Here is a 241855-nt window from a genome sequence, read left to right as displayed (position 1 = left end):
CAAACCATGCAGAGTCAATAACATCAACCTTAACTGATGTAAGGGCATGCTCGACTTTATTTCCAAACATCATGAAAGTTCTCTTCTTACTTGCTTTGACGAGCGTCACGTCAAGCTCCACCGAAAGAGCTAACTCATCCTTCAAGTTGATCAAGAATGATTTGAGAAGCACCATGAAGGAGGATCGCCTAAATGCTCTGCTTCTTTTATATGTTCACAGAGACATTAAACTTGATTTTGATAAAATTATTGACGATTACGCCATGAGAAATCCACGTAAAATAGTTCTAATGATTCCACTCTAGTAATTTTTCTGTGTTCATTTTAGGTTTTGCGTCAAGGATCATGTATACTAGAAATATGTATGTTTCCACATTAAAGCAATACTCAGAACGAAAGAACTTTATTCTTCAGTGTTTATTTGTCTTGTAGCATGTTCAACGAAACCCGAACTTAATCAAAAATAGAGGGATTACTTCATAATTTGATGCTAAATTGTTGAAATTCAGGAGCCTCTGAGCTTCCCCATGGACCCTCAACCGTAATCACGCCTCTCGTTCATAAAATCCTGGCCTAGGAATTGAAATGTTAAGTAACTCCTTATACCCTTGAGTTTGGAATTTCTCGTTATTGGTCTACTGCTGTTAAGATCCATCCAATCATTTTAATATACCATAGACAATTAATGGAGAGAACTCGGCATAAAAAATGTCACACCCTGACACTTTAACTATAAAATATACATGCTCCAAGTCAGGAACCGTTGCATTAGTGCAATTCTCTATTATTTTATGTTTTTAAGCCAAAAAAGGTCCAAAATTTTTTTCGCCTCGCTACGCTCGGCGAAATATTTTATTCTACGCCCCCTTTCAAATATCCTGGACATGCCCCTGATGGCAAAGACCAAGAAAGCATACACCTGACAAAAGCCAATAGTCAAACGAGGTATATTATAATACACATTTACTTTTAATGAAATAAAATTGTATTCTTTACAGATTACAACTATGAGGCCATTATCACTATTGTTGTGTTAACAATATTTAACATAAGTAATATCTTAAATCATTTACAGTACACTTACAAATTCTTAAAGTTAAATATTATGAATAGATAATGCTATCATTATTAGTAAGAAGTCAACCACCTTACATGTAATTATCCCTATGTAAAACGTTTTGATTTCTTTAGCTTGAGAAATGGTCGTTGATTACAGTTATTCACCAGATCCAGATATATTAAGTATATACATAAGGAATTTTGTATTTACAGTAGAGTATAAAGATCGCGTAGAAAAGGTGAATGCTCGGAAATGCCAAAAGTGGTTGAATATTGGCATCTAGTTGTGAGTTTTCAAGTGACGTAAATTTCAACGTGTTGAAGGCGGTTACTACAAAGTAGAAGTAGAAGTGAAAGTAGCATCTAACGTTTTAAGCCCTTCGCTGAAACCATTCTATATGTGAATTTAAGGGAATATGGGTATACGACATTAGACAAGCACACCAGGCCTTGCGGGGCATAAAACTTTTGAGCATGATCACTGTACTCAGAAATCAACCGATCAAAAAACTGGATTTGGTGTTTTGAGCACACATTTGAACTCAAGAGTATTGAGTAGCATTTTATTACCACAAGGCCTGATCACAACCAATTAAAAGACATCTAGAGACCAACGTGTACATTATGTGTCTATTTATATTTATGAGTTGAATGTCCCTCTTGTATCTTTCGCCTCTCTCTCATAATGTATAATAAATTTGTCAATCTCTGTCACATCAATAGTCTTAAATAAAGTCTGAGTAGAGTAACAAACTATCAAAGATTTGGCAAAATGATTATCCTTAAGGAATCTGAATAAGTTTCATCGTCAGAAATAGAAACATTGCACATGCGTAAAGCAGTGAGGCGGTTGAACCAGTTGATCTTTGACCTACACATTTTTGGTGATGGAGAGTTGTCTGATTGGCACTCATACCACATCTTCCTATATCTAGTTACAGGGTTCTTATCCATATCAAAGATGTGCATACATTTTAATCTTCGTTAATTAAAAAAGAACATGTAATAGCAACATCATGTCTATGGTTGATTGGTTTTTGTGTAAGTCCAGTGGCTAATATTTCATTCATATTCAGACGAGAACAGATATTCAAAAAATCTATTAAAATTAATATAGGAAGATTCTGCAAAGAAAATTTAACGGGATGAAATGCTGTAATTTTAGACTGTCACTGGTAAGTGATGGTATGTTGAATATGGGAAGAAGTTTAGCTTTGTCCCTCAAATATTTTTTGTTTTGACTTTTTCACGTGCATAACGCGAACACAGAACTGTCCCTATCTACAATACACAAGGCATCAATTTTAACGAACTTAATACGACCGGACAGGGAGACGTATGTATGCATCTTACACACCAAAATGGACATCTTTGTTAACAATGGATTTCACTGTTTGGTGTGAGAGGTCCAGTTGACAATATTTCAATACCCACCTATTCCTGGGGTCTTCATGCAAAAGAGCATTCCCCGATCTACTCTTAATTCTTAAGACGAAAAAGAAATAAAGCACTGATACTAGTAGTTGAGAATTTGGATTATGCAAGACAATTTTATTATGAATCATTTAAGGTTTGAAAATTGACTACTTACAACCACAGGTACTTTGGGACAAGAAATTCTTAGATGTCATCACCCTTTTTCTAAATTCCTTTTCTTCTTCCTTAATATTAAATTATTTTCGTGTTGTTTTTTTCGTGTTTGATTAACATATATAACCTTACTGGAAACAACATTTGTTTGACTATTTACATAACTTTCAATAGGGGTCCCTACGACTGTCGTACACGTGTGATAGGAATTACATGTACCAAGTAATGAACATGACAGTTGTTTACCTCTAGTTTGATATCTTTGCACTTTTTATTTTGCCATCTGCTAAAAGATTTTTCATGTTTAATTTTCCTTGAAATTCGGTATTTTTGTTATTTTACTTTTTATAATACATTTTGAAAAAAATTGTAGGGCAACTGTCCTGTCCCAAAGTACATAGGCTTATTGTATGAGATTTCCAGGAACAGCATTACGTAGAGAGCAAATGTATTCATTGGAAAGGGGGATAACGAGTGCCCTTGCTACGATCGGCACGTAGGATATAAAAGGAGTAGGTCCGGTAAGGACTCATTTTGGCCTCAAATTTCAGTTTCATCTGACGAAAGATTTTGACCACTTTTTAAACACTTAAGTGTCTATTTCACTTGGTTCATTTAGTTTTTGTGAAAGATTTTAACTAATTAAGTCATTAAAAACGATCTGATTCAAGCTCAAATAAGAAAAATCTCTCAAATATGCCACAAAACGTCACTTTTCAGATGGTTTTTGTCAAAAAAGAAAGTGGCCGCATCCGTGTTCATCCACAATCTTTATATATGTTATGTATTAGTATAAAATATAACTTACATTTCAATATTATGGATGAACACGAATGCGGCCACTTTCGTTTTACACGGAAACCGTCTAAAATTTAACTAAAATGATAGAATTTTTAAGATTTCAGTTATTTAGCATGACTTAATGATGCTACAACCCGATATTTGTGCATGGTATTGTCAAAAACAGCCCATATTCATGTAGCAGAAGCATTCAACTGTCCAATAAATAACTAAAAATTTACATTTTAACAATTTTGTAAAACTGCCATATTTTGGGGCCAAAAAGGGGTCTTACCGGACCTACTCCTTTGAGAGCAACTGTTTATATCTGCATGTTGATAGAACTCCATGCAGATTAATATTTGTTTAGGCTCCAGGTGCAACCACATTTGAGAAATGAGAACATAAGCTGGATTCGGCTAGTCCCTTTAGTCCTTCTCGGCAACTCATATAGCACAGCAATCATTTATAATTATAATATTATAATATTTATAATAGTATTTATAATTCATGGATTCTTAAATTTTGAGTTAGAGCGTTCCTGGTAAAGGAATTCAAATTGTGTCATGAATAAAATAAGAGGCCACAATTTTGAGTCACAGGCCCTTACAATACAAGACAAACAATCATAAGAGAATATATTCCAAAGGGTCCAATCTGAAATCCAGGTGTCCATCTTGGATTTCAGATCAGAACAAATTCATAGACTTTGTAACGAAGAATCACATTAACGTGCATGCAAAATTTGATTGTAGTTGGTTTTGTCAGTTTGGAGGAGAATCCTTTTAATACATTTCCCCCATAGTTTTCTAGTATGTTAAACTAAGTCCTGCTTTGGTGGCCATTCATTTCAAAATTCTGACAGTTTCAGCGTTACTGTGCACAAGTGGTGCATAGCACATTCATTTTTTAAAACTAAATCAAAGATCTGAATTAAACTGACACAAGAGTGCACACACTGAAATGTCTCGCCTGCTTTACTAATCATTGGTATTATGTTGATAGTCCTAAGTATAAAGCTTTATTACAACTGTCACATAAACTTAACATTAACCAAGATAGCTAAACAAAGACAAATGAACGATGAAAACGAGGTCAAGGTCAGATCAACCATACCAGGCAGAGATGTATAGCTAACAATTCTTCCATACAACAAATATAGTTGACCAATTACCTATAGTTTAAAGAAACAAGAGTCTCTCAAGAGCCTGAATCGCTCACCTTAATTTTTTGGGTTAAATCTCTCATCAATGATTATTTTGGCTTTTCAATTTATTTAAATGTTCTTTGAATCGTCCTATTTTCTTCAAAAGCAAAAAAAAATCATTTTCTCCTATGTTCTACTTTAACCATAGGAGATATGTTTCTTGACATACAAGGAAATAAAATATAAAATTTATACTAGAAACTCTGAAACTCATTTAGCCTAAGTTTGGCTGAAATTGATACAGCAGTTTCAAAGGAGAAGATTTTTTATAGTAAGTCAACATGATGAACAAATTGTGAAAAAAGTCTTTAAAGGGCAATAACTCTTTAAGGGGTCAATTGACAATTTTGGTCAAATTAACTTATTTGTAGATCTTACTTTGCTTAACATTTTTGCTATAAACAGTTTATCTGTATCTATAATAATATACAAGATAATAACCAAAAACTGCAAAATTTCTTTAAAATCATCAATTCAGGGGCATTATACCTGAAAAACCAGATACCCAATTCGGCTGAAAATTTCAGGACAGGTAGACTTTGACCTAATAAATACTTTAACTTCTTGTCTTATTTGTTCTAAATGCGAGTTTTTGAGATATAAGCCAAAAACTGCATTTTACCCTGTGATCTATATTTAGCCATGATGGCCATGTTTTTTGACGAAATAGAAAATAAAACACAAACTTTATTTTACATACCCTACTGATCATTCAGTTAAAGTTTGGTTGAATTTGGTTGAATTTGGTTGAGTAGTTTTAGAGGAGAATATTTTTTAAAGTTAGCAAATATGATGAACAAATTGTGAAAAATTGTCATTAAAGGACAATAACCCCTTAAGGGGTCAATTGACAATTTTGGTCATGTTTAACTTATTTGTAGAACTTACTTTGCTGATCATTTTTGCTGTTTACAGTTTATCTTTATCTATAATAATATTCAAGATAATGACCAAAAACTGCAAAATTTCCTTAAAATTACCAATTAAGTGGCAGCAACCCAACAATGGGTTGCTTGATTCATCTGAAAATTTCAGGGCTGATAGATCTTGACCTAATGAACATTTTTTAACCCATGTCAGATTGCTCTAAATGCTTTCGTTTTTGAGATATAAGCCAAAAACTGCATTTTACCCCCATGTTCTATTTTAAGTAATGGCGGCCATGTTTTTTGACAGATCAAAAATCGAAGCACAAACTTTGTGCAGGATAATCTAAGAAACAATCATGCTAAGTTTCATCCAAATCCATTCAGTAGTTTCAGAGGAGAAGATGTTTGAAAAATTGTTAACGACGACGACGACAAAAGCTCACATTTCCTTTTAGGAAAGGTGAGCTAAAAAAGACAAAAACACAAAAACTTAACATTGTGCAATAAACCGTGAAATTGAGGTCATGGTCAAATGAAAAAAAAGGTGAAAAATGTCTGACTGGCATAAGGACCTTGCAAGGTACGCACATACCAAATATAGTTATCCTATTACTTATAATAAGAGATAATTCAACTACAAAAATTCTGAACTTTTTTTTCAAGTGGTCACTGAACCATGAAAATGAGGTCAAGGTCAAGGACATTGGACATGAGACTGACAGAAACTTCGTAACATGAGGCATCTATATACAAAGTATGAAGCATCCAGGTCTTCCACCTTCTAAAATATAAAGCTTTTAAAAAGTTAGCTAACGCCCCCGCCAGAACACTATCCCTATGCAAGCTTTCTGCAACAAAAGTTGCAGGCTCGACAAAAAATGAAAGTCTGATACCAAAGCTGTCAAACAGAAGTATACCTCCGTATCATACAATGATCCATATTTTGGGTTGGAGCAGGTAGAAATATTTCACTTTTCTTCACAACTTACACTGTTATCAGGATTTCAAACAACCTTTTATTATTACAGGATTCTTCGTCATTCCAGGAAATTTTGTACCCCTCTCATATCTATTTTGACATCTCTTGTCCTTCTGATTTTGAGATCAGTTCCTTATCTTACTAACATTTTGCTCCTCATGAACAATCTAACAGCTAAAGGGCCAGCAATTGTTGCCCTGTGTATGTTAGTAACCTTCAATACAAGGACACAAATCTATTTGGCTGAATTGACTCATGGCCTTTCATTATTAAGTTATAGAAGTGTCTTCAACATCATATCTCCTAACCAATACAGGGGTTCTGCTTGGAATTGAAGAAATGAGAATCTTAACCGGATTTGAGTGTCATCTTTCTTTTTTAATATATCATTTGTAAATTTTCCCAATGAGTTTTACTCCATTTGATAGTTTTACCTCAGTTGTTTTATAAGGTTCTATATGTGAATATTGTCTGTGATGTTTTTTGTCACTTCTTTTCATTGCATGGCCATAAGAAGAAACCAAGATCATAAGACTTGAACACAATTTATTGTACATATAGGTAATGAAAAGCTAAATTCAAAAATATTGTTCTCACTAACATGATTTTGGTAAATGTTCATCCACTCAAAACATTCTGTACAATTAAATACACAATTATCACATCTAATAGTAATGAATAACAATTATGTTACTAATCTTAACATACTACCAAAATATAAGTGTTTGTTCCACACTACACATGTACATGCTATTTTATATACAATTGTACTTCTCTCTATTTGTTCCCTAGGGCTAAATAAAATTTGTTTTGATAGCGGAATTTTTATGTAAAAGGTGAAAAGAACTAGCTTTTTCTAGAATTGAAGAAAGATTTGAGCCATATGATAAAAATACAGATACAATGTCTTTGCATTTGTTACAATGATCTGACAAAACTCTGGTTTTTCTTTCTGTTCTGCTAATATTACATCAGCCAATGAAATGTCAGCCTTCAAATTCTAGAAAGTATGTATCATTATGATAAAACCAGAGGATCTTCAAGAGACATAAAAACTGAAGGTAGAATAGAGTGTTGTCAGATCTTTGTATTTTTTTTGGAAGAGGATTTTTTTTTTTTAATCCAAATGAAATTTGATTTGATTAAGTTCAAAAGTTAACTTGTCATTTTTTAAATTTCAGGGTCAATCTAAAACCTTAGAGTGGCACAGTTATCATTATCATTTTTTTTCCAATTTTAAGGTAGATAGACAATTATATTAACACACTTACCCCAATCCCAGAACCAACTTTTTTTTATTTAGTTTAAAGTATATATGTACATTTACAAAATAATTCTAGACATGGTAGGTCACCAATTTAAAGAAATATGGAATCAAAATTTAATAATAGTAATAAAGAAAACACAATATGTAAGGGAGCCATTTTTATATAAACTGTTCACTTCTTTGATGAATAAGTCAATACCTGTAGAATGTTTTTAATTTTAAAAATAAGAATATTATAGATACAATATTTCAGCAAGTGCATTTCTGAATTGTTTTTTCTCTCCCAAAATTTAAATATTTAAAAAAAATATGTAAAAACTACTGATAAAACAAGCAAAAAATTCAAAATGGTGGCCATATACATGTGTAGATGAATGCCCAGTTAAGATGGTGTCTAACTACATTCAACAAAAAGCATATATGTAACTTAAACACTAATATTGATACAATGCTAAGATAAGATAACATTCAATGATTAAAACAGAGATCAAAACTAGCCATATTCTGGTTAAATGAATCAAATTCAGCCATACAATTAAATGTGTGTGCCATTAATGTAAAAACACATGGGTACCTAGATAGGTAGGTAGGTAAGTAAGTATTTATTATTGTGTAAATATAAAAAAGAAGATGTGGTATAATTTCAAATGAAACAACAGTTCTAAGAGACCAATTACACAGAAATTAACTGTCAACAATGAGCAAAGACCATCATGTTTGTTTACATCTCAAATCTTTCTAACTAGATAAGTGATAAATACAGTCTTGTTAAATATACAAATGATGCACAAGTTTTAAAGAAAATCTTTTAAAATTCCTGTACAGTGTTAGCTCTGGTATATACTTATTATACAAAACATGGCATCTTTAAAATCTATTTATCCCCCCCCTAAAAAAACATTTAAATGTTGATAAATTCATGGCACTACACTTTATGTTAGAATAACACAACAATCCTTAATAATTAACAAGTGAATGTGATACAGTGAAACCCTGATATTTCAGGTAAAAAATGAGTACCCCTTCTGTAAGTGTGATACAGTGAAACCCTGATGTTTCAGGACAGAAAAGTCCAACGATTCTGTTATGATGGATATAAAAAAAGTAAAAAAAAAGATTATGCTTGACATAATATAAGATGGAGACGTTAATTTGAAGATTTGTTCTACAAAACTCTGATAAAAGTTTTTTATTTTTTTATTTGCAAGAATCATTTAGAGACGTGAAACTTCAAATCTTCAAATGAAACACTGATATATTAGTTCCTAAGTAACTGAAAGAAAATGATGTAAAATAATTTACATGACGTCTGTGCTTGGATTTGTCCAATCAAAATGAACGTAACAAACGTTAGGGCACTGGATAAGAATATAATTGTGATGTCGTGTTTGGATTTCTTAAAAACTTTCAGCAACTGTTATCAACAACTGATACATATGTAAATTTTATAAAAATTTGTTTTGATTTTAAGCATAAAACAATTCAAACAACTGTTACATTACCATAAACATAAATTATGTAAAATATGTATCTGTTAACCTGCCATTAATTACAATCTTTAAGAGGGTGTCCATGGAAAAACCAGGTAGTGTATGGCACATGACATATTTTGTTTTTAAAATTTGTTCATCTATTTCATATCACAAATTCATTCTTTCTCAAAATAAAATTTAGTTTTTTTTTATTAACTGCAACAAATAAAGAGAAAAAAAATACATAGAAAGCACTGAAAATTCATTAAAAAGGGGAGATAACTCTTCATTTTTGTACAAAATTGTGTTGCGTTGTTAGTGAACTTTAAAATCAATTTCTGAGCCATCTACTTTAAGATTCAAAAATATCTTTTGACATACATATCCTTTGTATGATATAAACATTGCATTGGAACCAAAAATTCAGTGAGAAAAAGTTATGTATTTTCTTTGCTAAAGTTAATTTACAAATTAATCTAAATCATAGGATTAGCCTGATATTTACTTGGACAGCCTCTTAACCTTTTAAAAAAATTAGGGGTGCTAGGCAATTTTTGATAACAGGAGTTCCTTAATTATGAATTGAAATTTGAAAATAATTTTCCAAGCTAGCATTCCATAACCTACAAAAGTTGATAGGATAAAAAATAAAACTCATGAAACTAATCATATAAACTATATATATATCTTAAGTAATCAATATTTCTCTTCATACGAATACAAAATAAAAAGAAAATTTTACAACCAAAATTAAGTAATTCAAAAAAAGAACTAAATGAAAAACCAAGTAAAAAATACAGCACTCTCCTTTTATACACAAGCAAAATCTAATGTTCTCTCACTGAAAAAAACCACATAAAACAAAATATACAAAGAAACACATTAACAACTGTTCTAAAAAATTAACAAAAAATAAATCATTAAATAATCAAGACTTATGGGTTTTATCAACAAATATTTTAAAGATCAGCCAATCAAAACTTATAGTTTACAGTGAGGACACAATGTAATGTTAAACACTACTTTAAGGATTATCAATTACATTTATTTACAACCAATCTAAAGACTTCTTATGGCAACCATCATGACCATTATTAAAATAAGGAATTTAACTATTTGAATATTTATTTCAATTTAAATCATACTTTACATAATCTTAGCGCCTATATGCCTGTCTTTTTTTTGGTTTTGTTGTTTTGATTGGTTTCATTGACATGTAGCTAACATCTTGTGTTACATTTTACTACAATACAAACAACTGTCGGTTTTATCAACCAAAGGGAAGTAATTCTCTTCATTTTCATCCTCTTAAAAGATATTGATAAGTATGTACTAATATTATTTAAAGCAACCATTAATTTGAGCAATACTAAAAGTCACAATGAACTGAAAACTTATGGCATATAGAATTTATGTTTCTCCTAAAAAAATTAGGGTTTCCAATCACAATGGCAGCTGAATTTTTTCAAAGGTTTTATTTTGAAGATCTTTACCTCAATGGTAATATTATCCAATGAAAATTTACATAGGATTTGTCATGTATAAAAAGCAAATTTACAATTTCTTCAATTAATAAATTACAAACCATAAAATTTATCTATATCATAACTAGCTTGACATGAAAACAAATAAAAATCACTGTAGAAAATTGATGGAAAAGATCAGAAATGAACATTTCTAAATATAACTTGTTTGTAACTGTCAGTGTATAGAATGTAACTTTCTTTGTGTAAAATAATAAGTGTGTGTTAAATGTTTCTTTAGCTATCACAATAAAGGGTAAAAAGCCTTTTTATCTCCCTAAAAGTAACACATTCACTTCCATATTAAATTTTCTACGAAATACATCAACAATATTCTCACAAATATATAAACAGCACTATGGTTAGGTTTAAAATATACAGCAGTATTTATCCAAGATGAGTTTTTTCAACATGAGGGTCTTACATCATCAGTACTTTATTTATTCATTTACATAGAGAGACCTTGTGAGAGGCATCCAAAAAAATTGTCTTCCATTAAAGTATCAACAATAACAGATATTTTTATAATACATTTGTACAGGGTGATGGCACATATTAAACACTTGAGTTATTTTTCTAGTTATGGGGAGATAACTTTAATTTAAAAATTTTCCATTGGAATTTTAAACAACTTGTCAGTAAGTCTGATACTATTGTGTATAAGGTTAATCATTTCCAATGCTTCCAATAAAGTAACTCAGGAGTGAAAAATTCTCTTTCCTAATAAAAGCTTTAAAATTCTAGCACTATCAGTATCATAGCTACTTTGGGATCTGACTAACAATTAAGGATAAAGGAAAAAGGAGTCTTATTCAAAGGCTGATATAAAGATAAATTACAAATGTTCAAACAATTGACAAAGTCCAATATAACACCATTTATTTAAGCTCTGATATCATTCTAATAGTATTTGTTTAAAATTATCTGAGAAAAGGATACAGTTGAACTTATTTCTTTTCTCAATTTCACTAATAGTATCTGAAGTGTTATTCAATGATATTTACTATTATCGCTATTTTGTGCATTTTCCCTGTGATCTTTTTTTGTGATAATTTTCATAACATACTTCTCGCTTGAGATGGAAAAATTATAGCTAGAAACTAAGGAGGCCACGTGGCGTTGCTAACGAAATTGACATTGAAATTGACAACGTCGTCATAGGTAAAATAGCAATAAACAGATTATCATTGGTCATCTCAACTCGATTGCTTTTCTCACTTTCACTGTACCAGCTCAAGCGAGAAAATCAATCTTGTTGAGATAATCAACGATAATCTATAATAATATAAATCTTTAATAGTATCTAAACTGAAAGTATAAAAGTGCTTTTCAAGGATATTGACTTTTTTCAGATGATATGTGGGGAAAATAATTCATATCTGACAATGTAACTTAAAATTCTTAAGAGTATAAAAAAAATTCTGATTATATTTATAGGACAATAATACAAATACCCTGTAAAAAAGTAGTAAACTCAAATTTATATCAAATTACAACAATAGAAAAATTATGTGTGGGTCTTTAAAAAAAAAATTACAATCAACCACAATTTATACAAATCTTCATATTTTTATGGAAATTTGTATTGCCATTCTTTTTAAGAAGTCACTGAATTGTATTGGAGTGGAAGACAGCTTATAAAATATTATCAATTAAAGCAGAAGTCATCAAACTTTTAAGTTCATATGAACTAGAAGAAAAAGCAATTAAATTATCACTTTTCAGCTATAGAGAAAAATACCCAAATTAAATCCAGAAATAAATTATATGTGAAGTATTAACCTGGGCATGGGAAAAAAATATGTGATGTTTATGTTGTATTTGTAGTTTAAGAGGATTTCAGATGAGCTGTAAAGAACTTCATCTTGGCAATTTTTGTATGTTTCGATTACAAATATTAGTTTAATTCTTTATGAACTTTATAAAAGTATTTCATAAATACTCAACCAGATATTTGTAAAAAATATCACATTGTTGTTAAAAAAAAGCTAACTTCAAACTTTCTTCAAATCTTGACTGAATAATTTAGTCTGATTAAATTTAATTAAATTTCAATATCATGTATACGTTATATTCTTAGAATTCAAGATTGATCAACTAAAAAAATCTAGAAAAAAATGTACTTTCAATAGCATTCTTCCTTATTGTCACATATAAAAAGCAGAATTCTAAGTATGTCTCAGACTTTTTCTTTGTCCAGTGTTAACCTCAACTTTTTCATTTGAAAAATAATATATGATATCATTTCAATCTGATTCAACAACCTGTTTATCTTTCATAGTATTATAAATGCAGTACAAAAACTGAACTGTATAGATACATAGCAGTATTGGGGGTTCACAACTTGCAAATTTCACAACTAACGCCATTTTAAAAGCAAGAATTATTGCTATACAAAATAAATGCAGTAGTCATTCAAAAATAAAGGTATTTCACTTGAGAAATGAGCCAAAATAGGTATATCTGAAAGCACTCTCTTTTAAAAATTAAATAGACAACTAATGTAAGATGATATACGACAACTAAATGCAAACCATGTAAAATGAGGTCATGCAAATTACACTATTCTAAGTTTGACAGTAATACTTCTAAACAGATGTTCAATGCTCAAATTGAAATTCACAGTTACGATAGAAAAGTTATCATAAAAAAATCAACAGTATGGTTTATTCAATCTTTAAATGTAAGTTTTGTGAAATTTCTCAATCGACAAAATTAGCTTCAAGCTCTAAGCAGAAATCATACATTGTTCTGGTAAATTGTATTTCTTAAATAATTTCACCCACATGGACAAAATCATTAGACATTCAATGAACTATGATGAATTTTGTTATTCCTTTTAGAAACGTGACTGGTTCTATTCCAAACAAATACCCTCATGTAGCTACCCCACTATTTAGCACATAGCAAGTTGATGATTCTGTCTCTGACCTCTCCTCCTTAGGAAGATGATAAAAACATGATGACAACACAAGGTTTGGCAGGATTGAAGCTGTGATTTCAGCAGTCTCATGACAGAATTTCTATCCACCTCACCACCCCTCTGTTGACTAGTTCTCTATTTACAAATGTAACCTGCAAAATATAAAAATAGCCACTTTAATGATGTATAACAACTTTTTTTTTTTTAAATTACTCTTATTGAATGCAACAAGTTAATATCCTTAAATAGCAATCTTTGGAGGAGATGAGACACTTACTTGGATATTTGAGTTAATTTTGATATATCTATAAAGTTGTGGTCAAGTACAGAGATAAAATTGAGAATGGAAATGGGGAATGTGTCAAAGAGACAACAACCCGACCATAGAAAACCAACAGCAGAAGGTCACCAACAGGTCTTCAATGTAGCAAGAAAATTCCCCCAACCGAAAGGCGTCCTTCAGCTGGCCCCTAAACAAATATATACTAGTTCAGTGATAATGAATGCCATACTAATTTTCAAATTGTACACAAGAAACTAAAATTAAAATAATAGTAACTGATATGAACAACAAATTCTCACTTGTTATATTAAACCTACAATAAATATTTGCTGCTGGCTATTAACATCTGTTAACATTCTGCATTAGTTCATGGCAATCTAATTAACAGACTTTTTATGTCTTGTAACTGGCTGGATGTAAAATACAACTGCTGACATTAGACACAGACATTATTCTATTTGTTTCAATCTTACCTTATCTCCATTGATCTGGTATATATGACAGTAAGCAATACCATCATCATTTCTCCCCACAACCTGAGCCTGGAGTAACTTCCCTTGGGTCAGCTCTTCTAACACTGCAGCTGCTTCAGAACTAAAGTACTCCTCATCTGTAATATTAACAATATCTGTACTAATCATGTGACCAGAGAGGCTGACAGATAAAAGAGTACAACCACCTATAATATCATATATAACATTTGCATAATATTACTTTCTTATATACCTCTGTAAACTAATGATACACAAGAATGAGTAATTTCAATGTTTCAAATTTAATTTTCAATATTGAGGACAAAATATATCCTTTTACAGTGCCTGAAATGAGGGCCAGCCGAAGGCTGGCCCGAAAAAAAATTTTTGGGCAAGTAAAATTTCAGGATTACTGGCCCAAATGATATAGTGCAAGCCCAAATATTTTTGACAAATTTTTGTAGTAAGAAGTAAAGAAAAAACACAAAAAAAGACCAATAATTTTAATATTATTATAATTTTCTATTCCTCAATCAGTCCTTCTCTGCACATGGCCCTGAAGACACCTGATTCTGTACTATATTCTTCGTCATCAGAATAGTCTGAATCTTCACATCCTAATATTATATACTGAGGCTCTGGCTCGATGTCTTCAGTTAGAATTGGCTCATGGACTTCAGCTAAATGTTCATTGATTGCTGCTGTTGTTTCCTTGGTGACATTGACTGTTGCCTCTTTTATTTTGTCCTGCTGTGCCACATCCTTGAAATTGGGTCTTCTTATGACACCACTGTTCCATAGGAGAATGGCTGGCTTAGGATCAAACCTGTTAATGAAACAATCAAAACATAATTGGAGAAAATTCATTTGAAAAAACAAATAAAATAACAGTAAAACAGTGATTTAGAACAAAAGAGCTTACTTTTCTATGGGTGGTGAATGGAGCCTGATTGTCATTTGGCTGGCTAAGGACTCTTCATTTAAAGAAGATCTGAAAGTTGTCTTTACAGATTTCATTTGACGAAAACCTCTCTCACATTCAGATGATGAACCTAAAAACAAAAGATTTAATTTAAGACAATTTTACCTTTCGTAGTCTATTATTTTTTTTTATTGTGAAACAGTTTCCTTTATGTCTTTACTTTCTACTTAAAATAAATGTTTTGATTACTTGGGAAATGTCAATTGATGTATATACATGCAAGATAAAATTTCATTTTCCAAATACCTGAATACCAAATCAGTTAATCATTAAAATATTTCTGTTGAGAAGAATTAAAATAAATGATTTTTTTTAAAATAAAAAATAAAATGCAATTAGTAGTATTTACCAGGAATTGTTAGGATAAGGTCCATTATAGCCAAGATGTTACCATAGTTTTCCAGGTGCATCTCATTAACCCTCTGCCAAGTAAGGCTTTTGATAACCAAATCACTGTAAAAGACAATTCAAACACTGTAATATGGGTTTTTTGGTAAATTAAAATAACCTGTAAGCACATTAGAACATCATGTTTGAATTCTTGATTTACCCTGTTTATCAATATTTTTATTAAACATTACCTGGAGTATAATGCAGTTTTCATGGCACTCCATTCAAAAACAGCCTCAGCTGTATTGATGGACTCAAGACAAGGACCAAAGTGATCAATCAACTGACTCAACTTGCCATCACCAAAATCTGTTTAAAAAATAAAACTATGTCAAAATAATGTTTATATACTCATGGTTAAATTATGCAGAAATGTTTCAAGCATTTGTACAATTAAACGTTGCTGCTCATGGTATAACAATATCATTTAATCTATCATTATCAATGTAGAGGCTAGAAACAAATTTAAAAGATAAAAAGTAAGTATCGTAATAAATTTTTAGATTGAAGAAAATGCTATAGTAATACAAATTCTGAAACTCTGAAAACAAATTAAAAACAAATGTTAGACATGCATAAAGTATAACAACTATGAATTATAAGTCTGGATGCTGTCAAACACACAATATTGTAGGGTCCCGTCTGGGACCTCAAAATATGGTGTTACTTTTGTAAAAAAATGGTTTGGGGATTTAAGGTTGTGTCCCCTTTACCCTGAAAAACTTGAGCTAGCAAAGAACAAACATAATTTTGTTTTAAACTATAAAATTCTAACAATAAAACTAAACATAACAAAACAAATTAAAATAAGCAATTCAACACAGCTTGGATATCACATGCAGCATGAATCAGGCTTCAACCTGCTATCTCAGTTTTGTTGTCATCACTTTGGACAGGCCAAGACCTAAAATTACATATTGACATGGCCTGGATCACAGCAACACATTCAAATCGACTTTGAAGACTTTTTTTAAGCTCATCTATCAGTTTTTGTCGTGCTGATGAGAATGATTCTCCTCTGCGCTGTTGAACTGGTCCAATGTCTTCATCAGGAGTCAATCCCAAAGACTGTTTCCCTTTTAAGAGGAAGGGTCCATCCCTAAAAGGTATAGTAGACAATCAAAGCATTAAGTCAGGCAGAAGGATGAGCCATCGGACAAAGACAAACCCAGGAACAAAAATCACACATAACAACAAACAATAGCATAACTGTGAGAACCTCAGGTGCACCTTTAGAAAACCATTCCAGTATATGTTGTGATAGTGAAACATACATGTACAATGAATGATATTTAAATTTAATATTAAAATAAAGGTTTGAATATTAACTTACTTTGTACTATACAAATCAATTAAGTTGTTTGTTTCTTCGACCATTCCATAAATATCTGAGGCACAGCACTCTCTTCTTTGAAAGACCTTAGACAACCTAAAGAGGATTGTTGCTATGTCTGCTAGGAAGTAGCAGTACAACATGACATGCTTAGACTTCACAAGCTTTAGAAGACCCTTGGCTTTCCCACTTGTGCTTGCAGAGGACCTCTCAACAGCATCAGGAGAGCATATCTACATGATTGAAAGAAGATAATACTTAACGTTTAAAAAAATAAAACAAAAAAGTAGCTATGTGTGTAATGCATGTCTATAAGACAATGTAAGAAGCAGTTAAGTTTCAGGTTTACATTATTTTTTATATTTTTATTTTACATTATTGTTTTCTATTTTACTTTGAATTTCATTAATTATCTACATGGGATCTATATTATCATAATTAAGTTACCTGTTCAAGATGTTGCTTGACAGCTTCATAACCAGTCAAGAAATTTTCAAGGGCTCGTAAGAGATGGCCAACCCATCTTGTTCCTCCGATTCTCGTTGGAAGGAGTACTTTCTTGTTTAATGTCCTAAAAGAACTTTTCAAGTTGGCTCTACAATATCAATAAAAGTAAGTTCACTACATGATCTTTATATTTCTTAATAAAACTATACAAACAGTGTGAAGTAATTCTATAGTTTCAAATCAATATCAAATTTTTTGTATATTCAAAGATCAAACAATAAACTTAATTTTATTTGTTACTATTATGATTTTACTATTTTTATCATTATTATTTTTCATTACTTTGGACATCTTTTGTAAGCATAAATTTCCTAACTCAGTCTAGATAAGAAAAGCTTGTAGGTGTCATTACCTGTTAAGGGCACTGTTGTGGTAAAAATAATACAGGCCTTGTAAAAGGCATGTTGTCACTTTGGTGTCTAGCGGCACATGCTTTATGGCATCTTTGAATGCCAGCTCAAGTTTGTGAGCATAGCAGTGGACAGCTACCATGGACGGCTGCAATGACCTAAGCTTTGCAGCTACACCATTATTCTTCCCAAGCATTACAGATGCACCATCACTCCCCATGCCAACAAGCTTCTTTAAAAATTCTTTCCAAGGGACCCCAACCTTTTCAACAGATCTAATCATTGCTGCGATAATTCCATCCGCATCACTTTTATCAACATAAGCAGGATTAAGGAAAAAAACCTAAAAAAACACTTGGATTTGTAATTGCAATATGATTAGGTCTCAATAATAAATGGAATAATTGAAATTTTGCAGTTTTATAACACACATCAAAATTGTTTGTTAAATTAAGATATCAAAAACGCAGACCCCATACATCTATCCTACATGAGTTTATCTCACAGGTTCTTGCATGTCTTGTTTGCCTTTTCTATTATTCAGTTTGGAAGTACACACATGATCATAAGTCATTCTTTATTTTTTCTGTGTCATATAACTGTTGTTCGATTGTCTTATTTTATTTTTGTAAATGCACTATTATAAAAATTGGAAACAATATAACCCAATAAAGCTAATTGCCTTATTTATAAATAGATGTGGTGTATGTGAGTGCCAATGAGACAACTCCTCTCCATGATCATCCAAATAACAATTTTAAAAAAGTAAACCATTTTTAAACAGCCTGCTTAAAGCAATGATACATTTTTTTTTATTTCAAATTACCTTAATTTCCCCAGCATTACAAATCCTGGCGTATACAATTTCCACTTCAGTGACACTACAATCGGTGCTGCCATCTGACAATATTGAAACAAATTTAGAAGACTGGATTATTTGAGCAATCTTGTTTAGTTCAGTTAATGCAATGAATTTAGAAAATTCTTTTGCACTATTTGAATTGAGGTATGTTTGTCCAATATCAAGACCTTTTGCCTTGTCCAATTTCGACATCCAAACATAATCCGAAAAAGGTCTTCCTGCTAAGCACAAGGCATGCACAGTTTTGAACAAGATTGATAATTTATTGATGACAGCTTTGTTCAAACTCTCAATACTTTTCTGAGCTTCTGTTGTCTCTCCTTTAGCAACAAGTGTTCTCCCTTTAATAACACCAACACTTTTAATGTGCGCTTTGCTGGACTCGTGGGACTTAAGTGTCTCGACTTTTGCTGTCGTCCAGCAAAACTCATTTGGTGCTTCGTGAACATCTGTACACCAAGTACAGCTCATTGACTCGGCAGATACCTTCAGCCAAGGTCTTCCTGTCTTCCAAGACTCTTGAAACCTCCTTTTCCCTCTATTTTGTTCATATCTTTAAAGAAAAATGTGAAGAAAATGTAAGAACTCTTACCCCATTTCAGACATTTGTGACCAATTTCAGAAAATTTGACATAATCAAAAAGTATTCCTGTCAGTGTTAAGAAATGCAGCCTATTTTCTCATAACATACCAGCCCCCCCCCCCCCCCCCCCCCCCTTCTGAAAAAAGTTCACTCCGAAATTTTGATTGATTGACACTCTGTAAAATTGCAGACAATGAAGAATTGAAGAGAAAATATTACTTACTTGGCATATTTTGAAGGCTTCTTCTCTTCCCCTCCACTTCTTTTCAAAAACGACCATCCGTTTTTCAACTCGGCCATATTTATTTTAGTTGTGCCGTATTACGACCCCTTTATATTTACTAACTTCGTTATCATTGGTCGCGTGTATTCAGTTTGACCAATCACTACGTCCGTTACAAATACGTTTCAGTAAAGTATTAGACAACTCGACCCGGAACAACACGGACCGGATTATAGGACGATAACAAGCTAAGTAATCATAATTTACTGTCCGGGAACGAGTTTCTGATGGGCCGAGTTGTCCCAAATGTCTAGTTAAGCAAGAGTTGTCTTCCATTGATTTTTAACGAGAGAGCAGCTCAGGAAAACCTCGAATTCTTTACCTGATTAAATATCATTTTTTAAATTACGATGATTTGAATTTTAGCAGAAGTGTAGGGCAGTCGCCCAAAGGTTTTTATTTGGGCCAGTAATTACTTGTCTTTTGAGAACTTCTGATCGCCCTGACTTAAAAGTGGTCGCCTCTGGCGAGTGGGCGACCGGCCATTTCAGGCACTGTTTTATGCAACTTTTGAGGTGATCCACATGTACATTTTACTTTCTGAAACAACATATGGTCAATGTTATTTTAGGTAACATACAGAAAATCAGATTAGGTCAGAAATCTTAGCAGCATTTAACTTCAATAACTCCCCTCCTCTGTACTGTGGCAGGTAACCAGTCTAATTTCTAGGCTGAACCTGTTTGTCAGGTTTACTCGTTCATTTTTTTATCTGAAGATCTCCTTCAGATGAATTGTACGCTGTAAACAAAGTTTGGACCAGAAAAATCACTAGCTTAAAATTCCCACTTAAAAGTTTATAACTATTGTCATCATCTTCTGTAAATTCACCAATTTTAACTTTTATAAAATCTGGAAATGTTGTTCATCTTAGGTCAAAGAAAGGACAGAAAGTGCCTTTGCATCAATGAAAGTAGTTCTACACCACCAAAATTGAGCATCATAAAAAGTATCTTGTGAACCAAAATTTTTGAAAATTTGCAATTACAGCAAAATTACTTAAGTGTGTAGGTAAAGTTCATATCTTTGGTAAGCTTGCTTGCCAGCTGACTTACCTTGTAACGGAGTTACCTTAGCCATGTAACATTCAATACCCTGGAATGACTTACATTGTAAGGGCATTACTTTAGCCATGTAACATTCAGTACCCTGGAATGACTTACTTTGTAAGGGCATTACGTTAGCCATGTAACATTCAGTACCCTGGAATGACTTACTTTGTAAGGGCATTACGTTAGCCATGTAACATTCAGTACCCTGGAATGACTTACCTTGTAAGGGCATTACGTTAGCCATGTAACATTCAATACCCTGGAATGACTTACTTTGTAAGGGCATTACGTTAGCCATGTAACATTCAATACCCTGGAATGACTTACCTTGTAAGGGCATTACGTTAGCCATGTAACATTCAGTACCCTGGAATGACTTACCTTGTAAGGGCATTACGTTAGCCATGTAACATTCAATACCCTGGAATGACTTACTTTGTAAGGGCATTACGTTAGCCATGTAACATTCAATACCCTGGAATGACTTACCTTGTAAGGACATTACGTTAGCCATGTAACATTCAATACCCTGGAATGACTTACCTTGTAAGGGCATTACGTTAGCCATGTAACATTCAATACCCTGGAATGACTTACCTTGTAAGGGCATTACGTTAGCCATGTAACATTCAATACCCTGGAATGACTTACCTTGTAAGGGCGTTACGTTAGCCATGTAACATTCAATACCCTGGAATGGTAATGTCATGAAGTCACTCCTACAAAATAAACTAAACATTACAAAATCATAGAGAGAGCAGGAGACAGCTAGGACAGCTAGAATTAATAACATAATCACCAAAAGGTAAAGATGGCTCTAATTTATCAGTTGGAAGTAAAATTAAATATTGCATTTTATAAAGCATTGGTACAACTATAATTCTGGTTGCAAGAAGATAACTCCAATTTTTAATGACATCATTGATACTGGCAAAAGTTATGTTATTTTCTTGACAAACATTATTTTGTGATTTGAATTGTGTATCTCAAAGGTAGTGGTAACTCTTGGAAGATTTTGATATCAAGTCAGTCCCATAAGAGTTTTGATTGCATTTTATGCAATCTTTACCCCATATTTTGTTTTCTTTTTCAAACAACAACACTCAACTTTGGTTAAAGGAAGAACAGTGTACCCTATGATAAATATTATAAATATACTTGATAGTTTTACATTTATGTAACATAACATTCTCAAAAGAATTTAAAAAAACATTTTTCACTAATTCTGAAAAGTAACTAATGACAGATTTAGCTTATATCAGATTTTCCAAAAATAGTAATAATTTATGAAACATTCAGAAAATCTTGCCAATTTTAATTTGTGTAATGAGCCAAAAATATACATATTATATAGATAATAATGCATATTGTACTTTGCATTTATGTAGACAGTAGTTGTCATATGTTTATGTAATTTATTCGTGTTTCTCGTTTTTTTGTATAGATTAGACCGTTAGGTTTCCCGTTTGAATGGTTTTACACTAGAAATTTTGGGGCCCTTTATAGCTTGTTGTTTGGTGTGAGCCAAGGCTCTGTGTTGAAGGCTGTACATTGACCAATAATGGTTTACTTTTTAAATTGTTATTTGGATGGAGAGTTGTCTCATTGGCCCACACCACATTTTCTTATATCTATTTGTGAAGATTTCTGACTACAGGCTTCAAAGAAATGTTGCCCTACTCCTTTACTCATGTCATTTGGACAATAAAGAATTCACCTGACAAGTAAATCTAGACATTACCTTATCTGCCGCAATATAGATCCTGAAACTCGTGAAAACCCGCCATAATCTACATATTTGATATCACATTCATCAGGACCCTCATAAACAGCTGTGACTTGTGATCGGTACCACCCCTCCATTATAGGTGCAGCACATATAACACCCACTGAAAATATAATATAATTTTAAGTTTTGTAATGAGCCTTGAACAAAATAAAAATTCAATGTTTACTTAAGGTACTTTTTTAAAACCAATCCAAGCATCATCATGATAATATAAACGTAGAATCAATCATAAGAAAGTGCAATCTCTCACAATTTGTGAATTTGAATGCATCCACGATCCCTCCCCAGCGTTTAAATCTGAAACAGCCTTTACTAGAAAATTCATGTATTATGTACAGTTGCTGGTCCTAATCTATGCTTTCTATGTAAGTGAGCTTTGATGTCCAACCACCCCACCAAGTTCAAGTAAGGACCACAGATAACAAAACAATCTTAAGATTAAATTCATGCCTGTTCCTAACAAACTTAAAAACTAAAGATTTGCCATGTTAAAACAGCATTAAAACTAAAATAGTGCTGATAGTGTCACTCAAACGACATTGGTGACGAGTACCATTGCATTATATAATGTGGAACATTTGAATTAAGAGATTTTTTTTACAGAAATACTGTTGGGTAAACCCTGATATCTTTAAATTTAATCAACTATTTAACTCATCAAATATTGTAATATTAGAAAAACTACATACATTTATCAAAGTAATAATTGTGAAATTCAGTCCTCCAAGTCTATTTCATCATATTTTTCATACATGTGTGTAATAATTGTTCTTAATATAGTTATTTTTGTATATGTTCTCTACAACTATGAAATTGTGGTTCTATGAGAAATAAAGTATTTTATATACCCTCTAAAGGCCTTGGTAGCTGTGGCACTATGCCATCTTGTGTGTAACAGGAATTCATGAACTGGTTCAACCTCTCTAGTGATGGGAATGATGGGTGAGTAGGCTGCTGCATGAAGATATGTCCAGCATCAACAATACTGGATACTACAACGTCTACAGAAACTCCTTCAGGAAGGTTTAACTGAAAAAATACCAAACAAAAAACTGTAAACTCCTTCAGGAAGGTTTAACTGATAAAATACCAAACAAAAACTGTAAACTCCTTCAGGAAGGTTTAACTGAAAAAAAACAAACAAAAACTTTAAACTCCTTCAGGAAGGTTTAACTGAAAAAATACCCAACAAAAACTTTAAACTCCTTCAGGAAGTTCAACTGAAAAAATACCAAACAAAAACTTTAAACTCCTTCAGGAAGGTTTAACTGAAAAAATACCAAACAAAAACTTTAAACTCCTTCAGGAAGGTTTAACTGAAAAAATACCAAACAAAAACTTTAAACTCCTTCAGGAAGGTTTAACTGAAAAAATACCAAACAAAAACTTTAAACTGCTTCAGGAAGGTTTAACTGAAAAAATACCAAACAAAAACTTTAAACTCCTTCAGGAAGGTTTAACTGAAAAAATACCAAACAAAAACCTTTAAACTCCTTCAGGAAGGTTTAACTGAAAAAATACCAAACAAAAAACTTTAAACTCCTTCAGGAAGGTTTAACTGATAAAATACCAAACAAAAACTGTAAACTCCTTCAGGAAGGTTTAACTGAAAAAAACCAAACAAAAACTGTAAACTCCTTCAGGAAGTTCAACGGAAAAAATACCCAACAAAAACTTTAAACTCCTTCAGGAAGTTCAACTGAAAAAATACCAAACAAAAACTTTAAACTCCTTCAGGAAGGTTTAACTGAAAAAATACCAAACAAAAACTTTAAACTCCTTCAGGAAGGTTTAACTGAAAAAATACCAAACAAAAACTTTAAACTCCTTCAGGAAGGTTTAACTGAAAAAATACCAAACAAAAACTTTAAACTCCTTCAGGAAGGTTTAACTGAAAAAACCCAAACAAAAACTTTAAACTCCTTCAGGAAGGTTTAACTGAAAAAATACCAAACAAAAACCTTTAAACTCCTTCAGGAAGGTTTAACTGAAAAAATACCAAACAAAAAACTTTAAACTCCTTCAGGAAGGTTTAACTGATAAAATACCAAACAAAAACTGTAAACTCCTTCAGGAAGGTTTAACTGAAAAAATACCAAACAAAAACTTTAAACTCCTTCAGGAAGTTCAACTGAAAAAATACCAAACAAAAACTTTAAACTCCTTCAGGAAGGTTTAACTGAAAAAATACCAAACAAAAACTTTAAACTCCTTCAGCTAGGTTTAACTGAAAAAATACCTAACAAAAACTTTAAACTCCTTCAGGAAGGTTCAACTGAAAAAATACATAATAAAAACTTTTACCATCTACAGTACTTGATATTATGTCTACGCATTTATCTGACTGATTAAAAACAAAATTTTGAACATTCAGTTTTTATGAAAAAGTTATTTTATTGTTCAGAGAGATTTTGTTTGTTATGACCATCAGGCAGCTCTTTATAACCCCTTATTCATGTTATTAGTCTGATAAATGTCTAAATCTTCTTCATAATAAAATCAATAGTATGTCTATCCTGATAGCAAAAATCTTTTGAAATATTGAGAATGTCCAAAATTATCTATTAACCTTATAATGTACTGATTAGAATTATATAAGATGCAAGATCTACAATAATAAGTTACAAGATGAAATGTTTAAGGATGTTCACTAAACTTTCTTTTGACTTTTGTAAGACATTCAGAATCCTCTAGTTTTCTTCCTATGGAGCCAATCACAATATTGCCCGCCTTCCTCTAGTTTAATTCCTATGGAGCCAATTAAAACATTGCGTGCCCACCTCTAATTTTATCCCTATGGAGCCAATTAAAACATTGCGTGCCCACCTCTAATTTTATCCCTATGGAGCCAATTAAAATATTGCCCGCCTTAGTACCTCTAATTTTATCCCTATGGAGCCAATTAAAATATTACCCGCCTACCCTTAATTTTCTTTTCATAATTTTAATACATATAGTTTCAAAAGACATTTCTGAAACTTAAAAAAAAATCCTTGTTATATTTGGGACTTGAAAAAAAAAAAGGTGCCAATGATGAATGGATGAAAAATCTAGAGAATCATCTACTCCAAAATTTCCAATTGATTATATCTCAAATAAAAGTATATACACTTATATTTTTTCCTGCTTATGAAGTTCTGTTATTTATATACTATCAATTTATAACAGTCTTATGGAGGGCTCATTATTTTGAAACAGAGGAGAAAACATCTTTAAAGAAATTTCTTGAGACTTTTGTTTTTTTACGAAATATAGGAAAAGATTATTATTTTAACTTTACAACCTAAATTATAATAATTCTATATACACGGATTAGATAAAATACAAGACACAGTCACAGTACTTAATTCACACATTATCTAGCTAGCACATTAAATTTATGAATAAAATTGAAGCATTATAAAGACATTACACTTTAAAACTGTTAACAAGATATCTGATTATTGATGTGTTAATTGACCATCCCCTCTTCTAAATTATGGTCTACATGCAAATATTACTCCTTTTTTTGTATTCCAAAGAATGTTCAAAGACTGCTTGTAACAAGTTACTTATGATGTTTAAATACTTATTCCAAATATAAATTCCCCTTTTTTTAGCATCCCACAAGGTTGAATTAAGGACCTATTCCAATGAAATCATATATAAAATAGAAGTTGATATTCAGTGGAAACTATTTCAATTGTTAATATCATATCTTTCCAATTGAAGGCTTAATTTAAGTCTTTAATATTTATTTTTTTCTTAGTTTTTTGAAATTCCTTACATTTAGGAAAGCAATGAGGTTTAAACTGCAGATAAAACTTGACAAAATAAAAAAATATCTATTGGTGCGATTTTTTTAATTTAGTACTGAATGTTTGGGGAATGGAATGATCTTCAACAACTACATGCATACCAATAGGAAGAGGACAATCTTATGGTCAATGAACTCACCTTCACCTCTAAGACAAATATAGGCAAGTATTCAATGCAGAAATTTCACCAATGGAAGAAAAATCATTTTTTTATGTGTTTAGATATAGAGAGATGTGGTGTGAGTGCCAATGAGACAACTCTCCATCCAAATAACAATTCGTAAAAGTAAACCATTATAGGTCAATATACAGCCTTCAACACGGATCCTTGGCTCACACCGAACAAAAAGCTATAAAAGGACCCAAATTTACTATTTTACAACTCCAAATAAAAGTTACCATTGATATAAACCACTGTTTGAAATTCTGCATTGAAACCAGGTAATCTTGCTGACCCCAAATAAAATAAGGAAAAGAATTTACCTGTGTAATGCCTGGTATTACCTGCATTAACTCTGGCATAAGGAGAGGATTAGATACTACAGGCTGGGGTTCATTCAATGATGGCACATCTACTGGTCTAAGATCCACCTCTGGGAACCGCTTACTTATCATGGCCAAGGCATCATCTATCTGTGTCTGTGTACCTAGTAACATATATTAACAATATTGCGTATGATTGACAGTTCTTTTCTCGATATCATGGATATTACTTTCCCCGAACAGTTCAAGTGAATAAAGGTGAATTAATCAGAAAAGATAATTCCACAAACATAAGTAAACAAGTCTATGGTTTTCAGACATTTTTTTTTAACATTTTCTTTGATACATGAACTCTTAGTCTTTAATAGTTTCAAGCTGTAAACTCAGAAATGATTGTCAGATTTTTATTATTGCAAATATAGATCTGTAGACTGTATGTACATGTAGATTGTTTTCTAAAGGAGTAGGTCCAGTAAGAGCCCCTTTTGGCCTCAAAATATAGCAGTTTTACAAAATTAATAAAATGTAAACTTTTAGTTATTTATTGAACAGTAGAGTGCTTCTGCTACATGAATATTTGCTATTTTTGACAATACAGTGAACATATTATATCAGGTACTGGCACCTTAAAGTCATGCTAAATTACTGAATTCTTCAAAATTCTAGCATTTCAGTTAAATTTCAGACAGTTTTCGTGTAAAACGAAAGTGGCCGCATTCATGTTCATCCTTGATATTGAAATGGAAGTTGTATTTTATAATAATACATAACATATATATATAAAGGTTGAGGATGAACACGGATGCGGCCACTTTTATTTTTGACAAAAACCATCTGAAAAGTGACATTTTTCTGCATATTTGGTTGATTTTTCATATTTCAGCTTGAATCGGATCGATTTTATTGACTAAATCAGTTCAAATCTTTCACATAAACTAATTGATTCAAATGAAATAAGACACTTAAGTGTTTAAAAAGTGGTCAAAATCTTTTGTCAGGTGAACCTGAAATGGTTCATTTTTACCAACAAATAATAATGAACTCATAGTATTCAATATAAAATTGAATAATTTACCTTCTATAGAACAGAGCTGAAAGGCTGGAGTGAAAGGATTTGTACTCAAAGCCACATTGGTGGATAATTTACCTTCTATAGAGCAGAGCTGAAAGGCTGGAGTGAAAGGATTTGTACTCAAAGCCACATTGGCAAAAGTTTTCTCTTTTATAAAATTGATATTTTTTCCAAATTTTCCTATCAATCTTCCACAGAGCTCTGTTGGAAAGTTACACTTGTATGACAGCTTTGTTTTATCATCTATAACTTTAGGTGTTGGATAACCATTACTGCCTCGGTCACTGTCAATGGAGGCCTAAAAAAAGGGGTGACGAAAAAAACAGCATTTAAAAATATGTACAAATCTGCAAATACATATACCCAGTTGGAAAAGTTAATACTATAACTTTTTAAAATTCAGAAATTACATGTATCTTTTTCACAAAATGGAATATTGTATTTTGATTGCAGACTATAAAATGACTCTTTGACACATTCCCTGTTTCCACTGTCAATTTAACATTGCAAAATATTTAAATTTTTATAGCACAGTAAGATGTCTGAAGTTTATTTTTGTATGTTTTTTTCTGTCCAAATTGTTTCTTAAGTGTAATTTAAGACTGCTCAAACAATTAAATCCACATTATTACAATTACAACAGGTGAGAGATAGAATATTTTTTTTCAATTCCTGACTTTGGGGAATTTGTTTAAATTTTATTTGTTAAAGATCTACCCACTTTGCTCAGTTTAATTTTTACGTTTTTCTATTTACTGATTCTCATATTCCTTAGAGACCATCAACTTTATAAAATGTGAGACTATACTCACAAAATTTCTCGGTAAAAGTGAAAATTAATCCCTTGCAAAAATTTCCATACTTCAAAAAGAGAATTTATTAAAAAAAAAAAAATCAAAAAAATACCAAAATTAAGTTGTTAAGTTGACAAGTAATTATTTTTATTCTTACACTATCACAGTTGGATGTGTCTGAACTCTGGACACCATTCTCAATAACGCCATGTTGTGATTCTTTAGATGGAGACACTGAGTTTCTATCTTTAAGGGGCGAACTCGTTCGTTCACTACTCGTTTCTGAAATCCGATCTTCCACATGACTGGCACTTTGACTTGAACAGTTTGAATCATTTCTGTTTCTACGGGAAGATTTATTGTCAAGCACTGATCTCTTTCCTTCCGAATGAGACAGATCATTACCATTTGAAGACGGAAGGTTTTGAGAATGTTCACAGACTGACGACTCCAATTTGATTGAAGTTTGTGGTTTGATAACATCATCAGAGTCATTATCTCGTCCTTGAGAACAAGTGATATCAAGGTTTGTAGACTCTAATAATGGCACCATGGTTGACACAGAGAGAACATCCTGCTCACTCATTAGTTCTTGTTCTACCCTGTCTTCTCTACTTTCACTTTCAGTTTTGTTGACAAAACTCATGTCATTCATTCTTGAGGCAGTCATAGCCTCATTTAGAACCGAGACGTTCTCAGAGATGATTGTCTCATTTTCACCCGATGTTAAGTTAAAGTTTTGATATGCACCATTCCTTTCACTGACATCATTACTGCCTGTAATGGTCGGGGATTTATTTAGGTTGTTGGCTACCTCGGCCAAAATGAGGTCATCTTGTTGTAGTGAAGCATTCCCTGATTTTTTTGTTTTGAGAACGCTCTCAATCTTTTTATTCTGATGTTTTTTTTCATTTAAGTTTTCATTTAAGTTACCACTTCTCTCTAGTAAACTGATATCATTTTTTGTAGTATTCAATTGTGTTTCCTTTTTAAGGATCATTTCCTCCTGTCTTACAATTTCACGTTCGATTTCTGTAACTAATTTATCATCTATTATATTGCCTTCATTTGATACAGTTTCATTACTCGTTTCAGCTATCAATGGTTGCGATGAGATATGCCTCAAACTATTATTTCCTTCTTTATCCTTTGTGACTGCATTTTCAGATATGTTTCTCTTTTTTGAAGGTGACTTTTGAGGTTTCTTGCGTCGAACATACCACATCAAAGCCAACAAAGATATGGTTGAAACCGCCACAGCTCCGACAAGTCGAACACCAGACATTTTAGAAATTTTTCCTGAAAGAAAGAAGTATTTTATAAGACTGTCAAACATTTGAAAGGTTAAGCTAGCTAGGAAACCAGGTTTAATACAGCATTTTCACCTACAAAAATGTGTGTACCAAGTCAGAAATAACAGTTGTTATCTATTCATTTAATTTGTTTGAGGTTTTGATTTTGCCATTAGATAAGGGACTTCCCATTTTGAATTTTCCTCTGATTACCATATTTTTGTGATTTTATTTTTTATTGAAAATCCTCTGTCCACATTTAGCAATGGTCCATTAAACACTTCTTTCAGGAGGCAATTATTATTTAATGGTTTAACCAAAATTTCATTCGACAATTGATAGTTGTATCTCAAAACATAATCAAAAAAATATGTATTGTTTATTTTATAATTAAAGAATGTAATAACGTTCCTCTTTAGATCATGCAAAATTTAAAGACACAATTTTGCCATAAAATCGTCATATATAGCTAGAAACCTCTGAAAATATTTTGTACCAACATAGAACAAGCACACTTATAGCCATTTGTGAATTACTGTAAATTCAGAAATTATTGCGTGCATTTATTATTGCGATTCTGTCATTTTACACTTGAATGCGATTTTAATTTTTACGATTTTGAGAAAAGTCATGCTCAATTCAGTTAAAATATTACAAAATGCGAGTTTTAATTATTGCGTTTACAACTTAGTCGCATTATTTGCGATAATAAAAACCTCGCAATAATTTCTGAATTTACAATAGTCAGAATTGACCCTGTGGAATGCTAGAAAAATCCAAGCAGTAGATGAACTAATCCCATGTAGATCCATTCAGAAGACATGTCATGAACCATTGAAAATCAGATTAATAACAGCATGGTATAGTGAAAGGGTCGTCATGGGTATACCTTTAACCCTACTTTCACTAAACAATTCAAAATTTGGTGACTATGTGGATCCCATCTATCCCATAGAATTGGAGATAAAGGATACTACAGATACAGTTAAGTCGGCTTCATATCTTGACTTACATCTAGAAATTGACAATGAGGGTCGGTTGAAGACAAAACTTTACGACAAAAGAGATGATTTCAGCTTTCCAATTGTGAACTTTCCATTTCTAAGTAGCAACATTCCAGCAGCACCTGCATACAGGGTACATATCTCCCAATTGATACGAAATTCCCCTGCTTGCATTTCCTATCATGATTTTCTTGATAGAGGGTTACTGCTCACAAGGAAGCTATTAAACCAAGAGTTCAAAATGGTGAAGTTGAAATCATCCCTTCGTAAATTTTACGGACGCCATCACCAGTTGGTTGACCGATATGGAATAACCGTTTCACAAATGATATCGGATATGTTCCTTACGTCGTAACTACAATCCCCTTCCCTTTCATGAATTTGACCTACCGAATTAGACTATTTACCGGATTTGTAATCACATAAGCAACACGACTGGTGCCGCATGTGGAGCAGGATCTGCTTACCCTTCCGGAGCACCTGAGATCACCCCTAGTTTTTGGTGAGGTTCGTGTTGTTAATTCTTTAGTTTTCTATGTTGTGTCATGTGTACTATTGTTTTTCTGTTTGTCTTTTTCATTTTTAGCCATGGCGTTGTCAGTTTGTTTTAGATTTATGAGTTTGACTGTCCCTTTGATATCTTTTGTCCCTCTTTCATGACGAATAAAGGTAATTTTCTTTTATAAATTATGTGAAAAGCGTTTTTTGGTGTAGGACGGCTAAATTGTGCACTTCTTTAAAAATGGAAAAAAATATTGACTGATTTAGAATAGATGCGTCAGGTTAATTTTCTTCCAAAACTAACATTAAGAATAAGGATTTGAAATCTCTGACAATATTTTGATTCATCATGGTAAAATGTTAAACAATTAGATGCCAACCATAGCAGAAAAATAACCATTTGACGCCCAACAGTAAATAGCATTCATAGCCTCTTGTGCTGGGGACCTGATCATAGTCACTTGTTTCTATTGATGAGAAGACCCACTGTCAATGTATAAATGTATAAAAACGAGCAAATATGTGTTGTTGATACTGTGTTTTCAATAGATCGAAACAAGTCCATGGACATGAAGGTATTTTATGTTTCAGGTGGAGACAACTCTGCTTTCAACAGTTTATCAATACAAACTGAAACTTCTGGACTTTTTTTTTACAGGAAAAATTGTGTGTTAATTGCCTTCTCATAAAGAGTATGTCTACAACTATGTGAGCAGTTTTAAATGTCAAATTCTTGAATGTAAATAATGTGTATTGCGCCATGTTTCTAAAAATTGTTTTCATAGGTCAATCCAAGGTTTGTTGACAACACATATTTTGCCTTGTTTTAAGCAAAACTCACAATGATATTAACCTTATTCAACGATAACAGTATTATTCAAGATTAAATAAATGACTGTCAATACTGGACACATGTAGGCATTTCGTATACATAGAGTTTTTTAGCAAGCAAAATAACCACACGTGTTTCCACCATCATTATCAGTTCTCGTCAAACTCTCGTAGTGTGTTTTAGAGAACTATATTCGAGCACTATATGGTATATTATTGCGCTTGTTTATGTTTTTTTTCTTTTACGAGATATTTTCTATTTTAACACTAATCAGCAATCCTTATGCATGGACTATAATAATTTTAAATTATGTATTTCTGAAAAAAATAACTCGAAACTTTGATCGTTACATACATTAACATTTCAAAATTTATGCTGGATTATTTATGTTAATTTATCATCGCGCAAAGGGATATGGATGTTCATTGGTCAAAACAAAACATAATCAGGTGTTCTTTTGACCTGTCAAACGAACGAAATAATTGATAAAGAAGAACCGAAACATATTTGGAACAAAAGAAGAAATCATACTACTTAGAAACGAAATGATTCTTCAAACTATTGTGTTAACATGACATTTCATCGAAATCTCTCGTAAATATGGAAAATTGATGCGCCATCATTATGGCATCTGCATCCAGCTTCAAAATGAATGATGCTGATACAAACTTCATTCATTGTAATTAAACCCTACTGAAATATGGAGATAGTTGGTGATTACGAATACAACAGGAAAGATCTCATTGGGCATGGCGCTTTTGCTGTTGTCTTCAAAGGGAGAAACAGAAAGGTAACAATTTGTTTTATGAAAATTTATCAAGACAAAGCAAGAGATATTTGACTGTATTGATCTTGTACATAGTCAGTTTGTATATGCTGTCACCCATTGCTTTGTTATGTACCTTATTGTTTACACAATATCCTTAAAAATTCCGGAGCCGTATGTGAATTAATTTAAAAGCAAAAGCTACAATCAGTACATACAATGACAATGTATGTTTTTTTTAAATATACAGATTGCATCACCTGATATCATGTTTAAAAATACATCCTCACCCTTTATTAGCGAAACAAAAAGGTGTAAAATTTAAAAGAAAATAATATCAATCACTTCATGTGTATCCATTGATACATGAAGTTGGTTTAATAAAGATTTCAAAGAAGCTGATTTAAGTTTAATATAAGTATTATTTGAATTTATTTCAAATCTTTATGTACATGTTCATGCAACAACTTGATTGATTTATGAAATAATGATAAATGAAATATCGAAAATAATAGACAGCGAAGAATCACATCCACGAAGCAACAAGGGCCTTTGCTTGGGACAGTCACATGACTTTGTACACAGTTGTATAGAATTGTACTGGGTTAAACTAGTCAGCTGTAACAAAGAAAGATGGCAACATTCCAATTTTCAATAACAGTTAACAGCAAATACATTACACAATAACAGATAACAAAAAAAAAGTAAAAGCCCAATAACAGCTAACAAAGAATAAGACCATAACAGCTAACAGCATTGAGCAAATATATTTTCAAAATAACAGATAACAAAGAATTAAATTGCCCCATGTTGTAAATATTGTACATTAATTGTACAAATATAGGTAAAAATACAATGTACATTTTTCGCTACACTCACAGTGACACTATCATGACTATATCAATCAGGTGAACATTGATGCTACCAATAGCTAGAGATAGCCAACCACTGTTGCTCTATTAACTGAATAAAACCAGATACAAAATGTATTGATAAATGTGATTAACCACAAAAAAAATGTATCCACATAAATGTAAGAAAGAGGGCAAAGAAATACATATAACCCACAAAAACAATCATCATTTGTTAATGTGCAGTTCAGATGGGCAAACATTGGCTATTGTGAGGTTCAGATGGGCACACATTGGCTATTAATTGTTCATTTGAATTTACCCCAACCAGGTCCTTTCAGTGTACATGTAAGACACAATGAATAAATTATCATCTCACTTTGTTAATTATTTTTCTACCAGTAAGGAGTTGACTTCAAACCATTTAAGACAATAATGATAATAAATTAATAAGAAGATATCAAATGACATTGAAATTAAAGCTGTAGCAATCAAGTGTTCTCCCCAAAGCCTGTTAGCATTATGGCAATATGATGGTATGTTTCAAGAATGTGATGCTATCTGAATTGTTTTTCTTATGGCTGTGATGCTATAAATTTTAGAAACAAATTGGTATTGTGAATTTCATTGCTTATCAAAACTATAGGTCACAGTATGGTCTTCAACAATGAGCAAGACCCATATTGTATAGTTACATGTATTTTTAAAATCCCCAAATGACAAACGTTTAACAATTTTATACGAGAACATTAAAGGCCTGAGTATAATCAGGATTCTCACTATGAAGATGAGTCCTAGACTCATGAAAATTTGTCTGCACTTACAAGGTACCATTTTCAAAAGTGCAGTACAAAACTGCATCAAGATTTTTGTATAAAGGGAACAAATGTACACTTATCATTTTATACTAAAAGTTTAACTGAATTTAATGTCATTTATTTTATCTATTAGTTCTAGGAGACTAAAATAATAAATTAGACTGCAACAAAATATAAATTTCTTACTATTGGACTCGCCATGCCCAAAAATGATTAGTCCCTAGACTTGCCTTCAAAAATCCTATGTGAGAACCCTGGTTATTATAAAAAAAAAAAGCCAATAACAAATATGATACATCTACATGTATATAAAGGATAGCAACAAACAACGACAACTCAGAATATTAACTGAGGCTCTTCACTAGGGACATGCACAAATATACTGCATGGTTGGTGAACTTCTGCTGTGATCTGCTCTATGGTCGGGTTGTTGTCTCTTTGACACATCACCCATTTCCATTCTCAATTTTCCACTTAAAGATGATAACATAAGACAATTGAATAGATCATTTACTGTAGACTAATCAATCCTTGTAATTCCCGGTGTTCTACCGTCAAAGGATATCTCTTAATGAGGCTCATATAAAATACCATCATAAATGTATGCTTGAAATTGCTTACACATGTACAACATGTACATGGACTACTGATTTAATTTTATTTTTTTTGGAAATTATCAGTTTGGTAGCTAGTTAGTCATATTCAAATTAGAAATACATGTACAAAAATTAAGGAAATTCTTTTCAATATCCTGTAATTACTGCAGAGAACATCTATAGGGAAATGAACTGTTTATTAATTATAAATGATCAGTAATATTGTGTTTATATTTTGATCATTGGTAAACTGTTGTTCTCCTGTACATACATGTAATGTATATATGAAAAAAAATAAACTTGCATGTCGTGATGTTGTCTAAAATATTTTTAAATTCAATTTATTGACATTTGTTATGATTAAATTCAAATAAACATTTTTAATATTTGAATAATCATTTCTGTTATTGTTTCAATAATATGACATATTTTGACAATCAATAATAATATGGACAACGTCATTGAGTAATGTTTATCAACATTGAAATAAGGTCTAAGGATAGTCGATTTCAAATGTTTGTAAACATTTGAAAGAATGCACCTCATGACAACAGTAACTTGACCTGACACAGTTTTAGGTTGGTTATTAAATAACATTTCCTACCTGTGTTTACATGTTATAGGTAAATCATGTTATAATTTCTAAAAATAGGACAATCAGCTGGTGTTCACTAGCAGACCATTGAACCAGTAACACAATTCCATATGTATTCAGGTTGATCTGCTGTCACCATGAATTTACAGAAAAAAACATCAACAGGTCCATCTGAACAGTTGGTTCACATCTGTCATTCCACTCTATGTGAAATTAATTGTCTCTTTTTTGTCAAAGTAGAAGTTTTCTGGGTTATTTATGATAAATAGTTTATGTTTACAAATTGTGACTGAGATGGAAAGTTAATGTCTCATTGGCACTCATACCACATCTTCTTATATCTATATATTAACAATGCAATACATGGAATATTGAGTTCAGGGACTAAACTTGGGAATTTCAAGCTAGGAGCCCAGACCAGATATTTCATAATTAGTTTCTATATGTTCAACTGAAATTTAACTGAAAGTTTAGGGGCCCAGCTCAAAATCTAGGAGCCATGGGCGACTGGGTCCCTTTAAGTTTTGTCCCTGTTCAGAGTTGACCTTTTTAAAATTCTTTGGAGGTACCTTCAGTTTATGTTTATGACGGACAAATGACTGAGGCACTTCCTTTTTTATTGTGTGATAATAAAAATGGGCTTATTATTACTTTAGTTGAGTTTAAGCATATTCATTTGCAGTGGATTGGGAAACATGTTTTGCAACTTAAATTAATCCCTTTCCACTTTGAGTGTGCGAGTGCTGCCTTGTAGCAGCATTAGCTTGCTCTTTTCATAAATCTACAATGGTGTCTTTTACGTGCAAGAGATATGGCTGTCTACTCACACATGATATTACTTTAGTCTCAACTTTATCATATTTCCCTTGAAAATATATGTGTACATGTATTAGCTAGTTAAGGCTTTCATTTTATTCAATGTAGATATATTTAGATATTTCAACTCGCCATCCATGATTGCCAAATTTGTTTTAAAGAACCATAATGATTTAAAACTCATATTTAAAATTTTTGCAAACCATATTCTACATCACATGTATCAGAGAGTTCAATTTCATGTCAAACATTCACACAATAATACACATAAAACACACAATCAATTCTGAATTTATGTAATTATATTTTTCAGAGGCCTGATAATCCAGTTGCCATCAAAAGTATTACAAAGAAGAATCTGGCTAAATCACAGAATCTTCTCAGCAAGGAAATAAAAATACTCAAGGTGGGTTTTCTTTCTCTATAAATCATGTATATATTTATATGACTGTTTGAAATATGTTACATACATGTAAATAACCATCTCTCGATTTCCATTGACTTGCACAATTTAGTTACCAGCATTTTAATAGCATTGTACATGTATTATAAAGTAAATCCATAATCTTATCCAGCAATTTTTTTTATTATTATAATTGTTTAATTCATCAATATGCATTATAAATCACACATGTTCAAAATTAAGTTGATGTTGCTATGTATTATTCAAAAGTCTACATGTTTTGTGTGAATAATTTTGAAAATGGATTTAGTATTTTTATTTTCATCCATTACAGGAACTGTCAGACTTGCACCATGAAAATGTTGTAGCACTTCTTGACTGCAAGGTAAGTCTTTACATGAATCTTCCAGATTTTATATCCCCATTGTTGCAGAGGGGGTATTAAGTTGTGCCCTTGTCTGTCTGTCCGTACGTCCCAAAGTTGGTATCTGTTCTTTAACTTTAGTTTGCCACAATCAACCACAAAAAAGGTCAAGTTTTAATGTTGGTGGCATCACTTTAACCATTCTAGAGTTATACCTCTTTACAATTTCTTAACTTTAGTTTACCTTTACCACATGTTACGAAACTTTAACACAATGCTTAATACCACAAAACTCAGATCAAGTACAAATTTTGGTATTGTCACTTTTACCATGTTTACTGTTCTTCAGTGTCTGTTTATAACTATGTTTGATATGTAAGCAGGGTCATCGTCTGTGCCCCATTGACACATTCCCCATTTATTTCATATTTTATGCCTTAAATTTTTTTTCAAAATGTTATGTTGAAATTATGAACATTTACTCTTGTTCCTGTACAGCCATTAACATGGTGCCAAAAGGTCATAAAGTATATAGTTGTAGGTCATCTTTATTTATAAATCTTTTCTATAATAGTCATCAAAATTACATGTAAAATTATACAAACATTTGAAGTTTTTGATGATTTTTGCATCGTAAACCTGAAATGACAACATGAATCATCTTATGAAATTGATACTTGATTGACAGATTAAACACATATTTCTATATTTGGATCTTACAAATGTACTTCACACAGTTTAACCTTATATTCGATTTTAGGCATTGACATCTAACTTGTGATATACTTGGGTTAAAAATTTAACATCCTGGGTTAAAATCTTAACATCCCTTTATTCAATTTTTGCATTTTTATTTATTTTGATTTTTAATCGTGTGGGTTTTCATTGTGTTCTAGTGGGTTGAACCCAATTTTCAAAAGGGCAGGATTTACACCTAAGAAGTTTGATAGAATTGGTATTAAAAATAAAAAATAATTTTCCAGGTCGCTCAATTACAAAATTAGCCAAACATTTCAACTACCTACCTGCCAGTCGACACTGAGGTTATTGATAAAATTGAGAATGGAAATGGGGAATGTGTCAAAGAGACAACAACCCGACCAAAATAAAAAAACACAACAGCAGAAGGTCACCAACAGGTCTTCAATGTAGCGAGAAATTAACCTTAACCTTGTGAGTTTCAGTGAGGTTTATAAAAGCTTGACTTATTTTAACCAACAGTAATGGTTGCTTTTCATGTTGAAAATCTAGTGGCATTAAACATCAACAAACAAAACATAATTTTCCATTGTATCATTATCCAGAGATTTTATAAATTTGAAGATAATCTGACCCTAATAGTTTGATAAAAGGACAATAACATTTAATCTGCTTGATAAAAATAGGGTGTTATATTACATGTGTATGTTCAATAGAGCAAATTACAACAATTTATTGTAATAAACTGGTTTTTATCACCTCAATCCTAGGTCTTTGAAAAAAATATAATTTCTGTAAAATCTTGCCCCTAGGTTCCATTCTATTGTCCTCTACTGTATATTGGTATATGCCACATTATCTGACATTACTGATTAGCCCTTTGTTTACATACAAACATGGAAATATTTAAATACAATACATGTATATAACAAAGTTATATGACCTTAGACTAAGACATGTTCCTCAAGGTCACAGACTATGTAATTACCAAGTGACAGATGGATTGATTATCAGTTTGGTGATAAAATATCTAACAGCTAAATCAAATTACAAAAGAACCATGAAAATGTTTAGATTTCTCAAAAATGGCAAAACTGTGAAAGTAATTATCAGGTTGTTTTACAAATTTTTACACATTGATTGTTAAAAAATATATTTATTACATGTATGGTCATTTGTGTAGATTAATCCGACTGGAAAAATGATAAAATATTTAACAGCTAAATCAAATTACAAAAGAATCAAAAAAATGTTTAGATTTCACAAAAATGAGAAACTGTCAAAGTAATTATCAGTTATGTTGCTAATTTTTACACATTGATTGTTAAAAAAATATATTTATTACTTGTTAAAAGAATTTATGGTCATTTGTGTAGAATAATCCGACCGGAAACCATGAGAACAAAGGATTTAGTTTTCCAAATACATATAATATCATAAAATTGAATGATAAAAAGTCAGTTACTTGTAAACATGTTTATATCTCAGACTATTTCCAAGAATATTTTGTCCTTTAAATGTCAGACATAATATTGAATGCAGCTAATTAAATTTATATTTTCCAGGAATTTGATCAATGATTTTGTATAAAAACTTTGAAAAAGATATTCTTAAAATATTTGTCAAGGAGATTTTTTTGAAGGCAGAAATATACATAGTGGGCACAGACTTTAAGTAAAAGATTCACACATATGAACAATTTTGTATAAAAAAAAGTGTTAATATTCTCCGTCAAGGTTAAAAGGATGAATCGTGAAAATAAATATTTAAGTCGATCTTGAAGCTTCAATAATCCATATTTGAATTTTAACTATTATGACTGTGTTGCCTCATGCTGAGTTTTAAAACTTTGTATTCCATCAGATAAGGTCTAATTAGAGATGTTTAAAAACTAGTTTATTTCCACCAGTATTTTTAGTCTTTGATGTTTATGTATTGATAGGTAAATTGATGGAAATATTCAATTTTGGTTATGGAAAATAATTAAAAATAATGATCGTTTCTGTTTAATGTAATGGATGACCTTTAATATTATTATTATTATTTGAAATTCTTTGATAACTCTATACTGTCATGACAGTGCTGATAGTTAAAAAAATGTAAACAGGCTAGAGTAAAAAAGATTATAAAAACATGAATCAAAATAGTATGTATAAACAAATGATGTACATGTTAGTGTAGAAAATGACTAGTACAGGTACACCAGTTTGTAATGGTTTAAACATGAGTGGGACATACAGTCATCACATGGTACAATGTACTAAAGAATCTAGACCGGTACAAATGTAGAGAACTAATTTAAATAACTTCTTAGTGGGTCATATGGTCCTTGAGGTCATCAAGGTCAAATACTTGTAAATTAATTCAAGTTTTATTATATAACCAGTAAATACAAGTGATTATCTTGATATCAGTGTATTTGTTTTGTAGTTTTGCATTAAAAAGTCAATAATTAATGACGTCTATCATATTACTAATCCATACTCACAAATAGGATTAGATAGACATAAATATTGTAAAAAAATTGTTCCTTTTAGTATGATTATGTAAAAAGGATAAACTTGATGACATTGGGATCTTTTTAATACATGCCCTATGGTGTACAATTTAGGTATTTTGCTTGTTGATCTTTGATTGGAAGCATGGTTCCTTTCAATATCATTGCAATGTAGTCTTTTTGTGTTAAAGTGAAGCAGTGGGAAAAATAATTGATTAATAAATCAATCAATTTCAATATACATGTACATCCTGGATTCCTGATATAGTACTTTTTTGATCTAAGTGCCTGTTACTGCCTGCTTTACTTCATAAAATAATCCTTATTATATTGATCCTGTAAATCATTAAGCAATAACATGCAATTTATAATTATATGTTATGTATGAAAATAGAGCTAATTGATAAAGAGCTTTTCTCTAAATTGAATTTGACAATTGGTTAATTTTGTGGAATCTAACATTGTCTTAAGGACCTAGTTCTATCTTTTTAAATTTTATGGAATATAAAAATAAAGGGATACGTGTATGAATTCAAGACACAAAATACAGCAAAATTTTAAAAACCCAAAAGTAAAGGATCATATGCTTTAATTGCTGGTCTTCATCTCAGATTCACAATGAATGCATAAGGCTTTTAATATGTTTATTCTGAAGGGAATGATGAAATATCTTGGAAACCTTTGTTTGAATCTTGGAAATGAGAATTGGTAACACAACTGAATAGTATATACCAGCATGACCAGTGAATACCAATACCAAATTATTTATTATAGTGACATATGTTTTATGACAATTTACAATATTTCAATAAGCAGTTGTAATTACATGTATCAACACCCGGCCCTTTGGACCTATATAAGTCACTTTAAACATTTATACATAAAAAATAATAATCATTTAACAGCGGACAAAGTTAGTATTTATGTTTGATTGTGTATATATGTTATAATCTTATTTAAATCTCTTATTTTTTCTTCTTCAGGAAACTACAAATCATGTCTACTTGGTCATGGAGGTAAGATAAATTATCGCTTTCAATTAGAGCTGATTTCCCAATGCTTTCTTTGTTTGTATATCATGTATATTATACAATTGTAATTGGGATAATGTCAAATTGGAATATAATATATAAAAGTTTAACTATCATGACTACATGGACTATGCATATATATAGTGTTTGAAGATGTCAACCTTTATATGAAAGTTTGAGTTAACATTTTTACAAAAAAGCAAGCAAGCCACTCAAAGTTTTACTCTACAGGCAATAGGAAATCAGCGATAAATCTTGTTTATAATACAGAACAGTAGAGTAGGAAGCCAGACATTCCTACAAGATGATAAATATTACATAAGAGTTGTAATTTGATATTATTATTGTGAAGATAACTTTCTGTTGTTGTTTAAAGAATACATAAACATGTTAAGATTGGTATTCTCAAACTATAGGTTGAGAAACTTTTAAATTAACAATATAGGAATTATATAAGAAACAAATCATCACATGTCGATTACCAAAAAAGGGACAAAAGAACCAAAGACACACACACTATTAAATGGAATTACACTTTTTTGGATTTAAATCTTCATCAGAACGCTTATCTTTGAAAGAGTTTTTTCAACACATGAATACTACTATGCAACCAAAAACCTTAAGTATGAGAAGTTATATAACCTAAAGGAGCCTTATAACCAAAGTAATCTGCAGTCATGACTGTCAACTTTTCCGTAATGAGTTGGAATCTTAGTCAATTTCTTAACAATTTGGTAATTTTTAGCCTTAGAAAGCAACTATGTTGTCAACCTTGTAAGTTTCTTAACAATTTGATTATTTATCTGTGGAAATAGCTTTTAAAGTTGACAGTTTCAATAAAGTGTATACTGTATTTTTTTGTTGTTTCAGTATTGCAATGGTGGAGACTTGGCTGATTATCTTCAAGGTATAATATTGTAAAATAAAAGCATCTATGAGTTTCTATAGTAACACTTTCCTTAGTAAATGAACTTATTCCCGACATAACTACCATACAGAATATTGATTCCTGTCGATTTTTATTAAGTTATCTTGTTGCAAATATGAATACATGCAAAATTCTATAAATAGCAGTGCATTATCACATAGATTTATAGACTTGATAATATTTGGTATTTGGCTTAAGCTTGTCTTACAAATAATAATGTTCCAATAATAGTGTACAGGAAACACACATAACAAGGTAATCAATGGTTGGCAGCTATGACGGTATACATAATTCTTTCGTCACATACATATAACTATTGTATATTAAGAAATAATGGCATGCAATTATTAATGAGATTTTGTCAATTTAGACTAAAATGTTATTTAAATTTTGCAATATTTAGAAAAATCCTGTTTAATTTATATAAAAAAAATCAAAATGCCAGTTTGAATTATCACGATTAAAACCCTGTCACATTTTTGCAATAATTTTTCTGAATTTACAGTAACCACGATAATTGCAGCATTTTTTGGTATTGGAAATTAAATGAGATCAAATCAATGAAAAACAACAACATTTTAGTAGAAATATTGATTGACATGATTGATGTTAGGTCTACTTTATACAAGAGAATATATATATACTAGTCTATTTTATACATACACATACCATTAATTATGGTTATGATTTAAAAACATCAAATGGAATTATAGGCTTACAGTTTCTTTAACTGTATACTCATTTGCATAATATATTTTATTTCAGTCAAAGGAACCTTGAGTGAAGAGACTATTGCTGCCTTCCTTAGACAAATAGGTTTGTTTTAACACATTTACATGTTTAATTATTGCATATTCATAGTTCTTATAAGGATGTTGAAAATTTGCATAAAGATACTGAAAATTTGCTTAAGGATTTTGAAAGTAATACAAGGATATTAATAAAGTTGTAATTCTTTGGATATATTTTTCCTTATTCTTGTGATTAAAATAATTTCATTGGGGTTGGGTCATTATGGAGGTAATACACCTTATAGCTATCTAGTCCAATCCGGGAAAAACAGTCATTTATACAACTTCCTGTTTGGGTCAGTCTGCCGAAAATAGAGATCATCAGTAGTGAGCTGAGGGAGGAAAAACTTTAGAAAGCTATCATTAAGAAACTTTACAAGAGTATGATCCACTTTTTCGTAAATTAAAATAGAAGAAAATAAATACTTTATTTGAAGTATTTACGGTAGTTTAAACAGGTCTCGTAAAAAGTATCATGCATGGTGAATTGTTTAAACAGGGTCCCAGATAGCTTCAACTGGATGAAAAAGTTGTGTAATTTTAGAACTTATCCAGAATGGAATAAATAGGGATTAGGTGTATTGATATAACATTCACTTTTTTCTGCTTTTCTTGTTTGTTGGTTTAAGTTATATCAAGAGATGTTTTTATTATTTTATTGTAAAATCTTTTCTAGTCAATTTTTGCAAATACAGTAAACTCTTTAGATCAGTTGACTTACATGACTTAGATTTTGAATAAGTGAAAATTATCCTGAATTTTCTTTTATTGATATATGACATGTATTTCCTGGTTGAGTCAAGATTGGATAAGTCAAATTTACAGTTGCCTCAATTCAATACACCTGTGTTAAATTATCTGCCATTCACCACTGTATTGATTTAGTACATTCTTTTTACCTGGGAGTTTAAGCTGACATCATGTCTGATTACTATCATGACTAATTAAGGATACTATTTATGGATTATGAAAAATTAAATCACAAGTTCGATAATCATATTGTTATTATACATAGGGGGTTTGATTTTGCATTAAGGTGGCATCTAACTTTTCAGGGAGATAACTCTGTGAAAATCATCTAAACATTTTAATCTCCTTGTATTGTTAAGTAAATATTAAGCTTCTCAATGATCAAAATTAGTGTTTGTCAAACTGCTATATAACCCATGAAATTTTTCTGAAAAAGGTGGTTGGTTCAAATTTTTTTATTTTTTTTTATTTTTGTTAAAGAGTCAAAATAAACATATTATTAGCTGCTGTTAAGAAGTTTGAAATCACAATGACTTATCTCACGATTTTTGCCAATCCTTCAGAAAATGCATTAAGAAATGAATTTACATATATAAAAAAGAAGATGTGGTATGATTGCCAATAAGACAACTATCCACAAAAGACCAAAATGACACAAACATTAACAACTATAGGTCACCGTACGGCCTTCAACAAAAAACAAAGCCCATACCGCATAGTCAGCTTTAAAAGGCCACAATAAGACAATGTAAAACAATTCATACAAGAAAACTAACGGCCTAATTTATGTAAAAGAATGATCGAAAAACAAATATGTAACGCATAAACAAATGACAACCACTGAATTACAGGCTCCTGACTTGGGACAGGCACATACATAAATAATGTGGCGGGGTTAAACATGTTAGCGGAATCCCAGCCCTCCCCTAACCTGGGACAGTGGTAAAACAGTACAACATAAGAACGAACTATAGAAATCAGTTGAAAAAGGCTTCACTCATCAGATAGACAAAAAAATACAAGTGGATGTGGTAGAGTACATTTAGACCCAAAATTTTCACTAAAGCAAAAGCAATAAATGTTTTAAATAAAATTGAATTTTGATTTCATATTTTCAGCTGCTGCCATGAAAGCTTTGAATGCCAAGGGGATAGTACACAGAGATCTGAAACCACAGAACATATTGTTGTGTCACAGTGGTAAACCTAACCCACAGGCTTCAGAGATGAGACTCAAAATAGGTAGGTAGCGTTTGTATATTGATGGAAAGGATATACATATAAAAGAAGATTTGGTATGATTGCCAATGAGAATTATCTCCACAAGAAGCCAAATGGCACAGAAATTAACAACTGTAGGTCACTGTACGTTTGTTACATGGCTTAAAATACATGTTTTCTAGTAGTATTCTTTTTTTTCGAATTAATGCACCTGGTTTTCAAATTGACCTGTAGACTTCAGACAGGAACAGATTAAATGGACATAAAATCAAAGCACCTTCATTGTAAAAATTCTTTTAAGGAGGGCACTGCATTATATAAGATTATACATTTTCCCATAAAATTGAAATTGATCAGATTGTAGAATTTTGTGGATCTGTAACAATCAATAACCAAATAAGTCATACATACATGATATGAAAAAATGAAATGTGGTTTAAACATCAGTTTGACAAAACTAAAAACTAAATAGCCTTCAATGATAGGCAAGTATCAATGTTTTCTATTTCAATTATTATCCAGTAGAATATAAAATAGAAAGCTGTGGTGTAATGATAAGCGTATCAGACTAATAACACAAAGGTTTCTGTTTCGAAACCCATGTCGGGGAGAAAAATTCTGGAAGTTAATTCTAGGCTTTCCCTTGACACATTTGTCTTGAGAAGTGATGATAGTCTGGCGGAAAGGGACGATAAATGGCTTACACCTACATTAAGAGAGCTATATCTCTTGCTCATTAGATTTTCGAAAAAAAAGAGTAGGCTAATGCCGCTACAAGGCAGCAATTGCACCCACAAAGTGGAAAAGGATTAATATAAGTTGCAATAACTTGTTTCCAAATCCACTATAAATAGATATGTTTAAACTACCGTTAACCATTATCCATGTCATATAATTAAGATCCATATCTTCTTTTCAGCTGACTTTGGGTTTGCAAGATTTCTTAATGATGGTGTGATGGCTGCAACATTATGTGGTTCTCCTATGTATATGGTAAATATTATTAAACATTATGAACTCAATACAATAATACTGTTTAGTTTGAACATGTATAATTGTAAACACTTTTTTTCTGGATATCGTTATTAAACATTGTGAGAAATGGAAAATTTGATCTCAGTTGAAAATCTAGATAGTTTTAATCTTCTTAAATTATGATTTTATAATTGGTAAGATGTAGTATAGAGTCAGTAACTTAACTGACATAACTTTTCCTTGATAGGTTATAATTGTTATATTTTCCTTTTACAGGCCCCAGAAGTTATAATGTCCTTACAGTATGATGCTAAAGCAGATCTATGGAGCATAGGAACAATTGTATTCCAGTGTCTGAAAGGCAAAGCTCCATTCCAGGCTCAGACACCCCAACAACTTAAACATTTCTACGAAAAACATGCTGAACTTAAACCTAAGTAAGTTAGCTGACTATGAGGTATGGGCTTTGCTCATTGTTGAAGGCCGTACATTGACCTATAGTTGTTAATTTCTCTGTCATTTGGTCTCTTGTGGAGAGTTGTCTCATTGGCATTCATGCCACATCTTCTTTCTATTTTTTTAATTCTAAAGAAAATGCAACCACAATCAATATATTATTCTAAGTGCCTCCCACACCCCATTCTTTTAAATCTAGAACCACCCTTATTGTAAATCAAGGTATTTCACTGACATTTTTTCATCTTTAGCCATTTCTAGAATTGTGGTGATATATATTTTGCAATTATCTAGCATAGTTAATTTATCCTATAAAGATATCTAAATTTCTCATTTTTGCAACAATTTATTTACACTACATTTTTACTCTCACCAAATATGTATCCAAAAGACAGGTTACCCTTTTACCAAGCTTACACAACAACATTTACAATTATTTTGTTTATCTATTTTAGTATCCCCAAGGATACCTCACCAGAACTCAGAGATCTGTTGTTGAAGATGTTGAAACGTAATGCTAAGGACAGGATTGATTTTGGTATGCCAAATTTTGTGCTTTTACTACATACATAATATAGTATTTTAAGTTTGCTGTACTCTATTTTTCTACACCTTTAGGTGATATGAATAAAGAGAGATGTTGGGTATTCCTCAATGCGACAGCAACCCAAAAACACAAAAATCCAAAAGACACACAGAGGTCAACTCAGTGTCTTCAACAAAAGACAAGTGTCTCTCCAACATATCAAGATCCTAAGTTTTTCCTGAGTTATTCACTCTTTCACAAACAATTAGATTGATTCCAACTATCCCTTTATAAAATGATTTTAATGACATTAAGCTATGTTGTGATGATTTTGTTATACAAGATGTATTAAAATCATGTTAATTTATCATTTGTATAAGGTTGGTGACATTGTGTACAACTGTGTAAATTTATAAATAAATATCTTCATTTCAAATGGATTGATTGATTGATGGAGATTGCTTACACTGCAGCAGCACTTTCTAATGGATTAAAATTTGTTATCTTTTAATGTTTTGATCAAATTTAATGCTTATACATTTAGTGTATAACTTATGTAATATATATGTATATGATATTAACATTATGTATATTTGTCGTTACAGAGGATTTCTTTGTTCATCCCTTTTTGAAACCTCCCTCGCCATCACCTTCTTCTGCCTGTAAGTAATAATATTTCTTATCAATTTATTTTCATCAACAAAATACGTTTGTCCCATATTTTAAAAGATTTTTAAGGATAAGTCAGTAACAAAAATTGACAAAAACAAAAAGATGAACAAATAAAATTTAATAGAATACATGAGATTCATTGAAGCTGTGTGAAATATTAATTCATTAAAAAAAACTTTGCTTTTTGATCATTTTCTTTTCATATGATATAGTATATTTTTCATTATTTATATGGGTACCAAAGAAAAAAGAAATTTTGCTATTGAATTATGAATTAGTGATAAAATTTTATATGTTTATATATTATGCATCCTGGTTCACCTAAAATATTATGATATATCCATTGCAGCGTCTCCTGTACCAGTTCCTGGTAGAAGTAGTCAAGGTTGTTCCTCAGAAAGTCCCACACCTCCACGCTGTGTGTCTGCTTCACCACTTTCTGGAAAAGTGCAATATTCTCCCCCACCTTTTAAAGTAAGTCTGTGACAGTAAAATACATATCATATTGATGTGGTCTACATGTATAATAAGTTAAAGTTGACCTTGAATTAATTTGGAAATTTTATTAAGGTTTCAATTTGTCATTTTGCTCCTAGCCCTTTACAAGTACTGATAAATTCTTAACTTTCAAATGTTGGGCATGTTTGAGTATTCTAAATTAAGGTCAACACTAAAAACAACTTTGTTCAAAATTGGATTTAATCTTTCAATTTTGAGTGTATACATAGGATTTCTATTATTTGGATTTGAAAAGGTAAAAATAAAAGTGACAAAGGATTATTATGGGATTTTTTTTTTGTTAATTACCGAAATGTCATAAAAAGTATCTATATTATAATAAATGTGGTACACTGATATATAAGTATGACCTTATTTACAATGCAACAGTTTAAGACTTTCACAAGCTGTGAAATTTCATTGTTTGTTAGTTGGTAACTCAAATCCTAGGTGAAATCAATCCGAGATAATAGATGAACACCTGTTTTGTATGATTAGAAGACAATAGAGCTATTTTTCAGAATGCTAGTCAATAATTATGTTTTTTTGAATTAAAAAGTACAATAATTTAAAATTAAACAGTGCAAAAAGTTGTGTGCTACCTTTAACATTCTTACCTGGGTATATGATTCGAACAAAACAGCTATTGTAAATTATCCAATCATCAATAGATATTTGTTTATTACAGCCCCCAATTGCCAAACCAGAAGATTTAGAACCTATGCAGACCTCTCAGGAACCAAACGGATTTGAGAAAATAGAAAAAGACAACCGATGTGATAGTCCTGCTGGAGACGACTTTGTACTAGTACCAGGTGGATTACAGGGAGATAACTCAGGTAAAAATTATTTTATATTCTAATGCATAGAAAAAAAAGATGTGGTATGCTTGACAGTAAGACAACTTTTCACAAGAGACCAAATTATACAGAAAGTAACAACTAAAGGTCACTGACGGCCTTCAACAACGTGCAATGCCCATTACACATAGTCAGCTATAAATGGCCATGAAATGTGTTATTTGATTTTTGTTAAATGGAATATTTATGACTATAAAAGCTCAGCATTTTAAATCTTGGTAAAAATATTGATTAGTTTATTTTTGATTGTATAAAAGGATTCCCAACATAAGTTACAGTAAATAATGTTGATAAAAATAACAAAGGAGGATCAGTTTATTTACACTGTATAATGACTAAAAGTACTTTTAATTAAAAAGTAAATAGTAAAAGTTATGACTGAATGTTTTGTGAAACTGTTCTAAATGCATATATTATATGATTTCAGACAACAGTGATAGAAGTTCAGGTGAAGGACTTAAAAACACCCCGTCACCATCTCACAAAGCTACAATTAGTCCAAAGTCCAAAACAGTCAAATTCTTAAAGACTGAAGAACAGACTAGTCCAAATAGACCCTCAAGTTTACCAATGCATGTAGGCCAGGGGGGATCGTCAGAGCCTATTCCAGTGCCAACACAGGTTAATGCCTACAAAAGGATTAAGTCTGGTGGGTCGTTCAGTAGTCCACCTAAAGACATGGATATTTCACCTTCTAGCTCAGCTAAGGTTAGTTTGTATTAACAATTTGATTTATAAATTTTTATGCTCCATCTAGTGGCATTATGTATTCCTGTTAAGTTTGGTCTTCTGTTTTTGATGAAGTTAAAATCCAAAAAGCTTGAAACTTAGTACACATGTTTCCTATGATATGATCCTTCTAATTTTAATGCCATTTTAGACTTGACCCAAATTTTACAGTCCACTGAACATAGAAAATGATATTTTGAATGGAGCATCCGTGTACTATGGACACATTCTTGTTTAATATTAAAAAGCTGTATGTTAAAAAACGAGATACTGATGAAGAATTAATATCTATTTGAGATAAGATCGAATGTAGGAAAGCGAAGCATTTTAAAATCTTTGTAAAGGCACAAAACAGTTCCAATTAGATTTTATCACTTGTCATTTGACAAAAAAATGGTTCTTAAATGCGATTGTGGCTAAAATACTGTATATCAATAATCTTATACAGACTTAAAAGAGCTAATATAACTCAAGTGTCAAACTTCATACATGCTTAAAATTATTTACCTTGTTTTATTCAGGATATGGATAGAAAGAGCTCTTTATCTAAAGCATCTTGTGCTGTAGACGTTGGATCTATGTCTCCTCCTGCAGGTATACCTATTCATTAAAACTATTAAAAAGAAAACGAATTTTAAAGAATTATTATGTCAAGCTGCACTTGGGAACATCCATATGTCTTCTATTTGATGGAAGACATTTTAATCTAAACCAAATTTTTACTGCTCATCGAAATGCATTGTTCAAAGCTTAAAATTCTTCCTAAACATGAATGAAATATTTGCCACTAGAAGCTAAGCAACCAACAATCAATCCATCAAAGCTTTAAATTGCAAACAATGAACAATAAATTTACCGGAACCTTTTATGACCCAAACTTGAAAAAAATGCAATCTTAGTGATTATCAATGGTTTAACCTCCATAATTGTTGCCATGTTCTTATATCAATATTTTGCTTATATTATTTTTTTACAGTGAAATTTTCCATCGGGACACCTCCAAGCTATGCTGGATATATAAGGAAGAGCAGCATTGGGACATCCCCTTGTTCCAATAACAATGTGTCCCCCTCCAACTCACCTCACAGAAGAAATAGTAAGTGTTATTAAAACATGTGATATGTCTTTTAGGGATATTAGGGATGTTTGCCACTCAAATGAAATAGAAAATAAAATGATTTACCAAAAGCTGTTCAATAAAAAAATGCATAGTGCCCAAGAGAGGCACTCACCTTTTAGTGGGTGAAAATGTTTAACTGTAAGTGAAATACATAAATTAGCCTCTAAGGGTGGTTACTCTATTTTGAATGTGTCACCACTGAGTACCATGTACATTTAAATGAAATAGCCTTGAATGGAAATAAGAAGAAAAAAACCTGACTAAAGCAAACATCCACAAGCTCCTGCTAGAACTTCATACCATCAGCACTCATTACATTTTTTATTTTTTTTCACCTTTCGTTACTTACCTATAATTCAGTTTTATTTTTTATTTTGAATCTTTACAAATGACCGAAGAGCTAATTTATTCCATTTTGTGTTGTGTGGTTTTATGAGTTGTGACTAACAGATCTAAAGTGGATTGTTAAATAAAATGGATTGAAAAATGTTTCAAACAAACAGACAACATTTTTATTGAACAATTTGAAAAACAACAAAATACAGAATTAATTTTTAAGTTGGAAACCATTTAAGAATTACCAAAGGTATTGGTAAATGTTTAGCAATTGCCATTACTTTGGCTTCATTGTTTATTCCTTGAGTACCAATTTTCAAGGATTTTGTTTGTAAAGTTAATGCAAAACATTGTGTATACCGTATAGCCGGGTTTTTTCGCGGGTGTACAATTTCGCATTTTTCATTGAATAAGGTATACAAAATATTTTTGCGTTTACATGTACACTTTTAAATTGGAAAAATTTATTTTGGCGATTTTGTTGTAACAGAATCCACGAAAATAAGCGAAAACTTACACCACGCCAAAATAACCGGCTATACGGTATTCTATAGATTTGTAGACAAACTGTTTAACAAACCCATGAAATTAAATATCCACTAACATACAATTTTTAATCAATCTTCAAAAATTTGGTACCAACAAGAATTAAAAGAAGTCACAGTTTGAGTTTCATGTATAACATTTTTCATTCTGACACATTCCCACCCATTCCTTTTCCTATAGGCTGCACTTCTCCTATGAATCATGGATTAGGGTCACTCCCTACTATAATGGGATCACCTACCAAGTTTGGAGGCAAGTTTATCGGTAGTCCTAGTCCAGATGAAATGGGTACAGAGCCAGTTAATGCTGCATTTGGTCATTCAAGAACTAAAACATTACCAGATAACATGGCTACTATTCCATTCTCAAGTGAAGGTTTGTTTGCATGTAATGTTTTAATTATATATTATGTGTGTTATTCAAAGCTAATACAAAGTTTTATGAATACAGGAGAGAAACAAATGAAAATTTATGAATGCATGAGAAAAATAATATTGACAGGTTTCAGGGCTTACTTAGCCCCCTTCGATTTAAAAGATAATGCTAAAATACAAAATTTCTTCAAGATTTGGAGACAGGGTTGCCTTTTAAATTTGTCAATAAAGCAATGCATACTTGTTTTCTGATTTTAAAGTAACAAATGTATCTGAAAATAATAAAAAATATTGTGAAATAGTATATTCATATCATGATATTAAATCTACACTACTTCAATGATAACAAATTATGTATATGTATAATTAAGAATGGTATCTGAAGAAAGGAAAATATTTTTGAGCATTTAATTCTTTATAAGCCTTGCAAATTCAAAAAGAAATGATGTTTCATTCCCTGTGAAAATTATTGAGTGATGAAAATTGGAATTGTTAAAATGAAGTTTAAATTAATGTTAGTATATGTATATTCACAAGTTTAAAAAATGTGTTTTGAATTATGATAGCATAATTTGGATGCAGGGTTTCCTGAAATAACAATAATTATTCTCACATTTTGTTTCTTATTGAACACTCACAATATTAAACGAATGCAAGAAACAAATTCTTAATTTACACTAGTTTCATAAATTTTATGAAGTATTAATAGTAAATATTTTCTCAACTGTTAAAACCTTTACTAGTTTAAACTTACTTTACTTTTAGTAAACCGTGTGAAGAAAAATCTATGGCAACAGAGATCTAAGACTGAAACGAACATTGCAGAAAACTTAAGTGGAGGAAGTAGTTTCCTAGCAGAACAGCTGAGAAGAGCAGTTATTAATAGCCAACAAGGTATGCATACATAATTTCAGGTGTGATTTCTTTAACCTATCATGATACCTTCCAATAATGCTCAAGATCGCTATGTACATATGTTTTCCTTTTTATCTGTCTTTGAACTTTTTAGAGAATGTAAATATCTCATATACTTAAAATTCAGAAATTATTGTGTGCATTTATTATTTATTATTCAATTTTTACGATTTCGAGAAAAATCCTGTTTAATTCATATTAAGTATTTCAAAATGGGAGTTAAAACTATTACGTGTACAACTCTGTCGCATTTTTCGTAATAATAAAAATCTCGCATTATTTTTGAATTTACAGTAGCTGTCTATATTCCTGGAATGTTAATTTGCTAAGGTTGAAGAGTTTTCTTTTCTTAATATTATTCTCCTTATAGTTGATTGAAAAATTAAGTATCCGTTAATCTAACCAACAACTATTCCACACAACTCTTTATTCTAGTTTATTTTTCAACATGAAGTGTCAAAAGGGCTAAAATAAAAAAAATAGGAGAAAATTGAAAATACTTACTTTGAAAATACTTTTCACTGTACTGCATGTACTGGTTGTACATATGTTTATATTTTTTCACTATACCACATTTAATTATTATTTCAGGATCTAACCCAGGGGCAGTAATGCAGTATGGTAGTTTAGGTAGTTTAGGCAGCAGTAGAGAGAGATTGTCTTCTCCAATAAAGGAACGGTGTGGGTCATATGACTCGGAGCGGTCAGGGCTCTACCTTCAGAAAGTGGCTAACTCTCCATCACCACCCATGCTGTTTGCTCAGTCTCCACCTAACATGCAAGGACCTGTGGCATTCATAGCCCCGGGTCTCAACGAAGAAACTCTTATGGATGTAAGTGGCAGGATAGAAAATGGCTTGTGAAAATCTTTAAGTATAATTGGGTTCTCAATGATCATATTTTAATTCTTTAATTAGCCTCTAAAACATTTTTATACGACCGCAAATTTTGAAAAAAATTTCGTCGTATATTGCTATCACGTTGGCGTCGTCGTCGTCGTCGTCGTCCGAATACTTTTAGTTTTCGCACTCTAACTTTAGTAAAAGTGAATAGAAATCTATGAAATTTTAACACAAGGTTTATGACCATAAAAGGAAGGCTGGTATTGATTTTGGGAGTTTTGGTCCCAACATTTTAGGAATTAGGGGCCAAAAAGGGCCCAAATAAGCATTTTCTTGGTTTTCGCACTATAACTTTAGTTTAAGTTAATAGAAATCTATGAAATTTTGACACAAGCTTTATGACCACAAAAGAAAGGTTGGGATTGATTTTGGGAGTTTTGGTTTCAACAGTTTAGGAATTAGGGGCCAAAAAAGGGCCCAAATAAGCATTATTCTTGGTTTTCGCGCTATAACTTTAGTTAAAGTAAATAGAAATCAATGAAATTTAAACACAATGTTTATGACCACAAAAGGAAGGTTGGTATTGTTTTTGAGAGTTTTGGTCCCAACAGTTAAGGAAAAAGGGGCCCAAAGGGTCCAAAATTAAACTTTGTTTGATTTCATCAAAATTGAATAATTGGGGTTCTTTAATATGCCGAATCTAACTGTGTATGTAGGTTCTTAATTTTTGGTCCCGTTTTCAAATTGGTCTACATTAAGGTCCAAAGGGTCCAAAATTAAACTTAGTTTGATTTTAACAAAAATTGAAACCTTGGGGTTCTTTGATATGCTGAATCTAAAAATGTACTTAGATTTTTGATTATTGGCCCAGTTTTCAAGTTGGCCCAAATCGGGGTCCAAAATTAAACATTGTTTGATTTCATCAAAAATTGAATAATTGGGGTTCTTTGATATGCCAAATCTAACTGTGTATGTAGATTCTTAATTTTTGGTTTAGTTTTAAAATTGGTCTAAATTAAAGTGCAAAGGGTCCAAAATTAAACTAAGTTTGATTTTAACAAAAATTAAATTCTTGGGCCTCTTTGATATGCTGAATCTAAACATGTACTTAGATTTTTGATTATGGGCCCAGTTTTCAAGTTGGTCCAAATCAGGATCTAAAATTATTATATTAAGTATTGTGCAATAGCAAGTCTTTTCAATTGCACAGTATTGTGCAATGGCAAGAAATATCTAATTTCACAATATTGTGAAATTACAAATTTTTTTTTAATTAAGAGTTATCTTTCTTTGTCCAGTATAGTAAGCAAGAAATATCTGCAAGAATTTTTTTTAATTGGAGTTATCTTTCTTTGTCCAGAATCAACTTAAATCTTTGTTATATACAATATACAATGTATATTCTCTTTTTACTACCAACTGATAAATTTAAATAATCTTTACCATTCAGTGATAACAAGCAGTTTTTTTACATCTTAATATTTTATGATGTATTTAAATGAGTAGTAATTGTTGCAAACTCCATTAGAATATTTTAATTGAAATTAGTTTTGGAATAAGGGAAAGGGGGATGTGATTAAAAAATTGGGTTCAATTTTTCTCATTTGAAATTTCATAAATAAAAAGAAAATTTCTTCAAACATTTTTTTGAGAGGATTAATATTCAACAGCATAGTGAATTGCTCTAAGAGAAAACAAAAATTTTAAGTTCATTTGAATACATTCATTCTGTGTCAGAAACCTATGCTGTGTCAACTATTTAATCACAATCCAAATTTAGAGCGGAATCCAGCTTGAATGTTGTGTCCATACTTGCCCCAACTGTTCAGGGTTCAACCTCTGCGGTCGTATAAAGCTACGCCCTGCGGAGCATCTGGTCTATTTGAGTGCCAATAACATTGAAGAAAAATGATAATTTATATAAAAAATGAAAAAACACTGTTTGAAAAGAAATTCATCAGATTCAGGGAACAATAACTGAATAAGTATGTTCATTGATAGACTTTATACTACTATACAAAACTTTTAAACAGTAACTGTTTGTGAGAAATATTTATTTTATTACTTTAGCCTAATGAAAAGTTAGTTTCGTAATTGGCATCATGAATAATCACAAGCTAAGCCAAAAATTAAGTTTAAATATGTGAACAAGCAGAAATGTCTGATATTCTATTGACTGGAAAAGGTTTTGTTTAATCAATTGAGATAACTTAGAATCAAATTACTGATACTCATGCTGATGTAATTCGAATCTTCCTCCTTTATAGGATAACCACAATGAGACAATGGGAAAACTAAGTTTTGTAAATGACTTAGTATCATGTGTGATGGAGCTAGCTCAATCCAGAGGTGGACCACTGCACTCCCTGGCAGAATCTGTTAGTTTACATCAGGTATTGTAATAAAAAATGTCCTGATTAAGACATTGATATCACCATACAAAAAAAATAAATTCAGCTGCAAAACATGTCGAATTTCTTGGATTAAAATTCATATGAAATGCAGTTAATTTTTAGAAAGGGGGAGGTGTCACCTAAAGCATAATTATAGATAATTCTTACATTAAGCCTTACAGCCATTGTTGGTAAATCTCATTGGAATAAAAGACAAAAAATAATCAAGAAATTCAATCAGCTTTGCTTCTTTTCTTTTTCCTGGAAAATTAACAGTTAGATTTATTGAAATACTTTTGTTAAATTTTATCCTTTAGTATGTTGATGAAATTTCAGTATCTTCGATAATCAGTTAGTTGTACATGTATATAAATTATTTCTTGCATCTATTTTAGGGTGAACAATTACAAGATCAGCCACCTAGATTTACAGAAGCTCAAAGGTAACAGATAAATTTGAAGTAAAATCATATGAAATACTGAAAATTAATGACATTTTCATCAATTGATTATTTATTGATGTCAGTAATTAAAGATTGGATTTTTATGTTCCATTTATGGACATTATGTTTTCTGGTCTTTGCCTATATCTGTCTGTTCGTTCATCCGTCCGTTCCTCTGTCTGTTGGTTTGTCCTTCGTCCGTCTGTCCCGCTTCAGGTTAAAGTTTTTGGTCGAGGTAGTTTTTGATGAAGTTGAAGTCCAATCAACTTGAAATTTAGTACACATGTTCCCTATGATATGATCTTTCTAATTTTAATGCCAAAGTAGCAATTTTACCTCATTTTCACTGAACATAGAAACAGTTAGTGTTATACGTCAGAGCTTTACATCTCTTGTCTTATATTTTTCAGACGACTTGAACAGTTAGTGTTATACGTCAGAGCTTTACGTCTCTTGCCTTGTATTTTTCAGACGACTTGAACAGTTAGTGTTGCACGTCAGAGCGTTACATATCTTGTCTTATATTTTTCAGACGACTTGAACAGTTAGTGTTATACGTCAGAGCTTTATGTCTCATGCCTTGTATTCTTCAGACGACTTGAACAGTTAGTGTTATACATTAGAGCTTTACATCTCATGCCTTGTATTCTTTAGACAGCTTGAACAGTTAGTGTTGCACGTCAGAGCATTACATCTCTTGTCTTGTATTTTTCAGACGACTTGAACAGTTAGTGTTATACGTTAGAGCTTTACATCTCATGTCTTGTATTTTTCAGACGATTTGAACAGTTAGTGTTATACGTTAGAGCTTTACATCTCATGTCTTGTATTTTTCAGACGATTTGAACAGTTAGTGTTATATGTCAGAGCTTTACATCTCTTGTCTTGTATTTTTCAGACGACTTGAACAGTTAGTGTTATACGTTAGAGCTTTACATCTCATGTCTTGTATTTTTCAGACGACTTGAACAGTTAGTGTTATACATTAGAGCTTTACATCTCATGTCTTGTATTTTTCAGACGACTTGAACAGTTAGTGTTGTACGTCAGAGCGTTACATCTCTTGTCTTGTATTTTTCAGACGACTTGAACAGTTAGTGTTGTATGTCAGAGCGTTACATCTCATGTCTTGTATTTTTCAGACGACTTGAACAGTTAGTGTTGTACGTCAGAGCGTTACATCTCTTGTCTTGTATTTTTCAGATGTCTTGAACAGTTAGTGTTATACGTCAGAGCTTAACATCTCTTGTCTTGAATTTTTCAGACGACTTGAACAGTTAATGTTATACGTCAGAGCTTTACATCTCATGTCTTGTATTTTTCAGACGACTTGAACAGTTAGTGTTATACGTCAGAGCTTTACATCTCTTGTCTTGTAGTTTTCAGACGACTTGAACAGTTAGTGTTATACGTCAGAGCTTTACATCTCTTGTCTTGTATTTTTCAGACAACTTGAACAGTTAGTGTTATACGTTAGAGCTTTACATCTCTTGTCTTGTATTTTTCAGACGACTTGAACAGTTAGTGTTATACGTCAGAGCTTTACATCTCTTGTCTTGTATTTTTCAGACGACTTGAACAGTTAGTGTTATACGTCAGAGCTTTACATCTCTTGTCTTCCTCTCTACAGTTGGCACAGAAAGAAATCAAGTCAGAGAGATTACAAGTCTCTAAGTCATTAAAAACAGGTAGGAATCAATTTGTCAGCATGTTTAAATAGAAATATTTGCATGACTTGATAAAGTTAAATAAACAAGTGATGTTTCTGTATGAAAACAATCATTTAAGTACCAGAAAGGATAAAAAGTGTATTTTACCATTAATAAGAAAGTTTGCTTCAGCCTATAGATACTATGTATCTTCTTACCATTGCAATTAGCCATGAGCTTTTAAAACTAAAAAATGTTTCTCTATTTTGAAGCCCTCAATGTAACATTGAGATAAAGAACAACTTTAATAGAGCAATAAACAGAAAAATATTGAGCAATTTTGTTAAGTTGATAATAATGCTTTCACCAGTAATTCATCACAAAAAAATGAAGAAAGAGGTTTTTGTGATCAAAGAATATGTCATGATTAACTTCATCAAGAACACTTAATGTCAATTTTTAAGAGCTAAGAAACTACACAAGAGCATTATGAACAAAAGGGACTTAAAAATAATTTAAAACAAAATAAGGTTAAAGATAAATGTAAATAATATAAATCCCTAAAAATTTTCTTAAGACCCATATTTTCATAAAAAGATTCATATATTAGCTAAATACTATTTATTGAGAAATGTTGCATACACTTTTTTTGGCAGTAGACAAATAATCAAGATAAATTATTGAGATTTCAGAAAATACTATGTATACAATTAAATTAATGCTAACAAAGTTCATATTGTGACTTTTTATGTACCTATCTTGTCACAAATTTTGCAGTAATAAAAACACAGCAAACATTTTTGATTTTACAATCTGAATTTAGCAAATAGCCATTCAAGTTGGTGCCATTTTAGAAATATATGCATGGGAGAAAAAGCATTGCTTTCAAATCTTAAGGGAGTTCGCTTCTCAGTTTCATAGTAATTTACTTTTCAAAATACTAGTTTATATTGAAAGAGAATTCATAAAAGAATCCAAAGAGCAAACAAAGTATATAGGTCACCGTGCTTGTTTTCGAGATATTAGCCATTGAATTTTTGACGGGAAAATATTCTCTCTTGACTTTTTATAGATTTATCATTGACAAGTTGAAGTTCCCAAAAACTGTTAAAAAGTAATAAAAATTTTGTAAGACTTTTATACACGTAAAAGATTTACAAAAAGTAATATTGGGGTCACCAGGCAAAATTTTACAAGGCATGCAAATCGATAAAACCAGAGGATACCGAAAATCTGAAAAAAAATCCAAAACATGACAAGCCAGCTTCCTTAACTATGCATGAATGATACCCAAATTGCCTCTACACATGTTTAACTCATATCATATATAAGTCAAATACAAAAATCTTTTCAATTATTTCTGGAATAGACTATAGTTGAATTGGTCATATATTTATGAAGTAGATAAAGATAGTAAGAAAGTACATAAGTAAAAGGTAAATAATTTTTCCTTACAGTCCTGAAGGAAATGAATGCTAATTACCATAAATGTTTGTCAGTGTGTAAACACATACAACAACGAATGGGTACGGCCATCCAGACAGCACTGACGCCTCAGTTACTGGTCGCCACTGCTGACAAACTTATCTACAACCATGCCATTGAAATGGTCAGTTTTTATGTTGTACAATGTATTTCTTATTTCAGCATAAAGAAAAAAACCTGTGTTATAAAATTATACAAATTTTCAAATGTAATTTATTTATACTACAAACAAATTGAAATATAATGAGCACATGTACATAATTTGCTTTCAATGATTAGATTTCTGTTTTGATTATATTCGTGTCAACCAATCAAATGTGCTTCCAACAGAAAGTTAAGCAGAGCATTGTCAGATCTGTGCAAGGAAAGCATGGATGAATTACCGATATCTGTATTATAATCAGATGTTTACACAACAGAAGAATGAAATTTGAAATGGACAACAATTCTTGTTAATCATTTTGGTATTGAAATATACTACATGTAATTGAATTTAAGATAAACAGAGTGTAAATGGATGTTATATTGTGGCTTTTGGTAATCAGAATAATGACTCGCCGATGGACCATAACTATCAACAATTGATCAATTAGGATCACAGCTAAATAATAGTTGAAAAAAGAATTAACTCTAATAACAGTATTCTGAAGAATTATTAGGACTTTTACAAAAGTTGGGAGAATTGATAATTGAAACAGATGTTCTAAATGACCAAAAAAAATAATCATACATTTTTGTTTGTTTAACAATGCGTCTATATTTATACACCACAATTTCAATGTTGAGAGTACCTAGACTAATCAGCTACTCTATAACAACTATTATATATACAAAGTTCCCAAGTTGAGCAGGTAAATTGTAAAAAGACTACTTTCAAATTCATGCATTAACCCGTACATTTCCTAAGTCACAATGCTATGTTATCACGTCACAGAAAGAACCAATGATGCAATGAGGGCATTTTCGCTGATTGACCTCATATCAAGAAGATTAGACTCACTGAAAGAAAAACACCTTGGAATTGGTCTATACATTTATTGTTGTGTTTTAAAAGTGTTTTATATAATATTTGTTTAAACTCTCTAAATTTTCTCTTTTAGTGTCAAACAGCAGCATTAGATGAATTGTTTGGTAACCCACAAGAGGTAAGTCGTAGAAAATATATGTATATATACTTTATAAAGATGCAACTGTGCTATTTGAGCAGTAAAATTGCATTGACCGTATATTCATATGTGATATACAGTCACTGACCGTATATCACCTTGTTTATGACGTTGACAATGTGTTCCCGTAGAGTTTTATTTATGAGGTCAATAAAACATACAGGTTAGTGGAAATTTTATGTCTGCCGCTCAAATTTAAGAATGATGGTTTTTACCTAAATACTTCATTTAGAACAGTTATAAAAGATGGACAAAAAATTCCAAAGGGACAGTCAAACTCATAAATCTAAAACAAACTGACAACGCCATGGCTAAAAATGAAAAAGACAAACAGAAAAACAATAGTACACATGACACAACATAGAAAACTATAGAATAAACAACACGAACCCCACCAAAAACTAGGGGTGATCTCAGGTGCTCCGGAAGGGTAAGCAGATCCTGCTCCACATGCGGCACCCGTCGAGTTGCTTATGTGATTACAAATCCGGTAAATAGTCTAATTCGGTAGGTCAAATTCATGAAAGGGAAGGGGATTGTAGTTACGACGTAAGGAACATATCCAATATCATTTGTGAAACGGTTATTCCATAACGGTCAACCAACTAGTGATGGCGTACCGATGATTTCAACTTCACCATTTGGAACTCTTGGTTTAATAGCTTCCTTGTGAGCAGTAACCCTCTATCAAGAAAATCAGGATAGGAAATGCAAGCACGGGAATATCGTATCAATTGGGAGATATATACCCCGTATGCAGGTGCTGCTGGAATGTTGCTACTTAGAAATGGAAAGTTCACAATTGGAAAGCTGAAATCATAGTTGCTGTATATAAAGAATAACCATACATTGTCTCGAAATGTCAATGTTAATTGTACTCCGCTTGAAACAGGTAGAAATGCTCGGCACAGCCACTCTTTCCACTGGTTTCTAAGCCTTGTACAAATAACATTGATATTTCAAGACAATGTATGGTTATTTTATGGGTATACAAAGAGGTGGTATGAATGCCAATGAGACAACTCTCCATCCAAGTCACAATTTGTAAAAGAAAAACCGTTATAGGTCAAAAAGGAACCTAGGCTCACACCAAACAGCAAGATATAAAGGGTCCCTTAATGACTAGTGTAAAACCATTCAAACAGAAAAATCAATGGTCTGATCTACATGTATATAAAAAATGAGAAATTATGAACCTCATATAAGCAGTTGCTTTTGAGCAAAATCATGCAAAGCTGAATTTAACATAAACCGTTAAAAATCTGTTATGAAACAGCAATCCAACAACATAACAAAATTGAATTAAAAAAAAATAATTTGACTTAATGTTTTTCATCAAATTTTTCAGTGCTTTAGACGATACCAGAGTGCTCACATACTTCTTCACAGCCTATCTCAACAGGCTAGAAATGTCAAGGACAGATATCTTATAAATAAATGTAAGTATTCTTTTTTTGAAAAAATAGATAAACTGTGGGATACATATATTCATGGATTTTGAGGGCATAGGAAAACCATAATTATACATGATCAATGAAGTACAAATTTTATTAAGTTTTTTATGTCCCATTTATGCGCATCACGTTTTCTGGTATGTGCATCTGTTGGTGTGCTCATTTGTCTGCTGCTTTAGGTTAAAGTTTTTGGTCAAGGTAGTTTTGGATGAAATATAAGTCCAATCAACTTGAAACTTAATACACATGTTCCCTATGATATGATCTTTCTAATTTTTATGCCAAATTAGAGTTTTAACCCCAATTTCATGGTCCTATGAACATAGAAAATGATGGTGCAAGTTGGGACACATTCTTCTATAATTTAAAATAAGAAGATGTAGAATAAGTGCCAATGCAATGTATGATTGATTGATGGTTCTTTAAAAGTAAGCTGTGTGGTATTTCAAGTGTATTAACCCTTGTTGTATGGGGGCCATAATATTACGGCCGTACCCAGACCACCGTTATTTTGGCATCAATGGCGCTTCATACATTTAGAGGTCATCATAATGCCATTTAATTTGTAGTGTATGCACGTTTCCTCAATCTGAAACTATTCATGTCATGTTTCTCACTTTCAATATTCATTTTGAGCTCAAATACGAACTTCAAAATTTTATATCGGACAAAATTGTGTTTTTGGAGGGGTGAAAGAACAACAACTCAAGGTCTGAAACACGGAGTTCAGAGGACTGAAACCTTGACAAATACTGTTAACCTAAGGGCACATAACGACTGGTCGTGTTTATTATCAAAATACGCTGAGGAAACGACTACTTCCTGTTGCAAGTCCAGTTAAAGTTCAAAATCGCAAAAATTTGGAAATTTTGTGAATTTTGATGCAAATTACCTTCTTTCCACTGATGAACCCAGATCAGTTTCATTCCGACCTAACAACTGTTGTGATAAAAGTGTTGACTAGTATCCACTCTACATGTAAACTACAGATGGATGCATCTATTAGCATCTCTCGGACTTACAGGTCGAGAAAAAGAACGAACAAACGTCAAAATTGACACTTTTTGCACCTGAGGACCAACTTTGGGGTAAATTCCCGCCCACTCTTCCCTGTGTCCTCACCCCAACCATCCACTCTGTGATCCCCTATCTTAGATTTATTGCAATCAGTATGCATCAGCATCAGGGTACAGCTTATTTGCATATCATTTGCATATTTTTGCAAATACTCGAAATTAAGACAATTTTTGAAAACATCTCAGCATGGTAAGGGTTAAGAATAAAGAAAAAATTAACAAGACATCTTAAAATCCCTGTTTCAAGGGTTGGTTAATTTTAATTTCAGGTAAAATTATCTTTTTAATTTTATTTTACCAAAGACTTAATTTATTTTCGTCCAGGGTTAAGTCTACTTATATGGAATGTGAGCTTTATTTGATGACATGTTTTTGTACATTTTAGATAAAGATACTGTTGAGAGAAGATTAACAAATATACAGAGTACACAGACATTCATGCATCCCTATGAGACCCCTGTCAGCTGATAAATGTCACATGATAGATATGGACTAATAAATGACCTTCATTCAGGGTCACAATCTTTACATGTGACAATATTTAGACTTGATTCCATTGTGACCAATGAAGTTTTCATTACAATATCCAGTTATGAAACAAAATTGAATTGGATATCACATTCATGAAAAAAAATCATCCAGCCCTATGCAATTGTAGCGTTCTACAAATTAGAGGACACCAGCAGGGAAAACTTCAGTTTTTCAAGTAACCTAAGACATGGAATTAAGTTCCATATTGTGTTGTTGATTTTAATTCTAATTCTTACTTTGAAAATAGTCTTGTTATGCTAGCAAAGTGTTTTATATAGCATTGTCACAGAAGTTAAGCATTTTGTGCTTAAGGATAAGGACAGAAGCATCTATTTTTAGTTCAGGGATTTTCCTGAAATTATTTATTGATGTTGTGCTTAAGGATGAAGGATAGAAGCTTTAAGAGTGATTGTAAATGTTTGTTATGACTTATTTATTGTTAGTTGTAGTTTTGTGAGGTATAAATCCAGCTTGTGTTCTATTATATGTGATATTATGGAATGATGAATGACCGAGTTGATACAAACACAAATTTGATAATCGTGTTTAAGAAAAGTTTTTAGTTTTTAGAGGTATTGCTTACACCTGATAAAAATATTGCCTTTAGATTTTCCATTAATACTATGACAAAGATCTAGTGACTCACAGATGATATGGATTACAATAACATTTTTGTCACGGGAAGAGAGAAGAAATACCCTGTTTTTACATTATTATTTATTACTAATTACATTACCATGTTTTATTTATTTTACATTTATATGCTTTTTAAAGATGCTTGAAAGAAGGGAAGACAAATGTTGGCTGTTGCCAGTTTAGATTAGACAGAATATGTTAGGAATTTTTTTATTAGTCAAAATAAGTGTCTATTTTTAGTTCATGGATTTTTCTGAAAATGTTTATATGGGGAGTTAGAGCATCAAGGGTTGTGGTGGTATCTGAAGATCAGTGTAACGATTAAATTAGGATGGATTGAATAGAAAGTAATATAATGTTCCAGTTATCTTAAAAAACCGATATAGAGAAATTTGAAAATTCAAAAAGGGTATTTTATGGTTCCTTAAAAGTGTAAAAATAGTTGGAAAATCAACATATATAAATAAATAAATAATTTAGTATTATAAATCGCATAAAAATAAGTACTTTTGATTTAAATCAGCAAAAATTAGATGCTTCAAAAATATTTCATTTATAGTAAAACAAACTTTTTGTAGATTATTTGAACAAGTTTAATTATTGAAAATCTATTGGTAAGGAAAATCATCTTTATATCTATCATACCACACTATTTATGTAATCATGTATACATTTTCTGCTGTCACATACATAATATACAGAACAACAACTCAGGGAATTATATATACCGCATCATCATTCAATTTGGAATTAGGACAGGAATAATTGGAAAATCAAGACAATTATGTTTATAACAGAGGATATAGATATATAATAATTATTGAAAGATACTGGAATATTTATATGTACAGATCTGTTAAGATTCATATATTTGAAAATAAATTGATGAATTTAAAGTTTTGTGAGAGAGTCTGAAAGATGAAGACTTATTTAAAACATACAGGTGATCTGATGGATTACTGACCTACATCAGTGTAATTGATTATTCTTAGCAGACGACACTCTTACATGTTTGTGCAGACCACGTTATTTGACAGATGAAATTCTTACATGTTTGTACAGACTAAATTATTTGGTAGACAATTATATACTTACATGTATGTAGATAATACATTTTTATGTGACATGTGATGCAATCCGAAATGAGAATTGTATTTTTGATGTATGCATAAAGTGAAAATAATTGTGTGCCAATTTAAGTGCAATTCAATGAGAACCTTTATGGAGGAAATTTTTTTGTGTGCAGTGAAATATTGCAACATTACAAAATGGAATTCCTTATTTTATGTTAAAAATGTGAACAGATTGTGAACCGATTTGTGAAAATTCATGAATGAACTGTGATGCTATTCTTGAAACAAGGAGATCTGTCTGAAAACTAGACCATGTGATTTAGTCATGTGACAGTCATGTGACAAATGTGATACACTAAGATGTGATAAACTAAGTTAGATTAACTTTTCATGTAAATAAAACCGTTTATTATATACGTTTTTTTAGTAAATAGTTGAATTTTATCACATATATTCAACAGCATTTGATTCTAGGGAAAATATAATATGATGGTCCGTTTTCTCTGGTACTTATAGTTGATATTATTTGCATTTTATTTTGCCAAATACATTGCAACCTTGCCAGTTCAATTCCCTTAAGTTTCAAATTTGTGTATCATTTTAATTTGCTTCATTAATGAAAATCATTCTTATTTATTTTCAATGCACCCATACTAAAAAAAAATGTATATGAATGTATGAAACTGCTTAAACTCATTTTCATTTTTTAAGGCATTTTTTGCATTGCCCATGCATATTTGTATTTTTGCCAATATATATTTTTCTTACATGTTAGCTTAGTTTAGTTATCCATATTAGTTTGTAAATATTTTAGAGATCTCGTTATTTTGCTGTAGTTTTAGTTATTTTAAAGCAATCATTTTAATTTTGTTTTTTTGGTGCTTGGATAGTATTATTACAAAGCCTATATGTAACCTTTTCCTTTCTTGATAGGAATAAGTACATGGTACATATTTTAATACATCAATGTCGTTTTTATGTTTTATATATAAAGTCTTTCAAAATTGTTGTTATACACAGAGTGCAAGAGAGAGGGATACATGTGTGTTTTCCAGTAGTTGTGTTGTAGTTTAAAAAATCATTAGACTTGAATACATGAACTGTCTATTTAAAAGTGTGATTTCATTTGAACGCATGCTTCTGCTTAATTCAAACTTGCAAGACCAGAATGCTTCTTGAAAATTGAAATCAACTGCTAATTTTTGACAGCTCGTACCTCTTTTTTTCACATCATATCATATCTCATATGTAAGTAAACTCATTCAACTTTTAACTTAATTTCTATGTGGTTAGAATCATTTATAAATAGTTTCACAGCAGTAAGGTGTATTTAGACTGTCTCATTTTAAATTCAGACCAGGAAGTTTAGTACAATTTTTTGTATTCAAATCATTTACATTGCTTTTGATCAATGTTATACTTGATTTGATTACATTAGAAATACTGTAAATATTTAATATTATTCTATATAATGTAAGAGAGTAATTACCTTTTTACATATCAACCTTTCTGCATTGATTTTATAAAAAAGCAATTTTAAGTCTGATGTGATGATATCTTTCAAATTTGATATCAAACCTAAAATGGTTAGATCAAAATGTATGTATCGAAATGGTTTATTATGAACTTTGTTAAATAAAAAAGATAATATCTGTTTGTTTTGTAAAATTCAATGACGAAAAAAACCTTTTAGGGATCACATTAAAATTATTGTGTCTAATAAACAGGATAAATAGAATTGTCTTGATGAACTGAATTTCTTTGAAGTTGTTATTATTTTGATTTTTTTCACCATCATGTTTAAGCTAAGGCATTTTCAGAAATAATTTCAGCACACTATAATTCCTAAATTTGTAGTTTTTAATGATGCATATTTATGTTAGCGAGTAATTACAGGTAAATGTTATTTATTTATCGTTGATGTTTTTAATAATTTTATTAGTAGCTTAGAAATGTGATGCAAGTGCAATTTGATATGATAATCTGATGCTAAAAATAGATTTCATGGATACTGTCAATTAAATGAGAATTTGATTTATTTTTATTGCTTTCAAAACTCAAAATAAACAATAAATATTTATGATAAAAAAAAATTATTTGGCATTCAAATCATGAATTCTGAATTTCATGTTTGACAACAATACTGATAATATGAACCATTGATTGGTGTATGGAAACAAATAAAATCGTTGTGAAGTTGTGAAATCAATCATCATTTAACTTACCGTAATGAATAACAGTAGTATTGTGGTTTTGATAGTTTATGTTAATTTTATACTTAAACTAAATTTTTCAAAGTGCTTTTTTTGAAATCCAACCTTTAAAACATGTAAAATAGGCTCAAGAACATTCCATACCATATGTATTATTGAAGTCATTTGTGTTTTATTGAAATTCTTAGTCTATACCAGGAATAAATTAGTGTTATGTAAAATAATTGAAAGAATGATTTCAATGGGAAGTAACTTCTGGTACCATGAAGAGAAAATGGGAATATCAACTCTCAAATATGTTAATTTGAAAGTTCATAATTTCTATGGTAACTGACAAAAATCTCAGATGAAAGAATAATTATGTTTCATGGTGCTGGACTCCTATTCAGACTTATGGATTGGTAATCTCATGTAACTAAATGGTGTCTTACTTATTGTGCTATAACTAACTTAAAGCATTTTATATATGAATTGAAGAGAATTAAGGACATGATGGCAATAAGTGATATACCTCTCCAATGTGTTTTATGTATCATATTTATTTAAAAGATGTGAAATAAAATCATAAAACATCTAGATTGAATCTTTTTATTTATATCTGTCTTTATGAGATATTTTATTTTTATTGCAGTATTTAACAATACTATATTTTATGGAGCTATATGCATAAATCACACAAAAAAATCTAATTAAAATGTATTTTTTTTAAATCATTGGTTGTCATTATCTCATATAACATGAAAGACATATACAATTTGAAAAGCATTGATTGCACAGTTCATTAGAAGTAATAACTGTTGGCAGAAATCCACCTGTCTCTCTCCTTTACTTCACCAAATACCAACAAAATACTATCAGAAAAACTTATCAAAACCAGAAATACTTCTGGAAGACAGAAGCAAAACCTGATCACAGGATTACACAAAACAAGGAAAACTTAAGATTGACCAATGAACCATGAAAATGAGATCATGGTCAGATGATGATTGCAAGACAGACATATACAACATACAATCATTTATACACCTATTGCTAAAAGTATTAGAAAAACAGACCAAAATTAAAAAAATAAACATTGAGCAATGAACCAAAAAAATTAGGTCAAGGTTAAATAAAACATACCAGACTGACATGTATATTGTAAAATATTTCATACACTTAATATAGGTGACCTATTGCATACAGTATTTTAAAAACAAACCAAAACACAAAATCTTAAACTAATGAACCATGAAAATGAGGCCAAGAACAAAGGACATATGACAGATGGAAACTTCATAACATAAGGCATCTAGAAGGATCCAGGTCTTCTACCTTCTTAAATTACAAGCTTTTAAGAGGTTAGCTTATGCAACTGCCACCACCACCTGCATGATCACTATCCATGTCAAAACTTTGTGCTACAGGCTCTGCAATAAAATCAAGAAGACAAGATATTTAAGCTTGTGCACTCTTGTAAATACATATAGATATATTAAGACTGTTGGTTTTCCTGTTTGAATGGTTTACCCAAGTATTTTGGGGGGCCACTAATAGCTTGCTGTTCAGTGTGAGCAAAGGCTCTGTGTTGAATGCTGTACTTTGACCTATAATTGTTTACTTTTTATACGACCGCAAATTTTGGAAAAATTTTCCTCGTATATTGCTATCACGTTGGCGTCGTTGTCTGCGTCGTCGTCGTCCGAATACTTTTAGTAAAAGTGAATATAAATCTATAAAATTTTATCACAAGGTTTATGACCACAAAAGGAAGGTTGGTATTGATTTTGGGAGTTTTGGTCTCAACATTTTAGGAATTAGGGGCCAAAAAGGGCCCAAATAAGCATTTTCTTGGTTTTCGCACTATAACTTTAGTTTAAGTTAATAGAAATCTATGAAATTTTGACACAAGGTTTATGACCACAAAAGAAAGGTTGGGATTGATTTTGGGAGTTTTGGTTTCAACAGTGTAGGAATTAGGGGCCAAAAAGGGCCCAAATAAGCATTATTCTTGGTTTTCGCACAATAACTTTAGTTTAAGTAAATAGAAAATAATGAAATTTAAACACAATGTTTATGACCACAAAAGGAAGGTTGGTATTGATTTTGGGAGTTTAGGTCCCAACAGTTTAGGAATTAGGGGCCAAAAAGGGACCCAAATAAACATTTTCCCTGGTTTTCACACCATAACTTTAGTATAAGTAAATAGAAATCTATGAAATTTAAACACAAGGTTTATGACCATAAAAGGAAGGTTGGTAATGATTTTGGGAGTTTTGGTCCCAACAGTTTAGGAATAAGGGGCCCAAAAGGTCCAAAATTAAACTTTGTTTGATTTCATCAAAATTGAATAATTGGGGTTCTTTGATATGCCGAATCTAACTGTGTATGTAGATTTTTAACTTTTGGTCCCGTTTTCAAATTGGTCTACATTAAGGTCCAAAGGGTCCAAAATTGAAGTTTGATTTTGACAAAAAATTAATCGGTTGGGTTCTTTGATATGCTGAATCTAAAAATGTACTTAGATTCTTGATTATCGGCCCAGTTTTCAAGTTGGTCCAAATCGGGGTCCAAAATTAAACTTTGTTTGATTTCATCAAAAATTGAATAAATGGGGTTCTTTGATATGCCAAATCTAACTGTGTATGTAGATTCCTCATTTTTGGTCTTGTTTTCAAATTGGTCTACATTAAAGTCCAAAGGGTCCAAAATTAAACTTAGTTTGATTTTAACAAAAATTGAAATCTTGGGTTTTTTTGATATGCTGAATCCAAACATGTACTTAGATTTTTGATTATGGGCCCAGTTTTCAAGTTGGTCCAAATCAGGATCTAAAATTATTATATTAAGTTTTGTGCAATAGCAAGTCTTTTCAATTGCACAGTATTGCGCAATGGCAAGAAATATCTTATTGCAAAATATTGTGAAATAGCAATTTTGTTTTTAATTAGATTTATCTTTCTTTGTCAAGAATAGTAAGCAAGAAATATCTAATTGTAAGAATTTTTTTTATTTGGAGTTATCTTTCTTTGTCCAGAATCAACTTAAATCTTTGTACAATATACAATGTATATTCACTTTTTACTACCAACTGATAAATTAAAATAATCTTTACCATTCAGTGATAACAAGCAGTTGTTTTACATCTTAATATTTTATGATGTATTTAAATGAGTAGTAATTGTTGCAAACTCCATTAGAAATTTTAATTGAGATTAGTTTTGGAATAAGGGAAAGGGGGATGTGATTAAAAAAAATGGGTTCAATTTTCTCATTTGAAATTTCATAAATAAAAAGAAAATTTCTTCAAACATTCTTATGAGAGGAATAATATTCAACAGCATAGTGAACTGCTCTAAGAGAAAACAAAAATTTTAATTTCATTAGAACACATGCATTCTGTGTCAGAAACCTATTCTGTGTCAACTATTTAATCATAATCCAAATTTAGAGCTGAATCCAGCTTGAATGTTATGTCCATACTTGCCCCAACCGTTCAGGGTTCAACCTCTGTGGTCGTATAAAGCTACGCCCTGCGGAGCATCTGGTTACAAATTATTACTTGGATGGAGAGTTGTCTCTTTGGTACTCATACCACACCATCTTATATCTATGCTACTTTCTTCTCATAAACTAGTAAATTGCCCTCCTCAGATCTGTTATAAAGAATGTAGAAGATACAATTGACATTTTTAATACGACCGCAAAAAATTGAAAAATTTTTCGTCTTATATTGCCATCACGTTTGTGTCGTCGTCTGTGGCGTCCGAATACTTTTAGTTTTTGCACTCTAACTTTAGTAAAATTGAATAGAAATCTATGAAATTTTATCACAAGGTTTATGACCACAAAAGGAAGGTTGGGATTGGTTTTGGGAGTTTTGGTCTCAACATTTTAGGAATTAGGGGCCAAAAAGGGCCCCAATAAGTATTTTCTTGGTTTTCACACTATAACTTTAAAGTAAATTGAAATCTATGAAATTTTGACATAAGGTTTATGACCACAAAAGAAAGGTTGGGATTGATTTTGGAAGTTTTGGTTCGAACAGTTTAGGAATTAGGGACCAAAAAAGGGCCCAAATAAGCATTAGTCTTGGTTTTTGCACAATAACTTAAGTATAAGTAAATAGAAAGCAATGAAATTTAAACACAAGGTTTATGACCATAAAAGGAAGGTTGGTAATGATTTTGGGAGTTTAGATCCCAACAGTTTAGGAATAAGGGGCCCAAAAGGTCCAAAGTTAAACTTTGTCTGATTTCATCAAAAATTGAATAATTGGGGTTCTTTGATATGCAGAAACCTATGCTGTGTCAACTGTTTTTAAAATTACAATCCAAATTCAGACCTGAATTCAGCTTGAATGTTGTGTCCATACTTGCCCCAACCGTTCAGGGTTCAACCTCTGCGATCGTAGTTTTTGTACTAGAACACACCCGTGATATCGATACAGTTTTCTCTGCTTTCAAATCTTTCTGTTTGAACCCGTCGAACCCATTAACTTATTAAAATATTGGTAATATAAATAATTTGGAAAACAAAAGGTCCTGGAATGGAGTATTTTTTAATCAACAGCATTATCCTAAATTAGTTATTATATAAATTTGAATTTTTGGATTTGCAGTTTTACTTCATGACCGCTAACAAATTGAAAACTGTACCTATACGCCTTTTTTTAGTCCAGATTTTTAGTATTCGTATTGTTATCTAAAAAAGTCCTACTGGTTAAAATACTACAATAGAAAACAATTTGACAATTTAGTTGTGTCAACCCTGTGATTATGACCCGTGTATATAGCATATTGATCCTGTATACACCGTTTGGTGGTGCGCCTGTCAGATGCGCAACGTACAGATAAGGAATTAGGTAACAGGTGAATATACTATTGGTATCGGTATCGGACTCGACCCGGAACTTCTTAATTATTGGCAATATTAATTACGTGGAAAACAAAAGGGCATGGAGTGGTGTAATTTTTAATCTACACCATTGTACTATATTAGTTATATATAAAGTTGAATTCTTTGATTCGTCCTTTTTACATGATGACAGCTAACAAATTGGACCTCGTAATTTTAGTATTATAGATTTGCTTGAAAATAATACTAACATACATACTTACGCTAATCAAACTGTTTCCTGATTATAACATTTACTTTAAGTGAAAAGAAATAATGTTGTTCAAGCCAAATTAAGGATGAGCAGTAGTCTATGAATGTATTGTTGTACAGCAGAACTGCAAACCATGTATTAGCACCAAATCAAATCATGAACATTTTAAAATCCTGAGAAAAAAGTCTTTTCAACTGTTTTAATAAAGCAAGAATATGCATTGCTGGTTTATATAGGACAGTCCCCTCATTTCTATACAAGTCCATAAAGATGAGGAAAACAATTCTTATACTGAATTCAGATAAAAAATAAAATTAAAAACTGTTTAATATATTTATTTGGCAGTAGTAAAATAATAATAAATATTGTAAAAAAAATGTGTAAAAACAGGATCATTGCATTATCAATAAAGAAAACAGTGTAGAAAAAACACAAAATAACCAAGGTGCACATGTTTCATATCCAAAATCATAATTCAAATATCTGAAAACAGGAAGTATGTGTTCTGCAACTATGAAAAGCATTACAGTAGTTCAAGCTATCACTGTCAAGCTTCTGATCAAAAATGAGATCAACCCTAGTTGTTATTCAGTACTTTTACGGGCATACGATACAGTTTTGATCCTGTATTTACAAGTTGGTGAACATTTGCATATAGGCTATTTTTTACCTGATTCAATCAAATATGTAATAAAAAATATACCTTCATGTGCTACTTTTAAGAGTATAATGAGGTCGAAATTTTTTATATTTGCTCAAAATTTAGATTTGTGGCCGTATTTTCTTTTTCGAAAGAAGACATATCTTTTTTGTTATAAATGATAAACACAAATTTTTTGTTGTTAAATAATCGATAATTTCTGTATTTTATAATTATCCCATAAAATATGCATTTTTAATTCAGAAGTAACTCATATTTATCAAATGTTCTAAATTGAGGAAAATACGTCATTTTTTGCTGCATGTTATCAAAATTTAAAAAAATTCTCTATTTACAGTTTTATCAAATTTGGGTCAAATAATCTCCCTGCAAAATGAAAGAAATTGCTGTTTTGAAAAGTAGGGGTCCATGAACTCGTTTTCAAATTAAATCAGTTTAAAGGATAAAAATCAGTCGAAAAATGCATCTTTTCCCGATATGTCACAGTTTGACGTCGTGAAAATAACATTTTACGTTAGCAACGTCTTTACCTCCCCTGTAACTGTATCGTATTCCCTTAATGTGAAAAACAAACAGACGAATTGACATGCTACAATTCCCTTCTTTTATTAATCTTTCTTACTAATTTATATGTTTACTGATCCTGCAGATGTCAGTATAATGGTAATCTCCTAGTTATAGCAGTAAATCTGTAAAAAAAGGAGCAAAATTGAAAAAAAAAACATAATAAGGAAGGGACATGTAGCAAGTCTAAGTTGATTGGACTATAGTCCTAGAGTTGGGTAAAACATCATCATAAGTGATATAAAGAGGAGGGGGAAACTCTCATCCAAAAATACAAACATAATCAAAAGTACTTTATGATTTCTTTTTTGGTATCATATATGGTAGCAGTAAAACATCAACAAAACACTCCTTATTTGGATGTTTAGTTTAAAGGTTAGAGAAAAACATATATATATATATATATATAAGAAATATAAGCTACAATACTCTTATACCAAAAGATTAATATTCCTTACTTTTTTAGACATCATAAAAACCATGGTACATTAAAGCATTCTCCTTTTATATAAATAGACAGAAAATCATCCAAACTTGAGCAAAAAACAAAATTTACTGGTATAATAGGTCTACATGTATTAACCTCTTCCATTAATTATCCAGATGTAAAGATGGTGAGTGTGAAGACACAGGAGCCGATCAAGACATTTCAAAAAGGGGGGTTCCAAACCCAGGATAATGGGAAGGTTTCAGGTATATGTCCCCATTCAAATACATTGATCTGCCAAAAAAAAGGGGGGTTCCAACTCCCAGACCCCCTCCCCCCTGGATCCACCAATGAGACACAAAACAGCTGCTCTCAGACTTATAGTTAGATATTTACTCACTAAATCTGCAATAACTGAAAGTTCATTATGTTTTACAATATTCATTTAAATGTTAGTTTATTAAAATGGGATATAGATTTAATCTTAGACTTTTTTTAAAAACTGTTGAACTACAATTCTAAAAAAAAAAATGTTAAACTACTATTAAAGCTGTAGACCATGTAGTTTGGCAAGGCAAATATAATTGTAATTACACTAAAATCACCTAAATACAAAGTTGAATAGAAAAGAACAGTAGTAAATAGATATTTTTTCATGAATTTTAAGCAAAACGAGAACTTAAAACTTTTAATGATTTGATGAAAAATAAAACTAAGATCTACTTTCTATTTTTTTTATTTAACTTAATCTACTGTATATGCGAATTGAGATTAATCCCTTTTTTTGAATGGATAATTTTGACTTTAATTGATATTATTTGTACTATTAAAGCTATCCTCTACCCTTTTCAAAAGTGTTTATTTAAGGAGAAGAAAAAATAACTGACAAAATCAGTCACAACACGAATAAGAATTATACATGATTAATAAAAAAATATTATAAAGGGTGACATAAATCTAGATATTACTACATGTATATACTCATCTAGTACACTGGGTTTAAAATTGAGGTTTTGATTTTGTTTGTGTGTTTCATTCATTTGTTTTCAGTCTTGTGTTTTGTGTTCAATATTCTTCATCTTTTAGCTTTTGACATTAGTGGAGTTTAACCTTACTGGTGTCTGACCTTATATGACTTATGAACTTTGATTGCCCACCGGTATTTTTTTTATACATATATTCCATAATAAAATATATCTAAGTTGATGGAGTAATAAGTAAAAAGAGCCCTCCCCCCCCCCCCCCCCCCCCCCCCCCCCCCCCCCCCCCCCCCTTTGCATAAAAACAACAACACACAAACAAAAAAAATAGGCACAAAAAATGCATTTTCATGATTATTCATCTTTCAAAACAGATTTCTATAAGGAAATATATTGTTACTCGAAATTGCTTGAATTCATCCAGTAAAATAATTTGTGCTGTGTACATTCATTCAGCGTTTCTTCTTTAATAAACAAAAAAAGTCTCTCTCATACAAAATTTTAAATCAATTTTCATTTATACTGCCTGGAATAACTTTTTAATACAAGTAAATATGAGATTCAAACAAAAACAAAAATTTCTCTAAGAAAGTACATGTCTCATTTATAAAAAAAGTATGCATGTCACTTTTGCATGTCACTTTAAAAACATGTGCTTAAGCTGCAGTTTTTCATACAAAAAAAATGGTTCTTGTTAATTTAATATGATTGAATACAGGTTTCATGACCAGAACTGACAAAAATTGTTCAAAATACCAAAAATTACTGTAAACCTATTATAATTAATAGGATACACATTTTCATGGTAAAAGTAAACCACAACTTTTAATGTTTAATAGAGACAAACTTTCTAAAGACTTGTATGCAGACTTTGGCAAAACATGCTATCAAATATCAATGAAAATATAAGTTACAAGTTTTATTAACTGTTGAATAAAAACTTGAATTATTCACAACTTTTGAGGTAAAAATTGAAGTTAACTTGTGAGATCTTTTTAAATCTCATTATTGTTTGTCACCCTACGTAAATTTTTATTTATAAATTTCATATTTAGCAAAATAAAATAGGTACTTGTGACTTTTGTTTTAGTTCATATACATTTTCTTCTAAATACAATTCTCAATATCAGACTTGGGACTAATATAACCAACAACCTTCTGAATACTGGTCTATAGGAATGTAAATTACACTTATACAATCATGCCATTATTCAGTGACCAACAATATTTAAAAATTTTGTTTGAAGAAAAATGAAAGGAAAGTGTGTATCCTGAAACATTACACATGCAAGATTAAATGTATGACATATAGTAATATTATTCTGACTCTTTTTTTTTTATATCTAATTGAAAAACCACTTCTCATCACCAAATATACATTATTATTGCTATTATCTGTATTTTTCCTTTGATGTTTTTTTGTGATAATTTTCAAATCACTCGTGTAGAGTGAGAATGAAAATAATCCCTAGTTTCTAAGGTCCTTAACAACAGCGTATTAATCTAATTCATGCGCTAGAGTGTCGGCCAATCAGAAAAGATTAACCAGAACTATACAAAAAACTGTTAAATCGGATGACTTCGCTGAAATGTCAGCAATAAAAGATGATTTCTCGTTTTAATATTTTACCGTGAATTTCGCCGTTAAATAATTTATTGGAAGTTAATAAAGGTAATCAAATCATGTTATTCAAATAAAAAAAATCCTTTTTTTTTAAAATAAGTCTACTTCAAATCATCGTAGGTCTGTCTGCATGTACATTTCTTCATGCATGTATATTTCTTCGTGTGCTTTGAAAATACATAATATATTCAACTGTTCACTTCATTTTGATACGTAGAAACACCAAATTACAGCTTATCAACAGTGGAAATGGTTTTCGCCATATTTGAACACGCCGGATGGTCAGATGAGACATCTTTTTTCAAATGAATGAACTACCTGAGCGACTACATATATATATCAAATAAGCCTACGCCAAAAAAAATAGTACCACAAAAGAAAATGCATTATCATCGTATAAGATACTTTTTTTCTACTGAAATTTAAACTAAATGATATTCGAAAATACAAATAATAGCGATAAATAGATTATTTATGTTTTTTTTAAACTCAATGCATTTTCTCATTCTCATCTCATCTCAGGGCTTCGCCCTTCGATGAGATGAGAATGAGAAAATGCATCTCGTTGAAAAAAACATAAATAATCTATAAATATATATTATAAGTTACACAGTGTGCAATTGTCCTGATACAAGAATTTATCGGGTCAACAAAGTTCAAATCGGGTGACCTGATAAATTCCGTATTAGGATAATTGAACATTGTGTAACGAATTTATCCTGATTTTGTTATTTTACATATTATTATACATTGTGTATTCAAAATCAATTTGAGGACAATGTCAATCAAATATATTATAGATGTTTAATCTGAAACTGTGTAATTAAAAAAAAAATTAGCACTTTAAAGCAACTCAATTTTTTTTTTATTAGGTCAATGGTATAAGGGAGATAATTCCAATTGACGTGATAAAAAATTGTACTGAAATTTATTAGGAAAATATTTACTCTGAATCAGGATAAGAATATATGGCAAGTTGGATTAGAATTTAATTAAGTTTGTAACTACTGAATGATAAAATATAAAGATTGATCATTTACTATTGTTAGAATTGCCTTCAAGCTGAATTTCACCTTTGTCAGTTCAATTTTTCTGCTTTTAACAATTTTTATATTATCAACTCTTAATTGTAATTCTATAGCTTAAAATTTTAACGGTATTATGATTTCAGGAAATACAAATACAAATAACGCTATCAAATTTAAAATGGAGTTTTTTTATTTTTGCAACACCAATCTAGTTTTAATTTTCACAGTAATAAAAAAATCACAAAAAGTAGTGAGTTTACAGTATAAAATAATAATCAGATTTTAATTCCTAGCATTGCTTTCATCACAACTCATCATGTCCTTCTTCTATGACTGGTTCTTCTTCTGGTTCCTTCATTAAATAATCATACACTTTATAAGGGTCATTCATCCAGTGTTTATGGAATGAGACATGTGTCCTTGGTCGCAGGTATTCTGGACTGTAATCTTCTAATCTAGCCTAAAGACAGAGACAACATTTGTTATGTATTATATGCAATATAAATATTTTATGTTTAAGGTTGAGTTGCAAGTATGTGAGTTTGATATTTTAACAATATACCAATCTATTTGTTTTTATAGTGATTAAGATTATATTACAATGTTGACTGCTGAATGCCAATTTTTTAAATTTGAACTGTTATGGTTTGCTCACACTTGTTACCAATGTAATAGAATTTTATGCAACTGGCATACAGTTGAGATGTTTGGTAAACTTATAATCATACCAGGTTTAATCCACCAATTTCTACATAAGGAAATGCCAGTACCAAGACAGGAATATGACAATTGTTTTCCATTCATTCAATGTGTTTGAGCTTTTGGTATTGTCATTTCAGAAAAGACTTTCCTTTTGAATTTGACTTGGAGTTCAGTATTTTTTTTACATTACTTTTTTGTAGATTTTCACAACTTTCATGAAAATTAATAAAAAAATGTCAGTCTAAATCCCAAACCAATTTCAATGACCTAATAGGTTGGTTCAACCATATCAATTCACAGGAACCATTTACAGTGCAATGAGTGAATTGAAAATTAATTAACTGCATTAAAATTTCACCAGTTACAACTTTTAATTCCTAGCATGTTTTTCTTCTGTGACTGACCATTAGCTTTCAGTGGAGGATTAAGGGGGCAGGTTTGGAACCCCCCTTTTTTATACGATCGATGCATTTCAATGGGAACATGTGGTTGGAACCCCTCTTTGTCCTGGGTTAAGAACCCCCATACCTGCCAACTTTCACGATTTAGGCGTGTACTACACGATTTTGACCCTTAGTCACGATTGCATGATTGTGTTCCTGAAAAACCCTCTAAAACACGATTTGGTGAAAATCTACATGAAAAATATTGTTGTTCCCGATTTTGAACTGTGTCTCATGGAGGAAAATCGTGTTCAGCCAATCAAATTGTGTGTTTCTCATGATCAAATTAATCAGCCAATCAAAAACGTTTTCTCTCAAGATTGTTTTAACATGCTAGATATTGAACTTGTGTTGTATTCCACTGTTTGTTGATGTAAAAACGTGAATGAACATGGCAAATGATTTTTCAACTGCAAGGAGGTTCTTACACAGAATAAGAATAAAAGCATGGCTGATTGACAAACTTCAATGATGCAGTACTACCATGAATATAATAATTAGTAGTTTATTCACTAATTTATTGACCTTACATATACACTTGCTGTAACATACTTTCATGTATGTATTCAATCATTTAAAGTATAATGTACTATTCATTATTTTTCACATGGACCCCCACACCCACATCAACATGAGGAATCCTTTAAATGAGGGACTACCCTTAGTCAAGGGGTCACTCTTGTAAAAAATAAAACAGAAAAATGTAGATTTATTAACTTTAAAATGGGAAATTCTGACATTATATTTGGAACAGCTTTTCTAAATGAAGAGTCCTATTATTTTGAATAATAAAGAAGATATAAGGCCAAGAACATATCAAAATTCTTGGACATGTGTTGACCATATAATACCAGATAGGTCATAAGATGTATAGTTCTTTGGGAAAAGTTTCTTCAAATAATATGCATATGAATGTGTGCTCATTTGTACTTTAAAAGTGGTTTTTAATGTCCTAACATTGAGGGGGATCCCTATGTGTTGTTCCCAACCTGATAAAGGTCCTTCTTTGTGTATAATATTAAATTGGAAAAGTCAACAACTATTTAGTATCCTTACACATGAAAATAATTCCTGGTCTTACAGCTACATGTTCATATTTTCTGCTGATATAATAACTAGAATCATGCAAATAAACTTAAAAAAAGGGATGTAAGCTCATCTTACAAATCATTCAAATATGACACTTTTTCTAGACTACAAAACAGCACGCGCAAAATAGTCGTCGCAAAGAATTTTAAACTTTGAAATTGTTGTCGCCCGCTAAAACCCCCATGGGCATTTTCAAAAGTTGGCAGGTATGAACCCCCATTTTTAATTTGTTTGGTTCCGCCCCTGGCTTTGTTTTTTTTATCATTGCTACTGCAATAAATATATATAGTATGAGTTTATAATACAGTGTCACTAATGTTGTTGAACTTTGTTACCCTTTTCATTGCCATGGAAACACTTACCTGATGCATGTATATAGTATGAGTTAATGGTACACCAATGCCCTTGAGCTTCATTCCCAAGGTCATATCATCAGGAGATTCATTAGTATTACAGTTGATCAAGTTGTTCTTTTTCATTATATCTACTGCTGCTCTGCTCAGTAACATCCTATCAATTCAATGCAAAAAATATGAAAAATAATTTAATTATTTCATGTGTCCAAGTGCTTTTTGGGATTAACCCCCATCTATAATGCTCTAAGCTAAATATTAGAAAGCCAATGATGTTTAAGTAAGAATCACAAATAAGCATGTCTCAAAGGTTAAATATAAAAAAGTAAGATGTGGTAAGAAAACAAGCAATACATAAAAAAGACAGTTTTTAATGATGTTCTTTTATATGGACAGCTGAAGGTTTGAGTGAAAATAAAATCTTTGTTTTATAAATATTGCAAAATTTTATTTTTTTTTAAATGTAAAAGCTGCATTTAGAGTTGATAAGTATCAAATACAAACTTCTTTAATTTCTAGATTTGTTTAATGCATTTTGAACATGAATACAGGCTTATATTTCAAACGTAGTTTCAGTTTAACATTGACCATCATCAGTATTAAATAACATATTCAAAACTATGTAAATTACAAAGAAACTTGTATTTCTATTTGAATCCATCTGATGAGTTAAGCCTTTTTCAACTGAATTTTATAGTTTGTTGTTATGTTGTACTGTTACACCACTGTGCCAGGTTAAGTGGAAGGTTGGGATTCCACTTGCATGTCTACCCCACCACATTCTGTATGTATATGCCTGTCCCAAGTCAGGCGCCTGTAATTCAGTGTTGATTGTTTTTGTCTGTGTTACATATTTGTTTTGAACAATAATTGGGCTGTTAGTTTTCTCGTTTGAATCGTTTCAGATTTGTCAGTAGAGGGCCTTTTATAGCTGACTTAGCAGTATGGGCTTTGCTAATTGTTGAAGGCCTTACAGTAACCTATAGTTGTTAATTTCATTTGGTCTCTTGAGAATTGATGTCTCATTTGCAATCTTACCACATCTTCTTTTTTATACTAACTGTAAGTGAAAAGTCTTTTATTTTAAAAGGCTAAAATACTTCATAGTTCACTTACCCTCCACCTCCTGTGATGTAATCATAACCCCATCTATACTTGGCAACATTATATCCATATCTTTCCCCCAGATGAATAGGTTCCTTAGAGTCATAACATGCTAATAGCTTTCTTAGTCTTTCTAAACTGAAATTCACATAACATTCATGTTTAATAAAATGTATGAAATCAAAGCTAGCTTTTTGAAGTGAAAACAATCTAATTTTAGTGAAAATTATCAAGATATTTCATGAAACTATGATTTTCAGGTTTTTAATTTTTTCAAATTATGTTTTCTTCATATTTTTCTTTTATATACCTTCCATTTAATTAGTGTGTGCAACTTAAATATAATCTGAAAATTTCTAATAGTCTGGCATGGAAACTGTACCTTGAAAGATCCTTTATGAAGCATAATTTTTTTAACATTTAAGTTAGCAATTATTAAAAAAGATCTAAAATTTAAAAGTACTTGATGAATTTATTGTCAGTCCTTACTTGATTATAGTATCATCATCAGCAATAAGTAACCATGTATAACCTTTGAACTCAGGCCGACTGTCAAATCTGTTTATAATAGCCATTGTTTTCCCACAGTGTCCTGTGAACATATAAAAATCATAATATAAATCTTCATATACGGTCACTGTGAAGCACTTTAATATCTAATGTAAAAAGACAAATACTAAGATATGTATGTCCTAAAAAAACTACCAACAATAAATCTGAATGCTTAATCTTTTTAATACATAATACAGAAACTAATTATTGATACCAGAGTTTAAATGTTGTGCGCAAAACATTTGTTTCATTGACTAATATTAGTAATTAAAAAAAAATTAAACGGCAAAATAATGTACAAGGTTGAAGAGCATTGAAGACTTGACATTCCTAAAGGTTTTGCAAAATGCATGTTAGGTTATCTATTCCTGGATAGAAAATACATAGTATGTTAAAAAAACAAGTGAAACTGTTAGCTAATGCTCACTGATGATACCCTGCAACAACTGGGTAATTTTAATAGTGTAAAAATATGTGTGTGTTCAGTAAACAGGAAGTTGTTGAGTGATGAATCTGAAAACACATCACACTGTATAGCTGAAATATACAAACACTGAAACCAAATTTCAGAAACACCTACAGCTGATTCCATTGTGTGTGAAGCCAAAGGTGATATCTTTGGATAGCTTGCTTGTTAGCTGAACGGTGAAGTCATTGTTATGTCAGGTAAACTACCCTCCTTTCGAAGTAACCTAATCCAACAAACATATAGATTGATTATCTGCTGGACCAATCTACTCTTAAAGGAGGGTAGTTCAAAAGAGCTAACAATGACCTCACGGTTTATCTAACAAGCAAGCTAACCAAATATATTACCTTTGGCTTCACACTCTGACAATGAAATCTGCTGTAATTGATTATACCTCTTTCTGTATTGGGTATACCCAAATCTACTGTAGGTATATCTGGATCTTCTGTCTCACTGTAGTATTCTATATGTGTTGTTGTATTACCCCATGTAGCTTTGACTACTGGAACTGAAAATAAAGATAAATACTAATGCTACAAGACAAAAACAGTTCACATTTGTTAGGGTTTCGGTAAATATCAGCAGACGGTTATCAACATTAACAGTTGAATTTCATAATTATTTAGAAAAGAGTCTATAAACCATCACAAAGATAATACCCCTAACTGCCCTAGAAAAGTGACAACAGATATTTAAAATATTGAAAGTTTCGTACACTGGTTGAATTATATACATCATTTCTTAAATTATCTTTATTTGACTTTTCAGCTAAAATTTCACCAAAAATCTCTGTTTTTTAAGTAAATGGGACATATCCAGAACTCTAATAAAATATTACTCTAAACATATGAAGGGGAGATAACAAACAACATGTAATACCTTTTTACCAAATCCATAAACAAGGTTTAATATTCTTATTTTTACTTTGGCTCTTCAGAATTTAATGAGGATACTTGGTACATGTATTTTATCATGAATTTAAATCTTTTTACCACCAAAGTTGGAAATCAAAAACTTTTTACTGTAGTTCTTGAGTAGATATTCACATTTATAAATCAGTTGTGAAAATGTTCCTATTACAAATAATTTTAAATAAAATTATTCCTTTAATTCTAATCCTATTTTATTAGTTACATTTAACATATCTAGCTGACTTTAACCTCAATTTAGGTACCATATAGATTCATAATTGTAAATATTCAATTTGTTTACTTAGCAAAGGGAGATAATTAGCAAAAACTTACTTCTGTCTTTGTGAAAGTTTTCACATGTCTTTACTGCAACAAAAAGTTTGTCTTCATGTATTCCTTTTCCCTAAAAATAGACATTTATTTTTACCCATTTCCCAGTATCTGATATCAATTATGTCTACAATTGTGTGTGGTATGTTGCAAGGCAAATTTATGCCTCTACAGAAAATACCCTTCATCAAAGTAAACATGGTTATTAAAACATTCATCGTTAACTTTCTTTTCCTTTTTTATATGTTTACTTTTCGTATTTTTTTTTATATTTTGGGGGGTAATTTAAACACAGAGCAAGATTTAGATTCAGCTAAATGGTGTTGTTGCATGATCATCAATGAGGACCATGTTGTGATATTTAGTTATTTGGTTTTTGACACATTCACATAACCTTTTATTTATGCATTCAATGTTTTAATATTAGAATCATTCTATTTGAGTACCAGTAGTCTCGGGTCCTTTTGTCTGTCTATTCTACTTTATCATTTAATTTACAAACTGTCTTACACAATCAGGGAATGGAGTAGGATACCATGTTGCACATCCTTGTGATGACCTGGTGGTACACAGTTGTTTAATGTCCGTCATCTTCACACCTTTACCATTGTTATCAATATACTTGGCTAACTAGAAATACATAAATTGAGATATCTGAGAACCCAGAAGGTAGTTAAATATCATTAAAGTATAAAAAACATAAGTTAATTTTCAGTCATGACTTATTAAAGGTCTGTTTTAAATGATTTATCATGGAATATATGACGTGCTTTTAATGCTTCTTAGGTTGGCATTAAAAGTGTGCCATCCTCTTCATCTGATGTCAAACAGTAGCCAGTGAAAGAATATCTCACAAAAAATTTGTATAAATATCATTTTCATCTACATTTGCCCAAAATCCACATATTTTTTCTTCTTACCTTATTTGATAACTCACTGAAATTTACATAAAATTTTGAAATTTTATATTCATCATTTACCTCATATTTAGGATCAATAGAAAAATCAAGTCTATACGCTTCATCTGGCCAATTATCACCAATTCTGAAAAATATAATAAAAACTTCAAGTTTAGGTAAAGGTCACTTAGGTATTGGATTAAATTAATTACAGTAGTTGTCGTTTGTTTATGTAATATATACGTGTTTCTCGTTTCTTGTTTTGTTTATATAGATTAGACCGTTGGTTTTCCCTTTTGAATGGTTTTACACTAGTAATTTTGGGGCCCTTTATAGCTTGTTGTTTTCGGTGTGAGCCAAGGCTCCGTGTTGAAGGCCGTACTTTAACCTATAATGGTTTAATTTTTAAATTGTTATTTGGATGGAGAGTTGTCTCATTGGCACTCACACCACATCTTCCTATATCTATGTTTGTCAGACCAGTATACAGAATGCATTAATGAAATTTCTAAGAAAAAAATCAGTAATATAACCTTAGGGCGGAGGATTTTCCAATTGCTATATTGTGGTAGTCAGCTTCTATTGGTGAATGAAGCTAGAGTGCTTGGTAAGAACCACTATCTTTCAAATGGTAAATTGGCAAAGCTAGTCTATTAAGTTTTGACATATCTGTATTTGGACTCATAATCTCATTCATGAAAGGCCAATGATACAGTAGATTAACTATTTCGGCCCCTAGCAAAGTTTGGTACCATTTTGGGCTTTCAATGGGTAAAGAAAAGTTGTGAATTAATTTAAGATAGATTACCAATAAAGGCATGTCAACAAATAACATATATTTACCTTGTAAACAGTGAATTACTAAGTGCAAAACCAGCACCAATATCTGGATAAGAGAAAGATTTTGGATTGTCATGGAATGCATAGTGATGTATAATAGTGGCTTGTTGGTCTTGCAAAGCATGGCCTAGAAAGTAGTCCTGTAATTAAAATTCAAAGATATTAATTTTAAATATTGATTGATTGATTGTTGAATGTTTAACGTACAGTTGTAAATTTTTCATGTTCAGGACCATCATATTAAAAAGGCTGATCCATTACATGGAAAAAGTAACATAACAAAAACACTGAACTCTGAGGAAAATTTTAAATGGAAGGTCCAAAAGCAAATGGTAAAATCAAAAGCTCAATCACATCAAACATATTGATAACAACTGTCATAATGATATTGCTGTTTTGGTACAAGGATTTTCATATCATATGTAGAAAACTATACATCAACAAATATTTAGAAGAGAAAATATCTTTTTTTTTGTGATGTTTTAATGACTTTTATCCAACGATCTAGATGTTTTCATTCTGAAAAAGAGTAGGGTTTGTACATTTGATTAAACCCAGTCATAAAGGAGTTCAAATAACAAATCAGGGGTGAAGTCAATCAATTCAAAATGTTATAAAATAAATTAAATTGCAAAAATGGTCAAATAAATTGCAATTACACCATTAGCAGCAATGTAATTTATTTAATTATAATAACTAAGATAACTTTTCAAATGTCATCAAATTATTCTGTTAATATTATCAAACATATTCATTTGAGTAATTTGTAACAGATGCAATCTGTATATTCTCTAATTTTTGTGCTATTTTCACATTTCCTGACCGGTGTGAGATGCCTGATGACGTCAAATAAAAAGAACACAAGTTTCTGAAAATCTTTGAAAAAGAAGGATAAAAATCATAAGAGAAACAGATTCCGACACTATAACTCATGTATTATGATATTTCTCCACTCTCAATAGTTAAATTTTAGTTATTTAAAGAGCTCAGCAAGCCTCGCGCTTTAGATAATAAAATTTAACTATCTCGAGTGGAGAAATATCGTAATACACTTGTTGCAGTGTAGAAATCTATATTTCTTTAACCTTTTTCCCATTAAAATTCTCACCTCATCATAGTCAAATTTACTAAGAACTTTAATAAGTTTTTGTATATCTAATCTTGTGTCTTCTTCACAGATGAATACCCAAGCTTTGTCATCCAAATCTTCTTCTAAGCTGTAGAAATACACAAAGTTTCATTAGCAACCATCATGTAATTTTGTTTGGAGATACAAAGAACTATTGTACAGGGAAGATGTAGTTAAAAGGTGCAACAAACAAACAAAGTTTTAAAGGAAAACAACCACTTTAATAAAATTTAACTGTCTGCAATCAGCAACAGGGAGCTAGGTGGCGGAGTGGTGTAAGTAGTGGACCTACAATATCACTAGTCAGTATACGATAACAATAATGATGGTTGTGAGTTCAAATTCTTCACAGGCCAGGTGCACTGGACACCAATCTTCATTGCTTTGGATTGTAACTTTCCTACCCAAGTTCAGCGGTTATCTTTGGGCAATCTGGCTTTTTCCACCAAAAAACTAGAGGCTCTAAAGAGCCTGTGTCACTCACCTTGGTCTATTTGAATATAAACAAAGGGCACAGATGGATTCATGGCAACATTGTGTTTTGGTGATCGTGATGTGTTTGTAGATCTTACTTTATTCTTGCTGCATACAATTATCTCTATCTATAACAGTAGTTTCTGTGGAAAATGTTAGTGAAAATCTACAAATTTTATGATAATTGTTAAAAATTGACTATGAAGGGCAATAACTCCTTAGGGGGTCAATTGACCATTTTGGTCATGTTGACTTATTTATAGGTCTTACTTTGCTGTACATTATTGCTGTTTACAGTTTATCTCTATCTATAAGAATATTCAAGATAATAACCAAAAACAGCAAAATTTCCTTAAAATTACCAATTCAGGGGCAGCAACCCAACAACGGATTGCCCGATTCATCTAAAAATTTCAGGGCAGATAGATCATGACCTGATAAACAATTTTACCCCACGTCAGATTTGCTCTAAATGCTTTGGTTTTTGAGTTATAAGCCAAAAACTGTGTTTTACCCCTATGTTCTATTTTTAGCCATGGTGGCCGTCTTGGTTGGTTTGGCGGGTCACGCTACACATTTTTTAAACAAGATACCCCAATGATGATTGTGGCCAAGTTTGGTTTAATTTGGCCCAGCAGTTTCAGAGAAGAAGATTTTTGTAAAAGTTAACGACAACGACGGACAACGGACGACAATGGAGGACGGACGCCAAGTGATGAGAAAAGCTCACTTGGCCCTGCTGGCCAGGTGAGCTAAAAACTGATGGCTACGAAATAGCACAATAAAGTTGAAAGTGGAGTTAAACACAAATCAATCAATCAATTATCAACAATACAAAAGAAGGACTACACATTACACATTTCAGTCGCTGTGCATTACACATTTCAGTCACTATGCATTACACATTTCAGTCACTATGCATTACACATTTCAGTCTTTATGCATTACACATTTCTGTAACTGCATTACATATTTCAGTCACTATGCATTACACATTTCAGCAATGGTGCACTACACATTTCAGTGGCTGTGCATTACACATTTCAGTCACTATGCATTACACATTTCAGTCACTGTGCATTACACATTTCATTCACTATGCATTACACATTTCATTCATTCACTATGCATTACACATTTCAGTCACTATGCATTACACATAGTCACTATGCATTTCTCATTTCAGTCACTATGTATTACACATAGTCACTATGCATTACACATGTCAGTCACTGTGCATTACACATTTCAGTCACTATGCATTACACATTTCATTCAGTCACTATGCATTACACATTTCAGTCACTATGCATTACACATTTCAGTCACTATGCATTACCGATAGTCACTATGCGTTACACATTTCAGTCACTATGCATTACACATTTCAGTCACTATGCATCACACATTTCAGTCACAATGCATTACACATTTCTATGAAAGGCCGTTCATGTCAAAAACCCGATAAAGTAACGCGTTAACATTTAACGCGATAAATTCACATTTAACGCGATAAATGTAGTTTAAACGCGTTAAAATTATTTTTAACGCGTTAATTGATAATTTAACGCGTTAGGCAATTCACTACAAAAAATGACAGAAAAACTTTCTACTTTCGCCTTAACTAAGTTTTAAGACGTCAGGTTTTACTCGAAACCTAATAAATGAAATGGCCGGATGTGTCATATCTACATCTATTAACGCGATAATGTTGAGATTAGCAGAACATTACGTAAAAGCTTCTTTAACGCTTAAATGCAACTTTAACGCGTTAAATAGATATAGGAAGATGTGGTGTGAGTGCCAATGAGACAACTCTCCATCCAAATAACAATTTAAAAATTAAACCATTATAGGTTAAAGTACGGCCTTCAACACGGAGCCTTGGCTCACACCGAACAACAAGCTATAAAGGGCCCCAAAATTACTAGTGTAAAACCATTCAAACGGGAAAACCAACGGTCTAATCTATATAAACAAAACGAGAAACGAGAAACACGTATATATTACATAAACAAACGACAACTACTGTACATCAGATTCCTGACTTAGGACAGGTGCAAACATTTGCAGCGGGATTAAACGTTTTAATGGGCCCAAACCTTCTCCCTTTTTCTGAAACAATAGCATAACATCACAACATATAAAAACATACGATAAAATATCAATTAGCAGACTTAACTCAATCAAAAAACGTATGATTACACAAAGAACGAATAAATTTGATCTGCGATATCTGAATACAAATGCACAGTTAATTAAATATTATATATAGAGACAAACAGTCATGACCAAAAGTCTTTCAAACAAATTCAAACACACTGAGAAATATTTAACCAATCAATGTTCACTTTAGAAAAAAACCGTTTTTTTATAATCTTGAAGTTTATACAACGGTTGTAAGAATAAGTGAAAAATTGAAGATATTACAAATAATCAAAGCTGGTATACAGCCAAGATCCATATAAATAAAAAATGACAAAAAAGCATTATAAACAGTATCAACAGGTCGAATTAACAAGAAAATACGATTTGAGAGTACTCGCAGTTACTGACAGCTAGTTAAAAGCCAAAACCAATTAATAGTAAAAAATCATGCATCAGAGACTAAAATCGACTAAAACACATCACAGGGATTTAGTATTTTAACGTCATTAATAGTCAAAGAAGACATGACTTGTGCAATGCCAAAAATAAATGTATCGACAGGTAGTAGTATAGTGAAGAGCGACTTCTATAGAAATAAAAGTTAACGTGGCTGTGTCCCCTATACATCTCGCCTCAAAAGATAATGAAATTTAGTAATGTTTTAATTTGCTAATGACAAAATCAATATTAGTGCCAATATGAACTATATTCAGAGATCTAATTACAATATTGGTACGATAACCCTTACTTATAAGTTTGTTTAAAGGTTCGATGAGTTTACAAGGATTTAAGTACAATATTACCATAAATTTTAGGATGAGAAATACCATATTTAATAAGCTTTCTACAGGTATAGCCAAATTTACTAATCAAATCTTTGTATCTATGAAAGAATTTAGTAAAAGTTTTAAGTAATTTATGGTATCGAAATCCCTGACACAACAATTTACCAGTGATGCATTGATTACGTTCGTTAAAATCTATGACATCAGAACACACACGGGCAAACCGAATGAGTTGCGATATATAAACACCGTATGATGGAGCCAAAGGCACATCGCCGTCTAAAAAAGGAAAATTAACAATAGGAAATGAAAAATCGTCTCTTTTGTCGTAAATTTTAGTGTGAAGTTTCCCGTTTGAAATTGAAATGTCTAAATCTAGAAAAGGACAACTGCTGCTGTTTATGTTAGATTTAGTTAAAGTAAGTTCGTTTGGGTAAATTTCTGAAGTATATTTAGAGAACTCTGGATTATTCAACGAAAAAATATCATCCAGATAACGGTAGGTATTTTTGAATGTATCAACCAAATGTAACAATGATGGGTCTTTACTTAGTTTGGTCATAAACTGAGATTCATAGCAATATAGAAATAAATCTGCTATTAAAGGGGCACAGTTGGTGCCCATAGGAATACCTACTACCTGACGATACACTTTATCGCCGAAACGTACATAAATGTTATCAAGCAGAAAGTTTAAAGCTTCAATCATATCCTCACATTTCCAGTAAGTGTATCTAGCATACTTTCCTTTTTCGTTACAGAAAAAGGCCTTAAACGAGTTACAGCAAATAAAATTACAATGAGATTTTTCGAAAGACCATTTTATCAAATACAAAAACTTTTTCTTTATAAGATTGTGTGGAAGTGTAGTGTACAGAGTAGAAAAATCATAACTGTCAACAGAATTAAGCAATTTTAACGCGTTAAACGCAACTTTAACGCGTTGAAAGAAACTTTTATGCGTTAAAAGCAACTTTAACGAGTTAAATGCAACTTCAACGCGTTAAATGTTATCTTAACGCGTTAAAAGCAAGTTTACCGCGTTAAAAGCAACTTTAACGCGTTAAAAGCAAGTTTACCGCGTTAAACGCAACTTTAATGCGTTAAAAGCAACTTTAACGCGTTAAACGCAACTTTAACGCGTTAAAGGAAACTTTAATGCGTTAAATGCAACTTCAACGCGTTAAATTTTATCTTAACGCGTTAAAAGCAAGTTTACCGCGTTAAAAGCAACTTTAATGCGTTAAAAGCAACTTCAACGAGAAAAATGCAACTTTAACGCGTTAAATGCAACGTTAACGCGTTAAATGCAACTTGAACGCGTTAAATGTTAATGTTATGCGTTAAAAGCAAGTTTTACGCGTTAAAAGCAACTTTAATGCGTAAAATGCAGTTTTAACGCGTTAATTGTTATTTTAACGCGTTAAATGCATCTTTAAAGCGTTAAATGCTACTGTAACGCGTAAAATGCAGTTTTAACGTGTTAAATGCATCTTTAACGCGTTGAATGCAATTTTAACGTGTTAAGGGGGCTCGCGGGTCTAAATCATTTTTTTTTATTTAATATAGGATTTCTCTATATTTTTCTATAAAGGAACTTTATCTTATTCTTAATGGAAAAATGAAATAAAAAAATGGGGTCACCGTTCATTTACGCTCACTATCTGCCTTCGAAAGTAGCATACATTTTTGTTAATGTCCTTTTTTTTTTCTGTTGAACTAATAGGAGAAATAGCGGTAATATCGAAATAAAAAAAGAACTAAATTACAGAAATCGCTTAAATTTTACAGTTATTTAGTTTATGTACAGCTTATACAAAGACAACAATAAAAAATATAGGTCACCGATGAGTTAAAAAAGATATTTCAATTTTAATGCCAAAAAATGGTATTTTTTGCACCAAAGGGAGATAATTTGGAGCTTTTTCAGTGTTATCAACATTTTCAAAGTTATCTGGGGCCAACACGAATTGATTTTTTGGAATGATTTTTGGATCATATGATAAAGTAACAACTACTCAAGGTACCAAATAAAATTTGTAGCGAAAAATTAAAGTTTATTTTTTTTCGGAAATCTTATACCCGCGAGCCTCCTTAAATGTAACTGTAACGCGTTAAAGCAACGTTTACCTGTTTAATGCAACTTCAACACGTCAAAGCAACTTTACCGCGTTAAAAGCAACTTTACAGCGTTAAAAGCAACTTTACCGCGTTAAAAGCAACTTTAACGCGTTAAATGCAACTTTAACGCGTTGAATGCAACTTTAACGCGTTAAATGCAACTTTAACGCGTTGAATGCAACTTTAACGCGTTAAATGCAACTTTAACGCGTTAAATGCAACTTTAACGCGTTAAATGTAATTTTAACACGTTAAATGCAACTTAAACGCGTTAAATGTTATTTTAACACGTTAAATGAAGTTTTAATAATGTATCGTAGCAACGTTTTTGTGTTGAATTTAACACGTTAATGTGATTTATTATGACACATGTGGCCAGTGCGACGGATATATTATCGCGATAAACGTCAATTTGCACCTACATGTACGGGATAAATCCCAAACTTGATAATTGCAAAGTTTAACGCGTTAAAAATATTGATTTCTTTTCGCGTTAAAACTGTATTTATCGCGTTAAATGTGATTTTATCGCGTTTAATTTTAACGCGTTACTTTATCGGGTTTTTGACATGATCGGCCTCTCATACATTTCAGCCACTATGAATTACACATTTCAGTCACTATGAATTACACATTTCAGCCACTATGAATTACACATTTCAGCCACTATGAATTACACATTTCAGTCACTATGAATTACACATTTCAGTCACTATGAATTACACATTTCAGCCACTATGAATTACACATTTCAGTCACTATGAATTACACATTTCAGTCACTATGCATTACACATTTCAGCCACTATGAATTACACATTTCAGTCACTATGCATTACACATTTCAGTCACTATGAATTACACATTTCAGCCACTATGAATTACACATTTCAGTCACTATGAATTACACATTTCAGCCACTATGAATTACACATTTCAGCCACTATGAATTACACATTTCAGTCACTATGAATTACACATTTCAGTCACTATGAATTACACATTTCAGTCACTATGCATTACACATTTTAGCCACTTTGAATTACACATTTCAGTCACTATGCATTACTGATAGTCACTATGCATTACACATTTCAGTCACTATGCATTACACATAGTCACTATGCATTACACATTTCAGTCACTATGCATTACACATTTCAGCCACTATGAATTACACATTTCAGTCACTATGCATTACACATAGTCACTATGAATTACACATTTCAGTCACTATGCATTACACATAGTCACTATGCATTACACATTTCAGTCACTATGCATTACACATTTCAGTCACTATGCATTACACATTTCAGTCACTATGCATTACACATTTCAGCCACTATGAATTACACATTTCAGTCACTATGCATTACACATTTCAGTCACTATGAATTACACATTTCAGTCACTATGAATTACACATTTCAGTCACTATGAATTACACATTTCAGTCACTTTGCATTACACATTTCAGTCACTATGAATTACACATTTCAGTCACTATGCATTACACATTTCAGTCACTATGCATTACACATTTTAGCCACTTTGAATTACACATTTCAGTCACTATGCATTACTGATAGTCACTATGCATTACACATTTCAGTCACTATGCATTACACATTTCAGTCACTATGCATTACACATTTCAGTCACTATGCATTACACATTTCAGTCACTATGCATTACACATTTCAGTCACTATGAATTACACATAGTCACTATGCATTACACATTTCAGTCACTATGCATTACACATTTCAGTCACTATGCATTACACATTTTAGCCACTTTGAATTACACATTTCAGTCACTATGCATTACTGATAGTCACTATGCATTACACATTTCAGTCACTATGCATTACACATAGTCACTATGCATTACACATTTCAGTCACTATGCATTACACATTTCAGTCACTATGCATTACACATTTCAGTCACTATGCATTACACATAGTCACTATGAATTACACATTTCAGTCACTATGCATTACACATTTCAGCCACTATGAATTACACATTTCAGTCCCTATGAATTACACATTTCAGTCACTATGCATTACACATTTCAGTCACTATGAATTACACATTTCAGTCACTATGAATTACACATTTCAGTCACTATGCATTACACATTTTAGCCACTTTGAATTACACATTTCAGTCACTATGCATTACTGATAGTCACTATGCATTACACATTTCAGTCACTATGCATTACACATTTCAGCCACTATGAATTACACATTTCAGTCACTATGAATTACACATTTCAGTCACTATGAATTACACATTTCAGTCACTATGCATTACACATTTCAGTCACTATGAATTACACATTTCAGTCACTATGCATTACACATTTCAGTCACTATGAATTACACATTTCAGTCACTATGCATTACACATTTCAGTCACTATGAATTACACATTTCAGTCACTATGCATTACACATTTCAGTCACTATGCATTACACATTTCAGTCACTATGAATTACACATTTCAGTCACTATGCATTACACATTTCAGTCACTATGAATTACACATTTCAGTCACTATGAATTACACATTTCAGCCACTATGAATTACACATTTCAGTCACTATGAATTACACATTTCAGTCACTATGCATTACACATTTCAGTCACTATGAATTACACATTTCAGTCACTATGCATTACACATTTCAGTCACTATGAATTACACATTTCAGTCACTATGCATTACACATTTCAGTCACTATGAATTACACATTTCAGTCACTATGAATTACACATTTCAGTCACTATGAATTACACATTTCAGTCACTATGCATTACACATTTCAGTCACTATGAATTACACATTTCAGTCACTATGCATTACACATTTCAGTCACTATGAATTACACATTTCAGTCACTATGCATTACACATTTCAGTCACTATGCATTACACATAGTCACTATGCATTACACATTTCAGTCACTATGCATTACACATTTCAGTCACTATGAATTACACATTTCAGTCACTATGAATTACACATTTCAGTCACTATGAATTACACATTTCAGTCACTATGAATTACACATTTCAGTCACTATGAATTACACATTTCAGTCACTTTGCATTACACATTTCAGCCACTATGAATTACACATTTCAGTCACTATGCATTACACATTTCAGTCACTATGCATTACACATTTCAGTCACTATGCATTACACATTTCAGTCACTATGCATTACACATTTCAGTCACTATGCATTACACATTTCAGTCACTATGCATTACACATTTCAGTCACTATGCATTACACATTTAAGTGCTACTGAAACTGTTCTTTTGTTATCTTTGTTTTATTAAATCACTCACTAATCAAAATTCTTTTCATCATAAACAAGAAGACATGCAATTTATGACTAATTATTGAAGAAATATCAAGTACAAACATTTATAATTGTAACTCTTAAAAAATCATACACAAACCCAATTCCTTCCCTATAACTAAGAAATGTACTTTTATATGTACAAATTTACCAATGTGAATATGTTCAAGATACCTTCCAAAAGGAAATAAATCATAAAGATATTTTTCTTTTATTAATTACATAAATTAAATGTAATAGAATAGAATCTTTCTAAACTAGTGTTTGCCCTTTTTTTTTTTTCTTTTTTTTTTAAGTTTTTGCCATGGTATTGACAGCTTACTTTGGACTTTATATGCAGTTTATGTTTTCCTTTGGCATCTGTTAGCTTTCTTCTAAGTTTTTTCTAAAAACAAAAATAGACAGTAGTGTCACTTACAGTTTAAATATGGGAAAGAATGTCCAAGCTCCATTTATATTATCCCATTCTTTATGTGTGAAATATAGTTTTGGCTGATCATTCTACAACATAAAAACAAAGTTACATGTATAATATGTTTGGCTACATATTCCAATATGGAACCAAATATGAATGAAAAAGCATCCATTTTAGTGACAACAAATTAATGGTTGTCTAATTCATTTAGTTATAGAATTTTTAAGTGCCAGTCTGCCTAAGAATCAAGCAGTGGTTAAAACATGACGAACAAAAACCTGCTTATTTTAATTGATTTTAGTTCAAAATGTATAACAGTGTAGGAATATAACATTCAATTCCTTTTCTTGTTCTGCAACTCTTTCACAAAAATTCTTAAGACTAAAAGAACTTGTAAGCCAGACATACACATTTTAGTATAACTTACGATCAATTTCAATGTAAGATGTTTTATGAAAAAGTCACTGGTATTTCAATTTATAATTTTGTTGAAATGCGCTAGATATTAAAAATTAAAGGGAGCTAACTCTGTAATTTACATTCATGCTAGACATCTGGTATGGACATTTATTTGATCATTTATGACGATATATTTACCAACTGATGCTGTTTTATAAGTGTTGTTGGAAAACAGTTACATTGTGAAATTCTATTTAAAGTTTAAGGTTTAATGAGTTTAATTTTCCATTGACATAATTTGAGTTTGGAGTTATTGCCCATTCTGCCATGTTTGATGGCCATGATGGCACAAAATCTTTCACAAATCAACCAAATTCATTTTGGGCCTAAATTAATATAAGGTTTGTTTCCCCAATCCCGACTTAGCCAAGCCAGGTGTGGGTAGGTAAGTAGGGAAATAATTTTATTTTTTTCAAAAAAGCTGGAACAATATCTGTTGATATGGCAAGCCTGAAAATCAGAAATGAATAAATTAATATTCAACTAAGTTTTGATCATTTTTGCAGGGTTGGTAGGGATTGGGGAAACAAACAATAATTTATTTTAGGCCTTGTTTCTAAATATTTCTATTGAAAGATCTAATCAGGCCACACCTTGTCCATATGAGTAAGTTGTGCTTTGAAATGGGTTTTGAACTCTTCAGCTCTGCTGACATGGTACTTATTTGGTTGTGTCACTACCACAAAGATTATCTGTTCACCAGTTAATTCTATAAAACAAAAATATACATACATGACAAATAAAAATTAAACAAAAATTTATCTAATTATATTTTACTACACAATTAAGCAATAGAGCAAGAGTGATTCTTTTATATTTGTAAATAAGAAATCAATAAATTATTTGATTTTTGTTTCCATACTAAGGATTCATTATATTTGCTGAATACCAATTTTCTTGCATTTTGTGGGTACAGGTGATCCCCGAATTCAAATTTTCAATGAATGACATATTTTCTTTAGGTTTCATATGCAGAGATTGTCAAAACCATGAAATTAAATATCAACATTTAACAAAAATAAAGTTCTCCTCAATCCGCAAAAGTTGGGACCCACAAAAAATGACTCCACAGTGATACTGTACTGTGTAAAACACAAATGATAACTACATGGTACTTGAATCTTAATATCTAAAATTTTAATTATTGCATGTTAATAAGTATGTACAAAAATCCAACTAATTGCCATTTCTAGTGAATGCAACTTGCAAGTATAAAGATCAAACTGTGGCATTTTATTTGCACTTACAATATAGATTTCATTATTTATCTATCATTTCCTAAAGGATCACTCTATCGTTGATTATATTCCATACAAATTTAGTAAAAACAATTATCTCAATGTCAATAACATGTTACATGTAATATCATGAAAAATCAATCTGTTAAACCCTACCACAACGTGACATGTTCGTATTCTTATCTGTTTTGATTTTTGGAGTTTTAACACTACCTTTAAGCACGGCATTTAGGCTATTTCATGGAAGCAAGTTTATATTTTTGGAGGGAGCTGGAGTGCCAAAAAAAACCACTGACCTTAGATAGCAAAACTGACAATCCTAGTCAATTAAGATAGGAGTCGAGTGTGCTGGGGTTCAAACTCACAACCTCACGCATGTCAGAAGTCAGGAACCTGGTCAGAGACTGCCATAAGTTATATCATTCAGTTTTTGTCATGTACAGAATTTAGTGTTAATTGCTGGTCTTTTGAATAGATAATTCAAAACTTTTTAAGACTGTATGTTACTGTTTAGATATATATTTTTAATTCTATTCATACAAATATCTTAATAATACAATGTTTGTGATTCTGTATGATACATACCATTGTCTTCCTCTTCTGAGTTTACTAAACCATTTGGACATAGGATTAAGAAGCCTGTAATAAAAACAATGAAAAATGTTTACAGTCAATTTTTATATATAAAACTGCCAATGACAAATTATGTATTGAAAGTTGTAAATATTGAAACATAATTGATATTCTCCTTCTTTTGCTACCAGATCTTGTAAATAAATAATATATGCTTCTTTACTCCTTAGTAATCTACATCAACTAAAATAACAATAAAATACCAAAATTTGCAAATAAAATATATATAGGCATGACAGGGTTCATTGTTAATTATCCTGCAAAAATCCTCAATTTTTGTTTTAATTGCATACCGTGTTATGTCTATGAATATAACTGATAATAGTTTCACTCACTTTGGCTTGAAATCATTTTGCATTTTACTTATTTTGTGTAAGTGTCTGATCTGGTAAAGATACTTGCAGGCACACATATTACATACATGTAGTAAATAAGACACAAGTTTCACTACTTTTTCACTTAAAACTTAAAAAGTTTTAATTTCTAAATCAAAATTGTTGATGGTCTTTGCTGACGTGCAACTAATGCATCTTGTCATGGTAAAGGATTTATTCATATTAGTTCTAAACTTGATCACTACTTACAAATGTATCTAATTAAGCCATGTACTTTTGGGCGATATTACTGTATTCAAACTAATTTCCTAACTCTTTCCTGTCTGTTATAAGTCTCAATGCATAGTTGTAAATAATAGTACATTTTTTGTAAATCAAGCTATTGATTCAGCTGTACTTTTAGGAATTCCTGTGCCTCAATAGTAGAAATTGGCACTGGTCTGTTGGTCGGAGACCAATATAATTTGCGTCAGATCAGTAGATTTTGTTAGCTGGTGCTCCAGTGGACTAGTAGGAATTTGTCAATAAAACTCACTGATTGCAATGCAATACCTGTTTGTTGGCAAACATACTTGTACCAGCAAAATTAATTACATGGTACTGGCAGTCTGCACAGTTAGGGAAAGACTTAGTAGTAAAATTTCGTTTGGACTATAAGAAAAATGTCAAAATATTAGTCTTCAGGCTGGTATTTGAAAAAGTTTTAGGTGCAGACTGTTCTGGGGATACTGAGTATTACAATTGATGAAGTGTTAGTGACAACTAACAACAATGTCAACATAAAGATAAATAAATTTGTTTTAAATGTAAGGAGATTGTGGGGGGGAAACAGTTGTTGATGCATAAAAAAATAAATATATATATGTTAGAATTCGCCTCTAATCTTACAAATCGCAATAGAAATCATATTTAAAATGAAATCCGATGAACGCCTTCGTGTCATTTTTCAATCGGCTGCAACTTCTTTTCGGAATCTCTCATGTTGTTACTAAAATCGACAAAGTGAAAGTACGAGTATTTTAAAAGGACTTATTTCATTGGTTAAATCTTAAAATTAATCCAATGAAAATACTCCTTTCAAATACACCTTCACATCAAAGAATGTTTACAAATGGCGGGTGCACAGCAAACGTATCCTAAATGGCTTTTACAATGCAAACAACATATTACAGATTCAAAGGTTTGATTTCTTCAAAGTAACGGAATCGATCAAAACTTTCTTTTGACACTCCATTTGAAAACCAACCACCATCATGACCATGTACACCAGTTTTCCGACAGCCAAAACAACTCGGACCAGAGAAGTCGGACCAAGACACGTCGGACCAAGAATGATCGGACCATTTTTTACAATAACTCGGACTTCTTGTCTACATATTAGTTGAAATTCCACTAATTCATCAAAACTGTTCATTCGACATACCCACTTGTCCCTTGTTGACATTTTTTCCCACATTCTCATTCAAATGACAAGTGTCATCCTGCCAGACAAAGAAGTTGACAATGAAAATGATTTTGTGTGTCATCTATCGATGTTGTTGTGTTTCATTGTTTATTTTTCAACAAAATGTAGCAGAAAAAATCTAGCATGCGATAAATTCGTTATACGGTGAACTACTCGCCCCTATGGATTTTACTAACCCTCTATGGATCCTTAGGGGATCAGTAGCGAACCATATAACTTATAGTGGCCATGTTCCCAATATGTTCTTATGATACCAAAAAAGTATCATAAGTCTTTAAAAAAAAAACAACACTAGATACGATTCATAAAAATTGGTAAAAGCTAGTGAAAATTATGATAAAAATATTAAGTAACTTTTTTTTTGAAATGAGTTTTCAGGATATAACTTCATGTAGTAACATGCATAGCTATTAAAGTATTGGCATCAGCCTCAAATATATGATTTTATTCTTTTTTTAAGTGACATTTATTAAATTAACAACTAGTATATTAAGCCTATGTCCCTTCTATTTCAGGAATGGGATGGTTTTCTGAAGGAGTTACATGATGCTATTCAGCAGCAGTTAACACAAAGCCATGTACAGTACTTCAGTGATTTGTCAGAACCTGAAAAAGAACTGTTTATGGAAAGAGCAACACAGGCTATCAAGGGAGGTAATCATACTACAATCAAATTAGTTGGTTTCTCTAATTTTTTAGTAATCTGCACCTTATTTTTGATAGTGAGATGTTTTAAAAAAATCTATATTATTGTCTTTTGATGTAAAATGATGAAAATGCCACTAAAGAATTTGTCATAGAAATATCATCCCTGAAGACACTACGTTTTAATTTCTGTGCCAGTGTGGTTGGGAATTGAAAAATGCTTTCATGAACATTACATAATTTTTCAAGAAAAGCTTTAAGTTTTAGTTGCACAGATACTGAACTGTTAGTGTCAGAAAGTTAAATATTTTCTCTCAGTTTTTGCAAATTTACTTTAAATAACCTGCTAACAATGACAGGATTATTATAGGGTCATTTATGTTAAAAAGAACTTTAGAGAAAATTGACAAATTTTAATATCAAGCCACTAGACAACATCCTACTGGTACTGAAGCTAAGCCAGATATGGATTTTATTGACCCTATAAATTTCATATTAGGGCAATTACACACTGTGTAAAGATTTTTATCCTGATTTCACAAATTATTATTCTGATAAACTCAATTGTGAGTCTCATTGGGGTCTAAGCGTGACGCGGGATTGCCGATTTTTTGTAAGCGTGACACGTGAAAGTCATTTATTATGGCATGAAAACGGGAAATGAGGTCTTGCTGGACCTCGGAAATGACAAAAAAATGAGAATTGCTTACGTACATAGTGTAAGTGGGATACGGGAATCTGACAAAACAGTAAGCAGGATCCGAGATCGGAACCCCACAATGAGACCCCCTCAATTATAAGGACAATATCAACCAAATTTTTAAAATATTTTATCTGAAACTGTGAAAAATGAAAAAAATAGGATTCTACATGTGTTATAATTCAACTTATAAAGCAACTTACAGAATTATTTTTTATTAGGTCAATGGTATAAGGGAGATAATTGCAATTGATGTAATAAAAAATTATACTGAAAATTATTAGGACAATATGAATATCAGCCAATTAAATTTCACAAAACTACTCTAATTCAGGATAAAATATAGTATACGGACAAGTAACACTGTGTTACTAATAGTATAAAAGCAGGTACCGTTTATCATGGATTTCCTTCAATTTTCGACTTAAAAAATTAAAATGATTGCAGATTCAAATAATTCTTTGTTTTTAGATGAATTGAAGATTATAAATTGTGAAATTATTTATTGTAGGAACAGTTTATAATGGCTTATGCAAGAAAGTTTCTGTAATAACTGACCAAAGTTTAAATGAAGATGTCTCTAGACAGCTGTTGGAAGAATCTCCAATGGACACTAAAACTGACTTAGTAATAGAGAGCGCTGAGGAAGGGGCATTAAGTCTACTGAAGAAATGGCCAGATATGAAAAACAAACTTTATATTTGTCTAAATCAACCCCTGCCATTACATATACGACAATTAACATGGAGGCTATACTTATCTAATACAAAAGGTATATTTATATGCTTTTTTCCCTGACAGTTATAAAAAGCATGCATGAAGCATGAGTCTATATTTTTCATATATATTTTAGATTATAGATGTATCCCTGTAACAAACTATTGCCACATATACAGGCCCGTAGCCAGGAATTTCCAAGAGGGAGGGGGGGTTGGGGTTCGTTGGACTCTCAAACTCGACTTTAACAGTCACAATTCCAACAGAACATTTACTTTCACAGTGCTTATTTGTTTTCAAGGGGGGGGGGTGTCAGAACCCTCCTGGCTACGGGTATGATATATAGCTTTTTATATTTTAAAGCCAAATTATTTTGTCACTTGCTAAAATAAGCTGATTTTGTAGGGCATTATCAATTTTATTTAAAAGAACTCTAATTGACATTTCATCCTGTAAATCCATCTTCCAAAATGGGAAGTTAAAACTGTTCTTTGGTTCAAAAATCTAATTTTCTATCCCTTTATGAAAGCATTATTTTATTGCTAGTAATGTGTATGTTGTTAATTATTCTTGTACACATTTAAAATACCCTTTGTTAGATGTGTGAAATGTTGTGTGTAGATCTAGAGTTGTATTAACAGGTATTGGAACATTGGACTAATGCAATGACCTTAAATAAAAAACTAAACTATTTTGTTTACTAATTTCAATGACTCATCTTTTACTGAATGCTTTTATAAGGAGATTTGTTATAGTTTAATGATTAGAAGTTAACTAACTCTTTTAAGTATAATATTTCTATATGACTTAACAGACTTATAATTTACAGAATATAGTTACTCTGGTAGGTAAACAATGTAGATATACATATATAGTTTGTGTACACACAATATGAGTCAAGCTATCACAGGTACAGGGACAAAACAAAAATGGAGATATATGTCAGATTTGTACGAATAGAATGGTCAATGATCATTTCAAATTAATAAATTTGAATGTATTCACAACGTAAGGCGGGAAGCTTTTCATGTTGTTTTGTTAGGTGTAAATCACTGTAGTTGTTTGTGTTGCACTGCTTGTTAACACACAAATGATCAGATGATACATGTGTAAGGAGTTATATGTAAAATGCTAAGCACATGGTTGGATGTGGGTCTCATTGGGGTCTAAGCATGACGCTGGATTGCTGATTATTTGTAAGCATGACATGTGAAAGTCAAATTATTATGTCGTGAAAACAGGAAATGGGGTCTAGCGGGACCCGGGAAATGACAGAAAAAATTAGACTTGCTTACGTACATAGTGTAAACGGGATACAGGAATCTGACAAAACAGTAAGTGGGATCTGCTTGGATGGGAATGCAATTTTTAGAAAAGCAACCAGATGTCAATATTTATATGATTTATTTTAGTTTTATTCAGGAGGATCAAGTCCTGTGTACATTTTTCTTTCAGATATTCAGTTGAAAGATATTCAGATTCCTGTTACATATTGTATTAAATATTTAAATGATTTATTATTTGCCCTTGGTACTGTTTTGTATGACCTTCAGATAATTTGTGTGCATATATAATTGTGATTATTGGACATTGGACCAAAAAAATAAGATTAATTATTACAATTACAAGAAATACTGTATACAGGTAGTTTCGTAAAAATCTCAAATATGCCAAACTTCTCTTGTGGCAATTTTTGTAAAAATTAAAGCATTGTAAAAATTTTAGAATTTATAGAAAAGTCTCCCAACATGTATTTTATCTTTATTGAAAAAAAGCTCCATTTTTTAAATTAGTTTTGTAATATTACTGGGGTACAAAGAAGATAGGCAAAGGTTTAAGCTATAGATACTTTTAATTTAAATAAAATAAACATAAAATCTAAATGTAAGAAACATTATTTTAATTTATTTTTATCAATTTTAATTGCAGTTCGAAAGCAGTATATTGATCAGTTGAATACCAACCCTAGGGCAGCTATATCTATGTATGATTATGATATATCACAAAAATGTGAAACACTACTGAATTCAGAACATACATTCAATGACCTTAAAGGGTCAGTTGGTAAGTACTTATATGGAAATATTTTACAATTTGAATATTGCTTAATTCAGAATCTATAAAGTAAAAACATGTTAAAAAGTCTATATTTTGAAAGAAACAAGCTTTTCTAGATTGTAAAAATATACAAGCATAAACACTTAAATACCACCTCTGCTTTTCATTAGATCTACAAACATATGACAAATGAATGCATGAATTGCTAATTTTAAGAAAACAACTCTGTGGTCTTTTGTTAGTTTGCCTGGTCAATTGCAAATCAAGGACTTATATTTGCTGTTTACACATTTCAACTGATTGATTAAAATTTCATTGTCAACAAATATAAAAACACATATTGCATTCTTAAAGAAATAAAAAAAAAATATAAACACTTTTTTTTTTAAATTTTACTGCCTGCATTGTTATTTTTTGTCATTCCAGGTATTTTTTATGGTATGAAAGCCACACTGTCCTATTACCATTCTATTCTAAAAACCAAAAACAGACTCAGAGATGTAGAACACCTTTTAGCAGTACCATTTATGGATGTAGCTTCTACTAATATATCAAGGTAACCGTATGTTCATAAAAATAATATTACAAAATTTTTAAATAAAGAACGAAGAAAAAACTTTCCTGATAAGTCACATAATACATGATAATAGAATACATGTAATTGCTTTTATATGTCTGCAAACTTTCTTGACACTTTCTGGTGCTGTCTTTGGCATCAACAATTGTTATACGACTGCAAAATTTGAAAAAAATTTCGTCGTATATTGCTGTCACTTTGGCTGCGTCGTCGTTGTCGTCGTCTTCCGAATACTTTTAGTTTTCGCACTCTAACTTTAGTTCTTTAATCTATGAAATTATAACACAAGGTTTATGACCACAAAAGGAAGGCTGGGATTGATTTTGGGAGTTTTGGTCCCAATATTTTAGGAATAACAGGCCAAAAGGGCCCAAATAAGCATTTTCTTGGTTTTCGCACTATAACTTTAGTTAGAGTAAATAGAAATCTATGAAATTTTGACACAAGGATTATGACCACAAAAGGAAGGTTGGGATTGATTTTGGGAGTTTTTGTTCTAACTGTTTTGGAATAAGGGGCCAAAAAAGGGCCCAAATAAGCATTATTCTTGGTTTTGCACAATAACTTTAGTATACGTGAATAGAAATCAATGAAATTTAAACACAAGGTTTATGAACACAAAAGAAGGGTTGGAATTGATTTTGGGAGTTTTGGTCCCAACAGTTTGGGAATAAGGGGCCCAAAGGGTCCAAAACTAAACTTTGTTTGATTTCATCAAAAATTTAATAATTCGGGTTATTGATATGCCGAATCTAACTGACGCTGTGTATGTAGATTTTTAATTTTTGGTCCCGTTTTCAAATTGGTCTACATTAAGGTCCAAAATTAAACTTAGTTTGATTTTAACAAACATTGAATCTTTGGGGTTCTTTGATATGCTAAATCTAAAAATGTACTTAGATTTTTTATTATTGGCCCAGTTTTCAAGTTGGTCCAAATCGGGGTCCAAAATTAAACTTTGTTTGATTTCATCAAAAATTGAATAATTGGGGTTCTTTGATATGCCAAATCTAACTGTGTTAGTAGATTCTTAATTTTTGATCCCGTTTTCAAATTGGTCTTCATTAAGGTCCAAAGGGTCCAAAATTAAACTAAGTTTGATTTTAACAAAAATTAAATGCTTAGGCTTCTTTGATATGCTGAATCTTAAGATGTCCTTAGATTTTTGATTATGGGCAAAGTTTTCAAGTTGGTCCAAATCAGGATTCAAAATTATTATATCAGGTATTGTGCAATAGCAAGAAATTTTCAATTGCACAGTATTCAGCAATAGCAAGAAATCTTCAATTGTACAGTATTGTGCAATAGCAAGAAATTTTCAATTGCACAGTATTATTCAATAGCAAGTAATCTTCAATTGACAATATTGCGCAATAGCAAGAAATATCTAATTTCACAATATTGTGCAATAGCAATCAATTTTCAATTGGAGTTATCTTTCTTTGTCCAGAATAGATATTTGTGCAATAGCAAGATATTTTCAATTAACAGTATTGCGCAATAGCAAGAAATATCTAATTTCACAATATTGTGCAATTGCAATCAATTTTCAATTGGAGTTATCTTTCTTTTGTCCAGAATAGATATTTGTGCAATAGCAAGATATTTTCAATATTCTTTGTAAATTTGAGTTATCTTTCTTTGTCCAGAATAGTAGTTGATACAACTTAAATCAATGTTTTATACAATAATCAATGTATTTTCACCATTACTACCAACTGATAAATTAAAACAATCTTTACCATTCAGTGATAACAAGCACTTTTTATTTACATTTTAATATTTTATGATGTATTTAAATGAGCAGTTATTGTTGCAAACTCCATTAGAAATTTGAGTTGAGATCAGTTTTGGAATAAGGGAAAGTTTTTCTCATTTCAGATTTCATAAATAAAAATAAAATTTCTTCAAATATTTTTTTGAGAGGATTATTATTCAACAGCATAGTGAATTGCTCAAAGGCAATTTTTTTTTAAGTTCATAAGACCACATTTCTTCTGTGTCAGAAACCTATGCTGTGTCAACTATTTAATCACAATCCAAATTTAGAGCTGAATCCAGCTTGAATGTTGTGTCCATACTTTCCTCAACCGTTCAGGGTTCAACCGTTCAGGGTTCAACCTCTGCGGTCCTATAAAGCTGCGCCCTGCGGAGCATCTGGTTCAAATTTGTTATCATGTTATACAGGCTAAATGTACCTCTGTCTTTAAGGTTATTTAATGGATAAATATAAAAAAAATGATACAATATGGATGAATGAAGAAAGACCTTTAGAAAACATGATTTTTCTTTAATGCACAACTGATGATATGAAGGTATGGTACTAAAAAATAAAAATATTTCATTCATACGTAAAGCAAACTTATAATCATCCATTAGTGAAGGAAGAAGAATTGACATATACATTCCATCTTTTTCATTATAATTTACTATTATATTGAAATTTTAGACGAGAACCACCACCAGGAAGAGTTGTTGCCCTTATTGTTGAAGAATTCATGACATTTTTAGGAAGTCGACCAGGATTTGTTGTAGATTCAGGGTCAGATGTAAGTTTTAAAAGATAAGAGATTTGTGATAATGAAAAAGAAACAGTGAGTGTTACAAAGCCTCTGTTTTGTGTTTTGGGAGATGAAAAAAGACATAATTGAACATTAACATCAAGCTTTAAAATATTCATAATAAGAAACAAAATGTTTAAAATATTTTCATTAAAAAGCATGCTTAAACTTTTTTTATTTGTTGTTGCAAAGTCCTTTTGTGTTTTAGGACCATAATGATGAGGTTATTGCCTTTATAGACAAGGTGGCTAAACTTCTACAGAGACGGCACCCTGAAGTATCGAGAATGATTACAGAAAAGTTTGTACCTGTCAAAGGTAAGGATCAGATCACTTAAGTAACTTATTGCAGTTACCATATTTCTGGGCCTGTAATTCAGTGATTCTTGTTGATTGCTGTCTGATATTCTGGTAATATAAAGCAAACTGATGGTTGCTCTGTTGAATCGTTTCACATTTTGTCATGCAAGAGCCTTTCTAGTCCAAATAATTATGATGTCTTGCAAGGCTTTTTTATTTCTGTAACGCCTTGCAAGACATCGTAATGGGTTGGACTAGAACCTTAATACCTTTCTCTCTGGTATAAGTTTTGTTCTACTATGAAGGCCTTACAGTGAACAATAATTAATTGTTACAAATAACATCCTTGTCCTTTGATCTCTCAGTCTGATGGAAATTTGTCTCATTGTCAAAATTAATTGTATGATAATCGTTAACTTCAATTCAAGTGACTAATATACAATGCATATTCAGAACAAGAACAATTTGGCAATAAATCCATTGGTAAGTTCTGCAAAGTGAGTCAACCTGCAATAAGGGTGGTAAATTTAACTTCCCCTGGAAAAAAACAGGTCATGTTGGACAAAACAAACAATCAACTGTTTAAATTTTCTTTTCTTAAACATCATTTCTTTCAATTATACCCCTGTTTTATTGTTATGTCATTACCATTAATAATAAGAAATCTCCATGCGCATATAGCATATCTCAGTTTTCATGTACAAATTAATACCTTTCCAAATTTATTTCTTAACAGAAAAAATAGTTGCCACAGAAACAGGAAGTTATGCTTTGTTAACAGAAGGATTGATGACCCTGATACGACCTATGATTAGGAGTGTGTTTGTCAGTAAGTCATTTATTTAGATAGAATTTAATTATGTCACTCATAAAAAAGGTAGAGAGAACTAAACACAAAAAAATGTATGTGTAAAATAAGTTGGTTTAGAGTATATTAGAATCTTATAGAGATAGGCAATTTGATTTAAATTTAAAGTCTTTTATTTTACATCAGCAATAAAAATGCATTTATTGCTTTTTTATGAAAAATTATATTATAATTAAAAAACGCTGACTTGCTAGAATAGAGGTGCTAAATAACTAATTTCGAATTCAGTTTTAAAAATTTGTCATTTTCCTCATTAACTAGGTCAGATTTAGCTTTAACAAGATATTACCCTTTTTTCAGCCTATCTTAAGATGGACACTTTATTATATATATGGGACCAGTACATGATTGGAGTAGATACACCGGGATTCAATAATGAATGGCTGGCCATAGTAACAGTAACATTGCTAGGATTAATTAAAGAAAAATTAAAAGAAGCTACATCAGTGAGTGTATAGACATGTGTATAAAGAGATTTGTTGTCAATCATTATAAGAAAGGGCTGAGATGACTGCAGGAATTGTTCCTGCATGGAGTTTCAGAAAAAGTTAAACAACAGTTTTTAATAGTTTTATAAAATCTGGGACTACATTTCAAATTTTACAAATATTCCTGTTACAACAATTTACTTTTAACCAGCAATAATTTTTGTAACGAAACAGTTGTACGTTATTTCAATGCACACTTCAGACTTGTAAAGAAGCAACACACCAATATTCTTAGCTTCATTATCAGAATTGTTAGACATACATAAATAGAAGTCAAGTATAAGGAATAACTTACCTTAGCAGTATTTGGCACAATTTTTGGGGGAATTTTGGATCCTCAATGCTCTTCAACTTAGTACTTGTTTGGCTTTATAACTATTTTGATCTGAGCGTCACTGATGAGTTTAATGTAGATGAAACACACGTCTGGGGTATTTAATTATAATCCTGGTACCATTGATAACTATTGCTTGTCTGAAAATCTGTTTTATTGATATAAAAGCCTGTAATTACACCTGCACTGTTCCACTTGTTCTGTGTATGCATTGCAACTTTAATAAACTTAGGAATTCATTTCAAATAAACCACTGATATTGTAACTGGATATTGAATCTCCAAATAACTAGTATTTTAAATTACTATGTAAAATTTAAGTTCAAACCTTTAAAATAAGTACATGCATGTTTAAATTGCTTTGTGATCAATATATGTTTTTTCTCTTTGATAGCCAATGATAGCCCAGTGAAATTTGAATTTCTTTTTTTTTTAATTTCATTTTAATCTTACTTTTTCTCTTTGATAGCCAGCACACATGGAGAAAATATTGAAAGCAGAGAGTTGTAAGCTAACAGTACCACAGTTTCAGTATGAAGTAAGTTAATTAAACAAAACTTTTTGGGAAAACTCATTTAACTGGTTATTTGTTATTATTTTAATTTGCATTTAATCAACTCACAAAGCTATAAAATTGTTATTTTTAGGCCCCCTATGACAGGTTTGTGGGGACATGGAAATACTGGATGCCTGTTGTCCTTGTATCTATCCTTCTGTCCTTTCTGTCTTGTTAGTGGCATCACAGGTACAATTCTTGCCAGATTTATTATCAAACTTATACAAGGGTTAATATCAGCTGACAGCATAATCTCTAATCGGTTGTATAACGGTGAAGTAAGTTTGGAAGGATTTGGTTTTGAAATATTATCCCAGATTTGTGTATTACTTGATTACTGTGTATGATTTTGATGTAACAGAAGCATTAATAGAGTTATGCCCCTTTCAAATATTAAATTTATGGAAAATGGCCTTGTATGTGCTCTCAAGGGTACAATTCTTGTCTGATTTTTATAAAACTTACACTATGTTAATATCAGCAATTTTTCTGACTAGTTATATATAGAGGTGGACAATCAACTTTTTTTAATAAGGTTATGCCCCTTTCAAATATTGAATTTATGGAAAATGGCCTTGTAAGTGCTCTTAAGGGTACAACTCTTGCCTGATTTTTACAAAACTAACACTATATAAATATTAGCAATTTCTCTGACAAGTTATATAATGGTGGACAATCTACTTTTTTCAAAAGAGTTATGCCCCTTGGAAATATTAAATTTATGGAATATGGCTACAATTCTTTCCAGATTTTTATAAAACTTATACTGTAGGTATCAGCAATATCTCAGACAAGTTTTACATTGGTTGACTATTGACTTATTTACATGCATATTCGTGGATATTTAATTTCGTGGTTTTGGCTAAGTCTACACTCATTCCTTAAGAAAATTAGTAATTCGTTGAACATTTGAATTTGTGGTTCTCCTGTACCCACGAAATCCAAGAAAATTAGTATCCAACGAATATTAATGAATCCACAGTAAATGAGTTATACCCCTTGGAAATATACAATATGTGCAACGAGGTGGACATTAAAAGTCTGTTCCATATAAGACACTGCTGCAAGTATTGATTATGTTTTTCATTATTGGTAGGAATATACAGTGTAGATTTTTTTTATTAAGCAGTACATTTACATATTCTCTAACTTGTCTTTTCAGATAAAGCTACATTATTACAAAGAACTGTTTTCTTTATTGACCAAAGACCAGAAAGCTGCAATGCCTATTTTAGATCCAACTCAAGGTAGGTTTAAGACTAATATTTTATATGTTCTAGTCCAGAAACTTTTGTATTTTGTATTGTTCAGTAAATTATCTGAAAAGAACCCCTAAAGACTGAAGATTTTCTTTGATTGGACAGTTGCTTAATTTACTGAATTGATAACAAAGTTCAGTTTAGAAACGTTTCAAAGTAATGAATGGTATGATTTAGACAGGTTTCACTATACTATAAAGATCTTTATGTTCAGAAATTAAGGGACGTCATCAAAAGTTCAATGTAGGATAAAAAAAAAACTGAATTCACATAGTTTTTTCACTGACCCCCACACCCCCCTCTCAACTTAATTTAAGAAAAATTGATTGACTAATAAGGATATATGTAAAATCGATTTTGGATTAACAAAACTTGCAGCAAGGTTGACCCCCACCCCCAAACTATTTGATTTAAGTTTTTTATCTTTCATGGATCTTTGATGTCGTCCCTAATGCATATCATTTGATATTATATTTGTAGCACAACATCCTCCCTGGAGACATTGGTACAATGATGTGATACCACCTCATACTAAACCTCAGGATAGGAGGAAGGCTAGAGAGGAAAGAGAGGCTGAAAGGGATAGGTAAGATGTGGAAGATATAAAGATACTTATACAGTAATACCTGCTATAAAGAAAGGTTAACCCTATTAGTTCTCCCCCTCCCCCCCAAATAAACACATACAAAAAACAAATTAACCTGGCTTGTCAAATCATCCTCTTGTTGTCTCCATGCAGTAACACTTACACATTTAAAAGATCTTAGGTCTTTTTTAACCCTTTTGCCGACAAGTCCCGGTTTACCGGGATTCACGCTTCAGACAGCTGACGATGAGTCCCGTTTTACCGGGATCGGAATACCTCTTTTATATTTCCCGCTTAAACAGTGCAAACATGAGTTATCTTTCTTTGATGAATAACCCGGATGAAAGTGAAAACCAAGTCAAAATCAGAGGAAATTAACGGAATTTACGAGAATTTGAAATGAGGAAACATTTTTTTTTAAGGAAAATGGAAGAATTGAGGCCAAACTAGTATACTTTTTTGACATAAATCGTCGTTTTATGTACAAAACACATGGAATAGACATCGATCAGTGTGAGGAATTTGTACAGCCTCCTAAAAATTTTCAAAATTTTGCCGATTTGGGTTAAAAAAATTACGATTTGGGCTGAAAGAGCCGAATTTGGAGAAATTCACCTAAATAGTGCATAAAATTTGAAAATTTGAATATTTTATGAAGAAAAAATTGTCAAAACATGAACAAAACTTTGAACATGGTGTTAGTGAATGAAATAAATACACAAATAATTATAAACAAGTTTTTATTGACATTTATTATGAAGATCTCCCACTTGAGTAATAGTAGCCAGGGAAGCCATCGTCACAGAGTAACTTCTGTCAGGGCAGCTATCGGTGAAAGGGTTAAGGTCACTTTCCTTAGGTTTGTAAAGTGGCTTTTATAAACAGGTCCAACTGTACTATGATTTAGATTTAAGAACCAACAGAAAAATTTAAAGATCATTTAGGTAAAGTATGACAAGAAAATACTTATATTATAAATATTCTTTATAAAGCACAAAAGTATGACAAGAAAATACTTATATTATAAATATTCTTTATAAAGCACAAAGGTGTCAGTATTCACCTCATAAACTTACAAAACCTTTGAATAGACTTATTAAGAAGGGATATAATTACGATACTGTTGTCAAGTCATTAAAGATTGCATATTTTGGCGTTAATATTGAGTCACTGATAAGGTCTTTGCGTCGGAACTAAACACATTTATTCTAAAAACAGTTGTTGGCATGACACGGGTTATGTTCTTCTCATATATGTTATGATGGTATGATACTAAACCCCTTACGGGAAGGATTGTGCCTGATGTTCATATGATGAAATCATAATCTTTCAGTCAGTTTAATTGAAGTCTGGAGCTGGCATGTCAGTTAACTGCTAGTAGTCTGTTGTTATTTATGTATTATTGTCATTTTGTTTATTTTCTTTGGTTACATCTTCTGACATCAGACTCGGACTTCTCTTGAACTGAATTTTAATGTGCGTATTGTTATGCTTTTACTTTTCTACACTGGTTAGAGGTATAGGGGGAGGGTTGAGATCTCACAAACATGTTTAACCCTGCCGCATTTTTGCGCCTGTCCCAAGTCAGGAGCCTCTGGCCTTTGTTAGTCTTGTATTATTTAAATTTTAGTTTCTTGTGTACAATTTGGAAATTAGTATGGCGTTCATTATCACTGAACTAGTATATATTTGTTTAGGGGCCAGCTGATGGACGCCTCCGGGTGCGGGAATTTCTCGCTACATTGAAGACCTGTTGGTGACCTTCTGCTGTTGTGTTTTTTTATTTTGGTCGGGTTGTTGTCTCTTTGACACATTCCCCATTTCCATTCTCAATTTTATTATGTATAAAAAAAATGATTCTTGTAGAAGTTATTGTTGACCAGGAAACCATAGTATTCATAGTTAATATTGGTTCTTTGGACCTTGAATTAAACTGATATTGTATAATATGACACAGTTATTGTTTCAAAATAAAAGAAACAATCAAGTTAAACTGAGTCATATTTTTTAATAATGATCAAAACACATTAAAGCAGACCAATGAATTCAAAAACAGTGGTTCAGATAAGTTCGGTTGGTAACATAAGGAAATACAAATATCAGTTCCATATGTAGATCTGATATAAAGGAGAACACTATTTTAACTAATGTTTTATTTTTTGTAGACAAATGCAACAGCAAAAAGATGTTGAAACTGCTAGAAAAGAACAAGATCAACGGGAAAGAAGGTATTGTATTTGACTTCTGATTATTGAAAAATTTAACAAAACGAAAAGGATTCAAAATTCAAACAAATATTAATATTGTATATAAACTTTGTAATTTCTTGGTTTTTTTTTAATGATATTACATTTGAATAGAAGAAACAGGAAACTATGTAATTCTTTTTTTTATAATTAGTTTTGATTTCAAACTGCATAATTTTTGGTACATTTTTCCATAAAGAAGCATTCTACATGTATTCGTTTTTTTGATTTAATGCTTTTGTATAAATACCTGTAATGTTGAAATTCTAGTGTGGGTTTTTATCTGTGTACAGTGTTTTTTTATGTAAAATTACAGCTTTAAAACCCCATCAGTTGCGAGAAGTGCTAAAATTCCTAGCACAGACTTGGGTAGTGAAAAACTATCCTCTGTAGTGAAAAGTACAAAACCGTAAGATATGTGTTTTGTCCAGTTCTCGCTATTTTTACATGTTTAAACTTGCTGGATTTGGGAAATGTTTTATTTATAAATTTCTAACAAAATGTGTCATTTGCCAATTTTTACCGTGTGTAGTTGTTAAACTGCTGGATATTGGAATTGTTTTATTTATAATATTATTCTAACAAAATTTGTTATTTGTTTATTTTACATTGTTTTAAGTGAAAAGTAAGTTGTATTACATGTCTATTGATAACATTAGTCTGATAAAAAAAAATTACAATAATAAGACATGGGTTCAAAACAATAACTACATTTATCGCTATTTTATTAAAATTTCCTTTGATCTTAATGTCTGATAATTTTTTTTCTCTGAACAGTAGAGTGAAATGAAAAATTATCGCCAAAAAAGCTAAGGGCCCACAAGCCCGTTGTCAATGAAATTAACAATGTCGTCATAGGTAAAATAGTGATTAAACAGATTATCATTGGTCATCTTAATTCTATTGCTTTTCTCACTTTGGCCTTAACGGCCTATACAAGAAAATTGATCTCGTTGATATTATCATTGATAATCTATAAAGGTCTCAAAAATTTTATTAAGAGAATGAACAAACCATATGTATTATATTTAATTACTAGTACAATGCATTCTTTTCATTAAAAACTTAAAGGAATAGGTAAGATTAAGAGAAGTCAATATTTTTATTACTTTCCCCTGCATGGTACAGGACCCTCTGTATGACCTTCACATTTTGAACCCTTGTTATATTGTTTCTATGGTAACTTTAAAGAATACTACCAATGTAGTCTGTGTTGTATTAACCATGTTTCATTAACGCGATTGCATGATCTTATTTAAAAATAACATTTTGCTTAGATTGAAGAAATTTAACAAGGTGAAACTTTAAAACCAAGCTAAATTCAAATACCTTAGAACTGTCTATTTAAAACTTAAACAACAGAGGTCATTATAAAATATCATAAATGTAACAAATTATCTTGATAAATTCATTGAAACTTTTCTTTTCATTTTTTTTTCAACCAAAATTTATGATTAAAATTTTAATTTTCACAGCAGCAGACTCAGTTTAAGTTTGAAAGTGTTTATAACTGTAACAATTTATTTACAGATTCCAATAAGGGTACCATGTTTTTTAGCAGGTGGCAAAATCTTCCTTTAATATATCAGGTTTACATTATTTATTTCTCTAAATTGTTGGTTGTTTGCATTTTAACAATAAAATTGAAAATCTACTCCCAAGAAAGATAACTCTTGTAAAGGGAAGTAACTTTGTTAAAAAAGATATGCAGGTAACCACCTCTAGCCAATTGCTGAATTAGGTTGATGTTTTCAGCTGAAGCTCATAGTGTTTAACTTTTCCAGCCATTTTTGAGATTACCAATTAGAATAGAATTATTTATGAATAGGTTAATTCATAGACTGTATAATTTTTCTCACAGAGAAAGGTATAAATTGTTTAGAGATTCTAAACTTATACCTGAAACTATGTAAGTCATAATTGATTGAATTTATCATAGTTCACCTGCATGCTTGTTCAGTTTTGTTTCATTTATTTTATTTTGTTACATTGTAAGTTCAAGCTTAACATGTATATTCACCTGAATGACAAGGTAAATTCTGTTATTTATAAATCCCAAATATTTAAATCCCAATTTTTAAAAATGCAGACTAGTATTTTGAAATTGTAGCCTGATTCATTACCATTAGCACTTTATATATTATTCAAAAAAATGATTTCCATGAAATTTAAAAGAGTTTTTTCAGAATGACAGATGTTGGCTCTATTGAAAATTTTCTTTTCTTTTAAATTATGTACTATGGACATTGTGAGAAACTGATAAAATTGGAAAAGTATACCTGGTAGTTACTTTTTATTGGTTTTCATGATTTGCACTAACAGTCCATGTATTTAAGAATTTCTATACAAAAAAGTAAACCTATTAATATGTATAAACATTTACTACTTAAGATTCCGATATATGCAAACCATTAGTTCATTTATTTAACTTCTTTTTGCACTTAATGATAAGAATTTAGGAATCATATATTGTATTAAAAAGCAAGCTTGAAATAAGCTCCAATTTACTAATCTATAATTATGCACAATGTATTTCTCAAGCTTGTAAATACAAGTTTCAATAGTTGGTCTCATTGGGGTCTAAGTGTGATGCGGGATTGCCGATTTTTTTAAGGGTGACATGTGAAAGTCAAATTATTGTGTCATGAAAATGGGAAATGAGGTTAACCTGAAATCTGGAATGACAAAAAAATAAAAATTGCTTATGTACATAGTGTAAGCAGGATACAGGAATCTGACAAAACATTAAGCGGGATCCGGGATTAGAACCCCCCAATGAGACCCCCTCAATAGGGAGTATGAAAGGGGTTTGATTTCAAGAAAAGGCCCCCTTTGACACACAGTATGAATATACATGCAAGAATAATAATAAATCATTGTTGAACTTTTACAAATGAAACAAATATCACAATTGAGAAACATAAATGGCATGGCAATAAATGAATATAGTCATGTTATCATAAAAAAAGTTGTTTACGTTATATAAATTTACTTGTGTGTATTCACATATTTAAACATGAAATAATGCTGTCACATAGTCCAAGCTTCATTATCAAAATGTGTTCCGTATGCTTTCCAACTTCTATATAGATTATGTTCACATAGTTAGATTATTATGTTGACATGATAATTTATGTTTATGAAGTCCTCTATTTTCCTGTATATGCAATAATCATGTTTTATAAAACAAACTATTTTCTAAAAACAGTTGTTATCTGTAGAATAACATCATGTAGTTGCAGTGAGGGCTACTTTTGGTATTTTTCTTTACCACTGCCTATCTAAATGATTTATTTCACAAAAAATAAGAACCATGCCATATTGAAGTACTTTGACCTATAACGGTTTACTTTTACAAATTGTGACATGGATTGAGAGTTGTCTCATTGGCACTCATATCACATCTTCTTATATCTACTGACTTATAATATTAACAGAGATGAAGAGGAAACGTTTCTCAAGATGGCTGCTACTGACAGACAGAGAGTGGAGGAAGAAAGAATAGCATTACAAGATCAGTTAGACGAGGTAACTATCTTTTATGGATTATAATTCATTTCCTCATCTCTTGACAGAAGAACTGTCTTTATTTATATTTAGTAAAAGATAAAAATCAGTTTGATAACTAATAAAAGTAATTTGTGGACAAAATATGAAAAAATGTTTGATGATTGTGGTTACAGAGACAGCTAAAGCAAACTACATCCTATGAGAACAATGTTATGAAAATTCTATGTTAAGGTGGTACCTAACACTACAGGGAGATAACTCTGTAAAATCACCTAAATGTTTTAATGGCGTTGTGTTGTTGAGGGAATATTAAGCTTCTCAATGATCAAAATTAGTTCTTGTCAAACTGCGATAACCAGCGTAATTTTTCTGATAAAATGCTTGGTTCAAAATTAGTGAAAGTTTTACATTTTTGTCAAAAGGTCAAAGTAAATACTTTGCCAAAATTTTAAGAAAATTAAACGAGCCAAATTAATTTTAGTGAAAGTGTTGGGTACCACCTTAAACATGCAACCGTAGCAACATGCCACTTACTTACTGTCCTTGTACACCATTGGCCCTAGTTACAGAAACAGCAACATGCCAGAATCAGGCCTAGGTTATTCATGTAAAGTAAACTAAATGATTATTATTGTATGTCTGCAACCATAGTAACAACTCAGAAATGAAGGTTATTCTAATGATTGACTTTAACAAAACTTTGTTGTAGGAAAGAAGGAGAAGAATTGAAGCTGAAAAACGAGCCCAGGCTGAAATAGATCAACTCAAACTAGAGCTGGCTGCAATGAAACATACTAAACCAGTAATATTGATTTAAAAGATTTTAAAAAATGATATTTTTTTATGTTACATTATTTAACTGGATTAATAGGGAAAATGCCTCTTTTGAACAACAATTAAAGGAGTATGTTCGATAAGGTCCTAAAATGGCCCTCTTTTTTAGCGTAAATTTCAAATTCGGATTTATCGACCAATATCACGATAAATTATAGCTAATACATTGACAAGCTAGGATATAAACCATTTTGTTGAAAATTTTACGTTTCTGCGTTTCATTATGACGTCACAAGTTGTACTCATATTGATTTTTCACGAAAAAATCAATGAAAATGGGTGAATTTCCATAGATTATTGGACAGGAAACATAGAGCGCATACGTCGACAACAAAGATCTTTTGAAATAATGTTTGTGAAGACATTTCACATGTCTTATTTGAATTTTAAGCTTGTCGACGCCTGCGCTCTATGTTTCCTGGTCCTTTATTTGGTGGAAATCTAGCTGATTTTGTCAAATTTCACCAAAATCCCTTATTTTGACCTTTTTTGGATGTAAAAATCAACGTGATAGAACTAAACTATGACAAAAACAGTTCTGTTTAACTTTCTAACACGTCTTTAAGGCAACTTAAAACATTTATTGTCTTGTTACTATGAACTTTATAATTGGGGCCAAATATGGGCCTTACCGAACTTACTCCTTTCCGCTAATTTTCAAGTATCTACCTTTTCCAATTCAATGAAAGAAAAGCCCCAACAACATCTTATGGGCAGATAATTCATTTATGAAATTTAGTGAAAAATTGGTCTTGAGTCAGTGCATTAATGGAGAAGAGGTTTTTCTCTTTGGTGATGTTATTTCTGAATTTTCACTCTGAGTAAAAAGTCATATAACCATGTGAAAATAAATACAAAAAAAGCTTGTTAGTTCAATAGATAAAGAAGATATCTATTTCACCAGAAATTAAATTCATGAATTAAAAACTTTTTAACCATAAAAGAAAAATGGTGTTTTCAGCCATCAAGAGCTCCTTCAACATACAGCATGTCATCAAATATTAGGTGAGTCTAACTTTTTTCCTGCTCATTATGATGTCACCAAGCAAGAAAAAATATGTCAAAACAAATTTCTGTTTCTTAATTTGATAAAATAGTTGATCAAGATTTGCTTATAGATATTTCTAAAGTTGTTTTTAACATTATTTGTGATTGAAATGCATGGGCAAATATTTTTTCTAGAAAGCGATTAAAAAGATCATATTAACAGTTGAACACTGATTTCTTCTGTAACTGATTTCCAGTTATCCTTACAATAAATGTTACTAACAATTTTTTCAGTATTTGAGTACATGGATTTAAAATTTTATTTTGTAAATCAATTTCATTGGTATTAGAGAGCAAATATTTCATATTTTTGTTTTACTTCAGTCGTTTGATGGTAGCTCCACCACCCAGCAGAGCTTCAAAAATAACAATAGAACCCCTTGTTGTGCTGCCACCTGTTGAGGAAGCAAGGACACCAACTCCAGCACAAACACCTACAGAACAAAGAAATAAGATCGTCATAGACTTCCTTAGACGGGCAAAGCATGGGCTGGATAAAGGTATTTGTACAATCAATCAAAATATGAATATGTTTTTCCCTACAGAAAAATATTTCAGATATTGGTTGAAAGACTTTTTTGATGATTTTTTTATTTTAATCATTTAATAATTGTTTTTTTTATTTTAATCATTTAATAATTGTTTTTTTTATTTTAATCATTTAATAATTGGTTTTTTTCTTAAATTCTGTCATTGATAATGTTAACTTTTATGTTCATTCTATGGTTAAAGAATTTGTATACCTCAACAATTTTTGGGTCTAATTTTAATTAGAGAGAAAAACAAGACCACCAGTGGAAATCTTTAATTCTGGTTGGTCAATTTAAAAAACACAAAACACTCAAACTAAATGATGAAAAAAGCTGTAAACCTTATTTTTTTTAATATAGAAATGATGACAAAGGTGATTCTTGACTCTGGTAGGACAAAAAAATCTTCCTCTTAGAAAAAAAGGTGATATTTTTATGGTAGTAGATGATAATGGTGAGATGCACACTTCCTTCCCTAAACATCATAATTTAGTGCTGAAAGGGTAGTAAACAAGTCAGTATTGAAAAGGAATGAATTCACAGTTACAATCAATTATCATCCTAGATATTTTACACATGTTTTTAGATATGTCAGTAACATTCCTTTCTTTTTTTTAGTTGCCCATGCAGAGGGTAATGATAAGTCAGATTTAGACAGAGAAACTGAAGGATACCTTAGACAAAATGTTAGAGACATCAAAAATGCACAGGTAAATCAATTGTTTGGATCTGATAATACTGTGGGTTTATTATTATTCATTGGATATTTATTTTTATGGGTGTCTTTTGTACAGATGAACCACAGATTCAGTGTTCAATGAATTACAAATTTTCATAGTTTTTGTATGCAGAGATTTTGGCAAAACCACAAAATCAAATACCCATGAAAATGCAGGTTTTCATAAATCAACAAAAATAAATGAATCCACAGTACTTATTTACCTGCTTTCTTCTTTTCATTATATACATTTACTATGTAATGAGTGGTAAGGTTGTCAAGTTCTCTGGAATAGGTCATTATTTCAAGCTTCCTTGTTTACAATTAGGGTGAGGAATTGATATGAAATATCATAAATTTCGAAATATTGCGAAAAATGCAAAATTTTAAACTTTTGAAATACTTAGGCTGTGCAATGTTCTATGCTTTATTGCTATTCAAACCCCCGGAGAGGGTACAAAACTACAACATAAAAAATACAATCACAAGTAAAAGGTATTTAGAAACAAAACATTTTCCAATATTTCACATAAAAATAATCATACTAAAGAATGTAACCAAAATGCAAAACAGTACTAACAGTGCTTTGATTGTGTAAAATTACATAATAAAGTTTTAGTCCAATCTTTAAGATTTCCTTGTAAATACATGTAGGTGTCATGTTACTTCAAATATCAATGCGGAACAAATCATAAATTGTTTGAAATGTAAAATGTCTTTAGAATAAAACATCAGTAAATTATGTACCATGTAAAATTTATCCTGTTATGCATGTTATGTGTGTAAAAATATTTGAGCATAAAATGTCTTGATAATACAAGTAATAATTTGTCTAAACATTCATTTCAATTATATCAAAAAGTTACATACAAATAAACCTGCACAATTGTACAAAAATAACTTCAATTAATGTTACAGATTTCCCGTAAAGTTCAATATTTAGGACGTTCCTCGTCTCATTGAAATGCACCCATTTTACAGATAATTTCAATGCCTTGATATTATAATATTTATAAAAATACACTAATGAATCAAATATCATCAATAAAAAAGGTATAAATTTACTTCATGAGGGGCCAACACCTAAATTCTATGTTTTGTGACAAAGCGTAATGTGAACATCAAACGTATCCGGTGTCATATGACTAATAACCAAAAAACAGTGTTGGTAAAAATTTAACCATAGCAAAAATTAAATCCGGGGCAGCACAAAGGCTTTTCTACCTCAGGCATAGATTACCTTAGCTGCATTTGGCAAAACTTTTAGGAATTTTGGTCCTCAATGCTCTTCAACTTCGTACTTAATTTGGCCTTTTTCACTTTTCGTGCGTCACTGATGAGTGTTTTGTAGACGAACTGACGTCTGGCATATATACAAAATTTAGTCCTGGTATCTTTGATGAGTTTATTTACAAAATATAATATTATATATATTTAAATAATTTGTTCCTAACAGAAAGAAGTATTTGGAAAGACATTGGATCCTGGAGAGTTTGACAAGATGGCACCAAAGAAACAACAAGATACCAGTGAAAAGATGATCAAATTGATGCAGAAATGGAGAGAAGAAAGAAGGGCAAAAGAGCTGTCTAAAAAAAGATAGAAAAATGAAAAGTCGACATGGAAACTTATGGTGCACTAAAGACTTATTTTGTTTGAAGACAACCAGATTTAATATTGTGGATTATTAACTAGTGAAATATTTGTGATTTTGTAATTGATATGATTAAATCAGAATTATTTTTCTATGTTTATACAAATAGAAAGACAGGGTTAAAATATCATCAAAAATCTTCTGTATTTAAAAATTTGATAGTACTTGTATGCATCAATCTCTGAGATTGCATGATTGAAAGCCACATTTTTGTCTGTTTGTTCAACACTGAGACTGATAAGAACATATTGTATTTCAGAATTAACAGCATACAACATTACGATTTTTTATTTTTTTTAAATAATGAAAATGAAATCTTCTGAAAACTTGACTTATGATACTGCTTGTTTAAGCAAGAAAATTAGTTGATACTGTTTGTCCAGAACAATCTCATATTTATAACTGTAAATTATGGTCAAGGTTTGTCCTTATATGATTTTGAAAATGTAGAAAGTTTTTAAATGTTTCTGTTAATGGAAATTCTCACAGGCACTTGTCTCAGAAAAAAAAATTCCTATATACCTTAATATAACACTGTGTGCCTGTGGAAATTCTGTGCAAATCTGTAATTATTATGTCATATCATTTTTTTTTTAATATCCTGATTGTTAATTCATAAAATCAAAATTAGAAAATTCAAGTCGAATTTTCAAAAACTCCTGTTTGAGATGCTTTGTAATAGGAACTATGTTTGCCAAATAACTATTCAAATAATCTTAATTAATTTTAAATGTATGTTGTAATAATTTTGCAGTATTTAACATTGTTTTTTTAAAGAACCAAAACTTGTTCAGGATTCAATTTCAAATTGATTTAAGAATATATCTTATTAGAATATTTAGGGGATAGGCAGATTAGATAATTAAAAGCTGTGATCCCTTCTGGAATGACTGTTATGTGATGAAATATCCGTCCTTATTTAAATGTTTTAAATGAATACACCCATTTTTGTCTTTTTAAGGAGACTTTACTATTTATATCTTATAGATTTATGTTTCTATATTTTATATACTATATTTATTTTTATTAATATAAGGGTCTTTATTTTATGAAAATAATAAAAAATAATATTATTGTTTGCTTGCTTTGTCATAATTTGAATTTGAAGGAGTGAGAAATGTGTTGTTTTTTATTTCTTTTGCCCTTGGTTTTGTTTGTTTCTTTTCTTTTTTTTTACTTATTAACTCACCTGGCCCAAAGGGCCAAGTGAGCTTTTCCCTTCACTTGGTGTCCGGCGTCGGCGTTGTTAGCTTTTAGAAAAATCTTCTCCTCTGAAACTGCTGGGCCAAATTTAACCAAACTTGGCCACAATCATCATTGGGGTATCTAGTTTAAAAAATGTGTGGCGTGACCCGGTCAACCAACCAAGATGGCCGCCACAGCTAAAAATAGAACATAGGGGTAAAATGTAGTTTTTGGCTTATAACTCAAAAACCAAAGCATTTAGAGCAAATCTGGCATGGGGTAAAAGTATTTACAAGGTCTAGATCAATCTGCCCTGAAATTTTCAGACGAATCGGACAACCCGTTGTTGGGTTGCTGTCCCTGAATTTGTAATTTTAAGGAAATTTTGATGTTTTTGGTTATTATCTTGAATATTATTATAGATAGAGATAAACTGTAAACAGCAATAATGTTCAGCAAAGTAAGATTTACAAATAAGTTGACAAGACCGAAATGGTCAGTTGACTCCTTCAGGAGTTATTGCCCTTTATAGTCAATTTTTAACCATTTTTCGTAAATCTTAGTTATCTTTTACAAAAATCTTCTCCTCTGAAACTACTGGGCCAAATTAATCTAAACTTGGCAACAATCATCTTTACGGGTATCTAGTTTAAAAAATGTGTGGCGTGACCCGGTCAACCAACCAAGATAGCCTCCATGGCTAAAAATAGAACATAGAGGTAAAATGCAGTTTTTGGCTTATAACTCAAAAACCAAAGCATTTAGAGCAAATCTGACATGGGGAAGAATTGTTAATCAGAACAAGATCTATCTGCCCCTGTTATTTTCAGACAAATCAGACAACCCTTTGTTTGGTTGCTGTCCCTGAATTGGTAATTTTAAGGAAATTTTGCTGTTTTGGGTTATTTTGAATATTATTATAGATAAAGATAAACTGTAAACAGCAATAATGTTCAGCAAAGTAAGATTTACAAATAAGTCAACATAACCGAAATGGTCAATTGACCACCTAATTAAGGAGTTATTGTCCTTTATAGTCAATTTTAACAATTTTCATAAAATTTGTAAATTTTTATTAACATATTCCTCTGAAACTACTGGGCCAAGTTCATTATAGATAGAGATAATTTTAAGCAGCAAGACTGTTAAGTAAAGTAAGATGTACAATCACATCACCATCACCAAAACACAATTTTGTCATGAACCCATCTGCTTCCTTTGTTTAATATTCACATTGACCAAGGTGAGCGACACAGGCCCTTTAGAGCCTCTAGTTTTTTTTATTTATGCTCTTGGTGCCTTCTTCTTTATTTTTGGAAATTGAACATTAATGCCCTTTTAGCTTTTTATATGAGCACAAAATTTTTGCGGTCGTATATTGGTATCACGTCGTCGTCGTCCAAAGACTGATGGTTTCTGGATAATAACTTTAGTATCAGTAAATAGAAATTAATAAAATTTTAACACAATGTTTATAACCACAAAAGGAAGCTAGTGATTGATTTTGGGGGTTTTTGTCCCTAAGGTTTAGGAATAAGGGGCCCAAAAGGGCCCAAAACAAGCATTTATCTAGTTTAAAGACAATAAGTTGTGTTTAAGTATTTCAATTGCTCTAAAGTTGTACCACAATGTTTAATATTATAAGTAGAAGGTTGGGATTTATTTTAAGGGTTATGGGGCAAACAGTCAAGGAAGAAAGGGCCAAAAACAAGCATTTTTGTAGTTTCAAGACAATAAAATTGAGAAAGGAAATCGGGAATGTGTCAAAGCAACAACAACCCGACCATAGAGCAGACAACAGCCAAAGGCCACTAATGGGTCTTCAATGTAGCGAGATTTCCGGCACCTGTAGGTGTCCTTCAGCTGGCCCCTAAAAATATGTATAACTTGTGTAAAAGTGTATGAATCTTTCTGAAATTATACCACAAGATTCTATACAACTAATGGATGGTTAGGATTGACTTCGAGGGTTATGGCTCAAATCATTTATTAATTAGGGGCAAAAAGGGGAAAAACAAGGTTTTTTACTGGTTAAAGGACAGTTAAGACAATTGAAAAGCAGTGTAAGGGAGGTAATCCAAAAGTAATATTTGAACTACTTCACACTACTTTTAAATATGTGTATTTGATATTTGCCAATATATATAACTTCAGTATTAATAAACTCCATTGGAAACTTGCCAATAACTTCATTACAATAAACTTCATTGTTAATTTGCCAATAACTTAAGTATAATTGGAAATTTGCCAATAATTTTAGCATAATTGGAAATTTGCCAATAACTTAAGTATAAAAAAATATAAAACTTTGAAATTTAAACACAAAGTTGAAACCACAAAAAGGAAGGTTTGGATTGATTTTGGGGTTATGGTCCCTTTGATTTAGGAATAAGGGGTATAAAAGGGGCCTAAAATAAGCATTTTTCTAGTGTCCAGACAATAACTTGTGGAACAGTGTATAGAATTGCCTGAAATTATATCACAAGTTTCCACACCACAAAAGGATTGTTAGGATTGGAGTTGTGGAGTTATGACTCAATCTGTTTATGAATTAGGGTAAAAAAGGGGAAAAACAAGGGTTTCCTTGTAACTGGACATTTACTTTAGCTTTGTTTCTTTATGTTGGTACTCTTTGTTATTTTTTTGCTAGTTCTAGTATGGAATTTTTTAGACTGTTTCTAGAAAATTGTTATTGTCTTGAGATGAATTTAAATGAGTAGTTATTGTTGCAAACTCCATAAGAAATTTGAATTGAGATTATTTTTGAAATAAGGGAAAGGGGTAGGTGAAGAAAAAATAAGGGGGGGGTACAATTTTTCTCATTTCAGATTTCAGAAATTTAAAAGAAAATTTCTTCAAATATTTGTTTTCAGGCAATTAATATTCAAAAGCATAGTGTATTGCTCAAAAGCAAAAGCTTGAATGTAGTGTCCATACTTGCCCCAACTGTTCAGGGTTCGATGTCTGCGGTCGTATAAAACTGTGCCTTGCGGAGCATCTGGTTCATTATCTTACAATTTATGATGAACTTAAAAACAGCCTTTTCCTTTTAATTTCAAATTAGATGATCTAACTGTGACTTTAAGATGAACAACTGCAACAGTGCTGTTTCTCTTCCTTTGTTTATCATGAAGATTGTAGTGTGTCTTAAAGTATAGGGTTGTTCTTGTATACACAATTAGATTAGACACATATCTTTTTATTCACATTATTTCACCAACATGTTTTGCATATGACCTGATTGCAGTTATGGTATATACTTCATTTTGTCAGATGAATGTCATGGAAGGCTAGACATAGGCAGTGGCGACATTTCAACAATAATAATGGGCTATGTCACAGATTTTGCTTAAATTGTGCATACAACTTTGGCTCATTAAACTATAACTGAAAATCGAAAAAAAAAATGCATTTATCTCTTTTATCATCTGAAATATTACTGATTGAATTCTTTCAAAATAGGTGGGAACATTTGTATAGAAAGCACATAAAATCAACGAACAAAACTTCTTAAATTGTTCATAAAATAATCAAATTTCTTATTTCTACTACATGGATTTTTCAGGAAAACTATATGTTGTTGGTCCAGAAATATTATCCTTTTTAACCGGATTTTCAAAGTAAAAATCGGTTATTGATTTGATGATGTACGGTGGGCGGGCAGCCAGTAGGCTGCCAATTAGTGTCCGTTCATTTACATGACAACGCTTTTCAAATTTAGATATGTTTTTTCAGTGATATCTTCTATAAAATTGCATTACTATCAGTACATAAGCGTTTGATAGCTATATCGAGGCCCTGCCCCCTGTAGGTCATGGTCCAGTGACTTACAACTAATTACCAACTTTCAATGTTTAGTTTTCTGCTTAAGTTAACGATCAACATTATAATCACAATTATACAAAATATCATTTGATAAAGACAAAAATTAAAGTTGCATGGTTAGTGTGGCGGAATATGCCTGTATAAATAAATTTTGTCTTTTATGAAAACATGCAATCTAGTAGTATAGTTTATTTGACAATTTAAGAGCTTCATTTCAAGAATTGTGTACTAATTCAGTGAAGGAACCTGTTTCACAAGTCAACTTAACAATTTGCTTAACAAGCTAAAAATGGACTGATGAATTTTTGCAAAAGATATTGTTTACACCTGCAAAGCTCTGATTCCTTGCCCAACTTGGTTTATAGCTATTCACATTTTTAATACGGTTTGGATTTTCGAATATTTTGGCCTCTAGCATCACTGAAGAGACATTGATTGTCGAAATGTGCATCTGGGGCAGAAAAATTGGTACCGTTTATGTTATTACAATAAAGTATTATGATTATTCAAGGGAAGCTGATATAAAAATGTGTTTTATAAAGAGCCACTAAATCTAGGCCAAACAGCAACTAACATCAGTAAATATGCACTGAACAACTCAATGCATTTCTGAACAATTACATCCTGATTTTCAGGAATTAATTTCGTTACAAAATAGTAATTGCCACAGGTGATGTAAGATCACAAGTGTTCTAGTGTAACATAAAATTGTAAAATTTGATAAATCCAAAGAACAATAATAATACTGAATAACGATCAAAAGATCATTGACATTTTTAAAGATTAAATACTTTTGTGATCACATATTTGTCAGTCTATGGGGCAAAACTGAATTTATCACATGGCCCTTTCGGGCATTCTTCTCTAAGTAAATTCCTCCGCAACGGCATTACAAAATTGAACTCGATCCCACTCTGCTCGCTCTAATTATGTTAATATCATTATAGAGAGTATTAATCATAAAAGTCCAGTTTGTGAATAAAGAGAGATAACTCTGATTGTTAAAATAAACATTTTCTATTTACCAGGTAGATGATCAACTGCAGGGTTTGTTACTCGTGCTGTGTGGATGCAGTAGAATGTGTCCCCGTGCTTGTAGTGTATGCCCTTATATATTTCAGTTATTGGTTGTTTGCCTGTGAGAGAGCTTTCACATGTTTATATCTTTATTGTTTACGATGTTGGGATGTATTGATACTCATCCACGCCTGCTATTTTTTTTATTATTGCCCCCTGCTATGGTTTTTATTAGATTTCTTACAACCACTGTTTTTGCCCTGTGTTTGTTATACATGTCAGTTTTGTTATATTTAAGTCCATACGTCGGGCCTTTTATTACAGTTTTTGTAAGAGTTCTTTACTGCACTCCTAATTATTCCCTATTCCGTAACTGTGATCCTCATTCAATGTTACAACCTCCGGTCTTTTGTATTGATCCTATACCCCTATTAAATTATCATGATTTTACGGAATGGAAAAAATATTATCAACAACACAACTTCTAGGTTATCTACGTGCATAAATAAACGTATTGGTAATGCCACTACAGCCAGATTATTTAACAAAAATGCACGTGGATATCCACAAATTTTCCCGTGCAATGCCAAAAAATGACTAACTTGTTTTAGATTAACTTCTCAAAATACTATTAGGTCAACAGTGAACGGGAGAACCTTTTCGCTCTCCTTTTCCTGTGATATTACCTGAAAAACTCAAAACCTAATATATGTGGTAACTTGAACCCAACCTAAGTGTGGTATTCAATATGTGGGACAGACGGGACGAGAGTATTTCAGAAGAAATCAAGAACATCTGTACCGCTTTCGTAGACCCAAAAAATTCAAAAGTTTAGTATATCAGCATTTAGATAAGCATAATCATAATCTGAAATATATAAAATTCCAACCGCTCGAAACCGTTCAAAAACAACCAGGAGAATCACACAAGCAATTTGAAAAATCACGCGAAGTTCGCGAATTGTTTTGGATAAAAAGACTTCAAACAGCTTATCCTCTCGGTCTAAATGATAAAATATTAGGGCAGGGGAACATATCTCAAACTCATATCGATGTCATTAATATTGTTGATAAACGACTTAGAAATAATAGGTCTCATGGTAAACGCAAGAACCGCAATCAACGTATTAAACATCGTATAAATTATACACTTGCTGATCTGTTATCTATAATAAAGAATAATGGCAGACATCAAGTATTATGCAAACTGGGTCAGATACCTATAAGTAAATTATATGCTATTTTTCTTGAGTGTGATAAAATTTCTTTTTTTAGCCCATTTTATGAATACACCCGTATTATTACAGCCTTTTGTCATCACAGGCTTTTTCCTATTATTGATAAACCTGAAAATCGTAAACGACATTTTCTCAAATTAAAATATATAAATAGAGGTATTGATTTTATTAATTTGTCTAGCATATTCAATGACTCTTCTGTCTATAGCTTAATACCTCCATATTTTGATAATATAGAACAACCCATTATTTCGTATTCTTATAAAAAACCGAGCAGAAATTTGATTTTCAATTATACGTCAATTACAACAGACGTCAATATAGAAAATAATGTTCCTTCCACTTGAGATTGCGAAACATCTAGTTATAAATATGTTCCCTATGGTCATGTTATCACAGGAGACCTCAACATAGTCGATGACCGTGAAGTCATAACTTTTCTAAAGAAAGGACCGAAATACCGCCCTCCATCTATAATAGATTGGAAACAGTGTCGTCAGGTCATTAAAGACGCTCTGTCTGCCTATTGTAAAAATTGGTGCAAACGTGAAAAATCCGATAAAAAATCTTTAGACAGTTATTTGAATAAAATTATGAATACTGTTGATATTCGAATATCTCATTTAGAAAACAATTCTGAAATTAATAATAGGAACCATGATATACCCATTTCTAGAATAAAAAACAAACTCAAGGTACTCGCAGAGCGGTTTGTGTTCGTACCGGCAGACAAGGCAGCAAATAATGTAGTGGTGGTGTGACGCATATACTACACGAAAGTTCTTCAAAACGAAATAATAAATTCCTCTACATTCAGGTCAGTGCGCACCACAGAGAGTCAAATCGTTAACAAGCATACCACTGCCACTGCCCAGCTTAAAGCATCTTCCGAACATTTGAAAGTCCCTACCATGTACTGGTTACCGAAATTACACAAAAAAACATTTAAATTCCGTTTCATCTCCGCTTCGAGTAAGTGTTCTACTACTAATCTATCAGTGCTTCTAACCACCTCCCTTACTACTATCAAAGAACTGGTTATTAACTTTTGTAATAAAGCTTATGAAAATAATGGTATTAATTATTTTTGGAGTGTTAAAAATTCTTTAGAGGTTTTAGATAAAATACATGCTTTCAATGGTCCTTACAATTCTGTTGACAGTTATGATTTTTCTACTCTGTACACTACACTTCCACACAATCTTATAAAGAAAAAGTTTTTGTATTTGATAAAATGGTCTTTCGAAAAATCTCATTGTAATTTTATTTGCTGTAACTCGTTTAAGGCCTTTTTCTGTAACGAAAAAGGAAAGTATGCTAGATACACTTACTGGAAATGTGAGGATATGATTGAAGCTTTAAACTTTCTGCTTGATAACATTTATGTACGTTTCGGCGATAAAGTGTATCGTCAGGTAGTAGGTATTCCTATGGGCACCAACTGTGCCCCTTTAATAGCAGGTTTATTTCTATATTGCTATGAATCTCAGTTTATGACCAAACTCAGTAAAGACCCATCATTGTTACATTTGGTTGATACATTCAAAAATACCTACCGTTATCTGGATGATATTTTTTCGTTGAATAATCCAGAGTTCTCTAAATATACTTCAGAAATTTACCCAAACGAACTTACTCTAACTAAATCTAACATAAACAGCAGCAGTTGTCCTTGTAGATTTAGACATTTCAATTTCAAACGGGAAACTTCACACTAAAATTTACGACAAAAGAGACGATTTTTCATTTCCTATTGTTAATTTTCCTTTTTTAGACGGCGATGTGCCTTTGGCTCCATCATACGGTGTTTATATATCGCAACTCGTTCGGTTTGCCCGTGTGTGTTCTGATGTCATAGATTTTAACGAACGTAATCAATGCATCACTGGTAAATTGTTGTGTCAGGGATTTCGATACCATAAATTACTTAAAACTTTTACTAAATTCTTTCATAGATACAAAGATTTGATTAGTAAATTTGGCTATACCTGTAGAAAGCTTATTAAAGATGGTATTTCTCATCCTAAATTTTATGGTAATATTGTACTTAAAGCGAGGAAATCACTATGTGATCCTTGTAAACTCATCGAACCTTTAAACAAACTTATAAGTAAGGGTTATCGTACCAATATTGTAATTAGATCTCTGAATATAGTTCACATTGGCACTAATATTGATTTTGTCATTAGCAAATTAAAACATAACTAAATTTCATTATCTTTTGAGGCGAGATGTATAGGGGACACAGCCACGTTAACTTTTATTTCTATAGAAGTCGCTCTTCACTATACTACTACCTGTCGATACACTTATTTTTGGCATTGCACAAGTCATGTCTTCTTTGACTATTAATGACGTTAAAATACTAAATCCCTGTGATGTGTTTTAGTCGATTTTAGTCTCTGATGCATGATTTTTTACTATTAATTGGTTTTGGCTTTTAACTAGCTGTCAGTAACTGCGAGTACTCTCAAATCGTATTTTCTTGTTAATTCGACCTGTTGGTACTGTTTATAATGCTTTTTTGTCATTTTTTATTTATATGGATCTTGGCTGTATACCAGCTTTGATTATTTGTAATATCTTCAATTTTTCACTTATTCTTACAACATTTGTATAAACTTCAAGATTATAAAAAAACGGTTTTTTTCTAAAGTGAACATTGATTGGTTAAATATTTCTCAGTGTGTTTGAATTTGTTTGATAGCCTTTTGGTCATGACTGTTTGTCTCTAATATTTAATTAACTGTGCATTTATATTCAGATATCGCAGATCAAATTTATTCGTTCTTTGTGTAATCATACGTTTTTTGATTGAGTTAAGTCTGCTAATTGATATTTTATCGTATGTTTTTATATGTTGTGATGTTATGCTATTGTTTCAGAAAAAGGGAGAAGGTTTGGGCCCATTAAAACGTTTAATCCCGCTGCAAATGTTTGCACCTGTCCTAAGTCAGGAATCTGATGTACAGTAGTTGTCGTTTGTTTATGTAATATATACGTGTTTCTCGTTTCTCGTTTTGTTTATATAGATTAGACCGTTGGTTTTCCCGTTTGAATGGTTTTACACTAGTAATTTTGGGGCCCTTTATAGCTTGTTGTTCGGTGTGAGCCAAGGCTCCGTGTTGAAGGCCGTACTTTAACCTATAATGGTTTAATTTTTAAATTGTTATTTGGATGGAGAGTTGTCTCATTGGCACTCACACCACATCTTCCTATATCTATGGTTACAAGAGCGCAAATATTCGTAATGCCTTTTACATAGGGTACCAGTGATATTCCATATTTTATTTCTCGAAGACTACACAAACTAGAAAAAAACCAGGTAGCAGTTCCTGCTACTAGAAATGCCAGTGTTGCATAACAATCAAAAAAATATATATTGTCATGCCACAAAAATTGACTTAAAATGCAGTTGATTTAATGAAAAAGGCATATTTTTAATGGCTCCGACGTGCAGAAATGGAAGATATTTTTCCATACCTTGTAAAATGTGAACCTTATTGGATAAGTTTTCGATTAAAAGTAATTCCAAGTCTGTATCATCCAATCAGAAGCCATACAGGATTGCATCTTGGGGTATGCCCAGGAGCGGATCCAGCCATTTTAAAAAGGGGGGTTCCCAACCCAGGATAAAAAGGGGGGGGGGGTTCCAACCACATGTCTCCATTCAAATGCTGTAATTGTCCATAAAAAGGGGGTTCCAACTCCCAGACCCTCCCCCCCCTTGATCCGCCACTGAATTGCCGGTAAATGTAAACAAATAATTGCGCTCTTGTAACCCCATATTGTATGACCAAAGATGTATAAACCCAAAACTTAAAAAAAATATAGACATACTCTCACAACAGAAGGGAAATTACTCGAGAAGACAGTTAAAATCTATTCTGCTGTGCTGGTTAATACAGATCAACAGATAAGACTTAGATGTAGCTACATGTAGATTTACTTGATTGGGGACAACACACATTGAACATCAAAGACATTTTTTATTTAATAATAGAGAACAATAGGGAACTTCTAATGAGCTTCATCTATGGGTTTATAAATCTATAGTATGACCGATGTGTGTGTAGTTCATTCATTTTCAAACTGCGCTTTCTTTTTCTTTGAATGTATATACTTGAATATTGTTTTTGTTTGTTGACTTATTAATGTTTTATATTGTATTACGCTCTTTGTGAGCCTATTTAATAGAAATAAAACATCTTCTCTTCTATATAAAAAAGTGTTGCAATTGCATTTTGTGTGTCATTATTTTTTTAAATGTGTTTGGGTGATTGACGATTAAGTCATATAGTGAATTGGTAGGACGATTTAGGCGAACAAATCTGAAGAATTCGCTCAAACATATTAATTAAAACTCATTTTAGCACCAGATTTCTGACCAATTAAAGCGAAAAGTAATATTATGATCAAAGCTTATTTTAGCTACATTCAATTATTTTTTGACAATACTATATGACAAAAAAATAGAATGGCAAATAACGTCAAAATAGCACATTACTAAAATATTCATTAAACTACAGACTATTCAGAAGTCTGAATACTTTACACAATGAAACCAATGATGTTATTATAACACCCTTTCTGATCTAAAATAAAACCCCAACAAACTAGAGGCTTGTTACCATTTTATCACATAGCTCCTATTATTTATACATTAAGGGCTTTCAAATGTTTAGGTTTGAAAAGTTTTGATGTGAGTAAATCTAGAAAAGCGCTTCGGACGCACAAAAACTATTAAGTTTTTTTTTTATTAATATACTAGTATATTCCACATGGTCGATACCCTCTACTGATGGACTGTTTGTCCACGGGGTTATCATAATCTCAGTAGTCAGTGTCTTGGTACTGATGGACTGTTTGCCCACGGTGGTATCATAATCTCAGTAGTCAGTGTCTTGGTACTGATGGACTGTTTGCCCACAGGGGTATCATAATCTCAGTAGTCAGTGTCTTTGTCCTGATGGACTGTTTGCCCACGGGTATCATAATCTCAGTAGTCAGTGTCTTGGTGCTGATGGACTGTTTGCCCACGGGTATCATAATCTCGGTAGTCAGTGTCTTGGTGCTGATGGACTGTTTGCCCACGGGTATAATAATCTCAGTAGTCAATGTCTTGGTTCTGATGGACTGTTTGCCCACGGGTATAATAATCTCAGTAGTCAGTGTCTTGGTACTGATGGACTGTTTGCCCACGGGTATCATAATCTCAGTAGTCAGTGTCTTGGTACTGATGGACTGTTTGCCCACGGGTATCATAATCTCAGTAGTCAGTGTCTTGATACTGATGGACAGTTTGCCAACGGTGGTATCATAATCTCGGTAGTCAGTGTCTTGGTTCTGATGGACTGTTTGCCCACGGGTATCATAATCTCGGTAGTCAGTGTCTTGGTGCTGATGGACTGTTTGCCCACGGGTATAATAATCTCAGTAGTCAATGTCTTGGTTCTGATGGACTGTTTGCCCACGGGTATCATAATCTCGGTAGTCAGTGTCTTGGTTCTGATGGACTGTTTGCCCACGGGTATCATAATCTCAGTAGTCAGTGTCTTGGTTCTGATGGACTGTTTGCCCACGGGAATAATAATCTCAGTAGTCAATGTCTTGGTTCTGATGGACTGTTTGCCCACGGGTATCATAATCTCGGTAGTCAGTGTCTTGGTTCTGATGGACTGTTTGCCCACAGGGGTATCATAATCTCAGTAGTCAGTGTCTTGGTTCTGATGGACTGTTTGCCCACAGGGGTATCATAATCTCAGTAGTCAGTGTCTTGGTTCTGATGGACTGTTTACCCACGGGTATCATAATCTCGGTAGTCAATGTCTTGGTTCTGATGGACTGTTTGCCCACGGTGGAATCATAATCTCGGTAGTCAGTGTCTTGGTGCTGATGGACTGTTTGCCCACGGGTATCATAATCTCAGTAGTCAGCGTCTTGGTGCTGATGGACTATTTGCCCACGGGGTTATCATAATCTCAGTAGTCAGTGTATTGGTCTTGATGGACTGTTTGCCTACAGTGGTATCATAATCTCAGTATAGTCAGTGTCTTGGTGCTGATGGACTGTTTGCCCACAGGGGTATCATAATCTCAGTAGTCAGTGTCTTGGTACTGATGGACTGTTTGCCCACGGTGGTATCATAATCTCAGTAGTCAGTGTCTTGGTACTGATGGACTGTTTGCCCACGGGTATCATAATCTCAGTAGTCAGTGTCTTGGTACTGATGGACTGTTTGCCCACGGGTATCATAATCTCAGTAGTCAGTGTCTTGGTGCTGATGGACTGTTTGCCCACGGGAATAATAATCTCAGTAGTCAGTGTCTTGGTCCTGATGGACTGTTTGCCCACAGGGGTATCATAATCTCAGTAGTCAGTGTCTTGGTGCTGATGGACTATTTGCCCACGGGGGTATCATAATCTCAGTAGTCAGTGTCTTGGTCCTGATGGACTGTTTGCTCACGGTGTTATCATAATCTCAGTAGTCAGTGTCTTGATTCTGATGGACTGTTTGCCCACGGTTTTATCATAATCTCGGTAGTCAGTGTCTTGGTACTGATGGACTGTTTGCCCACGGGTATCATAATCTCGGTAGTCAGTGTCTTGGTACTGATGGACTTTGCCCACGGGTATCATAATCTCGGTAGTCAGTGTCTTGGTTCTGATGGACTGTTTGCCCACAGGGGTATCATAATCTCGGTAGTCAGTGTCTTGGTTCTGATTGACTGTTTGCCGTCGGGTATCATAATCTCAGTAGTCAGTGTCTTGGTTCTGATGGACTGTTTGCCCACGGGTATCATAATCTCAGTAGTCAGTGTCTTGGTACTGATGGACTGTTTGCCCACGGTGGTATCATAATCTCAGTAGTCAGTGTCTTGGTGCTGATGGACTGTTTGCCCACGGTGGTATCATAATCTCAGTAGTCAGTGTCTTGATACTGATAGACTGTTTGCCCACGGTGGTATCATAATCTCAGTAGTCAGTGTCTTGGTGCTGATGGACTGTTTGCCCACGGTGTTATCATAATCTCGGTAGTCAGTGTCTTGGTGCTGATGGACTGTTTGCCCACGGTGGTATCATAATCTCGGTAGTCAGTGTCTTGGTGCTGATGGACTGTTTGCCCACGGTTATCATAATCTCAGTAGTCAGTGTCTTGGTACTGATGGACTGTTTGCCCACGGGTATCATAATCTCGGTAGTCAGTGTCTTGGTGCTGATGGACTGTTTGCCCACGGTTGTATCATAATCTCAGTAGTCAGTGTCTTGGTCCTTATTGACTGTTTGCCCACGGGTATCATAATCTCGGTAGTCAGTGTCTTGATACTGATGGACTGTTTGCCCACGGGAATAATAATCTCAGTAGTCAATGTCTTGGTTCTGATGGACTGTTTGCCCACGGGTATCATAATCTCGGTAGTCAGTGTCTTGGTGCTGATGGACTGTTTGCCCACGGGTATAATAATCTCAGTAGTCAATGTCTTGGTTCTGATGGACTGTTTGCCCACGGGTATCATAATCTCGGTAGTCAGTGTCTTGGTTCTGATGGACTGTTTGCCCACGGGTATCATAATTTCAGTAGTCAGTGTCTTGGTTCTGATGGACTGTTTGCCCACGGGAATAATAATCTCAGTAGTCAATGTCTTGGTTCTGATGGACTGTTTGCCCACGGGTATCATAATCTCGGTAGTCAGTGTCTTGGTTCTGATGGACTGTTTGCCCACAGGGGTATCATAATCTCAGTAGTCAGTGTCTTGTTACTGATGGACTGTTTGCCCACGGGTATCATAATCTCGGTAGTCAGTGTCTTGGTTCTGATGGACTGTTTGCCCACAGGGGTATCATAATCTCAGTAGTCAGTGTCTTGGTTCTGATGGACTGTTTACCCACGGGTATCATAATCTCGGTAGTCAATGTCTTGGTTCTGATGGACTGTTTGCCCACGGTGGAATCATAATCTCGGTAGTCAGTGTCTTGGTGCTGATGGACTGTTTGCCCACGGGTATCATAATCTCAGTAGTCAGCGTCTTGGTGCTGATGGACTATTTGCCCACGGGGTTATCATAATCTCAGTAGTCAGTGTATTGGTCTTGATGGACTGTTTGCCTACAGTGGTATCATAATCTCAGTATAGTCAGTGTCTTGGTGCTGATGGACTGTTTGCCCACAGGGGTATCATAATCTCAGTAGTCAGTGTCTTGGTACTGATGGACTGTTTGCCCACGGTGGTATCATAATCTCAGTAGTCAGTGTCTTGGTACTGATGGACTGTTTGCCCACGGGTATCATAATCTCAGTAGTCAGTGTCTTGGTACTGATGGACTGTTTGCCCACGGGTATCATAATCTCAGTAGTCAGTGTCTTGGTGCTGATGGACTGTTTGCCCACGGGAATAATAATCTCAGTAGTCAGTGTCTTGGTCCTGATGGACTGTTTGCCCACAGGGGTATCATAATCTCAGTAGTCAGTGTCTTGGTGCTGATGGACTATTTGCCCACGGGGGTATCATAATCTCAGTAGTCAGTGTCTTGGTCCTGATGGACTGTTTGCTCACGGTGTTATCATAATCTCAGTAGTCAGTGTCTTGATTCTGATGGACTGTTTGCCCACGGTTTTATCATAATCTCGGTAGTCAGTGTCTTGGTACTGATGGACTGTTTGCCCACGGGTATCATAATCTCGGTAGTCAGTGTCTTGGTACTGATGGACTTTGCCCACGGGTATCATAATCTCGGTAGTCAGTGTCTTGGTTCTGATGGACTGTTTGCCCACAGGGGTATCATAATCTCGGTAGTCAGTGTCTTGGTTCTGATTGACTGTTTGCCGTCGGGTATCATAATCTCAGTAGTCAGTGTCTTGGTTCTGATGGACTGTTTGCCCACGGGTATCATAATCTCAGTAGTCAGTGTCTTGGTACTGATGGACTGTTTGCCCACGGTGGTATCATAATCTCAGTAGTCAGTGTCTTGGTGCTGATGGACTGTTTGCCCACGGTGGTATCATAATCTCAGTAGTCAGTGTCTTGATACTGATAGACTGTTTGCCCACGGTGGTATCATAATCTCAGTAGTCAGTGTCTTGGTGCTGATGGACTGTTTGCCCACGGTGTTATCATAATCTCGGTAGTCAGTGTCTTGGTGCTGATGGACTGTTTGCCCACGGTGGTATCATAATCTCGGTAGTCAGTGTCTTGGTGCTGATGGACTGTTTGCCCACGGTTATCATAATCTCAGTAGTCAGTGTCTTGGTACTGATGGACTGTTTGCCCACGGGTATCATAATCTCGGTAGTCAGTGTCTTGGTGCTGATGGACTGTTTGCCCACGGTTGTATCATAATCTCAGTAGTCAGTGTCTTGGTCCTTATTGACTGTTTGCCCACGGGTATCATAATCTCGGTAGTCAGTGTCTTGATACTGATGGACTGTTTGCCCACGGGAATAATAATCTCAGTAGTCAATGTCTTGGTTCTGATGGACTGTTTGCCCACAGGAATAATAATCTCAGTAGTCAGTGTCTTGGTACTGATGGACTGTTTGCCCACGGGTATCATAATCTCAGTAGGCAGTGTCTTGATTCTGATGGACTGTTTGCCCACGGGAATAATAATCTCAGTAGTCAATGTCTTGGTTCTGATGGACTGTTTGCCCACAGGAATAATAATCTCAGTATAGTCAGTGTCTTGGTACTGATGGACTGTTTGCCCACGGGTATCATAATCTCAGTAGTCAGTGTCTTGATTCTGATGGACTGTTTGCCCACGGGTATCATAATCTCAGTAGTCAGTGTCTTGGTGCTGATGGACTGTTTGCCCACGGGTATCATAATCTCGGTAGTCAGTGTCTTGGTGCTGATGGACTGTTTGCCCACGGTGGTATCATAATCTCAGTAGTCAGTGTCTTGGTACTGATGGACTGTTTGCCCACGGGTATCATAATCTCGGTAGTCAGTGTCTTGGTGCTGATGGACTGTTTGCCCACGGGTATCATAATCTCGGTAGTCAGTGTCTTGATTCTGATGGACTGTTTGCCCACGGTGGTATCATAATCTCAGTAGTCAGTGTCTTGGTCCTGATGGACTGTTTGCCCACGGGTATCATAATCTCGGTAGTCAGTGTCTTGGTGCTGATGGACTGTTTGCCCACGGGTATCATAATCTCAGTAGTCAGTGTCTTGGTCCTGTTGGACTGTTTGCCCACGGGTATCATAATCTCAGCAGTCAGTGTCTTGGTACTGATGGACTGTTTGCCCACGGGTACCATAATCTCAGTAGTCAGTGTCTTGGTGCTGATGGACTGTTTGCCCACGGGTATCATAATCTCAGTAGTCAGTGACTTGGTACTGATGGACTGTTTGCCCACATGGGTATCATAATCTCAGTTGTCAGCGTCTTGGTGCTGATGGACTGTTTGCCCACAGGGGTATCATAATCTCAGTAGTCAGTGTCTTGGTCCTGATGGACTGTTTGCCCACGGGTATCATAATCTCAGTAGTCAGTGTCTTGGTCCTGATAGGCTGTTTGCCCACGGGTATCATAATCTCAGTAGTCAGTGTCTTGGTCCTGATGGACTGTTTGCCCACGGTGGTATCATAATCTCAGTAGTCAGTGTCTTGGTCCTGATGGACTGTTTGCCCACGGGTATCATAATCTCGGTAGTCAGTGTCTTGGTGCTGATGGACTGTTTGCCCACGGGTATCATAATCTCAGTAGTCAGTGTCTTGGTCCTGATGGACTGTTTGCCCACGGGTATCATAATCTCAGTAGTCAGTGTCTTGGTACTGATGGACTGTTTGCCCACGGGTACCATAATCTCAGTAGTCAGTGTCTTGGTGCTGATGGACTGTTTGCCCACGGGTATCATAATCTCAGTAGTCAGTGTCTTGGTCCTGATGGACTGTTTGCCCACATGGGTATCATAATCTCAGTTGTCAGCGTCTTGGTGCTGATGGACTGTTTGCCCACAGGGGTATCATAATCTCAGTAGTCAATGTCTTGGTCCTGATGGACTGTTTGCCCACGGGTATCATAATCTCAGTAGTCAGTGTCTTGGTCCTGATGGGCTGTTTGCCCACGGGTATCATAATCTCAGTAGTCAGTGTCTTGGTGCTGATGGACTGTTTGCCCACGGGTATCATAATCTCAGTAGTCAGCGTCTTGGTCCTGATGGACTGTTTGCCCACGGGTTTATCATAATCTCAGTAGTCAGTGTATTGGTCTTGATGGACTGTTTGCCTACAGTGGTATCATAATCTCAGTATAGTCAGTGTCTTGGTGCTGATGGACTGTTTGCCCACAGGGGTATCATAATCTCAGTAGTCAGTGTCTTTGTCCTGATGGACTGTTTGCCCACGGGTATCATAATCTCAGTAGTCAGCGTCTTGGTGCTGATGGACTGTTTGCCCACGGGGTTATCATAATCTCAGTAGTCAGTGTCTTGGTCCTGATGGACTGTTTGCCCACGGGTATCATAATCTCAGTAGTCAGTGTCTTGATACTGATGGACTGTTTGCTCACGGTGTTATCATAATCTCAGTAGTCAGTGTCTTGATTCTGATGGACTGTTTGCCCACGGTTTTATCATAATCTCGGTAGTCAGTGTCTTGGTACTGATGGACTGTTTGCCCACGGGTATCATAATCTCGGTAGTCAGTGTCTTGGTACTGATGGACTTTGCCCACGGGTATCATAATCTCGGTAGTCAGTGTCTTGGTTCTGATGGACTGTTTGCCCACAGGGGTATCATAATCTCGGTAGTCAGTGTCTTGGTTCTGATTGACTGTTTGCCGTCGGGTATCATAATCTCAGTAGTCAGTGTCTTGGTTCTGATGGACTGTTTGCCCACGGGTATCATAATCTCAGTAGTCAGTGTCTTGGTACTGATGGACTGTTTGCCCACGGTGGTATCATAATCTCAGTAGTCAGTGTCTTGGTGCTGATGGACTGTTTGCCCACGGTGGTATCATAATCTCAGTAGTCAGTGTCTTGATACTGATAGACTGTTTGCCCACGGTGGTATCATAATCTCAGTAGTCAGTGTCTTGGTGCTGATGGACTGTTTGCCCACGGTGTTATCATAATCTCGGTAGTCAGTGTCTTGGTGCTGATGGACTGTTTGCCCACGGTGGTATCATAATCTCGGTAGTCAGTGTCTTGGTGCTGATGGACTGTTTGCCCACGGTTATCATAATCTCAGTAGTCAGTGTCTTGGTACTGATGGACTGTTTGCCCACGGGTATCATAATCTCGGTAGTCAGTGTCTTGGTGCTGATGGACTGTTTGCCCACGGTTGTATCATAATCTCAGTAGTCAGTGTCTTGGTCCTTATTGACTGTTTGCCCACGGGTATCATAATCTCGGTAGTCAGTGTCTTGATACTGATGGACTGTTTGCCCACGGGAATAATAATCTCAGTAGTCAATGTCTTGGTTCTGATGGACTGTTTGCCCACAGGAATAATAATCTCAGTAGTCAGTGTCTTGGTACTGATGGACTGTTTGCCCACGGGTATCATAATCTCAGTAGGCAGTGTCTTGATTCTGATGGACTGTTTGCCCACGGGAATAATAATCTCAGTAGTCAATGTCTTGGTTCTGATGGACTGTTTGCCCACAGGAATAATAATCTCAGTATAGTCAGTGTCTTGGTACTGATGGACTGTTTGCCCACGGGTATCATAATCTCAGTAGTCAGTGTCTTGATTCTGATGGACTGTTTGCCCACGGGTATCATAATCTCAGTAGTCAGTGTCTTGGTGCTGATGGACTGTTTGCCCACGGGTATCATAATCTCGGTAGTCAGTGTCTTGGTGCTGATGGACTGTTTGCCCACGGTGGTATCATAATCTCAGTAGTCAGTGTCTTGGTACTGATGGACTGTTTGCCCACGGGTATCATAATCTCGGTAGTCAGTGTCTTGGTGCTGATGGACTGTTTGCCCACGGGTATCATAATCTCGGTAGTCAGTGTCTTGATTCTGATGGACTGTTTGCCCACGGTGGTATCATAATCTCAGTAGTCAGTGTCTTGGTCCTGATGGACTGTTTGCCCACGGGTATCATAATCTCGGTAGTCAGTGTCTTGGTGCTGATGGACTGTTTGCCCACGGGTATCATAATCTCAGTAGTCAGTGTCTTGGTCCTGTTGGACTGTTTGCCCACGGGTATCATAATCTCAGCAGTCAGTGTCTTGGTACTGATGGACTGTTTGCCCACGGGTACCATAATCTCAGTAGTCAGTGTCTTGGTGCTGATGGACTGTTTGCCCACGGGTATCATAATCTCAGTAGTCAGTGACTTGGTACTGATGGACTGTTTGCCCACATGGGTATCATAATCTCAGTTGTCAGCGTCTTGGTGCTGATGGACTGTTTGCCCACAGGGGTATCATAATCTCAGTAGTCAGTGTCTTGGTCCTGATGGACTGTTTGCCCACGGGTATCATAATCTCAGTAGTCAGTGTCTTGGTCCTGATAGGCTGTTTGCCCACGGGTATCATAATCTCAGTAGTCAGTGTCTTGGTCCTGATGGACTGTTTGCCCACGGTGGTATCATAATCTCAGTAGTCAGTGTCTTGGTCCTGATGGACTGTTTGCCCACGGGTATCATAATCTCGGTAGTCAGTGTCTTGGTGCTGATGGACTGTTTGCCCACGGGTATCATAATCTCAGTAGTCAGTGTCTTGGTCCTGATGGACTGTTTGCCCACGGGTATCATAATCTCAGTAGTCAGTGTCTTGGTACTGATGGACTGTTTGCCCACGGGTACCATAATCTCAGTAGTCAGTGTCTTGGTGCTGATGGACTGTTTGCCCACGGGTATCATAATCTCAGTAGTCAGTGTCTTGGTCCTGATGGACTGTTTGCCCACATGGGTATCATAATCTCAGTTGTCAGCGTCTTGGTGCTGATGGACTGTTTGCCCACAGGGGTATCATAATCTCAGTAGTCAATGTCTTGGTCCTGATGGACTGTTTGCCCACGGGTATCATAATCTCAGTAGTCAGTGTCTTGGTCCTGATGGGCTGTTTGCCCACGGGTATCATAATCTCAGTAGTCAGTGTCTTGGTGCTGATGGACTGTTTGCCCACGGGTATCATAATCTCAGTAGTCAGCGTCTTGGTCCTGATGGACTGTTTGCCCACGGGTTTATCATAATCTCAGTAGTCAGTGTATTGGTCTTGATGGACTGTTTGCCTACAGTGGTATCATAATCTCAGTATAGTCAGTGTCTTGGTGCTGATGGACTGTTTGCCCACAGGGGTATCATAATCTCAGTAGTCAGTGTCTTTGTCCTGATGGACTGTTTGCCCACGGGTATCATAATCTCAGTAGTCAGCGTCTTGGTGCTGATGGACTGTTTGCCCACGGGGTTATCATAATCTCAGTAGTCAGTGTCTTGGTCCTGATGGACTGTTTGCCCACGGGTATCATAATCTCAGTAGTCAGTGTCTTGATACTGATGGACTGTTTGCCCACGGGTATCATAATCTAAGTAGTCAGTATCTTGGTGCTGATGGACTGTTTGCCCACGGTGGTATCATAATCTCGGTAGTCAGTGTCTTGGTGCTGATGGACTGTTTGCCCACGGGTATCATAATCTCAGTAGTCAGTGTCTTGGTACTGATGGACTGTTTGCCCACGGTGGTATCATAATCTCAGTAGTCAGTTTCTTGGTCCTGATGTGATCGTGGGAAAAGTCGAACCAAATGATTCGTTTCTTATTTTGGACATTTGCACTTATTTGTAAAATGTTTTACAGTTTTTGTTTGATCTTTTCAGACAATTTCATTCTAAATTTAACCGAAAATGTGTTTTGATTTGCATTCTTAAATCTTATGCATGTGTTACTTTTTAATCTAAAATTGTTTGAAAAAACTCTACAAGGGATTATGTTAATTTATGCTGCTATTTCATTTCTTTTTTTTAATCCGTTAATATTATAGCGTCCATAGATAGAATCAAATTCATAACAGCGTAGACAACCGCAATACTTATGTTTGTAACAATACTGAATCATTTACCTATAACTTGTTTGTCATCGGCTATCGATATCAGTGATTTTATCCTCACTCAGTCTGTCAGAGGCCTTCCAATGGGGATTTAAATAGAATAAATGTGTAAAGTGCATGCAGATGCACGAAAATAAAACAGGAAAGTTTAAGTATTCAACATTTAAATCAACACACAAGGTTTAGTCCTCCGCTTGTTATTCGTATTATTTAATTTAGGCGTTTAAAACCTTTGGTGACCCAATAGTTTAAATGTCTATAACACGTACGATATGACAAGTGGATCTTACAGACGAACATTCACATAATCTGACCCAGTAAATTGATAACCTAAGCGCGTTAAGAAATGGTCTTGTCCACGCTGTAATGGAAATGATTCTAATTCTGTTCGATATCCGTTTATCAGTTCTTGTTCAGTACAAGTATGATTACTATGTCATTAATCCGTTTTTCGCTCATCATCTATTGTTACTTCTGAAGTGCTAATTGTATGTTTGTAGAATTTGTCAACTTTATAATTATGAAATCTTAATTCTTTGACAACCTGTAAACATTACCTATCTTTAAAATTTGTCGACTGAAGTTAAGTCTTCAGTCTGAAGCAGCCTTTTGAACTGACACTATCCGTTCATTTAAAGTGAAACTAAAAATCCGTACTGAAAGTCATTGTTTGTATTCGCTCTACCAGTCTGTGAGTTAGTTCTGCCAGTGAGTTTGTGTTTTATAGACAGGGGACCAGTCGTCGGTCCCTGTATTTCGTTTCGGTATCTTCGCCAGTTTCAACAACATGGTTCAAGTGAGTAAAATGTTTCCCCGTGCTTGAAGTGTGTGCTCTTATAATATTTACAGTTATGGTGTGCTCGTTCATATGAGAATTTCTCATACTAATACACCGTCAAAATTTCATTTTGGCTATTTAATATTTCTTAATTTCTTCAAAATACTGGTCTGGTCATCTGTTTTGTATATTGCCCTTTCATACTATTTTAAACTGCTAGGTTTTCTTACATATATTTCGATGTGCCCCGTGCTGTCTATCATTTGTTGTTTAGTTTTATATGTATTGTCTATTATTTGTTGTTTCGAATGTATTGGTCTTTTGATGGGCAATGTATGACAAATATTTGTTGAAAAACCTCGCCCGTAATTATAAATTATGTAATTGGCCGTTAGTTGTCTTGTTTAAATTGTTTTACTTTGTCTTATTGGGGCCTTTTATAGCTGACTATGCGGTATGGGATTTGCTCATTGATGTAGGCTGCACGGTGAACTATAGTTGTTGATGTCTGTGTCATTTTGGTCTTTTGTGGATGTTTGTCTCATTGACAATAATACCACATCTTCTTTTTTATATTTCCTTATTTTTATGCATATTGTGGCATTGAGGTCGTCCGTGAACCCTCCTATGGTCATTGCGAATCAAAATATAGCTATAGTGTCACGGTCAAATTTTTTTATATTTTTTTCACTATTCACCGCTTCAATTTGAATAATGAAACATAAACCATTTCATTATTCATTATTCATTTTTCAATATTGAATAGTGAATAATGAACTATTTCATTATTCATTATTGAATAATGAATAATGAACTATGAATAATGAACGTACTTCAGCCCGGTTTCATTGACCGCATCGACATGTGTAACTTCAAAGAATATTTTAGTGGCGATCGATGTTTTTCAAGATTACTGCACTTTTCTTGTATCCCTGGTGCTTTCAAATGGAGAGCATCGTACACAAGCATCGCACAAGCTGGCACTCCGAGGTGGGTGGGGAGCAAATTCCCTCTGAAATATTGATCATAGACATGCGGTAAGACCTTTTCCTTATTGTTATTTTACTCATTTTTTTTTCATTGATGTATACTTCACATCTATGTTTTCAATTCTTGTCGAAAGATTACATTTACTATATAAATTTATAAATAAACAAGTGTGGACACAGATTAGTGTGGATAGATATAGGAAGATGTGGTGTGAGTGCCAATGAGACAACTCTCCATCCAAATAACAATTTAAAAATTAAACCATTATAGGTTAAAGTACGGCCTTCAACACGGAGCCTTGGCTCACACCGAACAACAAGCTATAAAGGGCCCCAAAATTAATAGTGTAATGTTTGGATGTTTGACAAGTGTTTTCTGACAAAAAGAGTTTCCGGGTGCGGGAATTTCTCGCTACATTGAAGACCTGTTGGTGACCTTCTGCTGTTGTTTTTTGCTATGGTCGGGTTGTTGTCTCTTTGGCACATTCCCCATTTTCATTCTCAATTTTATTCTCTGGTTATTACCCATAAGGTTCTATGTTGAGCTGTTGTGCCAAGTGACAGCCAATCTGTACCAAACAATGAAAGTAGCAGTGTCTTTTATTTAATATAGAGTTTAAATGTTCAATATAAAATAAAATAATAAAACAATAATTTATATACGGTTTTAAAGGAACATTAATCATGTCAGTCTATAAAAACACGATTATACCCTTAAGTACAAGATATAAGAAAAGAAAGTGATTCAAACGTATCTTTCGATTCGTGGATTTAAATCTCGTATATGAGAACACCCATGAATGAACTCGCATCTCCTGCATCGTAGTCAAAAACGTTTCCTGCGTAAGAATCACCAGTCTGTATCCACACGTGTTCCTTCTTAGTTACTTTACAAATAACAGTTCTGCTGACCGATACATGTCCAACAGCACTACCGACAATTGCATGGAGTGTTTCCTTAAGGACATTGTCTACTCGTAATTCGGTATTAACGGCTTTCCCATTGAAGGTAAGAATTGTCCAGGAAAATAAGTAAACGCCAGTAACAGGCGAAACAAAAACACCGTCTCCATGGTTAAAAATATCTCCTTCATTGTATAAAACGTTACTGAATTTCACAATTGAGTTTTTGTTGTAATCTACTACAGCTGCAGGCATATTTGCATAGAAAAAAACCCGCTGCATGTCAACCTTAGAATCTGAAACAAAAACAGATATAATCAGAGTTAAACCAATAATATTACATGTGAAAAAACGACTGCATATCGACATAGGAATAACTTGTGTAAATTCAGAAATTATTGCGAGGTTTTTATTAATGCGATTTATGCGACTAGATGAGTGTCGCAATAATAAGAACTCGCATTCTGATATCATTTACATATATCTGTCAGCATTCTGATATCATTTACATATATCTGTCAGCATTCTGATATCATTTACATATATCTGTCAGCATTCTGATATCATTTACATATATCTGTCAGCATTCTGATATCATTTACATATATCTGTCAGCATTCTGATATCATTTACATTTATCTGTCAGCATTCTGATATCATTTACATATATCTGTCAGCAGATTTTCATGAAATCGCAATAATTAATCTGGCATTTTTGTCCATTCTTCAAATATCGCAATAATAAATGCACGCAAGGATTTCAGAACTTACAGAACTAAATTGATTCGAAACAGGAATTGGAATCACAACAATCTATGGATAACATAACAAGTGTTGCGGATATACAACTTACAACCGACCTGTATCATTAATTTTTTTTGTTCAAAATCTAAACGGACACCATCACGCACCGCTGTAAACTTGAAGAGCGTGTCAGAACGAAATTCATATTATTTTCTCCAAATTAATTTTTTTTTTTGAATTGACAAGAGTTTTGTTTGCGTTTCGACTCTTCATGGATAGGTGTAGCCGATTCAATACCCCCCCTTTTTTTTGTATAATAAAGTTGTACTTTCCAGTAACCAGTTAAGATATAAGCTTGTAACATTAATGGTAATTTTTCCTTCGAGTAAATTAACTTCTTTTATTTTTATAGGAGTGCATTAACTGGATGATTTTTTGGATATTGGACTTTCCAATCCCGCCGTTGACCGCTTATCTCAAACCAAAAATACACGGTATAAAACTTTGAAAAATGTACTTTATCATTAATTATACCTGCGTAGGGTATAATGTTTTAACCCGTCTGTCCGTCAGTCCGTCCGTCATGCAGTCGACCTGTCTGTCAGTCTGTCCGTCAGTCTGCCAGTCAGTCCTGTTCTTGTCATTGCAACGCCTCTGAAATCAAACACCAGAATTTCACTTTGTAGATAATTAAGATGCATATCGACAGGAAATTATTATTCTATTTTTCTAGAGTTGTGCTTCGTTGAACTAAGAATATTGGCCTAAATATACTACTGCAACAGTTTGTCATCGCAACTCCTCTGAAACCACATAACAGAATATCACGAAACTTTGTAAATAGTTAGGACATACTATGTAGATTTACATATCGATAGGAAATGATGATTCATTTTTTTCTAGGCGTTATGCCCCTTTAAACTTAGAATATTGGCCTAAATATACTTCTGCAACAGTTAGTCATCGCAACTTCTCTGAAACCACAAAACAGAATTTCATGAAACTTTGTAGATAATAAGGACATAATATGTAGATGTGAAAATCCAAACGAAAATTGTATCAGTTGACTTTTGTTGGATTTATGAGTCTTTGAACTGAGGAATCTGGTGAGATTTGTTTGCCCAGTGACAATGTGATATATATGAGCGTGCTCACAAAGGTTCTTTTATATTAGTTATTTCGATAATATCAAATTAAATGAACCAATTAACAGAATATAATGCATAAAAGCAGTGAAGAAATGAAAAATGAAAAAAATCAACCGTTTTCTTATATAGATATAAGAAGATGTGGTATGGGTGCCAACGATACAACTCTCCATCCAAGTCACTTAAAAGTAAACCATTATAAGTCAAAGTACGGTCTACTACACGGAGCCTTGGATCACACCGAACAGCAAGCTATAAAGGGCCCTACAAATTACTATTGTAAAACCATTAAAACGGGAAAACCAACGGTCTAATCTATATAAAAAACGAGAAACCGCAAACGAGAAACACTTATGGACCACATCAACAAACGACAACTACTGAACATCAGATTCTGTTCTTGGCCAAATATTCATAAACTAGATCAATTGTTAAAAGCTGCCAATAAAAGTCTGAAATTATCTAAAGGCACCATGTAAAATGAGATGTCATATTATTACTTAACGTATCATGTGTGTTGCTTTCTGTAGTTTATCATTGTGTGATATTTGTAATATATATTTTGATTGCCATAGCATATATATGCTTTTTGTTAATAAACTAATTCGTTAATTCATTCATTCAACAACGGTGCATGATCGAATCTAATTAAAAATGATTGATATCGGTTGTACGATTTCGGATCAGTAATCGGAATCAATAAAAAAAAACTTACATAATATACCCCCCCCCCTTTTGTGGGAAAAATTTGGTTGATTAAATAGGGAATAACTGAATCATGACTAGAGCAGACCCCCTCTTAGGCAGTCATTGGGCCCCCATTTTTGAAATTTTTTGGATCCGCCACTGCATAACCAACTAAAGCTAAGTTTTCAAACATGTAACGCATGTGCACTGAATGATACAGTGTCTTGTCGTGTGTAAGCTTAAAAGGAAAATGTCTACAAAATAAAACGAGGAAAAGTTGACGATGAAAATGTTAGAGATTAGGTAGAAATAGGAGGTCACATACACATATATATATATATATATATATATACAACTCGTCTAAACATCAAACCAACAATGTTAGATCTGTAAATTTGCTTTCGCAAATTTTTGGTTCTTCCCTCGCCGGGATTCGAACCCATGCTACTGTGATATCGTGACACCAAATCGCCTGCACTGTAGCCGTCCCGCTAGACCACACGACCACCTGGGCTCTCAAAAAAAGAGCTTTCGGTGGCCATATGTTACCTTTCCACGTCAGTTTTAATCTAGCGGCGTACTACAGTACATGATATATAAGGCATGAAGATGTTATTGTTACAGATATATATATATATAATATAACCACTTGATCTTTTTTGACAAATATATTATAATTCTGGTATGGTTTTGTTACCCATGCAGTACCTGCCTTATTGACGAATGCCTACATCTCCCTTAAATAGTTCAATAGTGTAATTATGTGAATAATACAACGATCGACAGTCAAAGGTATTTTATGTCAAGTTTCACTATGCAAAAAAAAACGTGTAGTCAATGTTGCCTTTAAATAATCTTTCTGGTCCTTTAATGCATTTAAGAATATTTTCTTTTATTCGAATCTCGGTATTTTATTAACATAATAAACACATTCTAAAACTGTTAACACATTCGTTAAGCGGGTAACGCATGTACCACAAAAAAAAGCAGAACATTGAGTAAAATAAATATACGTCTAAAGATAAATAACAACAAAAAACAATTATAGGCGTGAGGTTTCAGAACTTCTGGTGTTATATTACAATATTCCAAAAGGGGATCGTTTACAACAGGGGGCCTCGGTGGTCGAGTGGTCAAGTGGTCGAACTATCGACTTCCGTATCACTAGCTTATCAACACTGAAGTTGTGAGCATATCGAATCTCGCATGTGTCAGGGGCGCTCGACTCCAAACTTAATTGACTAGGGTTGTCAGTTTTTCTACCAAAGGTCGGTTGTTCCCTCCGGCTTCCTCCACAAAAAAAACCAAACAGGCACAAAATAGCACAAAAGTGCTTATAGTGTCGTTAAACACCAATCCATCGATCAATCAATCAAGCCTTTACAATAATAATGGTACCAAGATTGTTCTGGTTTATGTTTTTTATGGGGGGGGGGGGGGCAACAGCCGCAACACCTGATAAGATGTGAAGTATCTACAACAAAACCGGTATAAGTTAGAACACATCTTTTTGTAGTGTGGATTTATAAAAAAAATGCAAGTTTCGATTTTAATTTGATGAGAGAGAGATCATATATACCCTTAATAGCTTGCTGTTCGGTGCGAGCCAAGGCTCCGTGTTGAAGGCCGTACATTGACCTATAATGGTTTACTTTCGGTGTGAGTCAAAGCTCCGTATTGTCTCATTGGCACTCATACCACATCTTCCTATATCTAATGAATGGACGATCAACACTATACTATATCCACAAGAAAAAGGGTAGAATTTGAGATAACATTACTTACGTTCGATAAGTTCTGTTACTAATTCCGTCATATTTCGCTTCAAAGCATCCCACATGTCAAATGTTACCAATTTACTTCCGTCTAAAGTAATGTTTTGAACTGCTCTTGTATTGACTCCATATAATACAAGGAGTCCCGAGAATAGAAACAGTGAACACGTATCTATCATTGTGAACAGTGTCTGTATACTGAACCAAATAGATTAACAAGCGACCTCTTAGAGAATAAAACTCATTTTATATGAAATTTTGTTTGGACAGTGTCACGTGCACACACAGTAAGGCGTCTTGTTGATTGAAATATTTTTGAAATGGCTTCAATATCTGAAGAGTCATCGAAACAAGAAAAAAATAACCATAAATTTTGATGTAACAATTATTGTGGAAAATAGCTAAAATTTAAAAGTGTTTACGCCACATTTATCATAGCAAAAAGTACTATTACCTACAGAAATTAACGATTTAACTTGATACTGCAATGGTAAACAGTTTGACCGAGATCCGTGTACTTTTCAAATCTTGATTAAAATATACATACAGATTTAAAACCAATTGTTCAGAGAACAATTGATGGGTTTCCATATCAATTTTATAAATTATTGATGAGAAGCTACTTTCGGTTTATTCAAAGGTACTATTGGTGTCCAAGCATTAGTTTCTTAATACTGATTCAATAAATAAATGTTTCTATATATTTTTGCCTGAAATGAGAGAGATAATTGTCAATTTCCGGTTTAAAAAATGTCACTTCCGGTCTTGCATGATGGCTTTATTTACACTGATTCCAAAAATATATAGCTTCTATATACTTTTGCCTGTAATATGGGAAATATAAGGTACTTCCGGTTTAGTGAAATTCACTACCGGTCTCAAATGATACGTTTATGTATGCATATTTAGAAAATATATAGTTTCTGATACTTTTCGATGAAATTAGTGCAAAAATAGCTACTTCCGGTTTATTCCAGGTCACTTCCGGTTGATATTTTCCAAGGTCACATGTCAACCATCAGTTTACAAAAGACCCTATGGCTTTATCATGTACCAAGTCGGAATAATAATCAATTAACCTTAAATTGAATCATTTTAGGTCCAATTACTCTTATAAGATGTCATTGGTTTGTTTCCGACCAAATGTTTCATAACTCAATCACAATTAGGCAATCATTTCGCACTAGTTTTTATATATATATCTTTAAAAGTGACAGAGGAGATCAAGGAACAAGGTAAAGTCAAAATTTAGAATTTCACCTTGACCTTTGACCTTGACTTAGTTTTCTATTCTTTGGACCAAGGACCTCAAATCAACAGACCCTAGGTCTTTATCACTTATGGTTTACCAGTTACAATGCATATCACTTGTTTCAAATGCATTAGGAGAAATAACTCTCATATGGACTCTTAGTTTTGCTTCCGTCAAAATTGGACAAATTTGGTAAAATAAATTTGTCGCTGTCTTTAACAGTTACGGAGGAGATCTCATCACAACAACAAAAAACCAGTGTTTTGGGAGATAACTCTTACAATAAAAGTCTTCGAATAAACAGTGTCAGTCTCAAAAGCACAATAACTGTTCAATAACATATGCAAAAAATCTAAGCAACATCTTGTAAAACCACAAAATAGGACAAGAAACAAATTTTGCGGAAGAAGAAAAAAATAATAAGAACAAATACAATAGGTCTTTCCACAGAACAGTGAAAAGACCTATTATAAAGAGCTACAAGTATAACAGTAATAAAGAATATATGTTTCAGTTAGGAAGAAAACTGGTTTGTGGTGGGGTTCGTGTAGCCCAGTCTTTAATTTTCTATGTTGTGTTTTGTATATTGTTGTTTTTCTTTTGGTCTTCTTTTTTTTAGCCATGGCGATGTCAGTTTATTTTCGACCAATTAGTTTGAATGTCCCTTCGGTATCTTTCGCTTCTCTTCATTAAAAGTCAACTCAGATTAGTAGACTTTTAATAATGTTTTATATTTTGACCTAACGATTTAGCCTATTTTCAATTTTGACATTTTAAATACATGTGTTGCATGCATAGGAAGAGACGCTTATCCTGTCGACGCGGGGGCCTCGGTGACCGAGTGGTCTAAATAGTTACTACTGTAATCACCAGCCAGTCAACACTGAGGTTGTGAGTTCGAATCCCGCTCTTGCGGGTGCACGTGACTCCAATCTTAATTGACTAGGATTGTCAGTTTTCCTATCGAAGGTCGGTGGTTTTCTCCGGGCACTCCAGTTTCCTCCACAAATAAAAACTGTCCGCCACGAAATAGCCCAAAAGCGGTGCTTAAAAGTGGCGTTGGAACACCAAAAATCAAAATCAAATCCTGTCGACGCAACCGGTCTCGCTCCTTTCAGTGTTCATGCAATTCCCCCAGAATTTGTGTGTGTTACATTTATTTGTCCTTATTAACGATTTATGAGATTGTATCAATGGTAAACTCATCATCAATACCAGGAATACATTTTTATTTACGCCAGACGCGCGTTTCGTCTACAAAAGACTCATCAGTGACGCTCGAATCCAAAATAGTAAAAAGGCCAAATAAAGTACTCTACTGTTGTCTAAATTTACTTTTTATTTTTCAGCACCACCTGTTTATATATATTGTAAGTAAACACAGTGTTCCAAGGCTAGTGTTTCCTACGGAAGCCCTGGAGTGCCATGCAAAAAAAAAAATTCAACTAGCTTGTGCGCACGAGTTACACAACTTGTACGTACGAGTTGTACAACTTGTGAAGTTGCACGTATTCTTATAGACATGCGGTGTTTTGCTAGAGAGACTATTTATGGAACGCCGTAGCTGCCGAATACAAACGTTTATATACATGAATGCACATACTTTTCAATGTCTGCACATGTTTGTTCTATGTATACACATACTTTGCGTATATATGAACATAGTTTACTTTATATGAACTTATTTTTTTATATATATATGCACATACTTTTCCTACATATGCACATCGTTTACCTTATATGCACATACTTTTGCTACATATGCACATCTTTTACCTTATATGCACATACTTTTCTATATATCTATTTGAACATAGTTAACCTCATATATGCATATACTTTTTTTCTATATATGCACAGACTTATTCTACATAGGAATGTACAAATGTAGTTCTGCATGTAAATACTTTACTCAGTATATATGGACATAGTTTTTCAACGTGAGAATTACAATTCATATTATGTTTTTCTGTTGTTTTTTTCAAACTGAACTAAGCCTAAGGGTTCCAATATCATAAAAAGAATGTGAATTAAGAATTTCTTAATGATGTATGTTGTTCAATTAAGCAACTTTTGAAATCATTTTCATATGAATGCAATACTATTTTGGCATGTATGATGGTATGGCGCTGTTGTCTTCATCTATAGTCACTTGTTTTAATGCCATTACTTTGTATTTTGTATGAGTCGTTTGTATTACATTTTAACACAAGGATTATTATCACTAATGGCGTGTTGAATTAAGTGGTTTTTGTCCCAACAATTCAGTGATAACGGGTCAGTCACAAGTTATATTAATGCATTTTAGCTACCGCTTTACAAGCAGAGCCAAATACAATGAACGTTCCAACTATGTATTGGCGTCCGAAGCTACACAAAACACCTAACACATGTAGATTTGTTTCGTCTTCAAGCCATTGTAACACAACTAAATTATCTATTCTTCTTACCAGCACACTTGGTACAATTAAAAACATGATAATAAATTATTCAAATAAGGCTTTCGAAAATAGTGGAATTAATAACTTTTGGAGTGTCAAGAACTCGTTGGAAGTAGTTGATAAATTGCATGCTTATATTGGTGATTTTGAATCTGTTCAAAGTTTTGATTTTTCTACCCTGTATACCACATTGCCTCACATTCTCATTAAGAAAAAAATCACACACCTAATTCAATGGGCATTTAAAAAGTCAGAATGTGAATATATATGTTCAAACTCTTTTATGTCATTTTTTAGTAGCAATAAACAAAAAAACTATGTCAATTGGACATGCTTTGATACTATATATGCCCTTGAATTTTTACTAGATAACATTTTTGTTCGCTTTGGGGATTCCGTATATCGTCAGGTTATCGGAATTCCAATGGGGACTAACTGTGCACCACTTATTGCGGACCTGTTTTTGTATTGCTATGAGTTACAATTTATGACAAAAATAAGCAAAAACCCATCGAAACAACATCTGATACATAAATTTAATAATACTTTTAGATTTTTGGATGATATTTTGGCTCTCAATAATGACGACTTCAGTATGTATATTAAAGAAATTTATCCTGTCGAACTTACTTTAAATAAAGCTAATACTAAAAATTACCACTGCCCTTTCCTCGATCTTGATATCTATATCACTAACGGAAAGCTAAATACTACAATTTATGATAAAAGAGATGATTTTTCATTTCCTATCGTTAATTATCCATAGATGGTGACGTTCTCCTGTCACCATCTTACGGTGTTTATATATCTCAACTTGTACGATTCGCTTGTGTATGTAACAATGTTTTAGATTTTAACGAGAGAAATTTATGTATTACTGAAAAATTATTACACCAGGGTTTTCGATATCACAAACTAGTCAAAACATTAACTAAATTTTATTATCGGTATAAGGACATCATTCGTAAATATAGCTCAACATGCAGACTTCTTATACGTTTAGGTATTTCACATCCAATTTTTTATGGAAATATTCTTTATAAAGCACAAAGGTGTCAATATTCACCTCAGAAACAAATAAAACTTTTGAAAAGACTTATTAAAAAGGAATATAGCTACGATACTGTTATCAGGTCATTAAAGATTGCATATTTTGGCATTAATATTGATTCACTTATAGGGTCTTTGCGTCGGAACTAAACACATTTATTCAAAAACAAGTTGTTGGCATGACACGGGTTATGTTCTTCTCATATATGTCATGATGGTATGAGACTAAACCCCTAACGGGAAGGAGTGTGCCTGATGTTCATATGATGAAATCATAATCTTTCTGTCAGTTTTATTGAAGTTTGGAGCTGGCATGTCAGTTAACTGCTAGTAGTCTGTTGTCATTTATGTATTATTGTCATTTTCTTTATTTTCTTTGGTTACATCTTCTGACATCAGACGCGGACTTCTCTTGAACTGAATTTTAATGTGCGTATTGTTATGCGTTTACTTTTCTACATTGGCTAGAGGTATAGGGGGAGGGTTGAGATCTCACAAACATGTTAAACCCCGCCGCATTTTTGCGCCTGTCCCAAGTCAGGAGCCTCTGGCCTTTGTTAGTCTTGTATTATTTTAATTTTAGTTTCTTTTGTACAATTTGGAAATTAGTATGGCGTTCTTTATCACTGAACTAGTATATATATTTGTTTAGTGGCCAGCTAAAGAACGGAATTTCTCGCTACATTGAAGACCTACGGCGTTCCATAAAGTAGTCTCTTTAGCCAAACAGCGCATGTCTATAAGAATACGTGCAACTTGTGCGCACAAGTTGTACAACTCGTGCGCACAAGTTAATAACTCGTGCGCACAAGTTGTGTAACTCGTGCGCACAAGTTGTGTAACTTGTGCGCACAAGTTAAAATATTTTTTTTGCATGGCACCCCAGGGCTTCCGTAGTTTCCTATTATGATTCCCGTGCTATAGGGTTGCTGCTCACAAGGTAATTATTTGTTAAAATTTTCATTCAATACAGAAATATGTATTTTATTACAAAACGATTCTGATAGAATCATTAAACTTCAGAAAAGAGTAGCAATAATTATACTGTTATATTTCTGTTCCATCAAATTTTATGTTTTTTTCTTTAAAATGGCTATCCTTTACAGAAAAGTAAAAGACCAACAATCAATTCTAATGTATAAAATTGTAAATGGACTAACACCTACCACTGTTAATAAATAATGATGTTCAACACTACAACTTGCGATCTGTCTCTTATAACGATCTATTTGTTCCAAGGAAAAAAATCATTATTCTGCAACCAAGGTATGGACTGATTTACCATTCACAAAAGCAATCATCGTAATGTTGATTTGTTCAAGAAACATTGATACAATCATTGTCCAAGATATGTCCAACTTGAACATCATTTTCTCGATTGTAACACAATCCAATTCGGCTTTTCACCATTTTTTTAATGTAATGAGCAACATGACTGACGCCACCAGTATAGAACAGCATTTTTTTTAATGTAATGAGCAACATGACGGACGCCACCAATATAGAACAGGAACAACCTTCCATTCCATTAATCTGAATTGTTTCCTGAGGTTTTGTTGTTTTACCCCCTTTTGGGATGCAGACTCGTTACAGTTGCTTCTAAAAATGATTGAAAAGAACCTAGTATGATCCTTGATATTCATGTCCTCTATATAGATGAATATTTCAAATTTGGTGACTATGTTGAACTAATCAATCCCATGGTCTTTTAAAATCAAAGATACGACAGATTCAATCAGATCAGCTTCCAATAAAGACTGTTATCTGCTCTTTGGTCGGATTGTTGTCTCTTTGACACATTCCCCATTTCCATTCTCAATTTTATTATATCTAAACATCACATGCATGGATCGATTAAGTACTAAAAATATGAGGCGATTTAAATTTTCTAAATGCGAGATTTTTTTTAGTAACCTTTCAGCTGCACCTGCATATTAACTATGTATTATCCCATTTACACAATATCTACGGACTCACACCCCCTCTCCCCATATTCCCTGAAAAGAACTTTGATATTTACAAGGGACTATTGAACGAAGGGTTTTTAATGGTATAAAGTTGAAATCATTTCTTCAAAGTTAAACGAACACCATCGTGATTTGGTGGACCATTATTGAATATCTGTGTCACATATGACCATGGACATGTTCCTCCTGTCGTTGGCCTCAATTCTTTTTTTGTTTGTTTATGAAATCACAAAGTTTTACACTTTTTCTTATAGCGTTATCTATCATCCTTCGATTTTTGATTGGTACCTTCTCGCTTTAATTCTAACGCAATTATGTTGTATAATGGTTCTGATTGGATGACAATCAGCGTAAAATTCTCTATCTCCCTGTCTTTAACTAAATGAAGCCGACAATTTGAATTCCGAAATGTATTAACATGTAGTTTCTCTAATAATGATAAAAAAAAATACATTTTGCATATAGACTGACTCTTCTTTTTATAAAATTTTATTACATTCTGCTACGCGTCGCTAGGTAAACTCAATTTGCGACAGTAAAACTACCGATTGACGTCCGCAAGGCTTCAAATACAATACAGTTATCTCTTAAAAGGATTGTATCTATGTTTGTAGATTTCCATAGACAGATAACTTGAAGTTCATATTGATGAACACACTTATGCATTTATTTGGGAAGTATTTTAACCCTTATCTGTATATAAGGACGCGTTTACACTGAGGCTTGCACAAGTTTAAAACAAGTTGAACTGAACTCTTGCACATTAAGTTAAACATAGCAATGCTTTAATTTTGTAAACACTTGAAACTGTTACTTGAATTTTGAATATAGAATTGAATGCATGTCAAACAATTTTTTTATTCCAATATTTAGTTTTTATTTCAAAAATGTACAAACAAGGATTTCACTAACACGAACACAATATTTCGGTAAAGGTTCGATATGGCAAACCCACCATACTAAATTGACACAACGACATTAAGCATGCTATCCCTTGTGATGCCTTTTGGAACTCTTTCCAAGAATTCAATTATATCCTTGATATTTAGATTTTTGAGTTTAAACGTTCCTGGTTATACTAAATCCAGAATGGCGCTTTGGATGCACAAGATTAATAAAGTGTAATTTACATTATCGAATACTAATATACTACATCTGCTATTCTTTTAAAAAGAAAATAGTTATGGCATAATAACAAAATTATTGTAGTTATCTATTTTCGCTTATTTAACTTTTATTGCATTGCTTATCAAAGGAAATCTGTTAATCTTTTTTTTTTATAAGCATAGTTTATTTAGTACCTGCCTTATGACCATGAAGTGATTATTTTTGATGATCGTATCTTTTCAACATGTATCATATATCTCCTTCAAATATACACATACTAAATAATCCTTTCAGATATACACAAACGTAAACGATTTCTGTTTAGATAATTTTGTTATTTTGTTAAATTGACATATTTTGTAATCCGTGTTCACCGTGATTTTAAAAATAAATTTGATTAAGATTTTACCCTAAAACTAATATAGTTTATATATAATAAATAATATATAATATAGTTAATATATAAAATATTACACATCAAAATAGAGCAAGACGATTTCCACAAGAAATCGGAGGCGAATTCAGTTTTTCCGAACTGTAATAAACAATTTAATCATGGTCTTGTTAAAAGACACGTACAAATCAAGGCAAAGTGCATTACCTAGACTGGACTCGTTGACTGGACTAGACTTGACTGGATTGGATGGGCTATAGTCTGGACTAGACTCTCGCATGTTTCTTTTTTATATAACATGCATTTATTTTTAATTTATAAATTTGTTATCTTCTTGTTTATTACGACTGTACTTTTTCCTTTTTTATTCAATAATATAGTTTTGAATAAAAATGACACCTAACATCCACGCATTCAAGCATACATCTTAAACCCGTATGCAAAAAAATAAATCATTCGGAAGACTCCATATACATAGTATTTAATTGTAATTTTATTATAATATAATGATAAAAAAGATGCTAGTATTACTTGCTTACATTAATCATGTTAATCCTACAGAACTTTAGTATTTTGGCGGTTTTTGTATTATATATTAACATAAATGTATTACATTTATGAATGGGTTTAAGCATTGTAGGCCCAACATCATCAAAGATTCACCTATAATATTATTTTTGTTTTGTCGACGTTAATAAATCGGCTATATGTTTATGTTTTTTATAAGCTATTATTGCTTTGAACAATAATATTTCTTTGCAAACCTCATCATGCTTGAGTGAGTGTTTGGGTAGATCCCAATGTTTTATGTTGCATTGTTTTATTTTGTGAATGCATGAAATGAATTTCGTTGCCAATACTTAAGGAAATTCCTATGTGTGTGTTTTGGTCTCTTTTTTTTTTAATAAATCAGATCTATGAATTGATAATGCCTCATGTATGTACTGTTGAATTTCAATCTCCTTATATCCTCTGAACTGTGATTTGTAGTTTGTGCGATGTAGATATAGGAATTGTTGTTCTAATATATCTGATGACCTAGCTTTTTATGAAAACTGCAAACACGTGTTGACTATTGCAACTTGTGCGATGTAGATATAGGAATTGTTGTTCTTAATGTATCTGATGACCTAGCTCTTTATGAAACATGCAAACACGGATTGACTAATACAGCTTGTGCGATGTAGATATAGGAATGAGTTCGCTGGTTTGAAGTGTGTTTTCCCATCTAAGATGTTTTCGTTAGAAAACCTAGTTCCTTTGAAATTATTATCATCAAGAAATTATTTCTGTAGATGAAAATTATAGTATGAATTTTAGAAATTGCTGATGAATATTTGCTAACTCTAATTATTCCAAAATCGCCGTGATGTTGAATATAATATCATCACTATACCTTTCATAGAAAAGGATATTTTTTTTCTGTTCAAACTTAGAAAGAATTTCTTTCACAATTTTATACACAAGAATATCACAGATTTCAGGGCTTCACTGCGCCAATCGCTGCACCTATGTTTTGCTTAATAAGCTGTTCATTAAAATTTAAAAAAAATGTTGTTTTCTAAAATTAATCTTCGGAGATAAATTAGATCATTTGTAGGTGGACTTTTTATTTTATTTTGTAATCTGACTAATTACACTGATCATACAAAATTGTAATGGCCGATAATAATTCAATGGTCGGTCAATTAGTGTACACAGAGACTACATAAAAACTACATAACCGCCAAATCTACATTAGGCTTTATGTGTTTCTACTTGTATAGTAAATAAGACGTATCTTTTATTTAAGTGTGTTGTTTTTGTGCTATAGATACAAGAAAATAAGAATTCTTTTCAACTTTGAACATAGAAAAAATATCATTTTCTATGGAAGGTATCGTGATGATATTATATTAATACATCGTGGCGATATTAATGAAATTAAGGAATTATTAGAGTTATCAAACAGGTATCAATCGTTCCTAAAATTCATACTATAATTTTCATCTTCAGAAATAATATTTCTGGAAGTGAATATTTTTCAAAGAAACCAGGTTTTCTAATGAAAAAATCTTAGATGTGATAACATACTTTAAACTAGCAAACTCATTCCTATATCTACATTGTGCAAGCTGTCATAGTCGACACGTGATTGCAGGTTTCATAAAGGCCGAGATCATCAGATACATAAGAACAACAATTCCTATATCTACATCGCACAAGTTGTAATAGTCAACACGTGTTTGCAGTTTTCATAAAGGGCGAGGTCTGATTTGTTAAAAAAAGGTCAAATCACACACAAAGGAAATTCATTTAGAATTGGCAACGAAATTTAACCCGTGCATTCACAAATTAATACAATGCAGCATTAAACATCGGGATCTACGTTTGTACATATTTTTCTCTCTCTCGATCAAACCAATAAAAGCTTATAAAAAGCATAAACATATAGCCGCTTTATTAACAGCGACATAATTTAAATAATATTACAGGTTCTTAAATCCATTCAAAAATGTAATGCATTTATCTTTTGTATATGATTAAAAAAAACCAACAACGCCGAAACGCGTAATGAGGGAAGGATTGATTTAAGCTATAGCGGGTTTGGTAATACTAGCATCTTTTTATCATTGTATTGTAATTAAAATTACAATTAAATACTATATATATGGAGTCTTCCGAATAAGATCTTTTTGCACTCAGGATTTAGAGGCAAGTACTAAAAGGTTGAATGGAGTGGAGTGGAGTGTTGTAGTGGAGTGTTGGAGTGGAGTGGAGTGATGGAGTGTTTGAGTGCTGGAGTGTTGGAGTGGAGTCATGGAGTGAAAACATGAAGTTAGGAAATGGAGTTTAGTTGAGTTGTTGGGTCAATAGTTTTAAAATTAAACCAAATTATAAGATATGTTTTTTATAGCTTTAAACATCATAGAATGAATATGGTATGTTTGGTCTCAACAACGGCCAACTGTATTCATGTTAATTGTACCAATATAATTCATCTTGGATGTGTCATAGGTATGATTTAAGGTTATATCTCCAAAAATGCAGTCTAGGTCACACACACACACACACATCTCAAGATGCCCTGAAATGTGTAAGTGTTTCTAATTCTAAATGTGTAGGTGTTTCTAATTCACACCAAAACATTATTATTAATGTTAAATGATCGATTTTTATAATTTAGGAGGGGGTCTTTCAGTAATTTTACCTTGGTTAACAACATTCTGGTGTAAATAGTTTTACTTGCATAGCAATTAGTTAAACTTATAAACTACAAGTATATACAAAAACAACAGCACAAGCAGAACAGTCTTTTGCCAGAAAAACGACACTTGGATTCTGTATGTTTCATTTGAAAAATATATGTACTTACTTATTTGGTAAAAGGTCTATGTATCTTTGGAGATCAATATATCATTCATTTAAGTTATTTTTAAATCAATAATCAAAACTTTGTCTGTTTGACATAAATTATATAGTTTTATACGATGGTCAATTAATGAATTTTTATACATTTCAATATTTAAGAATCTTGTCATTCACATGAAATGTAGCACATCAGATTCATGGGATAATATAGTCCAATCAAACTAAGATTTAACCTCAAACTAATTGCAACAGAAAATGTTTTAGTTCTAATCTATAGAATTATGCCCTTTATATACACAGAAAAAAGTCCCATGAAATCTAACTTGAGGAAAACTCAAAATCAGCACTTTAAATTTCCTATGGGAATTAACATTGGAAGGGGAGATAACTCTTACAAAAAAGAGTCTTTTTTGGTCAGGTTTTGGTTGTTTTTCTTGAAATGTATGTATAGTATGATACTTTGATGGGGTTATAAGTTTGTATTTGACTGAAATATATAATCTTCTGCTCATGAAATGCACAAAACCAAAATGGTATGGGTAGTTTTATTTTTTTCATGCATTTTTCATTTTGAAAAAATAATGTGAAAAATTGGTAATGTTTATATCTGTATATTATATTATTTCAGCAACTTACTTATCTGAAGAAACTTTAAACCACAAAAAGAAGTATACATGCTTTATTATTTTTATTAAATTTGAGATTCTTTACCTTGAAATTGTGAAAAATTCAATAAATGGTCAACTAATGAAGTACGAAATCCAGATTATAGCTTGATAAAATATATGAAAACACCTTAAGAATTGTTTATTGTACTGTAAAGACCGCTAAAAAATCAAGAATCAATACATTCTGATGAATAGAAGCGGTAAAGTTAAAATTTTGTATCAATTTTTATTGATATTTCTGCCTTTTTTGCAAGAGTTATCTCCCTTTTCAATACAAATCTCCATAGGAATTTTAAATGGTTATTTTTTTAGTCTTCCTCAAGTTAGATTTTATAGGACTTTTTTCTGTATATATTTGTGGTATAATGCTAAAGATTAAAACTTAAAAATCTTCTGTTGCAATTACTTTTAGGTTAGGGTCAAATGTATGCTAGATTGACTGGACTAATATTTTAAACTTTTAGGTCACAGCCGAAAAATCAGAATTATACTGACAATTTGTTGACTTTAAAAAATTAACCAAAAACAACATTATTCCTCATCTAAGTTATTTAGTTTCTGAGGTTATAGTATTGACAGTTTTATGGGTTCTATTGAAAAGTTACAGTAGTTAGATACATTGTCCTTATCTATTTATAATTGGAAGAAACAGAATATTTTAAATAGCATAGTCATTAAATTAACATGATAACATCAGAGTGAAAATGTTGATTAATAATTAAGTTTTATTATATCTTGGTCCATTGTTTACAAAAATATTAATAATTTTAATATCTTTATTGACACGATGATTTTTCAGTCACTAGTTATCAAATATTATTAACTTCTGTTTGACTCTGACAGACTTTACATTTGTATTTGTTTGGCTTTTTAACTATTTTGATCTGAGCGTCACTGATGAGTCTTATGTAGACGAAACGCGCGTCTGGCGTATAAAATTATAATCCTGGTACTTTTGATAACTATTTACAGGGAATAAGACATACATTTGTTAACTAGGGACTAAACCTGCCACAACGTAAAGATTAACATAAGCCCTATAGACATTTTAATAAAAGTTTTGTTAGCTCGTCCAAATGTTTTTCCCTGGTTAGTATATCGTATTAAATACATTTTGTCAATGTCCAAATTTATTATTTCCATAAAATTATAAGAATTGGGAGAACAATAATAAACACAATATCTAAGTTTCAGATATCATACATAATTATATGTAGATTATTACAAGAAATATATTTTGTGAATTAATTTGTAAAAGTTATGGATGTTGCTATTGCATCAATTGAAAGTGTATAGATTCTTCAAATTCTTTCTTTATTTCTTATAAAACCAAGTTAATGGTACAAAGAAAGATATTTTACATATTATAACATACAGATTTTGCGCATGACAAGTTTGCACAAAACGAGCAACAAGAATGAGAGATTGGTGATCAACCTGGAGAACATACTTCTATATTGATAATTCTAATTAATTTACACAAATTTTTTAATACACGAATATTTTTTGAAATAAATAATGATCAAGATAAAGATAAACAAAGTCCAGAAAAAACTGCCATTAGAAATACACTACAATTCAGAACAGTAAAAATAAATACTGGATAGACAACATTATCACACCTCCAACTGAGCTGTCATAAAATGCTACCCAAAACATTGTCCAACTTTGATGAATAATCAAATATGACAAATGAAATAATATAAAATCATCGTGTTCTGTAGTTTCCAAAAAAAAAAAAGAAGTAGAAATTTACCCAATTATAAATGATTTTCATTTCCATTTGATATGAAGTGTGATTAATTTGTGATTCGTTCAATATTTAACCAAAATCCTAAACCCAACTCCACTCCAACTTTCCACTCCACTCAACGTTTTAGTACATGCCGGATTTAGATGGATGTTAGATGTCATTTATATACAAAGACTAGATGAAATTGACAATGCCTACCGATTCTCTTGAGTCAAATTTGAGACAAACAATATATAAATAACACATAGCTGAGAGGGTGATAGAGCAGATTGTTACCCCGAGAAAACATTGTCAACTGAGGCGAAGCCGAGGTTGACAATGTCTTTTCGAGGGGTAACAATCTGCTCTATCAACCTCTCAGATATGTGTTATTTAATTTATTATACTGAATGTTCTGTTATTACTGTCGATTAAATTTAAAATTCAAAGTAATAAACTATGACATCTTGTACATAACCATCCGTATTTAATAAAGCGCACACTTGATCAAACGTCTCCGTGAAGGGTAATAGAGTATTTGCCATAGGATAGAGTCGTATTTAATAAAGTGCACACTTGATCAAGCGTCTCTGTGAAGGGTGATAGAGTATAGGAAAAAGTCGTGTTTAATAAAGCGCACATTTGAGCAAGCGTCTCCATGAAGGGTAATAGAGTAAATTGACACCCTCGTATTAGCCAATCAAAATCTTGCATTTTGACATGAAGTATAATAAAGTAAATTGACACCCTCATATCACTGTAAAAACAAGTGTTAATGATTTAACACTATTATTAACACCTTCCTGGAAACATTTATTTAACATGTTAAAATGTTAATCATTAACACTTGTGTTAATAATTATTAACATGTTAATGTGTTAAAATGATTAACACATTACATGTGAATTTGCCTGGAAACACTTAATTAACACTTTAACATGTTTATCCTTGTGGAAGTGTTAATTATTTTAACATGTCACATGTTTAACATGACATTAACACTAGTGTTCAAAAAGATGAATGGGTGATTTCTGACGATACACAACATAATTGGTTCTTGTTTTTGACCTGATCAGTTATTTGCATTGGCAAACCAATAATAAGCAACCAAGGATGTTGTTCATTGCCTTTGACATATTCTTTTTTTTATGAAATAAAGGAATTGTGCATTTTGTAATGTTTTGAATAAGCATTAATTCAAGGGAAAATTCCAAAATGGAAATAGATCTTCATAAAATATGAATACCAAAGAGAAAAATAAACTGAACAATGTACCACAAATAGACAAAACCTAACAAACGACAGTCTTCTAAACAACACATTGAAAAAAATGGAAATGATACAAGATACAAGATATTGTCCACAGTACTCTGGTGCCTGTCTTGCCTGTCATTTTTTATGTTCAGTGAACAATGAAAATGGAGTAAAAAACCTTATTTGGTATTGATGTTAGAAAACCATGTTATATAAGGAACGTGTACTAGTACAATGTAGTATGTGTACCAAGTTTCAAGTTGATATGACTACTACTACTACTTCACACTAAACTAACTTCTAAACTAACTTCAGCAAAATGTTTTACAAGATTCAGGACAGACAAATGAATGGATTGACAGTCTGAAAAGAAATAATGCCATCTACTATCATATATAAGGCATTGAAGACAGAAACAGCACTAAATATAAACCATGGTCATCTCAGGTACTCTGGAATTCTGAAAGTTTCCTTAAGTGTGAATTTTTAATAAAACATAATAACCAGCTGTATAGTTTTTACTCATTTTTATTTCTTGACAACACGTCAGAGAATTTTATCCAATTGCTTGATTTTTGCTGGGTATATTGATCCCAAATAGCCCACTGTTGTAAAATCCCCAGTGTCTGGGAATAAATTTCGGGATAATCCAAATCAAAAACATAATAAACTGCAATTAGTAACAGTAATGAGTCCAACACATTTAATGTATGTCCTATTATTTTCCTGCCATCTCCAATTACGTGTGAACATAAGGTATTTCCCTCCTGGTCAAGGAAGACCACTACATACGGAGCCTCTTCCTCTTCCGTTTACAAGTGTTTTATGGGAAGGGAATCTATTTTCTGCACATTCTGAAAAAAAACCCCAGTCAATTCTTTTTTTATGAACTTCAGTGATGAATCCAATAATTGGTCCTTGTACAAAAATTTAATAATTAACTTTTCACTTATTTATTTCATGCATAATATTTTATAAAAATAAATAGACAATGTGTCCATGCGACACAGATGCCTCCACTTGCATATAATTTAAAAAGGGCCATAAATCTAGAACAATAAAAGTTATGCCACCCAAATTCGAATTTGGTCTATGTTTTGAGGTTATTCATGTAATCATTTTGAATACATGTATAAGTTTCATTAATGTAAAAAAGCCAATTCTAATGTCAATTATCACAAGCAGTTTTTTTTTGTGTAACTATACACACATCTTAACAAAAGAGCTATTGAACACATTACTACCACTATCTTAATTAAAAGTATCAGTTTCTTGTACCAATATCAGAGTTTTATCTGTTTAAACTGTAACAAATTAATCTACCAAAATACTGTTTAAATGAATATACCTTTACAACTTTAATGCATGACCTGGATTTAATCCGTTTCCCCTTCTTTCTGTTAACATTGTTTTCTAACCCTTTTACAAGAGCAATACTCTTTTCTGTCTCTGTTTCCTGTGAAGAAATATTAAATAGAATAAATGACAATTTCTTTTGCAACATGATAACATGTTTACTAAGTATAAATAAGAAGATATGGTATGGGTGCAAATGAGATAACTCCCCATCCAAGAGTTTGATAGCAATTTATGGTAATTTTACAATTGTAATTTTAGTGTAACTTTCATACTTATATAAATAATATAAACATGTCATATTAAAATGGTTTTCTGTGATCAAATTGACCACTTTCAAATTAAGTACAGAAAAAAATTGTAAATCATGCACGCTTTTATGGATTGTGGGGCTAAACTTTATTCAAGCACTATGAGGTTCATCAAGCGCCTATGTGATCGCCATAAAGCAGTGTAGCGTTGGCGTTTTTGTATGGATTCGTGTTTGTCGATGTGTTATTTTGGTAGCGTAAATTACGTAAAATCCATATTCAAATGGCACAAAGAAAACAAACCACAACACAAAGTTTCAAATCAAATCACTATGTAATCTGTTAAATGTATATCAGTTTGACATAATAAAACAGTTGAACAATAATCCTAATTCACTAACACAATATTACTCTCAACACTTCTAACTAACAATCTATCTATCTCTTTCTATTCTTACTATTCCTCTCTGATCTCTCTCGCATCCCTTTATATACATATTTACAGGCGGTACCCCGACGGTTCCAAAGATGGGGTACCGGGCGGTTCTATAGATACCGGGCGGTACCTCAACGGTTCTAAAGATTGGCTACCGGGCGGTACCCTGACAGTTTTAAAGATGGGGTTACCGGACGGTACCCCAACGGTTCCAAAGATGGGGTACCGGGCGGTTCTTAAGATACCAGGCGGTGAATTTTAAATGATATAGAAACCGTTCAAAGAATAAGAATACTGGGCATTGCCCTGTAGAAATGTAATTTAACCCAAACGTATTAATAAAAAGATATGTTACATAATAATAAATTATACAGTCAAACTAAAATCGCTACAATCCCCCCAACTAGCAATTGAAATTCCCATTTCAATGTCGTATTAACCAAAAGTAGTCTACTCACTGTAGAATTACATATATATCCAAAACACAATCAATATAGTTCAACTCAAGTCAATGTTATATGTTCACTTCAACATGCATTATAAAGTTATGATAGCAGTTCCTAGCTTCACTTTCAAATCACCAACATAAGCTGTGACTAACCTTGTATTCAATGTTTTATTAAAATAATTTTCAAGACTTTCCAATGTTTTATTTTGAAGAATTGTCTTATCGATAGCGCAAAGGTATTCTGACCATTCTCCCGCGCTTTGTCGTTATTATAGATGGTGTCACTGTCCGGGGGTTCCGGGGGTACCGGGGGTTCCGGGGGTTCCAATGTTTTATTTAAAGAACCGTTTGGGGGTTCCAATATTATATTTGGGTAACTGTCCGTCGGTTCCAATGTTTTATACACACAATCTTCCGGCGGTTCCAATGTTTCATCTGTTTGATATTCATCGGATTGTATGAGGGTCGGCTCGGTGTCTTGCGTATTTTCCGATGCACCATTACTCCGTAGTTCATGATCACTGTCGAAATAATTTATTAATGGTGGTTGGGCGTGTAAGATTGTCTTCTCTGGTTTAAACCACGAAACAGACTTCCCTCCTGTATACTTTTTCAAATTGTCTGCATGCACAACCACATTAGGCGAATTCTTTGAATGTTTAATTTTAAACAGGACATCCGTTAATTTTTCGATAATTACCCATGGGCCAGTCCTGTTTCTGTACAACTTTTTCTTTCCTCCTTTCACTACTTGAGGCTGCCATCTTCTCACCAAATCGCCATTAGCATAATTTATTTCTTTCACATTTCTGTCATAATAATCCTTTTGGCGGATTGCAGTCCTTTTCAATTTTTCACGGGCTATCTCGTGAGCTTTTTCTAACTCCTCTCTTATTTTAGCTACAGAACTATGCTCATTCTTAAAATGAGTCTCCTCGTCATCATCTGACGGTGATCCAGCAATCAAATCTAACGACATTTTCATTTCGTCACCAAACATCATTCTATACGGCGTAATACCAGTACTGTCATGGGGTGTTGAGTTATATACCATCACCATATAGTTGATGTATTTATCCCAATCGGACTGATTTCGGTCAATGTACTTAGATAACATTTTTTTTATTGTTCTATTTCCTCTCTCCACCATACCATCAGATCTTGGATGCATAGCTGTAGTCCGCGTCTTTGAAATATGCAAAAGTTTGCAAATACCTTGAAACAACTGACTCTCATATTGAGTACCCTGATCTGAATGGATCTCCACTGGACATCCGTATCTTTTAATCCATCCTTTTAGAAACACATTAGCTACGGTTTCTGCATTTATGTCACACAACGGATAAACTTCCGTAAACTTTGTAAAATAGTCTTGAATAACCAATATGTATCAATTCCCTTGTTCAGTAGTGGGAAGTGGGCCTGCAATATCGCTTGCGAGTCTCTGACATCTTGTACCCATAACATAACTTTTCATTTTATGTCTTTTTGATCGTGCAGGTTGTTTTCTTTCTTCACAGATATCACAGGTTGTAACGTAATCTTGAATATTTCGATTCATATGTGGCCAGAAAAATGAACATAGGGCAGCTCGCTTTTTAGTTCTGTCGATACATTGGTGCCCACCAGTTGGGGAATCATGTAGATGCCAAAGCACATATCCCTGTAAAGCTTTAGGTGTACAGATTTTCCATCTTTTAGCTCCAGTTTGGTCTTCCCAATAGTAACATAATATGTCATCCTGAACAGATAAGAGTTCCCATTTTTGAATCCAATTTTTAAATAACGTACTTTTACTTGTAAAATTATCGAATGTAGGTTTCTCTGCACTATCCAACTTTAATTTCAGTACATCACCTAGTTCTGTATCTTGGCGTTGCATTTCGTGTATCAAGGATGGCGTCAAAGTAATATCTGGTTGCTTCTTAGCTTGTGCACGTTTAGGAGCATTTGGCTTACGACCCCTCTTTATTGGCACATTAAATGAATTGTCAACTTCTGTATTCATTCTATTTACTGGTGCAATAACAACTGGTTCTTCAGTTTCATCTTGTTTAGGCGGTGCCTCAAACTCATAGTCCCATGGCAATTTACACTGAGTACAAAAGTCCTGCTCTTTTATCTTGATTCTTGATAGAGCGTCAGCGTTACTATGTTTCTTGCCAGGTCTGTGCACTATCTTAAAGTCATATGCGCTTATTTGTTGTATCCAGCGACTTATCTGACCGTCTGGTTCTCGGAATCGGTAAAGCCATGTATATGGCCCAAAAACTGGTCCGTCCTGATTGTAAATTTACGTCCCAATAGGTAATGCTTAAAGTACTTCATGAAATACACAACTGCTAGTAATTCCTTTCTAGTAACACAATAGTTTATTTCCGGTTTATTCAAAGTTCTACTTCCATACGCTATAACGTGTTCTTGTCCTTGTTGAATTTGTGATAAAACGCAACCAATAGAAAAGTTACTCGCGTCAGTGTCTAAAATAAATTCCCCGCCGTTATCATCAGGGCAAGACAGAATCGGTGATGTCACTAATTTATCCTTCAATGTATGGAACGCCATATCACATACTTTAGACCAGTTCCATGTCACACTAGGCTTTGTTAATTCAAATAGACTCTTCGCTATCAATGAGAAATTCTTGATACATTTTCTATAGTACGAAACCAATCCTAGAAATGAACGAAGTTCTTTCACATTTTCAGGTTTCTCCATTTTACTAACTGCTTCTACTCTCGTTGGATCTGTTTTAACCCCATTGGACGACACTATATGGCCCAAAAACTGTATTTCATGCCTGAAGAACGTACATTTCTTTGGTTTCAACTTCAACCCAGCCAGTTTAAGTCTGTCTATAATCTTACATATATTATCCAAATGTTCTTTAAATGTTTTCCCTATCACAATTATATCGTCCAGGTACAATACTGCTATATGCCATTGTAACCCATGTAAGGCAGATTCTATTATCCTTTGAAACGTTGAAGCAGCATTGCACAACCCGAAGGGCATGGCAGTATATTGGTACAATCCTCCCATTGGTGTGGCAAACGCAGTCTTTTCTTTATCACACAGTTTCATTGGAATTTAATGGTACGCCATGTCTAAGTCTAAAGACGAAAACCACTTCGAGCCGTTCAGTGCATCTAAATTGTCCTCTATTCTCGGAATCGGATATGCATCTTTAATTGTTCTATCATTCAACTTTCGATAGTCAACACATAGTCTCCATGATGAATCCTTTTTCAGTACTAAAACAATTGGTGCTGACCAAGGACTGCACGATTTTTCAATAATTCCTTTCTTTTCCAGCTTTTCAATCTCTTCTTCTAATATATTCCTCTTAAATAACGGGACTCTTCTTGGGGGTTCCTTGATCGGTATCTCTTTCTCCAGTTTAATCTCATGCTTTCCCAATAATGTATGTCCAGTTTCTCCATCAGGGTCAGCAAACACACAACAATTTTGCAGCAATACCCTTTTAAATTCATCGGCTTCTTTAATTGAAAGATGCTGTATACCGCTTTGGTACATCTTTTCCATATATTGAGGCAACAAACTATTAGACGAATTACGATGCTCACCAATCTCACAAACATCTTCATTTTCATCTTCCACCTCAACAGAATTGCCGATATTCACAACTGGTACAAACACAGCAATATGTGTTCCTTTGTACAATATAATGTCTGTACTGGTTGGGTTAAACAATCTTGCATACACCATGCCTTGTGATGCATTAACTAGTACTCTTGCTAGCGCTAGTCCATATTTCGTCATGAAATTTCTATCAGGATATAAGACACCATTTATATTTGCAAAACTTGTACTAACTTTCCTCGTTAATCCCGATCTTACAACTATTTCATGTTTAGCTGGTACTATCATTGTTTCTAGTGATACAACTCTACTAGAACGAACGCATTCATTTTGTTCGTGAAACGGAATATTTCTATCACTTATTTCCAGAGATAAGGAATCCCAATCCCATTCACATCGAAAGGTTTGGAGAAAATTTTCACCAAGTAAATTATTTCTGACTCCTCCAACAATAATTGAAAATTGAACACAAAACTCATCAAATGATAATGTCATCACAGCAGTTCCTAAAACTTTTAAATCACCACCACTAGCTGTGATGAATCTGGTATCTACTGGTCTTAGCATAGGTCTACTATCAGGCAAAATATTTCTGTAGCATTCTTCTGTTATGAAAGTACATCTTGCACCGGTATCAATCTTCCAACTAATTGATGATCCTTCTATTTGACCATCCACCATCATACCAACTTTGCCAGGTATTTTCGTTAACATAGCTACGTTTTTTTGCCCAATATTATCTGACAATAATTCATTGTCTATATGTTCCCCTCGTAGAGAAACAAACGCACCACAACTCAACCGCTTAGGTGTTATGTGATACTCTGGAGTTAAATCTTGGTCTAATAAGTGATCCAAGTCAATCTCCATATCACCCCTTTCAGTTTGAGTGGAACGTGTCGTCCTATGTTTATCCAAGGAACACTCCTTTAAACTTCTGCTAGGCCACCAGGTACCGTCGGTCGGAGCAGGGCCTATTGCTCCGACCGGTTGTTGTTTAACTGCTGGACGGTAACACCGCTAATCTGGGCGGTGTCTTCCTCTGGTACCGTCTAATTTGAAATGTTCTGATTGTTTGAATGTGTCTTACTCCAACAGTACTCTCTTATGTGTCCTCTTTTTCCACAATTGGTACACTGTTTATATATCTTATTTTGAAATCTTCGGTTGTTTATCGGACTTTCTGAATAATTGTTCTTCTTTGAACTCGGTTCATAAACATCCCTTTCTTTTTCCACTGTATAAACATTATTTCTCTTGTTAACCTTGTTCACATTTCCTTCATTCATTCGAATACATTCTTCTTGCATGGCACTTGCAACAGCTTCCTGGAGAGTCCTAGGCTTACTTCTCCTTATAAACATGCGGAACTCCTCCGACTCACCGCAAGCGTCAAGAAACGATCTGATACTATTTTCTTGGACAAGTTCTGGATGAGATGGGTATGCACGCCTGTACAAATCTTCAATAGATTGCCCCAAATCTCTAAACGATTCCCCAGGTTTCCTTCTCCTTTGTCTGCAAGGTAGCTTTCTTTCATGTTTGAATGTCCAAATCGTAACTCCATCTTATCTATCAAACTCTCCCATCTCATTTGGATATCTAAAGGCAATCCGTGCACAAATGTTTCTGCCTGTCCTCGCAAGGTTGTAAAGAACACTAACCTTTTCCTCTCTTCATTCCACGCATTTAGTGTCGCAATGTTTTCAAAGTAACGTAGAAAGTCTGTTAACACATCATCGTTACTGCCACTAAATGTCCGCTTTACCTGAACTTCGGATCGGTTAACTTGCAGAGATGATGATGAGTTCATCGGTACATTTTTTGCATTGTCTCGACTATGTGGAATATTCTGGTCAAAGTTCAATTGCTAACGCACGGAATCTGTTGGTCTTCTACTGTACTCATTTTGGTTATCAAAGTGTTCCAGACGTTTTGTGGTTTCATTTATGAATAACTTTACAATTACCGAAACTAGAAATGTTATCAGTAGAGTAACCACCAATAATATAATATTTTGCTTCAGCCAACAAACAATGTCATGAAATGGAAATGTTACGGAAAAGAATCCGATCACAAGTATCAAACTTAAGATAAACCAAATCCATCTTAGAACAAATTTCTTCCATTTATGATCAATTCCGGCTGTATTAGCATTTTGTTGTCTCTGGTTCATATCAGACATTGGTGTGCTCGAAATAAAACATTCATCCTTCCAATTACTGCTACCGTCGAAACCACCCCACCTGTTAGCTGTCGGCACTGTCGAAAATGGGGTTCCAGGGACCGTCCGGTGTGCGGTTCTGGCATCTCCGGGTGTCCTTGGAATGGAATCGGATACCCCTTGGAATTCTTGAGATGGTGAAAATAATCCTGGTGAATACAGACTTCTGTTCCTAAAGTTGTGTTCTCCAGAAACAGTTTGCTCTTCTCCAATGTTCGTAAAAATCCATTGGATAAGTATTATAGTCAGTTCTATTTCGATCCATCTCCGTTAATAAAAAAACACAACTTGAACTGAAAATTGTAACATGTATCCAAATAGTTTAAGTCTCACTGATATTCCAACAATTATCCCACCGCTATCCCACCGCTGCCACCATTTGTAGCGTTGGCGTTTTTGTATGGATTCGTGTTTGTCGATGTGTTATTTTGGTAGCGTAAATTACGTAAAATCCATATTCAAATGGCACAAAGAAAACAAACCACAACACAAAGTTTCAAATCAAATCACTATGTAATCTGTTAAATGTATATCAGTTTGACATAATAAAACAGTTGAACAATAATCCTAATTCAGTAACACAATATTACTCTCAACACTTCTAACTAACAATCTATCTATCTTTTTCTATTCTTACTATTCCTCTCTGATCTCTCTCGCATCCCTTTATATACATATTTACAGGCGGTACCCCGACGGTTCCAAAGATGGGGTACAGGGCGGTTCTATAGATACCGGGCGGTACCTCAACGGTTCTAAAGATTGGCTACCGGGCGGTACCCTGACAGTTTTAAAGATGGGGTTACCGGACGGTACCCCAACGGTTCCAAAGATGGGGTACCGGGCGGATCTTAAGAAACCGGGCGGTGAATTTAAATGATATAGAAACCGTTCAAATAAATAAAAATACTGGGCATTGCCCTGTAGAAATGTAATTTAACCCAAACGTATTAATAAAAAGATATGTTACATAATAATAAATTATACAGTCAAACTAAAATCGCTACACAGGATGATCAAGATCATGCCCCTATTAAAACAAAATAATGCTGGTCACTTATACCAGAGTAAAATACAATAAACTTGAAAAGTTGTCTAATAAGCTTGATATTATTAACTGTATGTCAAGTAAAAAGTAAAATAACAAAAATACCGAACTCCAATGAAAAGTCAAATTTTGATTTATATATATATATGAAAAAGGTGTTCATAATATATTTGCAGTTAGTGTACCTCAGTGGATAGTTTTACATCTTTTGCAACAATTTTCATCATCCATTCCATTTTACCAGCAATATGTTCTCTAAAATTGTCTGGGTTTTCTTTATTCTTCAGGCAGAAGAATTCATGCATAACCTATAAAAATAAGACCTTCTTTGTTTTATATAGTAAAAATTAGTTTGATTTCATAACAAATAATAAAATAAATGTCTTACCTTCAATGTCAACTGTAGCCATTTAAAAAATAATTATAAAAACACTGAAAACATTTTTTCAAACATAAGAAACCCAAAAATATATTTGTATATTACGTACATGTACAAAAAATTGCCTTGTAATTTGGAAAAAAAAACCGACTTTTAATGCTACTAAAGGCACAAGTTTTTACTCGTTAAGTATAACAACATTTCTTATCAAAATATAAAATTAAATGAATTTATACATGACAAACTGTATAATATTAAAGTAAACTTACGAAACTTCCTTCCTCAAAGCAGGGGAATTTTTCCATAATTGGTCCAAATTTTCCTGGCTTTAGCTTTGATTGCCAAGTCAAACGCCCATCTCTAGTGTGTTGAAGAAGTGTTCTCAAATGTGTTTGTGACCTTTTGTTTTCCCATTTTTTTTGTTATTTCCTTAACATGATTTTCCCAGTCCTCCTCTGGAATGACAGGATTTGATTGATCTCTAGTTCTGGATCCTACTTTAAACTTCTTAACTGGTGTTACATTATCATTATCACCATCAGACTGATCACGCTTACTTTTTCTATTTTCAAAGCATCTTCTTGTTCTTATTCTTTGACTTAATTTCGACACAAAAAAACTCTGTAAATACAAAACAAAAATAAAATTCTAAGTGCAATAAATGTTTAACGTGTTTTCCATGCCTTAAATAAAGAACTAGTATTATAGTATAATGCGTAACAATATTCATATTGGCTTAGTTATAGGTCCGAGGGTAGCAGTATTGGCCTGCGGCAAAGCCGAAGGCCAATGCGGCTGCATAACTAAACCAATATGAAAATTGTTATGCAATAATACATTTTTTTCTTTTTTTTTCTTTTATTTCTTAGTAACAGTGCCCATAAAAAACTTTCAAGCTTCTAACCCCAAAATCAAAAAGTTTCTTCTGCTTTCCTTTATGTTCATCTAAATAAGTTATATTTGAAGCCAATGATGATGAAAAAGCATCGGACTGACAGACAGAAGAATGGATGCAAAAAGCAACTATTATTATATATTTTATTTTTTTCTGTGAGTATAAAATTCTTGAAAAAAAAAAATAGTGACGTCACACACTTACCCATGGATTTGTGCCATCTGCAAACCCCAAACAACTGTACTTTGAAACCATTTTTTTCCCAATCATTTGGTAGTAGGACGAATCAGCCATGCCTGGGTATGTTGCTGAATAGAATATTTCACACTCCTTGAGAACTTGATTGAAAATGCTGGAGTTCTTCTCTCCAGATGAGTGGGCGATGTGTAGTGATGGCGACAGTGTAGGTAGTTGAATTTTGTCTGGATGCGTGAGACCACTTGGTAATGTGGTTTTTGATACTACATGTATAAAGTCTGAAAACAAAATATTAAAAGATTTAATTTTATACTTAAATTAAAAACAAATAATAATAATTAGGAAAAATCTCATACATATGGTAGATTGATCTTTCATTATTTTTACAAATTTTCTTCTTTTTAGCCAATCATGTTAATGGGCCATGTAAAAATAAAATCCATTTGACTTGCATTAATTTATAAGTTATCAACTCAATATCAAAATGAAGAAGATAGACATTTATCATACATGTATATAACAAAAGAATAAAAAGATGTGCAAACCTGGTTGTGTACTTTTATCAGACTCTATATCATCAACAGAGTTTTTATCTGGTGTCACATCAGCTTCAATTTCAACACAAACTGGTGATTTACGATTGATTATTTTGTGTGTCCACTGTTGTTCATCAGCAAGTGCCATAAAAATATGAGAATTTCCAAACTCCTGCAAAACTTCATCATCTATTTTAGTTCCATCATCTTCTAGCACAAAACTTCATCATCTATTTCAGTTCCATCATCTTCTAGCACCAGAGTTGATAGGGTTATGTTCATTTTTTCCAGAACTAAAAGAAAAAGATAAAGTTCTGTCTAACATTATGTTGCTTAAGGTGTTGTGTTTACAATTTTATATTATTCATAAATGAATATGCATATTTCATGTGCAATTATATCATTTTGAAAATCATTTTATTAGGCCGCCCTTCAAAGCAGCTGTGATTTTACCTGCCAATGCTTGAAAGGTTTTGGAGGTAAATGGTTTTTTTCCCTCCAAAAATTAGTTTCATGGTTTTTTTTTTATGTTGCAAGTGATGTTGTGCTAAGCATCAGAAAACATGAAGTTGGTATTTTAAAAATCTGAAAAGTGCTTACACATTACAACTCATCACTGTTAAGCTGGTGGCCAAGTATGAAGTCATTCATTTTGGACAAGTCTTTGATGAAATATTTTGCAGCTCATTTTACATATATATTGAAAATTTTATGAGGAATTATAATAACATACAATGTATTTTACTGTTTCGTTTGTTGCTGTGTTACATATTTGTTTTTCGTTCAATTATTTGTACATTAATTAGGCCGTTAGTTTTCTTGTCTGTTTTACATTTGTCATTTCGAGGCTTTGGCATTTATAGCTGACTATGCTGTATGGGCTTTGCTCATTGTTGAAAGTCTTACTGAGACCTATAGTTGTTAATTTCTGTGTCATTTGGTCTCTTATGAAGTGTTGTCTCATTGGCAATTACACCAAATCTTCTTTTTTATGCTTACACGTATTATCAATTTAAACTTACCCTTGTCTGAAATAGCTGCAATTGTCAAATCTTTCACAATGATAGCCTTCTTTTGAACTCGACTGGCATCCCACACTTTTAACAAAGGCATAATTTTCTGTTAAAATAATTTTTTTCTTATATTTTTTTTTATTACTTAAAAAATTATGAAGATCAAAAGAAAAAACAAACATGTGTGTATCATCATGAGACATGTTATGCAAACATCTATTATATATACATTGTTTTACAATTCTGCATACTAGTAGTATAAAACATACAAACAGCCAAGATATATGAATCATATCAGGTAAATTAACTTAAATAACAAACATGATATCAAACAGAAAATATTAAAAGTCATAATACATCAAGGTAAATCTAATGTTAAGAGAGCATATTTGTTCATTACAAACAGTTTGTCATTTAAAAGATGCATTTTAGTGGTAGCTTGATCACAAGATCTCTGTAACTTACTAGTTGAAATGAATTCTCAAATTCTATTTCATAACTGATTAAGTGAAGATTAACATCAACTATTTGAGATTTTTGCACAAGAAAAAAATTGTCTTGATCTTTGATTACAATTTCAATAATCCTAACAAAACTAGGATTAAAATAATCACATGATGAAACCACAATAACACCTTCTCTATAAACACATCCATGGATCTTAACCTGTTTTGTTACATAGACAGACTCAGAATTTGGGAATCTTTCTTTTACACATAATTTGTGTAATTCTTGCATTTCCTCAATAATTACATTGTCACCTTCTTTTACTTCATCTCCAGCATACAAAAAATTTCCAGAGTATGTCCCTAATGGTGTAATCATTTGTCCACACAGCCATTTCTGAAGGAATATGGCCAAGCTAAGAGGTAAATTCTTAAAGCACCTCCATTTTTTATTCTTAAAAAAAAGCATGTTTTGCTTCAAACCTCATGCAAGATTGAAATCTTCCTGGACCAAATCTTTGAATTTGCTTTGCCATATGCACCAAAAAATGCATTTTGGGTGGAACTGAAGCTTTTGGATATTCTCGACGAAAATTCAAATGATGACTTTCTACAAGATTTCGAAGGTCCTCAACAGTTTCTTGCGCTGCATAAGGATTGTGACACACAAATGTTATCTGTTTTAGTTTTAAAAATGTCAACCACTTTTTATCGCCCCTTTCAACTTTTCTAGCCATTATAAAAGGTAAAAAACTAATAAGAGATAGCATCCCTGATGCTGTTTGTTTTACATGTGCATCAACAAAGTAATGTTTTCTCTGAATAGGTTCAGGCTTACTACAAGAGAGTAAGGATAAGAGTCTATTTGTGAATTAAGCCAGTTCAGTGAAAAGTACTTTTTCATGTCAATGCAGTGAGTAAGTAAAAGTGACATTTCATAAGGTAATAAACCTTCAAGTAAAACATGCATTGGATCATGAGTTAAACATTGTATGATATCAAAATTATCTAAAGAATTGAGACAGCTTCTACTGTTTATACCAAACATTTTACTCCAATAACTTTTTGTTTCACGTGTCATTTCACCCTCTAGAGTTCTACAACTTTGGTCATAATTAACATTGGTTCTTTCGATGAAATGGGTGTCCCTAAATTGCCTGCTCAATTCATTTTTTGATATAAGACAAGTTCTACACTTTTTATATGCAAACCCCACACCTTCTTTAAAGCCACCTAGACTGTTTGCAGCTGGAGTGTCAGCAGGCGCCATTACTAATGCCCCTTCAATGTTATGGGCCCTACCATTCACTTGAATTTCAAACCCACCTGATACCAATCTACTAACAGTTTAAATAAAATTTTACAAAAGTTTTGACACACCATGCTTTCTGATATATCTTGATTTAGCAACAGCCACTAAAAAAAATGATTGTAGTTTTGAACGATATTCTGGAGGAATATTTGCAAATGCTACATAAAAAAGTGTAACTTTGTGCTTTTTTACATGTGTCCCTAGAGGATTTACAATTTCTATTTCATCATTGTACAATATTATCTGCAAAGCATTGGGGTTTCTCCTGAAAAGGGGATTTTCTTTTAAGTAGCAACCATCACAAATATCTCTCATTAAAGTGTCATGAGTTTTATGATTGTTCTGGAACCAAAATTGTACCTCTGGCAGACAATACAGGATAGTAATTAAATCTTCAAAAGGAATAAAATATCCATAGTCTCTTATTCTCTTTATCCCACCTTGAGATTTTTTTAAGTGGTATCCAAGTTCTATAGACTGTGGACTAACCATATTAAAATGAGTCTTATAAAATGTGCGACGTTTATGTTCAGATTTAAGCTCATCTAAACATGATAATGCTGCTTCCTCTTACAGTATATTTTCTATTTCTGCATGCCCTTTTGTCTGAATTTCATTCTTTAACTTATTTCTATACACTTCTAAGTGTTTACTTATCAGTTCTGAGGTGTTGTGAGCTATTAGGTTAATTGCAGACTGTGTAATGTTGTGACAAGATTCTAAAGACAAAATATAGCTTGCATTTAAAACCTGTGTATTATCTAATTCCATATTATTAACATTAACTATGTCCCCGCCAAAATCATGTACAATTATATCATTGTCATCATCATGATCATTTACCAAATCAATTAAAAGATCATTTCTATGGCGTTTACTGATATGCTGTTTATAGCTATTCCAAACCTTTGTACTGAAAGCACATTGGCTTATTTGACAGTGTATGATAAACCTGGGGTCATGTTTGTGTACTCGTACAATATGAATGCAGAAATCTTTATGAGATCTTGTAGTGTAAACACACATAGGACAATAGTACTCCATCAAAAACTTTTACATGTAGGTAAAACTGTATACAATGTATGGCTTCAAACCACCAGTAACGGTTTAAATTAAATGTGTCAAAAACATGTACTTAGATGCATCAATACTTTATGCATTTAACTTCATTTTATTTTTCTACATATTAACAAAAATACTTCAGATGCATAAGATGTGTAACTATTACTTTATATAAAAGACTACCTATCACTTATGTATAAATGCAAATGCAAAGTATTGAAGTCATTTAAGACAGTAAATTGAGACACTTTAATAACCCCATAATATTTTGTAATACAAAAGAACCATGAAACTCTTTCAATAGCATAATATTGTATTGTTCCAAATCTGTGTTACAAAGTATTACAGGTACATGTGCATGCGTGACAATACAGTCGAATTCCTTCTTGGCTCCGAAAATTTCTTTGATTAATTACTATTCTACAGGACCAGGACTGAAATGTATGGTTTGATGCAAACACAAAACATACACTTTCCCACTTCACCTACTGATTCGTTATATTTACCGTAAAAACTGTTTAATACTCTGGTATCCATGGTCAACAATGTAGCCTTCCAAACGTAATGGCGGCAAATATGAATCCAAACGTAAACAAAGTGAAATCTTTGCAGATATTATGACTATACATAATCTGGCAAAACATTATCATCAACAGTCAACAAGATCAACTTTGCATAAATTTAAATTGCAACAATGTCCCATATAAAGATTGTCAAAATTTATCATTTGTGACTCACAGAGACTTGTCAAATGGATTGAACGTATTTTATTGGCTTCGTCATGTAAAACACCGACGTCTTTCAAAGTCCATCAATGGCCTAGAAACATCAGGTCACAGATTTATACTTCTACTTATGAGTGGTATTGAACAAAATCCTTAACCAAGGCATCCAAAATTCCCTTGTGGTATATGTAAAAAAGCTTGTAAACTCCAGTCAATAGCATGTGATGAATGTGATCAGTGGTTGCACAAAATATGTATTGGAATGTCGACAACAGAATTTAGTCGACTTGGTAACAGCAGCGATACATGGAAATGTCCAAACTGTGCCGCACCTAATAATTCATCGATTATTTACTCGACACCTCAACTAGATGAAAACAACACCAATGATCAAATAATAAATCAATCTGAACATCCATCATTAATTCACAGCGAATCAGATATATCTTTTCCATCAACATCCAGCATTACAAACACAACTAGATCAAGCGTTAACACAGAACACGACTCAACTTTTGATATACTACCAGAGTCTAATGGGATCACTACAACTTCACCTATTAAACCCAAATCAAAAACGTTTAACAGAGCAAACAACACAAAGTGCTTACGAATCTTGAATATTAATTTTCAAAGTCTGAGGAAGAAAGGAAAGCTATTAGAGCTTCTCATAATAGATACAGATCCCGATATCATACTGGGAACAGAAACTTGGCTCAATGACACCATATCATCAAGCGAAATACTATCAAATGACCTTGATTATAATATTCAACGCAGAGATAGACCAACTGATCGACATGGGGGTGTTCTCATAGCAGCCAAAAAACATCTACAATTACATGATGTATATAAAAGTAAAAATATTGAAATGATCAGTGGAGTAATAACAACTAACTCAAAGAAAATCACATTGGCATCATACTATAGACCTCCAAATAGAACAGACAACGAGTACCTAGAATATACACAAGATGAATTCAACCGCCTTAAAAATAGCACCAAAAAGAACACCCTTATTATTGGTGGTGACTTTAACATTCCAGACATCAATTGGGAACATTTAGCCATAAATGGTACGCAATATCCATCCAAAGTGAACCAAACCTTCTAGGACATAGTAGCAGACATTAATCTTGAACAAATAGTGGACTTCCCTACAAGAAAAGAAAAAACTCTAGATTTAATTTTGACAAGCCATCCAAGTTTTAAGCAGAGATGTAAACCGATTTCAGCTATTGGTAACAGCGACCACGACATTGTCCTTCTTGATACCTCAATTAAAGCACAAAAACCTAAACCGGTTAAACGTAAAATACAACTATGGAAAAGAACCAACATAGATGAAATACAAAATGAGGTTAGGTTATTTGCTGAAACCTTTAACCAGACGACCTTCACTAATATTGAACACATGTGGAAATATTTCAAAGAAAACATCATGAAAATTATTGATCAGAAAGTACCAACAAAGATGACACCTACAAAGTTTACCCATCCTTGGATCAATACCACCATCAAGCGCCTAATAAGAAGGAAAAACAAGGCCCACAAGAAATCAAGGAAAACAAAGAAAAAGAGAGACAGAGATAGATATAAATACCTCCAACAACAAACACAAATGGAAATAAGAAAAGCATACAAAGAATATATGAATGACATCATTAGTCTCAGTTACACTGAGAAACCGAAAAGATTTTGGTCATTCTTGAAGAGCAAAGGACAGGACTCGGTTGGAGTTGCACCACTCAAAAAAAAAGGAAGGATTCCTTAAAAGCGACAGCCAGAGTAAAGCCAATATCTTAAATGAACAGTTTTGCTCGGTTTTCACAAAAGAAGATGGCAGCACTATTCCCGATAAAGGTCCTAGTTACATCAATACAATGAATGACATCACAGTAACTGAAAATGGGGTATTCAAACTGTTAAAAAAACCTTAACACCAACAAAGCAGCAGGACCAGATGAAATACCAACCAAAAGACTGCAAATAACTGCTGCAGAATTATCACCAATTCTGACAAGAATCTTTCAGTTTTCACTTGATACAGGAGAAGTTCCACAAGATTGGAGAGATGCAAACATAGTGCCACTATACAAGAAAGGGGATACTCACCTAGCGGCCAACTATCGTCCAGTTTCCCTTACCTCCATCACTTGTAAGCTGTTAGAGCATATAGTTCACAGCAGCATAATGAAACATTTTGTTCAACAAGATATACTCTGTGACAACCAACATGGTTTCAGGAAACGCAGATCATGTGAAAGTCAGCTCATCATCACCATCGATCGTATAGCCAAATACCTTTCAAATGGAACCCAGATTGACATCATACTCCTGGATTTTGAAAAGGCATTTGACAAGGTTCCTCATTCAAGACTGCTGTACAAACTCCAATTTTATGGAGTAAGGGGCCGGACAAACTCCTGGATCAGTTCATTCCTATCAAACAGGAAACAACAGGTAGTATTGGAAGGTGCTAGATCTCAACAAGACTATGTTCTGTCAGGTGTGCCACAGGGCACAGTACTAGGTCCTTTATTGTTCCTAACATACATCAATGACATGCCCGGATATACTCAATTAGATGTCCGCCTCTTTGCTGATGACAGTCTACTATACAGGGAAAGTAGTAACGCCAAAGATACAGAACAACTTCAGAAAGACCTTGAAGCATTAGAAAATTGGGAAAAAACATGGATGATGAGATTTAATCCAACAAAATGCAATATTATCCGCATACCACCAAAGAACAAAGAACCTATACAATACCCATACACTCTACATGGACACATACTCGAACCAGTAGATAGTGCTAAGTACTTGGGAGTTTCAATATCAAACAACCTCTCATGGAGCAAACATATCCAGAGTGTTACAGCAAAAGGTAACCGAACACTAGGGTTTGTCAAACGAAACCTTAAAGAATGTACCAGGAAAGTAAAGGCTGCTGGCTATACAACACTCGTGCGACCTGTCATAGAGTATGCTTCTACTATATGGGACCCAACCAACCAAGCAAGCATCAACACACTAGAACTTATACAGAGGAGAGCTGCTAGATTTGTCTATAATGACTACACATCACGCACACCAGGGTGCGTCACTACAATGTTAGAAGATCTTAAATGGGACACATTACAGACAAGACACCGTGACAACAGGCTATGCATGCTCTATCGTATCCAGAATGAGCTGATAGACATCAACAAGAGTACTTAGCTCAAAGGTGGCGACAGTAGAACTCGTGGAGGACACAAGTTTTACCAACAGAGGGTCACCAGTGATGTCTACAGGAACTCCTTCTTTCCAAGAACAATCATGGAATGGAATACATTACCTGTCAGGGTTGCTGAAGCGGGATCAGTGGAAGATTTTTGCTCAGGGCTACAGACAACACATTAATACCAGACTGGACGATTGTACATAATTTTAACCGTAACAAACTGATTTTATTGTAAATACTGTATATAGCCTTAGGGGACTAGATATGTGATGTCACCATGCGTAGTCCCGCAGAGTTTAAACGTTTCATTAAAGGAACCCAACTCTTATATGGAAGAAGAAGAAGATGTATACATTTGTACAATAATTAATACTGACTTGTTTAAAACAAATTATATAAATGAAAAATGGATAAAATGTAGATCTTATAGAATTCTTTACACAAACATTTTTATTCACACTAGCTACTCAATCCACCAGTGTGCCAAAAAAGGGGATTAATGTGTTTAAAAAGTGATACTTGTCAGTAAATATAATTTTCAGTTTGCATGACCGTCTTTAAATATATGACACACACATGATAAATCCATTAAATGTAACAGGTATTGAAAGAACACAAAAGATATGCCTATGCTTTGTTTTTTGAAAGTCTGCACTGTCTGGTACAGTGTACATGCACTTGTACTGGTTGTACTTGTTCTCTTCTTACTTGGGTATATTTTCAGATCTGTAATGGATCTGGAAACAAAAATATTACTGTAAAATAATCGGGTATATGTTCAAATATTCAGTATGAATATTTCAGCTGGAGTGTTTATATTTACATCGGAAATGACGGTTGTAACAGTCATGTCGATGACGGTGAACAAGTTGAAAAGTATTCCGTTCGGAGAACACGTGACATCCACCCCCCTTTATCATGTTTATTATAATTAACTAAGTTGAATCCTTTTTAATTCCAAATTATAAGAATAAAAGCCATCACAAATGATAAAAAAGTTTTTTTGATTATATAAGTATTTAACAAAAGATAGGGATATATGTATTAACCACTATCAAGCCATCCGGCATCACATGTGATGGAAACGCGCGGCAACTCTTTGAACTTGTCATGCCAAGACTCAGAGATTTCATGTTATTGTCTCTAGACAGACAAGCATCACACAGAATTATATATAAAAGGAAATACTTACATTTTAGTTGATAAAGTTGTATTTAAATCTGTGTTTGCTTGTTTTCTTTGACGTGTTGACCACTTTCTGACTATTATAGTTGTGATTCCAACTTTTGAAAAGATGGAGCGTTTCGAAAAAGGCGGTAAAATTTCAGCATCCTGTCACGTGCTAATTGAGAAGAGATTAATGGGTGTGTTAATCTGTGTGCATGCTGTTTTCACATCCGTGTTAAAGATTAATTTGTTCTTATCCCAATAGTTGGTTTCTGAATAATTACGTTTTCAATTAATGTCATATTAAGATTTATAAGATATGCCTAATTTTGCTAAATCTTTATGTGTACAAAGAAGATAATTGGTTCTTGACTCTGTTGGATTCGTTAATGATGTTTTTTTTCATTTTTCTAAATTATTTAATGAAAGTTTTAAAATAAAACTAAAAAACGATAGTATTGAATACATATTAAATCATCGTAAACAAGTGTTCTACAAAAAACATACAATGTACTTCAATGTGCTGAAACAAAAAATTTAGACTTGCATCTATCAATACCTTTTAACACTTCAACGTGTTATTCCGGGCCACAGTGTTAATAACAATTACTCTTTAACACACATGGTGAATATTTTTTAACACTAGTGTATTCATTTTCACACTTTCACGTGTTAAACTTTAACACTATTTTTTACAGTTCAATCGATTTCAAGCAGGGATTCCAGTGCTTCTTTGGGAATAAAAAACTTGTTATTACTCTTAGTCAAAATATTGCTACTGAAATGAACACAAGCTATTCTTAATTCCATTATTTTTCTCCTGTCGTTCATACCTGAATATGCGAAATCTTGTAGTGACAACTTACAAATTAAGCCAGAAGTTATTTTTTCCTGGTGAAAAATGCCAATTTGGGAACGTAAACCACACCGATTTAAAACTGCTTCCATTTCTTCCATTTTCATTTAATCCCGACTTTTACTTCTGTACATCACCATAATGATACAACCACGGAACATAAAGTTGAACGAACCGAATATAATACCGATGCTTTTACTGAACATAATGAATAATCTATACCGAATATAAAGAAACCGGGACTACTGAAGGTATTACATAATGTAATGCAAATTATATTGAATCTACTGAACATAATGTCGAAAGTACTGAACATAATGAAAAATGTACTGAATATAACGTCAGAAGTACCGAACATAAATTAAATACCACTGCATATAATAATGAAACTACTGAACATAATAACCAAAGCACCGAATATAATGTAAAAACTACTAAACATATATAATAACTACTGAACATAATAGGATATCTACTGAACATAATATACATACTACCGAACATAATGCATAAAGCACCGAACATATTAAACAATCAACATCAGAAGACAGTCATGGCGTTCCATACCAAGCCCTGAAATCTGTGATATTCTTGTGTATAAAATTATGAAAGAAATTCTTTCTAAGTTTGAACATTGAAAAATATTCTTTTCTATGGAAGGTATCGTGATGATATTATATTAATACATCACGACGATATTGACATGATTAAGGAATAATTAGAGTTTGCAAATATTCATCAGCCGTTCCTTAAATTTACACTACAGAAATAATATATCTTGATCACTGATGTTAATATTTTCAAAGGAACTTTAGATGTGAAAACGCACTTCAAATCAGCGAACTCATTCCTATATCTACATCGCACAAGCTGTCATAATCGACACGTGTTTGCAGGTTTCATAAAGAGCCAGATTAGAACATCAATTCCTATATGACTATATCTACATCGCAAAAACTGTAATAGTGGGCACGTTTTTGCAGGTTTCATAAAGGGCGAGGTCAGCAGATACATTAGAACAACAATTCCGATATCTACATCGCACAAGCTGTAATAGTGGACACGTGTTTGAAGGTTTCATAAAGGGCGAGGTCATCAGATACATTAGAACTACAAATAAAGCTGATGTGTTATAGCTTTTGAATTTACTTGGAGTTCGGTATTTTTGTTGTTTTACTTTTTACAGAATATTTTGTTACAGAAAATATGCATGTACTTTGAGATTATTTTGGTTGTCAGAAGAAAATATGGTGCAGTTTTTGCAGAAATCAAGATGAAAGGTTACATGTCGTTTTCAAGGAAAAACAAAAATGAATATCTAATTCCAATTTAAATACCCTTTTTACAGTAGAATGATTGACAACTTGAATCTGTGTTCTTCCTAATTCAATTTTTCATCCAAAAAGTGGAAACCCGTCATTAAATGAGTTGTCCGAGTACACGTATGCGACTTTACAAAAAGGGGGGTAGTTATCAGTTTAAAATGATGTATTTTTTTTCAAGTAATAAGAACAACGGCCGTCAAAACCTTACAAAATTATAGAAAATTATGAACAAATATGTATTTGTTAATATAACCATCTAGTATACCTCAATGAAAGTCGAATTTAAGTTTTGGCCATATACGTTGAATTCGGTACATGCAAAACTGGCAACAAAACTTATTTCAAAACAGACTTAAAATTGAGTTTTACAATGTCATGACGATTTCTATGAAATAAAAGGTATTTATAGGAATATAAATCATTGTAAAATAGACTAACAACTTTAAAAAAGATATGTTTTCTGATAGAACCGCCTTTTATTCGCTTAAAAATGGAGAAAGTTTCGGTTATTCAATCCTCAACTAAGTGACGTAAGATAATTTTTTTGTCTATGCAGGATAGTTTAACATAGCACTAAATATACTTTACTTTAATCAGTAATTCAGACCTCAAATGACTTTTGTAATGTGAGAACGTTATTACCATGTTCTGACCCTTGGCTTGAATACTTATCTTCGTCCAAGGAAGGTTTAGCAAATCTCGAATGTCAGTATTGGTCCAAAGTTTTAAAGAACACGACAAAATTCTTAAGCCACGAATCCTATAATAATATTGCTAATATTAATGTCAAGCTTCGGACATTAAACCTGTTGTGCATTGGAATAGAGTGGTGGTCAAATTTTTGTGTACCACATGTAGCGAGCTTTTATCCAGCATCATTGAACATTAATTTCAAAACATTTCGTCATTGCAAAATACACTTTTGCCATATCAATCTATAAATGGGGGACATAAAACAAGTGTAACATCAGTGCACCTATAGGACAAATGTCAAATGAACCCTGTCCAGAAAGGAATGTCTCGTCCTGCTGCTTGCAACTAAAAATAGCTCTAAACAAAAGTCAAGAAAAAATCCATCTCTGATCGACAGTATACACTTGCCATGATCACATGACTGTAGTCTGTTTCCGATTGTCGTGATCGTTCTGCTCTACAGTCTGGTCTGTATAATTGATTTGATAATTGAACTAGGGTTAGAATTTATATCGCACTGCTGATGGTAAAAAACTTGCTTCTGTAAATGTCCTTGTAATTCATGATTAAAGTTTGAACCCGGCCAGTACAGGTTTACAGTGACTGTATGCGGGAGAAAGGAAGAAAGACCACGTTCACAATTTGTCTTACCTTTATTTTTCTCTCATTTTATGAATAAAAATAAAAATAAACCTTTCAAATGTAGAGTTCATAAGATAAAAATATTCCCTATGGAACCCTCCCCCCTTTTTAGCTCACCTGGCCCCTTTGGGCCAGGTGAGCTTTTCTCATCACTTTGCGTCCGTCGTCCGTCGTCGTCGTCGTCGTCGTCCGGCGTCATCTGTTAACTTTTACAAACATCTTCTCCTTTGAAACTACTGGGTCAAATTTAACCAAACTTGGCCACAATCATCATTGGGGTATCTAGTTTAAAAAATGTGTCCGGTGTCCCGGTCAACCAACCAAGATGGCCGCCATGGCTAAAAATAGAACATAGGGGTAAAATGTAGATTTTGGCTTATATCTCTGATACCAAAGCATTTAGAGCAAATCTGACGGGGTTAAATTGTTTAACAGGTCAAGATCTATCAGCCCTGTAATTGAATCGGACAACCCGTTGTTAGGTTGCTGCTCCTGAACTCGTAATTTTAAGGAAATTTTGCCGTTTTTTGTTATTATCTTGAATATTATTATAAATAGAGATAAACTGTAAACAGCAAAAAATGTACAGCAAAGTAAGACCTAAAAATAAGTCAACATGACCAAAATGGTCAATTGACCCCCTAAGGAGTTATTGTACTTTAAAGTCATTTTTTACAATTTTCATAAACTTTGTAAATTTTTACTAACATTTTCCACTGAAACTACTGGGCCAAGTTCATTATAGATAGAGATAATTATAAGCAGCAAGAATGTTCAGTACAAACACATCACAATCACCAAAACACAATTTTGTCATGAATCCATCTGCGTCCTTTGTTTGATATTCACATAGACCAAGGTGAGCGACACAGGCTCTTTAGAGCCTCTAGTTTTTGGTGCTCTCCATTTTCAACCCTCGAATTAAGCTTTCCAATCTAATTAAAATTAAAACCTTGCTTTCTAACCAATTTATTCATGTAACGGACCGGCAACTTTCTTTTTTCAATAAGAAAATATACAGTGCCGTTATACACATGCATGTTGTATGCTTTGAGTCCCCGCCCGAAAAGAAAGAAATCGTCTTAATTCCAAGATACTATATTCCTGCATCACGTGATTTTTACCAGGTGGAGCTTACATTAGAATAAATACCGGATATGAAAAGTGAAACTGCAATTCAAAACAAAATCCGAAGGCACATAGAAGCAAAAGAAGATTATTTTCGGCAAAGGGTGTCGGGGTAATAATCTCGGTGTTCAAAATATACATGAAATATTTGCCACTGCCCCTTGTCTGTTCTATGAATTCGAGCCCTGAGTTTTCTATCTGTTACATGCCAAGAAATCCTCGCTAAAAATTCCGGTCGACCCCCTACCGCACCCATTAAGATTTGATTTCATTCAACAAATTAATGTATGACCTGCATGTGCGTGTCGCTTAGAACACGGCCATATACTAAATGGTAAATATTAAACATCCATTTAATTTGCTCTATGGGATGTTCGCAAAATTTTATCGGAGGCAATTTCGTGGCATGGTTCATGAGGTCTAAGTCTATATCTGAACAGTTTATGTCTGTTATGAAACTTTGTGCTGAGGGGAGATCTTTGGTAGTCTCAGTAAATATATTCATAATTTAACTCAGGATGACATAGAGTTTGATAAATGACAGAGACTCTTCCGTTTTGTTGAACATCGTATGTTGATCTCGGAGATGTCTTTTGATGGTTCCTTGTGTTGTTTAGTTCGTGGTTCATTGACTTTCCCTTAATTCGTATATAGCATGCTTTTATTTCAATCACAAACAGCCAAAACTTTGCTTATAGTTTGCTAAAAAGGGGTGACATTTGGTCATTTTTGTTTGCCGGGTGTGGTTCATTGACTTTCCCTGAATTCGTCTATAGCATGCTTTTATATCAATCACAAACAGCCAAAACTTTGCTTATAGTTTGCTAAAAAGGGGTGTCATTTGGTCATTTTTGTTTGCCGGATCTTGATGAGTCGACTTTAATTTAAAGAGAAGCGAAAGATATCGAAGTAACATTCAAACTAGCCATAGCAAAAAAACCAGAAAAGATCGAAAGGCAAACAACAATATACAAAACATAATGTAGAAAACTGAAGACAACTCGAGCAACATGAGCCCAACCACAAACCGGTATTCTTCCTAACTAAAACATATATTCCTCATAACTGTAAGTACTTGTAGATCTTTATAACCTGATCAAGATATGAAAAGTACAAGGATCTAGGTCAAACTCTTTACTGTTTACCATTGCAGTATCAAGTTAAATCGTTGTTATTTTTGCTTCTGAGTGAGTGCTTTTTAATATAATAAATGTGGCGTAAACACTTAATTTTAACAATTTTCCTCAATAATTCTTTAGTTACATCATCTAAAATTAATGGTTATGTTTTTCTTGTTTCGATGACTCTAGCAGAGGTTGTGCATTTCAAAAAAATATTTCAATTCACAAGACGCCTCCCTGTGTGTGCACGTGATCTTGTCGAAACTACAACCCTAGGCTTAAAGAAGAGTGGTCGCTTGTTAATCAGTTTAGTTAACGTTGTATGCAGACACTGTTCATAATGATCGATACGTGTTCACTGTTTCTACTCTTGGGACTCCTTGTATCATATGGAGAAAATACAAAAGCAATTCAAAACATTACCTTGGACGGAAGAACATTGGTAACAATTGATATGTTGGATGCTTTGAGGAAAAATTTGACGGACTTAGCAACAGAACTAATCGAACAGAGTAAGTATTGCTATTTCAAATTCTACCCTTCTTCTTGTGGGTATAGTATAATGTTTTTGTGCATATATGTGTAGGACTCTGAACCGCGATGGTCCCGCTAAAGTGCGTTTTTGATCATGCTGAAGTGCGATGGTGACATTGTGGAAAAACATAAACTCAAGGGTATATAACCTGTATATAAATTTAAAACAGTCATGGTAAATGGTCATTGCATTTCCAGTCCTAACTGTTACGATGTAGTGTACTTGGTAAATAGCCAAGACAACAAAAAAGGCAGTCGTTCATACAATCGTTCAGAATTGACCACTATATAAGCTACATACGAAGGTTATTTTCCTTTACAACCAGAACTAATTGCAATGACTGAAAAACGTTGAAGTTGTTTGAAATGCAAATACTTCTTGATTAGTCAGAACGAAACAAAATAAGCGAAACATCTATACGACTGCAGTGAATGAGGACAAACAATAAGATAGATCGCCCGGTAGATGGTTTTTACTGCAACTGGAGAAAATATTGAATGTCTGGTATTTCTATATACTAACTAATATAAACTCTCATAATAATTTGACATCAGTATATACGTTTTAAACTAGTAATTACGCATCTAATAGACAATCGCACATCAGCGAAAGGTCCAGCGCACGTCGGCGTAGAACATCGCATTTCTGCGTGACTATCGCACTTCACACTGGTTCTCCGTTAAAGCGCCCAACGTCAGAGTAAAACATGAACATTCTCATAGTATATTCTATCAACACTATAAATATCAGCATGTAATATGGTACCGTTTATTTGTAATGATCGATACAGTTTAGATGAAAAAAAATAAAAAAATACATTTAACGTCATTTTACTTCCTTTGACGTCGTTATTTTCAATACCAAAATGCTAAAAACTTTTTTTTCATCAATTCACGTAAAGTTTCATTTTTGGTGTTCGTGTTAGTTCATATCAGTCTTATACAAAGGAAGAAAAATATCAATTTTATCGTATTAAAATGCTTTGGACCCGAATATGCATATCAGTAATTCGCCACTGAATCCTTATCTTTGTCATCATCATCATCAATTAGTTGTCAATCTGTGTTATCATGACTTATCATTGATGTGGTCATACTTATATTGAAATTTTTTTTATAAATCAACTGTTTCAATTTCAAAATGCACATTAACGCATGAGTCCCTTGCTTTGAAAATTTCTTTCGAAGCCGAAACACCACCCTTGTATCTTTGATTCGTAACTTCCTTTGATATTCATTAATACCTTTTTGTACATTGCATCGGAAATTTGAAGAAAAAAATAAGGAGAGAAACTAGACTTGTCTATTAGTTTTTTGTACAGACCAATGGGAGTATGTATCGTATAAGGTCACAAACACACTATATAACTGATACTATCTGACCAAAGTTTAAACGAATCACTTATTTGATATTGTTTACAGTTATCATTATACTGCAAGTTTAGAGAAGGTATGATTTATTGATTGATGTTTTCTGAACGTTCAGTGGCAAATATTTGATATAGATTTTGGACCGGGAGAAGAATATTCAAATAAAGAGCTGCGCTATAAGCGCATGATACGCCCGTTTATGCTTTAAATGAGTCCTACATATGTATATATGATCTTTCTTTCTCATCAAAGTCGTAAAAGCTTGATTGATTGATTGATTGATAGATAGATGCCACATTCAACAACTGTGTGCTATTTCGTGCCCGTCAGTTGTTTTTTTCAGTGGTGGAGGAAGCCGAAGTGCCCGGAGAGAAAACCCGACCATCGGAAAACTGACAACCCTGGTCAATTAAGTTTGGAGGCGAGCGCCCCTGTCACGTGTGAAATTCGAACTCACAACCTCAGTCTTGACAGGCGAGTGATACGGAAGTTTGACTACTTAAACCACTCCCACCTAGGCTCCCTTTTTTAAACGATCCCCTTTTGGAATATTGTAATATTACACAAGAAGTACTGAAAACTCACGCCTCTAATTGTTCTTTGCTTGTGATAATGTTTAGACATATATTTATTTTATTCAATGTCCTGTTGCTTTATTGAGATATTTGTGTTACCCGCTTAGCCAATGTGTTAGAGTTTTAGAATGTGTTTAGTATGTTAATAACAGAAAATAGTCTTAAATGCATTACTGGACAAGAAATAGTATTTAAATATAAAAAATATATATGTGGTATGATTGCCAATGAGACAACTCTCCACAAGAGACCAAAATGACACAGAAATTAACAACTATAGGTTACCGTACGTCCTTCAACGATGAGCAAAGCCCATTCCGCATAGTCAGCTATAAAAGGCCCCGAAATGACAATGTAAAACAATTCAAACGAGAAAACTAACGGCCTTTTCTATTTTAAAAAATGAACGAAAAACAAATATGTAACATATAAACAAACGACAACCACTGAATGCAGGCTCCTGACTTGGGACAGGCACTTACATACATAATGTGGCGGGGTTAAACATGTTAGCGAGATCCAAACCCTCCCCCTAACCTGGGACAGTGGTATAGCAGAACAACATAAGAACGAACTATAAAAATCAGTTAAAAAAGGCTTAACTCATCAGATGGACAAAAATACAAGTAGACGTGGCCGGGTACTTGTACATCCCAACAACAAACAGACACTAGGATCAGATCTTAGAGTACTAGCAGTTAACTGACATTTAGTTCAAAGCCACTAACAACTAATAAAAAAATCATGCATCTTAGACTAAATCATCAATCCGTACACATCCAACATCCAATGGATTTAGTGTAAAGACGTCATAAACAGTCAGAGAAAAACATGACCTTGTACAATGCCAAGATACAGGTATCGACAGATGGTAGATCCATGAATGTGTATATGTATAAAACATACTAGTAATATTTAATTTGCTTTTAATTTACTGATGACAAAATCAATATTTATACCAATAAAAACAATATTTAATGATCTTATTACAGTGTTGAATTGGTAACCTTTTAGAATAAGTTTATTTAAAGGGGCGATAAGTTTACATGTTTTTAAAGGCAACATGGACTGCACGTTCATTTTGCATAGTGAACCTTTAAATAAAATACATCTGACTGTCAATCGTTGGGTTATTCACATAATTACACTTGTTTACTCTGGTATTGAACTATTTAAGGGAGATGTAGGCATTCGTCAATAAGGCAGCAACTGGGTGACAAAACAACATACCGGAATAGTATCTTTAGAATCATATTCAAAACAGTGTGGTCCTGGCCATTGATTGACGACCTAAATTATCCCATTGACTGGGACAGATTAGGTGAACGTTTGTCGGTAACGACCATTGCTCACTTCTTACTTACTATAGAATTTAAACTGTGGGGTCACCAAAGGTTCTTAACGCCTTTAATAATAAAATAATTCGAAAAACTATTCAGGAATAACCTTTATGTTTTGATTTATATTATTGATATAAATCAACACATCGTATTATTCCGGTTTTGTTTTTCGAATTGCTTTATTTATGTGTTGAGAACCTTTGGTGACCCAACAGATTCAGTGTCTTTAACAAGTACATAGTGAGCAGCGATTGTTACCGACAAACGTTCACCTAATCTGTCCCAGTCAATGGGATAATTTAGGTCGTCAATCAATGGCCAGGACCACACTGTTTTGAATATGATTCTATCAAAAAAGATCAAGTGGTTATATTATGTGTGTATGTAACCTCGTATTTTTACCTTTTCTTTCAACTTTTCGTCGTTTTATTTATAGACATTTGTCTTTTCTGATTACACACACACTATTATACCCTGTATCATTCAGTGCACATGCGTTACATGTTTGATAATTTATTTTTAGTTGGTTATGTATAATTGTGGATTCATTTATTTTCAGGAATTTATTTTCAAGAATTCCAATTTTCGTGGATTAAGGAAAACTTATTTGTTCGTGGATATTTATTTTCGTGGTTTTTCCGAAGTCTCCATACAAGCCTAAGGAAAATTTGTCATTCGTTCCTTGGTTGAGCATTCAATTTCGTGGTTTAACTGTACCCACGAAATCCACGAAAATTGGTATCCAATGAATAATAATGAATCCACAGTTTATTATGTTAGTTGTTTTTTTTTATTGATTCCTAAGTTCAAAGATTCATAACTCCTACAAAAGTCAACTGATGAAAATTTCTTCTGGATGTGCACATTCACATATTTTGTTCTCATTATCTACAAAGTTTCATGAAATTTTGTTGTGTGTTTTCATAGAAGTTGCGATGACTAACTGTTGCAGCCAGTAGTATATCTAGACCGACATTTTAAGTTAAAAGGGGTCTGACGACTAGAAACATAATTGAATCATAATTACCTGTCGATATGTAAAGTCCTAACTATTTACAAAGTTTCATGAAATTCTGTTGTGTGGTTTCAGATGAGTTGTGGTGACAAACTGTTGCAGTAGTATATTTATACCAATATTTAAAGTTCAACGATATGCACATCTACATAGTATGTCCTAATTATCTACAAGGTTTTATGAAATTCTGTAGTGTGGTTGCAGAAAAGTTGCAATGACAAGAACAGGACTGACGGGCAGACCGACGGACAGACTGACGGATGGACTAACGGACAGACTGACCACTAACAGACAAATCGACTGCATGACGGACGGACTGACGGACAGACGGGTCAAAAACATTATAACTTTGTTCCGTGGGGTATAATTAAGGATAAATCTGACTTACAATTTCGTTTTGCAATTGGAAAGTGTAATCACCAAAAAATCATCCAGTTAATGCACTCCTATAAAAATAAAAGAAGTTAACTCACTCGATGGAAAAAATACCATTCATTTTACAAGCTTATATCTTAACTTGTTGCTGGAAAATATACAACTTAATTATACTAAAAACAAGACGAAATATTGAATCGGCTGTTGATTGTTGTGGTTCCAACTCCTGTTTCGAATCAATTAAGTTCTGTAAGGTCAGAAAAAAAGTTAAATCACAAAAATATTGAACTCCGATGAAAATTCAAAACGGAAAGTCCCTAATCAAATTGCAAAATCAAAAGCACAAACACATCAAACGAATAATTAAACAACAATTGTCATATTTCTGACTTGGTACAGGCATCTTCTTATGTAGAAAATGGTGGGTTGAACCTGGTTTTATAGCGCTAAACCTCTCACTTGTTTGACAGTTGCATCAAATTCCATTATATTGACAACGATGCGTGAATAAAACAAACAGACATAATAGGTAAAAATGTCAAAATAAGCAGTCAACACCGTGTCACAATTTTAATCACAACAAAAATTTAACTAAGAAGCACAAAAAAGCTTATATCACATTTAACAACCTCCATCATTGCTTACTTATTTTTGTATTTTATTTATGTATGCCAAATCAACCCATAAAGGATCGAGGGACTTTAAGCACTATGACCGAATCGTAATTTTAACATTAACTCTGGCGTAGAATCGCGTGTTTGACGTCAGAATGTAAACGTCACACAGGTAGAGATATAAAATAACTTCGTCGTTCAAAGTATGCAAAAAATTTAATAGAACAATAACACAATGGCGGGATGTTTAAAGTACAGACATTTATTAATGGCGGGATGTTTAAAGTACAGACATTTATCAATGCGATATTTAAAGAATGGACAAAAATGCGAGATTAATTATTTTGATTTCATAAAATCTGTAGATATCAGAATGCCAGTTCTTATTATTGCAACACTCATCTAGTCGCATTATTCGCATGAATAAAAACCTTTCAATAATTTCGGAATTTACAGAAGTTATGTGCTGGCTTCCGAAGCTGCACAAAACACCTAACGAATATAGATTTATTTCGTCTTCAAGCCATTGTTCCACTTCTAAACTATCTATTTTACTTACTAGTACACTTGCTACAATCAAAAACCTCATAATAAATTGTTCAAATGAGGCCTTTGAAAATAGTGGAATTAATTACTTTTGGAGGTTCAAAAATACGTTGGAAGTACTTGATAAATTGCATGCTTATATTGGTGATTTTGAATCTGTTCAAAGTTTGATTTTCTACCTTATATACCACTTTGCCCCATATTAATATTGAGAAAAAAGCACACACCTTATTAAAACGGCATTTAAAAGTCAGAATGCGAATATATATGTTCAAACTCTTTAAGGTCATTTTTTAGTAACAACAAACAAAAGAACTATGTCAATTGGACATGCTTTGATACTATAACTGCCCTTGAATTTTTACTATATAGATAACATTTTTGTTCGCTTTGCAGATTCCGTATATCGTCAAGTTATCGGAATTCCAATGGGGAATAACTGTGCACCACTTATTGCGAACATGTTTCTGTATTGTTATGAGTTACAATTTATGACTAAAATCAGCAAAGACACATCGAAACAACATCTTATAAAAAAATTATAATGATAATACTTTAAGATATGTGGATGAAATATTGGCTCTCATTAATGACGACTTCAGTATGTACACTAAAGAGATTTATCCTGTTGAACTAACTTTAAATAAAAAGCTAATACTAACAATGAACACTGCCCTTTCCTGGATCTTGATATCTATATCATTAACGGGAAGCTAAATACCAAAATTTATGATAAAAGAGATGATTTTTCATTTCCTATTGTTAATTATCTATTATAAGATGGTGACGTTCCCTTGTCACAATCTTATGGTGTTTATATATCTAAACTTGTACGATTTGCTTGTGTAATTAACAACGAATAAGATTTAAGCGAAAGTATTCTATGTATTACTGAAAATTATTACACCGGGGTTTTCGATATCACAAACCAAAACATTTACTAAATTTTATCATCGGTACTAGGACAACATTCGTAAATATAAATCGACACGCAGACATCGTATACGTTCAGGTATTTCACATCCAATCTTTTATAGTAATATTTTTTACAACGCACAAAAATGTCGGCATTCACCTCAAAAGCTTACAAAACCTTTAAACAGACTTGTTAAGAAGGGATATAGTTACGATACTGTTGTCAGGTAATTAAAGGTGGCATATTTTGGCTTTATTATTGATTCACTTATATAGGGCCTTTGCATCGGAAATAAACACATTTATTCTAAAACCAGTTGTTGGCATGATACGGCTTATGTTCTCATATATTTTATGATGGTATGATACTAAACCCCTAACGGGAGGGATTATGCTTGATATTCATATGATGAAGACATAATCTTTCTATCAGTTTAATTGAGGTATGGAGCTGGCATGTCAGTAACTGCTAGTAGTTCTTTGTTAATTTATGTATCATTGTCATTTTGTTTATAGATATAGGAAGATGTGGTATGAGTGCCAATGAGACAACTCTCAATCCAAGTCACAATTTATAAAAGTAAACCATTATAGGTCAAGGTACGGTCTTCAACACGGAGCCTTGGCTCACACAGAACAACAATCTATAAAGGGCCACAAAAAATTACTAGTGTAAAACCATTCAATCGGGAAAACCAAAGATCTAATTATATAAAAAAACGAGAAACGAGAAACACTTATGAACCACATCAACAAACGACAACTACTGAACATCAGATTCCTGACTTGGGACAGGTGCAAACAATTGCAGCGGGTTTAAACGTTTTAATGGTACCAAACCTTCATGCTTATCTGAAACAATAGTGTAACATCACAACATAGAAAGACACACTATAAAATATCAATTGGAATGGCTTAACTCAATCAAAAGACGTAGTAACACAAATGAACATACACTGAACGAAAAAAATTGATCTATGATACAAAGTTAATAAAAATAAGGGATGAATAATTAAAGTCAAAGTATTATACCGCTGTGAAATGCTAAACAATTTCAGAAAAACTTCAACTTTGAAAAGAAAAATTACGCCATTTGTAAAATCAAAATTAAACACAGGTAAATGAAAATAATTTTGTTGTTAAGTATACTTCTTTTCTGTAGGTATAACCTTTCTTTAGTTTCTTTTTATTTACCTATACTGACATCGGACTGACTTATTTTAAACTGAGTTTTATTGTGCGTATTGCTGTGTTTGTTTTTTCTACATTAGCTAGAGGTATAGGGGGAGGGTTGAGATATCAAAAAACATGTTTTACCCCGCCGCATTTATGCGCCTGTCCCAAGTCAAGTGCCTCTGGCCTTTGTTAGTCTTGCATGATTTTTGATTTTACTTTCTTTTATATATTTCGGAGTTAAGTATGACGCCCAATGGCATTATCACTGAACAGAAGTACACATTTTTGTTAAGGGGCCAGCTGAAGCACGCCTCCGGGTGCGGGATTTTCTCGCTGTAATGAAGACCCATTGGTGGCCTTCTGCTGTTTTCCGCTGTTTGGTCGGATTGTTGTCTCTTTGACACATTCCCCATTTCCATTCTCAATTTTATTATATCTATATTTGTTTCAGATTCTAAGATGAACGAGCCGGTTTTCTTCCATGCAAAGATGCCTGCAGCTCAAGTAGATTACAACAAAAACTCCATTGTGAAATTTAGCAGTATTTTAAACACTGATGGAAATATTTTTAACCATGGAGACAGTGTTTTTGTTTCACCTGTTACTGGCGTTTACTTATTTTCCTGGACAATGCTTACCTACAGTGGGAAATCCATTAGTACTGAATTACGAGTAGACAATGTTGTCAAGGCAACACTCCATGCAAGTCTCGGTATGGCTGTTGGACATGTATCGGTCAGCAAAACTGCTATTTGTAGAGTAGCTAAGAATGAGCACGTGTGGATACAGACTGGTGATTCTTACATAGGAAATGGTTTTGACTACGATGCCGGAAGTTCGAGTTCATTCATGGGTGCTCTCATATACAAGATTTAAACACACGAATCGAAAGATACGTTTGAAATGGATTTACAATTTCATTACGATGACCATCAGTTTACTAGTCACTTGCTTTTCTTATATCTTGTACTTTGTGGTATAATCGTGTTTTTATAAACTGACATCCATAATGTTCCATTAACATGATTAAATCCATATATAAATTATTGTTTTATTATTTTATTTATAAATATATAATAGTATATGTAACCTTTTGACAAGGATGGAATACGGAGATATGGAGTATTGAATCAATTTGAATTGTAAAGTTGAGTCATCTCTTCAAAAATAGAGGGATGCTATTAAGATTGGGTTGATGGCTTTTTCACAGATTACTTTAGATAATGTTTCCTATATTTGTCTAAGTCACGAGTAACACCATGGATGGCACTAGTGGAGCAAGGACCTTTTCAGATCACCTGAGTATATTTCCGATTGTTGGTGGTGTTTATATTGCTATAAATCTTTAGTTTTGTGTATTGTTTTTATCATGTTTTGGACCAATTTTCGGCGCAGTAAACTGAAGTACTTTCATTATAATATTCAGAAATGAATTTGAATATGTATTATGACCGTTTATTTTTTCTGCTATTTTTATAAACCTAAGACCATTAATGCTTTTAGATCTTTTATGATGCAGTGAATACAAAATTTAGAAAAATTATCAAAAGTTCATTTTCACCTGTATGTATAATTATTTCATATTTTTCTACACCTGATCAGTTCATCCCTCAGTTTGGGAAAGATTGTTTAGTAGATACCGTATTGTTTGTCCAATCACACTGTTCAGCTACACTGACTTAAGTAGGGTACACGAAAGAGCAACCTAAATCCTGGAATGTAAATACTACCGTGCCACCTTAAGGGCTGCGTTCATGGCTATGATGTTGCCGGTCTTTCTTTTGACTTTATGTTTGTGATTGCCATTGACATCTTTCTTTTTGGAAAAAAGTAGAACTGGTTCCAATTCTCTCCTTTGTCATTTCTTGTAGTCTACCACTGCATACTTGCACTGAAATATACTTCCCAAGACTCGCCATGTTTGGTCATTGCTTTTAGTTGTGTACTGATGCAATACAATAGACAACTAATGAGTTCGATGCATTTTCGTCAAAAACTTTGGTTTTAGTGAACATCATTCGTGCGTTTAGGGCAATCGTCACTTCCGTTTCCATGTTGAGCGAGTGGTTTGAAAACTATGATGATATTGCAGGAATTATTCGGCAAATTGAATTCTCACGATGTTATTAATGAATTCTGATTAAGTACCTACAGAACTGACACTATTTCTTGTTATCCTGCACAATGACGATCACTAAGACGCTTGATGAACGTTAATAAACGTATTTACACTTTTGGTATTTAGCTGTATCTTGCCTCCAAATGACCTTACATCACCTCCAAATAACCTTTTTGTGGTGTACGTCAAGAATACAACAATAGCCGACTAACAATGCTTTAATAACTAAAGGGGAGTAACTCTGATACATGACGTTTAGTACATAAGTATGGAACACAATACATGACATCTCCCTTTTTAAAGTTTTTAAAGTTCGTTCTCAAAATGTCTATTTCTTATTTACTAAATTAAACAATTTGAATATCAATTATTCTTAAAAATTAATGTCTTTCTTTGACTAGAAAATTTAAGAAAAATGTAACTAACTACTATTAACTACTGAATTGAACAATTTAACAGTTTTTGTATTTCACACAAAGTGTTCTGTGAGGTACACTGGTTTCCTTGAGATGCGTCCAGATCTTGTTACAGTTGTCGGATCGGTCGGCGCGGAAGCTTGATTTTGTGTTTCTTGTTGATCGTGATTTTTTACTGTTGGCGGTTCGCGGTCGATTGAATTGTCCACCATTGGAAACTCAAGGTCATTTTGTGAATTGTCCTTGTTAAACACTTTTTCGTTGGTTTTTAAGATGTGTTTTCGTTTCGTCGATAAAGTTTATCATTTCCGGCGCGTAACACATAAGAACGTTTACTGTGTTCTGTGTCAACTATTGCTGGTTCCCAAGTACTTTTATCATCTTTCTTAAAGCGGACAATTTCTCCTGGCGCAACACTCGGTAACGGTTTTGACGTCTTGTCGTAGTAGTGTTTTTGACGTTTTTGACGTTCCATTAGTTCTTTTTGTTTTGATCCAAAAGCTTTCGGCTCGAGAAGTTCCGTTGACATGGGAAGTTTTGTTTTCAACTGTCGGTTAAACAACAACTGTGCGGGTGAAAGTCCTACTCCTTCGATAGGAGATCCACGGTACTCCATTAAGGAAATGTAAATGTCACTTTGTCCTTCTTCAGCTTTCTTGAACATATCCTTAATTGTTTGTACATACCGTTCAGCTTCTCCGTTGGATTGAGCATAACGTGGACTTGAAGTTGTGTGAATAAAGTCCCATTCATGTGAAAAGTTCTTGAAATTAGCACACGCAAATTGCGGTCCGTTGTCACTTACAACTTCTGACGGAACACCATGCCTGGCAAACATGGACTTAAATGCTGAAATTGTCGATACACTAGACAATGACGGAAGCAATGCAATTTCTGGATATTTAGAGTAATAGTCTACACAAAGTAAATAATGCTTTCCTTTGAACTCCAGTAAATCTGCTCCTAACTTTGTCCACGGACGCGACGGAATATCATGAGATTTGAGCGGTTTTCTACAGTTTGCCTTTCTAAACTTGTTACATATGCTACAGTTTTTAATGAAGTTTTCAATATCACTGTTCATATTACGCCAGAATAGTATTTCACGGGCACGCTGTTTTGTCTTAACAATACCAAGATGTGCTTCGTGCAATTTCACTAACATCTCTCGTTGAAGTGATTTAGGTATGAATATACGTTGGCTTTTGTAAAGTAGTCCATCAATCATCCCTGAAATTCCAATAAGACTGAATGTCATCGGGTAACATTTCCTTACTGTTTGGCCATCCTGACACAACGACGGAACTTAACTTTCTTAGATTTTCATCGGCTTCGGTCGCGACTTTGATTTCCGCTATCTTTCTAGACGAAATAGGTAGTTGTTTTTCAATGTAACTAATATCAAGTTCATCATCAATAAGTTTGTCATTGCTATCCGGTAGATAGGCTCTGCTAAGTGCATCGGATATAAACATAAGTTTTCCGGGAACGTACACAATCCGTAAATCATATCGCTGTTGTTTCATTAACATGCGTTGTAAACGTGGTGTAGCTCGATAAAGCGGTTCGTCGTAGATTGCAACTAACGGCTTATGGTCGGTTTCAATAACGGCTCGGCGACCGTAAATATAATGATCAAACTTTTCGCAACCGTACAAGATTGCTAACATTTCACGCTCGATTTGCGCATATCTACTTTGCGTCTCGGTGAGAGCTCTGGATCCGTATGCCACGGGCTGTTTATTTTGAAGAAGTACAACTCCAAGACCTTTTGAGCTTGCATCAACTGATATAGTTACAGGTTCATTCACATTATAGAATCGTAACACGGGAGCTGACGATACTAACTGCTTAAGTTCTTCGAAACTTTGGTGTTGCTCATGATCCCAATGCCACTGTATGTCACCTTTTAGCAATTTACGGAGCGGATCGGACACATCTGATAGATTAGGTATGAACTTGGCCAAATACTGTACTATACCAAGGAACCTTTTAACTCCTGCCACATCGGTCGGTGTTGGCATTTCTTGTATGGCACGCACTTTTCCGGATTAACTTTTAAGCCGTCTTTGCTTATAACATGTCCAACGTAATGGACTTCCGGTACGCGCAACTCAAATTTCGCTTTATTTAGCTTAAAGTTCATTTGCTGGCATCTGTTGAGCATCTTACGAACGCGGTCATCGTGTTGTTCATCATTTTCTCCCCAAACAAGAATATCATCAACGATACATTCGACCCCCGGAAGGTCTACAAACATTTCTCGGACAGCTTTCGAGAAGACTTCCGGTGCGGAACTTATACCAAACGGTAATCTACGGTATCGATAACGTCCAAATGGCGTATTGAAAGTTAATAGTTTTGAACTATCCTCGTCAAGACGAATCTGCCAGAATCCATGTGTTGCATCAAATCGGGAAAAGACACTTGCTTTAAGCAATCTTTCAACAATCTCATCAATTGTTTCTAAGTGATAATGTTCACGCTTGATCGCACGATTCAAATCTTTCGGATCTATACACACGCGTAGTTTTCCAGGTTTCCTAGCTACTACCATACTATGAACCCAATCGGTCGGCTCGTCCTGTTTTGCGATGACACCGAGGCTCTCCATACGGTCTAATTCTGTTCGGACTTGATCACGCAGTGCTGCTGGAATTTTACGAGGCGGGTGAAATACGGACGTAATCAGAGGATCTACTTCAATATGATGTGTTTTAGGCAATGTACCTAGTCCTTTAAATGTTTCACCATAATCACTTATTACTTCTTCTTTTGTCAGTGGTTTATCTACGGCGCGCACTCGTACAATGGCTCCTATTTCGCTACACGTGTCGGCACTCAATATTGGCTGTGAATCGGTCGGTACTATGAAAAAATTCAAATTGTATTTTCTGTCTTTGAATGTACACTTTAACATTCTAGTACCAATCGGTGATATTTTGTGTCCATCGTATGTTACAAGTTTAATATTGGTCTTCTCGGTCCTGTTATCCGGCAACGACAATTTACGAAATAGTTTTTCTGATATGATATTCGCCTGAGCTCCTGTATCAAGTTTAAAAACTACGCACTGGTTGTTTATTGACATAGATTCTTTCCATTCTTCACACTGTTGAACACTGTCTACACTAACTGTTCCAATGAAAAGTTCATCTTCGCTGTCGTAATAATCATACTGAATTGCATCTACTTTTTTCTTTTGTTTTGACATACAATATTTAGCAAAGTGGTTCTTCTTATTGCATGAATGACATTCTTTACCGAACGCTGGACAATTCCGTTTACCATGTGTTCTGCCACAATTTTTACATAGAGCCTGTCTCTCTACATGCACAGATCTTTGATTTTTGTGACTGTCATTTTGTCTATATCTAGATTTACTGACCTGTTTCACGGCGTTCACCGAATGTTCCTCAGTAGATTTTAATGATTTTAGCTGCTGTGAGCTTATTTCCTGTGCACGACATGTGTCTATTGCTTTTATTAATGTTAAATCCGCTTCCCGTAGAAGCCGGGCTCGGCAACCTTCGTTTTGTATGCCACAAACGATACGATCTCTAATCAAGCCATCAGATAAATGTTCAAACTCACATGGTTTAGCTTTATTCTTTAGATCCGTGACGTAACTATCTATGTTTTCATGTGGTCCTTGATTTCGGGTAAAGAAAACGTGACGAATGTACGTGAGATTCTTTCTCGGCTCACAGTAACCCTTGAATCTATCTTTAAGTACATCAATTTTCTCTTTATCATCCGCAACAATGTCAAAAGTATTATAAACACGTTGTACAGAGCCTGCGACATGCAGAAAAGTAGCCACTTGTACCTTCCCTGACTTTTCTTCAATTCCCGTTGCGGTAAGATAAAGTTCGAATGACTGAATCCATTCTTTGTAGTTTTCAGCTAAATTCCCTTCCAAATTTAGTGTTCCTGGAGGCTTTAGTTGCTCCATTTTACAAGTTTTACATCTGACACCATGTGGTGTACGTCAAGAATACAACAATGGCCGACTAACAATGCTTTAATAACTAAAGGGGAGTAACTCTGATACATGACGTTTAGTACATAAGTATGGAACACAATACATGACACTTTTGACGTCAAGCAACAATCACTTTTTAGTTGAGACGTCATATGTTTTGAATTATGAAGTCAAAGTTTACGGGAACCTGTGTGATGTTATGTAATGGCGGACAAATTTGCATACAAGTGTAAATACGTCTATATAGTGTAGGGATACAGGCGATCCTCTCTATCTGGTAAATGACGTCATAAAGGCGCGCATAATTGACGAGTTTTTTCCGGTCGAGGACAAACTCGAAAGTGGTCTATTACGATTGACATCTGTCATAATCTACAAAAATTAAGATCAATTAAAGACAAAGGTGGAGTTTTATTTGACCAAACTACTAAATTTTTTACCAACATAATTGCGTTTAACTGCTGATTACACTAAACTTTTAAAGAGATGACTAATAAGGAGGAATAAATGTGGGTCTGACCTTACTAATAATTTACTTGCAATAAACTGATTTGCACCCTTCAAAACAAAACACTTGTCCATTGATTATTAGCCCTTGATTGAAGACCGAAGAAACAAATAATACTTTAAAAAAAATATGCAAAAACACTTAAGGGTGGTTGGACTCGGTGGCCGAGTGGTCTAAGTAATCGAACTACTATATGATCATCTCGTCAACACTGAGGTTGTGAGTTCGAATCCCGCACGTGGCAGGTGCACTCGACTCCAATCTTAATTGACTAGGAATATCAGTTTTCCTATCGAAGGTCAGTGGATCTCTCCAGGCACTCCGGCTTCCACCACCAATAGAAACTGACTGTCACGAAATTTCGATAAACACCAATCAATCAATCAATCATAAATTGGGAAAAGTGTCATGTCATTTATTGGGTTGGACCTTGCATTGGTTTATTTAAAATTTTGTTGCAAAATGGAAGTAGCAAATTTGGCTAGTATTATAGATGAAATATAAACCCACTTTTAAGAGAGGTTCTTAAATTGGTATTCTTTCTGGTTGAAAAATGTAAACTTAAAATTGTGAACATTATTTTGATTTATTATCAAATAGCAATTTAATAGAAGTTGCTCAGTGAATAAAGTGACCAGACACGCAGCTAGCTCATGTTATGATAAAAAAAAATCGCCTATCTTTCTGTCAAATGGCAGCTATAGGTTAGTATAAGTAAATAAATGAAATAAGTAATTTTTATTGAAATAAAGTCCAAACTATCATAAATACAACAATTACAAAATGAACACAGAATGGAATGAAATCATAAAAACAACAATACATTGAACAGATCAATTATCATCACTGAGTTAATTAGAGTTACGTCCCATGTTATGTATATCAGTGCCGTAGCTAGGTCATTTTTACGTGTACGCCCGAACCTCGGCAAGAGGTCCGAGACCATATAGTATTTGGTTCAATGGGGTGAAGCCCCCGTAAGCTAACAGGTTATCAAGAATGAGATACCGTTCCCGTTGTTAAAATTCTCATCAATAGCAACATACTTAAAGAATTTAAATGGTTTATTTTTAACTTTTAGTTTACACTGTGTCTAAACCACACCGGCAAAATTTGTTCGGACTCGATGCTATCTAACATCCGGCACAATGACGGAACATTAATAGACAGAAGAAAGCTAGGTTTCTCCTTATTTTCTTATTTTTTTTTTATGATATCGAAGAATATATATACATATACAACTATTTTCTATTGTGATATGCAATATTTTCTACAACTGTTCTATATTAACGAAGAAATAAGTAAAAATGCATGTCAAAATGACGAATTGAGTGAACCTTGCCTCGATATTGTTTAATTTCTCGTTAAATTGTTCACATTGTACGGAATGAAAAGTACGGGAAGATAGATACTGACACGTAGATTGCAAAACTAGTCATTATGAGCATCTCAATACTTGTATTTCTGTGTATGGAACGAAAGAAATGGGTCATGTCAAATTAAAATACACCGGTTTCGTCATTGTTGTTTATTTCCAATCACCCGGTTTATTATTTTTTTTTCCAACCAACAATTTATAAAAAGCAACGTTATCACGGATCTGAACGTTGTCTTTCGAAAGAATTTAAATATAATGTTTATTATAAAGTAAACTTGGCGTTTTTACATTTATTAACATAGGTACAATGTAATTATAGTACTACACATTTTCCTAATGAAAGGCGTATCCGTTATTTCACTGATCTCCAAACTAATTTTAAATGGAATATAAATACTCAATAGCAAACACTGATATCCAATTACTTTTTTAACAATAACATTATGATATTTTTTTATATAGGTTTTGAGATACATTGCAATATGTGACCCCCCTTATTTTTACAAAAAAACAACTAAATAACGCTTAATAAGCAAAATTTAAAACATCATTAAAAAGTATGCAGAAGATTTATATTACTAAGAAGTGTGTAAAGTTTGATGCAATAATGATAAATCGTTTTGAGATATGGCGCGACATGTTAAGAAAAACACACTCCTGTTTTACTTACAAATTTCTGTAACTCAAAAAGATTAAATTTGATTTTCACTAAAAAGGTTTACAGATCGTTTGACCATTTCAAGAAATAACTTTGTTAAGTTTCGTGAAAACTAGATAAGCTGTTCTCAAGTTACGGTGCGACATGTTTACGCTGGACAGAAGGATAGACGGATAGATAGACGGACGGACGGACAGAATGACTGATAGATGGAGGAACGGACGGATGGAAGGAAGGACAGATGGACGGACGGATGTGTACAATAATACGTCCTGTCAAAATTGTGACGGACGTGTAAAAACGCAATGAAATGAAAAAAAAAACTCTAAATTAAAGGTCAATAAGTTTTATTAGGATATCGGCCTAGTCGATTTATTTGTATATCTTCTATTTTTGCTATATGACTTTTATATATATGTTTGAAAATAATAGATAGAAATTGATAAAAAGAACTTCAAATTCGTCCTTTAAGGGCAATGCAATAACTCATTTAAGATCTAATGTGAGAACTTTATAGTAAATGGACAAATGGTAGAGCTCAACATTTTGAAAATAATAATCTGGCCCTTTCGAATTGTCTATGTCTACGGCTGTTTTTAATTAATTGACATCATGCACTTGCATGCCCCCCCCCCCCTTTGTTTATTTCTTGGTTGACAAGCGGGGTCACAGTAAACTTTTTAAAACTAGATACCCTTATTATAATTTAAAAAGACATATGATTTTAAATAAAATTTGTTAAATGCAGCCTAGTAATTTTAGATAAAAAAATTGTATTGAAAGATAATGAACGACGGTCGATCGGTGCCAAGTGATGAAAAAACCAACCTTTTCCTGTTGGGTCAAGTGAGCTAAAAACAATCAAGAATTCCAAACAAAATAACACCGTTCTTGAATTAAAAAAAAAATGTAACAACTGAAAATTTGTCGTTCAATGTGCATACAAAAGTTCAAAAGTACCAGGATTATAAACAATTTTAAAATTTACATAGGCAATGAACGCATACAGGGTTAATAAATCAAAAGTATGTAAGAATAATTACAGAAATAGACCAAGATTCAAACTAGTCCAAAAGTTATACATAGAATTTATGAGAATCCAAAACTTTTTAGAGGGAACAATTTAACAGGACACAAAAACCTATCTACGAACACATGGATTGATTTGAGTGTCTGACGTCAGAAAAATTATATACGTCACATAAATTTGTCGTTCAATTTGACTTACCGAGTTGGACTGTTTGCCGGATTTGTGATCACATAAGCAACACGACGGGTGCCGCATGTGGAGCAGGATCTGCTTACCCCACCGGAGCACCTGAGATCACCCCTAGTTTTTGGTGGGGTTCGTGTTGTTTATTCTTTAGTTTTCTATGTTGTGTCATGTGTACTATTGTTTTTCTGTTTGTCTTTTTCATTTTTAGCCATGGCGTTGTCAGTTTGTTTTAGATTTACGAGTTTGACTGTCCCTTTGGTGTCTTTCGTCCCTCTTTTACATAGACACTTTGAATGCCCCAATTATATTAATTGATGCAAAATAATTAATTTTGTAAAATATAATCAACAGTACAACAAAAACAATATGCATTTCATTTTTTTTATGTTCTCACTCAAAACGTAACAATATACAAAGATATAAATAAATTTAAATTTTAGCATTTTGATTGCTTAAACATTTAAAGCTGACATGGAAAATGGCAACGATAAAGAATAATTTGATTTGGATGTAACACGTCTTCTGATTGACTGAAAGTTTTTTGTCTATCAGCCCATAGACATAATTTTGTCATGTGGCCGTGATGAGGTCATCAACGTTTTTTTCGTGATTGACTCCTTAAAAAGATGGAATTTAGAATTAAATTATAAGGAATGAATGTAATATTTTTTCTGTCTATTCGGAATAAACTCAAAAATGTGGTGCACACTTCTAGATAACACGCTACGCGGGTTATTCAGTGCGCACCACACTGTGCTGAAACAGCAAGTGATATGCAAAATACATTAGATATGTTTGAATTATATTGTACACAATGGAAACTTTCTGTGAACACAGATAAGACAAAGATTATGATATTTTCAAAAAGAAAAAGCAAAAGAAACCACTTACATGATTTTAAATTGTATGGTTCTGATATTGAAATAGTAGATTTTTATCCTTATCTAGGCTTGCTGTTTAATTGTAACGGTAGATTTACAAATGCCAGAAAAAAATTGATAGAACAAGCAGAAAAGGCACTTTATGCTCTCTACAGAAAAATAAGGAATTTAAATATTCCTATTGATTTGCAACTAAAATTGTTCGATTCTTTGGTTGAACCCATACTGATTTACTCTTGTGAAGTATGGGGTTTCGAAAACATAGATGCTTTAGAAAGAGTTCATTTAAAATTTTTGAAAAGAATTCTTTCATTAAGAAGCAGTACTCCTAATTATATGGTGTACGGCGAAACTGGCACGTATCCCTTGGAAATTAAAGTACGATTACGAATTTTATCATTCTGGTCAAAATTATTGTTAAACAGCACGAAATTATCAGGATTATTATACCAATTTTTGTATAAAATGCATAATTCTGGAAATATTGTTTCTAAGTGGATTAATTGTATTAAATCTACATTAGATAACACAGGTTTAAGCTATGTATGGAACAATCAATGTATTTTAAGAAATGTTGACATCAAAATATATGTAAAGCAAATTTTACAAGATCAGTTTATTCAAAAGTGGTTTAGTGATGCTGAAAACTCTTCTAGAGGTGGATATTATTTACTGTTTAAACACGCTTTTTGTTTAGAAAATTATTTGGTAAAATTAAAAAAAGAAAATAGAATATATATTACCAAACTTAGATGCTCAAATATCAAAATTCCACTAGAAACTGGTCGATGGCATAATATTCCAAAAGAGGAAAGACTATGTACTTTGTGCAAAAAAAATTGTATTGGAAATCAGTTTCATTACTTATTTGTATGTCAAAATGACGAGGTTAAAAAATTAAGACGTGCATATATCCCAAATTACTATATTGTTAACCCTTCAGAATATAAAATGAAAGGTTTGTTGTCTTTATGTAATGTAAAAGTCTTAAATAACTTGTCTATTTTTATAAAAAAACTTATGAAATATCTATGATTCTATATATTATCACTTACATGTAATCGACTGGCGATCTCAGATCCCATTATTATAGCTTTGAATGATTATCACGTGTTTTGTATGTGTAAACTTGTGTACAGATAATTAGGTATCATGAACTATGTATGTATATTTCTTTCTATCTTGTTCACCATTGTTAATTATTACTTGTATTATTTGTCTGCCTCTTGTTACAGTGTAAACTGTCTAGAGTGTTAATAAAAGTTGAAGTTGAAGTGTATGTCTTTTATTTTTTGGTGATTTGTTTTGTATATGTGACTCTTTGTATTTCTTTTGTGCTTATAACGTGACTCTGTACTTTAAAAGATCCCGTCAGTATGATATTTGTCTATAATATGTCATTATGATATATTTCTATTATGAATTACTTGTATACGTTGAACCACAAACGTCAAAATCAATCAATGGCGTAGTGGAATTGACAATTTTTGGATTCTCATAAATTCTATGTATAACTTTTGAACTAGTTTGAATCTCGGTCTATTTCTGTAATTTATTCTTACATACTTTTGATTTTTTAACTCTGTATGCGTACATTGCCTATGACATTTTTTTTTTTAAATTGTTTGTATGCACATTGAACAACAAATTTATGTGACGTATATAATTTTTCTAACGTCAGACACTCAAATCAATCCATGTGTTCTTAGACAGTAGATGTTATTGTGTCCTGTTAAATTGTTCCCTTTAAAAAGTTTTGGATTCTCATATATTCTATGTATAATTTTTGGACTAGTTTGAATCTCGGTCTATTTCTGTAATTTATTCTTACATACTTTTGATTTTTTAACCCTGTATGCGTGCATTGCCTATGTAAATTTTAAAATTGTTTGTATGCACATTGAGCGACAAATTTATGTGACGTATATAATTTTTCTGACGTCGGACACTCAAGTAGATCCATGTGTTCGTGGATAGGTTTTTGTGTCCTGTTAAATTGTTCCTTTTAAAAGTTTTGGATTCTCATAAATTCTATGTATAACTTTTGGACTAGTTCGATTTCTGTAATTTATTCTTACATACTTTTGATTTTTTAACCCTGTCTGCGCTCATTGCCTATGTAAAATTTAGAATTGTTTATAATCCAGGTACTTTTGATAACTATTGTATGCACATTGAACGACAAATTTATGTGACGTATATAATTTTTCTGACGTCAGACACTCAAATCAATCCATGTGTTCGTAGATAGTAGATGTTGTTGTGTCCTGTTAAATTGTTATACGATGATGACTGATGTTCCCATATTTTGACTATTTTATTGATTGTGACTGTTTATTTAACGCATCATGTAAATGTAACGGAATTTGATGAAACTGTTATTAAAGTGAGAGGGTTAGCGCTATAGAACCAGGTTTAATCCACCATTTTCTACATTTGAAAATGCCTGTACCAAGTCAGGAATATGACAGTTCTTTGTCCATTCGTTTTTGATGCGTTTTGTTTTTTGATTTTGCCATGTGATTATGGACTTTCCAAATTGATTTTCCTCTGAGTTCAGTATTTTTGTGATTTTACTTTTTATTCATAGACAGAAAAATATAACTGTCATTCCTTAAATAAGAATCTGTTCAGTCCTTTGCCAAGTATAAGTTAAATATTGAAAAAAAGATATCAGATATAAACCAGTTTTAAAAGTGATAAAAAAAACCAATAATAATAAAAAAAAAATATAAACTTGACTGATTGAATAGAAAAGAATAGATTTTTCTTTTTAAACAATGAAAGCAAACCATTTAATGGCACACAATTTCCCTACACCAGCCTAAAAACTGTACAACCCATGTATATTCACCACACAAAACAGAGTATGGGAGTTTATAGTAACGTCACTAAAATGTTACGTTTAGTATTCTAATGCATTTTGCTATGCTTGATGGTGATTGTGGATGTGGAACGACTGTCTTGAGAAATCACTCACATATATTTGATAGTAATATTTCCAACTTTTCTCCTTATTTTGTACTTTAAGTTTATTACCGTATAAAAAGCATAACTCTAATAAAGTGTGGTAGCTGTTCTGTGTATTTGCGTCACTCACAGGGTAAAAATTAGAAGAACAAATTAAAATCTTCGGCAATTTTGATACATGTATATAAGAGTTTTGATTTTATAGTTAAAATTTTAGAAAAAAATACATTTTATCCATACAATAGCTCCTTGTTAAAAAACCTATACTTATATGAATTCTTTAAACTACGTTTGTCAAAACTTCTGACTATTTGAATGCATTACTTTAACCCCCCCCCCCCAAAAAAAAAAAACCAACATTTTTTTCTAAACATAAAGCAGGCGAATGTAGTCATTCACAATAGACGCACAGCATGTTAATGGTATACTGTCTTTTGAAAAATTATAAATTTTGGTTACTGTTGTTTACTTATCAGTAGCGAACAGACTTTAAGAGTCTTATGTTTTGTTAAATATATTTTTTTAATTAACACTGTACTGTTTATAGTCCTCGTGAATCACTATTCTTGGCTGGGGTTTCCGACATGCAGTTCGACCATGGCCTAGAATGCATTTGTCTTCTGTGGCCTTTGCATTTGTTAAGTCAGCTTTATTTGCATACGATGAAGCAAGCAATTGGAATGGGCGTACTCTTGAATTGTTCAGTTCTATAGCATTTTCTAAACGTTCTATAGCCTTCGAATATAATCCTGCTGTGTACAACCAACTAGCTTCATATTCCATAATGGTAGAGTTCTTACCAAGTGGCATATTTTTTCCAGCGATTGACAATTTTGAAGATTCGATCGGCGTCAATAATCTCTGTAAGACGGAATATCTTCCTGCATTAAACGGGGCTTTATTGAAACCAAGTTGACTAAAAGACGGGACTCTCTTGTTGGGGACAACAACATAATTATATTCTTGACTTTCTAGTAAACGTTTCGATAAATAGTGAATATTAGTCACATCGATGATATCAGAGTATCGGTTGATGACATATAAGTTTCGCGGTGTCTTATAACTGAGATCAGTCCGTGGTATATACCCTTCGCTCCTATATTCGTGGTATTCATGGTGAATTAAAGTAAGCAATGGCACGTCGTGATTCAAAATGGTAAATCCCGCAATCGTGTAAATGGAATTGTCAACGAATACTCCTGTTACATTGTTTTGTTCACTTATAAAGAACAAGCATTGGTTGATATCTGAAGAATCGGCTGGTGTAACCGTTTTCCATGGCAGGATGGTTTCTTCGCCATATGAAGGAAAATTCATGTAAGTATTGAGACCTACGGTTAACGTGAAGACAATTACAACGATTCTGATTTTATCTTTGGTAAATTTTAACAAACTGTTTATAAATTGCAAAGCCCCGTGAATTGCGTACGCTGCTAAAATTTCAACAATGATTAAAACGTTATGAACAAATCTTAATTCCTTATGCGCGATTACTGAATAAATAATAAGCATAAATGACAGAGTTATTAATAGACTAGAAGTTGACTTTTGATCCCCTGAGTCAATAAACTCAGTTTGAGTCATCATAGTTAATAAAGCGGCGAGACAGAAAATGTTAAAGCACAACTCGGAATTGCAGCTGGCAAAAATGTCTAAAATATACTGATATGGACTATTGCTTCCATACAATACAGCGGGAACATGTGAAGCTACATTCAACTTCAACCACTGAGCTGGCGAAATAAACATCACACCATATGTGTACCAGTCGAGTAAACCCCCAACTGTTAAACCCGTTGCAAAACCTGATCCAACTGTGCCAGTTAAATATACGACTTTTTTAATTGATACTTTATCTCGATATGTAAATAGAAATGAGACGCCAATTACGATAAGAAAAATGATAGTGTCAGGCCTCATGTAACAAATTATTGCACAAACAAAACCAGATAGACTTAATACAATTAAATCTATATCCAATGTAAAGTGTCTGGTTGTTAAATGGTTCTGTTTCAGTTTGCCTTTCTTTGTTTTTGCTGCTTTAACTATTTTACCATCTTCTGTTGATTGTTTTTGCTCTTGAGGTGCTGCACTATTCAATGGATTTTTCGGAGTCTTTAAATTACTATTGATATCGCGCTTGGCACATTGTATTGGAGCGCTTCCATTTTCTGTATGATTGTACCGTGACGAACTGCTTTCGTTTAAACTTTTGTCGTTTGCAAAATCTGTAATGTCCAGAGGTTTTAATAAATATTGCAAAATGATGTCTAATGAAAGAAATAAGAATGGAGAAATAAAACTATTGACCAATGTATGTGTTCCAAGGACCGAGATATGTAATGAAAATGAAATTAATATTGCCGCTAGGGACGCAGTTCCTCTACACCTAAATAAAGTCCTACAGAATCTGAACACAGCTACTGGAGTAAATGACGTCACTACACACTGACAAATACGTCCAACCTGAAATTAAAATACGAAGAATACACCTAATTGATACATATACAAGTCTCAATGAAAATTATATGAAATAAAGAAATGAAGTGGATATAAGAAATTATAGGTTACCGTACGGTTTTCAACAATAAGCAAAACACATACCGTAAAGTAAGCTAAAAAAAGGCCCCGGTTTGACAACATGTGAAACCAGTCAAAAGAGAAAACCGACGAACTGATTTTTGACGACGCTTGTATTGCAATTTCTGATCAGGCTGGTAGATAAGTCCTTCAATACATTTAAGAGAAGTAATATTTCTGGTTTTCAATTATTTGCTAAATAAAGATCAAACTGAATATTATTGATGTCCTCTGTTGTATACTCTCATATGCATAAAGTCCCTTTCTGAACACATATATATCTTAAAAAACCTCATACAATTTTCATTTGTAACAACGAACATTACATTTTTAAGATAAATTGCAAGTTAAACTTTAGGTCCCTCAATGCTGCTCATGTCAGTCAGTTGAAGGAATAACCAAACGGGTTCCCGTTAAAAACCAGCGGGTGCATGAGATGAATAAACAGTTACAATACATCGATTAAGCTTGTTTGTAACTGATGATAATTATCTAAAAACCCTAATAATCTATATTTGCAAAAAATCGGTATGCAGTTCTACGTCTCAGTTACTTATACCATAACAAAATTGAAGACACTTGAATTTGAACATCGATAGTTATAATTACCAAATAACAATTCAAACGTATCCCAACGAACTTGCAGACGGCAAAAATCACAGCAAAGAATTGTGGGTAGAGAAAAGATCTTAAACTGTACATTCCCTGGTTCATTTCCTGTTCTTCGACCGGTGTTGTTACATTTATCGTGGGTGGACTATACTCATAGGTTCTGAATCCATGTCCGTACACCTCAGAAAAAGCAACTGTAAAATAAACAAAATTTAGAAATGGTGTAAAATAAACAGTTAAATAACAAACACAGACACACACGCGTATTTTATATAGTTATGAAGTTATAGCTATACTTTTCTTCAATGAAATTCGTGCTTAATGTAGATACTTGAAAAACTCTTTGTTAAACTCATTTCCAACTCAATTGTAGCTTGGACGATTTACAGCCTTTTACATTAGCTAGACAGCCCCTTTGACATCTATATATTTTTTGCATTATTTGTGTATTTGGATTGTTGACTCATTGACTCACCGTACATTTCCTTTATGAACACATAATTAGTTTATTCCCAATGTAAATTTATATTCGTATGCTAGATGAATGTTTATTCAATCATTTAACTTAATGATATGGCTACCAACTGTAAAGACAAAAATACTTAAAAATGCATTGCAAAATAAAAGAGCATAGTCGCTAAATATGTGGAAAGTTGACGCATTTAAAACTACCAACGAAGCATTGCACCTTCATGACTTTAATGAGGATATAAATGCTAGTTCATTGCTAAATTTGGTATACCTATAACTTATAGTGAAATCAATCGGCTGCAAAAGACATCAATTATAAAACATATACAATTCCGCCATTGAAAGACATTTGGTTTGTTATTTACAGGTCTGTATTGATACTCTTTGCCCGCTTCACACTTGATAAAATTATTTTCGATATCAATATTCATTTGACGAAACAACCCAGTCAGCAATGTTCTAATAGACAAAAGCCATTAAAGTCATCAATCATTTACCGTATAATTGTAACAATAGTATTTTACTGATAGTAAGATATCTATTTAAATAATCGATATATGGTTACTTAAAGCAGCGATGTAGTTTCTAAAAATATTTATTGAAAGAGAAACTGTTTCAAATGAATCAATTCGTAATTAAAAAAAAATTAATTTAATCATAATTGATAGAATTTTTACCAACAATTGAGGTGAAAGGTATCAAAATGCACCAATTAGTGGCCTGCTTTTCTTCAAAATTTACGAAAAAAAACCACGGGAATGGCAACACAGGTGTGGCATTTTATTTACTGTTATCGTCACCTGTAAGGCCGGTTCAGGATGGTGTATTTACTTTGCACTCTAATGTAAGGGGGAAAGTAGTACCATTTACCATGAAGGTCAACATACAATATAGGTGTGATTTAAAAGAGGAATAAAAGGAAATGTTGGATACTCCTCAATCAGACGGTAATTCAACGGCACAAACAGTCGAAGGACATCTAGAGGTCACGCATTTTAATTAGAACAGCTTTTAAATACTGTATGATTGTGATGAGTTAAATGGAAATGAGAGGTTGACCGATGTTACATGCCTTTTAAGTGTGTAATATACAATGTGTTAACTGTCAAAAATGGAAATGTATGATGCAGACAAAACTTGCTTAAAAAGTCCTTTATTGCTTAAAAACACATATCATTTTTGATTGCGAACACAAGCAACCTGAGTGCATTGTGATGTAAAATAATGGAAAAAAGAGAATCACCAGGTTGTTCATATGAATAAATGATTATTATTATTCATGTCATGTTTTTTTGTAAAAAAATAATAGAACTGCATACGCTTAAATCTAAAATGAACTAAATTTCGTACACCAAAAAAAAATGAATAAAATAGTATGAGTTTTTCATTTCAATTGATAATTTGTATGTTTTTTGTAAAAAAAACCATACAAATTATCAATTGAAATGAAAAACTCTTACTATTTTATTCTTTTTTTTTTTTTGGTATACGAAATTTAGTTCATTTTAGATTTAAGCGTATGCAGTTTGGGCGAATGATAAACTGCTAGGTGTTCATTCTTTTAACTTTTATTATTTTCCTCGTTTCGCGACAAATTAGTTGATACCAATTTTCTTTGTACAATTCAATTTGAAGTCTAAATTATACTTTGATTTGTACGATCAAATAAAGGATCAATTGTAATGAATTCAACAAATAAAAGAAAACATTCCTCAACTGAGAGACTGCACAAATAAACCATTGTTGCTTATCAATTTAATCGATTTTAGGTAGAAAATTTAAATAATACATGATTTTTGTTTAATAAAAATACAATAATTGATTTTAATTTTGAATCTTTAATAAAATTGAAACATAAACAACTTGATAATATCAACTTCGTTCATATTTTAATTGAATTTCAGATGACATATCTTCTTCAATTGACAACAGACAAGACGCACCACAAATATCATTGTTTAAAACTTAGGCAAAAAAGCAGACGACAGACACACTTATTAATAACTTATATTGTCTATCCACGTAGGACTCACATGAACAATTAACAAAAACAATAATTTAATATGAGAACAACGATAAAAACACATGCAACCTCGCGACAACATCCAAATTCTACTGAGGCAGATGTACGACCAAGTCCATATATTGATTCGAAAAGGCTTAACTATTGTAATCCCGCTTCAGTACTTTGATGTCCGCAAGTAAGATATCAGGTGATAAATATTGATTATGTCTTTAAAAATGAGTTTACTATGAGCCTTCAAAGTCTTTTGATTTGAGGGAAAAACGCAAAAACTGTCTTTATCGACTTGTTAAAAGACTATTCGACGTTTAAGTGGTCTCAATTCAGGTGTTTTAGTGGTCTCGTTTCATGCGTTTTAGGGGTCTCGTTTCATGCGTTTTAGTGGTTTCGGTTTAGGCGTTTTAGTAGTCTCGTTTCATGCGTGTTACTCGTCTTCTATTAGGCTTTTAGCTGACTCATTGGCAATCATACTGCATGTTTTATTTTTTCTTATGAACTAGGATAAGACATTCGTACAACCTCCATTTTAAAAACAAACGTTTAATTTCAACAGATGGATTTCATTATTTTTGACTACGAATAATCTAAAATTCAAACAATTTAAGAAAACAAAAGAAAATAACTTTCTATAGAATTGACTTCTCGAAAATCTATAGTTATCAAAGGTATCAAGATTATAATTTAATACGCCAGACGCGCTTTTCGTCTACATAAGATTCTCGTTTTTTAGTTAAGATTGTTTATTTCTACAGTGAAACATTCAAAAGATCTCATCAAAAAATCTAAATGCTATGGTAAAGAAATGTTATACTAAATTATTGTGATATCATTAAAATATCAATTGAATTAAGGATTCAGGAGTATTATTAAGTAAACTAATAATTAAAACATAAGATTTTAAAAGTAATGCAGTGATTACCACCCAAGTTTTTTGAAGCGTTTTTTTTATGGTATTTTTTAAAATTTTCGACTATACACCCACAGGGCTTGTCTTAAACTTCGTGTTTTTTGTGGTCATTTAACTTTTATTTTATTCGAACGTCACAAACAATTTCAATGAGTATATTTAAAATCTTTCGGTTTGTAACAACTATTCGTTACCAGTTTGTACTCCAAATATCAATTAAATAAAAGGGGATGTCCCTCTGGTATCTGGTATCTTTCGTTCCTCTCTCAAATAGACAGCATTTGAAGAAGAACAATAACCAATATTTATGTTTATTTCTGAAGCAACATGAAATATGCATTTGTCTCATTGGGAATCATAACGCATTCCCTTACTTTATACTCTACAAAAGACCGATTTTCTTACACTATTTCAAGCTTTTAATCATTTACTCATTTGTGAATACTTTGGCTTTCAAAAATGATTTATTAAAAAAAAATTGAATTTCAAACGGTTATGAATTGTGTGCGGTATTGAAAGGTGCAATGTCATCATGGACATATTACCTAACAGAGAACTAACATTCAAAATGAAACCGATCTCAGCTGATTGCAGAATTATCACAGATACACTAAAAAAAAGCAGATATTTTTTTACGTTCGTAGACTAATTCACGAGAGAAACAATAAGAAAAAGCAATGGTAATGTTGTTTACGTATTATCCAAATAGTAACGACATGAAATAAATTTATACGTGATTGCCAAAACCCACAATACAACTGATTTGAATGGGTATCAGATTTCATTAAGATAATATTGATCACCAGAAGACAGTTAGAATTAAAAGTTTTCACTTCAATAAAGTTTGTGTAAACAATAACAATTTTTGTATACCAATTTCGTGCTTTTAAGTTTTGGAGTATTTAAAGTTTAATATGTAGACAGTTGTAGTAATAATATTGACCTGTTGTGTACATAAACATATAAACTCATTAAATGAAAAGCGGCTGTTCAATACCAATTGTATGGTCGACCTTTGATATTTATCAATTAAAAAGAAGAAATGCAGTACGAATTTAGTCCTTTTTTTTTTATATTAAAAAGTTTATATCAAAGTATGCTCTTTATGTTTCTATTGTATGGATGATTTTTTGATTCATGTAAAAAGATTTGTATTTACTTTAAGTTTCTGGAGTCTCTTTCAGATCGTCAAAAACAAAAGTTTATGTTTTTAAAAAGTAAAATCACAAAAATAACTGTGTGTATGCTTATATTACTTCAAACATAATTATAGTCAAGTCTTAACAGTTTATGACAAAAGTAATGTCTCTATTTGTTATTAGTGACCGTTGTGGATTAGGAAATCATTCAGGCTAAATACCGAACTAGTAACTTGTGATGACCACAACCTTACCACTTGGAACCTTTAGTTCAATAGATTCCTCGTTAGCATCAGACCTTTATCAAAGAACCCATGACAGGAAATGCAAGCTTTGGAATATTGTGCAAATGGACATAAGTCCGCCAAATGACCACAATTTTTTTCTTTCTAGATGAATTCCCACTTTTATTTTTAAAACTTTTATTTTATCATCCATGCTCATACCTTATCAATCATATACCCTCAATTAATTTTCTTGTATCAGGCGTTTTAGTGGACTCGTATCATGCGTTTAATTGGTCTTGTGTAAGGCGTTTCAGTTGTCTCGTATCAGGCGGTTTAATGGTCTCGTATCAGGCGTTTTAGGGGTCTCGTTTCATGCGTTTAAGTGGATTCGTTGGCAATCATACCACATGTTCTTATTTTCATTTTATAAATAAGGATAAGACATTCGTACAAACTTCCAATTAAACAAAACCCTTTAATTTAAACATTTTGAATTCATTATTTGTGACTATGAATGATTTAAAATTTCTACAATTTAAAAAAAAACAAAAGAAAACAGCTTTCTATTGAATTAACTTCTCGAAAGACAATACTCGTTTTTCAGTCGTGACTGTTTTTTGTTATGTACAGTTAAAATTAAAAAGAAAGATTTAATCACAAATTTTAATGTAACGGTAACGTGGATTAAGAAATGTTATAATATATTATTGTGATACCATAAAAATATAGATTGAATTAAGTACTCAGGATGTATCATTCAGTCGTTAACATTTAATTAAAACATAAAATATTAAGAGTAATGCCGTGTTTGCCACATTAGTTTTTTAAAACGTTTTTTATATATGTTACCAGGATTTGATTTCGATGGTATACCCACAGAGCTTGTCTTTAACTTCGTATTTCTATCTGGCCTTTTTAACAACATTTATTCGAACTTCACTTATGAGTCTTGTACTTGTAGACAAAACGTCTGGCGTACATAATTTTATTGATGAGTTTATCTAAATTCCTATCGGTTGGTACCACTAATTATTACCAATTTAAGGTAAATCATCTAAGAGATTGTTAGCAGTTTGAAAACCAGCAAAAAGAGAATAAAAATTCATAAAAGCAGGATATCCTATTCCAATCGAAGCACTCTCAAAGGTGCTTACAGTATCATTTGGAAAACATGAATAATGAACTATTTAAAAAAACCCGATTCAAAATGTATCGCATGAGAAAATAAGCAAAAAGCAAGAAGAAAAAACAGTGGTAATATTGTTTTTTGGTATTATCCAAATAGTTATTTATGTACTAATACGACATGAAAGAAATTCATACTTGATTGACAAAACCCACAATTCAAACTGATTAGAATGGGTATCAGATTTCTTTAAGATAAAATTGATCAGCAGAAGACAATTAAAATTAAAAGTTTTCACTTCAATAAAGTTTATGTAAACAATAAAAAAAAATTGTATACCAATTCATGCTTTTAAGTTTTGGAGTATTTAAAGTTTAATATGTAGACAGTTGTAGTAATAATATTAACCTGTTGTGTACATTAACATATAAACCCATTAAATGTAAAGCGGCTGTTCAATACCAATTGTATGGTCGACCTTTGATATTTATCAATTAAAAAGAATGAACATAGTACGAACTTAGTCCTTTTTTATGTTAAAAAGTTACATTAAATTATGTTCTTATATATCCATTGTAAGCATTGATTTTTGGATTCATGTTAAAGAACTTGTTTTGAATTTTACATTAAGTTTTTGGTGTCTCTTGTGTATCGTAAATAACAAAGGCTTATGTTTGTAAGCTGAAAAATGTAATATATGCTTAAATTACTTCCAAAATGATTATACTCAAATCTTAACAGTTACGACAATATTTTTTTCTTTCTTCTCTGTATATATATATTACCAGTAACTGCGATAGATTATAAACTATCAAATGATAGTAAAAATTGGAAGAATTTGTACCTGTGATAATTTCAAAATTATAAAATAGAGAAATAGAGCAATCATTTTTCAATTGACGTACCATAGTTTAGTAAATCTACGAAAGTCATTTGCATATAAGTATTTTCTTGCACGTTTCGATTTGCCCTGTAACTTACATATACCCCTAACTTACCTATACCCCTTTAATGCATTCTAGTATCTTAGACTGATAGCTTAAACAAATTAATGCCATAAACAACTACGGAGTCTTGCAAACTTCAAATGCACTGCTCGTGTGCGGTATATGAATTATGAAGTAATAAATGTATATCATACCTTCAACTGATTGGAATATTTCATCTGGATGAAGCAGCCACCAGTTTTTCGGTTGAAGAACATAATGAATTCTGATGCACAGTACTATGACGAACAAATACCATGGTAACAGTTCAGGCAATATACTCTCTAATCCGCACTCACATTTTCTATTTTTGTCATTGCCAGTATGTTTTGATTTGATTTTTTTCATTTCTTTTATTTTCCTACTTTTCATTTTTATTCTGGCTTTTCACCTTGTTTCAATGTTTAATAAACGCTGTATGAAATAATTATCGTATCATGTGTTTAAAAATCATGTAAATTTAAAACGATGTTAACTAATCTTTTGTTCGGTCTGAAAAACATATCGTTAGGTATTGTAGGACTGTCATCGTGTCAGGTGAAAATATAAATAGTCCAGGATATTAATTCATTACACTGCACCATACATTAGGATATATTGCAAATATTTGACTCCTACCGATTCAAACGTCCTTAATAAATAAAAAGTACATCCCAATTCGACGAAGCTTGATGTTGCAATTTCCCCTTTCTCCACCCGTTGATGAAAATATTGGCGACACCAAACACGACTATTGTAAGGTTATTTATTGAAGTACAATGATGTCCCAACGATTTGTAGAAAGTAATCCTCTTAATAAAACAATTTTCTGTTCAGGTAATTGTTGCATCGTAAATCCATATTGCAGTCGGCTGCTATCAGTTTTATGAATTGTACATCACGCCGCGTGACATGCATAACTAGAATAACATTGATCCTGGAATTTTATTCTTCAGATGTCAGGTAAAAAATACAAATCCGACAATTGATGCTGGATTGATTATTTTAGCTCGTCAAATATGTATTTCACGTCCTGTACACATATATCAAATATTAATATTATGTTAATTGAATAGGATTTTTCTCATTAAAGTTGACTGTCAGCTAATGTGTTAATACCGTGAAAAGGTACCGTTATAAAATATCAAATTAATTTGACACTATTCACTGCACGTCATAAGAATTCATTGGAAGTCACAATCAACAAAAACAAATAATCCTGTATGTATATTTGAATTTAAATCATTTCATTTCAAATTAAATGATCTGTGCATCGTGTATGAAACGATCATAAGCAATGAAAACCGAAATGAGTTTAATACTGCGGTTCAGTAACACCCGCTATTGTAATCAAAGGGTTAATTTTCTTAACCCAAATGACATAGAATTCACATACTAATATTTCCTAGTGTTCATTTATAAACAATCAAAAACACTCATTGTTTTTTTCATATTGTTCACCAAACTGAAAGAATAAAACTTTCATAAAAAAACAAATAGGCTCGTAATTCGTGACTCTTTCTATTTCTTGATCTATTATAACCAGGTGAAAATTTTTAAACATTGACGTTTTTTTGTTAAATGAAACGCTATGACTATTTAAATACCATTTAAACCTATTATAGAACACCACAACAATCAAATTGTAGATCAAATTGACTTTCTATTTCAAAATAATGCTTTCTTGTTATTTGAAATAAATTGATAGTTGACCAAGGATGAAACCAACGTAAGATTTATCAACATTGACAGTAAGAAAGTGTGGGAAATAATCAACGAATGAATACTAGTAATAAATACCATTTTGACATATTAAAAAAAAATATAGTTAGTTGATATTTTACGTTTTAGAAATTTGTAATAAAATGACATTAGTCGACATAACCTTCCGACGACGGAGGGGAGCAAAGACTGCATGTTTTTTTGTCTCGTTGAAAAAACACAATTTTTTGGAATAATTGTTATCTAAAAATAAACACAAATTAATATTTCAATTCTTTATGCATTTTGTTGTTAAAATTGGGGTGATTTCATTGACAATAACATTAAAGGGGATAATACACCTTTCATTACTTCGGCATTTCACTTGATTCATATATTTATCTACCAAACAATGAATTCTTAAAAGTTCATAGGAAGAGAACGTTCGAACGTAGGCGTAAATTAACTTCAATGTTCTTTGAGTTTTTTTCTCCTAAAATATTTGGCGTTTAATTATACAAATACGTATGTAAAATTGACATGTACGAATTATTTAATTGAAATTTTGTTAAGTAAGATGATCTTTTTAGTTTTATGACCAACTTATATTAACATGTGAAAATTATAATTACTGGTCTGTGCATCCTTCCGTTCGTTCTTTCATGTCAAAAAAGATAAAACCTTTAAAATCATATACTAACTATGAGTTTGACCCATATTAAGTGGTGCACTGAACATAGAAATATTATAATGTGAAAGGGCACGGTGTCTTAAGGCCACACATTCTTGTTGCAAATGTTCTGATTAATAAACGTTCATGTATATGTATCTTCCAGATTCATAATTGTCTCTTTGGTCGCGCGCTCGTCCCAACAGTAAACTCTCAACGGTTATCAAGGGAATATAAATATTATATGGTCACTATTGGTCTTGTTACGATCGGCAGTTAGACCATTGCCAAAGTTGGGGTTCCGTTTAGATGTGGCAGATGTAAACGTACGCAGTCCCGTCTGTTCAGAATAGGGACGTTAAATCCGATGCCTGTTTTATGTATAATGTCACGCTCTCTACAAGTGAATTAAGCATGAAATATTTACCACTGGACTTTTAGCAAAAAACTGTCAATCAATCGACAGTAGCGTAACTTTAGTTATATTTCTGGTAACACAAATGATTTGAATCTCGGCAGTTAAAGCCTCGCCTTGCTTTCAAGACGCCAATGCCAGTAGAAAATGTACGGTTTATTGAAAATATGATTCGCAAAATAAAATGTAGGTGATCATACTTTTGATAAGTCACACAATGATACTGTCTATGAAAAGTACAGATTTGTGGAATTATATCACGAAATAATATTTCTGGTGCTCATTTAGTCAATATTTTTCAATGAAACTTCTGGTTAAAGGCGTAATTCTCTGTACTCAGTTAGGTAATAGAATTCAGAAAGGTTTCTGAAAGTAGAATGGCAGAATTAAATGTATGACTTCTTCTAAAATGCTTTTGTACAGATTTGGGGATACAAAGTTTAAGATCCATTAAGTCTCTTAATTTTATACGTGTAACTTTTGTCATCATATAAAAAAAGATGTGGCGTGATTGATCAGTTTCACAGTTTCTATCTCTTATATGGACCAGTATTTTGCTAGTTATACTTTGTCTGTTACTTTATATCTACCTAGGTCATTATAAGATGCATCCTCTATCCGCATCTGTCAACGAAATATTACTATATTATGTTGTTACTTACTGTACACATTTTCGTTAATGATTTACTCATTAAAATTAATTCGATGACCCCGTTTTAGTTGTTTATCAATATAATGTATAACACACCCTTATAGTTAGTTAGTTTTTCTCAAGTGATATCACATATATTCCCTGGAAATATCTTTTGTATTTGGACTCCGATATCATTACCGTTAAACAAATTATTACAGAACAATCCCTAATCGAACACACCTAAATTATAAAAAAAAACATATATAGGAATTTCTTTATGAGTACATTTTATAATAAATGAAAAATACTGTTGTTTATAAATTATGTATTATGTTCTCTTGTGTTAACTCAATGCTAAACATATGGAAACTTTATAAAAAATTAACAGCCTTTCCCCTTGTACTCTCACATTTGGCAATTCGGTGCCTGATAGATGGGGGATTATTGCATGCAATGCTAGCACTTATTTCCATTAAACAAGTTTATAAATTTAGATATTAGTGAAATCAAATATAAATATGAATCAATTCAAGTACACCTTTTGGGGTGCGCTCGACTTTCGTGACTCAGCACAAAGTATTTTGGGTTTTTAAAGTTTGTTAAAGACTTTCTGTTAACAATAAACGCTAGCACATCATAGAAAAACAAGTAAGTAATCTATGTTCTGATTTTCATAACAAAATTATCTTTATTAAAGTCTGTTGATTTTCTACAAAAATTTGGTTTTATTTGCCACAAAGTCCTGTTTTTCCATGAAATGCAATGACACAATGAATAATGATGCTTTGCAATTTGTTTCACCTTAGTAGATGGACACAATGGTCCATCTCTAATATTCATTATCGTTTCTGTTTTGATACTATTAGAGTTTTAAAATTTCGTAATTACATGGCTACAACAGGGGTAATAAACCTTAAAAGGAAGCGATATATTTTATCTGAATTGTATAACTTTATGAAGAGACAGATTCTGGCAAATTCTGCTTTCGACATTTTTGAAATTGTCAGAAACATATCATTCTCAATATTTTCGCCGCAACTCATATAATTAAAAGATTAATACACTATAAAGAAAGACAAAATAACAGTATAATGGGGCTTTCATCTCCAAAGAAGATAATCAAACCACGAAAGATAACTCGAACAGTACGCATGATAGGTATGGATTACGTGTATTAATACGTAATCTGTCAGTAAAATAAAGGCGTCAATCTGGAAAACTACGTGATAAATAAAAATTTCTATCATTTGGTTCATGATAAGAAAATATTATATGGACGAAAATTTCAGGCTGTGATTTTAAAAGTCTTGAAATATTTTGTTTAAACTCAAGCGCGGTATTTTATCAATTCGATGGTTGGCAATAATCAATCCTATTAGATCCTTACGTCGAATTACGTACGTATGTCATTCTTTTGGAAATCTTTAGTAGAACCTAATTTTTGACATGCGTCTAAGTGCATCAATTTATGCACAATACCTAAATTTAAAGTCTGGGTCGTTGTGCTTATTCTTTTCGGCATAAAATCTGACTTTATAATCCTGGTACCTTTGATAACAATTAACACCACTGGGTCGATGCCACTGCTGTTGGGTGCTTCGTCCCCTAGGGTATCACCAGCCCAGTAGTCGGCACGTCGATATTGACATGAATATCAATTATAGGTCATTTTAATTAATCTGCTGACAAAACTTTCGAAAAAACCAAAGAATAGATTACCTCAGCCGTATTTGGCACAACTTTTTATAATTTCGGGTCCTCAATGCTCTTCATTTTTGTACTTATTTGGCTTTATAACTATTTTGAACTGAGCGTCACTGATGAGTCTTATGTAGACGAAACGCGCGTATTGTATATTAAATTATAATCCTGGTTCCTTTTATAACTATTCAATTACTGGGTCGATGCCACTACTGGTGGACGTTTCGTCACCGAGGGTATCACCAGCCCAGTAGTCAGCACTTCGTTGTTGATATGAAAACAATTGTATGGTCCTTTTAATAAATTTCCAGTTGACAAAAAGATTAATTTTCGAAAAATTATGGATTTTCGTATCCCAGGAATAGAATACCTTAGCCGTATTTGGCACAAATTTTTGGAATTTCGGGTCCTCAGTACTCTTCAACCTTGTACTTGTTTGGCTTTATAACTATTTTGATCTGAGCGTCACTGATTAGTCTTATGTAGACGGAACGCGCGTCTGGTGTATTAAATTATAATTCTGGTACCTTTGATAACTATTTCTTGCTAGTTGGTTTGAAGGATTGTAAAATTGTACAGTACGTTTTTTCCTGATACGGAACTTAGTCTATTTTTGTCAGGAATATGACAGTTGTAAAATAGTTCGCTTTTATGTATGTTGACGTTTGTTTTTTGTTGCACTTCATGGTTCTTGTTGTTCCTTTCGTTTTAAACTTTTGTAGTTCATGTGTTTCTTTTGGTTTTAATTTGAAACCCCCATTTGTTTTCTCTCTATCGATATAGGATCTTATAGGACTTTTGAACACCGGTATACTACTGTTGCCTTTATTTGCAATATTATCAACAAAAACATGTTTTGGAATATTCTTCTCCTATAGTTTTTAACTAAGTTTACTAAAACTATCTAGAACGAATGTATATACATTATGGAGCTAATTTTGAATATTTTGTTTTGCGGAATTTGTAAAAAGATACTTCGTTAAGACTATCATAATGTATAAATGTCCTTTAAAATATACCAAAGGAATACATTACCTTTGCCATATTTGACAAAACCTTTATGAAATGTTAGGTCCTTAATGCTCGTCAACTTCTAACTTTATTGGGCCTTTTATTTGACCATTAATATTGCCTTTTCTTCGAGTTTCACTAATGAGTCTCTTGTAGACGAAATGAGAGTCAGGCGTATAGAATTTTAATCAAGGTATATATGATGAGTTTATTTAGAATAACAACCCACAAGTACCTACGTTAATCAACCTGACAAATTGAGTTGACACATGTCTTTTTACTTTATGTTAATATGACACTTTCACTTTCGGGCTCCACATGGAAATTCTATTCATAAAAGTGGATTCTAATCATGTTGTCTTAAAAGTGTAATATTGTTAAGCATCGCGTTTTTTTTCTAGTAACTCAACTGTTTGAACCGTCGTCCGAAAACATTATTTAATTTCGTACATTATGTTAAGTCTTTCTTTGATTGTTTGTTTTTCTAAAGCGCTAGCATCCCTACAGGAAAGAATATCACATTATAAAAGGAAGTGTACGCTATGAGCACGTTTTTGCCTTGATATCATGTTAAAATATTGAAAATGATTCAGTTGAAACGATCAATTTATTTTCAATGATGGAGTTTGGAAAACAGTAGGACACAAAGAAGACAACAAAAAATAAATAATTCAAGAAAGACAGATAGCAGCATGACCAAACAGAGAAAAAAACAGAGAACAATGTAAAAAAAAAAAACCAGCCGCCGTATTTTACCCCAAAAAAATAGAAAATTGAAAACTGACTTACAGGGACCGTCATTTAATAAACTCATCATTAAATTTGTACTCAAGACAAAAACCACGTTATTGTAATAGTTTATTAAGTTTTATTCATACTAAATGACAATGAACTACAAAGGAGGAAACTAGCAAACACAAGATGAAAAAAGGTAGCCAAAATCATTACTCATACAGAGGGATAAATAGAAAATACTTTGATTAAAAAAACTCTTATAAGGACATTATCAAAATGATACTTGTCTTGAATGACTTCATATTTGAAACGTTTGGAGATTTGTTTTTAACAAACGATTGAAATTCCCATTTAAACCAACTGTGCTCCTCTTCTTGCCGACTTGTTCTTTTAATCATTCGAGCCTTGGCCCATCCCATTAATCCACATATGTGCCTGTTATCTGGATTTTCATCCATAGAAATTGATAATGAGTGTTTTATAAGAAGTAAACTTCACGACAAACGATATGATTTCAGCTTCCTGATTGTGATCTATTAATTCCTATACATCAAAGTTCCAGCAGCGCCTGCATATCGAGTATATATCTTCAGATGAAACGACATTCCTAGAATTAAGGGTTGCTGCTCAAAAGGAAGCAACTAAAAAGTGTAGCAAAAATACCGAGCTCCGTGGAAAATTCAAAAAGCGGGTAGTCCATAAAAATTTACTAAATCAACCAACCGAACAAATGAAAATCAATTGATGTAGTAGTTGGACTTGACTCTTTACATAGAAAAGATATACTTGGAATGATTATTGACATCCAACATATTTGATTTTGTGATTCATTCTTAGACAAATGCAGAAAAAAATTATGTCAAGGACATTTTTTTTTTTTAAATTACCCTGGGGGATTACAACCTTTATCAGCAGTTGCATCGATACCGTGGTTGCAAATAAATTCATTAGATTTACCGGGATTGAAATTTTGTATTTGCGCCAGACTCTAATTGAGATTTTGATTTTGCCATATGATAAGGAATTTTCCGTAACAGTTTTGAATTTTTTTATAGGGATTCGGTGTTTTAGTTATTTTAATTTTTACTCTATATACCGAGTGAGGATCAAGGATCATTCTCAAATAAATAGCTGCTTGGAAGGAATCGTCAACTAGTTTGAGTTGAGATTTTTACTTTATTCAAATATCTGTGATTTATAGAAATACAAAGTTAAGATGAACTTTAAAGTGCATTGGCTGTCAATGTTAATGTTCACTGATATGACTCAAATTCTCCTATTATAACATTTTAAAATGTATGTTCAATTATAAAAGTATAAAAATATACAATTTACAAGGCATGGACTCAACGATATGTATTATTGTTTCGTGTGTATTTTAGTTAAGACGCCATTTAACAACTATCTAGTAGACATCCAAAGACTGCCAATGACCATATATGTTGTAAATACGGCGCGAACACAACGCGGGAACGTCACTTAGGTCTTATAGTGTAACGTCAAGACTTTGTGGCGTGTCACTTGTATACTTTGGCTTTTATAGATCGATTACACATAAGAACATGGAACGTTTTCTTACTTAATTTACGTATTCCCGACATTTGGTGCCGTGCCCAATGGATTTGAATAAGCTGAAATCGATTAGGAAAGCGAAAAAAAAGTGTAGTTACAAGACATTTACGGAAAATCGACGATTTGAAAAACGAAGCGGAGTTAGCCAGGGTAGATCTTTAAGTAACATTAGAAAGTGTGGAACAGAAGAAGAACCTTTTAGAAGATTTGAATCAACAAATTATAAGTGCAATCGATGCAGAGGATATTGAAGAAGAAATTCTCAACACAGATGAGTATACTTTAGGTTTAGAAACTAAAGTAAAACACTTGCGTATATTCATACAGGGTTAATACAGTTCGATAAATCATAAAAATCAGCAGTCTACTTCATCATATCAAACATTAAATTATGAAGCACCAGCTTTTGTTTTCAACTTCATGTATTGAAAATCAGCAACAGAGTTATATCGCACCATCTGGGATTCTTTCGAATCAGCAGTACATATGAACTCGAGTCTACCAGATATTCAGAAATTCAATTATATTTAAATCACAACTCGGAGGTGAAGCTTCGCATACAGTTGATGGAATCGCATTGACAAATGCTAATTATAAGGAGGCAATTAACGTATTAAAAGAACGATACGGACAATCTAGTAAGATCCCGCATGCACACATGAAAGCTTTGCTAGACATTACACTACCAAATTTACCCAGTGTACACCTATTTTATGATCACATAGAGGAATCCGTACGCGGATTGGAAGCATTAGGCCAATCGCAATACACTAACGGCACATTACTAGTCCCAATAATTTTGAGCAAGCTTCCCGGAGAAGTAAGGCAACATCAAGCACGAGATTATGGATCAAACACATGGATTTTATCCGATTTACGTAAAGCTATTCAGAACGAGATTAATATTATCGAAGCAGGTCAGGATTACGGTATCCCACAAAGTTATGCAACGCCTACATGTACGTTTCTCACTGAAACGAAATCTTCCAGTTACGGAAAGGAATAATATACGCAAAGAAGAGTCGTTAATGTAAAAAGTAACCAACGTTTTCTGACCGCGAGGCCATGTATATTCTGTGAAGAAATTCACGCACCAACGAACTGTACACGAATTACAGAAACACAAAAACGAAAGAATATTGTAAAACGCAGCAATCTGTGCTTTAATTGTCTCGGTACGCACCGTACCAGTGAATGTAACTCTAAACATGTATGCCGTCATTGCAAGAAAAAAACATCATACTAGCTTATGTAATGAGTCAATGGTCGATAAAAGAAGTACACATGTCCAAAGTAAAGCTCCCATGCATCAATACGCTTTTTGTCACGAAAACGGAAAACACGAAAACACATTCTACCAAATCATCACAATCTGTTAATGTCAGCATTGTTAATGATAAATAGGGAAAATCAGAAGACGACACAAAAGTTCTTCACACTTCTCATAAGACTCATTCAAGCGTATTACTGAAAAGAGCAGTTGCACCCGTTTTGTCCGACAGTACAGTTTTAGACGCAAATATATTTTTTGATGAAGGTGCACAACGTTCGTTCATACCAGAAGATCTTGCTATAAAACTAAAACTTGAAATCTACAGCACAGAAACAATACAGCTGGCCTGTTTCGGAGACACAGATAATAACATTCAACACTTAGGTAAGTGTACTTTATTGGTAGAAACAGAAACGAGACAGAAAATACGTATTGAGGTTCTTGTTGTACCGAAAATAGCCGTTCCGTTACATAATCATGTCCGAAAACTAGACTCGAAAAACAACTACATTTATTTACAAGGCTTGAATTTGGCGCATCCGATTACCGACGAAAGTATGTTTGAAATTACAGTATTGATAGGAGCAGATTACTATTGGCAGTTTATTGAAGACAAAATCATTCGCGGAGATGGACCTTCTGCTGTTAAATCGAAGCTAGGTTACCTTTTATCCGGTCCGTTCAAAGAGTCGGCTACATACTCACTGTCAGTACTACAAATGCTTATTTCGCATAAGACCGAGGAGTTCGACATCGCATCATTCTGGAACTTAGAATCAATGGGAATAAACTCTAAAGAATTAGATCAAGAAAATGAAGATTACTTAAAAACATATCAGAACACTTGCATTGAATTTCAAGGCGGACAATATATCGCAAAATTACCATGGAAACGAGAACATGATCAACTTCCGACAAATTTTAGTATTGCAAAACGAAGAACCAAATCTGTAATAAGAAGGCTAGACAGGGAACCAGGTATGTTGAAAACGTATGACGATATTATAAAGAACCAAGAGCTTAAAGGTTTCATTGAAAAAATCGATGATGAGGAATGTAACGACAGTACATTATATACCGCACCACCCAGTTAGGAAAGATTCGATAACCACACCAATTCGTATTGTTTACAATTGTAGTTGTAGACAATCTAATCAGTACCCGAGCTTAAACGACCGTCTGATGAATACAACACCCGTTCTTAATGACTTGACAAAACTATTATTGCGTTTCCGATTAAACGCCATCGCAATTTCAACTGATATCGTAAAGGCATTCTAACACGTAGGTTTACACGAACATGACAGAGATGCGACAAGATTTTTTTGAATGTCTGATGCAGAAAACATAAACAGTAAATTGGTAACATATCGTTTTAAGTCTGTTCTTTTTGGCGCTACATGCTCCCCCTTTATTCCGAGCGCAACACTACTCAAACATGTGCAGACTCAAGGAAAGAATAGTGACAGAGCTAACATGATTGAACAGGACATATATGTTGATAATATTATATCGAGTGTAACTAACGAGAACAAAGCCGTACAGTTTTACAAAGAAGCCAGAGAATTTATTACAAAAGGTGGATTTAATCTCCGATCGTGGACATCGAACAGTCAGCTTTTACGGACAATAGCATGCGCTGATAACATACTTGACAAGGACACCAAACCGAAAGTACTAGGAATGCGTTGGGATGTACAAAAAGACGAACTTTGTTTTGCACAAACTGAAATTCACTTAACAGCGGAAACAGATATCACTAAACGAGTGATATTGAATCAATCGTCGAAAATATATGACCCATTAGGCCTCTTGAGTCCAATCACAATCAGAGCAAAATTATTTCTCCAAGAACTTTGGCGCGAAAACTATGAATGGGATCAGATCTTACCTACAAAGTTATGCGAAACATGGATTGACATCGCAACACACATTCAAAAGAGAATCAATACTGCTTTTCCGAGACGTTATTTTACCGGTACACAAAACGAAACCATATCGTTAACACTACAAGTATTTTCTGATGTCAGCTTGAAAGCTTACATAGCCTATCTTTGCAAAGGGAATGAATCCAAATTGATTATGGCGAAAACAAGAGTAGCTCCGGTTAAAAGTTTAACACTACCGCAGTTAGACTTAATTGCAGCTGTAAATGGCGCGAGACTTACACAACACATTTTATCCATGTTTATAAACATTAGCAACGTAGAATTATGGTCTGACAGTCAAATAGTATTGAATTGGCTGATGTCGAAAAAACCTCTAAAACGATTTATTGCAACAGTGTAGCTGAAATTAACGAGTTAACAAGACCCTATAGATGACGATACTGTCCAACAGATCAAAATCCAGCAGACATACTTACACGCGGAATAACGGCCACTCAATATACCGAAAGCATGCTATGGAGGCATGGTCCGTCATGGATAATAGAAACGCCCGGTTCATACGATTGAAGTTAACTCGGTACTATCTACATTGACTGATAACATTGATGTCCAGCAACCAACACTTGAGAATAGAACGACAGGAATTCACGATTTAGTGGAAATTGACAGATTTTCTTCATACAAGAAACTATTACGAACGACGGCATATGCATGACGTTTTATTCAAAACTGTAGATTATCAAAGGAAGAGAGAATAGTTGGTTCATGTAATGTGAAAGAAATACATAAGTCAGCACAAAATTGGAGTAGGTCATTCCAAATATTAAACTACCCCGAGGAATACGACACGCTAGTGAAAGGAGATCGTACAAAGAATGTATCAAGAATTCGTCAGTTGAATTTATTTCTGGATCATAACAACATTATCCGATGTAGAGAAATGCACCGATTCCCGAGTCCGCCAAATTTCCTATTTTGTTACCAACAAACACACAGCTAACAATGTTGATAGTACGAGATGCACACGAGCATGTACTACACTCAGGAACTAGTATAGTCGCCGTCAGCTGAAATTCGGAGCGGTTATCGGTAGAAATAATCTTAACTATCAACCGCGTTCTCTCGAGATATAGTTTTTCTCATTTCATTCATAAATCGCGAAAAGAAAAACCACTACTGACCTACCTTTTAAGTGATCGCACTGTAATAATCCTGACCTTCACATTTTCCAGAATGTTTTCCATTGTAATTCCGCCATCTTCGTTTCTATGAGGATCATTTGTTTACATATGAAATTCGTCATTTACGCAGTTTCCTGAAATGTTCTTTTCATTGATGTGATACGGTTTCCCGCGCTTTATGCAAATGTTATGAAATTTAACTCCAGGGGAACACTTCCGGAAAAAAAACAATGGCGGATTCCACCATTCAAAATAGTCTTGGAAAATGTGAAGGTCAGGATTATCACAGTGCAATCACTTAAAAGGTAGGTCAGTAGTGGTTTTTCTTTTTGCGATTTATGAATGGAATGTGAAAAACTATATCTCGAGTGAACGTGGTTGATAGTTTAGATTATTTTTACCGATAACCGCTACGAATTTCAGCTGACGGCGACTATAGTACCATATCGCATCTACGTCAAAACTTTTGGATATCGTGTATTCGTCAATTTGTTAATAAGATTTTACGTAAATGTACTGCATGTCTTAAAGTTAATGAAACTTCGTATAAGGCTCCGGATCCGCCGCCTTTACCCAAAGCACGACGTCAAGATGCACCGCCATTTACTGTGACCGGTATTGACTTTACAGGAGCACTACATGTAAGGGATGAACACAATAAAATAACTAAGGCATACGTGTGCTTATTTACATGTGCGTCAACAAGAGGAGAACATTTAGAGGTTTTATCGAATTTATCAGCAGAATGTTTTATGCAAGCTTTTCCTCGTTTCACAAGTCGCAGGTCTACACCGAAAGTTGTTATAACGGACAATGCGCTGACCTTTGTTGCAGCTTCAAAAGAAATCAAACGAATATTTGAATCGCAAAATGTACAAGATAAAATCGCAGATTTAGGTGTACAGTGGAGATTTATACCGCATCGTGCTCCCTGGTATGGTGGATTTTGGGAGAGACTAATAGCAGTAACAAAAACTACGTTAAAAAATGTTCTCGAAAATCATTGGTCGATTTTCAAACCTTGTGCACTATTGTTACGGAAGTAGAAAGTGTAATGAACGACAGACTACTAGCATACACCTCCACAAATATCAACGACAGTGAACCACTTACTTATCGCACCTATTATGTGGTAGAAAAATTAGATCGTTATCCTATCCACATTCAGAACAGGACAACAGTGAACCCGTGTTTATGGACTGTTCGTCACTAAATAAACAAAATGAACGACAAAGTGAATTATTCAGACACGTTGGACAAGATGGAAAAATTACTATGTAACATCATTGAGGGAATACCACAAAGCATATGGAAATAACAATGAACAAATTAAAGTTGGCGACGTTGTTCTTGTGCACGATGAGTCAACGAGAATCAATTGGAAAATGGCCCTTGTAACTGAACTTTTTCGAGGAAACGATGGATTTGTGCGTGCCGCTAAAATAAGGATGAAGAATACCGAAACTACATGGCCGATAGTGAAACTATATCCGCTCGAAATTACATGTAATACGAAAAAAGATGATACATGTGAACAAAGTGCCAAACAAGACATTCGTCCAAGACGACAAGCAAGTGTAAAGGCTGGTGAAAGAATCCGTAATTGGTTGAATCTGCCTTCAAATCGAGATGATAAAGAACGAATGTGAACTGTTAATTACCCTTTTTATATGAACTGTGAATCGTTATTTAAAAATGTTCAAGTGTCAAATTTTAATACCACTATACAGAGACAGTAATTATTTTCTATACAGAGACTTTAATTTTAAGCGTAAATATTTTTAATTTGAAATTTCTTATTCACATTTGAGATTGTTTGTATATAGAATTTTAACTTTTTGCGGCCCCCAGAATGTTGTAAATACGACGCGAACACAACGCGGGAACGTCACTTAGGTCTTGTAACGTCAAGACTTTGTGACGTGTCACTTGTATACTTTGGCTTCTATAGATCGATTACACATATTAGAACATGCAACGTTTTCTTACTAAATTCACGTATTCCCGACAATATAATCCGATATAAAACATAGATTTTTCACTTTAAATGTTGATTTTCGTTTCCTTTTAATAACTTAGCACGCATGATCCATGCATAATCTCTAGGGGTTAAATTAACGGTCAAAAGAATGCGTATTCGATGAGGTCGCATTATTTACTTGCAAGTGAATAATTCATCATCGATGCTAGTGCCCATTTAATGAAACAGTAATGAATACAAAATCATCAAATCTCCAATTTCAAGTAAAAAACATGGAATTTTCTTAAAAAACCATATGGAACATACATTTTGTCGCTTTCATGTAAAATAATAAGACTCATTGATGTTCATATGATGAAATCATAATCTTTCAGTCAGTTTAATTGAAGTCTGGAGCTGGCATGTCAGTTAACTGCTAGTAGTCTGTTGTTATTTATGTATTATTGTCATTTTGTTTATTTTCTTTGGTTACATCTTCTGACATCAGACTCGGACTTCTCTTGAACTGAATTTTAATGTGCGTATCGTTATGCGTTTATTTTTCTACATTGGTTAGAGGTATAGGGGGAGGGTTGAGATCTCACAAACATGTT

At 32.8% G+C, this 241855-nt stretch overlaps 12 protein-coding genes and 1 pseudogene across 21 annotated transcripts; 4 read left to right on the top strand and 9 right to left on the bottom strand.

Annotated features, from left to right (window-relative positions):
• Positions 1-7013: 7013 nt before the first annotated feature.
• On the bottom strand, positions 7014-32499 carry LOC134728156 (A-kinase anchor protein 1, mitochondrial-like). 3 transcript variants are annotated; one of them, XM_063592633.1, is made up of 9 exons: positions 32341-32499; positions 28860-30001; positions 27984-28206; positions 26837-27000; positions 23405-23585; positions 22509-22656; positions 21419-21486; positions 14426-14562; positions 7014-13821 (listed from the first exon to the last, which is right to left on the bottom strand). In XM_063592633.1, the coding sequence occupies exons 2-9, from the start codon at positions 29985-29987 to the stop codon at positions 13756-13758; spliced, it is 2115 nt and encodes a 704-aa protein (XP_063448703.1). In that variant the 5' UTR covers positions 29988-30001; positions 32341-32499; the 3' UTR covers positions 7014-13755. The 3 variants fall into 3 exon arrangements, with proteins under 3 accessions (XP_063448703.1, XP_063448702.1, XP_063448704.1); XM_063592632.1 differs by having other exon boundaries at positions 32353-32499; XM_063592634.1 differs by having other exon boundaries at positions 26858-27000; positions 32353-32499.
• Positions 14916-17181, bottom strand: LOC134728155 (zinc finger protein 862-like). The gene is made up of 4 exons (XM_063592631.1): positions 15989-17181; positions 15757-15860; positions 15348-15477; positions 14916-15251 (listed from the first exon to the last, which is right to left on the bottom strand). Exons 1-4 carry the CDS (start codon positions 16009-16011, stop codon positions 14948-14950), a joined length of 561 nt encoding a protein of 186 aa, XP_063448701.1. The 5' UTR covers positions 16012-17181; the 3' UTR covers positions 14916-14947.
• On the bottom strand, positions 16003-19950 carry LOC134681457 (zinc finger protein 862-like). The gene is made up of 6 exons (XM_063541092.1): positions 19656-19950; positions 18814-19402; positions 17990-18330; positions 17578-17725; positions 17131-17363; positions 16003-16106 (listed from the first exon to the last, which is right to left on the bottom strand). The coding sequence occupies exons 1-6, from the start codon at positions 19730-19732 to the stop codon at positions 16097-16099; spliced, it is 1398 nt and encodes a 465-aa protein (XP_063397162.1). The 5' UTR covers positions 19733-19950; the 3' UTR covers positions 16003-16096.
• A 163-nt stretch (positions 32500-32662) lies between the features above and the next one.
• On the top strand, positions 32663-69001 carry LOC134728153 (serine/threonine-protein kinase unc-51-like). 6 transcript variants are annotated; one of them, XM_063592625.1, is made up of 26 exons: positions 32673-33121; positions 37087-37179; positions 37511-37561; positions 41720-41752; positions 42638-42674; positions 43461-43511; positions 45355-45477; positions 46376-46449; positions 46708-46868; positions 47343-47425; positions 48019-48075; positions 48435-48559; positions 49272-49422; positions 49871-50151; positions 50694-50766; positions 51149-51268; positions 52355-52549; positions 53314-53442; positions 54055-54296; positions 56573-56698; positions 57094-57140; positions 58710-58828; positions 60247-60398; positions 61375-61419; positions 62789-62879; positions 64356-69001. In XM_063592625.1, exons 1-26 carry the CDS (start codon positions 33032-33034, stop codon positions 64436-64438), a joined length of 2832 nt encoding a protein of 943 aa, XP_063448695.1. In that variant the 5' UTR covers positions 32673-33031; the 3' UTR covers positions 64439-69001. The 6 variants fall into 6 exon arrangements, 5 of the variants coding, with proteins under 5 accessions (XP_063448696.1, XP_063448698.1, XP_063448699.1 ...); XM_063592626.1 differs by lacking the exon at positions 52355-52549 and having other exon boundaries at positions 32663-33121; XR_010108776.1 differs by lacking the exon at positions 60247-60398 and having other exon boundaries at positions 32670-33121; positions 64356-64441.
• Positions 69002-78965: 9964 nt separating this feature from the next.
• On the bottom strand, positions 78966-100631 carry LOC134728152 (beta-1,3-glucosyltransferase-like). The gene is made up of 14 exons (XM_063592624.1): positions 100498-100631; positions 99227-99280; positions 97997-98112; positions 96948-97030; positions 87597-87705; positions 86492-86628; positions 85730-85793; positions 85260-85379; positions 84753-84822; positions 83903-84016; positions 82977-83079; positions 82500-82625; positions 81393-81540; positions 78966-79256 (listed from the first exon to the last, which is right to left on the bottom strand). Exons 1-14 carry the CDS (start codon positions 100550-100552, stop codon positions 79101-79103), a joined length of 1455 nt encoding a protein of 484 aa, XP_063448694.1. The 5' UTR covers positions 100553-100631; the 3' UTR covers positions 78966-79100.
• A 55-nt stretch (positions 100632-100686) lies between these two features.
• On the top strand, positions 100687-123956 carry LOC134728151 (uncharacterized). Of its 3 annotated transcripts, none has more exons than XM_063592622.1 (20): positions 100687-100789; positions 101590-101728; positions 102931-103191; positions 105066-105200; positions 105621-105750; positions 108221-108320; positions 108541-108649; positions 109368-109460; positions 109800-109945; positions 110790-110858; positions 112039-112123; positions 112616-112721; positions 114887-114949; positions 116829-116876; positions 118405-118495; positions 119187-119279; positions 120273-120316; positions 120683-120858; positions 121507-121598; positions 123063-123956. In XM_063592622.1, exons 1-20 carry the CDS (start codon positions 100721-100723, stop codon positions 123207-123209), a joined length of 2196 nt encoding a protein of 731 aa, XP_063448692.1. In that variant the 5' UTR covers positions 100687-100720; the 3' UTR covers positions 123210-123956. The 3 variants fall into 3 exon arrangements, with proteins under 3 accessions (XP_063448692.1, XP_063448691.1, XP_063448693.1); XM_063592621.1 differs by lacking the exon at positions 116829-116876 and adding an exon at positions 115284-115376; XM_063592623.1 differs by lacking the exon at positions 116829-116876.
• A 23991-nt stretch (positions 123957-147947) lies between these two features.
• On the bottom strand, positions 147948-152815 carry LOC134681594 (complement C1q tumor necrosis factor-related protein 2-like). Its single transcript, XM_063541242.1, has 2 exons — positions 152562-152815; positions 147948-148493 (listed from the first exon to the last, which is right to left on the bottom strand). Exons 1-2 carry the CDS (start codon positions 152728-152730, stop codon positions 148066-148068), a joined length of 597 nt encoding a protein of 198 aa, XP_063397312.1. The 5' UTR covers positions 152731-152815; the 3' UTR covers positions 147948-148065.
• Positions 152816-169023: 16208 nt separating this feature from the next.
• On the bottom strand, positions 169024-179352 carry LOC134681593 (uncharacterized; annotated as a pseudogene).
• Positions 179353-194062: 14710 nt separating this feature from the next.
• Positions 194063-203364, top strand: LOC134681592 (complement C1q tumor necrosis factor-related protein 3-like). Its single transcript, XM_063541241.1, has 2 exons — positions 194063-194369; positions 202770-203364. Exons 1-2 carry the CDS (start codon positions 194180-194182, stop codon positions 203192-203194), a joined length of 615 nt encoding a protein of 204 aa, XP_063397311.1. The 5' UTR covers positions 194063-194179; the 3' UTR covers positions 203195-203364.
• A 1757-nt stretch (positions 203365-205121) lies between these two features.
• On the bottom strand, positions 205122-206018 carry LOC134681536 (uncharacterized protein K02A2.6-like). The gene has a single exon (XM_063541178.1). It carries the CDS (start codon positions 206016-206018, stop codon positions 205122-205124), a length of 897 nt encoding a protein of 298 aa, XP_063397248.1.
• A 55-nt stretch (positions 206019-206073) lies between these two features.
• Positions 206074-208808, bottom strand: LOC134681535 (uncharacterized protein K02A2.6-like). The gene is made up of 2 exons (XM_063541177.1): positions 207026-208808; positions 206074-206792 (listed from the first exon to the last, which is right to left on the bottom strand). The coding sequence occupies exons 1-2, from the start codon at positions 208806-208808 to the stop codon at positions 206074-206076; spliced, it is 2502 nt and encodes an 833-aa protein (XP_063397247.1).
• Positions 208809-216804: 7996 nt separating this feature from the next.
• On the bottom strand, positions 216805-227465 carry LOC134728150 (uncharacterized). Its single transcript, XM_063592620.1, has 3 exons — positions 226676-227465; positions 219639-219835; positions 216805-218915 (listed from the first exon to the last, which is right to left on the bottom strand). Exons 1-3 carry the CDS (start codon positions 226890-226892, stop codon positions 216972-216974), a joined length of 2358 nt encoding a protein of 785 aa, XP_063448690.1. The 5' UTR covers positions 226893-227465; the 3' UTR covers positions 216805-216971.
• Positions 227466-237687: 10222 nt separating this feature from the next.
• LOC134681534 (uncharacterized) lies at positions 237688-238500 on the top strand. Its single transcript, XM_063541176.1, has one exon. The coding sequence runs from the start codon at positions 237688-237690 to the stop codon at positions 238498-238500; it is 813 nt and encodes a 270-aa protein (XP_063397246.1).
• Positions 238501-241855: the final 3355 nt, after the last annotated feature.

Source organism: Mytilus trossulus, chromosome 8 (genome assembly GCF_036588685.1).
Source record: "Mytilus trossulus isolate FHL-02 chromosome 8, PNRI_Mtr1.1.1.hap1, whole genome shotgun sequence".
In the NCBI taxonomy this organism is placed as follows: Eukaryota; Metazoa; Mollusca; class Bivalvia; order Mytilida; family Mytilidae; genus Mytilus; species Mytilus trossulus.
This window is presented reverse-complemented; position numbering and strand designations above follow the sequence as displayed.

Excerpts from the sequence above, each read along its gene's own strand:
- LOC134681536 (XM_063541178.1), bottom strand. The coding sequence starts at position 206,018 with ATGTTAGTGAAATTGCACGAAGCACATCTTGGTATTGTTAAGACAAAA.
- LOC134728152 (XM_063592624.1), bottom strand. The coding sequence starts at position 100,552 with ATGACACGAAGGCGTTCATCGGATTTCATTTTAAATATGATTTCTATT. Across the intron at positions 83,080-83,902 it reads TATACCCAATACAGAAAGAG|GACACTGTGGGAAAACAATG; the intron begins GTATAATCAATT and ends ATATGTTCACAG. Across the intron at positions 82,626-82,976 it reads GATGATGATACTATAATCAA|TTTAGAAAGACTAAGAAAGC; the intron begins GTAAGGACTGAC and ends TGTGAATTTCAG.
- LOC134728155 (XM_063592631.1), bottom strand. The coding sequence starts at position 16,011 with ATGAAAACTGCATTATACTCCAG. Across the intron at positions 15,861-15,988 it reads AAAACTGCATTATACTCCAG|TGATTTGGTTATCAAAAGCC; the intron begins GTAATGTTTAAT and ends TGTCTTTTACAG. Across the intron at positions 15,252-15,347 it reads CATTCACCACCCATAGAAAA|GTTTGATCCTAAGCCAGCCA; the intron begins GTAAGCTCTTTT and ends TTTCATTAACAG.
- LOC134681535 (XM_063541177.1), bottom strand. The coding sequence starts at position 208,808 with ATGGAGCAACTAAAGCCTCCAGGAACACTAAATTTGGAAGGGAATTTA. Across the intron at positions 206,793-207,025 it reads ACAACACGATGACCGCGTTC|ATGTGTCCGATCCGCTCCGT; the intron begins GTAAGATGCTCA and ends CTAATCTATCAG.
- LOC134728153 (XM_063592625.1), top strand. The coding sequence starts at position 33,032 with ATGGAGATAGTTGGTGATTACGAATACAACAGGAAAGATCTCATTGGG. Across the intron at positions 43,512-45,354 it reads TGCCTTCCTTAGACAAATAG|CTGCTGCCATGAAAGCTTTG; the intron begins GTTTGTTTTAAC and ends TCATATTTTCAG. Across the intron at positions 49,423-49,870 it reads ATTACAGGGAGATAACTCAG|ACAACAGTGATAGAAGTTCA; the intron begins GTAAAAATTATT and ends ATATGATTTCAG.
- LOC134681594 (XM_063541242.1), bottom strand. The coding sequence starts at position 152,730 with ATGATAGATACGTGTTCACTGTTTCTATTCTCGGGACTCCTTGTATTA. Across the intron at positions 148,494-152,561 it reads AGTAACAGAACTTATCGAAC|ATTCTAAGGTTGACATGCAG; the intron begins GTAAGTAATGTT and ends TTTTTGTTTCAG.
- LOC134728150 (XM_063592620.1), bottom strand. The coding sequence starts at position 226,892 with ATGAAAAGTAGGAAAATAAAAGAAATGAAAAAAATCAAATCAAAACAT. Across the intron at positions 219,836-226,675 it reads AATATTCCAATCAGTTGAAG|TTGCTTTTTCTGAGGTGTAC; the intron begins GTATGATATACA and ends TTTATTTTACAG. Across the intron at positions 218,916-219,638 it reads TACGTTTGAATTGTTATTTG|GTTGGACGTATTTGTCAGTG; the intron begins GTAATTATAACT and ends TTTTAATTTCAG.
- LOC134681592 (XM_063541241.1), top strand. The coding sequence starts at position 194,180 with ATGCAGACACTGTTCATAATGATCGATACGTGTTCACTGTTTCTACTC. Across the intron at positions 194,370-202,769 it reads AACAGAACTAATCGAACAGA|ATTCTAAGATGAACGAGCCG; the intron begins GTAAGTATTGCT and ends TATTTGTTTCAG.
- LOC134728156 (XM_063592633.1), bottom strand. The coding sequence starts at position 29,987 with ATGTCTGGTGTTCGACTTGTCGGAGCTGTGGCGGTTTCAACCATATCT. Across the intron at positions 27,001-27,983 it reads TCAGCTCTGCTCTATAGAAG|GTACACAGACACAGATAGAT; the intron begins GTAAATTATCCA and ends ATATGTTACTAG. Across the intron at positions 13,822-14,425 it reads ACCAGATCAATGGAGATAAG|GTTACATTTGTAAATAGAGA; the intron begins GTAAGATTGAAA and ends TATATTTTGCAG.
- LOC134728151 (XM_063592621.1), top strand. The coding sequence starts at position 100,721 with ATGGCGGGTGCACAGCAAACGTATCCTAAATGGCTTTTACAATGCAAA. Across the intron at positions 101,729-102,930 it reads AACACAGGCTATCAAGGGAG|GAACAGTTTATAATGGCTTA; the intron begins GTAATCATACTA and ends TATTTATTGTAG. Across the intron at positions 105,201-105,620 it reads TGACCTTAAAGGGTCAGTTG|GTATTTTTTATGGTATGAAA; the intron begins GTAAGTACTTAT and ends TTGTCATTCCAG.
- LOC134681534 (XM_063541176.1), top strand. The coding sequence starts at position 237,688 with ATGATTGAACAGGACATATATGTTGATAATATTATATCGAGTGTAACT.
- LOC134681457 (XM_063541092.1), bottom strand. The coding sequence starts at position 19,732 with ATGGCCGAGTTGAAAAACGGATGGTCGTTTTTGAAAAGAAGTGGAGGG. Across the intron at positions 19,403-19,655 it reads AAGCCTTCAAAATATGCCAA|ATATGAACAAAATAGAGGGA; the intron begins GTAAGTAATATT and ends TTTTCTTTAAAG. Across the intron at positions 17,364-17,577 it reads TCAAGCAACATCTTGAACAG|ATATGCTCTCCTGATGCTGT; the intron begins GTAACTTAATTA and ends TCAATCATGTAG.